This window comes from Peromyscus eremicus, chromosome 4 (assembly GCF_949786415.1).
Source record: "Peromyscus eremicus chromosome 4, PerEre_H2_v1, whole genome shotgun sequence".
Taxonomy (NCBI): domain Eukaryota; kingdom Metazoa; phylum Chordata; class Mammalia; order Rodentia; family Cricetidae; genus Peromyscus; species Peromyscus eremicus.
In genome coordinates, this window is record NC_081419.1 from 61,295,867 (window position 1) to 61,514,625 (window position 218,759).

A 218,759-nucleotide genomic window follows, 5' to 3' on the forward strand; every position below is an offset into this window, starting at 1 on the left:
CAAATGATGGCTTTAATTTTTCTAATCCCTGCCCTTAAGAGGCCTTTAAAGTTAGAAGACTTATGAATGTGGCGGCGCACACCTTTAATTCCATCCCGCGGGAGGCAGAGGCAGGCAGATCTCCGTGAGTTCGAGGTTTACCCAGTGTGTTCCAGGACAGGCATAGTGAGACCCTGTCTCAAAACACAAAAACAAACAAACAAAAGATCTTAACTTAATAATGAAATTGGCAATGATATAAAGATAAAACACTATCCAACTGTTCTAGAAAAGTCTAGTTAAACCGTCATCTGAGTAAGTGTAGAAGAGGTCATTATTGCCGACAGTTTAAGGGAAGAGGTGAGAAAAGACAAAAATCATGCAGCAGAGACGATATATTCAAGACACACTAAAATAGGCAAAGCATCATTTGTTTGATTTGTTAGAGGTGCACGTTTATGTGGCTAATATGTTACTTGTTTAATTTCTCCTAAAAAGTGCTATTCACAAGGTCAGAACTCCCCTTCTCTGGCAGCTCAGTTTTAAGGGTCTTTGCTTGGAAGCACCCGGAGACAGCATGACTGTATCAGTTTGAAAGTCTTTTAACTTTGAGTTTTACTTTTTTATTTTACTCTATGATTTTTCCAAATGAGGCTCTTTGTGGGGCACTTCCTGCTTTCATTCCATATCTTGAGAGAGATGGAAAAGACAGGTATTTGTTGCAGGAACAGGGAATTTGTTGAATGAGAAATAAGAAGAGTCCAGAAAATCCAGGCATCAAACCCTCGGGCCAGTCCGCGAGGTGTGCTAACTAAGATGGGGGCGAGTGTGGGTTTCGGGGAATTGTGCAGCTGTGGGGAGGGAAATTTAGGAAAATTGATTGAGTTTTAGTGTTGTAGAACAAACGCAGCATTTTAAAGTGCAGATGAAGAAACCAGGGCCACTGCTTCTTGTTAGGCATGACAGTGTGGACAGTTTCCCTTTATAACCTGGGTGAGCAGTTTCCTGATGGAGTCCTCAGCAGGCCTGTGGGGCTTCAACCCCCAGCACTGGGGTGGGGGTTGATAAAACAGAACCAGCAAACTTGGGTTCATTTTTCTTCTCACTAAGCATGCCTTCTGCCCTTCAGCAGAGCCAAGGGAGGTAGATGGGTATTCCTGGGAAACAACCGTGAGAGAGCCTAGATTTTGTGATTCTCACCAGCCCACTGATTTAAGACACATCTTCTATGATATGTTGATATCGTGATTATATCAGTGGCCTGCAATATACAACTAAAGACTCAATTCACAGAGAGTATTTTAGACAAAGGTTTTTTTTTTTAATGGTTTAGGGTTATTTTGGACTAATAATTAGAAATAGTGATGCCTAGTCAGGATTGATGGTGAACATTAATAAGCCCATCACTCAGAAGCTGGGACAAAAGAATTGAGAGTTCAAGGCCAACCTGGGCTATATAGTGGGACCCCCCCACCCCACAAACAACAAAATGAAACAAAGCACTAGAAGTAATAATGTCCCCCAGGACTTTTGTTCACACAAGTACCACCCATTGCTTGTACTCCGAAGTTCCCCTTAGAAATCTGTTTCACACATTCATGTCTGCCTCCCCCCAACAGGCCAGCTCATTTCAGATCAAGTGGCGGAAATCATATCTAAATATGACCCCAATGTCTACAGCATCAAATATAATAACCAATTAGCAACGCGGGCTGCACAAGCAATTTTTGATGACAGTTACTTGGGTAAGTAAATGCAAAAATGTAGACTCTTTGTATGGAGTTGTGATGTATTTGCCCTATTTTGCATATACTACTTTAAGTAAAAAAAAACAAAAACAACAAAACTGGAGTAATTTTTTAAAAAACACCTAAAGGGCATACAGCATCTAATGGGTGTTGAATGTTTAGGTTATGCTATAATTCAGTAATTAAAACTGAAGACAGTGCTTATTTATACACTGCTAATAATAATAGCTAACCTTGAAATGTGATTCCTGTGTTCTAGGCATTGTCTAAGTGTTTTCTTTGTATTGCTCGTGGAATCCCCACAAGTCTGTAGAGTGCACCATTCCCATTCTCGTTTTGTGCATAATGGCGCTGAGGCACTGAGGTGCTGAGGCACGGAGGCCCAGCTGCTGGTCGACTGTGCTGTGTCCCAGCCTAGGCGTTTTGGCTACCCAACTTTTAGACAAGGTTTTGGTTTCAGGATTTATTGGTGTTTGTTCTCGCCCTTTGAATTTCTTTGTTATTTATGGAAACAAGTCACACCACAGAAGTAGGACTTGATGACTGAGAGAATCTGTTATTCTTTGTTCCTTTTGGGCAAACTGCAGATTTACCCTGTTTTTTTTTTTTTACACTCCTTTGTCTTAGTTTTCTAATAGGGACGCCCCCATGTTGAGTATTTAACTGACTCACTGCCTTTAAAATTTGCCTGCCATATGCATATGAATCTTTATCCCAGAGGAGAGAGAAGCTTCAAATACTCTGTCTCACCTTTCATTCCTGTCTAGGTTACTCGGTGGCTGTGGGAGACTTTAATGGTGACGGCATTGAAGGTAAGAAGAGTTTGGGCTACCCTTAGTCCTGGTCAACTTAAGCATTTGAAACACAAGACACTGAACATTTCAGCAATTTGCATCCATTACTATGGTATATACAGAAGGAAGAAAGTGTTGGGGGTGGAAACCCCTGTTCTCGGCCAGAGTTCTTCCTGGCAGGGCGGCCATGGGACTGGAGCTCTTTCCCTGTTCCTTTCCAGGCCCTGACAAGTCCTGTCTGCATGGAGAGGCTTTTCCTCTTCTGGGCTGTGGGCAGAGCTTGGGAGTCGGCTGTTCCTCCTTCCTCCTTGCCTTGGTTCAGAAGTCAGTGTAGCAATCCTGGGCATCACAAAGGTCATGCTTCTGGCCCCAGGCACCAGTCTCATTTCAGTTGACTTTGTATTGTTTTTCATTACTGTAAATACAGCTTTCCTTAGTTTCTCAGTTGATCTTTCTATTCCTGATTAATAAAATGGCGAGTGATTTGAGGTCTTGCTTGCTTGTGTGAGGTCCTGGCTGTCCTTGAACTCACTCTGTAGACCAGGCTGGTCTCTGCTGGGATTAAAGGTGTGTGCCACCACACCCAGTGTATTTGAGTTCTTGATGTTTTTTTTGACTTACAGATTAAGTTTTTATAATTTAAAATGCAAGGGTCCCTTCATATGCAACATCAATTAAAAAACAACTCTAGTTTGCTTTCTGCTAGATTAACAAAACTTAAAGCTCTCTGGCAGAATACCTATGTTTGTAAATTCCAGTGTTTGCCTTAAAAGTGAGTAATTAAGTGTTTTGTTTTTTTTTCCCTAGATTTTGTTTCAGGAGTTCCGAGAGCAGCGAGGACTTTGGGAATGGTAGGAGTGATAAAGATGGTTTTAAACATCTGGGCAGGGGCTGGGGAGATGGTCCGAAGATGGGAGCGTTCTTGCCTCACAAGCCTGAGGACCTCTGTTAGGACCACCGGCACGAATGTAGAAGCAGGCCCATCACACTGTAACCCTAGTGCTGTGGGTTCAGGTGTAGAGTCCGGTGGATCCCTGGGGCTTACCAGTCAGTCGTCACACTAATGCACGAGCTCCAGGTTTAGAAGTAGAGACTGTCTCAAAAAAGGACGAAGACACTCAGCTTCCACCTCTGGCCTCCACACACATACACATGCATTCTGTCCTCTATGCACATATCTCCACAAACATGTTCATAACCCCCACCCCAATCCTTAGCTATCATCCATTTGACTGCATGTCGTTTACTTTTGTTTCCCTACACAGGTTTATATTTATGATGGGAAAAACATGTCCTCTTTACACAATTTTACCGGCGAACAGGTATGCTGTTAAAACGTCACCCTTCCATTATAAGAATTCGCTGAAGAAAACGTGGCAGTGAAAATTCAGATGTCATACACAGTGTATCGTGACACGGCTGTGGAAGGGTCCCCCTGCCGCTGCTTTCTCTCGCGTTCAAGTGTGTGTGAAAGCCACAGTTCGTGCCTTGTGTTTTCAGTTTGGCTCTCTAGTCAGTCAGCACTTTGTAGAAATGGCTTGATGAGTCTACACGTACAACGCTGTAAACAGAATTCTCAGGCTTCAGTTCTTTTTGTTGTTGGTATTTTGTTGTTGTTTTCCAAGACAGGGTTTCTCTGTGTAGCCCTGGCTGTCCTGGAACTCATTCTGTAGACCAGGCTGGCCTCCAACTCAGAGATCCACCAGCCTCTGCCTCACAAGTGCTGTGATTAAAGGTGTGTGCCACCACCGCCTGCCTGGCTTTAGGTATTTTACCTTTGTTTTTTTTTTTTTTTTTTTTTTTAAAGATTTATTTATTTATTATGTATACAGTGTTCTGTCTGCACATATCCCTGCTGGCCAGAAGAGGGTGCCAGATCTCATTACAGATGGTTGTGAGCCACCATGTGGTTGCTGGGAATTGAACTCAGGACCTTTGGAAGAACAAACAGTGCTCTTAACCTCTGAGCCATCTCTCCAGCCCCTTACCTTTGTTTTTAACCAAAATATTTTGGTTTAGCAGACCGTTTTGTCTTTGCATGTTATAGGTTTTTTTTTTTGTTTGTTTGCTATTTTTTAAAAAAATAAAATTGTACATACACAAAAGCATAAAACTTCCCTTTGATGTCACTAAAGTTTCCTTAAAGAATGACCTATGAGCTGAGTGTGATGGTGTAGCACGAATCTTAGAAGGTCTTTTTAATAAAAACAAACCTGGAGCCAGGTATGGGGTGAACGCTGAAAGAGCAGAGAAACAGAACAAGCCACAGCTTCCTCACCTCGCCAATTCCTCAGCTGATCCTGTTTCCTCAGACTGGAAGCCTCTGAGTCCTTATCCAAATGGATCTCAGCTGAACTGCTTCTTAAAAGCCTGAAGGTTAACCGACCAAAAGCTTCTAGTTCCTGGTCCTCACGCCTTATATACCTTTCTGCTTCCTGCCATCACTTCCTGGGATTAAAGGCGTGAGTCACCATGCCTGACTGTTTCCAGTGTGGCTTTGAACTCACAGAGATCCGGGTGAATCTCTGCCTCCCAAGTGATAGGATTAAAGGTGTGAGTGCCACCATTTTCTGGCCTCTATGTCTGTCTAGTGGCTGTTCTGTTCTCTGACCCCAGATAAGTTTATTAAAGTGCACAATATTTTGGGGAACACAATATCACCACATGATAGCACACACCTTTCCTACCTGCCCTAGGGAAGCAGAGGCAGGTGGACCTTTGAGTTTGAGGCCAGCCTGGTCTACAGAATGAGTTCCAGGACAGCCAGGGCTACATACACAGAGAAACTCTGCCTCAAAAACCCAAAAAGAAAAAGAAAAAGAAAAGAATAACCTGTGTGTTTTAGTTTTATTAGATGCCCAAAGAGGCACAGTACAGATGTGTGGGGTTTTGATGATATGTACATAGTTGCACTGCAAAATAAAAATTCTTCAGTTAAGCTTAGTACAAGCTGTTCTGAGTGAGTATCGATGTTTTATAATGTTCTTGTTTGTGTGTCTCAGAGAATTAAGTTACAAGTTGGTAACAATAAAGAAAAAGTTTCACAGTAAGCAGAGAGAAAAAAAGACCTCCTAGTTTTGGTATCCAGGGCTGGAGCCTTCTTATTTCCTGGAGTGTGTTGGGCTTTGGGAGAGAGAAACCTCATGGTGGACACCCTGGAATGATGAACATGAAATATGTTTCACCCATAAATCTAGAAAAATTAAAAAACCTTATTAAGTGATTGTCATCATGTTAGTAGAATAGACAAAGACTGAAGCCCTAAATGCACAGAAAGAGGAAGCATCTATCAAAGGGCTATAAATGTGAACCACATGATCTGGTAGGATGAAATGTAAATGTTTTGTTCCATCTTCTTCTGCAGATGGCTGCATATTTCGGATTTTCCGTAGCTGCCACTGACATTAATGGGGATGAGTAAGTTTTAAAAAAATGTTTCCAGAAACTGTTTTCCTCTGTGTTTATAAATGCTTGACTAAAACTAAACAGTGTTTCTTCTGTTTCTTTGTCTGCTCCCTGTTAATCCTCTGTCACTCTAAGAAAGGAATTTGACACTCCCTAATCATGACTGTGGGGAAGCCTCCTAGTTGGTCCTAAGCTTTAAAATGGCTTACAACAGTGGTTCTTCACCTTCCTAATACCGTGGTGACCCCCAACCATACAGTTATTTCATGGCTGCTTCATAACTGTAATTTTGCTACTGTTATGAATCGTAATGTAAATATGGGCAGGATATTTGATATCCTGCACCCACAGGTTGAGAACCGCTGTCTTAAAGCATGACACTCTGATTCTATGCGTGATCTGCAATGCTTCAATGTTGCCATAAGAGGCTTGTGGAGCACTGGGAAATGGAGTTTTAGTAAGAATGTGCTGATGGGGGGCTGGAAAGACTGCTCAGTGGGTAAGAACACTGGCTTGTCTTGCGGAGGGCTTGAGTTTGAGTCACAGCACTCACATGGTGGCTCATAACCATCTTAATTCCAGTTCTAGGGATCCAGTGCCCCTTTCTGGCATCTGAGGGCACCAGGCACACACAGACATACATGCAGGCACAACACCCATACACATAAAATAGAAAATTAAGAGAAATGCAGTTAGATGGAGTTTGATTCTGTGTGTGAGGACATTCTCTTTTTTCAGTTATGCAGATGTGTTTATTGGAGCACCTCTGTTCATGGACCGAGGCTCTGATGGGAAACTCCAAGAGGTGGGCCAGGTCTCAGTGTCTCTGCAGAGAGCATCGGGAGACTTCCAGACTACAAAGCTGAATGGATTTGAGGTTTTTGCCAGATTTGGAAGTGCCATAGCTCCTCTGGGAGACCTGGACCAGGATGGTTTCAATGGTAAGATCAAAGTGATTTTCTGTGTCACCTGAAGAAGTCCGAAAATTCCATCTACAGAAGCTCTTATGAGCAAACACCCCACCCCACCCCACCCCACCCCCGCCAAGGTGAGCACATCACTGACACCAAATTTAAAAACAGGTTTTGTTTTTTTTTTTTTTTTTCTGAAAAATGAACCAACATTTTCAAAACTTGACTTTCATGAGCTAGACCGTCAAATGGTTAAATTCTGAAGGGAACCTTCGTTCCCGGGGAGCCCTCTGCATCCCGCTGCATGGCAGCGCCCTCTGCTGTCCGTCCATTGGGCTCCAAGTGAAAAAATAGCTCCCAGGCTCCTTGTCAAAGCAATGCTGACCCAATGCCTGCCTCAGGTATGAGTTTCCACTGATATTTTTATAGCCGTAGCTTTATAGTGGCCGTGAAACCTCACAGAGAGGTTGTATGCTTTTTCATGGGCACCTGTAAAAGGCTTAAGCCCATTGTTTTATAGTAGTCCCATTTGAATAGTTACAGATCCCTTTAAAAACAAAAGCTGGCTTTTACTACACTGCTCTTTTCCAGAACCTGAACTACAGATTAAAAATTAGATATGTGAAATATAGATTACAAGTTTTTTTTTTGTAAAAGAGTAGTACAGAGAATTGTTGATTTGTTTGTTTTATCAGCTCTATATATGAATACGCTCCCCCAAATGTAAATAGAAAGTTATTAAGAAGGAAACTTGAGAAATTCGATAGTACAGATGTCACTGACCATCTAGTGGAAAGGAAACGCCTCTACTCCGGCCTTGAGGACAGTTGCCTGTCGTATACCAGCCTGAATAACCATAGAGGATTTCAGGGTTAGTAAACACCCAGCCCAAGTTATATTTCGCTTCCTAAAGTAGTCTTAGCTCTTTGTTTTTCAACAAAGAACATAGCAGCAAGTGTAGACGAAAGCTCATAACAGGATGTGGAAAGACGACAGTCAGGCCAAATCATTACTTGGTGATAACAAAGCCTTGAGATAGGAAGGAAAACCGTTCTGGTTTTCTACCTTGTGGGTCCCTTGCATTGTCACTGGGTCTGTGGAACAGCTAAGACACGTGTGTCGCTTTGTCCCAAAGGTATTCCAGTCACTTTAAAGACATTTCCTGTGTATTGCCATCTTACTTTTCATATTTTTATTATGTTATTTGGCAACAACATTTGTAAACAACAGCAAAAATCTGTGAATTTTATAAAGTTTATTTTGGTCTGTCCTGGAACTCACTCTGTAGACTAGGCTGGCCTCAAACTCAGAGACACCCACCTGCCTCTCCCTCCCGAGTGCTGGGATTAAAAGCGTGCACCACCACTGCTCCGTTTATAAAGATTTTTTTTTATAAAGAAGTTTTAGATAAGTTTGGAGATAAATACCTCAGAAGTGTTGAAGTTCTATAAGAAACTGTGAATGGTAACGTCTCTAGTGGAAGATTTGCTGAGGTATGTTTAGGTAAATATGCTCAGATGTGCTGCTAGCTAACTCCAATCTGATTTTGTTCAGATCTGAGTTCCGCTGTTTCAGTCTCCCAAGTCCTAGCAAAAAGAAAACTTAGATATCATCAGAAGGTGAATTAGTTACTTGCTGCTGTTACCTGATATGCAGCAGCGTAAGAGAGGAAGCATTTACTCTGGCTTCCAGTGTGAGGGGATGCAGTCCCTAATGACACGGAGAAGCATAAAGGGCCTGGTCTCGTTGTGCCTACAGGAAAAAGCAGAGAACAGACAGGAAGGGAGGCCAGATAACAAGACCCAAAGGCCTGCTCTCTCTCCCTGCAACAGTAATCCACTCCCTCCAGCAAGGGTCCACCTCTGTGGTGTTCCACAGCCTTCCAGAACAGCATCATTACCAGTGTTCAAACTCATGAGCCAGTGGGGGTGGGGGACAGGACACTTCACATTCAAATCACAACAAAATGATATGGAAAACAAAACAACTAACTAGTGAGGTTTCATATTTTTGTGTGGACAGGGTAATTTAGTCCAGTTTTTGTCATTATTGCCCAGCAAAATGAAGCGGAGCAGAGGGAATGAGGTGACACCTAGAAGGGACAGCCGAAGCAATCAGAGGAGGAAGTGACTTCATGACCATGCCAGCCGGTCCAGACAGGCAGCCTGGAGAGAAGACATACACAGAGTGCCGAAGGGTTTAGAAGAGAGTTTATATCAAACAGATTAGAGCCATCTTTTGCTGGGAAATTACTAATTAATATTTTATTATTATTATTAAGAGATTTTCTATTCATTTTACATACCAACCACAGATTCCCCTCACCTCCCTCCTCCCGCCCCCCCCCCCCCCCCCAGCCATCCTCCCCAACTCTGCCCTCCATTCCCGCCTTCTCCAAGGCAAGGTCTCCTCTGGGGAGTCAGCAGAACCAGGTACATTCAGTTGAGGCAGGTCCAAGCCCTTCCTCCCTGCACCAAGGCTGCACAAAGTGTCCCACCATAGGCACTGGGCTCCAAAAAGCTAGCTGATGCCCCAAGGGTGGGTCCCGATCCCACTGCCTGGGGTCCTCCAAAACAGTTCACGCTAAACGACTGTCTCACCTAGTCCAATCCCATGGGGGCTCTTCAGCTATTGGTCCACAGTTCATGCATTTCCACTAGTTTGGCTGGCCATAAAAGAAGACTGACTAATTAATATTTTTACTGCATATGTCAATTTGAAGTTATCCTTTAAAACTTGGAAAGGGTTAAAAGGACTATTTACACCATGTAAGTAATTATTTCTAAAGAATGACATATTCTTAGGGCTTATAGATACCACATAGTCTTTTAAGTGCTGAAAATCAGAGGTAAATCAAGACTGGCTGTGATAGGGCACACCTTTAATTCAAGTGCTATGGAGGCAGAGGCAGGCAGATCTCTATGAATTTGAAGCCAGCCTGGTCTAGGTAGCATGTTCCAAGTCAGCCAAAGCTGCATAGTGAGATCCTGTCCCAAGCAAAACAAAACACTAAGAAACAAAGAGGGTAGTCACCTATACACATTCTTAGCCGGGCAGTGGTGGCACACCTTTAATCCCAGCACTGGGGAGGCAGAAACAAGTGGATCTCTGAGTTTGAGGCCAGCCAGGTTTACAGAGTGGGTTCTACATAGAGAAACCCTGTCTTCAAGAAAAACAAACAAACAGAGAAGAGGGTAATCACGCACACACATTCTTAAGGAACCCAGCATGCAATAGAGTGTGTATATGTCAGAAATATTTTTTTAAAAGGCCACTAGAATATGATTCCCATGGTGTTTGAGATACTCCCAGGCATGGTGGTCTCACATAAAGAATGAGCAATCCAGACATGTTTGGTATCTCAGGAGATGTCACTGAGGAGGAATAAGGTGGTTTAGTACAGTAAGGATATCAAAGCAGTTTGGTGTGGCTGGTACAGGGTGTCCTTTAGAAGCCACAGAGACATCCATGTCTAGGCTGGTAGCATCAGAGAAAAAAGAAATTGGTGTATTACATTCATTTTCAAGCTAAGAGTGGCCACCGTGACCATTTAGTAACATTTAGGATTGTTTTAAAGAATTAAACATTTTACATGCTTATCTTGTTTCAGTATAAATTGAACAAAATCAAGAAGTCAGAACTTTGAAATTTATGAACCAGATTTTAATTTTGTAAAATAAAGCTCATGCATGAATTAGAAGGAGGAGCAGAGTGAATTTTAGATGAGGATTTTCATGTATCCTCATCCCATCTGTAATTTAAGATGAAACGTTTTAGGTCCAGAAAACTGAAGTCTCTTTCTTGTCCAAGGTCAGACCCAGAACATCTGCCTCCAAATTAATGTCATTTTCCACAGTTTTCCTTGGATCTCTTTGAACTAGAATGTCACTTTTTGTTTTGTTATCTGTTGTTTTGAGAGTCTCACTGTGTAGCCCAGGCTGACCTTGAACTCAGAATCTTCCTGTGTTAGTCCTTTGAGTGTTGGGATTATAAGCCTGTGACCCTATGACAGCCTAGACTGTTACTCTGCAGAACTTGAAATCATCAGTTATTGTAGCTGATGGGTTGTATGAATAGTATTAGCACTGAGAATCTCTTCTGGCCATCCTTGCCCACTCTCCTAATTCCCCATTCCTCCTCTTCTGCCATTCATCACCTCCACCCTGCTCCCTTTGTCCACAGATATTGCAATTGCTGCTCCCTATGGTGGTGAAGATAAAAAGGGACTTGTTTATATCTTCAATGGGAGATCAACAGGCCTGAATTCGGTGCCCTCTCAGGTCCTCGAGGGGCAGTGGGCTGCTCAGAGCATGCCCCCAAGCTTTGGCTATTCCATGAAAGGAGCTACAGATGTAGACAGAAATGGATATCCAGGTACTTTCCCACAAATACACGTGGCTCTTGGCTTTTTAAGTTCCCACAGTATTAGTTATTCTGCTCTTGATGTCATTCCATTTAATGTTTAAATGCTGATGAAGACTTTACTGTCATTGTCAACAGGGACAGGAAGAAAACACAGCCATATTTGATGGGAGTGTACAATATGAACATACACTTTTTATTTATTGTCCTAAAGCTTATAGTAAAGTATCAGAAAAAAAATTATAGAAGCGATAAACAAAAGCGAAATGCACATTCCAAGTTTTGAAAGTGGCATCCATTGATGTTTTTAATGAGCTAGTATTTTTATGGACTGGTGCAATGATTGGGGTGTGTGTGTGTGTGTGTGTGTGTGTGTGTGTGTGTGTGTACACCCACGTGTATGAGTGCACCTGCATGTGGAGGCCAGAGATTGTATCTAGTGTTTCCTTTGTCACCTTATGTCTTGAGACAGAGTTTATCACTGGAGCTCATAAATTTGGCTGAGCTGGTTGAGAAAGTCCTAGGGATCCTCCTGTCCCATCCCCCTCCCCTCCCCCATGCCAGGATTACAGATGCATATAGCACCATACCTGGGGGATACAAACTTACTTTACTCCTGGAGCCACCAGCCCAGCCTGGACCAATCACTCTGATTTAAAAACTAAACAAAACAAAAAACAAAAAAAAGTACCATTTCATTGAATTTTCTCAATTACAATTGTGTGAGATGTAAGTTAAATTAGGTCACAATAAGGCCATTTGGTGGATGTGAAAAGTAACTGAAAAAAGGTAACTCACCCAAGGTTTTCCACTGGGTTAATCTGCAGAGTAAGACCATCAGTTTAGGATTTTACACCCTTTGAGTATTATAATGGATCTAGAATCAAATGGATCCTTTTTTTTACATGATATAAAATTTAGAAAACCCAGATGACCTTGGTTGTTGAAATAGCTAATCCGGATTCTATGTATAAACTCAGTGACATGCTTATGAGTACAATATGTGCATTACAGAGCTTAGTATAGCAAAGTATATCTTTCCATTTTTTCTCTGATGCATCTCTACTTGGTGATTGTTTGAGGCAGGGTTTTGTTATGTACTCCAGGCTGTCCTGGAACCCACAATCCTCCTGCCTTTGTCCTTTGAGTGGCTAGGATTACAGGTATGCAGCACCATGCCCAGAGCATCCCTTCATTCACATGTGTATACACCCACACACATATATGCATACATATATATGAGTATATAATACATGGGTTTTTGTTATTTTATGTGCATGGGTGTTTGGTCTGCATATATGTTTGTGCATCATGTGTCTTCAGTGCCTGCAGAGGGCAGAATAAAGTGTCAGATCCCCTGGAACTGGAGTTACAAACAGTTGTGAGCCACCATGTGGGTGCTGTGAACTGAACCTGGATCTGCAGGAAGAGTAGCCAATGCTCTTTAGTGTATAAAACTAAACTTATGCATAAACATAAAACATATGCATAGTCTCATATGTTTTTGTTTTTTAATTAAAAAAACCCCCAGCATCATGCTTTATATGCTGTTCATTGTATATTCCTTTAAAATTTTAGGAACATTTATTCTAAAACATGTATTTCACATTTCCCATTCTAATAAATAATTGTGTAGTATCTTATTATTTTACCTTATATTTTGGAATTTATATCTGTATGTATAATTTTATTGTATGCCCCTAAATATTTCCTTAGGACCAAATTCTGTATTTGTTATTTCAGCAGCATGCTGTTTGTATGTGTGTGTGCACGTGCATGTGTGTGCACTGTGGTAGTGCTTCTTAGTATATCTGGCTGTGTGCACACACATACTTGTGCATGCACTGTGGTAGTGCTTGTTTGTATGTGTGGCTGAGGGCACATGAGGAGAGTAGAGATTGTCTGTGGAGGTCAGAGTATAACCTTCTGGTTGATTCTTGCCTTTCCACCTTATTTGAGACAGGGTCTGTATGCTGCAGGGTAGGTTGCCTGGGAGCTTCCGGTTCTCCCATCTCCTAGTAGGAACATGCTAGGATTATAGATTTGTACTATGTCCTGCTTTTCCCTGGGTTCTGACAATCTGAATTCAGGTCATCAGGTTTTCTTGGCAAACACTTTTTCCCAGTGAACTGTCTCCCCAGCCCCAAGAAGCATGCCTTTTTTGAAGCCATTAATATACATTGCCAATTTTCAGTTTTATTTCCTCCACAAAATGGCTTTTGCCAACTTTTTAAACACTCAATAACAATAAACAAGTGCTTAGTTTTCCACACTTATTATTTTATAATAGTTTTGTCTATATAATAGGTGAGTAATAATTTCAGTGGCTGATTTTTGGATATCAGTGAGGATAAGTATTTTTGTATATTGTATATTCACTTTTATAAATACTTAAAATATCTTTGTCTTCATTTGAAGTATTTTTTTCTTTTCATTCATTTTTTAAACCTGTCCAGTGCCTCAAATATTGAGATACTATCTTCTTAATTCTTGTACTTATTTCCTAGTTTCTCATATTTGCATCTCAGGTGTACAGAAATTTTAGATTTTCATGAAATCTAATCTCTCTATCTTTATATTTTCTTGTATTTTTCTGTGTTGAGAGAGCCTCCTCAAATTTAGCTTGGGTAGAATGTGGGATAGAGCTCTGATTTAATTATATCCAAATTGTGAGCCAGTTTTACATAAGAACAAGTGCATTTTGTCCTTGCTGCTTTGAATCTCATCGACTCTCATGTACAGAATATTTGTTTGTTTGTCTGGGGTTTGGTTTTGAAACAAGAGAGAAAGAAAAAAATAATTTCCTAATGAAGTTACAAACTGCACAGGCATCTATAAAGCTGTCTTTTGGGGGGTGTATTTGGGCACAGATGCTTCCTTACTGTTGTTCTTTTTACTAAATTTCTATTAAAAAGATTATTTTTTTAGCTATTTATTTTTTCTTATTATGTGTTTGGGTGTTTGCCTACTTGTATGCCCATGCACTGTGTGTATGCAGTGCCCACAGAGGCTGAAAAAGTACACAAGATGGAGTTCTAGTGCGCCTAGAACTGAAGTTACAGAGGTTGTGAGCCACTGTGTGGGTGCTGGGAATCGAACCTTTGTACTCTGGAATCAAACCCTGGGCCTCTGGAAGAGCAACCAGTGCTCTGAAGCACTGAGCCACCTCTCTAGCCCTTAGAAATACTCTTGTCTACCCGAATGAGAGTCTAGTTGATGGTGATAGTTTACTCACCATTTTGAAATAGTTTTGCCTTGTCCATTTCATCTTAAAATTTCCTGGCTTTGAGAATAAAACCCAGAAACATGATGCATGTCATAGAATAATGTATATTTTAAAAATCATTTTTATAATTAACATGTTTTTTATTCTCTCAAGACTTAGTTGTAGGAGCTTTTGGTGTGGATCGAGCTATCTTATACAGGTATGTATGGTATTCTTTAATACAGGAATATTCTGAATTATTTGAAAAAAATTAGTTAATTACTTGTTTTTGAATTTCAGTTTAATTTCTTAAAGTAATAACATTATTTGTTCTATTCAGGATTTGCTGCAAATAGTATGTATTCAAGGAAGTCTCAAAGAATGGAGATCTGTAGTTTTAAAAAATATTTTTAGAAAAATATTCAGAAGTTCCCTTCATTAGCTTTTAAATTTTGTTTGGAGACATTCTTCTGCATTTTCAGTCAGTCATCAAAAATGTGTGGGTAGTAGCTGGGAGTGACCTTGCCTGTGTGCTGGCCTCTATTCCTAGACTCCCACAAAAATGAATTTAAGATGATAGAGGTTTCCATTTTCCTAGAAGAGGTACTTGTGCCTCAGAGTTATGTGACCATAAAGGTGGTATGTCGTAAATATCAAACTCATTTATTTAAACTAGAGCCTAGTGTATAAGTTCTCATTCCTCAGCTGTACCCATGCTGTCAGCTCTGGATGTCATCACTTTCTCTGCCTCAGAACACCAGCTGGCCTCTTAAGTAGGTTGAGGTTCCTGCTCTGTTATGGGGTGAACTTGGCAAGAGCGTTGTTACCACGGGAGCTGTGTAAGGCCCTGCGATCTATCAGCTCCTTCATAGCCGTGGAGAACATAAACTTACAGATTTCTAGACTCTATCATTTGAAGCAGCTTCTTTGACCTGACCCCACTGGTTTTTAATACAATTCTTAGAGTTGTGCATCTGAATTTTGCAAAACCATGTTTACAGGTTGAATATCTTTTTATTTGAAATGCTTTGAGACCAGAAGTGTCTCAGATTTTGTAGCTGTATGGGTTTTCAAGTATTTGTAGAGACTTGCCAGTTAGGCATGTTTAATCTAAAAATCCAAAACTTGAAATAGTCCAAAACATTTTTGAGCATCTTGTTGGTACTCAAAATTTTGAAAGTCCATAGCATTCCAGTTAGGATATTTTAGGCTATAGGAATACTCACTGTATATTTTAGTTAAAAAATATTGTTAATAAAGAAACACCCCCATGAGGTAAATATTCAAATAATTGAGAAGGTGAACATGGGCAGGAGAGATGGCTTAGCAGTTAAGAGCACTGACTGCTCTTTCAGAGGACCCTGGTTTAATACCCAGCACCCACATAGCAGCTCACAACTGCCTGTAACTCCTGTTCCAGGGGATCTGACACTCTCACACAGACATACATGCAGGCAAAATACCAGTGTACATAAGATATAAATAAATAAATTATTTAAACATTGCAGTTAGGAGCATACACTGCTTTTGCAGAGGACCCAAGTTCAGTTCTTAGGACCCATGTCAGGCAGCTCACAGTGGCCTGTGACTCCATCTCCATGGGATCTGATGTCCTTTTGTGGCCCCTGCATGCACCTGCGCTCACCCCCACCCCATACACATGATTAAAATAATCAAAACAAGTATTTAAAACGAGCATACAGTAAACATGTGTATGCTATACCGTAAATACTCTCCTCATTAAGAAGTCACATGTTTTCCTTTGTGTGTGATCTGTGGGCATTCTGCCTGCATTTCAGGATCTTTTCTCCTTTCCTCTTCACATTCCTCATGTGTCCCCTCTGATTAGTCGGATGCCCTACAGCTAGTAACAGTTGTGCTTTATTGTGCTGAATTCAGATAGGCTGACCAGTTGTCTCACTTGCCTGGATTTGAGCAATTGCCAAGATGCAGGACTGAATCAGGTCCACTGTGGGTAAAATGAGACTGTCAGTCATCTTACATTTCCATCTAGGCTAGCGTGCAATTGTTGCTGTTACTACTTCCAACAGTAGTTAGTGGCCATTGAAATGCATCTGTGGTGAGTGAGAATTTAATCAATCGATTTTTAAATAACATTTTCTCTCTTTTTCCCCTTGCTCTTTAATTTAAAACCAGAGCCCGACCCGTTGTCACCGTAAATGCTGGCCTTGAAGTATACCCAAGCATTTTAAATCAAGACAATAAAATCTGCCCGTTGCCTGGGACAGCTCTCAAAGTTTCCTGGTAAGGATCTTTGGTTAGGACTAGTTGTGATTAAGATTAATAGCTGAGTCACTGTAGCAGCAACAGAGAGTTAGGTGGCGGGGCTGAAATATCATTGAGGCAGCTTCTGTGAATTGAGTCTGTGTCCATGCCAGATTAGATTAGAGAAAGTCAAGTTTCAGGAAAGCTATCTAAGAGGTCCCAGAAACTGTTTACAAGCTAATATGAAAGACCTCAAAACATTTTAAATTTAATTCTAAACAGACCCTTCTGAAAATTTAAGTTTATAAAAGGACATGTTTTTCTCAGACTACATACATGTGAATAATGTTACAAAAATTATTTTTCTCTAACAGTGTGCTGGTCTTTTGCTTGTTACACACACACACACACACACACACACACACACACACACACACACACACTGTATTTTCATAAATCCAGTGTCTGAGTTCTCTATATCATTATTTCTTTTTTGTCTTGCATATGAAATTTTCATGATTTCTGCTACATTTTCATTTAACTGTACTATAGTTATCTTTTACTTAAATCAAGTCGTGTTATTTTAAAAACTTAAAAATTTTCGTCTATGTCAAAGTAAATATAAAAGTTAACTAATGAAAAGTCTTGGCTCACATATAATGAGAGCCATGAAGTCCAGCCTGTCTCGAGGTGCATTTCCTGGTTCCTACACAGAGAAGCTAGCTAGAATCATGGGTGTAGTAGGACACGAGCAGATCAGAAAAATGTAGAGGAAAGAGTCTGAGGAGGGAGGGCTTTCTCCTGGCTTCCTGGAATTATTACTGTGAACAGTGGAAGTTTGCCGTTCTTACTTTCCGTTGAATTCGGTTAAACGATATGGAGCTCCAGCCCCTTGTTGTTCTGGTTGGCAGCCAAGCTGGCGAGGCTTTGGCTTCCAGTTTTACTGCCCTTCTCGGCACTCACCTTTTCTGGGGGTGTCGGGTAAGTGTTGCTAATTTAGTCAAAAGTAGAAGGTTTCAAACAGATACCTAGAGCACTATATGAGATACAACACCATTTTATAGAAGAGCCTGCAGGCTTTTACAGTCATGACCAGGATACAGAGTGGCAAATATATTTCACATCATATTTCAGTGAATAAGAGACCATGTCTCAAAAAATAAGACAGAGAACAATAGAGGAAGACACCCAAAGTGGACTTCTGACCTTCATATGTGTTCACCCAGGCAAGCTCCTCCCTGCATCTGTACGCACACGTGCATACAAACACAAACACACAGACACTTAATACATAAATAAATAAATAAATAAATAGAAGATACTAAGACGTGAAAGTTTTTTTGTGGCGCAGACTTTGTACCATCAGGTTTCTGCACCTGTATTTGTCAGTCGAACCAATTATGGATAGAAAAAGCCAATAAAAAACTGTCTGTTCTGGATATGCGCAGACGTTTTTCTTGTCATTCCTTAAAGATGCAATATGGCAGGTATTCACGTAGGATTTACATTGTATTAAGTATTAAAACTACTCTGGGGGTGAAGTCAGCTGTATGCAGACACAACACCGTTTTTTATCAGAGCCCTCAGTATCCACTGATCTTGGTCTCTGGGAGTGGACAGTTGGTTCCCAGAACTACCTTCCACCACCCCAGATACCAAGAGGTGGCTATATTAGAAAAGTGAATTTGGGTGGTATTCAATATTATACCTAAACTAGACTATAGAATTTATATTTGAAAACATTTTTTCTTGCAGTTTTAACGTCAGGTTCTGCTTAAAGGCGGATGGCAAAGGAACTCTTCCGAAGAGGCTGAGTGAGTATCTTGTGCAGAATCAATGTGCTTGGGGTTCTACAGGTACAGTGCTTACGTTACACACAATCAGGGCACACAACCAGTTATTCAAGCAGTTGTTGTTATCATTTTCATCTGCATTTTTATGCTGAAGACATTAGGATACATAATTATATATCATAATTATATATCATTAGGCAGCTCGTAGACCCATTCCTATGTAGTATATTTGTTGCTGGACATTATGAGCATGAGAATGGTAAATAGGCAGCATTTAGAATGTTGAGTGGTTAATGATGTGAGGTAAAGAGGTCTGGGGAGATGTCATTGTTCATGAGTCCATGCTGTGCTGAGAACTGGGGAAGGCTTAGCCTTCCTTAGAAAGGGTGAAAAGTTTGTGCGGCTACATTTAGTCTGTGGAGCTGACACCATTCCTTCTTTGCACAATGATTGATGGGGTCCTGAGAGCAAGCTTTGCCAGCTGAGTGCATAGTGACTTCTGCTAGTGAGTAGGGATAGGATGGGGAAGAGTGCCAAGAGAGCTGCTGCTCTCAGTGTGAATGTGCAGAGGATGCGAGCAGGGCCTCCCTGGAAGACCAGTCTTGTGTAGAGACCCCAAGGAAATGAGAGAGCAGGGGGATGCCCGGGACTATTTCACACCTGGAAATGGCCCTGAGAAGCCTGTGGTGGAGTGAACCCACCGTGTTTAAAAAGCCGCCAGGGTAGGGCAGAGCAGCTGTCAAGACCAGAAAAGGGACACACCTGCATTCGAAATTAACATTTAAAGAAATTTACCAAGAGACTAGAGGTTTTAAAAATTTGTGCTGTAGAGCCGGGTGGCGGTAGCACACGCCTTTAATCCCAGCACTCAGGAGGCAGAGGAAGACAGATCTCTGAGAATTTGAGGCCAGCCTGGTTTACACAGTGAGTTCCAGGACATCCAGAGCTTTTTCATAGAGAAACTTTGTCTTTAAAAAAAAAAAAAAAAAAAAAAAAAAAAAAAGGAGCCGGGCGGTGGTGGCGCATGCCTTTAATCCCAGCACTCGGGAGGCAGAGCCAGGCAAATCTCTGTGAGTTCGAGGCCAGCCTGGGCTACCAAGTGAGTTCCAGGAGAGGCGCAAAGCTACACAGAGAAACCCTGTCTCGAAAAACCAAAAAAAAAAGAAAAAAAAAAAAAAGAAAAAGAAAAAGAAACTGCTTAAAAAAATAAGTGTTAGAAGGCAGTAATTATAACAATTGCCCTTGTATTAATTTTAAATCATTCTTAACCTATTAGGCTTTCTTTAGTCACATGCTGCAGGAAGGACATACTCAGTTGTCACTTTAAGGGGCAGCTTCGTTGGAAACGCTGTTTCAAGTGCTATAAACTATTCATAGTACGCAGTATAATGATTGGATGCACACCAATCAATACTGCTTATCAAAATCAGCAAGACACTTGGATTAATAGTAGAAGTTGTGTGTGTGGTGTGTGTGTGCCCATGTGTATTGTGAGGGGGGTGGAACCCAGGGTCTCACACACTCTACTACCAATCTGCACCGCTCACCCAGTGGTAGAAGTCTCAATTTACTTCTATTTCATTCCGTGATGTCCTTCCCTTCGCTTAAATTAAAAGTCATTTTTTTTTTCCTTCTGATAACCTGGTTTCATTACCGTCACTGTAATTATGTATGGCACTTTTGGGACACGAGTGAATTAGTTAGCTATTATTTTCTGGAATTAATGTGTCGCTGTCTCACCACAATGCTTAGGCATTTGATGAATGTAGAAGTAAGTTACTTTTCAGAAATGAGTTTTCCAGGAGACCTCTAGATTGCTAGGACAGGGACTTGCCCCCGAGGAATGTGTTAGTTATAAATGCTTTGGTTTGTATAGACTTCCAGGTGGAGCTTCTTTTGGATAAACTCAAGCAAAAGGGAGCAATCCGACGAGCACTGTTTCTCCATAACAGGTCCCCAGGGCACTCCAAGAACATGACCATTTTCAAGGGGGGACAGATGCAGTGCGAGGAGCTGGTCGCCTACCTGCGGGTAAGAAGCACTGCGCACCGTTACCGTTTCCTGTTTGTTTTGCTTTCCCGTGGACGATTTTTCTCTTCTGTCAATCAGCTTTTCCACTGTCAGAGCTCAGTGGAGATAGTTCATCCCTGTCAGATGGGTGATTGAGGAGGCCTTCCACTACGGTATTGCTGAATGAGTCGTGAGAAAACTTATTTCTTAAATATTGCTGGACGCTCAGGTGTCCAAAGAGTAAGCAGTCCGCTCAAAGTCCCCAGTGGCTAAATTTGAAATCTGAGTTGTGAACCACTGTGTGAGTCTAGTGTGAGGCAAGAGATGGAGTCCGAGGCAGGGATGGTTTTGACTGTAGACATCAACCAGGGATTGAGATTTACCTGGGCCCTTCTGCAGTTTGAGACTTGATTGAGCCTTGCCTGACCCGGAAGGGTCCTGGCACAGAGGTACATCCTGACTCCAGCATGAGGAAGTCCAGTTTGGGAACCTGGTGACATGGAATCAAGCAGGAATCTGTTGACTTAGTCACTCATTTGCTTTTGTGTGTTTATTGATGGTGTGTGATGGTTTTACTTGCATGTATGTACGTGTGCCCTGTGTGTGCCTGGTGCCTGTGGAAGCACCAAATCCTCTGGAACTGTACTTACATACACCTGTGAGCTGTGAGCTGCCATGTGGGTACTGGGAACTGAACAGGTGGGTACTAGGGCTTCTTTAGGGGCAGCAAGTGCTCTTTCATGAGCCATTTCTCCAGCTTCATCAGATTCATTTTAGAAAAAGAAAAACAACAACCAAAACCTCCTCACATTTCATGGTCAGAAAGTAAAGAGAGAAGCAGCAGCCAGCTTCCTGCAATCCCTTCAAAGGCATATCCCAAATAGTAAGACCTTCTACTAGGCTTGCTTTTCAAAAATTTGATGTGTATGGGTGTTTTGCCTCCATGTGTGACCGTGTACCGTGTGCATGTCTGGTGCCCATGGTGGTCAGAGGGGGCATCAGATCCCTGGAACTGGAGTTACAGATGACTGTGGATTGCCATGTGGGTGCTGGGAATTGAACCGAGGTCCTCTGGAAGAGCAGCCAGTGATCTTAACCGCTGAGCCATCTCTCCAGCCCCTAGACTTACTCCTGAAAACTTCTGTGATCTCCCAATATCACCAAGCCATTACCACATAGACCTGTGGTGGATACTTAAAATCCAAACCACTTTAGAAATCGGTAATAGAAAAGTAAGTTGAAAAGTGATTTTCTGAAGAAAAAAAAAACAAAAAAAAACCAGAAATGTGATTTTAGGTGAAGGTGATGATAATGGAGAATTATTTATACCTAATTATCATGAAAATTCTATACATCACAGTGGACTATTATGGAAGTAGAATATAGGGAAAATGTATGTGTACTTTAAATGTTATTTAATTTACATGAAATGTTTGACAAATTTGAAAAAATTAACAAATACCTCATAAAATTTGAAATTGAAAGGGACATAATGATAGATAAAATTGAGACTTAAATTACAGAATTTCTTGAATAATTATGTACTAACATAAAGGAAAACTTGGATTAAAAAAAAGAAAAATTCTTAGACACATATAACATGCCTGCCATAAGAAGATATGAAAAACCAATAGCTGTAGGATCACTCATATCTTTATATGAAATATATTGATTATATATAATGTTAATATGTAATCATTATATGATTTATACTCATATCTTTATATGAGTGATCCTATTGCTATTTTAAAAATGGAACTTTCATTGTAAGTCATTTTGGGGTTTTGTTTGTTTTTGAGATAGTGTCCTCTGTCATCTAGGTTGGCCTTGAACTTAACTTTGTAGCTGAGGATGACCTTGAATTTATGATCCTCCTGTCTCCACATCACAAATGCCTATAAAAAAAAAATCTTTACACAAAGAAACGTAAGGCCTTGATGACTTTTTTATGCAACACTCCAAGAATGAGCCATTTCTGATAGTAAACACACTTCAAGAGAAAAGCTGGAAAATTTCTAATGTTCTCTGAAGCTTTACATATGTCAAGCTACCAAATCAATAAGTAGACCAAAATGAATTCATTCTAGGGTGAACTAACACTAAGAATTTAAAAGGAGAACTTTCTACATGAATAAAGAAAGAAAAAACCTGACCATCTTCCTTGGCTGCAGACTTAAGAGACAGGAGAGGCAAGCATCTAAGTCATGAATGTGAACAAATCCAAATTTAAATTAACTGAAGTCTGCCAATGTTTGTTACTAGTCAGGGTGTGATGGATGGAAATTCATTCATTGCTGGTGACCCTTTAGGTAGTTATGAAGTTTGGGGAAAATAACTAGTATAGTTGCCACTATTTATAAGAATCATCATTGCAACAATTTTTTGTAATAACAAAACCAAATCCAAATAACACAAGTAGTCTTAGACAGAAGAATGGATAAACTGTCATAAGATAACATATTAACTTGAAGTGAAGATTAATCTTGAATATATGGATGAAGCTCAAAGTGTTAAATAGAAAGAACACGATTATGTATGAGCTCATTTCCAGTTAGCCAAAAGAAAAACAAAAACAAAAATGAAGAATGCACTGCTCTGTGTTTATCAGTGTTTATGCAGTATTTATCAGGTCTATATAAAACATGGCACCAGCAAATCAGATATATAAATATCGGCCATTATGAAAGAAGTGACCATAAAAGATGTGAAGATGAGCTTGAAAACCGTGGTGTCAACAGAGCAAGCAGGGACAGCAAACTGAAATTTCAGCAGCTCTTACGCTGAGAAGGGAAGGTTGAGAGGGAAAGGCAGAAGTCGAACAACTTAAACTACTTTAGTGTTCTGTTTCTACGTTGGGTAGTTGCCTGGGTACTGATTTTACCATGTTGACATAAAGTAACAGCTCCATTTAAAAGAAGACAAGAAAATCACTTATTCTGGGAATGTGAGTGACCATGGCCTGGAAGCGCCTCCCCTGGAGCACAGAGTCTAGGCTGCGTTGTGTGTGTTCTTGCAGACACAGAACAAAGGAGGTTGGCGGGGTCATCAAGTAGGTGAGACTAAGAGGACAGTATAATATCTTCTGTAGAGTCCTGATGTCATATTTAACAAGGGAGGAAAATCTACAGGATTTAGATCTTTACCTCGTTCTTTGGTTGCTGGAGGTAAGAGATCCACCAGGCCCATGAATTTCAGTAGTTATATCTAGAAATCACAGAAGTAAGTCGGATGCTGAGACTTATAGCTAAGAGTTATTAAAAAGACAAATGATAGCCTCTTTATCTGCGGTATTACATCTCTCCATAATTGGCAGAGGCCAGCGGTTGGCAGGCTATTATATACGCATGTGGTTTCTCCAGAGAACTTTGGTTGACAATTAACTTGCTTCATAGGTATTTTTGTGAGTCAAATTTTACATTATGAAACAAAACTTGATGAATAGTTCTTACTGAACAACTGTGTGAGTTTCTCTTCATGCTTACTACAGTTACCACAGTGTTTTAGAGGTTGTTAGAATTGAAGGTTCGAAGGATGAATTCAGCTGGTTTTGTGGCTTCTCTGGTTGTGGATTCCTCCAAATAGTTTAGGTTGATGTCATCTTAACTTGAAGCTCTTTTGTTTCAGGATGAATCTGAATTTAGAGACAAACTCACTCCCATCACTATTTTTATGGAGTATCGGTTGGACCACAGAACGGCTGTTGACGATACAGGCTTGCAGCCCATTCTGAACCAGTTCACTCCCGCCAATGTCAGCAGGCAGGTAAAGCACTTCCCAGTTTATTTCTTATCTTGTCCTTTGATCTTTTGTCAAGGTTTTACAGTTTGTATTCTTAAATATCATAAGGGATTGTTTTTATAGTGTTGGTAGATGTTTAACTAAAGAAACCAGAGGAGAAATAATCCGAAGAGTTAGGTCTGAGATCTTTAGATCTTTTCAGAAGTCATAGGCACTGGAAGACAGGGTCACATTTCATATACATAGAAGAGCAAAGTGATCCAAGGAAAATAACAAAATACCAGTTTATTTGCATGTGGTTTTTAGTACTTACTGAACATCTACAATGCTTCTTTTATTTTGTATTGAAAAAGTATATGTGTGTGTGTGTGTGTGTGTGTGTGTGTGTACTTTTATGTATATATCATATATAAGTAGTGCTGAGTCCAGCACTGTTTAGTCCTGGAAACCTGACTGGGAGTGCTGAGGGACTGCAGGACAGACAAGCATCCATGTACAGAAAAGCTGGGGTCAGGTGTGGCGTGTGCACTCTTATAGAGTGGCGCCATCCATCACACAACAACTGAGAGCTGTAGTGTGATTGTTGTGTATAGCACAGGGGGAGGGGCTAGCTAATCTTGTAGGAGGTCTCTGGAGGTGAGCAATCTCAGGCCCTAAACATCTGGGAGGAGGAAGCTGCAGTTGCTAGTTCTTACACACACTGCCAATTTTTGCACTGCGACCAGAGGAAGGCTTTGCCAGTTCTGAACCTGACGTGTATGGGGAAGGCTCTGCCATTCCTACGGGTCTGAGGCATTGGTCCTCGACACAGCCATGCCCATGTCAAACAATACACATTTACTCAGGACTCCATCTGCTCTCTACACGTTCCATTGGGTCTTCCTCGGCTCCCCACAAGCAGTTCTTTTCATAAGACAACACAAAACTTCAGTTTGGTAATTTTGCAAAAACCGTTGCAAAACATCTCTCTTTAAATATTGTTATTTCCTGTCTCACCCCTGTGTTTTATTTCCTGTTCATAGGGCTAGGTTAACACTATTCTCTCAGAATTCATTAGTGAGTGTCTAGGTTGTCATATAGTCTTTGACCTCCTTTCTAAAATCTCATGAGCAGCTTTTATTCTGGGGGCATAACTGTAATACGACAACATAGAAAGCAAATTGAAATATTTTTAAAAGTTCATTATTTTATATATTTTAACAAACATTATGTCTTGTTTTGTACCTTGATAATTTATTGTATATGCCTTTTTTTTTTTTAACTATCCACTGGGACTTGTGAACAGTTCTGTGTTCACAGTTGATGTTTGGAGTGAGTGGATGTTGTACCGATGGTTCATTTAATATGTGAGCATCTCAGTAGGTGTGCTTTAATGTGGTACTTTATTCAGAAATAACTTTTTACTTGTGTATTATAGTATGCATTTTGATATATGGTCTATGATTTTTTTTATAATTTTGGAATTATTTTAGAAGTCTTTATCATTATTGTTACTATTTTTTTGAGACTAAGTCTGAAAATAAAATAAACTGAGAATGACTTTGCCTTTATTTTCCTTTTCTTTCCTCATGTTTTTGTTCCATATATCCTACCAAGATCTATCTGTGTCCTTGCATTCTGTCTTTTGAGGTTTTTTTTTTTTTTTTCTTCCCCCACACTCTTCTTTATGGTACATTCCCATGGCCAGATGCAGAAAAAACAAGTTTAGACTTTTTGCTGTTTTCTTCAGATTTATTATTTTACTGTTGTTGTTGTTTTTTTTTTTTTTTTTCATTTCTTTCCCAGTGGGTTGTACATGCTGGGCTTATTTTGACCATTTTCTCCTTACTTGATGTGTGCAGTCAGTTTCTGTGACAGCAGCAGAGGCCACTGTCTTAATGAGGAGTTCTTACAAGGACGTTTATTTTGTCCCAGTTCATACAGTTCAGACAGGAGCACAGTTAAAATGAACCCTCATTTCTTGTACTTGATTATATTCCAAAATGTTAACAGCTAATTTGAGATATACAAAATTCTAAGTACTTATATTCCATCATTTTTTTCCTTATTCTTGATTGCCTACACTGACACGTTTAAAGATGAGTGGCCAGAATCCATGTAGAAAATAATAAAATATTTTTCTTTTAGGCTCATATTCTACTTGACTGTGGGGAAGATAATGTCTGTAAACCTAAACTGGAAGTTTCTGTAGATAGGTAAGTTTTACTCCAAACAGTAAATATAAAACATAAGAAATTTAAATGGAAAAGCACACTTTTCTTTTCAAAATGCTAATTTTTTTAAGGAAAAATTCTTACAGTAAAGGATAATTTATGATTAGCATATGATAATTCATGATTAGCATTAGTATAAGGCAATTAATACCATAGTTAAAAAAATACCCACTGTGCTTTGACTAGGTGCCTGGCTTGGCCGACTTATGACCATTAGCTTTGATTGTACCATGAGTCCTAATTGTCTCGATATGATCATTGTGGACATGCTCTGAACTGAGGAATGTCCTTACCAATATGACACAGGGAAGACTGTCATGGAATTATGACCAAAGAGCAATTAGCAAGAAAAATCAAGGAATTAGAAGCACACACACAGATATAATGTGACTTTGGTAATATGTGTGGACAGCAGTGGTGTGTGACTGGCATCAGTGTTCTAGTCACAGAGAAGAGCACTGAATTTTCACCCAGTGTGCTATTTTCTGTGTTCTGTTGAGCTGTAGAGGAGCCTTGAACTCTCCTGAGACAGGGGAGGATGTCAGCCCGGTGACTTATCTCCTGTTTCTTTGAACAATCCCATGCTCCCCATGTAGTCTTTTTCTCACTGTTGGATTTAAATTAACTTCTAGTGATCAAAAGAAGATCTACATTGGGGATGACAACCCTCTGACCCTGACCGTGAAGGCGCAGAATCAAGGGGAAGGAGCCTACGAAGCGGAGCTCATCGTCTCCATCCCACCGCAGGCAGATTTCATCGGGGTTGTCCGAAACAATGAAGTAAGCAAGCTGCCCCTTTGAAAACCACAGCACACTCTCAGGTCTTATTAACATTAATGAGGTAGTCCCTATTTAGTGAAGCCCAAGCTTAGCCATTCTCTCTAGGACTAAATTGCTAGACAATAGAGTGCCCATCTTACATAATTCCTTTCAGGCCTAATACTTTGAATAATATATTGATGTGCAATCATTACGTTTGCCAGCCGAGCATGTGAAAAATGAGGTCAGCTGGATAAAGTCTCTAAGCCTGCCCATCACATTATTAGTCAGAGGCAGTAGGATCAGAATCTAAGTCCTGCAGGGAGCTTTCCAAGGCTTTCACATTTACATGCAGTGGTTGTCCACAGTGCTGGCTTCTTTTTCTAGTTGCTCAAATAGATTTATTTGCTTCATAGAGAAAGGAATTTAAGTATCTACTGGATATTGGATAGGGACTTTGTAGTTTCTGCTTTCTTGGCTCCTATTAATTTTCTTTCTACAGTCCCCCAACCCCACTCTTTATTTTCTTTTTTGTCCATCAAAGGCCTTAGCAAGACTTTCCTGTGCATTTAAGACAGAAAACCAAACCCGACAGGTGGTGTGTGACCTTGGAAACCCCATGAAGGCTGGAACTCAAGTAAGGTGTTTTAATTCAATTGATTTTTCTCCTTATAAATAGAACATAAATATTTCTCCCTATAAATATTTTTTCTCTAGGTTTCTTTATAGTAACTTCAAAATAAGTTGGGTTTTTCTTTGTTATTGTTGTTTGGTTTTGTGTACAGTGCTAAGGACTCAGCCCAGGACCTTGCACATGCTTGGAAAATGCCCTACTGCTGAGCTACATACTTAGCCATGTTTTCTTTGTTTGTGTTTTTAAGATAGGATCTTGCTATGTAAGGTCAACGTGCTCACAAACTCAACTTCTTCCTGGCTATGCCCCCTTAAGTGCTTGATGCCAAGGGTGGTGTGGACCACCAAGGCAGCTCTAGGCAGTGTCTTTATCTTTATTTATTTATTTACTTACTGTGTGTATGAGTGTTATGCCTTTGTATGCATGCATGTATGCTACTCACACTGTGTGGAAGTCAGAGGACAACTTTTGGGAGCTGATTCTCTTCTTCCGCCATGGTAGGACCTGGGAACTGAACACAGGTCATCAGGTTTGGTAGCAAATGCCTTTACTCACTGAGCCATTTCATTTGCCCTCAAAGTAGTATCTTTAAGTTAGTGTTGACTTAGAGTTTAGTTATTAGCAGAGTTCTATTCAGTTTAACTAGGACACTAAAATTATAGGTAAAGCTGTATACTCTTCCATAAACTTTTCTTCACACTGCCTTAAATCTGGTGAATAGACAAAAACATGATTTCAACTAAGGACTAAAACCATAAGTTTAGTATTTTGAGCTGCCAGGGTGTCTATGGAGCCTTGAAAGCCACCTTGGCATACTCTTGGGTGAGATGATGCCATCTTACTAAAGCCTTATATATCATCTAAGTAGGAGAGACTTAGTTGGGTGAGGCTCCCCTTCTGATGGTGAGCGGGGAGCTTTAGGGCAGGAAGCCAAGCACTCAGGGAGGCTCTTCCCAAGTCCTCTGGAAGGGAAACAGGCTGTGTGTGTTACTGGTACTGAGGAAAATATGGCTGTGCATGAGATGCTTTCCAAGCAGATTCACTGACTGGCACACTGATGGCAGTTATGTGCAGATCTGTTGCCATGATCTAAACATTGCATGCTTCTCTAAGTGTGTTTCCACAGGCTGTCATTATTCTGGATAGATGCTCCCTGGGGAAGAGCTTTTCATTTTCTCATTCTCTCTGGTTTTCTAGCTCATACCTCCTTTAGTTCCTAGTTTTTCTAAGTAGCCAACTCCAGTAATGTGAGTGCAGTCCCACAGAGGTGCCATTTTTACATACCATTTATGTGATCCCCAAGAAGTCTGCTATCTTTTTTTTTTTTAAACTTACTTATTTTTATTTTATGTGCATTGGTGTTTTGCCTACATGTGTGTCTGTGTGAGGGTGTCTGGTCTTTTGGAACTGGAGTTTCAGACAGTTGTGAGCTGCCGTCGGGTACTGGGAATTGAACCTGGGTCCTTTGAAAGAGCAGCTAGTGCTCATAACCACTGAGCCCCAAGCCTGTTATCTTGTACCTTCCGTTCAGCTGTTTTCTTTAAAATCAATCAGTATTCTGCCTCAGGGCTCAGGATGTCAGGTGCTGGGGAAGGGGACTGGGAGAGGTGTGAGGAGAGAGAGCATGCTCTTGGTCCAGCTCCTCTAACTGTGCTCTGATAAACCCTCCAATGTTTCCTGTTTGGCTTCTTAGCTCAGGTCAGTGGTCAGCTTCCTAGAGCGACTTTTATACTCAATTGCAATGTTTTCATTGCAACAACAAACATTGTAATCTTTTCAAAGACAATTAATATCATAGGGAAGTATGATTATAATTAATAATTGTTAAGGAGCCTCCATTATGACATCAGTGGAAAATCAGATGTCATTATTTTTGTTCACTTTTACCATAAACTCATAAAAAGCATATTTCAGAACACACCTTTTTATTTGGATGTCAAGTTTGAAGTTTCTGATTTAAATGAGGCACTGACCATCATTGTTACCTTTCCTCTCCCCAGCTGTCTGCTGGCCTTCGTTTTAGCGTGCACCAGCAGTCAGAAATGGATACTTCTGTGAAATTTGACTTGAAAATCCAAAGGTATGAAAACAATGTATTAGGCTAAAATAACCATTTTTCCTTATAAATATATTCTATACTGCTCCTTAAAGATGGAATAATGTAGATTAAAATTTCAGTACTTTATTATAGGGTTCTTTAATCAGTATTTAATTATACAAATGATTGTCTTGTTAATTTGAGTTTATAAAACAAAATTAAGCACTAATAAATAAAATTTATCTTCAGTTTTGAATTACACAGTAATTAAAATAATTGCTTGATTGGTAGGACTTTAGTTTCTGTACTGCTTTGAATTGTTTAGTTTTAGTTCATCTTTTTCCTTTTTAGAGCTTTGATGATAAATGTGCCCAATTCAATCCTGAGCATGTTTTTCCTTTTTCAGCTCTAATTCTTTTGACAATGTAAGCCCAGTTGTGTCTTACAAAGTTGACCTTGCTGTTTTGGCTGCTGTTGAGATAAGAGGGTAAGTGTGAGTCTCAAGTTGAATATCGAATTGTTGTGATTGCTTCTGAAATGTAGCTACTGGACCCTGGCTTCCCATGGTCAGCCACGCCGGCTTAGTGCTGGTTTCCCAAGGCAGTGGGCTCTGTAGAGATAAGACCCTGAAGGTGTTCCAAAAGGCACAGTAACAGCAATCTTAAAATACGTTGATTGAACTTTCATGGCACTTGCTTACCGATTAATCTGATGCATGCTGATTTAGCAACAGTCAATTTTATGCATAGAAAGCTTGTTCATTCACAAGCTTTTTTTTTGAGGCTTTTTAAAATTAGGTCTGATTTTATTCAACTGAATACAGAATACTTAGGAAAATGCACTATGTTGTTTGATATTCATGGTAGGTTTTCTTTGGTCATTGTTTAGGGTCTCAAGTCCTGATCATGTCTTTCTTCCAATTCCAAATTGGGAGTACAAGGAAAACCCTGAGACTGAAGAAGATGTTGGGCCTGTTGTTCAGCACATCTATGAGGTCTGCAGTTATTGGACCCAATAGAAGGCTGGAGAAGGGGGGATGGGGTGATGGAGAGAACAGCTAAACTTTTAAAACCCATCTTATACCATTTTGATGTGGTATTTGCATAGTTTGAACATAATATACTAGAAGTACTGTTTGTAAGTTCATTTTTATAGACAAATATCTTTGTTTAAAGAAAGCAAAAGCAACTCTATCTGAATTAAAAAAATTAATCCTGTGTATGCTCCACAGTATTTTGAAGTTCTGACTAAAAACTGGAAATGCATGTAATTAAGCAGTTTTATTGTATCTACAGAGGCTATATAGTCAGCATTCCATTTTCTTTACAATGTCATCCTGATAGATCTTTCTGTACTTGAGAGATAAACATTGCTTGACTTTTGTGCATAATGGTTATGATTACAGTCTAGCAGTAGAAACTGCTGATATTCAGATCCCATTGTTGATATGATTTCTAGTGATAACTTAATGGAAGGAAAGTGGAACTAATCTTTGTCCAAGGTGCTTACATTTTCTTTTTCTTATTAGCTGAGAAACAATGGTCCAAGTTCATTCAGCAAGGCAATCCTAAATCTCCAGTGGCCTTACAAATACAACAATAACACTTTGTTGTACATCCTTCATTACGACATTGATGGGCCAATGAACTGTACCGCAGATACAGAGATCAACCCTTTGAGAATTAAGGTAGTGTGTTTTAAGCAGCTCTTTATTACCATGGCTTTTTATTTTCTTTCTAAATGTATAAATGAAACACATGAAATAAAAACAACTATTACAATGTATGAACTCTGCAAAAAAGTATTTTAGTTCAGCCAGGCGGTAGTGATGCACGCCTTTTATATATTTTTTGGTGATAGTGATTCTTTGTTCTACAATATATATTCACATAAGAATATTACATCTTATATAGTCTAAGGAAAGTTCAGGAAACAAATAAAATAAGCCAGGCTCTATGGCTCATACCTGTAATCCCATAACAAGTTTGAGGCTATCTGGGATTATGTTTTGTGTTCAAGGCCAGTCTGCTCTATATAGTAATATTCTGCTTCCCAAACTTCAAACAAATTAGACTCAAAACTCCTATGATGATGCTCATCATAGACGTACTGTAGAATTTCAGGCTCTCTTAAGTGTTGGTATTGGTTTCCCTCTAGGGATGCATGGGAAAAAAGCAATGGTTAGGAAAAGGGTACATTAATGATAATTTGTAGGGTACATTAATGACTTTGATCTTTTATTTTCTGTCTTTTCTGTTCACTGACCATTAAGCAGTACATTTTCTGTCTTACCACATTTTCATGGACTGTGTGTTAATCCTATCTAAGTATCAATGCCCAGATGTCAATGTGAACTGTTTCCCATTATCATTTAACCCCTGTCTGACAACGCAATCCATGTCTAGTCTGTGCAGACACCGGAAAAGAATGACACAGCCCCTGGACAAGGAGAACGCAGTCATCTCATCACCAAGCGGGATCTCACCCATACTGAGGGAGATGTTCACACTTTGGTAAGTGCCATCCCACGGACGCACAGGGTAAAGATCTAAAAATATGCAATTGTAGGACAGACGACCAAGCAGCAGCAGCAGTGGGATCTGCGTCCTTCAGTCCTCTGCTCTTCTTGTTCTCAGATGATCGTTTAATAAAAGCGTTTTGTACCTGTCTTCCTTGACTGTGCTCCTCTAGCTGGACTTTTCTGATCTCATCTTCCTCTTTGATACTTCAGTGCCGCGGCAGGAGGAGCCAGGAGGCCCCCGTGATGAAAATGTATGAAAGAAATGTGTTGTTTAGCTTATGTTAGTTTATTATTTAAAATAAGTAGATCTGAAACCAACATATAGAAAAACTGGTAAAGCCCTTTCACAATCACTATTTATTATTATTATTATTATTTTTATTATTTTGGTTTTTCAAGACAGGGTTTCTCTGTGTAGTCCTGGCTGTCCTGGAACTCACTCTGTAGACCAAGCTGGTCTTGAACTCACAGAGAACTGCCTGCCGCTGCTTCCCGAGTGCTGGGATTAAAGGGGTGCACCACCACTGCCTCACAATAACATTTTATTTTATTTATTATTAATTAACCTATTTGAGACAGGCTCTTGATGTAGCCTGGTTTTTCTGAAATTTACTATGTAGACCAGGCTGGCATCAAACTCACAGAGATTCGCCTGCCTTTGCCTCCCAAGTGCTGGGATTAAAGGTGTGTCTCACTATTCCCTACAATCACTATTTTTTAAAAACCCTGTGTTTTTGTGTTACATTTGTGTGTGTTTGTGTATTTGTGGCACACACTGGCCATGGTATACCTGTGAAGGTCCGAAGACAGCTTGTGGGAGTGACTCCTTTGCTTCTAATATATGGGCCCCAGGGAATGAACTCAAGCCCTCAAGCTTGGTGATGAGAACCTTTACCTGCTAAGCCATCTTGCCAGCCCACAAACACTGTTTTTCTATGACCTAGTTCTAGGGTCCTTTACCAGGCTCATTGTTCAAATACTAACTTTCCCTCGCATCATCTTTTCAAGGGCATCATCGCTCCTGGTTCTCTATCTGACACTCCTCCTCCTCCTCCTCCTCAGTCTCCATTTTCAGATCCTACATTGAACTTCAGGGTCTGTTTATCTGCTGATTAGAATTCCTCTTACATGTCTATCAGAAAATAGCCAATATAAAAATACATCATGGAGTTTTCCCAATGCCTCCCTTTTTTCACGGTGACCCACATGTAGTGAATATAAACTCCGTTTTCTGTACAAATCCTTCTTTATCACTCAACACCGCCCTACATTTCATCAAATGTCATCGCTATCTACTTTGTAAAGCACTCGATTCTGACCCTCTTCACCAGCTCCACTCCTTCAGTGTGACTTAGACCTCCCTCTTTCTCTTGACTTTTACCTACCGTGGCCTCTGACTTTATGCCCTTATCTCCCCTTGAGTTTATTTGCCACAGAACCTGTTGGGGTTCTTTGGCTCCAGGACCTTCTCAGCCGACTCAGAAAATTACAGGTGGCTGGAGACAGAGCCCAGTGGTTTAGAGCATCAGCTGCTTCTCCAGGGGATCTGAATTTGCTTCCTAATACCCACAGCAGGCACCTCTCAGCTATAGCCACAGCTCCAGAGGGAGCCAGCATGTCTGGTTTCGAAGACTACCATGTTTGCAGTAGTGTTTGCTTATCCTCTTACAGTTACACATATTTAAAAATAAAATACTCATAAAAAAGAAAAAATAATTAGAGCTCCTAATGTAATCGGATTTATTATGTCATAGTCTGCAACCCACACACACACTCTGGGACTGGCTGTCTCGCAGTTTGTACCTTGTCTCCCACACTTTGTTTCTCTCTTCCCCACTTCGCTTTAAGAAAATTAGTATTTATTTATTTTTATATTGAAATGTTTTTCATACGATATATTTTGATGAGTTCCTCCCAAATACTCCTCCACATTCCTACTCACCTAATTTTATGTTCTTTTTCTTTTTCTCTTTGAAAGAAATAAGAAGAAAAAAAAATACAAAAAAGTCCCACAAAAACACAGAAAACAGAGGGGGGGAAAAAGCAAAAGACCAATAAGACAGAAAAATGCCAAAGCAAAGCAAAATGGAAAAAGTCCACAAAAATACTATTGAGTCCCTTTTGTGTTGGCCAACTATTGCCGAGGACGGAGCCTGCCCTGGAGTGTGGTTGATATAGCCAGAGAGACTCTATTGGAGAAAGCGATTTCTCCCTTTGCCAGTGGGTATCGGTTACAGCTAGGTTCTTAGTTAGGGGTCAACCCCATGTTCACTTCCCCTCAGTCCCCCCCCCCCCCCTTGGCTTAAATCTGTGCAGGGTTTGGACATGCTGTACGGTTTCTGTGAGTTCATATGTGTACCAGTCCTGTTGTCTCTAGAAGACCTTTCCTCAGTCATCCATTACCTCTGGCTCGTAGAATTTTTCTACCTTCTTTTCCACATAGACTTCACATTAAAGCCTTAGTGGGAGGGGCTTTGATAAAGACATCCCATTTAGCACTGAGTACTTCAAAGTCTTTCATTCTCTGCACATTGTCCAGTCTACTGCAAGAAGAAGCCTCTCTGATGTGGGTTGAATTAGACACTGACCTATGGGTATAACAGTATGTCATTAGGAGTCATTTTATTGGTATGTTTCTTAAGCAGAATAATAAATAGTATTAGGTTTTTCCCTTCTCCCATGACCTATCTAGTCTCAGGTTCTTGGCCACTTTTGTGTAAATGGACCACATTTTCATTATCCATTCATCAGTTGATGGACATCTAGGCTGTTTCCAATTTCTGGCTATACGAATAGGGCGGCAACAAACATGGATGAACAAGTATCATGTAGAGTCCTTTGGGTATATCCTCAAGGGTTGTATAGCTGCATCTTGAGGTAGACCAATTCCTAGCTTCCTGAGTAGCTGCCACATTGGTTTCCACAGTGGCTATACCAGTTTGCACTCCCACCAGCAATGAATAAGTGTTCCCCTTTCCCCACACCCCCACCAGCATGAGCTGTCATTTGTTTTATTGATCCTGATCATTCTGCCTTGGGTAAGATGGAATCTCAAAGTAGTTTTCATTTGCATCTCCCGACCAGGGATTCAGAGTGCTAAGGATATTGAACATTGCTTTGTTTCCCAGCCTTTTGTGTTTCATCCTTCAAGAACTCTTTGTTTAATTCTGTGCCTCATTTTTAATTGTGTTATTTGTTTCCTTGATGTTCAGGTAGTTTCTTTTCTTTTCCTTCCTTTTGTATTCTAGATACTAACCTTCTATCAGATGTATAATTGGTAAAGATCTTCTCCCTTTCCGTAGGCTGCTGCTTTGCCTGAATGGTGATGTCCTTTGCCATATAGAAGCTTTTCAGCTATGTGATGTCTCATCTACTAATTGTTGGTCTTAGTACCTGGGCTAACAATTTTCTGTTCAGAAAGTCTTTTCCTGTGCCAACGAGTTCAAGCCTGTTCTTCATTTTCTGTTCTACCACATTCAGGGTATCTGGTCTTATGTTGAGGTTCTTGATATATTTGGAATTGTCTTTTGTGTAGGGTAATAGATATAAATCTGTTTTCATTCTTCTACATGCAGCCATCTAGTTTGACCAGCACCATTTATTGAAGATGATGTCTTTTTTTCAGTGTGTATTTTTTTGCTTCCTTGCTAAAAATCAACTTTCTATAGATGTGTGGACTTATGTCTGGGTCTATGGTTAGAGCCATAGATCAACATGTCGGGTTTTACTTCAATACCATGCTGTTTTTACTAGAGCTCTGTAGTACAATTTGAAATCTGGAATGGTAATACCTCCAGCAATTCTTTTATTTTGCAGGATTGTTTTAGCTCTCTTGAGCTTTTGAGTTTCCATATGAAGTTAAAGATTGTTTTTTCAATTTTATTTATTTATTTATTTATTTATTTATTTATTTATTTATTTATTTATTTTTTCCGAGACAGAGTTTCTCTTGTGTAGCTTTGGAGGCTTTCCTGGAACTCACTCTGTAGACCAGGCTGGCCTCCAACTCACAGAGATCCGCCTGCCTCTGCCTCCCGAGTGCGGGGATCACAGGCGTGCCCCACCACCGCCTGGCTTTGTTTTTTCAAAAAGAAAAGAACTGTTGGGATTTTGTTGGGGCTTGCCTTTGGTAGGATGGCCATTTTCACAGTGATAATACTGCTGATCCATGAGCACATTCTGGTCTCTTCTACAGTTTCTATCTTCGCTGTCTTAAAGATTTAATACAAGTCTTTCACTTAGTTGGTTAGAATTATCCCAAGATTTTATTTATTTGTTTGTTTGGTTTTTGGCTGTTATGAAGGTGTTGTTTCCCTGATTTCTTCCTCAGTCTGTCATTTGCGTGGAGGAAGGCTACTGATCTTTATGTGTTAAATTTTGTGGAGGCTTTAGGGTTTTTTTTATATATAAGCAGATATCTGCAAATAAAGTTATTTTTATTTATTCCTTTCCTGTTTGTATCCCCTGAATCTCCTTCAGTTGCTCCAGCTAAGACTTCATATTGAGTAGGTATAGAGAGAATGGACATCCTTGTCTTGTTTCTGATTTTAGTGGAAATGCTTTGAGTTTCTCTACATGTAGGTTGATGTTGGTGATAGGCTTGGTGTAAATTGTCTTTATTATGTTGAGGAATGTCTCTTGTATCCCTATTTTTATCATGAAAGGATGTTTGATTTTGTCAAAGATCTCTTGTACATCTAATAAGATGATCATGTATTTTTTTGTGTTTGAGTTTGTACAGTGGATTACTGTTATTGATTTATATATGTTGAACCATCCCTGAATTTCTGGACTTAAACTAACTTGACCATAGTGGATAATTCTTTTGATGTGTATTTGCAAGGGTTTGTAAGTATTGTATTGAGAAACTTATGTTCATAAAGCATATTGGTCTATAATTTTCTTTTTTTGGTGGATCATTTTGTGTGGTTAGATATCAGGGTAATTGTGGCCTAGTAAAATAATCAGGCAGCATTCCTTTAGTTTCTATTTTGCAGAATAATTTGAGGAATATTGACATTCATTCTTCTTTAATGGTCTGGTAGAATGTTGCACTGAATTCATCTGGCCCTGGACTGTTTTTGGTTGAAAGAGTTTTAATTACTGCTTCTATCACTAGGGGCTGTGGGTTTGTTTAAATTGCTTATTTGATCTTGATTTAACTTTGGTAGATTATATATTTCATATATTTCTTTAAGGTTTACAGTTTGGTGAAATGCAGATTTTAAAGTATGTCTTTATGATTCTCTGAATTTCCTTGATGTCTGGTGTAATGTCTCCCATTTCATCTTTAATGGCACCAATTTGGATCTCTTCTGTCCATCTTTTAGTTAATTTGGCTAAGGATTTGTCTGTTTTGTTAATTTTCTTAAAAAACTAACTCTTCATTTTATTGGTTCTTTGTTGTTATTGTTCATATTCTACCGATTTCAGCCCTGAATTTGATTATTTATTGCCATCTGTTCTTGTTGTGTATTATTTCTTCTTGTTGTTCTATAACTTTTAGGTATGTTGCTAAGTTATTAATATAAGATTTCTCCAGTTTTTTTTTTTTTTATGTAGGCACTTAGAATTGCCTTCATTGTGTCCTATAGGATCAAGTATGTTGTATCTTCATTTTCATTCAATTCTAAATCGTTTTTAATTTCCATCTTAATTTTAGCCTTGACCCATTTTTCATTCAGTAGTAAGTTCAGTTTCCATGAGTTTGTAAACTTTCTGTTGTTAATATCTGGCTTTAATCTGTGGTGGTCAAATAGGATGCAGGGTGTTATTTCAATTTTCTTAAATCTATTGAGAGTTGCTTTGTGCCCTAGCATGTGGTCAACTTTGGAGAAAGTTCCATGAGTTACTGAGAAGAAGGTATATTCTGTAGTGTATGAGTGAGATGATCTGTACATGTCTGCTAGGTACATTTATGAAATTATTTAACTCCAGCAGTTCTCTGTTTAATTTGTGTCTGGATGATCTGTTTATTGGCAAGAGTGCGGTATTGAAGTTACTCATTATCACTGTGTAAGAGTCAGTATATGATTTTTGCTGTACAAGTGTTTCTTTTATGAACTTGGGTGCCCTTTTGTTTGGTGGATAAATGTTCAGAATTGCAATATCCTGCTCATGGATCTTTCCTTTAATTATGTTGTGTCCTTCCCCATCTCTTCAGATTAGTTTTGCTTTGATTTCTTATTTCTGAGCAATTAAAATATCTATATCTGCTTGCTTCTTGTGTACATTTGTTTGGAATACCTTTTTCCATCCTATTACACTTAGGTGATATCTTTTCTTGATATGAAGTGTGTTTCTTGGATGCAGCAAAAAGATGGATCCTGTTTTCTTTTTTTTTTTTTTTTTTTTTTTTTTTTTTTTTTTTTTTTTTTTTTTTTGGTTTTTCGAGACAGGGTTTCTCTGTGTAGCTTTGTGCCTTTCCTGGGACTCACTTGGTAGCCCAGGCTGGCCTCGAACTCACAGAGATCCGCCTGCCTCTGCCTCCCGAGTGCTGGGATTAAAGGCGTGCGCCACCACCGCCCGGCGGATCCTGTTTTCTAATCAAATATGTTAGTCTGGGTCTTCTTATTAGGGAATTGAGACCATTAATATCAGGAGTTATCAATGATTTCTGTTTATTTGTTCTTATGCTGTAGGTTTCTGTTCCCCTTCTTTTGATTTACTGTTCTGGATTATTTATTCCTTTGTGTCTATTTAACTTCTTCAGACTGAAGTTTTCCTTCTAGTACCTCCTGTAGAGACAGGGTCTCTCACTGAACCTGGACCTCTTTGATAGGCTAGACCAGCAGCTAGCGAGCCTCAGGGATTCTCCTGTTTCTTCCTTCCTAGCAGTAGGATTGCTGGCATGTGCTTCTGTGCCTTACTTTTATTCTGTGGGTGCTGGAGATCAGAACTCAGCTCTTTACACTTGCCAGCAGGCACTTTACTGACTCACATACCTCTACTTCTTGCTTAATTCTATTCTGTTGATTTCTATGTGTATTCTTAATGATGATAGCAAATTGTTTTTATTACTATAGCTCTATTTCCCTCTTCCTTTTTTCCTTCTTCTTGTCCTCCCTCCCTCTTCTCTCTCTCTCTCTCTCTCTCTCTCTCTCTCTCTCTCTCTCTCTCTTTCTTTCTTTCTTCCTTTCTTTCTTCTTTCTCTCTTTCTCTCTCTTCCTTTCTTGATCGCACTGTAGCTTATGTTGGTTGGAATTTGTACTGATCCTCCTGCCTCAGCATCCTGAGTGCTGGGAATACAAGCTTGAGCCAGCATGTTTGACTTATTTTCTTCTTTTCAAGGTGATTTTGGATGTATGGTATTTATAGCAACTCCTTGTGGACTTTCAGGTCAGCTTGGACATTTCTTCGGGCCATTTGTATCTTATTAGCAGTTTGTGATTCTGACCGTGAGTTTGAAAACTCCTGCCTCCTAGAACACAGGCTATCCGGTTTGGTCTTCTTTAATTCCTTCCAGCAGTATTTCTTAGTTGTTAGTGTCCTGGCTTTGCACTTGTAATTGTTGAGATGCTTAATGTCCTTTTGGATGCTGTTGCTAGTGTACAAACTTCAAGTCGTTTTTGTATGTTGAACTTGTACCCTGCAAGATCTGTGCAGTTTTTGTTTCTCATTAGCTCTTTATTAGTTTTAGTGTAGTTGGCTTTTTTTGTTGTTTGTTTCTGAATACCTATTTAACACGTAAGATCTTTTCATCTACTGAGAGACAGTTTTTCTTTACCTGTTCACCACGCTGCTGTTGAAGCACACCGACTACAACTGTGCAGTTGACCAGAAGCGGCATGTCCAGACCAGACCCCCTTGCCTCGTCTGTGGTCTTCTCTGAATGTAGGGTTAGTTGTGATTCTGTCAGATGCCCTTTATCGGGTAGAGGAAGCTCACTTCTCTTCCTGTTCCTCAGCTCCTGGTGCCTCTCACTGGACAGCACTGCTATGAGGTGCATGCATGTGACACAGTGCAATGTGACCAGCACCCGGAAGGTGGTGGATATTTGTTTCCCTTAGCCGCCAACCTTCAAGTTCTTGCTGAAAACACTAATTACGGCAGATGTCCTCAGCATGTGATTTTTCTCGCTGCAGGTCTCACACAGATGAACAATTAAAGATTCACTGCTTTCTTTGCTTTTCTACAGTGTTGCTGTGATCCGATGTTTATGTCTTAAAAGGACCACATTGAGGGGTTGCCTAAAGAATGTTGAGTTGTCATAAAAATGAACTTTTCGATATTATATATTTTATGTTTCTAGAATAATTTGTGTTTAAAAAAAAAAACCACACTGCTTTTGCTGGTTGTGATGGCCCATACCTTTAATCCCAGCACTAGGGAGGCAGGAGCAGGTAGATCTCTTTGAGTTCCAGGCCAGCTTAGTCTACATAATGAGTTCCAGGACAGCTAGGGCTATAAAACAGGACTCTGTTTCAAAACAAACAAAAGTTACAACAAAAACCAGTGTGACAAGAGCACAGAGTTAACTGTTGGCTTGTTTGTTAAGCATGTTTATCCCTAAAATACAGAGCGATCTATACAATTTCTCTTCCGCCTTCGTGTAAGACTGCTTAATGTTCAAATGTTAAATGTTAATGTTAAAAAAAAAGACAGTGTGATCTTATTTTGTAAGTAAAAATGATTCATTCTGGCAGGGTTGTGGAGTTGCTAAGTGCCTGCAGATCGTCTGCCAGGTTGGTCGACTGGATCGAGGGAAGAGTGCCATCCTGTACGTGAAATCCCTGTTGTGGACCGAGACATTTATGAATGTAAGCAGATAGATGTACCGGCAGATGTACACATTTTTCAAAGGAGTAATAAAGGGCTGCTGCCTAAGAAACCTTCCTGTTGTTGTTTCCATTCAGAAGGAGAACCAGAACCATTCTTACTCCCTGAAGTCGTCCGCTTCATTTAACATCATCGAGTTTCCTTACAAGAATCTGCCGATTGAGGATCTCTTCAACTCCACGCTGGTATGTGACTGGGTTCAGAAAGTGAACGAATGCATGCAGTGCAAACACTTTCGAGTTTTTTAATGGAAGTTTAACTACAATAATTGAAAGTAATGAAGCTATTTGAGAGGATTAACATTTTAGACTTGAAAGCCTTTCCTTCTTTTTATTTGTTAATTACATTTGTTGTGGTGGTGAAGGAGGGGCACGTGTCACAGTATTCATGTGGAATTCAGAGGACAATTTTCCAGAACGGATTTTTTTTTCCTTCCATCATTTGGGACCTGAGGATTGAACCTAGATTACCTGAGGATTGAATCTAGATAATCAGTTGTGGTGGCAAGTGTCTTTAGCTGCTGAATCATCTCACTGACCCAGGATTATACTCTTGTCCTATGGTATCCTTTATTCCCTTATCCTAGAGTTAGTAGAGCTGGGCCTTTGTCTTTAGTGCTTTGTTTCATGTAACAGGGTTTTTACTGTATACCAAATTTGTTGAGAGATATTTTGGTTACTTTCTCCTCACTAAGTTATAAGGTTGGTAACTAACTACAATAAATAAACAAATTTTGAAGATATTTAAATATTGAAAATGGGATCAGCTGTCATGATCTGTATTGGGTTATTTACCTGTCATTTCATATGAAATCTGATGGGAGCTTTATGTGCATGCTGTTGACACCTAACGTGCACTCACTGAATTATTGTATGAAAATAGAACATGATGTGAATACCACTAAAATAAAAATTAAAAGTAAGTCATGTACTGACGAAGTCAGAGAGCTGTCTAAAACTCAACGTGTTTTCCCCCACAGGTCACGACTAACATCACCTGGGGCATTCAGCCGGCGCCCATGCCTGTGCCCGTGTGGGTCATCATCTTGGCAGTTCTCGCTGGACTCTTGTTACTGGCTGTTCTGGTGTTTGTAATGTACAGGGTAAGTAATGGACTTTGGGAGGGAAGGGGAGAGACGAGGAGAAAAGGGGAAGGGATGAAAAGAGTAAAGAAAAGAAGAAACGGAGCCACAGTGACGTTGCTGGGTGAGCCGGGCTTATTTTAGGATGGGAAACTAAACAAAAATGCCGTTTGAACTTTCGAGCTGATGACAGAGTCACTCAGTCGTATTTTTCGCATTCTGTTGAGAGAGCTATGCTTTTTCTCTAACTGACAGATGGGCTTTTTTAAACGTGTCCGACCACCTCAAGAAGAGCAGGAACGAGAACAGCTCCAACCTCATGAGAACGGCGAAGGGAACTCTGAAACCTAACTGCGGTTCTGAAGCAGCGCCACGTCTGGATCCACTAGTTACCACTTTGGTGATAGATTTATATATCTTTCATGAAGAACAAAATCCCAAGATTGTATTGCTGAGGGTACCCAGTAGCCTCAGTTTACCCACAAAACTGAAATGAGTATTTGCCGACTTCTCTTTATAAATAGGTTCAGCTTAACATTTACTTCACATACACTGGCGAGTGTTTTTAGGCATTTAAGTGAGGAAATTTCAAGTGATAATCCTTGTTCAGTGTACATAAGGCACTTGAGTTACCACATTATATAACACGGTACCTCTTCAGTTACTGTTTCTAATTTACTATGTGAGGTTTCTCTCTTCTTCGATGTTATGTCAAAGCAATTAGGATTTTTAAAGCAATTCAAATTTAGACCTTAGCATCAATAATTTTGCACAGGTACTTAGAACATTAGTACACATTACACTACAGTTGATTTTGTAAGCTACTGAAGACTCTGCAATTGCATTGACTTAGATTTTAATATCATTTATGTAGTAGAACTTTAAAAAAAAATCTGATACCATCAAAATTCTTTCCTGGGGCTATAGCTCACTTCAAAGCATGTGCAAGTCCCTGAGTTAAATCCTCAACATTGGGGGAAAACAGTAGCTTCCTGTATTAATAACGGTACAGTATTTTTATATGAAAATTAGGTTTTTATTTATGTTTAGTCTGCAATGTATTTTATTGTATTTTAACTTTTGTAATTTAAATTCTATATCAAATCCTTTAAGCCATTTCATGCTGAAAATTCTATAATTGAAAACACTCATTAAGCAATAGTTTGATCTCAGCTGAATAATGATGATGATTAAAGCCATAGGAGTTGGAAGTTGTTTCTGAGGTACATCTATTTCCTTTGTCTGGCTGTTTACTACATATAAAAGATCGAAAGACCCTCTTCGTGGTTCTTTGCTGTAATTGCTCATCAAAATGACATTCTTTAGTTAGACTGGGGCTTCTAATTGGTGTTAATTTATTTTTCTCCTGTATTCATATTTTCCTTCTATTTCCAAAATGGAGAATGGGTCAAGACTGTCTTTATAACCTGTAGGAGCCTGGATCTCCCACCCTTACCCCACAAGAAATGCTTGGAATTAGCATTCCAAAGGTAGCTCATGGTTTGCTTCTATCATGGGTATTACCTCAGGTTAAGCAAGCAATGCATAAAACCTGCCTCAGCTGTCAGAATAAATGCTAAAAAAAATATTTTTATAAGCAGCTCAGGTTACTGAAAATCTTCTAAAGCTTTCTTACATTTGTTAACATAAATTTTCTGGGGCTTTAATAAAGGCAGCAGAGTTAGCAAGTTATGGTCTTAAATGGCTCTGATTTATTCACAGTTCCTCAAGGCCATGGGATGACTATCAATTATCGCTATTTTTGTGCAATTACATCATGTTATGCACTAGAAGTTGAGAATTTTAATAGCTTTTTAAACTGCTGTCCTCATTAAGGAATGAAAAATATTTCTCCTAAATAATTAAATATTTTTCTACATTTTAAAAATAATTAAAGTTTGTCTCACCATATCTTGTGTTAATTCCATGTGCATATGGCTGAGCTAATTTGGAGAATTTATTTTCATAACATAAAGCACATTTCGGTGAGTTGTACAAGTTAGAATATAGACAGGACCCTATATTTAGCTTTAATGAACTTTTAATAACTTTTGGGGTATAAAATTTTTTAATGGCTTGAAAGATCATAATTATATACATAAGTATATTTTTAACCAATAAATTTAAATTCTTTTAAGAAATATTTTTATCTTAGGGCCAAGTGTTGCCCGCCACCATGCAGTCACTCAGTTGGCCTATAAAAACTTTTACCTTTTCTGTCTTCCTACATAATAGCTGCTGTTCCTGAAAATCAATGAAATTCATTCTTTGGCAATAGAATCAATATTGATTTTTAAAGTTATTCCTTTATGGCTTCTTTGCCAAGGAGTAACTTTCTGTTAGAGATTGAAAGATGTTGCAACTGGAAATTAACATGAGGTGTGGTTTTCTACAGTAGTATGGATTTTCTTTGAAAAAGTGTAACTTTGTATCTCTGTAAAATTAGGAACTGTAATTTCAAAGTCAACTCTGAAAAGAATGTTGATTCTTTTTCTTCTATAGCAGCATATGAATATATTCGATAGAATATAAAAAGATCATTTTAGCTTCATATTTGTAATTTACTGAGAATTAAAATTCATTTGACACGTGTGAGAAATATTGACACCAATATTGATTTCTTACAGAGATATTTTTTAGAGTTGATACTTTAAAACATCTGTCAGGATTACTCCCTGCCACACACACACTTATGTTTAATTATCATCATAATTCTGAATAACTATAAAAGGTGAAGCAGTCAAAATGTTATTGTCTTAATTCTACCTGAATTATGAAATTACTTATTAGTTAATCCTCACGAATACAACATTATTTACGTAGTGAGGAAATTGACTAATAACAGACAAGTTTTGCTGTTGCTTTAAGACAGCCGTGGGGGCTTTGATAGTGAGCCTAACCCCAAGAGAGATTTCTGTGGCAAAGTATAGATAGAGCAGCTGGTTCTTGTAGGGCAATAGAGTGCTAAGGTGGCATCTGTTCCTGTGTGGCAGAATGTCATGAAGAGCTTCATGGAGAAGAAGAGTAAGTTGTTCTAGAATACCTGTGTGGCCATCACCTATCTGAATGTCACCTTGTTTTTATTCATGGGTGGCTTGTACATCTAATTTGATGAGTAAGGGGAAAAGACAAACAAAATTGTATTACGGGATCCAAAAAGGCAAATAAAATTGCTTAATGTCTAGTGATTTGTGAAAGGTCTCTTTGAACTATGAACCTGTGGATGTGCCGTCTGCAGTATACACTGGCATTCCTTGTGATTCCTGCTATGTCATGCTTTCTGTGAGGGGTACTGAATCTTCGGTGTTTGTTGTCATTGTTCTCAAGTGCAATATAACAATGTAACGAAACATATAAGTCATTATTAATTTAGTAAGCCTAATCTCAATAGAGACTTATTAGTATTTTGTTGTTGTTGTTGTTGTTGTTAGCAGAAAATTCTGCTGTAGTTGTAGATACACAGGTGAAGTTTTTTACTTCTAAACTATTCATTCTGCATTTTATTTTAGGTGGAAAATGAACTATCCATATTTGTTTTAAAACACTTTCAGCATCTTGGGGTAACTTGGAAGGTGTGTCTATCAAATTGCTTTGCTCTTTAAGTAACATGGAAGGTAATTTTCTTCGGCTTCTCTTGTGATCGCCCACATTGGGTGAGACATAAAATGAGTCTGTCCTGAAATCTGTCGTTTGCTAACTTGGGTTGAGTTAGTACAAGTAGGTACCACGTTCTGCTTTGTTTCCAATGTGTAACTTGGGACTGTACAATAAACTTGAACATATGGTGCCAGCTTATGTGTGGATTCTACCCTCTCCTACGGTCTCTTGTTTCTTGGTCTCACAAACCAGCAGTAACACATCAAAACAGTGACTTCAGCGTGGTGACACAGCTCTCTAAAAGTTCAAATTTTTAAGAGGGTTAGCTATCCAAACAAAAGAAACGCACAAACCAAGAGCAAAGAGATCCTAATGTTAAGCCACATTCTTAGAGAGGAAATACATTCTTAGCATTTCAATAGCTCTGGAAATAGTAGAATAGTGCAAGCGAGATCGCATGAAATTAAAAGGCTTCTAAGTGAGATTGCATGAAATTAAAAGGCTTCTGCACATCGAAGGACACAGCAGAGTGAAGAGGCTGCCTCCAGAACAGATGAAAATCTGCTTTACGGCCAGCAGAGGATTAATACCTAGAATATGTAAAGAACTCACAAAACTAAACTCCATAAAGCTAAACCATCCAGTCATTTAAATGAGCAAACAAAACACTCAGGCTTATTTCTGAAAAGATGAATGAAGTCTACGCAGCCAGTAAATACATGAAAAATGTTCAGTATCTTTAGCCATCAGGAAAATGTACATCAAAACTACAGTTAAATTCAATGCCAACTGAGTCAGAGTGGCTGTCATTTAAAAAGCAAGCAAACAAACAAGTACTAGAGAGCATGTGTCAAAAAGGAACTCCTCACCATACCTGGAGAGAATACAAGCCAGAGTAGCTACTATGGAAATCATATGGAAGTTCCACAATAAACTAAAAATAGAACTATCATCTGACCCAGCCATAGCAGTTCTGGACATCTAAGCACACAGGGTACACCTGATCACCCATGTTTATTGTGGCATTGTCCAGTCCTAGTCACAATAGCCAAGCTATGGAATCAGTGTAAGAGTCCATCAATGATGGATAAATGAAATATGTGTTTACAATAGAATTTTATTTTTGCAATTAATAATGCCATTAGTTGAAGGAAATAAATGGAACTGGAGTTCCTCAGATTAAGTAAAATAAGAATCAAGAAGACATGTTGTATGTTTTCTCTCGTTTGTTGATTGTGGCACACGTCTAAAATGAAGTGAAAGTTGAAGGGGAAGAGGAAGGCAAGTGGTGGGGAAGGGGAGGGTGAAGAGAGGCTAATACAGGGTGTGTTCATAGTATGTGATACACTCAAGAAAATGGCATTGGGCAACCCATTGCTTTGAAGACTAAAATACACTAAGAAAATACAAGTCTTTAGGGTAAATACAAATTTGCTGGAAATTTAAGAATATTTGTATTTCTAAACAAATGATCTCTAGCTTTCATTGCACAGAACTTTATTTTCACTCCCATCAGGTCGCTTTAAGTAATATACATTTACCTCTTCATTTCTTAAGTTTTTATGTCTGTACAATTCTAGTGGAATAAAACATTCCTAATACCCAAATCCAAACAGCTCCCATATTCCAAACTTACAGCTGTGAGGTTGGTGATCAATGTCAAGATGTGTAATTGGTAAAGACTGTGCATGCTACAAAATCTGAAACACTGCTGACCCCACGAATGTCAGATGAGAAAGCTCAATGGAAGAAGTGTTTTATACAAATTTTATGGAAGGTGCTTTCCAGAGTGGTGTTTGCAGTGTATCACTCTCATCATAAATGTTTGCCGTGGGAACAGTAAGCTGGATGCAGACATTGTACAATGTAACACTGAAACCACATTAATGTACAGTTTTAGATTTCCTGTCCCAATATTCACTGAACTAAAGTGGCTGGAAAGTAATACACACATGATTTTTAGAAATGATTGGATAGAAAACTATTTGTTAAAAACGAAGCATTTTTCCCTGCACATTGGTGAGTTTTAGTGTCATTTTAAACACCATGGTCCTAGATCGCCTTTCTCGCGCTCATTTTTTATCCAAGGAATGTTCTTGCAAATGAGGGGCCATTTGTTGCAAAGCACTCTTGCTTTAGTTTCAAACACAGCTTCAGTTAACACAGCAATACAGTTCTGAGCTCGAGAGACGGCTCAGCGGAGCTGTAGACCACAGTGATGCATGATAATTTGACTTTTGTCTTCAAGCCCCAGATTGTGGTTAGACACTAGAAGAAGTCTTGGCCCTGTGGGAAAAGTTTGGTAAAAGAATATGCATTTATTTACTTTAAGGTAAAATAACTACGTAAGTCATACTTCAGATACTGATTTTTAAATGTATCTCACCCAATGTTTTTTTGATTCATGAGTGCTTAGCCCTCATTGAATCAGATAATTCGGATTTTGTAAATTCCACAGACAGTGCCCATGTCAACTGTGTGAGAAATGGAACATATAAGAACCATCTGAACACTTAAACTTATCTCTAAGAACATGCCACGATACTGACCGACCCAGATCACTTGTAGTAAGGCTGTGTTTTAGCACTTTTGTTTACAGAAGGTTTGATTGTGGGAAAATAAAGGTGATTTATCAGCAGTCAGGTCTCTGGAGCTGTCTCTATTTCCTCCTTTCCTCTGCTCGGATGTTGAGGTAGCTTGGACTACAAAGCAGGAAGTCAGCTTGAGGAGGCTGAGGAAGGCTCCTCCCAGCCAGGAGCCCCTCTGTCAATACCACCTGCTCACACAGGCAAAGCCGACAGAACCAAAGTGCAACGTGAGGCATCTCCCTCTGGCATCTGTTTTCCAAGCAACATGTAGTCCATATATATTTTATAAAAGATTCACTTAAAAAATCAATACAAGTTGAGACTAGACATTTCAAACTGTAAATGGCAATGCCACATACTCCCGGTATAAGTGTGGGCAAAGCGCTGAGCCTCTCAGGTGTTTACTGCTTCCATCTGTTTAATAAGACAATGGGAGTTACTTTCTAGAGCTGCTCTGAAGACTATAAGGAGAGAATGTCTGTAAATGTCTCATTTTATTTTATATAGGCATTGTTTCTATATTCTTGACCACAGCGATTTCCCACCACTGTGTAGACTGTTGTCTCCACCAAGACGGAAACATTGAGAGGGATGATAACCTTAAGAACGGGGAGGTTGGGGAAAAAGCAGCTCCAGGGCTCTGCCAGCTAGGAGGTAAAGAGTGATGTCACAGCCAGATGAGACCGACAATATGTACTTCCTGCAGGCACTCCAAATACAAAGCATGCTCGTTTGTCAAGCTGGGTTCCTTCCCTGTAGATGTATGTGGTACTCGGTTCCACCAGCTCATCTCGATAACGTCATAAGCAGCCACCCAAGATCTCATTTTGACCGGTTAGACCTCAAATTCGACACACTCAACCCTGTCCCCATCAACTCCAATTAACCACCTCTGTTGATTCTAATCCCAAATACCGATTTCCCCTACCTTTCCTCTTGTTTTCAGGCTCATGCATCTTTGGCAGCTTCCCATTTTTTGTTGTTGTTGTTGTTATTTGTTTGATTTTGTTTTATAACAAATGCCTAAATGTGGCTGTGTCTTTTCCCTGTCTTTCCCCCTCTATCTTTCATGCTGATAGACAGTGATCCTGAAAACGCATGGCTGATCGGGTATCTCTTTCCTGTTTGGTTTCCTTCAAAATGGTCTTTAGTGTAGAACTCTGCTTGCTTATACAGCATCCAAGACTGTTGGAGTTGCCATCTGTGAAACGCCAGAACGGTGCCCTACACTCTAAGTACATACAAGTGTCTGCTAGTTATTTTTAAACAGCCTCGTATTCTCCACTCTCCTTTCACTGTAGAAAAGGGTCAGTCCTCTGGTATCTGCTCTCATACTTTCCCAAGCACATTGCGCTTTTATGCGTCACACACACACACACACACACACACACACACACACACACAGGCTTCCAGTTTTTAGATGACCTAGTTGCTCCCATTTCTGTGTGAGCTCCTATTTTGTACACTCTGCCTCCCCCAGTCCATTCCACAGACCATACTTAATTTCGTTCAACTCTGTGTGAGCTCTAAATGCTTGTACTGCTTCCTCAGTTGCAACCACCACAGTGGACTGTGCTTTGCTTATATATTACCTTGCTCTCACAGGTGGTAAGCTTGTCGAACGAAGGGATTCTATTTTATTTATTCCAAGCTCCTGACTAAATGTGCAGTGAGCACCTTGTTAAATATTTGTTAAGTAAGTAAGACTTTTGTTTGTTGTTTGTTTTTGTTTTAGTTTTAGACAGGGTCTTTCTATATATATAGCTCTGGATGTCCTGGTATTCACTATGTAGAACAGGCTAGCCTCAAACTCACAGTTATCTGCCTGCCTCTGCTGGGAGTGCTGAAATTAAAGTCTGGTAAGACTTTAAAAAAACGAACAAACGGGCCAGGCCACGGTGGCACACGCCTTTAATCCCAGCACTCAGGAGGCCGAGCCAGGAGGATCTCTGTATAGTTTTGGTGCCTGTCCTGGATCTTGCTCTGTAGACCAGGCTGGCCTGGAACTACACAGAGAAACCCTGTCTCAAAACAAACAAACGAAAAACCTCAAAACACACGAAAAGTGTAAGTTACAACAGGTAAAAGTATAATTAGGAATATTTTACGATGAAGAAAGAAATTCTCCTTTAAGTAGAAAAGGATAGTTTATTGAAAGTCTGCAGAGAATCAGTTGATTTTTTTTTTTTTTTTTGGTTTTTCGAGACAGGGTTTCTCTGTGTAGCTTTGCGCCTTTCCTGGGACTCACTTGGTAGTCCAGGCTGGCCTCGAACTCACAGAGATCCGCCTGGCTCTGCCTCCCGAGTGCTGGGATTAAAGGCGTGCGCCACCACCGCCCGGCCCAGTTGATCTTGTAAGCAGGCCACGGCACAGCAGAGAGTATTCAGTTAAAGGAGCCTGGCCTTTGAACCAATGATACCCCATGGTTTCTTGAGGGTAATCTTTGTCTACATCGGGGTCAAGTGGGAGGAATTTCATTCCACTTTGTACACATTTCCCTGCTGCCTCGGTAAAGACTGAGGATCCGAAGGTCCTTGAGCTCCGAGAAAGTCTCTCCTGTTAGTTAGTCTCTACCTAGCTAAGTGCCCAGGCACCAGCATCACCTTGCGGAGCACTTGCCCGGTGGCGGCGGCGGCGGCGGCGGCGGGGGCCCGGTCCCCGCTCGCCCCTCCCGGCGGTCACGTGCACGAGGATGCGAAGCCCGCTCGCCACCCTCCCGCCGACCCGCTCCTCCTCCTCCTCCTCCTCCTCCTCCTCCTCCCGCCGAAGCTGTGCACCACAGACAGCGCGAGGGGGAGCGAGCGAGCGGGCGCGGCCGGGTTCCGCAGCCCTGGCGCCCGCCGCCGCCCGCAGCCCCGCAATATGCCTCCGTGGCCCGCTGGCTCTCGGCCATGGCTAGGCTCTGCCGGCGCATCCCCTGCGCCCTGCTCCTCGGCCTGGCCGCGGTGCTGCTGAAGGCGCGGCTGGTCCCCGCGGCCGCCAGAGCCGAACTCAGCCGCTCCGACCTCAGCCTCATCCAGCAGCAACAGCAGCAGCAGCAACAGCAAAAGCAGCGGGAGGAGGCGGAGGAGGAGAGGCCAGAGGTGCCTGGGGCATCCTCTACTTTGCCGGTTCCAGGTAGGTCCCAGCAGCCGGGCCCTGCTTTGCATCTGTGCCAGCGATCTCGTCTGGCTTCGCGGGGTTTTTAGCTCCTTTCCCATCTCCCCTTTGCCTATCCTTGCCGGTCCCTATCCCTCCGCATCTTCCCAGGTTGCCGGTCCGGCCTTTGGTTCTTTGCTCCAGTGGGAAATCTTCCCCGCCTTGGAAGGGTCGGGGACTGTAAAAGGAGAGGGGCAGGGGGAGTCAAGGTGGGTGCCTGCTTCCACTGATCTTTTCATTTAAATTTTTTTTTTATTTTCCCTCCCTTCTTTCTGTATACACACACACACACACACACACACACACACACATACACACACACACGCTCTCAAATCCCTTTTGCATTCTGTTCTCTCTCCTCTCCTAGATACCGAGCAGTTTTGCCATATACACCCACACAGCTTTTGCACTGTTTCTCCCTGCCTGCTGTATTTAAATTTAGAACCGGAAAAAGTAATCTCGATTTATTTCATTCTATTTCTCTTCTTATCCCAGGAAAGGTTTAAAGCCGCTTGCAAAAAAAAAAGGGAGGAAAAAGCATTTGTTACAATAAGGTGAAAGAAAACAATGAAACAGGAGTTTGTAGTTGAAGGAAGGGACGAGGGAGGGAGACAGATAGGTAAGCATGGAGTGACGCTTTGCCCCTCCCCCTGAGGGGAATCTCCTTGTAGTGGAACTTAAATGAGCCCTCTCTTGACACATTCGGTAGGGGCGATGAAATACGGGTGTAGTATATATGACCATTTCAGTCCCCTATTTTCTGTCTTCCCCTCCCCCAGTTAAAGCTCCCGGGTAAGCAAAGAGCTCGGCTATCCATTTAAATAGCCTTTATCCAGCCCCCAACCCAGTTAGTTACCTTCTACACTGTAGATTCTGCCTGGGTTTGGAAAGCAATGGGGATTTTTATTTTTATTTTTTTTTAAGCCACCAATTTTCTGACTAGTGGGCTGAGGTTTCACAAACCGAAGATGAGTGCTATTCTAACACTGATTTTTGTTTTAAAATCTGCCTAGTAACATCAGAGAAGATGCTGAAAATGAAATTCTGTAGAATGGAATCAGCATCTTAGTTTATCTTGCTTGCTCATCATCAGAGAGCAGTTCGGAGGCATGCCAGCTGTGATTCATGACACAGCCCCGATGATTTAATTTCTTGGAGTGCTTTGAGTATAGGATGAAATCACCACAGCACGCAGGAGAAAGCTTGTGTTTCCGACACCCTCTTAAAACGATTAATAGCACTCAAAGGTGGCTAAAATGGGAAGACATGCAGTGTGTTTGGATCTTACTCAGTTTTTAGTACCTGAAAGTGTTGACACCATGGAGTGCACAAGGCTGGTGTTAGACATGGTGAATCTGGAGAAGTTGGAGATAGTGTTTTCATTACATCAGCAGTGCAGTAGAAGTCTGGGAGAGTATTGAGGAGTTTCACGGTTTCTGATGTTTGGGTCTTTTAGGAATATTAGTGAAATGGGTTTGATTACCATAACATAATGTGGTCTGATGAGGGTTATGAATAACTGCAATAATTTGAAAACTTTGTATTTAGAGTGAAAGTTAAACTCTTTGTTTTCTGATATTTATGAGAGATATTTGGAAAAGGATGCTTATTTGGAAAGCTAGCAATCCCTGTTTTATTTAGCTTTATTGAGATAAAGGATTTGCTGCCCAGCAGTTCACACTGAGGTCTGAAGAGTAGCATGGCTCTTCTGTCCTTCTCAAACACTCTAAACCCAGTCCAGCAGCAAACAAGTGCAGCCCAGTGGATTACAGTCAGTTAGCCCATATACAAATGAAGTTAACGTGTCCCCTGAGCTCACTGTGATCTCCACAGTGAATGGGTTCTATTTCAACTTTGTTCTTTACCCAGACAGACATTTCTATAAAACTATTAAGTGGGAGAATGGCCTCTGCTCAGCTCATACAGTTGTGTGGAGGGATCTGGCCCCTTTGGTTTCTACCTTCCTGCAGCGCTTGTCCTGGTTCTCCAGGATAGCCACACTGCCCAAATGTTTCTTTCATTTGTAGTGGGTTCGGGGGCCAGACTTCTGCACTTCCTGTTTTCTCTGCACGGAGTTCTGAAACTTAAGTGAGCACGCTAACTCCTAATCTGCAGCCTCTTCTGCCTTGGTTGATCCCCACCCCACACCTACCCTTCTTCTTCATTTTAAAAGTATTTATTTATTTATTATTTATTTATGTGTGTATGCGTGTATGTCTATGGGTGTGGAGGTGTAGGTGTCATATATGGGGAGTCCAGGGGACAACTTGCAAGAGCTGGTTATCCTTCCACCACATGGGCCCTGGGGCTTGAACTCAGGTCATCAGGCTTGGTGGCAATCCCTTGACCTGCCTAGCCATCTCACAGGCCATCCTCAGTAAGCCCATGAGGGCATAGACTTTGCTGTGGTCACTGATGTATTTCTGTCACCTAGAGAGCACTTGGTATGTCTAGACACTCATCTGTTTGTGGATGAGTGAGTGAAGAGGTGGATGAAGAGGCTGGCATTAGGGGACACTCATTTCCCAAGTGTTTGTTGAATATTTAACATCTTGTGAAATTCTTCATTAGAATTTGTATAAAAATAAATGTTCTATGAAAAGACTTGTAAGTATAGATGATAAAGGATATATCTTGGATCTTTAGCGTTCGCTAATTCCAATGTTTGTTTTAGTTTGTCTACCTGGAACTAATTGATACTGATACTCGAGGCAATTACTAGACTCTGTCAAGAAGATTCTGAACCTGAGTGCACTTATAATCCTCTTGTGACCTAGGTGGCATTAATGTATTACATCTTTAAATAGTTGTGGCTGAGCCTGATCTGTTCTCTGCCTCCGTGTGACACTTTTCTTTTTTTTTTTTTCTTTCTTTCTTTTTTTTTTGGTTTTTCAAGACAAGGTTTCTCTGTGTAGCTTTGCACCTTTCCTGGAACTCACTTGGTAGTCCAGGCTGGCCTCGAACTCACAGAGATCCGCCTGGCTCTGCCTCCCGAGTGCTGGGATTAAAGGCGTGCGCCACCACCGCCCGGCAGCCGTGTGACACTTTTCATGCCTTGGACATGGAATATGAAAACTACAGAATTTTCCTCAGGCAAAATTTAGAAAACTAAGACACATTGAATGATGTATGACTGAGCAGAGAAAGTGACCATCGGCCTTGGTAGTTATTCTCTACAGTTTACTCTTCTGAAAATTTCTCTGTGTTGTTGAGAAATAAGAAAGGTTAAAAAAAACATGAATATATTACTTTTAAAAATCAGGATTTAAAAAAGTATGGTTCTATTTTCTCATTAACTTATAGAATATTGTCTTTAGAGAGTGATAAGGAGAAAGGCCAAATTTGGGATCTGTCAGGTCCCTTTGTTTCTCTAGCATGTGCAGAAGTCCTGATCTCCCCATCTGTGCTAGTGTTTGCTAGAAATAGATATTTGAGGGGCTAGCAAAGAATTAATTTGGGAGCTGGTGGTAGTTGAATCAGCGATATCATATTCACTCTGATGGCCCATTAGGCAGGAGACATGTGGAGCTGGAGGCACAGGGAACTGAGAAAATAATGAGTGGCATTAAAATTCCCCAGGAGAATGTCTTTGGCACATAGAGTCATGAAAAGCTTAATTTTTATGGTCTGAAAAATTTTAATCATGTGTTTATATCTATGTAAATAATTTTGAAAAATGCTGAATATATATAAAATAAACAGATAGTATGATAGACTGTACCAGTCACTTGGTTTCACGATTCTGCCATTATTTTCACTCATACGTCTAACCATTTGCAATTCGTGGATTTCTTTTCTTTCTTCTTTTTTTTTTGGTATAGTTATTTTTTGTGGGGATACGTGCACATATGTAACTGTACATGTTACTGTGTTCTTTTGATAGACAGGTTTTTACATCTAACCATGCAATGTTTATATCATGGTGAGAAGTTCTCCTTCACCCCCTTCCCAGGTTATCCCTGCCCTTCACCCAGAGTTCAGTGCTGTTTTGATTGTTTTCATTGCAGTTTAGTTACGCATTTTCTGGAACTTCAAATGTGGGTTCCCATATCATGTGACCCTTTGTGTTCAGCGTCTCTAGCTTAGAATAATTTTTATTGACTTCATTAATTTTCTAGCACATTAGTAATTTACTTCTCTTTACTGATGAGTAGTGTTCCATATCGAGAATTGCACCAGTTCAGTTTAGTGCTTCTTTTGTTTTGATTGTTTAGATTGTTTCTGGTGACGGAGGCTACTACCATCCTTAAGTCTGTGTGAACATGCTTTTTATATATTGTGCATAAGTGCCTAGGAGTGGAATTGCTGGGTCAAATGGTGTACCTTAACATTTGAATATTACCCAATATTCTACGTAGCTGGGACCTATATCACTTAATCTAACGATTAAATTACAGAATTACTCACGCTTTCTCTTGACTTGAAATGATTTTTGTATGAAAAGTGTACAGGGCCTATCTACAGTACTCAGTATGATATTCTGACACACATAATGGAATAGTTATTATAGTAAAGCACTGTAAATGTCCGTCTTCACCTTGAAGTTACCAAAAATGTATTCTTAGCAAATTTCCACCATATAATACAGTGTGGTAACTCTCAACATTGTAACTCCTCATTACCTACATTTGATTGGCTTGCTCAGTCTATATATTTGCAACTTTGTACCCTTGTCCTGTGCCTTTCCTTTGTCTTGGTAGTCATTGTTTTTCTCCTCATTTTAATCTGCTGTCTGTGAAAACATGTTTATTTACTTTTTGTGATCAAGGGATTTGAAAAATCAGTAGGAAAAGTAAGATTAGAAATCGTTCCGTTTGGAAGTACTCATGCTTTAGAGGCCACATTCCCAGATGGGTGATTATGATTTCTTTCCAGGATTTTAACAACCAAAGGGAACGTTTAGTGGATGCTGATTACAGGTTGAAAAACACATGTCATTGTGTTGAATTTGAGTCCAGTTGGTTTTGTGTTTTTTTTACAGTGTTCTTAATGTGACTCAGTAGAAACTGTACCAAATATTTTTCTGAAACAAAACTCTTCCCTCAAGAATACAAATATTGAACTTGATTCTCTTTCAAAGTTTTGTCTGACTGGGTCAGCCACAGTATTATTGTCATTGTTTAATTTTCTTTTGTCCAAATTGCCTTAGCTAGAAAATGAGTGCCGTGTTTTCCATCTATAATCGATAGAATTTGTGTTTTGGAACACTTACTTACCTAGAAGATTCTAAAAACCATGAAAGCTCAGCATTTAAATGTTTAATTGATACATAAGCTAGGCTTCTGCTTGGGGCCAAATGGTTATGGTGCGCACCTTTAATCCCAGGACTCTGGAAGCAGAGGCAGGTGGCTCTCTGAGTTTGGCTAGCCTGGTCTATAGAGGAGTTCCAGAGATCCACAGAAAAAACCCTGCTTCAAAAACACAAAACCAAACAAAAGATTTCTGTTTGGTGATGCCTTTTGAATTGGCCCTTTGTGAAGACATAATCTGTATATCCAAGACATTAGATTTCTGTACATATTAAATGCTTTTCATGATTGTTCATATTGTTTTTAGGCTGTATTCTTAAATCCTGCTTGATGATGCCTGAGAAAATTAGCACATTCACTTGGGCGTAAAATGAGTGAAGGATTCCAAATGCTGCTTCATGGAGAGCAGTGGATGCTGAGGAAGTAGCAGTCACTCTCCATCATTTCCAACGTGTCAAACTCTCCTCAGTACCTAATGAACCAAAGCTAGCTAGCCCCAGTAATGCATAAGGCCTTTCAGAACCTCAAGTTTACAAAGCAAGGTCTCTGCGTTAAGGTTTTACATCTTACACAGATTTGGAATTAATTTCACTTATAAATGAGATTTCAGTTTCTTTTTAACATGTCCCCCAAGTAAATTTCTGTGTTTTATAGTCCTGGAGTGAATCACTTAAAATTTAGATAATTTTTTTTTTGTCAGTAGCAATGTCTATTCTTTAGTATAGACTTTTAGACTTCAGTAAAAAAATGCTGCTTATACATTTTATTATTTTTATTTAATTTCCCCTTCTTTAAAGATTGTATCTGTTTATGTACCTCAGGCTGGCTTTGGATTTATGATTTTCTTGCTTCAGCCTCTTTAGTGCTGGGATTATTAGTGCATGCACCACTACCCTTGACTTAATGGACATATTTTGAATTCATTTGTTCTGCTGAAATTTAGAGTACTTACTGGGCCAAGCCAATTATCCTTCCTTTGTATGGACCCCAAAGCTGGGTAATCACTTGGGTAGCTGGAAGCCTGTAGATGTGTCTAGCTTTAACTCAGGGCTCAGGGTGAGAAAGCCTGGCTTATAGCTGAGGTTCCTGCTCTAGGTGTATCGCAGACTTCCGTGCTTCAACCTTTCTATGTTGCTATTCCAAAGATCCGTTGCTGTGATTGTTTGTCTGTTTGTTTTGTAATAGGGATGTGACTAACAAATCAGAGGGCTAAACAGATGATTTATTCTCCTTACCTCATTGATTGTACTCAGAGGTTGGCTGGAGAATGCAGACACGCTGGATCTTGTGATGCATGCCACTTCAGCCTGCTCCCTTGTTTCTCGGGAAACAGTCCAAATTAAGTTATCCCAATGTGGCTCAGGATGGTTAAATGGGTTATGTTTCTTCCAAAACATAAGTACGTGCTCCATGTCTTCCACATTTGCACGAGTAGGATTGGTTTATAAATGTCTGGGTGACCAAGGCAGGGTGGGCAGGCTTACCAAAGGAGTGCCTACTTACTGTGAAAGTGAAATAGAGAGAGACCATGCAAGGGGAGGAAACATAGCCCACATGACAAGCACATTCAGCTAAAGCACAACAAACTATATATGGGTTTGGGTTAATAATAAAACGAGTGCTGTGAAATAAAAATTGTGAGTAATTAAATATGTGGGGTACTACTAAGTTGTGGTGGCTGGCCTTGAATTTGTAATCTTCCTACTTTAGCCTCCCGAGTAGCTGAGATTATAGGTACAGGCTTGTATGTCTGGCTCAGTGTTTCTTTGTGTTAATTAGAGTTCAACTTTTATTATAATTATATATGAGAAAACTATAGTAATGCATGAAATAACTAATCCTTTTAAAATTTCATTTACAGTGAAGCAGTGTCTAAATTTTAAAACACGTAATTAAAAAATCAGAAGTGTTGCCGTTGTAGGTGGTACCTGGGTCTGTGCTTTACAAGTGTTTTGGGAACCAGGGCCTCTCAGACTAGAATGAAAATGATCTTGTCTTAAGAGATATTTTCTGGAGATGTTTGAAAAGTGAATAATAGGAGCTAAAACAGGTGATTCAAAGAAATTGTATCCCCAGCTATTTACCAAATCCAACAAAGCTGTCAATTAATGATAATCTAATTTAATTCTTAGAAAATGTGAGAGAATGAGTTTTCATTGTAATTTAAACATTCGTTGCCACCTGGCTCAAATTTGTGAATCAGAAGAACATGAGTTTCAAAATTGTTTCTCTGCTATAGCACTTCCAATAGGGAGGAGGTCTCGAGACTCAAGAAACTTGTCAAATGTAGGAAGTAAGCTAAGTGTATATCTGAGAGGTCATGAAGAGGTCATACAATGCATTGTGACCTCCCCCCCGCCCCACACCAACAGAAAGCACTCTCCATCGTGAATCCTTGTATATGTGAAGGAGTTCTTGCCCCTCCTACCTCATCCTGCAGGAGTTCTAGGGAGCCAGTGGAAAGATATGGAGGGCTCCTGAGAACCCTAAGAGAGACACATCATCATCATCAGCTAGTGTTCAGTGTCTATGAGATTTTTAAGAAAGTCCCTAGTCCCTAAAGTTTAAGAAAACTTTCCCTGGTTAGTTAAACATTTCTAAATGGACTAATTGGGAAAAGAACAAAGGAATTATTCAGACTGAAATGATTTTTTTTGTGTTTTCTTAACATGTGATTTTTCTTTTAATTTTTGGGTAAATTATGGTAGGGAAAATTATGATGCTTGACAGAAATATAAGCAATTCTTCCAGAAAGCCTAAAAACAGCAATTTCTTGGAACATAGCCCTGTGGCCAGTTCTTTCAGGGTTGGCTTTTCAATTCTGTTTGCACAGTGACTACCAGTATGTAATACCCTTTTGATAAATCACAGGACTTTGAATTGTTTTACATATAGGTTCTGTTATGCAGTAAGCGGGCAGAGCCCCTTAGACCCCAAACCTGTCACTTTGGCAAACAGCTATAAACTCTATCACTGGGCTATTCCACAGGAGGACGGAGTCACTGAGATGGAGGGAACGACCTCCGTCCAAGCTGTGATGATGCTCTCATCTTTGGGTTCTGCCACACCTGAGTCTAAGCCTCAAGCTGTTCTAGCAAGTAAGGGCTGACCCTGGGAGTCAGAAGTTCCCAAAGAAGGCTTTTATGAAACTTGATGTATTAAACTTTGGTCTTTAATCAATTTACAGGTCAAAGTAGTAACTTCAGCCTGCAAAGATTTAAATCTTGTGATTTAACTAGCAGTTTTTATTGCCAACACCACATCAGGCTTTGGAACTAATACCATCTTTAAATTCAGAGGAACATATTTTTCTTACTTTTTCATTCACGCCTCTTCTGCCTTCAAGAATAACTAATGGATTTGGGATTTGGAAAAGCTAGTGCTGTGAAGAATGAAAGGACTCTGGCAGCTGCCTCTGTTTTTAGGACTTCATCTATCTTGTAGGAAATATTCCTACGTTTGAAAACCCAGACAGGGAAATGTGAAGATTCAACAAGTATATGTTGAGACCCCCTCAAACTGCAGCTACAGGGGAGAATGTGGAAGGACAGACATGAAGGTCGCAAGGATGGAGATATCTATCCCTGACAAACCTCGGGGCTTGTGGCCATTTCACTTCCTGTGATTCCTGTATGTAAGGACTCCTGCAGGGACCGCGTGGGCCCAGCATGCATGGGGTGGCTCAGGCGCAGGTTTGACAAAGGCAGAGGAAAATGTCTTGACTCAGTTTCTCCCCTTCTTCCCATATCAGCACTCCTTATCAGAAATGCAGTAGAAAATCTGTAATTCTTGAACAACTGTAGCTACAGTTTTCCTGCCTGGCCCACAGTCAGGACAAATCTCTCTCACCTGCCAGTCCCACAGCCTCTCAAACCCGATCAAGTAAACACAAAGACTTATATTGGTTACAAACTGTATGGCCGTGGCAGGCTTCTTGTTAACTGTTTTTACAGCTTAAATTAATCCATTTTCATTAATCTATACCTTGCCACGTGGCTCGTGGCTTACCGGCATCTTCACATGCTGTTTCTCATCATGGCGGCTGGCAGTGTCTCTATGACTCAGCCTTTTACTTTTTAGCTTTATTCTCCTCCTTGTCCCGCCTACACTTCCTGCCTAGCCAATGACCAATCAGTGTTTTATTTATTGACTAATTAGAAACACATTTGTCATACAGAACATCTCACAGCACTTTTCCCTTTTTTTTTTTTTTCAAAATGGAAGGTTTTAACCTTAACAAAGTAAAATTACATATAATTTGGGAATTTGGGCATAGCTTTTTCACTACTTCCTGCTGGAGGGGGGTGCTGGAGGCTGAGGGCAGGAGCCACCCAGGCCTTTGGAATTTGCCCCACGTTGGGCGCCAGATACTGGTGAAATTATTAAGGCCACTCCACGTAGTTAAAAGGAGATTTATTTAATGGCGTAACTTACAAATTAAGGGATAGGTAGGTCGCAGGGTCTGGGGAAGGTGTATCACAGTCCAGCAGTGTTCTCTGGAGCTCTGCTTGGTCTACCTCCACTATCCAGCGTCCCCAAACTGTGAGAGCGCCCCCCGATCCAGATCTCAGGTCCCCAGGCGCCTCCCTTGGTCCCGCCTTGTAGGCGTGACAGTTGCCGAAGTCTCAATGGGGGTTGGAACTTCCAGATCAAAGCTGGAATGGCTACCCACTACAAACAACAACCTAAAGATTACATTAAAAACTGCATTTACACATTAGTATTACCATAAAAAGTTGCTGAGTATTGTCATATATGTTCACTAAATAGATCTATATTTGACAACAAAAATCAGTGTTTTTTTCCATTTAATTACTATTTTTGGCTCTTAATTTTTCTGTCATGAGGTGACTTCATCTACTGCAGTGTCTTTAAATGCCCGCTAGATGCTAAGATTCCCCTGCGCTCTTCATGTGGAGATATAATGGGCATTTCTGCTTCATTATGTCTAAGACTGGAGTTTAAGTTCCCCACCACACCATGCAGAATCAACATCTGCCTCACATTTCTTACAACAAAACAAACCAAACAAACAACCAGTGCTGGAGCTGGCATGGAGGCGTATGTCTGTAATTACAGCGTTTGGGAGGCAGAGGCAGAAGAAAGAAGAGATTGAGAAGAGTTTTGGGCTACGTGAGATCTTGTCTCAAAACCAAACAGAAGTCCCAGCCAGCCAGCCAGCCAGCCAGCCATCCAACCAGCCAACCAACCAACCAACCAACCAATCCAACCTCCAAACCAAAGATCAAAACCAGTATTAGAGATCAAACCTAGAGCCTTCATGCACACTAGATATGTACTCTACACTGAGCTATATCCCCAGCCCTAAATATTTTTATTTTGAAACCAACTTCCCAAGTTGCTACTATTTGCCAGGTACCAGGTGAGCTACCTGTATTGCTTACTTGTCTCGTCATAACAGACACAGTATAAGGAGGGAAGGGCTTGCTCTGGTCCCCAGTTCACAGTCACAGGACCTTGCAGCACAGCCTGCTTATGTCCCTGTAGACCAGGGAGCAGAGAGGATGGACTAGAAGCAGGGTGAACCTCAAATGAGAAACTTGAGGGTCCCTTCTTCCAAAATGACTCCAGTTTGTGTCAAGTTGACATAAAACTAGCCAACACATTAACATACTGTAGAAAACTTCCCTTTGCTGTTAAAAGTGTGGGGGTGCCATGGCCTTGACCAAATGTTGTTCTATTCTTACTCAGCATGTCAGTTCTCTACATAACTTAACAGAGATGGGTTGTGTCTTGACGTCTGTTAAAGCCTTCCTCTCTTGTCCCTCTGTGCCATGTGCCAGCCTGCTGACCCTCATGAAAGCATGTAACGTGCCTCCTTTCCCAGTCAGCAGCTCCAGACTTCGTTACTTCTGTTGTTATGGTATCTGAATGGAGACTTCTACAAAATACAAGTTTCTGCATAGCGATCGCCTCTTTCTGCTGAATGAGGAAACTCTTGAGGCCTACAATGCATCAGGACTCTATTCATGAAGTCTGGTTTTAGGTGAGGCTAGAAGTGTGTTCACAGCCAGAGGCCACATAGCTGGAAATTCCCAATGCTGAAGAAAAGGTATCAAACTGATTGCAAGCTGTATACCTTGATATATTTTTTTCCTGTTTATAGCATGCATTTTATTCAGTTATCTGTTTAAGACTATCTGGGGTCTGGATAATAAAATATGGCAGATGAGCTTTGTTATTATGAGGTTCACAGTTTAGAAAGGAACAGAAAGGTTTTATAGTTTTTCTTTACCACTTCAGGCCCCTGGTAAAGCAGTTTCTACATTAAAAAAAAAAATCCATTAAATTCTGTAAATCTTCCAGACTGGGAGAGCTGAGACATGAAGCAGGTGGCTTCCCGGGGAAGCATATGGGCAGATTGTGGCTGTTCTCCCTCAGGCTGGGGCCCAGGATTCTCAGGGCACATGTATAGTATGTTGTCTTTTTGGGCTTTCAGAGACTGAGGGGAAGGTTATACCACATCACCCCAGTGACAGGGAGAACTATTATTTATAGCAGTGAATCAGTATAAATCTATGCAATGGAAAGACACCATCTTAACCCCCTTAGACCTCTATTTCTACTGTTTCTTTTATCACCCTCCCAGAGACTCAGAAATCATGAAGTCTGGGTTCTCCCCTGCAATTTAAATGTATGGTCACTGTGGTTTTTGTGTCTGTTCCTGCTATTTTATTTGCTCAGCCATTTCCCCTGGCCAAATCCTGTTCCATCTGTTTGGACTCTGGTAATAATATATTAGGTCTCCCTATGTCTCTTCCTTCTAATTCAAACAACCTGGTGCCATGCAACTTACTGGCTTTCTTTTCTTGAAGGATATAATTTCTAATATAAAAATGAAGTTTTACCATATTGATACTATGTTATGTTAGAGGTCCCCATCTACTCATGATTGTTTATAATGAATACTTGCAAATATGAGGGAAAATTGAGACAAAGTGATGGATATTCACATACACTATCAAGGTAGAGCACACATTAAAATGTCACCATATTTACTTATCTCTATTACCCCCTATTTTTACTTTCTCTGTCTCTGTCTCTGTCTCTCTGTCTCTCTGTCTCTGTCTCTGTCTCTCTCTCTGTCTCTCTCTCTCTCTCTGACTCATGCAGCTTTGCAGGGCCATCTGAACAACACATCTGAGTTTCATTCTGAAAATGTTTAGCTTGCTTTCTTAATATCTAGTTAACTTTCAGCAGATAAGTTTATAATTGAAACAATTTAAAAAACTTTGAAAAAAGAACTATGCAAAAACCAGTGAAGAATAAAATACAACAAATGAATAAGTGAGTCTTATAGACCATGGGTGTGGAGGATTTGTAAGATTCACTTAGATGTTTCGTTGGTCAAGATGTCATGTTTATATCTGCATGCCCACCCAGGACGGTAGGGCAGTGTTATTTAAGGTAGCATTCTGGCTGTATTACTCTCTGCCACGTTTCCTATTTGTTTTCTTCTTTGGTCACTGTCTCACCAGTCTCTGGCCATTGTCCCCTACCCTATGTATAACTCTCATGGTGGATGTATACACACTTATACAATTCTTTTCCTTCCCACCCTTCTGTCTATGCTGTCCCCATCGTTCCATGTTTGTGATGGAGATTGGCGAGCCCATCCTTGGTCTTTACCCTGAAAGAGTCAGGTATTCTGTGAGCAGAAAAGACGAAGGTCAGACACAGAAACGGACATCTCGTATGAGTTAATGTCTGGCTACATGACTTCTATCCTTGTGGTTTGTTTGTGTAAAACACCTTCTTGGGTTCAACACGAGGATGGATTCTCATGTTTGCACCAGCAAATCCTGATGGGATTTGTATAGCTGTTGGCCAAAAAGTCTTAACTAGCTCTGTGCTGTTTCCCACACTGTCTTCACGCCAGGCAGATTTGAGATCTGTTGACTGCCTCTTCCTTTCGGCACTGTCCTGCTTCTGTCTCATCTCTGACTCCAGCAGAGGTCCACCTAGCTCTGCCTTCGTCACATTTGCTGACTCGCGATTATCTCTCAACAAACCACTAAGACCCTTTATCGGACGAGTCCGTATCTGAAACGTGGTGTTTAAATGTCCCCATTCTCAGTGTCTCATTATTCTTCCTTTAGAGTTTGTGAATTCCTTTAGACCATCAATATAGTTATTCACCCATTTTGTATCCAGCAATGTCTAACATTAGGTGGCTGAGAAGCATGCTGAGTGGGATTTATTGGTAATTGTCTCCTTGTTAGTGTGAGGCTCTGAACTGTATTTCCATGGTCCTCTGCTACGTGAGAAGCACACCAATGTCTGCAAAATGCTTTTTAATTAACAGAGTTTATTTCAGATTTATGAGTTTAGGGCAAATGCTGATGGCATTATAATGAACTGAGAGATGACGAGTTCATTGATCCCATGAAACACTTTGAGATTGAGAATTGTCAGTCTCTTTGATATCAATATCTCAAAGTACCATTCTCAAGTCTAGAGCCCTTCTTGAGGAAGATTTTCCCCCCTCTGTTCTACATTCTTTTTGTTTCTTTTCACTTCTATTTTTTTTTTGTTCTTATTAGCACTTAGTTTTTCACCTTTTGGTCCAAGCTGTGACTTCATGCCTCCTCACTCCTGTTCCCTCCTTGTTCTCACTTTCAGCTTCTCCTCACTCTACAGGATTAATTTAGATGTCCTTAGGATTCTTCCTTTTAAACAGGAATCTTTGCATTTTTCTCCCTCCTCTCAAAATACTGCTCAAGGGCCTCTGACACATAAGTCACATTTCTAAATATACACTGCAAATTGGTGTACTAATTTGTCCTCAATCATCACCAAATGCAAGGTTGGTATTTGTGTGTATCACAAAAACATGACAAGGTTATGCTATTTTTTTGAGCACTTTATGAAACTAAGTAGCTAATTATGTAACACTTTAGGGCTGTAAGGCTGGAGAGGGATGAAATAGGTAGAGCTGAGCTTTTACGAAGTTTGAGGGTAGGAAGAGTGAGATGAGTTGAGGGTAGGAAGAGTCTCTGGGCTTGGGGTGTGAGGAGGCTGGGCTCTGCTAAGGTCAGAACCAACCTTGGGCTTTGCACACTCCTGAGAACGTCCATGTTTGATGGAGGTGACTGAGAAGTCATTCAGGGCTAAGCGATTTGGTGGTCAAACATGCATTTTGGTACTAAGACACAGGGAGTTCAAATTCTTATCTGTTCCCTTTTACAGGGTGTTTTTAGGTGAACTACAAATAAAGGTCTTTGAGTTGGAGATGTGGATGATGACAGTTTGTAGGCAGAATTGTGGTAGAGATGGCGTGTCTGACACCCAGCACTCAGTGGACACTCATCAAGTAGTTACTACTGCTGTTCTTTGTAAAGAGAGTTCATGCTGTAGCCCAGGCTGACCTTGAACTAGCCGCAGTACTCCCCCTCCTGGGCCTGTGGGAATGAGCCCTCACACTTGTCACTAGACATACTAAGAATGATTTTTAGGAAATTATATATCATAGAAATATGTCCATTTTATCTTACTGACTTTTATCCTATGATATTTTGTTAGAAAGGGTTGAATAAACTAAAGAGGAAATGTACCCATCTTATGTGATATTAGGGTTTTTTTTTTTGTGTGTGTGTGTGTGTATGTGGTTTTGTTTTTCTATTCTAAAAGTGAATCTATGATTCTGCTAAGAAGTGTTAAGGCATTTTTTGAGATAAAATTATTTCTGTTTTTCTTTTTAAAACAACCTAGAAACAGTATTGTCTTTGAAACATCGCCTAAAGCAAACAAGGGAAATATATTGAGCAGCAAAAAAATTAGTGAGGTGTTCGTCTGCGAGCTTCGGTTTTTCAGTATTCCATTGATCCCTTTTGTTTTGCTGAGAGAATGAACTGGCTCACAAGACAGGCTGAGTCAAACAATGGTAGCTTGTCTCTCTTGTTTTCACGTCCAGGAAATCTTAGTTGAGCTAACAGTATTTTCAGCATACAAATAAGCCAATTAAAGCTGCCCTGGGCCTTTGGAAAACTTACTGAAAAAGATGGCGTTTTAAATAAGAAAACCCCGGTGCTCAACAGCCGTCTTTTGTCTCTCTGGATTTGGCATTGTTGGGTAGTTTCACTTGTTCACTAAAATGTGAGTCTTGAAACCCTGTCTTTAGAAAGCAATTCTGCTGGAAAGCAGATGAAATCTCCCCCCCACCCCTCGAATACTTAACCTCAAAGGAGTAGTAAATTATGTTTCTCTCTAGTAATGTAGTCACTCTACAACAGAGAAGAGCATTAGCATCCTAATGGAGGCAGCCAATTGATTCCTATATTGATCAGATGGAGAAGACTGTGTTCTGTAAAATTTAAGGCTGATTGAATCCTAAAATTGTTATGGCAGGTGCATCTAAATAATTTAAAAATACCATTTTTTTTAAACAAAATTCACAAGCAAAGCAACATGCTAAGGCACTTTCCTTGAAATGAAAAACCACATGTTAAAAGTGTTCACAATTTATTTATCATTCATTCTATGTCTATAAGTAGAAAACAAAAGAAAGCCATGGGTTATTAAAGCCAAACAGGATTCCTCAGGAGTTTATTAAATGTTACTGTTTATGATATGGGTTTTCCAAATTAAAGGAATAAATCCAGTGTGAGCTTAGAAAGTTGGTAGGACAAAACCAAATAGGGGTGTCAGGATTTAGGAATCATTTTTAGTTCATTTTGGTTACGAGTGAAAACAAGTGACTCAGCCATGTTCTGTATTTTATGCGCACACTCACCATAGTGATGATTTCTACTACTTCTGCTTTCCTTTAAAGCTTACCTTAACTATGAAGGATTTCAGCCATGCAGTCTGTATGTAACGGGCACCCCTGTACTCATCCACCAAATCTTCGCTTTGTGCTGCAGCATTTGGGTTACATTCCTCTATTTCTTAAGAAATGAAATTTAAAGATGGAGTCAAGCTCCATTCTTATTTAATCTCCCCTCTTCCCCAGAATTAATCCCCATTATGAAACTGTATCAGTCTTTTTCTGTTTGAAAACTGAAATAGATGTACATGTTAGGCATATCCTTCTGAAGTTTGATTTTTTTTTTTAACTCAGCATCATATTTGGTGGGCTTCCCTTGTGGATATATTTATATCTCAGTAATTCATTTGAATAACTGTATGATATTCCTTTGTATAAATCAATCATTCTGATGGACAGTAAGGATTTTTTTCTGGCTTACTGTCATGCTGGGTGCCTTTTAGTTGTGAGCAAGACTATCTTAGTTCATAGAAAGAAATGGAATCACTGACTTATGTCGTCTGTATAATGTTTGTGTGTCTGAGGCTATTAATTCTCAAAAGAAGTTGTAGATCATGAAAATGGCCTTTGTCTACTAGTAATCAAAAAGTAGTCCCAAGTCCTGCATTTCCTGGTTGTCGTGACTGCAGGACTTGGGACTACTGTCGTTCTTTTCTTTCATTTTGTCCTTTTTAGTGAGTTGTCCTTCTGCATTCCTTGTTTGTTCCTTCTGGGATTTTCCCCTTTTATTCCTGACATTGTTGTTCTTCGCAACAGTAATCTTTTGGAGTGTCTGTGTTTTGCGTATTGGTTTTTCCAGTGTCTGATCAGGCTTTTAACACTGTTTTTTAGACTCTTTTGTGGCATTCTGTTGCATTTTACTTGAGTCACATTTATTAATCACTGCGTTCTTGCTTAGTAGTTCCTTAATAATGTCATAGAATAACATCCACCAAAACAACTCAACCCTGCATTTAATCTTACAAAATTTTCTGTTCATTTAAGTTCATAGTAAGTAAGTCTTAGCCAATCCAGAATTTACTTTGTCTAAGGCATGGGGTAGAAATAAAGTAAAATGATTTAAACTCTAAAGCATCTTTAAACCTTTATATGTTGTATTTCTGATTTTCAGTGAACCTCAAGAAACACTGGAAAGTTAAAAAGTATCCATCCCTTTTAATTCTTCAGAATTTAGTTATTTCTACCTTGTATGTCATCATTTTTATTTAAATATATATTCTAATCTCTTAAATTATTTATGGAGTAATTATTGCTTTAGAACAATTGCTTTTTCAACATGAGCATGATCTGTGAGGCAAACGATTTCATGCCATATATTACATTAGTGTGAGAGACTCAATACTCAGCTCAAGAGAAGGTTAGTAAACTCATCTATTAATGAAAGGATGCTGTGTGCAGTATCCACTAAGACCTGAAACAAGATGATGTCTGTTAAATGAAGAGATTACTATTTAATACCAGAAAAACAAGCAAGACTCCCAAATTTGCTTATTTACCGATGTGGAGTGCGATGCTGACCCACACAGTCTTTCTTGCCAGTTAAGAAACAGACTTTACAGTATTGTGTTAGGATTCTGGGACTGGATGCCTATTGGAGGGGTGGAAGTATGATGGGAACATCAGAATCCACTCTCTCAGTTTGGCTGGGTGGTCAGAGGCCTGTTGGCGGGGTGGGTCCAGTCCTGACTTACTGATGCTCAGGTCCCTTGGCAGGTTAACCAAGTTTCAGACCAGCGCTATAGTTCTAAACCCATAGAACTGGCATATTGATTAATGTTTCATGCTTCTTCTTGTGCCTACCTATTACCATGGTTACAGAACATTCTGTCTTAGTACTGTGAAGATTTCTTTTATGTAACATGATCTGTTTCCAGAATTGACTGATCCATAAATTTGACTATTTTATATTTTCTGCAGAGAAACTATTATTCAGATTTGGGGGTAGTAAAAGGCAGTATGTCTGGTTCTGGGTGGATTTGCCTCTATATAGCTTTTGGCATGGTTTGAGTTGGGGGAATTATGTTTACATTCATATAATATTCTATAATCTACTAGCTATTATCATATCATTTGATACTGCAATTGTTTATGTTTAAACAAAAATAAGATTTTATTTGTTTATTCACTTACTGGTTTTTCGAGACAGGGTCTCTTTATATAGCACTGGCTGTCCTGGAACTATCACTATGTAGACCAGGCTAGCCTCGAATTCACAGAGATCTGCCTGAGTCTGCCTCCCGAATGCTGGGATTAAAGGTGTGTGCCACCACCACACAGCTTAAAACAACATTTTCTGAAACTAGGGAATACTATATGCACTACCTCTGTAGCGATGAGCTACTGAACAACAATACCGACAATTTTTTGTCTTGTTAAAATTGGAAATAATACCTAAAATAACCTGATAATGTGAGTTGCCTAGAACACTTCCGGTATTGGTGCTTCTTGCTTAGTCAATGTGTACTGACTAAACAAATCTTCACTTTAAATTAGACTTTTTCTGTCCACTTCATCCTAGATCAATTCAAAGAATGTTAAACAAACAGCTCATTTTATTCTCTTAATAGAGGTAATGAAAGCAAACCAAGTGTTTCCATCACAAATGGGGATCATGGATCAGCATTTACCATAACATGTAGTAAGTATCACCATGGCTATTATGTGAATTGTCTTTATATCAAAGTTTTATTGGGGTTGTTTAGTTTCGTAGAAACAATGTATTCTGAGGCTCCCATAACAGGGGCCAGGTTCTCAGCCCCCTTTCCATTACCTGCTCAGTGCTCCTGGCTGAAGCCTGGCCCTCGGCTTCATTAGGACTGGTGTCTTTGCCCACCTGCCTAAAGTTTCCTCCCATGTGGATAGCCTCTGCTTGCTAAAGTGAAGAGGCTTCCTGACAACAGCTTTCCTTCTGTCAGGAATTGTTGTGGACCTTGATCTGGCTTTGTGTCCTGCCTAGGCATTTCCATAGGGTTCCCCTCACCCGAGCTCCCTGCACTCAGTTGAAATGGCCTATTGATCTGTCTGCAGCCTTGCCCAGACTTTCTGTTCGTAGAACGTGGATCAATGTTATTTTGTTCTGTTCGGCTGGTCATCAGTGACAGCCTATCACCCCAATGGACACTTACTGCTTAATAAATAATTGTTAAATAAATATTACCTTCAAAGCACAGAAATCTCAGCACATTAAAAAACCCAGCACGGCACTCATGACTTGCCAGCTTGCTTTTGCTTTGGATCCATGCTCCGACTTTTGCTCTGGTTCTGATTTTTCTTTCTTTGATCCTGGCGTTTCAGCAGCTGTCTTCAGTTTCTCACTATGCATGCAGCTTATTACAGATTGCTCCCAGAGAGGTCCTTTTAGTACTCAGAATGTCTTGCTGAGCGGCTGGACCTTCCTTCCACAGCAACATCCACTTGTCCCTCTGCTCTCTGCTGAGAGGCTGGACCTTCCTTCCATGGCAACATCCATTTGTCCTTCTGCTCCCTGCTGTCTTGGTTGCTGTGACTGTCATTCCGTCTTTCCCTTCAACACTGCGTTTCTTCCCTTTGAAAGAAAACCTTGGTTGCACCCCCCTCATGCTTCCCTTTCTTCCAGATATGTCTTCACCTCAAATTTAGACTTATGGACTCTTTTGGTTTTAGTCTTAACCAATTCATAAGTGAAAACATTCAATATCCTGGACTAGAACTCATATTCCCTCTTCTGTATACCAATACTTCATATATCCATACCATTTTTATATGATCCTCTCACTACACCTTGGACTGCCTTGAGTGTGAGGTTGAGGAACATCAGATACAGGGTCAGCATGCATAAAATGTAACATGGCTGCTGACATGTAGTGCATTGACTAGACAGAAACTGGTATGAGCGTTGCTCAGGCCTTCATACGCCGTTGACACCTTCGTCATGCCTGGTTAGCATCCGGTACGGTTTCCTGGGAGGAGTTTAACTGGCTTCCAACACTGAAGTGCTACATGTGGACTTCTCTTTCATGCCAAGTATGTATTGCGTTTGCATTGTGTCATGTCTGTTTCATCCTTTACAATCTTCTGATTTACTTTTCACTGAAAAGAATTAATTAATGAATGGTTATATTGCTTGCGATTTTCAGGACTGGCATTACCTATAAATTCCACACTCTGCCTCCCCCATTCATGCTTCGAGTTCATATTGGCTAAGGTTTTGGGCAGACCATGTTCTTCTGGTACTTGAATTTTTTTTTTTTTTTTTTTTTTTGGCTACCAAGTACTCCTTTCAAATGCCAAATCACAGGGAAATCCTGCATTTTCCTAAGGTATTCAGGGAGCCTTGGAGAAAAATGCTGGGACTCACTCCATTTAAATCTAACCACTCTTCCAGGTTGGTGGTCTCATCTGGTTAAATGGAGTGTTGACAGGCAGTTTCAAACCATTTCTAAAAGACACACTGAATGAAGTGCGCTCCTGGCGGTTTCTAAGTAAGCTCCATTTTCTCTTCTCCGATTGAAACGGACTTTGCACGGAGCACTCTTTAAGAGGGAAGTGGGTCTTATTAAGCCATTTCCACTTTATTTTACTGTGAGTAAAGGGTGTGAACCCATCAGGGCAACCGCAAAGCAACGAAAGGACACCAGCAAAGCTCTTGTTGTTCTCTGTCTGTAGTTTGTGTCTTCAATTTTCCTGCTAAGAATTCTCTCAACCCACAAAAGAGGTGTTGTGAAAAACAAAAGCAAATGACTATGTAGGGAGGGAAGGATAAGTTACGAGGAAACATACTGATTTTAAAGCTTTATAGAACATTCTCTCTTATGCTAGCTAGCTCCCTGGGGAGATATGGGCAATTACATTGATACATTGACTATAATGAAATAAAATAGGAACATTCTCCTGCTGAAAATATAAATTGGTTTCTCGTTCTGGAAAGCATATTAGCAATTCCCATCAAGCAGCTTTGAAGCATCCATACCTTTGACCTATTATTTCTCCTCCCCAGGAAGTAATCAAAGGCTCAGACAAGGTACTTAGATTTTAATTAAAGCATTGTTTGCAAATGTGAGAAATTGGACATGATTAACCACACTGTAATAGGGTATTTCAATAATCTGTGGGGTTTTCTTTAATAATATAATGCTGATTTTGAAGAATATTGAATGTCATTATTCATAATAGCATAAAGACTTAGGCTTATGATACGATCTTAGGAACAGCACATTGGTTATTAGTTGATTTTTTTTTTATTCCTCCTGCATTAAACACTTGCTATATATATTGAGTCAGATCCTGATCTCCTGAGGTTGTTGAGATGTTCAATGGGAACAGTTCAGTGGGTTTCTTTCCAATCTGTTCCATGCTTATTCAAACACACACACACACACACACACACACACACACACACACACACACACACTGCAGTGTCAGTTCTATAGATCTATATTACTCAGTATGTTTTTTTAAAGTATTGAATATTAACCAAGTAACTTCTGGGAAATAAAGCAAGAAAAATTTTATTTTCCTTAGATTTTTCTAAATTCCAAATTTTCTATATAGATTATATTTTTAAAAAGCAATTAAAGGAATTGAGTAAAAAGTGTAGACGATCAGGTATTTAATATGGGAAAGACACAGAAGCAAATGACCAGAAACTATTAGGAATCAGTGGGTAATTCTCCCCTGTCCCTAACAACAACCCAGCAATAGCTATCAGAAGGCTTAGCTGCTGCCAAGGTCAGCTTTGACTTTTCTCAGCATCCTGTATCTGTGGCTCGGGATGCTCACTCCTCCAAGAGAACACAGTAGAGGTACCATGAACAACTGATAGAACATTAAAAAAATCAAAGTTATATAATTTAATTTTTATTGATATATTAAAAGAACAATTAAATATAAGTTGTGAGAGGATAGTTTCAAGTCAGGTCTTACGCTCTCCATAAACCTGATTGTCATCCTGGCTCAGTGGTTCTCAGCCTTGCTTGCAGTTTAGAAACATCTCTGACCTTTTGAAAATATGACTCACTGGTCCCCATCTCAATGGTTCTGATAAATTTGGGCTGGAATAGAGCCAAGAATATAAGCAACATTTCTCCAGGGGAGTCTGCTTCTAACCAGAGTTGAGAACTGCTATCCTAGGTTAAAAGAGTTAAGTATTCTGGAAAAGGTAACAATGATAATGTGCTACACACATGTGTAATCCTTTCGTGTAGTATATGTTCATGTTCGCGTCTGTGTGTGCACACATGTGTTTGTGTGTGCGCACATGTGGAGTCCAGAGATCGACATCAGATGTCTTCTTCAATTGCTCTACACCTTATTTATTTATTTATTTATTTATTTATTTATTTATTTATTTATTTATTTATTTATTTATTTTGAGACAGGGTTTCTCTGGGTAGCTTTGTGCCTTTCCTGGAACTCACTCTAGTTTTTTGTAGTTTTTTTTTTTTTTTTTTTTTCCCCAAGACATGGTTTCTCTGTGTAGTTTTGGTGCCTGTCCTGGATCTCGCTCTGTAGACCAGGCTGGCCTCCAACTCACAGAGATCCGCCTGGCTCTGCCTCCTGAGTGCTGGGATTAAGGGTGTGCACCACCACCACCTGGCTGGCTCACTCTGTAGTTTGACACGGAGTCTCACACTGAACTTGGAGTTCACCAGTTAGGCTAGACTGCTCATCAGGCCCTAGGGGGGTCCTCCTGTCTGCTGTCTGCCCAGCGCTGGGATTACAGTCATTCCCCACTACACACAGCTCTTACACTGGTGCTGGGGTGTCAAACTGAGGTTCTCATGGTGCACAGCAAGTGCTTTACTGACTGAACCATTTCCCTGGCCTCATAAATTGATATGATCTTGCAGGATTCTCATTCAACATTTTGTATACTCAAGTAATCAATCGTGATGCAGAAGATAAGTAGACACATGCATTTGCAATACAGGGCCTTTTAAAAGTAAAAGGTGTGTTCCTCAAATGTTTTTAGTAAAGTGTGTGTTCAGAGTTTGTACATTGGGGCCGTGCCGACGGACAGCCAGAACCCTGGCCCACCACTGTGTGGCTGCCGGCCTGGCAGGGGCTATTATGATAAGCAAGTATGTGGTGGAAAGATGGAAAAATTTTGAGGGATTTTGAGGGGGACATTTTCAGTATTAGATGTGGTCCTTCTCAGAATATCAACTATATGTGTATCAGTGGACAGTTCACCCACTGGTCTGGGAAATACATCATCTCATCTGGTCTCTGTCCATCAGTTATATCAAACTGGGACTACTTAAGAACATCACATCATTAAATTTCAAGGAAAGCTAGAGCACTCTGTATCTAACTCAAATAATTCACACCTAATCAGTCTCCAAGGCGACATTGTGCCCTAGCTAATGAATCTAACCTGATTTCCACTGTTCGTTCATGAGAGAGAACACTGAGGAATTGTGGTTTCCTGGAAGGCATTTTTGTCCTTCCCATATCTATTCCCACCAACATATTTGAAAGACCTAGAGGACAAGTCAGTGCTATTCAAAGGTCGCTGGTAGATGTCTCTCTCTCTCTCTCTCTCTCTCTCTCTCTCTCTCTCTCTCTCTCTCTCTATATATATATATATATATATATATATATATATATATAATTAGAAATGTTCACAACTGGTTTATTTATATTGAAAACTTATCAACTAGACATAAACACATCTTACAATTAGTAAATGATTAAACCTGGCTCTGGTACATCACTACCATGAACTGTTGATACATACCACTTGGATCTCAAGGGCTCATGTTAAATAAAAAAGACAAGCTCATTTAAAAAATGGTTGTATTAGGGACCTTTCTCATCGCTGTGACAAAATACTCAATAGAAGAAACGTAAGGGAGGAAGGCTTTCTTTGGGCTCACACTTGGAGGATAGAATCCATCACGGGAGCAAAGGTGTGGTAGCAGGGACAGCTGTGTGGGCAGGAGTGCATGGCAACAGTCTTTTGAAACTTAGTGGGAAGGTTCCAGAGAACCAGACTGAAGCTAGTCCGGGCTATAATCTTCAAAGGTTATACACAGACTGACTCAACTTCATCGAGCAGACCCCAATCCAAGAGGTTTCTATAAGCTTCTCAAACAGCACCCTAAGCTGGAGACCAAATATTCAAACACATGAGCTTGTGGGAGACAGTTCACATTCATACAGCAGTACAACAGCCATGTCCCAAATGAGTCCATTGGCATAACATTTTTGTCCCCGGTACTGGAGATTGAACCTCAAGCCTGGTGTATGATAGATGCTCTACCACTCGGCTGTATCTGTAGCTCTTTTTTAGATTAACATTATTTTTATGTACTCTTTGAAATTTTCATGCATATATACAATGTATCTTGGTCACATCTATCCATCACTGCCCACCTTCAGTTCCTTCCCCTCAGGATCCCATCTCATTTCCCTCCTAACTTCATGTGGATTATTCTATTTTAAGTAGTAGTTTATTAAGAAGCTCATTTTTTTGTTGTTGTTGTAAAATAGATTTTGGAGCAACAGCATTCAAAAAGTTTTTAAATCATTTTCATGAATTTGTCTTTTTTCCTAACAGTCCCCTACCTATATTCTCATTTTTATCACTAGCTTCCGTTTTTGTTCCAGTATTTATTTATTTGTTTGTTTTTTTCAAGACAGGGTTTCTCTGTGTAGCTTTGGAGCCTGTCCTGGAACTCTGTAGACCAGGCTGGCCTCGAACTCATAGAGATCTGCCTGCCTCTGCCTCCTGAGTGCTGGGATTAAAGGCATGCACCACCACTGCTCAGATACAGTATTTTTTTAAAAGATTTATTTATTTATATATTTTAAGTATACGGGTACTTTGTCTGCTTGTACATCTGTACACCAGAAGAGGGTATATGACAGTTGTGAGCTGCCATGTGGGTTCTGGGAATTGACCTCAGGACCTTTGGAAGAGCCGAGAGTGCTCTTAACCACTGAGCCATCTCTCCAGCCTTGTTCCAGTATTTTTTTTTTAAGCTGTATAAGAAACAATGGGTGATTCATGTTTGCTTTCTTTCTTTTCTTTTTAAAAAATTTATTTATTTATTTGTGGATTGTAGTTTACCCAACACAGACCAATCTTCTTCAACTTCACTGAGGTGGTTGACCACATCCTTCACCAAAGAGGCCTCTGAACTGGAATTCTGTTGCTCCGCCAGTCCTCAGCCTCAGCTTTCTTGTCAGTACTAGGGCGCACAATCTTCTGTAGGTGTCTCTGTAGGTGTCCTTGTAGGTGTCTCTGTCGGCTTCTCCTCTTGTAGATCTTGAGGTTGCTCACTCTGGAGACCTTAGGGCTGAAGTCAGTCTCAGGACAGGTCTGGCGCAGGGTAGCAGAGTCTGTCTCTAGAAGCTGGTGGAGATAATTGTGGGAATACCAGAGACCCTCACTGGTAAAACACCCACAGAAACATCTCCATGCTCACTGCTTCTTCACATAGCCTTAGGACATGAGAGGCTGCATGGCCTTCAGGTCATGACGACTGGACACATGCTTGTGTGCCAGTTCTGAGTGTGTGGGCATGTGGACATGTTTCTTGACAATCATTATCCCCTCCTTAACAACTTCATAAACAGCAATTGATTCTTTGTAGACATCTATATCGGCACTGCAAGGTTGGAGGCTGAAGCTAGAAAGGAAGCCATGTTTGTTTCTAAGGAGAAGCATCATTGGCTGCTCTTTTTTTGTGATTTGAAGTCCTTTTGACAGTGTAAAAAGCAGTGTCTGTGTGGAAGAGGTTGCTGATGGAAGCTGTAAAGAGTCAGAAAATTGCTGGGTAGTGGTGGTGCACACCTTTGATCCTAGCACTCAGGAGGCAGAGGTAGGCGAATCTTTGTGAGTTCAAGGCCAGCCTGGTCTACAGAGCAAGTTCCAGGACAGCTCTGTCTCAAAAAAACAAAACAAACAAACAAACAAACAAAATCAGAAAATATGTACTTTGTCTAAAGTACAAAACTTAACAAATGCATTCTCTCCTTGTGTCATTTTCTGCTTGAGTCTTAGCTATCTCCTTTGTATCGTTCTTTGAGGTTACTAGCTGGTTCTGAGTGCTCCTACCTGTGGTACCATAAAAAGAAGTCCATTCATTAATTCAGCCCTTCCTTCCAAAGCAAGTATTTAGTATTTGAGGATATTGCAATAAATAAAATGAAAAAGTCCAAAATTTCCAAAAGCTGGAATTCTGGTTAGGGAGACAAAAATGGACACAATGAGGAAATGACATGCATCTTAAGAAGGTAGGGTAGGAAGGACTAGAGGCTGGGGACTTGGCTCAGTTGATGCGGTGTTTGCTGCAGAAGCGTGAGAATTTGAGTGTGGCTCTCTAACACCTGTGTACAAAGTTGGCCATGGTGGTATGTGCCTGTAATCGCCATGCTGGGGAGGCTGAGACAGGACGTTCCCTGGAGCTTGGTGGTCAGTTGGTCTAGCTGAATTGGGAAGCTCCAGGTTCCATGAGACACTGTGTCTTAAAAAGGATAATGACAGAGGAAGATGAAGAATAAGCCTCTCTTCACATGGGTGCACACATAAACATGCGCATGTGCATATGCCACTGCTAGCACACACACACACATGTGTACTCGAAAGAAAGAAAATGTTATGGTAAGAAAAAAAAAAACAGAGTTTGAAAAGATTGTTAAGCAGCAAGCCTGATTGCTTAATGTTTGTGTGTTATGTGTCTTGGAATCTTAATTGCTCTTGGTCAGCTTCTGGAGTGTGACCCTCGAAATATTCCTTCGTAACTGATTGGTGATGATGTCTTATGTATCAGAAGCTATAGTTCCAGCTCATCAAGACTTTCCAGGAGTGTTCAGTAAGTTCCTGATGTGTAGCTAGTATTTATGCTGGAGTACTGTGGTTTGCTACCCTGACTTGTCATGTAACAGGAGTGGTTCATGTAACCAGTGTCTCTATGATAGCCTTGGGTCCTAAGGCTTGATGAGCCTTTCCTACACAGAGACACCTCACATTTTTCTCTGTAGCACACCACTAGAGTTAGCCCCAGAAAGCATAGGCCTGAGAACTATGCTTTGCACAGGTATGGATTGTACCATAGGTATATTTTCTTTTGTTTTTTAATATCCTCTTCTGTAAATAATCTTCACAATGGGTATAACCTGTCAGTTAGCCCTGAGAGTCATTCTGGTGAGTCACGAAACTTGAAGGTGGTTTTAGGAACCCCTGAGGGGGATTGGGTCATGAATGAAAACTATCAATTGATGAAGCTTTTAATGAGTTTATGTCACATGTCATTTGGATATCTGGGAGGTGTGAACATGTATGGTGTGTTCAAGAAGTGTAAGGAAGCTTCAGGGAACTAGGAATTAGTAAGGATTAAGAAGGGAGATTGTGCCCAGAAAAGAGAAACAGCAGGATGTGCCATCAGACAGAGACATTCTTGATGACATCAGCATGTGCTTGTTGGGTGAAGCACTGTGTTCCCATCTTTTCTCTACTGAAGAATATCTGCACTTTTTTCTATTTTTGTTTGTTTAGTGCACTTTCTATTTTTTTTTTTTGTAGATTCTTCATATCTTCTTTATTGTTTTCTTTTTCTCAGTCTTTTCTGAAGTTAACAAAAAATTTTAACAGTTTCACATTCTTTCTTGGTCTCTAATGACAGATTTGACCCAGGTCTTGGGTGGTCTCTCAGCTTCAGTATAACTCTATCCTTGCCAATGAGGAGAAAAATAACCCCTCCCAGCATCCCCACATACCCTGGAGAATGTCTCAGTTCACAGCTTTCTGGGGATAAACTACTTCTCCTAATACATCTTTAACACTCGCTTCTGAGTTGACCTCTACACAAGAGACTTCTTCTAACCTTACTCTGAGCTGGACGCCCAGTCCTTCCAAGACAACCTCAACCGATGGTTTTTAAGCCCTTAAATTAGTAATGTGCGCTTTAACTTTCTCCCAGTGGGCTATAGATTCTTTATACTTCACGTCTTCTCAGATATCCTACATAATAAGCCTGTATTACATGTATGGAGTGATTTTTGTGAGTTACTCTAAGGTGGTGTGTAGTTTGAATGTTATTGTCCCCCATAATCCCATAGTCTCATAGGGAGTGGCATTATTAGAAGGTGTGGCTTTGTTGGAGTAGGTATGGCCTTGTTGGAGGAAGCGTGTCACTGTGGGGCTTGGCTTGGAGGTTTCCTATGCTCAGGATACAGCCCAGTGTCTCATTCCACTTCCTGTTGCCTGGAAGATGTAGGACTCTCATGCTGCCATGTTTTCCGCCATGATGATAATGGATTGAACTTCTAAAATTGTAAGTGAGCCCCCCCCCCATTAAATGCTTTTATTTGTAAGAGTTGCCATGGCCATGTGTCTCTTCACAGCAATAGAAACCTTTACTAATACAGGCAGTATAAAAAAATTGAGACAAAAAAAAAAAAAGCCAGGATGACTTTTGGACAGTGTGTTTAGGAGCTCGGGTAAAGCTAATTCATTTCCACGGAGGAAAAGGGCTGTGTGGGCAGGAGCTAAGTCAAATCCTGACAGCTCAGGGCTCTCATGTCCTCCCCAGCTGAGTTCCTTGTTCTTCAATTGTAAAGACTCTTTGTGTGATCTATTTTGTTAGCTTTGGCGAACCACACTTCAAGTTTTCAGTCCTACTGGGAACAGCCAGGATTTTATTTGTTCTGTAACATTGTTTTTTTTTTTTTTCATCTTTGAAGACCATGTCCTTGTGGTAGCTCTTTAATTTCTTAGATTTGACATTTTCTCTGTAATAAACACTGGTTTATAGTTTATTGCAAATGAGTTTGTTTCCAAGATAAACAGCATTTTCTTTCTCTCTTCCTTTTTTTTCTTTCCTCCCTTCCCTCCTGTCTTCTCCCCCTTCCTTCCCTTGCCTTCCCTCTCCACAGCCCATAATATTTATGCATCCAATTCTGGGAATTAAGCAATGAAAAGGTGGCTTTTCTATTTTACCGAGTTTTTTTTTTTTTAATTCCATGCCATTTTGTGCCTTTTAAGAAGGTGGTTAGTGTGTCCGTTTGAAATGCTGTAAAGATTAAGCTGTGTAAGCCCTCTCCACTCTGCCTTACAGAATGCATAATTACATGTCCTTTCTCTTTCTAAGCTCCTTGGCTGGCCCTTGGCTCCTTTCTAAGCTTTCAACTCCTGTTTCAGTTAAATAGGGAAACTGAACTCACATCCTGGAAGAAAGGCTTGCAAAACCACCCTCTTGGTGCTTGTTTGTAACTGTGATAATAAAAGGTTTAATCTCTTCTGTGACCCGTTGTCTTAACATTTAGGAAGCGCTGCCCTTGCCTTCTGTAGTGAACTTTTCAGGTTAAATGTTTTCATGCAATGTCGCTTTAGCTTCCAAAACAAAAGGAACCTTAATATTTGTTGTTGTTGTTTTAGCAATGTATTCTTCCCTGGCAACTGTGGGATTAAAATTTTGTACTTAGTTCTGAAGTTTGCATCAGGCAATGGTTTCAGAAGAGCTACCTGCTTCTCCCAGGAGCTTGGCCACTTCGGTCTTCTCCATTCTCCTCCTTGCTCTGTAACTCTCCTTTCCTCATCTTCTCCTCTGCCCTTTCCTTGCTCCATCCTTTTTCCAACCAGTGTATGCCCAGATGGCAACCCTTATCAAGCCCCATAACAGCACGAGGCTGTGTGGGGAACTGTTGGTTATTGAGACGTCTAGCCTTGTAGAACGAGAAGACAGATCTGTAGAAAAGGCAAGCAAACACCACCAGATACCACGTGCTCTGGGACCTGTCAGAATATAATCTAGATGTCATGCAGAAAAGATGTATATTTGAAAGGGGGTGTTTGACTTAAACCAGAGTAAATTGAGATTTGCATAGCAGAGGTTTTTCTTATCAAAGTTGTTTGTCTTAGTTAGGGATACTATCGCTGTGATAAAATACCATGACCAGAGCAACTTGAAGAGGAAAATGTTTATTTGGCTTATGCTTCCACATCACTGTTTATCATTGAAAGAAGGCAAGATAGGAACTCAAACTCAAGATAGGAGCCTGGAGGCAGAAGCTGATGCAGAGGCCATGAAGGATGCTGCTTACTAGCTTGCTCTGTATGACTTGCTCAGACTGCTTTCTTATAGAACCCAGGACTATCACTTTAGGGTAGCCCCATCCACAATGGACTGGGCCCTCTCCCGTCAATCACTAATTAAGAAAACATCCTACAGCCTTGTCTGCAGCCCTATATTTTGGAGGCGTTTTCTTAGTCAAGGCTTCTTCCTCTCCAATGACTCAGATTGTATGGAACTGACATAAAACCAGCCAGGATGGTGTGTATTTGAGATGGAAGTAAGAAATGGATAATTATATCATAGCGAACAAGTGGGTTGGTCTTGGATAGTGACTAGTGATCCATTTAAGTATCAACACAGAGGAGGATTCTGCAGCCTTTTTCTGTAACATAGTAGATATGTTACTAACTAAGTAGTTAGTCCTTGCAGGCCATATGGTGGCTGAGACAACCGTCAACTTTGTCAGTGTAGGAAAAGTAGCCATAGATTCATAGATGAATGAACTTGACTGTGTTACCAGAAAACATTTTTATAAAATCAAGTGGTGGGTCAGAGTTGGTGTGCAGGCTGTGGTTTGACAGACCATGATGGAAGAGCAGGATTAGAGAGAAGTAGGTTGCATAATGGTGGCAGATGCCAGAGGATTTTGGATGCTAGCCTTGAGCTGGGAATCGATATTCTCTTTAATGAAAACCAAGCCTGGTCTATCTCTCCTTAAAGTTATAAATACACAGACGTTTAAATTAGAACCAGATGTTTTCTATTTATAGCTTAAGATAGCTACATGCCCAGCTATTAATTAAGACATATCTGCGACTGAATATTAAACGTATTAAAGTGGTACATGGAGAGCAAACGTGGCCTCTGAATGCCCCCACTAAAATCTGAGTTGGGTCAGAGGCAGAAGTGTGGAGTCTTTAGACTTCTTACTATGACTGCTCCTTAGGAAGGGACCAAAAAGTCAGCTGGTAGAGAAAACCAGAGATTGCTTGACCAGGCCCTCTAGAGTCTCTAAACTCAAAATGTCAAAATGCCCCTTGTTTAAAATACCAGTGTGAACTGATCCCAAAGTAGATATTGACTCCGCATCTTGGCTGTTTATAGGAATTGTTAGCATATCAGCTCTGAAGCAGCCTCTGCCTCATTTCACTGAACACCGCGTTAGGTGCTACAGAAGGTGCTTTGTCCGTTTCAGTATTGCTGTCCCTTCCACCATCATCGGAAATTCTGCAGTCCTCTCCTCCCCACGTGGTGTGTCCCCTCTAGCCAACCTTCCCCAAGGCTCTATTAATGTTTGCATGCCCAACACTACCCCAGTGCTGATGCCACCTGAAATCGGCAGTTAGTGAGCACTCACTGAATGAATTGGTAGTGGTAAACATTCGTCCTTATTCATAACAAACGTTTTAAAAACTATATTGCTGTGTTCTCCATTGCTGCCTATTTTTCATTGAGGATTACATCTTCTCCTGAAGTCTTTTGGATTTATTTCCTTAAAGTATGTACTGCTCAGTTTATGAAGGCTTCTATTTTGGCATTATAGTTCTAGGAAGATGTTGCAGTGTATTAAATGAAATTATTGTGGTTGCTCCAGCGTTCTGGGGAGAATTTAGGCTGGTTTTTACACCAAGAAATCTGGACCTTTGGTGGTGCCAACTTTGTGCAGTTGTAACCTACATGTTGGATACAACACCATGAGATGTTGCCAGATTCTCTCAGAAAGAAGTAGGCTTGTAATTTTTTCACCTATCCCACATGAAGATGTTGTCACCCAAATATGTGCCTGTAAGTATTTTTAGAAATTCTTTCCAAAATTTGACTTACCCACTGTATAGCATAGGAAATTGTTCTTTTAAAAGGATGTTTCTTTATACTAATTTAATATTCATTGAATTTTGGTGATTCACACCAATTAATACACATGATAAGTGATAATCAGTAATCCCAGGACCTAGCTCATCAATATGTGCTTTATTTTATTTTAGTTTTTTTTTTCAGCTTTTAAATTATATGTTTCCTAGTGCGGTTGAAATCATTTGTTATTGGACCATTTTTAAACCAATGGTGACATATTGAAAAGAAGATTATATGGGCATGAAATAATGATTATAATTAAGTGACAGAGAAAATAATATGTTCACAAAAAGCTGAATAAACAATTGAGAAAAGTAGGTAGATCATGGAGACAATTGCATTGCTGGTTGAAATTATGTATGTTTAATCATGGGATCTGCTTCATGTAGTGGCAAAGTGTTTTTGATGGTAGAGGGAGTGGGGAAGCAGGGGTGGGGGTGGGTGGGTGATGTGGTATGTAGTGCCTCTGGCTACCAGCACTGCCTGCTTCATCCGCTGCTGCCCCGTAGAAGTCGGAGCATTCTGTTTAAGTGATGAGCAGGTCATTCTTTATAGCTTGTGTCTTTTAAATTGTTTTGACCAGACTTTCAAGCTTTCAGCCTTTTTTTTTTTTTTTTCTCCAAAATGCTTTTGCTGTAGCTTATACTGGGATGAGAGACAAATCATGCTCAAGGACTGGGGAAAGAAGCCAGAGATAACAATTGAGTGTTTGCTTTTAAGGATTGGTGAGGAGGAAACAGATCAGTAAATGTGATGAGGGTCAGAACTAAGGGATAATGGGGCACAAAGAACCTGGGAGGTGGTATCAGAGGGACTTACTGGCTTCATTTCTCCTTACCTTAACATTAGCAGATACCTTTTAGGTTTGATGAATAGGATGACATGTAGTTCCAGCCATGAACCCAGTGTGTGTGTGTGTGTGTGTGTGTGTGTGTGTGTGTGTGTGTGTGTGTGTATGTATCAGATAATGCCCATGTTTTAGGATGCCAGCTTCATTAGGTGGAGGTGGGGAGGTAACAACTACAAGAGCAAAGACAGTTAGTCTTTTTCCAAGTTGGACTAGAGAAGAATTTGCTAGCAAGGCCTCCTTGTACCGTAAGCTTATTAGGTGATTGAAAGTGTAGCTACAGGGATGTCATCGGGGTGACACTGTAGTGTTGGTAATCTTTTTTCCCCCTAAGTACGTCTTCTGATCAAATTTGTAGCACATTCTGGGGGAGGGATTGTTTTAAATCATTTTATTAATCAAGCCCAGCTTTGGGTCATCTGGAGCCAGTGTTCTTTATTTTGATTTCTGTTCTTTCCTAAGCTTAGAGCAAATGGAATTTTCAATTATTTTGTGAATTTCCTTTAGGATCTTATCCACCCATTAGGACTTTTTCTTTTTTTATAGAAAGGCTCTGAGAATTGTTTAAACTGATGTTTGAAGCACATGAATTAATAAAACCCTCTTTAGGTTTTCTTTCTTTCTTTTTTTCTTTTTGGTTTTTTGAGACAGGGTTTCTCTGTGTAGTTTTGGTTCCTGTCCTGGATCTCACTCTATAGACCAGGCTGGCCTCGAACTCACAGAGATCCGCCTGCTTCTACCTCCCGAGAACTGGGATTAAAGGCATGCACCACAACCACCCAGCCTTAGGTTTTATTTCTTAGTGTAGTCTGGAAGGAACTATTTTAAGTACATTTTGTTGCTACAAGTACTTTACAAAATTTTAATAGGAAATTCATTTAACTTTTGGTTTTACCCAGGTTTTGGTTTATTTTTTTTCCCCTTTTTTCTTCTTTTTTTTTGGTATTTACAATATTTTTTCTTCCTTTACTTTCTCTTATACAATAGAGTGGCCTATCAATTAAGCTCATGTATTTGTAGTTGTACCCTGTAGCATTTAAGGTTTGTGTTTGTGAAGCAAACAACACCACCTCTGGCTGTAATAAATGCAGGGAGCTCATAGGAGGGATTATGAATATGCTCGTAGTCTGAAAGGAAACTTGGGGACAGTGCTGAAACAATACGGATTAGAGCTCATAGGTTTTCTAGACAGTTCAGTTCTAGAGCTGTTAAGCCTCTGTGCCTTTATTTCCTTTCAGGGTACTGAAGTTTGACCCCAGTGGGTGTGGTGGCTGATGGAGTAGCAGCTGCTGGTCCCCTCCACCTCCCCACTTAGATTTTTTTTTTTTTAAGTACTAGCTGTAGCTGGAGTTTTCTCCAGTCCTGCCTGGCCCACGGTCAGGACAAATCTCTCTCACCCACCAGTCCTGCAGCTGCTCAGACCCAACCAAGTAAACACACAGAGACATATATTGCTTACAAACTGTATGGCCACAGCAGGCTTCTTGTTATCTAGTTCTTGTATCTTAAATTAACCCATATCTATTAGTATATAAGTTGCCATGTGGTTCGTGGCTCATGGCTTACTGGTACCTTCCATCTCAATTCTTACAGCAGCGTCTGGCAGTGTCTCTCTGCCTCAGCCTTCTCTACCTCCCAGAATTATTCTCCTCCTTGTACTGCCTACCCTATCCTTCCTGCCTGGCTACTGGCCAATCCGAGTTTTATTTATTAACCAATCAGAGCAACACATTTAACATACAGAACATCCCACAGCAACTAGCTGGACCCATTCAACTACATTTTGTATAGAAATCCATTGTGCCATTTACATGACAATATTTTGTTTATGCAAGAGTTATAGTTCCCATTTAAGCTGGAAGGCATCAGCCCAGAAGGCATCAAACCTATACAAAGAACTACAGGCAAGTAAAGAATGCTGCAAGTGGGAGGGATTAGTCTTCCCAGGAAAACGCACACTGATTGGTTATTTAATACCAATTGGTCATCCCTGAAACATATACAAATAACATTATGCAGACAGAGTGGGTTGTATTTAGGTGTGCACATGTGTGTGTGTGTGTGTGTGTGTGTGTGTGTGTGTGTGTATGTGTGTGTGTGTGATTAAAAAAAGGGTCATGAAGTTGAAAGAGAGGAGGGGTATATCTGAAGGTTTGGAGGTAGGAAAGGGAAAGGAGAAATGATGTATTCATATTATAATATCAAAAAATAAAAAAATATTTTTTTAAAAGTTGGGAGCCATGATTTAGGGTGTGTGTATGTGTATGCATGCACACGCGTGGTCGGGGGGACTTTTTTTTTTTCCTTTTAGTTGGTATTAAGAATTAAAGGTCTCAATAATGATTGCAATGATGTGTTCTTTGAGGTATAGTCATGTGACATGTAAGCTCATCTTTAGGCTCTGGAGAGGATCAGAACTTTTTTGTTTTTCAGTCTGCTGAAATGCACCTTCTCAAGGATGGAGTGATTGTTAATTAGTTCTATTTATATTTAAAACAATCCAAGAACAATTCGGGTGTGGTTAACAAAGTTGGAATAAACAGGCCTGATAGTGATTTGTTAACAGTAGTGTGGCTTAGTCAACATTAAGTAGGATTTCTCTTTTTACCGCACATGCTTTTCCTGATAAAATGATGCTAAGTAAGAATGGATTTGTTTTTGCAAGTACAGAGCATCATCATTAGTCCTTAATGAAGTGTTTACAAAAGTGCTGGAATGGCTGTGATGTGGTTTTCCAACTGTAGAAAAAAATTATTACTAATAATCATGCTAATAACCAAACATATTTGCATTAACTTCATTTTGTTTCCTTAAGTAATTACCATTCTCCCAGCGTTCCAGAGGAGCATTTGGACTTCAGGGTGACAGCTAAGGAATAGCACGGTGGGTCTCTACTCACTCCAGAGCCCACATACAGGATGCTGTGGTACTTCCTTCCAAAGGCATCTCTATGTTGCACATTCTTTATTTTTGCCAGAAATCATGGGAGGTAAACCCCAGTCAAGATCTACACTTGAGAAATAAGACCAGAGGGTTCAGCAATGCTGGCTTTAATTCTCATTGTCTTCACTTTAGATTAGTATAACATCTTATGTGGGTAAGGAAGAATTTTTTTTTTTTAGATTTTGGAGAAAGGTTTCTGTGTGATATTTCATATAGTTGAAACAGAAACTCATTTCCTGCCTTCTAGCCAACAGAAAATGAAGTGTATTCAATTAGAGTTAAAATTCTATAAGTTGAAAATAGACAAAGTAAAAAATGTGTTTTCCTCAAGAGCAGTTCCTGCTCTCCTTTTAAATGACAAAAATTACAATAATAATACTGTGCCTTATTAATAATAAGTATTCTAATTTACTTTGTTTTACAAAGAATAATGAATTGGATGGAATGTTTTTACCTTTTTGTACAACTGTTAATATATACCTCTTAAAATAAAAAAAAAAAGTTTTGTCTTGTTGTTCAGAAGTATTGAATGACATTTTAATGTGCAATGCCATACATTCTAGGGTTCGGCCTGATTCAGTTTCTGACTTTTTTTTCTTCCAGTGTCTGTATTTATGCTAAAAGTCCAGGTGAATGACATCATCAGTCGCCAGTACTTGAGTCAAGCAGTTGTGGAGGTATTTGTTAACTACACAAAGACAAATTCTACGGTAACTAGAAACAATGGAGCAGTATTGATAAAGGTGCCCTACCAATTAGGACTCAGCTTAACCATCCTTGCTTACAAAGATGGCTACGTCTTGACACCTCTGCCTTGGAAAACTGGAAGGATGCCAAGTAAGTACTTCAGTGATATTTTGCATTCACCAATGTAAATGATTTCTCTCTCTGTTGAAGGAAAATCTGTTGAGCTGAAATTGAGAATACCTACAAGAATCCCATATGGTATGTTTAGAAGGCAAGGAAAATTTGCAGAAAACACTCTTTGCCTATTTGGGATGGTAAAACAAAACACCGCAAACTAGGTAGCTTGTAAACAACAGGGATATTTAACACAGTTCTGGAGGTGAGGAAGACCAAGGTTGAAATGGCACTGGGTTTTCTACTGTCTGGTGAAGGCCTGCTTTCTGATTTAGACAGCTGCTTTCCGTTTTATAGATGTTCTCTTCTCACTTTGTCCTGACATAGAAGAAAGAGTCTTTAATGCTCTTTTTTAAGGCAATCTAATTCCACTGATGAAGCTTCTGCTCTCTTAACTTAATTACTCTGGAAGCCCCATTTTTTAAACACCAACAGCTTTCTTTGGTGGTGAAATTTAGGTTGACAAAAATACTGGCATCATAGCAAATCGTGAAGGCACTTTATCTTCCACAGAGACTTGTACATTACCCGGTTGTGGATGCCTTTGGTAATTACTCTTTCCTGCTAAGTAACTTCTCTGATGAAGGTTGAGTGAGGCACTGATCTATGGGTGTAGCAATAAATCATTGGCAGTCATTTTATTGCTATGTTCCATTATCAGAATGGATAGTAGGTTTCCCCATGACCTATTTAGTATCAGGTTCTTGGTCACTTTAGCAATGTCAGGTATGGGTTCCATCACATGAAATGAGTCTTAAGTTCAATGAAGTGGTTGGTTAGTCCCATAATATTTGTGCCACTATTACACCTGCCTATCTTCCAGACAAGTCACTGTTGTAGGTCTCAGGGTTTGTAGCTGAGTGATAGTGATGATTACCCCTCTCCTCTGGTAGTGTGTAGAGTACTTTTCAGCACCACGCATGATAGTCAGTAGGGATAAAGCTTCCAGTTAGTCCTCACTCAGTTCCTACATGTTCGATGATATAAGTGTGTGATATCTTCAGCAATAGGGCCTTTATCATCAGGATATGAGAGTAATCAGTAGCCTTGGCAATTGTCTGTGATGTTTGGGGTTAGGTACCTATGGGACCTCTCTGTCCAATGATTCAACAAGATGTAGCCCATTCCCAGCACTGAGGGATTTATTTAGAGGCATAAGAATGTCTAGGTGGGGCGTCCTTTCCCATTATATGATGATTCAGTTTAAATTTCTCTCAAATCTGTATATATTTTAGGAAACTTCTACAGTAGTAGGTTTCGATGTGACTTAGAAAAGGCCTTTAGTGTGAATGTCCCTCCCCATATTCCCTCCTCTCCTCTGCTCTTCCACTCCTCCCCATTTATTCTTCCTATTCTAATCCCTCTTTATTTCTTTATGACTACATTATGTTTCCCTTTCCTTGGAAGGTCCCCTCCCCTGCCTTGGACCCTTACTAGGTACCTATCCTCAGTGATTATTTTAATCGAAACACACACATATCTAAAGTTTAAAGTTAACATCAAGAGAAAACATACAATATTTGTCTTTTGGCTCTGGGTTACCTCACTTGGGATAATTGTTTCTAGCTCCCTCTATCAGTTTACCTGCAAATTTCATTTTCCTTAACAGCTGAATAATATTTCATTGTATCAATGTATCACTTTTTCATTATCCATTCATCAATTGATGAATCTAAGCTATTTCCATTTTCTGGCTATTATGAATGGAGCTGCAATGAACATGGATGAGCAAGTATCTCTGTAGTAGAATGTAGAGTCCTTTGGGTATATCAAGAATCTTTTAAGGCACACTATGACAGAACTATGTGTGCCTCAGTTTCCCCTACATTAAATATTTTGATTGTATTGTCCTATTTCACAGTATATTCTTCAGTTACACTTTCACTGTTCCCTCAAAGCCAAGCAAATATATGGCTCTTTGAAGACACTGTTTTGATTACTGGAAAATTAGCTGGTAAGTACACTACTTTCTTACTAACGAAGTTCTTAGAATGATTATTTTATAAGAGAATCAGGGTTGATTATAACTTGACAAAAGTTCAAGTTGGGTATTGATGATAAGTTGATCTGAACAAGTTCTTATCTTATCATAAAATTGTATTTTTTTGCCAGGCGGTGGTGGCGCACGCCTTTAATCCCAGCACTTGGGAAGCAGAGCCAGGCGGATCAGTATCCACTGCACATGGGAATATATGATATGAGGAAATAGAAATTGCTGTCTGTCTGTCCTCTCTGTCTCATCTCTTAGTGGGCTTTTATAGCTGGTGAAACAGTGACAAGGACAGACATGTTTCCCAGATCTCTGGGCTCCCTAACTGTTTCTGTTTCCTTCTGTGCCTCCAGTGTGAATCTGGATGCTAATGTGGGAGAGGCCTGTCACTGGGAAGTTCCGATCGTCTAGGCAGCCTTCACTAGTGGTATTTGTTACTTGCAAGTCCACAAGAAAGAGTGCAAAAAGCCTCATTTGGGGGTATTGGTTCAGGCAGTTGTCCTCCCTGATTTACCAACTATGAAGATGACAGTTTGACCCTTTCTTTACCTCCATGTGTCCCTTAATTGATTCTTAAGAGAAAGATAGACATTTTGCTTCTCTTTTGATACACAATGCATAATGCCTTTATAAATTACAACTATTTGTTTGATTTGTATTGGTCTATTAATGTTCAGTGCTAACATAATGGAAATGACTAAAAGGCAGAAAATCCTCACGAATGAGTCAGTCAAGAGAGGCATGACCTAACGAATTGCTTGCGAAAACTCACATTTAGAAGCTAACCTATGCATTTCTGAAGTATTAAATAAGAACACTTAATAGTACTCAAGTTAAAACTTGAGCTTGGGCTTGATTAATCTTGGAGTGACTTACTAAGTAAGGCTGTAGACCCTCTTTCCCTAGATGTTAGAGCATTTGGTACTCATTTTGCTAGCATTTAGCAGAATATAATGTGGAGTTTTGTGTGGAGATTAGAAAGTGAAAAGGAGCCACATAGCTACAGAGAGTCCTGGGTTCATGCTGCTGGGTCTTTAATGAAATCAGATACAGATGTTTCTAACATTGTTACATCGCTCCATAAAGTACCTACTTCTTTTTTTAATGCTCATAAAATATTTTGTCAAGAAGGGATTTTGTGGGGGCGGGGCTGGAGAGATGGCTTAGAGGTTAAGAGCACTGACTGCTCTTCCAGAGGTCCTGAGTTCAATTCCCAGCAACCACATGGTGGCTCACAAGCATCGGTAATGAGATCTGGTGCCCTTTTCTGTCATGCAGGTATACATGCAGGCAGAACAATGTATACATAATAAATAAATCCTTTTTTTTTTTTTAAAGAAGACATTTGGTTTATAAAATAGAAGTACGCTCAGTAAATATATTTGTAGACAGGGGAATAGAAAAAAACGAAAACTTTTCTTAGGAAATGCAGGTAATTTACATAGGATGCGTATTTTTTACTTATAAGAAATTTGTATATTCAGCATTATTAAGCCACATCTTTTTAAAATTTTATTATTTAGATTAGCATACGAAAATGTGTATTTCATCATGATATCTCTATATATAAAGGTCACATATTTTAAAGTAAAATGCATTAGATAATATTTTGAGTGATCCGAAAATACCAGATTGTTTCCTCAAATAGCTAAATAATAATGAAGATATAATTATGCTATTTTACTCCAGTGTTTTGCAGGTGTTATTTTTTTCCCTTTATGAAAAAATCCTAGAAACTGATTTTAAGAATTATCTGACACTATCTTTTAATATCACACACATCTTTAAAATTTGATACATTTTTTCATCCTAATAACTTAAATGATTTCTTCTGCATTTATCTGTTATCTTATTTAAGTCCAAGGCCAAAGGTAATGTATCTGATAACTTACAAAATTTTGGAATTGATCCTTGGCTTGTTAAATTGTGTTGGTTATAGAAATATCAATATGTCCCTCAGTTCTCAATTGATAAACATCAGAAGAGAGTCCATTCAACACCATTGAAATGAAGTAATACACACATGCATCTGAAATCTGGCATTTGGAAGACTTTAAAAATACTGTGTACCTATCTAATGGAGAAACCTACCCACTTCAGTATGTGGCTGGATGTCCCGAAGGGTGGTTATTATTGAACGTTGCTGGAAACCTATCCTAAACTAGCATAACCCCAAAGGAACCATTTATCTTTTACAAAGCAGGGTCTACTTTAGGCAAGGTTTAATCTGAAGGACTCAAGTTGGAATAATTGAAAAATAGTTTTTCCTCTCTCCATTTCTCAATTCCACCCTGTAAACACTGCCTCCATTTTCAAACAAGCTCTCATTTTGGGTTACAAAAAGGGACCCTGTGGGAAACAAAACAAGCCTTCCATTCTGTATCCAGGCAAGCACACACCTTGGTAGTTGTGCTTGGGACTAGACCTATTGTTCAGCATGAACAAGATGCTTGATTGGTCTTGGCCCATTCTGACACACACCATCAACCTCACTCCTGTTACAGAACCACGCAAGCTGAGGATGGTCAGTATATGGTTCCCTAAAGTGAGATCTGAAAGAGCCATGAAGAAATTCTGGGCAGAATCAAACAGTTCTGGTCTGGAGGTGCTTTATGAGCTAAAAGAACCACATGTAATGTGAATGCTGAATGCTATCTTTTCTATTCCAGAACTTTACATTATTATTCTTATTACTGACATCTTTCCCCACAACTTCTGCTTTGTACTCAAGTTTCTTACGTGTATCCATGTAAGCATCAGCGGCTCATTTGCGGTTCACAGATTGATACTATTGTGGAATGAAAGTACTCTTTATATAAATAGATAAAGAAGGAAGCTTCTTGGTTCTGAATTTAAAGTAATTATGTGAGATGTTGATGACACTCAGAAATCATTATAACCACATCCTGTAGAAGAAAACGTCCTGACCAGTGATGCTGTTTTCAATATGTGTATGTTTTTGTCCATTTGTTAATGGGATTTCCTTTGTCCAGATGCCAAATCTCAACCAAGTGTTCAGTTTTCAAAAGCCTTCATTAAACTTCCTGACAACCATCATATTAGCAACGTGACTGGCTATCTAACAGTTCTACAGCAGTTTTTAAAGGTGGACAATTTTCTGTATACGACCGGAATCACTCTTAACAAACCAGGTATTTTCTAGTTTTTAAATATATAATCATATTTCTAAAAAACATTAGCACATAAATTTTTCATCAAATACCATTTATTTATGTGCATAGTATTACATATTTGATTTTCACTAAAGCTTTGCAAAATACATGTTGCTTTTGAAATATCTAAGTATTAATTGTTTATAAGCAATTTCTTTTTATCCAAAAAAGAATAGTTAAGCCAGGTGTGGTGGCCCAGCCCCTGAGAGGCAAAGAGGCAGGCAGATATCTGTGAGTTTGAGGCCAGCCTGGGTACAAAGACGGTTCTAGGGCAGCCAGGGCTGTTACACAGAGAAACCTTGTCTCCCACAACAAACAAAGAAACAAATAAACAAAACAAAACAAAAAAAGAATAATTATACCAAAGTCTTTGGCATCTATTATGTCAAACTAATCAAAATGTCCTTTCATTTTAATTCATTAAATTTCATTTGAACCAAAGTAAGTAGGCAAAATACAGAAAAAGCTGTGATTATTGTAAAATTTACAATATGATACATTTAGCAACTTTGACTTAAATACATATCCCAGTTTGACTTCCTATGCAGTTAGTCTTTAGCAAACTGATGAGAAGTGTCAGTTAAATAGCCAGAGAAAGTATGCTATCAGCTGGTCTCTGAGTTATGTTTACCACGGTGACAGAGCTGAGTCAGTGATCGTAATTTCTACTTGATCTGTCTTAGCTAGGAAAGAAACTAGTCCACAGTCCACAGCTTTGTTGTTAGGATTGTGTGATTTAAAAGTTAAGGGATGAATGGAATTTCACTTTTACAACAAAATTTAAAACACAACCGCATTTGTCACACCATTTCTCCTATTTGTGAATTTAATTGAAATGCCACTGTTTAAAATTACCTTGGGGAGGGGAGGGGGAGAGGGAGGAGGAAGGACAGGGGAATCCGTGGCTGATATGTAAAATTAAATTAAATTATATAAAAAAATTACCTCAGACAATTTATAATTTTGAGTATTTTGGTTGTGTCAAATTTTGGTTCATTTGGGTACATCTAGAATGAGAGTAAAAAGAGTATATTATATAAACAATGTATACTATAAATTATAAATAAAACTGATATTTCCAGTGTTGCAGCCAGACAAAGCCCAGTCTTCTGTCAAGCCTGTACATCAGTCACTGCTGAGGGTACTGCCTGGTCCATGAAGCAGGCTTTGTCCTTACATGGAGCATACTGGAGTTGACACATTAATACTCCTATTTCCTTGCTTTGGCTAGTGGGCTTGTTCTGGAGTTATCTCCCTGATTCTCCTTCTTTACCATGTCCTGTGTTGGCTTCTTTCCTTGTGTATTAACCTTCCACTTCATGAGTGGTTGTTTCCGGCAATTGCTTCCCTGGTCAGTTCCTGCTCAATCCCAAAGCCTGCTTCTTGAGGAAGTTGGTCTAAGACATCTGACGAAGTTTTTCTGGATGTAAGTTAGAGGATGCACAAAGTAAAGACACTTAATGAATGCTACACCACTGTCTGTCGTAGGTGAGCTCCCGCTGTGCTGGAGGGTGTTCAAGACAAAGCTCATGAGACTTGGGCAGGGTCACAAGGAGTTTTCCTCTCAAAATCCTGCTTTAAACATGCCGAGTCTTATAAGGGGACATCTCTGCTTTGTCTAGCCTGGTGCCACTGGTCACACGTGCTTACTGAGTTTGAGATGTCGTCAGAACACCGAAGGTCCAGGTTTTGTATAAAAGCCACGTGCAGCTGGCAGCCCATCTATTGGATTACACAGTTCTAGAGTCCTGTGAATCTACAGGTGTTTTTTGTTTTTTTAAATTGAAAGTTAGGATTAGCGCTTAGGGCACAGAGTGTGTGCACTCGATGCAGCATGCCTGTGGAGGCCAGAAGACCTCTTCTAGGAGCCAGTGCTCTCCTTCCAAGCAGGAATCAAACTCAGGTTGTCAGGCTTATACAGCAAGTACCTTTACCCACTGAGCCATCTCACTGGCCTGGGATTACATCTTCAAAAACCTTTGGTTGGATTCCAGTGTCCTTAAATCAGATGACTCTGAATTAGACTAACCGAAGCTTACACCTATTGGCCAATGTTACATTCCTAGCCAGTAGCTATTTATGAAATATATTGAAATTATATTTAAAAAAATATTTAATGTACAGCCAATAGAGTATGCATTAGAATGGGTAACAATGATGAAATAATAGAGTAAAATGAGTTTTAGAGTCATGACAATTTATTATGTATATGCAACCTCTGGATATAATCTTAATAAATTATACTCTCTTTTAGGTTTGGAAAACATTGAGTTGACTCCTCTTGCTGCAATATGTGTGAAAATATATTCTGGAGGAAAAGAACTAAAGGTGGATGGCTCTATTCATATATCTCTTCCTCTTCTACATACAAATCATGTAAACATGGGAGATCGCATACCTGCTTGGACATTTGATATGAACACAGGTATGGTAGCTAAAATAGAATGTTTTTCTTTTGGATATTTGGATATTTAATCTTAGAGCTTTATACACATCTAGGCTTTCACTAACATTACCACTTTGTACACTTTGTTAAGGACCATAATTGGCCTCACTGGTGCATATGTTTGTGAGGGGAAATGATGCTGATTCATTGTCTTGATCGCTTTTCCAATTGCTGTAATAAAATGCCCTGACAAAGGCAACTTAAGAGAGAGAGAGATGATTTATTTTGACTTATAACCGTGATGGCTGGAGTCCATCGTGGTGGGGAAGCTACAGTAGAGGAGGCGTGGAGGTAGCTGCTCGTGCTGCATCCATGTCAAGAAGCAGAGAGCGATAAAGGCTGGTGCTCTGCTGCCTTTCTCCTTTCGCACTGTTCCGGATCATGGCCCAGTGGCTGGTGCCACTCACAGTGCGAGTGTCTTCCTACTTCCGTTGACCTTCTCAAGATAATTCTCCACAGGCGTGCCAGAGGAGGCCCATTTCTCAAGGTGATTGTAGCTCTCATCAAGCTGACAATTGAGGTTAACCATTGTACACATTATGTAAAAACAAGCAAACAAAAATTTGAACATTATTCACCTACGTTGTCTTGTGTTCCTCTAACATTTTGAGGAAGAAATAATTTAAGATTAAAAAATATTCCCTCAGGAAATTTTAAGTAGGCAGTATGAGAGTATCTAAAATCTTAGTTAAGACCATCAAAAATATGTGTGAGTATCTTGACAATAAATTCCACAAGAGATGGAAGGAGTGATGGTCCCCCTTTAGGGATTCACCTAGTTACAGATGCTGCAGTGATCTGGGTTCTACTTTGGTCATTTAATCATTTCCTCCTGGATCTTCTGACTTCATTCTCCATTGCAAAGAAGACCAGATCTGGGCTTGCTTCCCAGCTACAGCAGCATGCCTGCAGTGAACTGCTTTAATTTCTGACACCTCAGATGAAAACTGCATGTGAAGTCTGACTCATTCATAGGTGCAGCTCTGGATGGAAAAGAAATTGTTCTGGAAAAACAATCAGTAGCATTAGAACAACGGTTCTTAAAGTGATAAGGTCACAAAACATATGTTGTACATGTGTTTAATCACAATCTCAGGACAAGTGACAAATAACTACCTGTTGATGAATTGGGATTTATTCCTCTCTTGTTAAGTGTCTGGTGCTGGAGACTGAACTCTGGGATTCAAGCACTTTACATCTTAGCTAGCCTTTAAATTAGAATTTTATTCTTCACATTCTCAGGGTACATAAGTTGAGTTTTGTTACAATGAATTTGTCTCCTTTAGTCATGACAAATCATTCACATTATGTCATCATGTATACATTCTAATGAGTATGGTGTGATATTTAAGATTTATCATCCTAGATATTTAATATCATGGTATTTATAATTTCTGAAATGTTCTGAATTCTTTACATGACTACCAGCAAACTGTTTTTATACCTTCAGTTTAAGGCTTAGAACTATACCTAATTGTTATTTTTCACTTACCATATGTTTTAGGTGCTTGGGTGCATCATGGCTGGGGAACAGTCAAGGAGCACAACAGTCATTTGATTTGGACCTACGATGCACCACACTTGGGCTACTGGATAGCAGCTCCATTCCCAGGAGCTAGAGGTAGTGTAAAAACGAAACAAAATAATTTTAAAGAATAATGCACATAGCATGCTGGAGTTGATATCAGCTGGCCTCCAGCTTAGCCTAAGCATTGCCATGTAGCAGGTGAATGAAACTAGACAACTCCTCCCCCCTCCCCTTTTCTTGTATACAGGACCAAAGGATTAAGCTCCATGAACTCTAAGTGCCTTCCTGTCACGTCTAATGAATCTATGAAGACTAAAGTTGCTTCTAGTATTTTCTAAGTTTATGTTTTCATGAATAAATTCTGCCCAGCACAGTTAGATCCTCTGGCTTTAAAAAACAGGGACATTTTGAGTAATTTTTTAAAAGGTGAAGAATGTGTGTAGTTTACAGGTTCCTGGGGAAGGCAGACATCTCTGCAGCTCCAGAAAGCAGACCAGAGCTTGCTCAACTCCTCACCAGGTGGCTGCCACTGACTCCAGTCCTTTCCAGTCTTTCCGAAAACAGTGCCTGATCTTTCTGAGGAGGAAGACTCTGGGGGACATGAGGGGAAAGGATGTTGGATAGTGTCTCCAGATTGTTTTGAAAGATCAGATAGATGATATAAAACATGATCATTGACCTGGCAGTTTGAACAGAAGGTGGCTGGAAGCTGGTGGCCACACATCAAGAATTCTTCACTAGGGATAATCCATGCTGATTTAACACAAAGTATTTAACACAGTACCAAATTATGCAGGGAATCTGAACCTAAGGAAAACCCACATTTATCACATCCAGTAAATTTATCAAAAATTTAAAAAAATCATTATGTATTCAATCTATTAAATCTTCCTGAATAGAACTGGGCATAGTGATGCACACCTTTAATCCCAGCACTTGGGAGGTAGAGGTAGGCAGATCTCTGTGAGTCTGAGGCCAGCCTCGTCTACATAGAGAGTTCCAGGACAGCCTGAGCTACATAGTGAGGTCCTGTCTGGATAAAGCTGTAACAAAATAAAACAAAACAAAAAACAAAGCAAAACAAAAACAACACATCCCCACAAAACAAGCAACAAAACAACAATAAAACAAAAAAACAAAACCCCCCCAAAACCTTCCTGAATACAGAAACATCCTTTCACATGCTGGAGGCTGGATGGGTTCTGTTACCCATCATTCTAACTCAAATTAAATAAGAACCCCATAGTTCTATATTTTGCTACTGCATAATTTAAGTTTCCATTTTTACAACTTCCTTAAACAATATCCTTCAAAGTTCTCTTTAGGGCTCGGAAGCCAGGGCCACATATTTTAGAGTTTTGCTTTCTCAGCATCTCAGCAGCAGGATACCGGTTCTGTAAGAGCAAGCTGTTGTGCAGCAGCCAGCCATTTTAGCTAATATATTATTTATTACCTTTGAAGCATGTGAGTGTTTGGGGTTGGCTGCTCTGCTCTTGGGCTTGGCATGGTTCAACTCAACATGTTTTCTCATTTCAGAACTCAGGTTGAAGGCATAGTGACTTTCTGGGACATACTCTTCCCATGTCAAAGTGCCTTAGCAAGATGGCCGAGCCACATCACATGCTTTGGTGCCACATTAAAGAAAAAGGCTCTTCTTCTTGGAGCAGTTTAAACCAAGAGTGATCCCAAATGTGGATTCTGCACTTCTCTCCTTGTATCTTTCTGTCTGCTTCTAACAAAGGACTTTGTTCCATATTTATCAAATAGCACAAAAAATACGGTATAGGAAGGAAATGAGGAATCTCTTAATTTTTTTTTTTTTTACCAGCATTTACAAAGGAAGAATTTACTGACCCCCAAGCAGCACTCAAAACTGCAAACAGATGCTATCAACCTGTATCCACCTGTCGCTTCCAACATTTATGGCAAATGTTTGTTTTCTTTAACTTACTTTCAACATACTGACTACTTTCTGAAAAAGAATACCACAATGCTTATCCATTATTCTGGGTCGGGGGCATGGAAGAGTCCCAAAGGAGAGACGGGGGAAATGGTTTTAGATTAAAGCTATGCATTCAGTGTATTTTGTAAAAGTGAATTACATGGGAATTCCAAGGTATAGTGAGGTTGGTTACATTGTTTCCTTAAAGGTAAGTTAAACTGAATAGGCTGAATACACAGTAGGGAAACAGATTGAATACAAAAATTTAGATGATCTGGATGCATGTTATTAACTAGGGTTGCAATATTAAGCAAGAAGTTCAGTTTCTGAAGGCAAGTGGTATTTTGGAAAAAGCTATTCCCATAGTCACGCAACCTCATTCCAAGAGTTCAAAGTTCATTGGTCAAAGCAAGTCAGTTGACTAATCCCACAGGGCACGAAAGATGTACTTCACCCACAGCAGTCTACCACTGCTTTGAAGGAAGCAAACCAATAGAATTGAACACATATATTCAGTCTGCCTTATCCAGGATAGAACAAAACTAAAAGTCTAACCCCAAATAATACGTTTTTCTGTGTTTATGTTGAATCATACAGGTTCCGGTATAAATGAAGATTCTAAAGACATAACTGCGTACCACACGGTGTTCCTTACAGCCATATTAGGGGGAACAATAGTTATCATCATTGGATTTTTTGCTGTACTACTTTGTTATTGCAGGTGAGAACAGCACTAATCTATGTGTATAGACAGAGTTTTCATATTATAGTATAATTTCAGTATGTTGTGTGCATTATAGAGTTCATTTATAGAAATAATTATTAGGGGCTGGAGAGATGACTTAGTAGTTAAAAACACTTTTTCCTACTGAGGCAGCAAATACGAGGCTGGCAAGGGTATGTACCAGGTCCTCTGCATGTATGTTGTAGCTGTTAGATTGGCATTTTTGTGGAACTCCTAACAGTGAGAGCGGGTGTGTCTCTGTTTCTTTTGCCCGCTCTTGAGACTCTTTTCCTCCCATTGTGTTGCCTTGTCCAGCCTCCATATCAGGGCTTTTCCCTTGTCTTATTGTATTTTTTTTTGCTGTGTTTGGTTGTTGTCTCTTGGAGGCTTGCTCTTTTATGAAGGGAAACAGAGAGGAAGTAGATCTGGAGGAGAGAAGAGGTGACAAGGAGCTGGGAGAAGTGGAAGGAGGGGAAACTGTGGTCCAGGTGTACTGTATGCAAGAAGAATCTATTTAAAAACAAAACAAATAACCAAAAACAAGCAAACAAAACAAAACAAAACAAAACAAAACACTTGCTCTTCCAAAGGACCTGAGTTCTGTGCCCAGCACTCATATCTGCCTGTAACTCCAGTTCTAGGGGCTCTCACATGCACATACATACACATAAATAAAAATTAAAAAATTACAAAGAAATCACTTAGCCTTTAATATATTTAGATTGGAAACCAAAACAAATGTATTCTAATAATCATTAGATATATATTTGTATGTTTTGGTATATTTTTCTTTGGTGAATCTTATAGATTGTAACTTTTAAGTATCCTTTACTTTTTGCTTTTTCTCCTCTAGGGGTAAATGTGGAACACCACAGAAAAGAGAAAGAAATATCACTAAACTTGAGATCCTCAAGAGAGACCAGACAACATCAACAACACACATAAATCATATCAGTTCAGTCAAAGTTGCATTAAAAGCTGAGGACAAGGCACAGTTATTTAATGCCCAAACCTCATCCTACAGCCCCCAGAAAAAGGAAACCACCAAGAAGGAAGCAGAAGAAAGAATTTCCATGGTGAAAACTCGGGACAATTTTAAAATCTACAATGAAGATGTTTCCTTTCTGTCAGGCAATCACAATAACTACTCAAGAAATCCAACACAGTCTTTGGAGCCAAGTATAGGAAGCAAACAACTTAAGCATATTAATAACAATCTCTCTCCATCACTAGGTGACGCTCAAGAGGACAAGAGGTATCTCACAGGAAGTGAGGAGGTATACGGGCGTTCCCACATTCCCGAGCAGCTTATGCATATCTACAGCCAGCCCATTGCCATCCTTCAGACATCAGACCTTTTTTCCACACCAGAGCAGTTACATGCTGCTAAGTCTGCCACTTTGCCACGAAAGGGACAGTTAGTCTATGGCCAACTGATGGAACCAGTGAACAGAGAAAACTTTACACAAACATTGCCCAAAATGCCAATGCATTCTCACATCCAGGCCCCAGATGCCAGAGAAGAAGACATTGTACTCGAAGGTCAGCAGAGCTTGCCATCCCAGACTTCCGATTGGAGCCGATATTCCAATAGCTTGTTGGAGTCTGTGTCTGTTCCCGGAACTCTAAATGAAGCTGTTGTGATGACTCCTTTTTCATCAGAACTCCAAGGAATTTCAGAGCAGACCCTCCTTGAGCTGTCCAAAGGCAAGCCCTCTCCCCATCCCAGGGCATGGTTTGTGTCTCTTGATGGAAAGCCTGTGGCACAAGTGAGACACTCCTTTATAGACCTGAAAAAAGGCAAGAGAACCCAGAGCAATGATACAAGTCTAGACTCTGGGGTGGATATGAATGAGCATCATTCAAGCAGAAAGCTGGAGAGGGAGAAAACATTCATCAAAAGCATGCATCAGCCCAAGATCCTTTACCTGGAAGATTTAGACCTGAGCAGCAGTGAGAGTGGAACCACAGTCTGCTCCCCTGAGGACCCTGCATTGAGGCACATCTTAGATGGGGGTAGCGGAGTTATTATAGAGCATCCTGGGGAAGAGTCTCCGGGAAGGAAAAGCACCATGGAAGATTTTGAAGCCAACACATCTCCCACTAAAAAAAGAGGCCGACCACCACCACTAGCCAAAAGAGATAGCAAGACTAACATCTGGAAGAAACGAGAGGAGCGTCCACTGATTCCCATAAACTAATTGTGAGAGCCATGTATCTCTGTCATTTCATGGTGTGTATTCTTGCTTCTTGTAAATTGCAGTATGAATTTAGGAAGCTGAGACTGAGCAATCTCATGGGCCTTAGACACATCTCAAGCAAAGTAGATGGTAAAATAATAATTCAAAAATCAGAAATGCTTTCTCTGGCCTGTTCTTTTCTTTTGCTTTTGAGTGATGAAGATATCCAAGTTTTCAAAATGTAAAATATGTTATCTGAAATCGTTGCTCAGTTTGCCAATTGGTACTGACTCTTAAGACTACAGTAGTGAAAAGTGTGCTAAAGCTGCTTTTTAAAATCTTACCTCTGCCTTGGTCTCGTGGGACATGAAGGCAGGTGTCTTCTTCGGGCCTCATCCTCCTGCAGTGTGACTATGATGTCTCTTCCTGCCTATGCTTAAAAACAACTTGATAAATGTTTGGACGGATGTTAAAGACCAAACGACACTTTCCTTCTTAAGATTCATGGTTTGTGGATTGTCAGCACCAAAGTAAATCCTGTGCTCCTATAACACAGGCAGGAAGTCCCCAGTTCATCAGAGGAGACCCAACTCTGGTTATTTGGGGATGTAGGTTTACGGAGAAAATAAGGCATTGACTTAGGTAGAAATTTGAGAAGTGAAAACTCTGCTGTTGTCTTTTTATTTCCAAATGAAGTGACCTTAGTTGCCAGGTGAGAGGAGGCTATGGTTTGCTTTGAGGTTCACTTATCCGCATAGGCTAAAATCTGTTTTTAATACTCTTGTCAGAACCCCAATTCAAATTCAGTCATTTAGTGACTATTACACTTGATTAAAGCATAAAAAAAATTTCTTGTGAATGCCAAAAAATGAAGACTGTGGAGATAAAGGAAGTGAATATTCCATGTAATTGGGCAGGAAAGGAAAGGCCATTTTCCTGATATTCGAACAATCGCCAGGGTATGAGTTAGGTTTCTTCATGTTGACACTGTTAGGAGATGTTTGAGGAAAACATTCTGGGTTTCAAGGGGGAGCTTGCCTTGTCGCTTGTATCCATGCAGCCTCACTGGTCAGTTCCAGGCATTTATCAGTGTCCTTTCCTCAGCGTGAACTCACGAGCTGCTTTCAGTTATGTGTCCTCAACTCTTCTACAAATAAAAGCTCTTTGATCCAATCAACCCATCCTGTTCTACCTAAAAATTCTTTCGAGGACACATTTGTCCAGCAGCTCTCCCTTTCCTTTTGGTGTGAAGAAATGGTTCTTCTTACCCCCTACCATTCAATGTATGACAGCAGAGGAGATTCAAGCCACCTGAACAATTTAAGGAAACTAAAATAGACACCCCAACTTTGTAAAATTGTAGTTATTCAATGGAAGTCAGCAGTCCCCCCTCCATCAAGACAATAGACTTCAGCCAGTTTTTCCTGCAATCCCTTCTGAAATATCTTACCTGTTGGAACTCTCCCGGCTTTATGAATTTAACCCAAAGAATGCAAAGACCTTTGCCTATGTTTCTTGTATATTACTACTCTCCATATGTGTTTGGGTGACACATAGGCTTGCTTTTGGGGGTAGAGTAACAAGGCTCACATTTAGACAAGGGGGCTTTTATTGGTCTCACACAGAAATAGATCATAAACAGCATGGAATGACTTGGAGAAATTTAAGGAGTTAGTGCTCTGTGGAAGTGCCTTTGACTCGGACTTGTGTTAGGAGGATTGATAACATCTTTCTTCTGTGTACATCTTGTTAGCCAAATTAAACAGATGTGCAGGTATTAAAAACTATAGAGCCCTAGTGTTTCACGTTGGAACAGTGAATTTTGCATGTAACATTTTCTTTTGCGTGCTGTTTCTTGAATTCACAACATATTGATAAATTGTTTATATTGGAATGAGGTTAGGAACTACATAGTAAAGTGCTGCATCTCCTTAACACTGTAAGTGTATAGCCTCACCTTTAAAAAGGTTTTGTGTCTCAACTGGGCAATGAAATACACATATAAACATATGAGTATATCGCCCAAGTACGCCAGTGACTTCACTCATTCTTGTCTAAGGGAAATGAGATGATGCATCCTAAGGGCTTTTGTAGAACTTTAATTTCACAAAATCACTTCAAAAAATACTGCATGTGCTGTTTTTGATTGGGAATTTTAGGCAGCTTATCTTTTCTAATCAGAAGATTGTGACTTCTCATTTGTGAGCAGTTCACAATTCCCTGTTAAAAAGCTGAAGCCATCTACTTTTTCTTAACCCACATGACAAACCAACACTATTCACTACTTTCTTAAATTTTTAAATTGAAAGCCAATGCAGACTTTTGCATATGTAAACTAGCAAATTTTGGTTACAAATTGCTGACATTTGTGGATCCTTTGTACATAGTTTGGATATATCTTGAAGGCAAAGCTATCAATTAACCAATAGATTAGTTTACTAAAGCACAGCTGTATGCAGTTTTGAATACAGATGACCTTGAAACTTTATAAAATCCATTTTTATGACTTTCTGCAGTTGAAGAGGGATCATGCCCTTTTATAGTTCACAGTATGCCACGAAGATCACAAATGCTGAAGAATAAGAGCTCTGCTTTGCTTTGGCAGTTACTGTCAGGCCAGTTTCTATGTATTTGGATCCTCTGCTATCGATATATACATATACTATAGGGTTTTAGAGGTTTTGGATTCAAATATTGTCCTTCCAAACTTCTCAGAAAGGTGAAGCTCAAAACTACACATTAATTTCTACTTGAGTTACTTATTGTCATGTGCTGACATCATAGAGAGACCTGACTTGGTTTCCACTTCAGATCTAGAGTTGACGTCTTGCCCTCTTGTTCTCAGGTGTTTCTAATTTTTTTCTTCTTCTTTGTATTCTTTCATTAGAGAAATCTCATGTTTTGGTGTATTTATTGACGTTGCTGTATTTCTTGAACAGTCTGAAGATTTGTAAAATGTTACAAACAGTTCTTTAAGGATAATAAAAACAATCTAAATATATACTTGTTGCAGTGTTTAATTTCAAGTAACAAGCAAAAGCTTCCTCCCTATATTATTATTTAATCTAGTAAATAATGAATACTTTTTGTTCATTATGTCTCATGGTAAAATGAACCCCCTGTATATAATGAACTCGATAACTATTTTTATGTCTCCGGAGTTCCCAGTTTTACTATTGAAGCTGAGTATAGACAACTAGTTTTCCATTGAATGGGATTCATTAATCTCATAGACATTTTTAAGATTATAATTTATTTTAAATTCTAAGTGAAAAAAATGATATAAAGCCCCCATACCTCTTTTCAAAATACTCTTTGGGCTTTTGACCTCAGACTAAGTGATGACTCAAAGGCCCTTCACACTCAGATATCCAAAGTCGTCTCTTAGCTAGTTGAACATTTGGGTTCAGGCAGGTGGTAGTTGGGGGGTTTTAGAATACTTTTGAGAATTATTCTAGCTGCCGTGTTTTTAGACCTCCCAAATACCTTTTATTCATTATGTGACCAGATATACTTTTCAATAGATCTACTGGGGGTTGGACTCTGAAGTCACTTGGCATGCAGTACTGCAGACACACTGACTCCACTAGCACTATGCTAGAACCTTCCACCTGGAGCTCTGCAAGCTCCAGCATGGTTGAGGCTGCCTGTGTGTCAGAGCCTGGGTGCCTGAAGGCTATCGGATTCTAAGAAATGATGTGGCTAAGTCATGACCAGAAGTATAGCTGCCAGAGCAATGAGATTCATGAGCTGATCATGACACTCTGATCTCAGAAAGAAAAACAGTATGGGAAGAATGATGGGAAATGTAAAGAGCTGCAGAAAAAGAAGCTGGGTAGAGACAGGGATATTTTAATGTTATGGAAAGTGATTCTTCTCATATACTTAATGGTTAGAACAGATAACTAGGGCCCTGCCCCTTCGACTACATATTGGAAAATATGAAACTAGGCCTCAGTGTTGTTTTATCTTAGCTCCATAATTAGCACCTTTCCTCTGCATCTTTAATAAGAGATTCCTTTGTCAGGATACACGACAAGATAGCTTCCTTCCAGGAGTATGCTCTCACACCAAGGGAAGGGTAGAGAAAAGTGCTTTACTGTATGAGATTTGGATTTGCCTCTCCACCAAAATGAAGATTCTTTCTTTCCTTGGTATTTTTATCTTTATTGAACTCAGATTCTTAATAGTTTAATGCCAGAAAAGTAGTCAAGAACTCGGTAACAGTTTATAATGCTAAATGTAAAATATATTGGTAAAATCACATACCATTATTATAAACTCATTACTATACATGCACAGGAAATTTCTGGGAGGGGAAGTAACTTTTCTTCCTGAAATAGCTCTGCTTAAAGATCACATTTTTTACTACCTGTGACACTTGTCAAAATATTGCAATGACACATCTCTCCACTTTGATAGCTATAACAAGTAAACTCCTCAGCATTTCTGGTCACATGATGAAATACATGCTGATGGAACATTTCTTAGTTGAAACCTGCATTTCCTGGTCTTTATAGCTAAACTAGGTGTATTGCTAAATAGTATTCCATAATTTTATAGGGATAGCCTGATTTTTTCATGAGTTGGCTCTTTTCCTTCTTTTGTTCAGGTTAACAGTGGGTTTCATAATTCATGTGTTCACTGTTTCTAATCCCTGTAGACCTTATTAAAATACTAGACTAACTCCAGACAGTGATTCAAAACAAACTAGATAATTACAGCCCCAGGAGTCTCTCAGCTTGTTATACTTCGATTACTTCATTAAAAAATCTTTCAAAAATACAGCACCGAAGAGGACAATTGTGGCTACTAGGAAAGGTGAAACACTGTCTCAGACTACTTTTTATTTTGTATTTCCATCTTTTAGCTCAGAAAATATATCTTTGTCATATGCAAAAAGTGCTTGTTAAAAAGTTATACACAAGTTTATCTCTACTAATTAGCACTTTATATTAAATGTATTTTGAAACCTTAATTTCTGACTTAGATAATCTCTGAAATATTTGTATCCATTAAATAGAAAAAAATTTAATTGTTAACATGGACTTTTATAATTTTTCCTGTTGCTCATTTTTTCATTTAGTGTTTATTTCTAATTTTTAAATGTTTTTATTCCATGTATGATTTATTAACTATTTTATTCATTCTTTAAAGATTTTATATATTTATACAATATGTTTTGAACTATTTAATAAATATTATTTATTTGGATACTGACTGTTAAGGTAGATGCCAGTGGTGAGAAGATGAGGTTTGTAACTCAAGACTTTCTTTTTTCTAGGGAGCACACTTACAGTTATAATAACAAAGGAAGAGTAGGAAAAACAATTACTGGCCTAGGCAGATATTTTGCTTTCTTTCTGTGTTGATAAAAATGACAAATTATTTCTTAGTAGGATTCTAAAAATCAATTTATTTTTATTTCTATTTGTTTGTTTGTTTGTTTTTTGGTGTTTTGAGACAGGGTTTCTCTGTGTAGCTTTGGAGCCTTTCCTGGAATTCATTCTGTAGCCCAGGCTGGCCTTGAACTCACAGAGATCTGCTTGCTTCTACCTGTTCCTCCTGAGTGCTGGGATTAAAGGTGTGTACCACCACCACCCGACTCTAAAAGTCAATTTTATACTGATGATTACTAATACACATACTCATTTTCTAAACTCTTGTTTCTCAAAAAGTATTCCTGCCTGTGGTCTGTTATTTTCCTTACAATCAAGGAACAAGTTCTAAATTATTTACAACAGAACTGTACTTGTCTCTCTTCTTATGGAGACGTACCTATCTCATCCTGCTTTCTTTCAGGAGTCAAGGTGAAATTTAATACTATTAAAATTAATTTTAGTAAAACAATTTCAGTGTAAGTCAGATAATTTCTAAAAACTCATCTGTCCAAGACATACTCCTCAATTCACTTCTAAAGAAAAGAAAGCTGGCATGTTAATTATATATGTCCCACTATATGAGATGTTCTAGGTTCTTAGACAGTACTGATAACTTATATTTTGTTTGCTAAGACCACAGGATCCCTATGGATGCGAACTGTGCTTTAATACCCTTCATTTCCAATAATACCTTTGTGATATACTAATAAATTGATGAATGAGTACATGGGAATGGATTTTGTTCAATGGAAACATCTGAAGTGTTCTGGGACGTAGGGGGAGTGGTGTTAGCAAGATGGTAGAGCTCCTGTGGTCTGGAGAGATGGTCTAGGGGACAATAGTGCTTGCTGCACAGCATGACGATCTGAGTTTGAATCTCAGCACTAATGTAAAAAGCTGGGGGCATGTTCCTGTGACCCCTGTGCTGTAGTAGGGGACAGAAATAGGAGGTCCTCACTGGCTGCCAGCCTAGGCCCAGGTTTAGTAAAAGATTCAGTCTCAAAGGAATAAGACAGAAAATCATAAAACAGGATATCCACTGTACTCTTCTGACCTCTGTGTGTGTACCCAGAGACAGGTACATGCGTATGCCAGACACATATTTATGCTATCACACACACACACACACACACACACACACACACACACACACACACACACACACCTCCTTGCTTGCATCTACAATAGCAATAATTTAATACCTCTCCACAAACCAGAGTCTTTATAGCAACATTGGGATATAGGTAGGAGGCTATAAAACACTGCTAAGGGTCCAAACTGTAAAAGTCTATTTATATTGTTAGTATTTAAAAATCGAATTGTTTTAAGACAGTTTCATACATGTATGCAATACATACTGTCCACTCTAACCCCACACCATCCTCTCCACAAATCTCTCTCATGTTTGTATCTATTTTATTTGTTTTGTGATCCCCTGGAGCTATCCATTGGGGCCTGATGGGCTTAGCAGGAGGTATAATACTAAAGACAGTGGTGTTCCTGCTAGAATCTACCAATATTCCATACCTAAGAGATAAATAATAGGATCCCCTGAGCACTGCCCTTCCTTGTATTAATACTGGGTCTTGTGTGGAGCCAGAACAGTTACAGTTATGAGTTAATGGCTATAATGTGTAGCATGAATCTTAGAGGGTCTTATTAATAAAAACAAACCTGAAGCCAGGTATTGGGGTAAATGTTGGAAGATCAGAGAAGCAGAACAAGCCACAGCTACCTTACCTGGCCAATTCCTCAGCGGATCCTGTTTCCTGAGACTGGAAGCTTCTGAGTCCTCATCCAAATGGATCTCAGCTGAACTGCTGCTAGAAGCCTAAAAGCTTAACCAGCCAAATGCTTCTAGTTTCTGGTCTTCATGCCTTATATATCTTTCTGTTTTTGCCATCACTCCCTGGGATTAAAGGCTCACTTCTTGGGATTAAAGGCATGAGTCACCATACCTGGCTGTTTCCAATGTGGCCTTGAACTCACAGAGATCCAGAGGGATTGCTACCTCTGGAGTGCTAGGAATAAAGGTGTGAGTGCCACCATTTTCTAGCCTTTGTATCTAGTGGCTGTTCTGTCTCTGACCCCAGATAAGTTTATTAGGGTGCACAATATTTTGGGGAACACAATACCAAGAGAACGGCACTTTGTAGCCCTTTACCCTGTCTTCCACTCTTATATACTTCCTGTTCTGTCTTCCACAATGTTCCCCAAGCTTTAAAGGCTGTGGTATGAATGTCTTGTTTGGGCCTGGTCCACGTGGTCGGTCAGAAGAGATCATCAGGGGCATGACTCATACCTGGTACTGTAAATCCAGCTAACAACCCAGGGGGCTGGTGAGGTCACAGACTCAGGAAAGCCATTTACTACTGATATTTAACTAAAATAACAGTGCAGCAAACTTTCTTCTAAATATCTGTGCATACACTGTGTCTTAGAGTTTCTATTGTGATGAGACACCATGACCACGGCAAACTCTTATAAAGGAAAACTAATTGGGGCTGGCTTACAGTGTCAGAGATTTAATCCATTATCATTATGACGGGAAGCATAATGGCATATAGGCAGACATGGTGCTGGAGAAGAGCTCAGAGTTCTACATCTGAATCTAAAGGCAGCAGCAAGAGGCTGTGACACATTAGGCCTGGTTTGAGCTTCTGAGACCTCAAAGCCCACCCCTAGTGACACACTTTCTCTAACAATGCAACACCTACTCCAAAAGGTCACACTTCCCAATAATGCCAGTCCCTATAAGTGTATGGGGCCATTTTCATTCAAATTACCACATGCTGATAAGCAAAAGATGCTTTCAACCTTAATCAGAGAAGTTTCTCTCTATGATAAACAGTGGTGAATGCAGAGTAATGGCTTCCCAAGATGGCAAGGAAAAGGGATGCTTTGAGAGGAAGGGATTGGTTTCGGATGTTAGGCTGGAAGTCTACTTCAGCCTGACTCTAGGTTCAGAAATGGCTCTGCCCACTTGTAAATGCTACTGACATGTTTGATTTTAATCTCATCTTTAAAAACATCAAACAAGGGAGCCAGAAAGAGTCATGGCCACCAAGTCTCAGATAACAGGCCTACCATACTTGGTCTTAGTTGTGGACCCTGGAATGGTCCTGATATGTGACTGCAGCCTATCTTAGCTATCAGTGGAAAGCAGTGTTGTCCTCTTTTAGAAACCCAGAGGGTAGAAACACACTTGTCTAATGGCAGGGCTGCAGACCATGGTCTCCGCTGTGGAGCTGACTTTGGTTAATGATTTGATTCCAGTACGTCTTATCTATGGACAAGGGCTAATACTCCTGGCCCAGAGACTTACCCAGGAGCCTAGTGGGAGCTGTCCTAGGGACCCATAGGAAGCCACACCAGTTAGCATAGGTAGTGATTTGCCTGTCATCTGAGGACCTTAATGCAAGCCCTCATCCCAATAGGGCTCCACTTCTAGGAATGTATCCCCTGGTAATAACATTCAGACCAAATATGGATATGGTAGCAGCTGCATGACCTGGTTTCAGCCCTACTTGACTGTAATCCTGGAAGCATTTGTATAAACCCAGAGACCAAAAAGGACAAGGACTTATCTTGACAAAACCAGTTAGTAATTACAGGAAGAAGTGTTTTCGCTTTCAGATGCTAGCATTCAAGGCTTTGCAGGTAATGGACGATTTAGCAAACATGAAACACCAGAGGAAATTAAAGATCCAGGAACCAATCCTGAAAAAAAGGAGGCCCACAAAGTTCTTGAAAAGTCATTCACAGTGATTCCCTCAAGGCTCAGTTAACAGCAAGAAAACACCAACAGAAAACTACACAAGATCAGGGTAACAATGAATGATGAACCTGGAGATTTAGTAAAGAAATAGAAAGAGGACAACAGAACCGAGCTGAAATCCCAGAGCTGAAGAAGGAAACAGGAGAACTGAAAAATCCAGTTAGGACCTTCAGCAATGGAGTCCATCCTGTAGAAGAAGTAATTAGATCGAATACAGTGTGCTTAAGGTTAGTGTATTAATAATAAGAAATATAAAAGAATGAAGAAGCAAAGGACTGATGTGATACCATCAGATATCATAGTAATAATAAATATGATATTTTAGAAATAAAAATAAATTATGATATTTTAGAAGGAAGAAGAGTAAGATAGAGGAAGAGAGGGAAATGAAAGGAGAGGGAAGAAGGGGAAGAAGGAAGAGAGAGGGGAAGAGGGAGGGAGAGGAGAGAGAGGGGAAGTCTATTCAAAGAAATACTATGTGAGAAATCCACAAATATTGGGAGATACATGGACACCTAGATTAATAGAAGGATTTTAAGCAACAATGAAACAAAATATTATAATTAATGATAAATAAATGATCAAAAGAAGATAAAGACTTTTTCTAGCAATAAGAGAAAAGTGACAACTTCTACCAAGGAGCATCTAGGGTGCCATCAGTGGGCTTCATAACAGATCCTTGTGAGTTTAAAGGGGGAGGTGAGACGATATACTCAAAATGCTTAAAGTTCCCACAACTATAAGGACTGTTCTATCCAGAAAAACTGCTCCCCTAAGATGAGAGAAACATTCCCAGATGAACTAATGCTGATGGAATCCATTGTTATTAGATCTTCCTCAAGAGGAGGGATCAAGGGATTCTCTGTATGAAACAACATAAGATGTGAAAATATAAAGCTCACTGGTTAAAGTAAATAAACAGTCTGACTAATACAGAAATAGTATAGAAATTACCTGCCTCTTTCATACAAAAGCTGAAAGCAAATATATAAAAAAATGTAGTTCCAATAATGTTAATTTATTATTAAATTATTAAAAGGCTATAATGTATAACACCAAGAGCATAAAAGATGTTGGAGGAGGGGAGTAAAGTGTAGAGTTTTGCATGTGGCTAAATTTAAATTATTATTTACTTAAAACAGAATATTATAATTGTGTTTTATGTAAAGTCTTAAGATTAATTAAAGGGAAAATTTTCTCTAGTATGCACACAAAAGATCAGACCAAAGGAATTAAAATCTGCTACTATAAATTTTAGAAAATCATAAAGGAAGACGGAAATATTGAAAAAAACAAAGGAATTACAAAATAATCAGTAAACAAGTTAAAACATCAACAAGAAGTCCTTATAAATCAATCATTACTTTAAATGAAAAATAATAAATTCTCTAACCAAATGATGCACAGTGCCTGCAATTAAAAATGATCAATCAAGCCGGGCGGTGGTGGTGCACGCCTTTAATCCCAGCACTCGGGAGGCAGAGCCAGGTGGATCTCTGTGAGTTCCAGGCCAGCCTGGACTACCAAGTGAGTTCCAGGAAAGGCGCAAAGCTACACAGAGAAACCCTGTCTCAAAAAAACCAAAAAAAAAAAAAAAAAAAAAAAGATCAATCAAATATTCTTTACTATTTCTTCAAGATCAAAAAATATGTTGCATACAAGAGACTATTGTAGCAGGGCTGCCTAAGAGTGTATCAGGCAAGATAGCCTTCAAGTCCATAACTATGTAATAACATCAATGTCTTTGACAATGAGTCAATCAAGAGAATTCAATATATATAAATAAGTGTGTCCTGAACATTGGAGTATTTACTATACCACAAATATTGACAGATCTTCATGGAAAATTTTACAGAATACAAAAATATTTGAAGTCTCCAATAACTCACTTTCAATAATGGATAGATAATACAGACCAATATCTCTAAAAACAATTAGATCAGGGCTGGAGCAATGGCTCAGTGGTTAAGAGCACTGGTTGCTCTTCCAAAGGACCCGGATTCAATTCCCAGCACCCACATGGCAGCTCACAACTGTCTGTAACTCCAGTTCCAGGGGATCTGACACCCTCACACTAATGTACACAAAATAAAAATTAAATAAATTAAAAACAGTTAGATCAACATGGAAACAGTAGACTTAAAGACATTCTAGACCAGATGGTTATAAACATTCACAAATAGATCATCGCTTCCAACAGCAGCAGATTACACAATCTTCTATAGCATATGTAGAACATTATTCAGGAATACTGAAAAATTGTGTGGATACTAGAATGATCTCAAATGCAGATCATGATGGTAATTCAGTAAGATTCTTGACTGCCGCCCCACCAACACATCAAGATGAACTGCTATTCATGTACCGAACTATCTTTACAAGAGCTAAGGAAACTCTTTTGAGAAACCACAATGTCTGTCATTAGCACAAAAACTTAAAGAGGTGATGCTGATGACAGAGGCAGATGCTTGGTCACCCACTCAGGTTAGAAATGTGCCAAGCCTTCATTCAGTTTTAAAGCAGTCCAAGATGGAAGCAGATGTACCCCTTTAGGGAGTAAGAAGAGAGTCAATCTTGACTTTGGATTTGAAATCCACTACCAGGACTGCTACAACGAAATCCTATTTTGGGAAAAATCACATAAACACTACTCTCCCAGCCAACACTGAAGGATGAAGCTACTGAAACTGTTAAGCCAAGTGGTTCCTGGTTACCTTACCTCACAACCATGGGCAGCAGAGCAGGGAGCAAGTCTCTGAGAACAGTGCCAGGCTTATTGCCATGAGACACAGCGCATAGTAGACACCGAAGGCCACATATACAAGCCAGAATTTACACTTGGAACCTAACAGGTCCTGCCATCAGGCTGAGCCCTTTGTTGTGGTATAACAGACTCAAGCTTTGGCCTGTGTAATTTCCAGCCTTGGAGTAGGTAGGAGGCATCTGCCATATTCCTGAGACTGCAAGCCTCTGGCTGTGACATTCTGTCACGATGCAACTTAATAATAGCCTTTGCGTCCAAGGGATTGTCTCCTTCACTTGTTCCTCCAACTCTGGGTGGTAAAAATATCACCATGCCAGTACTTGTAGATAGGATTCCACAGCTGCCTTGGCACCAAGCCTGGATACCAATGGGATGGAGTCCTCTATGGGTCTACATCACTGCCAGCTATGGCCTGGCTCCCAGTGTACCTCAACACTCAACAGAACTCAGGTTCTGTTCTTGTGAAACTCAGACATATCCTTTAGAGCCAGTGTAGGTGGCCGAAGGACTGCCTTTTCAAACACCACCCAGCCCCAAGCAGCACAGCAAAACAAGACCCGGTTAACAGAAGTAGGGCAGTACACTATGTGCAAGACTTTGTACTGGATCTTAGCGCTGGACTGGTGAAACCTAATGCCACACAGACCCTTTATAGTCTCATTCCTAGCCCTGCCTGTGGATGAGATGAGACCACTAGGCCCTCTTCGTTCCCTAGGCCTGTGCTGGCCATGGAGGGCTACAAGCTCAAGGTGGGACAAAGTTTGGTGGCGCTTGTAGCCACAGATGTGATACCGGAGCTGAGATTGGCCTTTCCCAGAGCCAGGCTACATCCTGCAGTGACTTACTAAGCCTGTGCCCCAGGGAGTCTTTTGGAGCCAGTACTTCTAGATCTGTAATTCCCAACTCAGCTCTACCTCTTGGGTGAAAAGAAGTTTTACTATGATATCCTGAGTTTTTTTGTTTGGATGGTTAAAATACCAGTAGTCTATGATTTGATTTTCAAATAAAATCAACTTAAATTATCTTTGATCCATATTAAAAAAAAACCACATTGGCCTAGAACTGTTATACAGACTGCTCTGAGGATCAGTTTCCCTTTCAGAGTTCTCTCTTCTACTCTTTACTCCCAGGGTTTCAAAACGTTGAGCAAGTAAACATCTCAGAAACGCCTTTCAGTTCTAAAGTCAGCTGGGAGGTGGTGGTGCCTGTTTTTAACCCTAGCACTCAGGAGGCAGAGGCAGGTTGATCTTAAGTTCGAGGCCAGCCTAGTCTACAGAGTGAGTTCCAGGACAGCCAAGACGACACAGAGAAACCCTGTCTCAGGGGGGAAAAAGTTCCTAAAGTCTATGGCTGCGAAAGTGTTTATTTACAAACTGAAATAGACTTTCAAGCACTGAGACTCTCAGTGGCCTAAACCCGTGATCTACCACATTCTCTTCTATATGAGTCAATGTTTTTCATGTGTAGCCTGAAAAACCTCATCTCCAGGAAATCATTCACACACACAAATTATAATATTAACCACGTATTTTTTGTCTTATTGATCCTTGCCCTTTGGCAATTTAATTATAGGATCAAAATGATTAAGGATCAAAAATGGCTCCATGTTTATCACTCATTATTGTGGTAGAACTCCCCCTTCTCTGTATTCTTGGGTTTCATCTTTGAATTAAATTTTAAGCCCCAATGTATCATTGGTAGTCGCCTTGTAGATGCACACCCACCTACAGTTCATGTAGGTATCTTGTAGATGTCTACTGTCTTAGTTAGGGTTTCTATTGCTATGAAGAGACACCATGACCATGGCAATTCTTATAAAGGAAAAACATTTAATTAAGGTGGCTTACATTTTCACAGGTTTAGTCCATTGTAATCATGGTGTAACATGGTGGCATGCAGGTAACATGGTGCTGGAGAAGTAGCTGAGAGTCCTACATCTTGACTTGAAGGCAACAGGAAGTGATGTGAGTGTCACACTGAGGGAAACTTGAGCAAAAGAGACCTCAAAGGCCAACCCATCATGGCATACTTCCTCCAGCAAAGTCACACCTACTCCAAAAGTCGCACCTCCTAATAGTGCCATTCCCTTTGAGGGTCATTTTCTTTCAAACTACCACACACACCAACCTACATTTGTGGCTCAAGGATTTCAGATAGACACTCCTGCAGTCTGAGTTTGTCCCTCTGTGATTAAATTTTGACTGCTTAGGAGTAATGCTAGGTTTGAGAAGGTATTTCCTATTAGGGATGCAGCCATCAGGCTTTAGGTGGCCTACTCTATATGGGTATTTCAGCTGTAAACTGACTTTAGAGCTTTCTCAAAGAGGGCTGGTCCTGGCAGTAGAGACTCTTGTTTGTGCTCGTAGGCAGTTGCTGCAGACTCAGCCTACCCATCGGAAATCACTGAATGGATGTAACTTACCAGCAACTTTGAACCGCTGTGTTGAATGGATTCCAGACTACTAGAAATCCTGGTTGCTAACTGGATGACTTAGTCATGCTGTAAGAATAGAGAGGGTATGTCTTCCTGTTGCTCCGTGCTTTTCTCATTACCCTCCAAATTTAATTGCATCTTTCCCAGATTGTCCATTTGAAATGCAATCATCTTTGGAATGGAGGCTGCTGAGACAACTGAGCTGGGTTTGAGCTCCAGCAGGGGAAGGTAGTAACCCTGGATTCTGAATAAGAGCCTACCAGTAGTGGCTCTGAATCAGTTTTCACAGAAGAGTTTATATATCTGTTTTTTCAACTCACAAGAATGACCAGGAGCTGGAGGCATTGCTCAGCAGTTAAGAACACTTGTTGTTCTTGTAGAGGACCTGAGTTCAGTTCTAGTTCTAAGGAATCTGATGCCTTCTTCTGACCTCCACCAGCACCAGGTATGCTCATGATTTCATACATACAGGCAATACACTTATACACATAACATAAAAATAAATTAATCTAAAAAGTGGACAGGGGTTAAATAATCCATGACAACAGCAGACTTACTATTTATCAGTCAATGACATTTTAACCATGAAAGAAAAGGTCATCTTGGGAAAAGACAGTAGAGGTAGAACTTGTTTCACAGTAGAAAAAAGTGGTGCCTTTAGTATTTAATGCTCTAATTGGCCCCTTCGATTCTGCAAGTATATAACTCTGCAAGCATATACCTCTTAGTATTTCATTATAATGGTTACTTTGAACCAGACTTTTTTTTGCCATGTATACACTACTGATTATAATAATAGTCCTGAAAATACTTACTTGGTGTATCACAGATAAGAAGAAGCTAATGTACTCCCACTAGAGTGATTTGCTCATATGAGCCCCAGAAAGCAATGCGGCAAAACTCTCGACAAAAGCCTTAAGTGGGATAATATTCTGTCAATGAAAAAGTTAGGAATACTCAGCACGTCCTACCACAGGGAAGGGAATAAAACTAGCTTTCTGTCATTTTTCTCAACTTACTACAACCTCAAGTGATACTTTCAAATACTTATTTCCCTCATAAAGTTGAAAGAATCTCTGTTTTCCTAAGTATTAAGCTTTATGAACAGGATGGGAGAAGGCAGGGCTATATAAAATTAAAAGGACAACAGGAAAGAACCCCACACCCTCTGTATTTCTCCCTCAGGAATGTCAGAACATCACTTATACCTGCTAGCTGTGACATCATAAACTTGTAAACATTGTCAGGTCTCAGCTTGAAGACATCAGACACCCCCTTCCAGGTGGACTATTTTTCTCATCCAAGCCATGAACATTCTTGAGTTATGCATACACCCTGTTTCCAAGTCCTCACCAGCCATTCTTTCTTCAGACCCACACAGTTTGGCCTTTGCTCACATCAGTCCACTTAAACTGTCCTCACTAAAATCATCAATATTTCCTACCACACAATTAAACCTGCGTTCTTCAATCTCAGGTTAGAACATTCCTGTCTCTCAGCCCCTTTAGTAAGCATCTATTACTGATTTGTAAATGTCACCGTCCTCGAGGGCTCTATCAAAAGCTTGTTTACTCAGTACCCACCCTTAGTTGATATTACCCATTTATGTAATTTTATACTGCATCCCCATGACCCATAACTTTAAATTCACAAAACATCCATTTTGAGTTGTACACTTGCTTACTTAAAGGATGAGGCTGACAGAGGCTGTTTGCTCCAGCACTGTCTCGAAACATGGCTTCCTAGCTACTCTGGCTGTGGAGGAGAGACTGGAACATACAGGAGCTTTGTGTCATCTATGGCAGGAAGAAACTAATTTTACCTTCTCTCTATAGCATCAATCAGAGCTAGTTACATGAATTTGTAACTGCAGTGGAGTCAGGAAGGGAAGAAGCTAGTGAGCCAGGTATTGGTGAGCACAAATTGTATACATCAGAAAAGAACTACCATGGACTTTTCTTCTTCCCAAACTTATCAATAATATTCTAAAGGGCATTTTGGTCTAATTTTCTCCATCACTGCTTATGGGAGAGCATTTTTTAAAAATCAAATTAATGGAAAGGTTTTGCTTCTTCAGGCTCTATCTCAGTGAGACTCTTTTCTCAGGTGAGTCTGGGTTGTTTTCAAGTTGACAAATTAAAATTAACCCTCAGGTAGAATCAGACACTTTCTTTTGTTGGTGTTACTGCTGAGTGCAGAGCCTGCCCACCAAAATTCTATTTAAAGAATTGTTTTTGGAAACAGATAATGGGAGTGATTCAAGAAAGCAGTTGAGACTTCAGGGTTTGTGAGCTGGATCACTTTCAGCGTGTTGGCAATGAGGTCCTTGTCACTAGTAAATGGAACACGGGCATCTTTTGACATTAGGTAGATGACTAGGTATTGAAATTCTTCACTGGTGAGTCATTGAAAGTAAGCTGCTGGAATGGCTAAGATCAAAAACACTGAGGACAGCTTATGTTGGAGAGGATGTGGAGTAAGGGGAACACTCCTCCACTGCTGATGGGAGTACAAACTTGTACAGTCACTTTGAAAATCAGTATGGTGGTTTATCAGAAAATTGGAAATCAACCTACCTCAAGACCCAGCAATACCACTTTTAGGCATATATTCAAAGGATGTTTGTTCAACCATACCATAAGGACATTTGCTCAACTATGTTCATAGCAACATTATTCGTAATAGCCAGAACCTGGAAACAACCTAGATGCCCCTCAACTGAAGAATGGATGAATAAAATATGGTACATTTATATAATGGAGTATTACTCAGCGGTAAAAAAACAATGGCAACATGAAATTTGTAGGCAAATGGATGGAACTAGAAAAAATCATTCTGAGTGAGGTAATCCAGACCCAGAAAGACAAACATGGTATGTACTCACTCATATGTGGATAGTAGATACAAAGCAAAGGATAACCAGGATGCAGTCCACAGGTCCAGAGAAGCTAGGTAAAAAGGACCTTAAGAGGGATAGGAATGGAAAGCCCCAGGAAGGTGAAATAGTCAAGATCTCCTGAGTAAACAGAGAGGGGGTAAAAAGGAGGGGATGGGAGTGGGGAGCATGAGGGATCAAGATGGCTGAGTTGGGGGAAGGATGGAGTGGGAGAGCAATGAAAGAGATACCTTGATAGAGGGAGCCATTATGGGCAAGGGAGAAACCTGGTGCTAGGGAAATTCACAGGATTCCACAAGGATGACCCCAGCTAAGACTCCTAGCAACAGTGGAGAGAGTGCCTGAATTGGCTTTCCTCTGTAATCAGATTAGTGGCTACCCTAATTATCATCATTGAACCCACATCCAGTAATACCTACATCCGGTAACTGATGGAAGTAGATGCAGTGATCCAAAGCCAAGCACTGGGTTGAGCTCTTGGAGAGAAGTTGAAGAGAGAGAGGAGGAATCATATGAGCAAGGGAGGGTCAAGATGATGATGGGGAAACCTACAGAGACAGCTGACCCAAGCTAGTGGGAGCACACAGACTCTGAAATGACAGCTGGGGAACCTGCATAGGACCGAACTAGGCCCTCTGAATGTGGGGAACAGTTGGGAGGCTTGATCTGCTTGTGGGGCCCCTGGCAGTGGGACCAGGACTTGTACCAGGTGTATGAACTGGCTTTTTGGAGCCCATCCCCTATGGTAGGATACCTTGCTCAGCCTTGATGTAGAGGGGAGGGGCTAGGCCCTGACTCAACTTGGTATGCCAGACTTTGTTGACTACTCAAGAGAGGCCTTACTCTCTCTGAGGAGTGGATGAAGGGTGGGATACACGGGGAGGTGAGGGTAGGTAGGAGAAGGTGAGGAACTGGGGATGGTATGTAAAATTAAAAAAAAATTTAAATACAAACATTTTTAAAAAGTAAATTGCTGAATGAGACTGGTATTTACTCCTTGGTAGGAGTTATGAGTCCTTTGAAAAAACAGGAACTCTAATGGCATTGAGAATGGATGGGCACTGTTAGGCTCACAGTTACCTTGGAAAGCAATAAATGAAACACTGTGGGTGATTAAACACCAAATGTGAAAGCCAGAGGACTTTCCTGATGACTAATAAACACTCCTGTGTGTCAGAAAGGCAGAAAGAGCAGAGGGCCCAGCTCTTAGTGGTGTAGCCGAGTCCAGGAAAGGTTATATGTTCAACCAGTGCAGGCAGGTTATGCCAGGATCACAGCATGGTTAGGAAAAATGTAGGACCCAGGCACATGGCCATAGATTATCTTAATGATCTCCTCCTTTAAGTTTTGCAGCCCTGACCCTCTCTGAAAATGCAGAAGCAGACACTCTCCTTGTTCGAATGCAAAGTATTTCTCCATACGGCTTCATGTGCTCCTTCAGGACTTGTCTTTATCTTTTATTATGGCCAATAGGTGTATAATTAGAGCTAACTCTTAATCAGGCCAGCCAGGATGTGCTGGTCCTCATAAGGTCTAATATCTTCAAGAAGAGATAATCCTACTATTGTGTGTTGTTAGGTGTTGGAAGAGAATATGTAGGTCTGAACTAAGATTATTTACCCCAGGATGCTTTCTGTTGCTGTAATAAACATCATTGCCAAAAGCAACTTTGGGAGGAAAAGATTTGGCTTACACTTCCCTGTTACAGAGTTGTAAAGTGGGCTGGTTTCATTTGCAATCCATCACAACATGGACTCAACACATCCAGTGTTGGCCATTAGCAATGTCAAAAGATAATTGCTTGAGCAAAGAGCTCAGAGTCGCATGTTATCCTCCAGTTTTGGACCACTGACCTCCCTTTAGCTTACAACTATGAGTTGACTGTGAGAAGCAAAAACTCTGCGCTTGGTTTCTGAATGGGTCAGCTGAGTAGGAAGGTTAAAATGAAAGTGCATGGCAGCTAGTCACTAGGTATGCCTTAGCAGTGGTATCGAAAAAGGTTTTTTTTTTTTTCTCCCAGTGGGTGGAGTTACGGCAGTACCTTCACCAATGTGTCGTTCCCATCCCTTCATTACACACTACGTTATCTATTCTTCCGGGGTCTGGACAGCCTGGTAGGATAGTCACTGCCTATGAGACTGTACTACGTTAATGGGGGGCATTTCTCCTTATGTCATAAGCAAGAAGATAACTCTGCCTGAACTGTGTCTAACAAAGTAACAACAAAATTAGCTAGCATCTCTTTGAGTCACCGAAATTCATATCCTAAACTGTGATTAGTGTTTGCACTTGGTATGGAATTAGGTCAGGTGTATTTTGTATGTAGCATACATAAATAATATAAATAAAGTAATGAAACCCAAAGTCATTCTAAAACCTTCACAAACAAGTCTGAGTGGTGTAAGACTAGTACCACTTAATCTTCCGTACAAAACTGTTTTACAGCATCATTTCTCCAGGCTGGCATCTGGATGTCATTCTGTTCTTTTGTAACTCTTACACGGTTTTGCTTTCTAAAACATTTTATCCTTAGGGATGATTTTGAGAAGACTGAAATATTTGTTAGAAAATAAATAGTATTTGGCTAACTGAAAAATTACTTTGGCATTTCCTTAACTTATGTTTCAAACAATTAGATAAATTCTGGGTTTGCTGACAAATATATTTGACCATCTATTTGAATACCAGAACAAGCCAAACTTTCATTCAGCTTTAAAATGCAGCTCACGTTCAAATTCATTGTTGCTACATATTTGTAATTACTTCTTCTTTTTAATTAGTCTCAAGTTAATTAATATGTTTTAAAAATTCAAATGCCTCCTACATTCTTTCCTTTCCCTCTCCAGTAGTGTTCTTTGATCTCTGAGGGAGGGACCTAATGGAGACTTTCAGTTTAGACTCTTTCTCTGCATAGTGTCTGGCTGTGGGTCTGCACCTGCTCCCACCTGCTGCTGGAGGAAGCCTCTTTTATGACTGGACAAGGCACTGATCTATGAATACAGCAGAATATCATTAGCAATCATTTCACTGATTTTTTTTCCGGTTGTGTTTGGTTCTACCCTAGGTCTCTGGGCTATCCAGCCTTTGTCTAGTTCCTGACCATCCCAGCGGTGTAGGGCATGGCCTCCCTCTCTTGCCATGGAGCTCAAGTTAAACCAACTATTATTTGGCCACTCCCACATGTTCTTCATCACCTTTGCCCCAACACATCTTGCAGGCAGGTGTGTCTCTGACTCGTTTGCCTGCTCTTGGAACTCTTCTCTTACTGGGTTGCCTTGTCCAGCCTCGATGTGAGGGCCTTTGCCTTGTCTTATTTTGTCATGGTTTGTTGTCTTCTCTTGGAGGCCTGCTTTTTTTCTGAAGAGGAAACGAAGGGGGAGTGGGTCTGGGGGAGAGGGGAGCTGTGGGTGGGGAGCTGGAAGGAGTGGAGGGAGGGGAAACTATGGTCAGGAGGAACTGTATGAGAGAAGAATCTATCTTCAATTAAAAAAAAAAACAACAACAACCAAATGCCATTTTCTTTTTTTTTAGTGCAAAATAAATGATTTTAATTCTTAGCTTTTTAATGGAAGCACAGTTGTTCATTTAAAATATTAAATATTAGTCTTCAAATGCCATTTTCAAAGAACATCCATACTTTTAGAACTGTTTGACAAAGCTATATGTTCCATTATCGTCACGACAAAAATATGGGAGGTTTCCTTCCATGGTACAGGTAATAAAAATCAACAATATCATGATGTTTAAAAAGTACTATTTGAGGGCTTTCAAGATTGATTAGTGGGTTAAAGCACTTGCTGACAAGTTTGATGACTTAAGCTAGATCCCTGGAACCCACATGCTGGAAAGAAAGAGGTAATTAGCATCCACAAGTTCTCCTTTGATTCCATACACATGGCATTGCGTGTGTGCATTCATACACATATACACATAAAATGAAGAGTATTATTTGAGAGGCTCGGGAGATGACTCAGTTAACAAAGAGCTTGCCACACAAGCATGAGAACCCAAGCCCGAGCCTCAGCACCTATGTTAAAAAAAAAGCTGCCTGTAGTGTTTGTAATCCCAGCACCACAAAGGCAGAATAGGGGCTCGGTGGACAGCCAAGTGCAGCTGAATCCATGAGCCCTAGTGTTAGTGAGAGAGACCTGACTAAAAATATAAAGTCGATGTCTACTGCGTTGGCTCCTGCTGTCCACATGTGAACCCTCCCTCTCAATTCTAAAGTTTCTATCAAGTATTTCAAAAACCACCAAGTCATGAAATATAAAAATAAAATAAGCATCTAAAAGTTATATTTTTTCAGAAGCAAGGATTACTTTAAAATAGCTCAGGTTTAGAAAAGAAATCATAAAATACATATTTCTTAAAAGTAAAATGGCAAAACCACCATAAATGTGTCATTGTTTATTGCATTATGTTTCATTTCATGTGTAATAAAACTCCTTTAAGGAAACCTAATTTAAAAAAAATCACAACTACTATCTTTGTATAGATTTGTAGTGATTGTTTGTGTAAGAAAAATGAGAAATCTATGTAGTTTCCCCAAATAATCCTGCATGCAGTGTTAGCCTCTGGCCTTTTTAGAGCAGTGACTCAAGGCAGAGAGAATCTATTTCTTTCGTGAAAAGAATTAATCAGCATAAAATAAGATATGAATGCTCTATGACTTATTCACAATTTGTAACATCTTGAGTATTCTCATTAAAACATATGTCATGCAGCCTCCCATGTAACAGGGTGACCTCTATAAGCTCAGTAAGGTACTCAGAGACAGGTAGGCAAAAATGGCAATAGAATTTTTTATATATATCTGTCAAGAGTGTAAATGACTTCTTATGTTCTATAAGTAAAATATTTTGCACATTAAATATTTAAAATTTTATGATGTAATAAAAATACTTTTTTCATAATTGAATTCCTTTCATTATTAAAGACAGAGCAGCACTTTGTGTTTGTAAAGGGGGGTGTGCAGGTCGTCTGGGTGGACGGCTATATTTTTGTCTAACTTTCCCTGTGGGATTGTTATGTCTTTTAGACAGACTAAGTTTTGCTGTACCCCAGTTGATAGGAAGATTTAAATCTTCTGTAGGTAAGGTACTTGATCTTTTGTCTTGTCTCATGTTAGTATCAAAAGATTTCTTTGCATTATAGTTCACATGTTCACAACCTCTGGTTGTTTTTTGACTCTGACCAGTGCAGTAGTTTTCATAGACTTGTGGGCTTCTCCTTCCAGTAAGACAGATACTATTCTTATGAGCAAGGGAGGGAAGAAATGTTTGAGATGATATTTGTCCCAATGACCCAGTGGCTGGATCTTGCAGATGTGTGGAGAAATGTTGACCAACTTTATATCCATAGACTAATTTTCTTGAATCTGAATTATCTAATTTGACTGAGCATAGGTCATCTATTGTTAAATTCTGATAGTTGTCTGATGGACTTTGAAATGTAGCCAATGTTTGAGAATTACACTGAGGAATGCTAGGTAAAATTCTAGTTCTATTTCGTTGTAAAACTAACCCAGTACCAGGAATAAAAAGATTTGGCTCTTGCTGCTTTGACAAACAGGTGATGTCTTTGTTTGAAGCCGACTGATGTGTTTGTCCATCCAAGGTGGCGCCTTTCCAGATCAGAGGGTTGTATATGACTTGTCTGTCTATAGGGCACGCATTGCACTTGTAGAATAGCCAATTGTCAATACATTTCCTGTGAAACTTGAAACAAAATGTTGCAAGTTAATCAGATCTACAGTAACACAACTTACATAAAAATTTCCAGCCTAGTTGTATATTGAAACTATTGAGCAAAGAGGAAGATATTTCTAACTTATCAAGTTTAATGAAAATATTTTTGAACAAGTTCATTAGTAAATATAATGCCTGTACTGACTGATTTCCATTTCCACAGCAAAATGCTAAGCCCTTTATATATATTATCTTCATAAGTTGGTTAGAAACTCACCATTTAAGGTATTTTTCATGCTAATTATTTCTAATGAAAGAAAACCCTTAAAAATTAAAAAGTTATAACCAACTAGAATTGAAAAAATGAGTCTAACAGTTATGAATGCAAAATAACACATAGTTTTGGTTACAAAAAACACTATCAGAAAGTTGAAGTGTGACTTTAAAGCTCTACATGTTTATTTAAGTGATGTTATTTTAGGAAAAATATGATTATTAACTATGGCTGACAAGTGACATTGGACTTCAATTCTAGTGAGTCCATATGAATAATTTTCAATAGTACAATAGAATCCAAGGTTTTCTTGAGTCAGAGATAATAAGTCTAGTGAGTCCTTGTGAATAATTTTCAATTAAGGCACTTTGATTTCATCTAGAGAACTGTAAAACCACATGGTGCAATTCTAAGATTCTATAGACATTTTTCGTGTCACATGTAATGAAAGTACATAAAAGAATGCAGCTAAAATGCCATTTATCCTAAGTAGATGGCATATAAAGAAGCAAGGTTTCCTCGGTGCAAATTTGTCATGAGGGACAAGCTACATCCTCTGCAACATCTTGTCCATATGTGCTGTGGCAGTGAGAAAGCATCTCGGCACAGAGCACAAGCGAAAATTGGAAAGGGAAACCTCAATGGCCACTTCACTCACGAGAAATGGCCCTTTAGCAAAAGTAAAACGAGAAGGACACAGCTTTTACCTTGTGAGTACATGGTAGCAGTCTTGTATATTGACCAAGACAAAATGACTTCAAACAAAGTCGACACTGGTACCCTGGAGCAAGCAGCTTGCTGTTCTTTGTAATCAGCAGGAGAGGCAGTGCCTTTACAACGTGTTTTGGTGTGCAAAACTGACTGAATGAAGACAGATAGAGACACCTGAGTGCCCACGTGTGATAACAGATGAGGACGCAATTCAGAGCACAAATTTTCTACATGCATAATACAATGGAACCCAAGGTTTTCTTGAGTCAGAGATAAGAAGTCTGTTGTACAGATCTTGAATCTGGTAGAGCCGACTTCATGAGGGACACATTGTAATTTAGCCACATCGAGTAGAAATATTAATGAGATTTTTGTTTATACTTTAAATTCAATAAAAGGACAAAAATCTGAGGGTCAAAAGCTGAAATGATTTCACTTCTTAGTATATAGTTAGACATAGGTTTAGAAAATACAACCTAATTTACTTGTCAACTGGTGAAGTGGACAAGAGTAAGCTCAAATATTCAAGGGTACGGATGTCAATTGGTAGATGACAATTGGTGAGAAAATTCATTGGGGGGGGGTACATGCTTACTCCAATATTCTCAGAATAACAGTGCAACTTAAAAAGTACTGGCTAACATCAAGGTATTCAGTGCCGTTAGCAAGCGGTAAAACAGACAAAATGGTGTTTACAAACAATAGCACATTTAAAGGAGATATTTTGGATCATATTCACATAGTCTACAGAAAAGTTAACATTTTGTGTTATCTACAGATAAATGCCCACAACGATATAAAATTATTCCTGTTCAAAAATGAGAGAACATGCAGAGAGAAGTAAAGTTTGTATTCCCAAAGCCATCTGACAGCCTGTACTTGACCAGGACTGGATTCGAGCAGGCTGACTCAAGTCTCTTGCTCTTCCGTGGGGTGTGAAATGTTACTTGGGATACATATGCAATTGTTCAACAAATATGAAACCAAGGAACACATATAATCCATTCAAATAAAAAACTGCCAGGCGGTGGTGGCACACACCTTTAATCCCAGCACTCGGGAGGCAGAGCCAGGTGGATCTCTGTGAGTTCGAGGCCAGCCTGGGCTACAGAGTGAGTTCCAGGAAAGGCGCAAAGCTACACAGAGAAACCCTGTCTCGAAAAAACCAAAAAAAAAAAAAAAAAAAAAAATTATTCAGAGACCCTGTGACATAAGAAGTGTAAAGCTGAGACTCTCACCCTTGCTTTTCCTGAAGAGGTGTATTTTCTTCTCCCTCATTTTTAATATCTAAATATTTTACAACATCTGATTTTTTTTCAACTAATCTCCATCTTTGGTTTCTCTTCTGAAATAGGTGGAAAATGAGTAGATGTTATTTTGTAAGCCATAAAAAAAATTGTTTTCTGATTAAATTATCAAGGTTGCATATTGATAATATAATATTGTAAAACGCTCATTATAAGAATATCTACTTTATCACATCAAAATTGTAAATTACTAGTCTATCTCCTGTCCTACTGTGAGGCTACTAGAATGACTTTTATGTGTATGAATGCTTTGCCTCACCTATTTCTGTGTACCACATACATGCCTGGTATCTATGGAGGACAGAGCAGGACACTGGATCCCTTGGAACTGGAGTTACAGGAGTGTTCTGAGTCACTGTATGGATCCTCCAGAAGAGCAGCAAGTATTCAGACCTTAATCACTAAAAAATCTCTCTCCTTTTATTTTATAAGTTCTGAGGCAGGATTTCCTAAGTTGTGCAGGTTGGCTTCAAATTTGTAATACTCAGCCTTCTGAGTAGCTAGGATTATAAGCATGTACTCCCATGCCCAACATTACTACTGCTCCTCTTCCTATTTTCCTTATTTAATCTAGTATTCTCTCTATCTCTGTCTCCCCATCTCTCTCCCTCTCTCCTTCTCCTTTTCTCTCCCCCCGCTTCCCCCACCCTGCCCCCTGCCATGCATGTAAATGCGATGGCACTTGCATTGAAGACCGACATTAAATTACAGGAAGAGATCCTCTCTGTCTACCATGTAGGTCCCAGGGATTAAACTTGAATCACTAGGCTTGACAGCAAACACCTTTACCCACTGAGATACTTTGCAGGCTTGCCCAGTTCTTCTTAATATAAAAATATCAATTATAATCACAGGTGTTTTATTTTATGGTAAGAAAAAGGTAGCATTATTCAGCATCAGGATATATATATCATGCTAGGTTTCACTAAGTAGTTCAGACTAGCCTCAAACATATGACTGTCCTGCCTTAGCCTCCTGAATGCTGAGATGAAGGTCTGTGCAACCACACCTGACTTCCGGAGATGCTTTTAAAATGTATAGTTCAAAGGATGCCTGGAAGTTCTATGTATTATGATTGTGGGCATGAGAAATTTTAATTGAAAATCATAATGATTATCAGAAATGTTATGATAAGCCTGCCCACAGACTGGGGGCTCTATAATTCATTTTCAGGCTGAGGGCTACAGTGCCTGTTCTTAAGGTTTCTTCGTGATACAGTGCTTGTTATTTTATAAAGTATCAGTACAAAAATTGGTTGCTTTGTGCACACAAGAGAATTCTAAAAAGTAATTTTTAAATTAAAAGTCTATTAGTTCATTCCAGAGTGTCATGCACTTTTTGTGCTCCTAGATTTACTGATCTTTACAACATGACAAATGCCACATTCAGTTTAAGTGCGCACCTTACCTCACGGAATGCGAAAGCGTGGGCAAGATGGCAGCAGCTGTCGAAGCATTCTTGGCATAAGTGATACTCCACACACTCAGTGCACCTGAAATACAGCACATCAGAACATGAGAGAGAAAAACCCAGTCATTGCCATGGTGTTGACTCATCTTCCTGCGAATGATCCACACATGGCAAAATCCACTGTGGTTACACTGTAAGTTCATTTCCTATTGCTTCTGTAAGATTGTCTATAAGTTTGTTAGCTTAAATAACACTCATTTGTTATCAGACAGTTCTGTAGAATGGAAGCTTGCTGAGTCTCAAAAGAATAAAAATAAGGTGCTGGGCTGGCTGTGTCACTTTCTGAGGCTTCGGAGGAGCATTGTTTCCTTGGCTGTACCACATTCTAAAGGCGGCTTACACTTCCTAGCTGTGGTCCTGACTCCATTTTTTTATGTAATTAACGGCACTATCTGCCATTCTTCCATAGCCATATTTCCTTGTCACTTTCCATGCTCTCTTCAACTTTCAAGAGCCCTTGTGATTATATTGGGCTTATCCAGGTTGGAGTCATCTTATTTAAAGGTTAATTAATAAGAAACCTTAACTCTGTTGCAACTTTAATTCCCCCTGACATGTAGCCAGACATTCAAATTCTGTGATAAGCCTGTGGATATGCTTGGAGACTTACTATTTTGCCTCCTCCAAGTCCTTTCTATGATACTTTTCCAGACCAATTTAGGCCCCATTGATTTCTTTCTCTAGCGTCCCGTGGGACCTAAGCTCATCAACGTATGATTTGTCATATGTCAACGCAGCACTGACTTCCAGTTGTTTCATGAAGGATAGGGTTACATTTAGCAGGAATCTTTGACCACAGAATCATATTCTTTTTTCCTCCCCACAAAAAGATAAATGTATGAAGTCTCAACAAAAGCTATTAACATAATTTTAAAATGTAGCTTTTCACAGAAGCCCATTTTCAAGCTTATACTATTAGCAAAAAATTTTACCACATAGGATTTCAGTTTACTTGCTACAAAATTCACCAAATAAATATTGTGAGCATTAGACAAACAGGTTTATTTATAAATTCAATTTTTCTAATGTTTAGAAAGCTGTTTCCCTGAGAAATAAGAAAAATATGTCCTCAGATGTTTCGGAAGACCTGAGTATTAATTTATTTATTGTTACTACTCATATGTATAGTTCCTTAGTAATTAATATCACAACCCAGCAATGCTGCAGTTCTCTTGATACATCAGAGTAGGCTGGGATAAAAACAATAACTCTGCACTTTAACATACTTCCAATGTTTTACGAACTAGCCTAAAGGATGAGTCAGCTGCGTCATGACACACTGATGGAGAGGAGACTATTGCTTATATTTCACAGAATTAGATTTTTGGATTGTCTGAAACGTTTGATTACTTGAACAAAGAGTGGAAGATGGAGTCACACATGTCACACATGCAGCTTTTATTTGTAATCGAAGAATAAGTTGTTACTAGTAGTTAGCCAAATCCACAGACAAGTCATGAGAAGCCATCCTCAGATGAGACTGAGCGTGGAGCAGGGAAGCATGATACAGAGTTACCTTAGCCATTTCTGAAAGGACAGTCCACCAGGGCAGAAAACAGACAACACCCTGCAGAGGAGTTGACCATCCTCCACAAATCCACGACAGCAGTGTTTGACCGTCTCTTATAGAATCAGCTGAGCCACACATTAACCCTTTGAGGGACACCTGAGTACACGGGCCAGGAATTTCCTGCTTTGTCCCATGGCTGCTCTTCACAGCCTTCTCTCTCACATTCGGTATTTGGTCCCTAACTGTTCCAGTCCACTTTTCATGAAAATGATGGAACTGTCCACACAACAGCTGCCAAAGACCGACATTCCGGAGCTAGCCCACCTCATGCTAAATGTCTGTACAAGTTCTGTCCTCCTCTTGCTCAAGCTAGATGGCTCTCAGGGGCCCTGTCAGGACAGCCATTTTCCCATACTGATGTCCATGAAAATGATTAATTTCCTTCTGTGTTGCATAGAAAACAGGATTAAAATTGAAGAAAAAAAAGGTATAAAGTACGACTGGGATGAAAAAAAAACCATTCTGGTTTTATCGGAAAGTTAAAAAAAATATTTAATTTGGCTCATCATAGTAAGTACATTGATATATTTCAGAAAAATTGTAATGAAGATTGAAACAAAACATTTTTTTAAAAAAATATATAACTTAAAATGTTGTTCAAGAAAACATAGTTACCAAGGCATAGCAGTTGTGTAGTAGTGGCAATTATAGGAAGGTTTGGGGGTTGTACATAAAAGAGTCAAACTTTTTTCTCTACTAATAGCATTGCTTTTGTTATCACTGAGGTGAATATGAATGGAAACAAAGCCAATACTCAAAGTAGATGGTATACAGTCTGTAATTTGCGGCAGGTGGAAATGGGTGGAAAATTCAGGCAATCTAATCAATTACTATTCTATTACTATTAGGAGACTTTGGCAATGACCCCCTCTCATCCACAGTCCATAGTGTTATAGGACGTGAGATATCTAGCAGGACCCTGAACATAGAAACTCAGCTGGGCCAAAGACATGAGAATAATGTCGGAGCTTCCAGATGCTGCTTCACCGTCAACCCATAGGAGAATGCAAAGCCAATGCTTCTGCGAAAGTGAGGGAAGAAAAACGAAGTCCCAAACCAGCTGTCATCGCACTAGGCAGATATGGAGGAGAGAAAGGGGGGCAGCTTAAAGATGCTCTAATGCTGATTATGACTCCGCTGGGGACTTACCTGTAGCACTTCCCCTCGATGGGTAGCTGTCTGCAGTTATTACAGGGAATTCCCAGGTGTCTGTCTGGTCGTTCTTTCTCAGACATAGTCATCAGTTTGTTAGAGTTTTTGAATTCCTCCAAGATAACTTTTAGCGGTGCAAACTCTTCCCTGCACAGCGGGCATTTTAACATGGAGCTGTTCAACACCATGTCTTGATAACTAGCTAAGATCTTCATGCATTTTATATGAACGTTATTGCCGCAGCCAAATCTATCAAAAATAAAAATTCAAGTTTATCACTCATTGTATGTATTTGTTAGAAACACTCATTTAAATTAAAAGTCTCTCTGGGACCATCTTTATTCCTTATAAAAATGCACTTTGGACAGATTTATAGATACAGCTGGATTACAAAGAGACAAAAATATAATTTGTCATCTTTATCAGAATTCCAAATACAAGATTTTCCCCATTTAAAGGGAATGGTAAAAAGTTTTACATCATAAAATGACGTTTCATTCATGAGGCTAGAATGAGAGCAGCTTCCACAGAAAGGAAAATTAAAGCTGCATTTTTAAATAGAGGGTGGCGTCCTACTCTCCTCTCTCTCTCTTGTTTTTTTTTTTTTTGAGAAATCATGTAGCACTTTCAACACTTGAGCAACCTCAGCTGGGAGAAATTATGTTGGGGAAGTAGTGAGTAGTTTTTCAGTATTCGATGGAAGCAACCACGTGGAAACGTGCAAAATAGGTGTAAACTATTTGGCAAGCATGCAAGAGAAAAAAATGAAAAGCTTTCCAGTAGCCAATGGCTGCTTCAGTTTTCGGAGTGTCATGGAAAATAGCATGAGTGACATTCTCTCAGTGAGGACTTTACTAAGTAAAAATTTGAACAATTTAAGTTAGAAGACAGAATTTCTTAAAATTTGAAAAGAACATTTACAACTTCAACGTAAAATAATATTTACATTTGGAAAATATTGTTGCAGTCATATATCATTCCCCTCCCCTCTATAAAGAAAAAAACAGGGGCTGGTGAGAAGGCCATGTGAGTAAAGGTACTTGGCGCCCAGTGACCTGAGTTCACACTGATCCCTGGAACACACAAGGTGGAAGGAGAAAAGAAATGTTTGCAAGTTGTCCTCTGACCTACAAACATGCCAAGGCATGTATGTGTTCCTACCTCCCCCAATCAATCAATCAATCAGTCAATCAATTAATCAATCAATGTAAAATAAACCTTTAAGGGCTTTTTAAAAAACCAGAAAAGTCTTCCTATTCTTCATTACTTAGAGCAAAGGGATGCATAACTGTGGAGTGATACTTTTAATTTTCACCCTTAAGACACAGCCTAGAAATATTTAGAGCAGTACGTCTCATGAGACACATATTAGGAAACAAAAGAACACAAAGGAAATAGGAATTAGGCACAGAGGAAGCTTTATTTTGTCTCTCAAGGAAACTCATAATGTAACTTCCTATGAATATTAGACTAGAATTTCCCTAAGACTTTAGAATCCAAAGATCAATCCATCACCTGCAGAAGGTGACGGGGAGTTTTTTCTCCAACAGCACCTCTTGACAAATGGGGCAGATGTCCTCTGCACTGATGTCCTTCTGTTTAAGGCAGCCATCTTCTTCCACACGTGCGTTCTTACCACTTGCTCCAAGCTGGGGAGTTTGAACCTGATGTATCCCCCGTAGCAAGTTATTTATTTCTCCTTCCACAAGACCCAACTGGAAAGCAGCTAGTGAAAAATATCAAAGCCTTAGAATTTGGTGGCAAGAAAGGAAACACAAAGATGTAATAGCAGAGTGAGTTATAATTATTTTTTTCAAATGCTGGAAAGATATTACTAGTTGGATTATCAGGGTCACACTGACCACTTCTTTGTGCTCTGTTTGGAAGAAAAATGGTTAGAAAAGAGTAATTTATTGCCTCCCCCACTTATTTCTCAAAATAGTCCAGGATGTATCACAGGCTTGAGATGTGACAATGGTAACCCTGGTTTTGACATCATAGTGACATTTTGGTCTTTTCATGTACCTGTAAACAAATACCTCATCAATATACAAGAGTATTAAAATAAGGGCTGGGGAAATGACTCATTAGTTAAGAGCACATATTATATTTGCAGAGGACAGAGGTTCGGTTCCCAGACCCTTGCGATTACAGCTCCAGGGATTCCAATACTCTCTTTTGGCCTCAGTGAACACTCCCCACCCCCCACCCCCATAGGGTATACACACAGAGACACAAACACATGCACATTTAAATGCGTTAAAATGAACAGTAGTAAGAATACAGAAAAGGAAAACAGGGGCATGTGAGTAGGTATGTTTGGCTGTTAGTTAAATGAGCGGATAATAGAGAGGTAGATTAGTTGTGCCTGTTTTCCTGTTTTAGTTTTGTATCCATAGAAAAGAGTGCTTTGGTTATCAAGCTCATGTCAGACGTGGGCAGTGTTCTGCAGGACAGCCCATTAGGCTCTGCTCTGCCTGTACCCTATGGGTGTACATTCTTGAGTTAGGAATTTTCTCCACCCCGCTGTTCTTACAACCCACTGTGTTGCTGATTGTATATAGTTTTAATCTTGGAACCCGAGATTCCTTCTCCCCGTCTGTGGGTCCTTCCCCTGCCTGCCCCCTCTCCCTAACAAAGCACAATTTAAACTCCAGTTGTTAGTCCCCCCGAGTTCTGTTTATTTTGTATACTTTGAATACACGTAAGTTAAATATTCTGTGCAGGAACGTGAAAGCTCTGTTTTCCTGGAAAGATTCCTCTCCAATTAAACACCAAAAAAGGAACAGAAAAAAAATATGGTATTTTTGTTTCAATAAAGAAACCTCGTTTCTTATCTGAGGTGACGTGGCAGGTGCAGGTGGTCTGTGGGAGGAAATCAACTTTAATTACCCAGGACTTGGAGGAGGGTTGTTTGTCATAGAGAAACAACAACATCTGCTTTCCTTAAAAAAAAAAAAAAAAAAAGAGTTTCACAGAAGCAGCTGCCCAGGAATTGTTCTGTGTGGTATAACACATATTAGAAAATAACAGAAACACTTACGATCATATGGAAAAGGTAATGTGGGAGACCAACAAGAATATTCTGCAAGGTAAGAACAGGCGGCCAGCCTTGTCAACCAACCTCAATTTACTACACAAATAAAATATCACTTATTTAATGTTCCTGTGGTCTTGTGATCATGAGGCAAATAGAGCCTTTGCATATTTATTAAGTTTTATTTAGTGTGTGCTCCTCCCTTATTTTTAACTCACTTCTTTTCCGACTCTAATGAAATTTTCGAGGCTATCACCCATCTCCATTTGCTATTTGGACTTCTCTATGTATAAATTATCCTTTGACTGATTATTGGAATGAAACTGAAAATTCTTTCAAAACATTTCAGAGATTACACTTCTTTGCAAATGTGCTCCTTATGTTTTCTCCGTGGCTTTATTAATTTTTTTAAACATATGGTTTCTTTGTGCTGTTAAACCTATTTCTTTTTTCTTTTCATGTGTGTGCATTGTTTCAATCCTTTCAAAGCTATCTTTTTTTTTTAATAATGGCAACAGTCTTTCAAATTTCTTTTGCTGGCTCTTCTATTGTTTTTGTTATTATGGAATCCACGTGTGGTTGTGTTGGTGCGGGTTGGAGGACACTGTTTGGCTTGAATTAAGCATCTCTGTATCACCACACAGTTGCCTCAGTAAATTATTGAGAGAAAACTCTTTCATCCTTCTTTCAAGTGAATTAAACCAAGAATAAGGCAGAGACATTAAATAAAATCTATTAAATAAATAATAATAAATGGAAGTGTAAATTTTCTATATTTAAAAAGCTATTTGGAGGCATTTTTGGATTTTCTGTATAGGATTGTTTGACGTGTGGTTGAGTGGAAACAATTCTCCTGCGTAATTTAGTAGTCGTGAATAATTGGCTAGGAATTTGCATCTGCTGTTCTTTTCATTTTGCATGACTTAGCCTGTTTGTCTAAAATTACAGTAATATTAACATGTCAAAATGTTTCTATATATCTTTATTTTTATTAGAGACTTAAATATGTAGTTAGTATCTTTAAGTTCTATTAAACATGAACCTAAAAACACAGAAAAATATTGATACACTTCTGAAATCAATGTAAATCAGTAAAAAGTACTTAAAAGAGCAATTTGCACGAGAAGCAAACAAAAGTTTTTAACATGCTATTAAAAATAATGATCTGTTAGGTTAGAAAGATCAAAACAAGAAAGCTTCATCTAAAAGAATATAAAAAGTAAAAATGAAATAAATTTTGAATAATAGGAGGTTCATTTTGATATACCATATTCAGTGGAACATTAGTCATTTGGTGAATTTATGACAAATACATAGACTTGAAGATAGGAAGTGAGAGAAATTGTGTGGGAAAAGCAGAATACAGAATTCCAACAAAACAGGTTTCTGTATATATACATGTTTATGTTTATATGCACATATATAAAATCATAAAAGCAACGTAGAAAATAAAGTTCCATATATTCTATGGTGGTAATTTGAAAGTTTTAATGTGTTTTTTATTTATCTATAGACAATTTAATAGAATGACAGATGATTTTGTATATCATTGCATTAAAAAAAAACCACTAGATGATTAAGTTTGATTAGGAATATACTTTTGGGAGAAACAGGTTCAATGTTCAAAATATTTCTTTCATTAGGAAGAATAAAATTTCAATATTAATATATAGTCAATCTAAATAATTTTATACTTCCTGAATTGATAGTTAGAAAAACAATGGCTTCTGCCTTTAAGAAATGAAAAAAAAAACTACATGAACTATTAGAATGATCCATATATAAATGCTGTTTATTTCTGTTCTTCAACTGGAATATAGAAGCTTGTGAAATGACATGGAAAAACTGTATGAAGAATTGCAAGAATGAGACTTTTGGAGGAAGTCAAACATTTAATGCGGAAATAGAAAAGAAAATTTGTATGAGATCATGCAAGAAAGGATTTGAAGAGATGACCAAGGAGGCGCAAAGGGCACGCTGTGAAAACAGAGAAGCTGTAGAGATGAGGAATAAGGGCTTACGGTGGTTGAACTATGGTACAAATTCCACAGATAGAAACACTTAGAAATAGGTAGGGTGTAGAATAAACAGGATCTGCAGAATGACTAGACATGGAAGAGTAAAGACTTGCGTGATTTCTAGGTTTAGAGAGGAAATAGAAGGGGATCTCAGTATGTGTGGTTGTCTGAAGAAGAATATATTTGAATATATTTGAATGCTTAATCACTAGATAGTCCTCCTGAGTGTTGGGATTAAAGGAGGGCACCATCATGCCTGGTTTAGCCAAAGTAGTTTTAAATGCAATTATGTGTCATGGTAATACTGGTACCTGAAAATTTTTATTTGTTCTATACAAAATCTGTATATAAAACCACTATGAATCTTTGCTTAGGACAAAGTAAATTATTTTCTTCCAAATAATGCCATTGTTTCATCTCTGCTTTTCTAATTTAAATTTTGAGCAAACTTTCAAGGGAGCATTTGTTATTCCATGTCAGTTTTTATGTACTTTCATTATTAATATATGCATGCACCTTCAGTTGAGCAAGCACCACATTGTACGTGTGACATTCAGAGGACATTTCAGGAGTCCTGTCTTTCCTTCCAACATGTGGGTTCAGGGACTCCATTCAGGTTCTTGGGCTTGTGCTGCAAGTAATTCCACCTACTGAGCCATCTCCACGGTCCTCATCCCTGTTTTTATTAAGGATTTGAGTTTGAATGTAATATGTAAAATTTGCATTTTTATTTAAGAAGAACCTGTTTGGGGAGAGATTGTTTCCAGGTTCTTTAGGAAAATAGGCATTTGAGTTTAGAATATGTTTAAATAAAAAGTTCTTATTTTTTGTTAATTTCAAATTAGTACAAGATTAGAAAATAAAAAATCGGAAACTTACATTCATGGTCCCTGGGAAGCTTGAATTTTTTCAACAACACCCTAATATTCACAAGTAGAAAAAAATTAAAACATTAATTTTGATACAATCTCAAGACACTTTGTTTAAACATGTAGACTATAAAGAGAATTATATATATATATTTTATATATATTTATATATATATATAATTTGACTTGTAATGCAAAAAATGTTATGAATAAACTTCAACTTAATTTTATGTTAATCATAGTTGTGTTTTAAAATAAGTTGATATTGAAATTGACAAGCAAATTATGTTTGTGCTAACGAGTTTGATCAGAGAGAGTGCATTGATTTCTTAAGACACAGTCCTTCCAAGGATAGTGAAGAAATCCAGGTATTCACAATACTTTCTTTAATTTTCTTGCAAGTGAGTGACAATTAATTGTTTTTCTATGTCTACCATTTTCGTGTACAATAGAAAACTTTCAATTCTCACTAAAATTGTGACTTTTAAAGAGGGAGGAAATATATACTTTAATTAATGCATCAGCATTAATTACATTAACATTAATATACACTATATACTTGGATAATATTTGCATTTAGTTTATGGTTAAAATAAAACAATGACCATACCGTGCCTTGTCATAAAATAATATTGGAGACACCTATCGTAAGTGTTATAGTGATACACTGTACATTTGAAGGGACAATATCTTTATCTTTCTTTCAGATACAGCCAATATAACCTATATTAGCAGAGATTTAATAAAAGTGACCAAAATGGAACAGTCTCAAACCTGGTAAGTCAAGGCCTTAGAAAGCAAGACACACAGGTATGTGCTATCATGACTGGTTATAAATTATAAGAATGTATCTACTGGGGCTGCAAAGAATACAAGGGCTCAGTGGTTAAGAGCCTTTGTTCTTTCAGAAGACCTGGGTTCAATTCTCCACACCCACATGAAAGTTCACAACCATCTGTAACTTCAGTTCCAGGCGATCCAACATCCTCTTTTTGACCTCTGTCGGCACCAGGCACTCACATGGTGCATACACATACAAACAGGCAGGCAAACACACACACACACACACACACACACACACACACACACGATAAAATACATCTAAAATTTTGAAAATAATTTTAAAGGGGTATATTTACTGATTTGTTGGTGTGAGTATAGGAAGGCGAAGCAAGCTTAAGTTGGGCCTACTAAATGCTGAGATTGTCTTCCATGTGTGGAAGATAATTACCCAATACATAGGTTTCCCTAACACTGTAGAAGTTTCAGATTTGAGAAGCGACCTTCAGTTAAGAGTCCTCATTTTTGTCTCAAAATATTTATATTGAAAGTGAAAAATGTCTCAAACTGGAAATATAGAAAGCAACATGATTTTCATGATAGTGTATTTCAGGAGACAGGAAGTTGTTGAAGAAAGTAATGTCTCAAGAGTAACCATAGATTTGATCATTAGATTTTACATTTGTGCACATGCTATGTATCAATATTTTTCTGCTTTATGTTATTAAACTTTTTCTATTGATTTACTCACTTTTCAGACTGAATTGGAATACTTGGAATATAAAGAAATACATTGGTAATGTGTGGCTGTTTTAACTTTTAATCCCCCAATACCAAACTTCTTTATTCTTGCTATACTCAAACCATGAAAAATGGTAAGATGTGTTTCTTTGTGGAAGATCATTGCTAAGTCTCACTCACCAGCATATATGCTTACACAGTTCCCCACTCTTCAGAAATGTAGGGCAGTTGCATTCATGAGGGTTTCCTAGCAAAACCTTTAAAAGAAAAGTAAGACAGAAAAAAATCCCATTTAATTTTTAGAGTTAGGATAAAACTAAGTTGATAAAATAACTTTATTAAAAGAGATCTAAAGCATTAATTTAGTGACTCTGAACTGGATCTGTGATTGACTGGGACTTTCTGAGGAACATCCTTTCTAGACTTTTTAGGCTGAGTTTCCACTTCTGTATTCTTTGCCTTGGTCAACAACTAGCACTATGAATCAACACATTTTTTTAAAGGTCATCTGTACTCAGATGGAATTAAATCTAAAATTAAAAGCTTTCACCCCAAACCATTACATTTTTAAGGTATAGAGTTAAAGGTATTTGTCTTTTGTAAGACGGTTTGCTCACTCTGAATTTGGGGGTGGGCATCTGAACTACTTTCATTAGAGAGGATTCGACTTATTCAAGACTATATAATCTGAAGTTGTTCCTTAAACTCAATAAATTGTGTGATCAGCAAAGTAAGAAAGCATGCTTTGGACAAAGTACAGAGTGATAAACTGTATCCAGTACTCAACTACGAGGCAATAAGTTTCAATTTCTAAAGCAACTGAAAAGGGTTCAGTAGCTCATCTTTGACAGACAAGAGGACATGTAAATATGAAACATCTGTTCTCTTTCAGCAAAATGAAATGGAACTCTTATTCACTCACAAATTTTCAAAGTATCAACATTCAAACTACCCTTTAGTGAGCTGTTATAGTTTTAAAAGCCAGTAAAAAGAAAATGAGCATAGTTAGAAAGCATTATAGAGAACCTGATTTTAAGGAGCAAACTTTTAGAAGATAGTAGGATTTTCATTTGATTTACAGGGCTGGTGACCACTAACAAGGCGTCCAGAAATACACGTACCGCAAGCCAAATACTCCTATAACCCTCTCTTAGATTTGTTTTTAATACTAAATTCAAGGTCCATCGTCTTACAGGAGTTGGACGCAGTTCGAGTTCCTAGCTATCAAGGAAGAACCTTTTCTGGTAAACACCCTCTCCTTTTATAACTTGCATATTTTTAAACTCTAGGGAGCATTTGTGGGGATGCGTCCTTGGGTGAGGCCCCTGTGTGTGCAGGGTTGCGGAAGTTGGCTTAGGTCACCTCTCCTATGCCCCTCCCCTCCTTCCTGTCCCCAGATTCCCAAGGAAGATTGGTAGTGCCATCCTTACTCGGAAATTCCCCTTTTCTGGCTCCTCCTCTCTCAGAAGAAAGCCGGTAGGACCGATCTGTCGCAGGAGATAGATGCTGCTACTCAGCGCCTGGTCTTGCTGCCAGCTAAGGCTATCATTCAAGTGTCTTCGCCTTTCTGAGGCTTTGTTGCCTCCCCGAAGCATCCCCAGCGGCCGAGGCGCCACTGAGCTAGGCTTTCTGAAGCGCCTTGGGTCTCTATGGCAACAGCGTGCAGCGCGGTTGCCTTGGCGACGGTAGCTCTGTCCTAGGCGCTCCAGTGTGCCTTGCTATAGTTGGGGCAGGAGAGATTTCCGAAATCTACCTGCAGACTTTCAAAACCCGGGGCCACAGGCACAGGAGCAAACTCCTTACTCTTGTTGCTGATTTGCTCACAGGCAGAACTGGTGAGATCAGTACGTTGGGGGCAGTCGCAGACCCAGTTACAGTGTGGCTCCGGAGGCTAAAGTTACTCTCTGCGTATTTCTCATCCATTATCAAAAAACTCAGCATGATGGTTGATGTTCAGAATTCCACAAACGTTTTCCAGTGGCTCACAACAGCATACAATGAGTAAGTCGCTGAGGGAAGACGGAGAAAATAGGGCTAGCTTTAAGCAGCTCAGCGCTCCATGTTGCTGAATGTGTGTGTATGCATACAGTTATTTAAGAATTTAAAAATCAAACATCAATAAATATTTAAGCTATTGCATTTTATTTAGAATGACATTTGCTTTATATGTAATAAATACTTTTTCCAAAAAGGTCTCATACTTAAATTATAAATTGTATAAATTGACTATAGTTCATTAATTCCATTTTGAGGAATAGTAAAAGTAACAGTATCCATGTTCTCATGGGAGTTGAAAGGAGGAAGTGCAGATTGCTAAACAGAACTCTAGTCTATCTGGATGACATTTGTCTTTATAACTGACAGTTAAAACTTTAGAAACAGCTTCAGAGTCAGGTGACTGTCCCATATGCTTTCTTCATCTTTTGAAATTTTGATGACAAGAGTAATAATACGTTTGCAAATGTTTTAACTTGGAGAATTAAAATTTCTCCTTGAATTTACACTATTATCCTTCATGTTATATGTCAAGGCATATTTTCCCCAGGAAAACTGATTGAGCTTAATGAATTGATAAGTTTGTTTAATGAATGAATTATTAATGCTATTGACCGTAGAAGAAAGGTGTCAGTAAATTACTGTATCCCCAACTCGAGATGTAAAAAGGCTAGACTTGCAGTGTTAGCTTACACAGAAGAAGACTAATTAAAGTCAGAAGGAAAAGTCAGTTGCTAATCTCAACATGGATGTGTGTAATTAGTCTAGGAGTGATGAACACTGAGATAGGTTGGTGATGACTGAGCGTAACTGGGTGTGTGTGTGAAAATACTTCAGGAACAGAGCTAGGGAGGCCTAATCTACCAGAAATCTTCAGTTATTTTGCTTTATCTAACACATAAGAATATGTTGAGATATTGAAGGAAAAAAGATAAATGAACTGGATGTAATGTTTGTCTTCTGTCCTGGCTTGTTTTATGTCAACTTGACACAAGCTAAAGTCTTCTTAAAGGAGGGAACATCAATCATGGAAAAGATGCCTCCATAAGATTCAGTTGTAAAGCATTTTCTTAATTAGTGATTGATGGAGGAGGGCCTAGTTCATTGTGGGTGGTGCCATACATGGGCAGATGGTCCTGTGTTCTAGAACAAAGCAAGCTGAGTTAACTGTAGGGAGTAAGCCAGTAAGCAGCACCCCTCCATGGACTCTGCATCAGCTCCTGCCTCCAGGTTCCTACCCTGTTTGAGTTACTGTCCTGATGTTACTTCCACATTACTGGTGAACAGTGATGTGGAAGTGTAAGGAAAAGAAATCCTTTCCTCCCCAAGTTGCTTTGGTCATGGTGTTTCATTACAGTAGTGGTAATCCTGACTAGGCCAGCTTAGAATGAGTAAAGGTGTACAGAGAATATTAGAGTTGATGTTTTCCTTTAGTAAATGTGCACAAAAGAAAAGAGAAGATACAGAATTCATTAAGCTCAAGACTGAGAAGAAGCAGAACCAAGGACTCTAGTAGAAGGTGCCAACGTGGTATCTTAAACTTAAGAAAAGTAAAATAGTTTCAGTTACTGTGTAACTGTGTAAGTTACACTGTGTAACTGTGTAAATGTAGTGGACACCAACAGGAAACCCACTGCCGAAGTGACTAGTAAGAATCTAGAAGACATTTATGAGTTCAATACCCTCACCTTTGTTACTAGACTCAAATTTACACACACTTTAGCTTCCTCCTGCCCTTTATACCTTCTTGGGGAAAACAGAGAGTGGCGTGTTCGATAGTTTTGACTGTCAACTTGACACAATCTAGAATCACCCAGAGTGAGAGCATCCATAAGGGATTTTCTGGATGAAGCTGGCCTGTGGATATGCCAATGAGGGTTTTTTTCTTCATTGTATTAATTGATGTGGGAAGATCCATTCTCAATATTGGCAGCAATGTTTCATGGGCCAGGCCCTGAATCGTATAAGAGTGAAAGGGTCAAGCTGAGTGAGTAGGCATGCAATTATTTCCCTTTCTTGATTGTAGATGTGGTGTGACTAACAGCTTGAAGTCCCTACTATGATGGACTTCTGAAGTAAAATAAGCTTTCTCTTTAGTTGCTGTTTGTCTGGGTATTTTCATCACAGCAACAGAAACTAGAATAGAGTAAAATAAATACATTCTAAACTTTTTTGCCCTATTGACTAAGATGGCCTTAGCAGCCATTTAACTCAACTAAACCTTAGACTATTTTTACTGCTGGTTTCAGATGCCTAACTTGCCTTGCCTTAGAACAATACTTCAGAAAATTTCCAGTGGAAAATTCTCACTTTTCTGAGATGCAAGTATTCTTCCAGCCTTTTGATGGTATCAAAAGCCAGTAAAATTCTCCTGAAGAATATGGGCACCACCCCTTTGATAAAAAATTACCAAGAAAGAGAAGACTCCTAAACCCCACCCTCTGCGGCAAAACAATCCCGATTTAGTAAAATGTCAAGTAATAAATACAATGGCTGAGTCACAGTCGCTAACGTCCCTATTCCCACATAGTGATGCTTTTCCACTAGCTCTTCCAAATGCTCACAAATTCCTGTTCTTATCTCACTGTAATTGAGTTTGATCTCTCTGCTTATTGCAATGGCATTTCATGAAGTCTATATGCCTGTTTAACTCTACCCAGCACATTTTTCCTTGACAATAGATACTATTTAGCTAAGATTGTTTAATTGTTAACTCACACCAAATTACATTTAGCAAGAGTTTTCTTCTTCTTCTTGAATGAAGGAAAATGAAGGCTAGCAAAGGTCATTGAGTCATTTATGGAGAAACTCTAGTTCCATGCTTCACAATCAAGATATAACAGAAATAAATTTGAAACTCACTGTAAATATTATTAGGACTTTTAATTCAAGATGCCAGACTGGGGGACTGGAGTGATGGTTCAGCAGTTAAGAGCACTGGCTTTTCTAAGGGACCGGGTCCCATTCCCAGTGCCCATGGGGATGGAACCTGGGTCCTGCTATCCATATGGCAGCTCACAACTGTTTATCACTCCAGTTACAGGGGATAGAGCATCCTCTTCCGGTCTCCAGGAACACCAGGCATGCATGTGGTGTACAAATATACATGTAAGCAAAACACCCATACACATTAAATAATAAGTAAATATATAAATTATTATAAAATTATAAAAATTATAAAAAGATGTCAGAATAAGTAATACCAGTTTCTTTCCAGTTGAAGACATTAGATAATAAAAAATAGATTTTGACATTAAATTATGAGTACAGCAAGAGATGGCTGAAATATACAGAAATCTAAGAGTAACCCTAATGACTGTTGCCCTTATATACTTTTCTTTCTCTTGTGATAATGTGCTGCCACACAGCAAAGAAGATACTGCAGTTGAGGTTAGTTACTAATCAAGTGACTGGGCTATTTGAAAGGGAGATGATGTGTGGTGGACTATTAGAGTGTTCTAAACACTGTAAAGTCAGAATCGTCTCTGACTTGTAACAGAAGGACAAATCAGAGTGGAAGCATGGTTCTCTGGCTATCTTGAAGATGGAAAGGAACACGTGAGAAGGGCCCCTGGGGCCTCTGGAAGATTAGCTTTTGACTGACAGTGGTCAAGGAAGTAAGAGCCCTTAAACCTACAACATCAAGAAAACTGGATTTTCCCCGTCAAACTAAATGGGGTTGAAGGCAGGTTCTAACTCAGAACTTCCAGATGAAAGCATAGCATGGTTGGCAAATGGAATTCAGTTTTGTGAGACACAAGCAGAGGACCTAGCTGAGTCTGCCTGGACTTCTGACCTAGAGACCTGTGAGCCAGTGAATATTGTTTTAAATCACTAGGTTTCTCATAATTTATTTCACAGCAGTAGAAAATACTGGTAATGAAAAAAATAAAAAAAAACAGCAACAACAAAACAGTGGGGGCCATGCCAACCTGAATGGCCTACGCTGCTATCCCGGGGCCAGTGAGGAACAGGGCTTACATGTCTGGGTGCATGGCCTAACATGGCAGCCAGGGGCTGGGGTGATGTCCATGGCTTGTGCCCTCTACCACAGGGGTTCATAGGAACCATGCGTGTTGAAATCTGAGGGTCGTGCTGAGCCAGCCCTGTCCTTCACTGGCCCAGGGATAGCTGACCCCACCCCTGGCTGGACAAGGCAGCAGGAGAGCTGCCACTGCACCCCCATGAGAGAGCAGATCCCAGCACTCAGGAAAGATGATCCCACCCCCCACCACAGGCATGGGAGAGCCGCCCCAATGGCATGGGACTAGGAGAACTGGCTCTGCCGTCACCTGAAAGGGTGGTCCCAACGGCCTGGACTGGCCAGCTCAGCAACCGCCCAGACCTGGGCCTTGGGTTGGCTCACCCTAACAGCTGCTGCATCTGTGACCTGCTGGAATCTGTGAAGGGACTGGTCCTGCAGAACGATGACCTCAGGATCTCCATGACTCAGGGCAAAACCAGGATATCTGAGAGGAGTTTCCATGAAGGCCCAGTGATGATCGTGTATCAGAAATGAGAGAGGCCCTAAAGCAGACCAATGCCTCACTGCAGTGGACATTTTACGGGTGGGGCTGATTGGACAAAAGAGGTATACTGCGTGACACACCACAGCTCCCAATGCCACTAGGACATAAGAAGAGGTGTTAAAAGATGGATGAGCGAGGTGGGTTTTTTGTTTGTTTTATTTTTAATTAATTTTAGGGTGCATACATTGAGGGATTGGGAGGTAGGTAGGCTTGTGGTACATGATGTGAAATTTCCAAAGAATCAATAAGGAATTATGATTTAAAGAAAAGGAAATACTGGCAAATGGATAGTTTCAAAAAACTGTTAGAAGAACAGATAGGCTGAAAAGAGCCGATAGATGAAGGGGAACAACACTTACATAAGCAGGGAACAGTGCTCTCGATTATTTGCCAGCATTGGATTGGGCAGCAGAGTCACTTCCATTAGTTTTAGGTATAAAGGAATTTATTATAATTTATAAGTTAATTTTCAAGTTGTCTAGGAGAACCACAGGATCAACCTTTGATCTAAGAGGTACTCAGGGAAATTGTTTCCCTGCATCACGAGGTTCACCTGCATCATGGAAAAAATCTCCAACACATTCACAAAAATCTGAGGACTAGACATCACACCCTCGTTGTGCGTGTTGCTGAAGCAGCAACTAGGGACTTTATATTATCACTGTCATTAGACTACAGCCCAGAGCTTCAGGTCTGCCTTTGGAGAGTCATCAGGACTAAGCTGTGTACTTCAATACTGATGACAACAGCAATCTAGGAGAGCTTGTACTATCAAATTAGAGAGAGCAGAGAGGGTAAGGAGATTGAGAAGCTCAAAGAACTTGGCCAGCCACAAATCCAAGCCATTAAAAGAAAAGCCTAATCAGAAGGAGAGCCTTTGGTTGAGACACATGTTTTTTCCTGGTTGTCTTTTAGAAAAATTGGTCACCCATTTTGGTGATCCCTTCTATATTTGGTGTTTATTCTCAAAGTGGGAGAAGTTGCTTTGTTGCTTTGTCTCCATTTCTGCCTGTAACTGTTATAATTCTGTAGTCTTTCATGCAGGCAGAATGGATTCCAGTTCACTAGGAAGAGGAAGACATGAACTCCATGGGAACTTGTTTCTGTGAAGCATTTTTAAAGACACTCTACCCAGCACTTAGTTCTAACTCACAAACAAAAACTTACTGTTTTGGAGATGTAAATTTGAATTTTTGATGTTTGCAAGATTAGCTGAAAAGATGTGTAGCTAAACTCCCTACATACTATCTTTGAGTGTGCTGCTTTGAGATATGCATATGCCGGTATCTTTACTGTGTTTTGGCTTTCCTGGTAAGTGACTCAGATGACAAAATGTATTTATTGGCTGGACAGAGATACAAAGTTGTTTTTTTTTATAATTAAAAATAGGAATTGAATTAAGCAGTCTTCCCAAACATTGTTGGGTTACAGTGAAGGAATGTTTTGAATGGCACATGCCTACAAGTACAAGGGGAATTAGAATGGAGACAAAAGCAACATCATTTTGAAAAAAAATGTAATGATTGGTGAGTAGTGGGAACCATGGCAGACTGATAGAAGGCCTAAGTTGTGCTGAAAAAGTAAGGACCAATCCCATTTAATTTAAAGAATTCCAAAAGAGCCAGTGGATTTATGGGGTCAGCCATCTCTGTCAATGCTACAGAGGGTGCTACAAGATAATATTCCAAAAAAGGAAAGTTGATTGAAAGCTGCCCCTTCCTTACTTTGACAACTAGGCAACTGTGTGAGCCCAGGAACATTATCAGAGGTTTATTTTACCAGAGAAGTAAAATAGAAGGACTTTCCATAACAGGGTCCCATGCACAAAAGCACATGGTAGTGCTGTAATTAAACAGAGATGCTAAGCTGTCTGCGTGCACAGAGCCTAGATTTCTGCCCCTTAATCTACACCACAACTAAATCAAATATAAGCTAGAAACCAAGAAACTGCACATAGAAGAGATCAAGTAGCTGAAAGCCAAAACCTTGGAAGAACCTTCCTGCCGAGATGAAAGCATGAAAGGTGTGACGTCTTTCAGAAAGACGTCAATTAAACCTATAAAATCAGAAGGCTGCAAGAAAGAAATGTGAGGATGTCAAAGAACTTCGGGCATTTAAATCATAGCAGAAGATGACTCAAGAAGATTGTGAGAGCTCAGGAAATCTCCCCCAAAATAAAGCAGGAGAAACAAAACCCAACCGTAACCACCCAACACAATGAGAAACTGAGAGAATTCAAATAAAAACATTGTGAAGATGTATATGAGATTTTATATCTAATTAATAGAAAGTTGAAAAGAGAGAAGAGAAAGGAGGATGAAAACAGTTAAGAAATATTTTTAAAAACCTGTTAGAGGGCTGGAGAGATGGCTTACTGATTAGGAACACTGGCTGCTCTCCCGGAGGTCCTAAGTTCAATTCTCAGCAACCACATGGTGGCTTACCACCATCTATACCAAGATGTGATGCCCTGATAGAGCACATTAAATAAATCTAAAACAAAACAAAATAATACTTGTTAAAATGGCCAGGCACTAGTGGCATATACGTTTAATCCCAGCGAGTGTTTCTTTGGGAGTTTTAGGCCAGCCTGGTCTACAGACTGAGTTCCAGGACAGCTGGATCTACACAGAGATACCCTGTTTAAAAAACAAACAAAGAAAACAATCCCCCCAAAAAGCCCAAAACCAAAATCAAAAACCTTGTTAGAATAGAAAAGGGATGAATTAAGCAATCAAAATTATTGCCAAATATAAGTGAAAAGATGTGCAACCACACTGTTGAGTGTGTTTAGGCTGGGTATCAAACAAACCCAGAGAGAGGATACATTCTTGGATACAGTACTAGAAATAAACAGGAACTCTGTGTACTTGACAGGTGGGTCCTGAGTGGTCAGTATCAAGACTGAATGAGAAAATTCATAATTCTAGGGATGGACAGATGGACAGAAGAGCCTACTCTCTCTCTCTCTCTCTCTCTCTCTCTCTCTCTCTCTCTCTCTCTCTCTCTCTCTCTCTCTCTCTCTCTCTCTGGTGGTGGCACATGTCTATAATCCCAGCACTCGGGAGGCAGAGGCAGGTGGATCTCTGTGAGTTCAAGGCCAGTCTGGTCTACAGTGATTTCCAGGACAGCCAGGGCTACACAGAGAAACCCTGTCTCAAAAAAATTCTCTCTCTCTCTCTCTCTCTCTCTCTCTCTCTCTCTCTCTCTCTCTCTCTCTCTCTCTCTCTGAGTGTGTGTGTGTGTGTGTGTGTGTGTGTGTGTGTGTGTATGTATGTGTATGAAAGAGGAAGAGGAGAAAAGAAGGAAGAAATTGAGAGATACAGTTGCAGAAATAGAGAAAGGATAAAAGAGATTAATTACATGGTCTGGAGTAAAAAATGTGTTTGGGTTTTTTATTTGTGATAAACACCTATAAAACTATAAGACAAAGGATAATCCACTTTGGTTTAGATCTAAAACAACCTATCTCTCACAGGTCATAATTAAAAGCTTAGTTGCTAGTGGAAGAGCTTTGGGGAAGTGATAAAAACGTAGGAGTGGGGCTCAGTGAAAGAAGCAGGCCCTTAGGGCCATAGTGCTAGGGATATCTTGATACCATGTTCTCTTCTCTCTTTATTTCCTAGCCCAGGTCATAGAAACAGCTTTTCTCCACCACACACACCACACAGCATCGTCCAAACACAGTCCAAGAATGTAGTCGTATGAGAAGATTTCTGAGTGCTTGTGAGAAAACTCCAAGAAACCAAGAGTCATGTGACTTCCGTTTCCTCAAAACACAGAAGTGCTCTTGGAACGTATTTTCTTGCTCCTCTCAGGGGTAGCAGATAGGAGTGAGTTTACTTCAGATCATTCATTATATGCCTCTGTAGAAAAAACATGTTTTAGCCACACGCAGCTTGTCCACCATACACAGCTTGCCCACCACACGCAGCTTGTCCACCATGTATAGTTTGCCTTATGTTAAGCTTGTACATCATTTTTTAATGAAAGGAGGAACACAAGCATTAAAATCACAACTATTAGATTGCTTGCAAGTTGTTTCCAGAAGAAGAAACTTTAGGTGAAGAACTGTGGGATAGAGTCCAAAAGAATATCGAAAAGACACATAAACAAAAGGAAAAGATCCCTGGTCAATTTTGTGCATTGATTTGGATTGTTATCAAAATGCTTAAGGAAGATAAGGAGGATATTAATCATGAGGAAGAGATGGATAATTTATTTTCTTTTTTTTTACTTACAATTTCAAAGGTCCAGTCCATTATCATCAGGATGGGGAGCATGGCGGTGTGCAGGTAGGTGTGCTGGAGCTGAGAGTCTTACATCTCAGAGACAACAAGAAGTCAATTGGCAGTCACACTGAGGGAAGCTTGAGCAAAAGACCTCAAAACCTGCCCCCACAGTGACACACTTCCTCCAACAAGGCCACACCTCCTAATAGTGCCACTCCTTTGGGGGGCCATTTTCTTTCAAACTACCATACTCATCATGTGCCCCAATTGTGCCTCACCTCCCAGTCTTCCCATGTCTGCTCCCCTTCTCCCTTTCCCCAGTCTCCTTCCCCCCAAAGCAAGCAAGCAAGCAAGCAAGCAAACAAACAAACAAAAAAGTTCATTTTGTGTGATCCATATATTCACTGGAGCAAGGTTGAGTTCCTAGTGTCCAGGCCCCCAGGGGAGGATGAGTCTTTCTCTGCCTTTATCCACACCAGAAGCCATCAGCTGAGAGAGCCTCGTGGTGGCCGGAACAGTCGTTGTTGTGGTGTCCCTCCTATCACCCCCCTACCCCCCACCCCTTGGCTGGTGGTGAGGACCAGCTCTCCACAGTTTGGCTGCCAAGGATCCAGGCCAACTCTCCTGCACCAACTGACTTAACATGACTTCAGGCGGCAGCCATGACCACGGTCATCTGCATGGGCTTTGTTGGTAACATGGGCTGCAGACTTCAACTGGGCCCTTGCCCTTATCAGGACCACAGACTCACTCATGGCCCTCAGCGGCTACAGGGACCACAGGCCTCAACACTGTCTCTGATGGTAACACAATCCACTCATGTCAGTGTGGCTTGCCTGGGTAGTTTCTTGAAGGAATATTAACTGCATAATCAAAGCTTAAAATTGGTGAAAGAGGCAAAAAGGGAGATTTTTCCCTGTTCAGGCAAAACCGGAAGTAAAAGCAGTGCCACAGATAACTAACTCTGCTGGTGACCCTTCCCTCAGCTCCTTCACTGGAGCCTCCTTTACCTGAACTTGACCCTGAAGCATGGAGTGAGGAATTAGATAATCCCTCTAAACATGATTTCTCCCCACTTCTTGATAAAGATGTAGGAGAGCCTATAAAAAGCTGTTTACAACCTAAGCAGCTAGGGCCCAGCAGGGCAAAGGAATTCATTTCCCAATTCCTTCCCAGCCTCATGAGGTATGCTTGGTATTTCTAGTGCAATTTCAGCAAAATCAACATGTTTGCCTATGACCAATCTATTTCAAACTCTAGGAGCAAAGACAGCTTGGAGAGTCCTCAAATATTGTCTCCAGAGGCAAAAAGAACTACAGCTCTCAGGATTCAGACTAAAAGAGACATTTGTGTATTGTGTAGATCCTTCACCCCCTTTCAGCTTGTTTTCCCCACTAAACTGTCTCCTGCAGGTATTATAGCACAAGGGGACAAATCTTTGGAATGGATTTATTCACAACACAAGAATCATAAAATAGTAACTGCTTACCTTACTCTTCTTGCTCAATTAGTAAATCAGAGAGGACCTGATGTCAACAATTGTATATGTGGTAATATCTTATTTGTGCACCCCAATAAAGCTTATCTTAAGATCAGAGGAGAAAGCCAGCCACTATATTAAACATAGAAGTCAGGCAATGGTAGCACACACCTTTAATCCTAGCATTCAGGAGGTAGAGATTCATCTGGATCTCTGTGAGTTCAAGGCCACACTGGGAACAGAGCCAGGTGTGGTGGTACACACCTTTATTCCAACACTAGTTAACCATAGAGGTCTGGAGGTCTGTACAGACAGACAGGAAATGACAGAGCTGAATGGAAAGAGAAAAGTGATGCAGCTGGGCAGAAAGAGGACATGAGTGGCAGGCACAGAAAAGATATAGGCATGAGTATACAGGAAGTGACTCTCTTGGGCTGAGGATTTTCTAGTGGTAAGAACGTGGCTGGCTTCTTTCTGCTTCTCTGATCTCTCAGTTTCAACCCCAATATCTGGCTTCAGGTTTTTATTAATGAGACCATTTAGCAATTCATCTTACATATATGGACTTGCTCATTGATGCATTATATTACCCCTAACTAACAATTTTTAAGAGAGTTAGAGAACTCTATGATTTGATTTGCAGATTACTGTGGAAGGATAAGAAATCATTTTCCAGCTGGGGATTTCCTCATACGAACTGAATTTGTGGTTACATTGTCCAACCTTCTCCCATTCCAGAGATACATATTTATTTTGTTGATGGTTCATCTAAACCCTTAGGAGGGATTCATGGTCCAGATAGTCATTAGTCTATTAAAACTTCTTTTTCTTCAGATCAACAGGTAGAACTGGCTATTTTAATTAATCTATTATGGTTAATTCATAAACCCTTATATATAGTTTCAGATTCGGCTTATGTTGTAGGATTATTTCCAGTAGATTCATACTTGTGCACACTCCGGCCTCCTTGGTTTTATTACAGAAAGAAATAAGCAAGCTGATGCATTAATCTGCCCTGTTTTTACATCTCCAGAAGAAAACTGGGAAGGGGTATGTATCTGTCTTTGTAGATGGATCCACTGAAACGTTATAGATTCCTCTTCAGTTCCCCTGACTCCAAGCCATCAAGAACAGCTGCAGAGGATGAGGAGACAGTCTCCAGAAATAGCAAACCTCCAGCTAAAGAGCAAAAGGAGTTATCAACCATATTTTCAGAAGTCAAGTTTGTCCACTTGGGCCAAGTCAAGGCTCTATGTACCAAGGGAGAAGTTATTCTATGAAACACAGAGCCCTATGTCACCTGAGAGTCTTTTTCTGGTGATGCTATTCTGCTTTGACCTGTGCATCTGCAGTGAGTGCCTCTGAGCATGTATGTGTATTGGCCTTATGTACCTCATCTTCCTTTGCTTCAGCTTGTAGATCGTATGGATTCAGCTCCTGTTATCTTTACTAATGACTTCATGTTTATGCCTAGACCTTGAGATCGTAACAGACTCATCCGTCTGAAGAAGGGACTGTGTTTAATTTTTCCTTGGGATTTAAATCACTTCCAATTTACATAGAACATCATAACATTTGTGTTCCTATTAAAGGACAAATATGGGCTTATATATTCTACAAGAGACCAGAATTACTAATCATACAGGTCTCTTTTCAAGCTAGTCTCTAGACCAGCAGTTCTCAGCCTGTGGGTTTCGACCTCTTTTGGGGGGGATGTCTAATGACCCTTTCACAGGGGTCGCCTAAGACCATTGGAAAACACAGAAATTTACATTACGATTCATAACAGTAGCAAAATTACAGTTATTAAATAGCAATGAAAATAATTTTATGGTCAGAGGTCACCACAACATAAGGAACTGTATTAAAGGGTCGCAGCATTAGGAATGTTGAGAATCACTGCTATAGATTTTTCTGATGAATATAATAATGTAACCAGTAGTACTGGACATAGTTTGAGTCTTGTTCTTGGTAGCAGAGAATCCTGCTACCAAGATGCTTTCACTGTTCTACTATTATTCATTATGTTTATAATTTGCTTATAGGATATTGGTGTATAACAATTGGAACAGGGGCTGTCCCTAATGCTTTGGATGGCTCTTGGGAACCTACTCCTCATACTGAATTACCTTGCCCAGCCTTAATACAAGGGGAGGTGCTTACTCTTACTGAAACTTGATGTGCCATGATTTGTTGATACCCATGGGAGGCTTGCCCCTTTCTGAACAGAAGCAGAGGAGGAATGGATGGAGGTGGAGTGGAGTGGAGGTGGGGAGAGAGAATGGGAAGAGAAGAGGGAGGGGAAACTGGTCGGGATGTAAAAATAAATAAATTTTCAAAATTACAATCAGATTGACATACAGCGTCTCACAAACAAAAACCACTTTGGATATCCTGCTTTTAAAAAATAAAAAAGGTGGAGGTGTTGGACAGGGTCCAGGAATGGAGTAGCATGAAAAGATTTCTGAGCACTTGTGAGAAAACTCCAAGAAACTAAGCCAAGAAAGAGCCTTGTGACCTCAGTTTCTCCAAAACACAGAGTCGTTTTTGGAATGTGTCTTTGTGTTCCTCCCAGGTGCAGAGGATAGGAGTGGGTGTACTTCAGAGTATTCATTGTATGCCTCCGTGGAAAAACATGTTTTTGCCAGTGTGGCTTGCCTATGATGTGTGACCTGTCCTTGTGATTATATACTTTATGCATGTGACTCTACTTAACCCTCTGATGCTCTCAAGAAAGTTGGCTATTGCATGAGACTTTAGTCTGCCTCATTTATCAGCTCCATTCTCCCAGGTCCTACCACCTCTAGAGCAGTAAATACCATGATTTATTCCTCGTTATGGGACCAGAAACAATGAAGCCAAGAGGTCACAGACAGAAACCTCTGAAGCTGTTTAAGTTTTTCAGATATTTAGTCACAGAGATAGAAAGTTAACTGGCATAGTATTATGCAGGTAAGAAAACAAACACTTTGTAGACAGGCACAAATTTTGAATATTTACCTCCTACCTTTATTTTTTGCCTGCACTCTGGAAGCTACTAGAGTATGTGCTCTCTGCAATCATAGAATTAAATGAAGAGAACGTCACAGCCACAGGGAATCCTGTAAGAGATAGGGATGTCCAGGGTATATCTCGTACACAAGTGTCTAAGCAGTTCAGAAATCCTCAGATTTGTTATTTTCAAGAAGAACATATTGGTAGAAAAGAGGATGTGTCAAATGTATTGAGCAGATTTCCTTTTAAGACAGTTTCAGAGCTTCCTGTTAAATTAGTAATAGAGACAGAAAGGTAAGAAACAAACTGAGAAGGTCTTAGACGCAACTCTATTTTTTTTTTTGGTCAGGTGCTCATTTTTTAACATAATATTTTATTGATTCTTTGTGAATTTCACATCATGCACCCCAATTACACTCATTTCCCAGTCCTTCCATAGCCACCCTCCACCCTGATAGCCCCCCCAAAAGAAAACAGCAACAAAACAAATATAGTACAAAACAAAAACAACAATCACAATGAGAAATTTTGCTCCTCAGTCTTTCCCACCTCTCCATCATACATTTATTTGTCATAGTGGCCTTGGAAACTGCAGTGTGTCACCCAGTAGACCCTTTTGCCCAAACAGCTTTACTTGTAAATATTCATTACAATGAGTTGGTTGGTCAGGTTCAAGGCCTCTTGCTTCCGGTACACCATCAATGCTGGATCCTCACTGAAATTCCTCTAAGGTATCCTGATGTTGCCCTGAGTCATGGAGATCCTGCAGCTCTGGTCCCACAGGATCAATCTCTTCACCACCAGCAGATCACAGATGGGGTAGATGTTGGGGTGGGCCAACTCAAAGCCCTGGACATGGGACTGGGTGGTAACTGAGCTGATCAGTCTGGGTTCCACTGGGACTGCCCCCACTCAGGTGAGGCTCAGGGCCATCTCTCTTGCACCCACACCATCTGGCCAGTTCTACCACATGCGTGGTAAGGGGTGGGGCCAGCTCGCCCTTTGCAGTGGCCAGTAATGGAGGTGGGGGAGCACAGTTCTCGCAGGGCCGGGGCCAGCTCTCCTATGCCCACGCTACTGGGTCCAATGTGTGTGTTGGAGGGACAGTAGCTCTCCTGTTGAGGCAGCTGGCAAGTGGCAGGACCAGTTCTCTGGTGCCCAGGCCACCAGGGCCAGCTATCCTATGGCCCCCAGTGGTAATGTGAGCCACAGACATCAACACAGATCCCAGCTTGGGTAGGGCCACAGACCCAGACATGGCCCTCAGTGGCAACACAGGCCCAGACATCACATGGCCCCAGGTTGGGGCAGCATAGGCCACCCGTGTAAGCTGGTTCCTCACCGCCGTCTCGTCTTCAGTTCCACTTTTCTCCACACTGCATGAACCACTCTGCTTCTTCTTTTCTCCCATGTCTCCACCACACAGAGGCTCCCTCCTGTCCAGGCCTGGAGCGCCGAGTGGGCCTGTGTTGGATGCAACTCTTTTGGTGATCTTTGGGTCATGGTTTCAACCCAGTAGCAATATGATTGTCAGACTTCACATGAGCCCAACCTGAAAGGGCCTTATTTTACATCTGGCCATATGTCACTGGGCTCTTGTTTTCCACGCTGACTTGTTACTGTAAGGCTGAGATGTTGCTCAGAGGACCAATCATAACTTCTCTAGCATGGAATTAGTAATCAGGAAGTAGGACTTTCAGTACTAATTTGGGACGTAGTTGAAAAGGTTGTGGGCTTTAATACCCTACTCCCGACTGTCCCCAAATACAATTCTGAATACGGTCCTGCTGCATGGAGCACCAGCTCTGATTGATGCCAAAAGATCAGTTCATTAATGCACGTTCTCATGTTTTCTTGCGTTCTCTGCCTTCCCTTCCTCCCCTCCTCCCACTTCTTCACTTCTCTTCTCCTGGGATTCCACACACATATATCTTCCCCTGAAATACTGCCATTGAAGTTTTACTCTAGGCTCTTATCCAGAGAACTGGGCTCAGAGGGAAACAGACTGTGTCTTCAATAAAATAGATTCATAAGAGAGAACGTTGTTGGGAGATGCAAAATGGAATTGTAGTTTACCATATAGCATTCTCTGAATATGATTGACATGTTCAGGACATGTTCATCTGTGACAACACACCAAAAGTATGATGCAGTTCTTTCATGGGAATGACAGGGCTGAAAGGAAAAAGTTAAATCCTCAGCTTACTTGTGAGCAGCAAATAAAACAATTTAAGGAGTTATTATAGGGAACAGACATGAAAATAAAACCCAATTGGCATGTGTCTTCAGAGGATGGGTGACAGTATATGGTAAAAGAGGGGCCATTTCATCTTAGCAAATGAATTTTTAATTTAGAACTTTAGTGAAAAATAAAATCTACTGATTGTTAAGTAGGCTAATTTTAATTTTCATTTGCATGGAATTTGGTGAAGTGTGGTTTGAAATCCAGTGGTGTTGTGTGATATTTTGTTTGTGTTCTGACAAATAAAGCTTGCCTGGAGATCAGAGGGCAGAGCTAGCCCCTCGTTAACCACGGAGGCCAGGAGGTGGCTCACGCCTTCAATCCCAGCACTCAGAGGTAGAGAGAGAAAGTGATAAGGCAGGGTAGAGACAGGATCTCCGCCCTTTTGGTGGGAGGATCCAGAGAGGTAAGAAGTCACTGGTGGCTGCTCCTCCGCTTCTCTGATCTTTCGGGTTATTATCCCGATATCTGACTCCTGGTTTTTATTGATAAGGCTAATCAGGTTCACACTTCACAATGGGCTCTGATTTCAATTTTTTTCAAGTAATTTAAATTAAATCGTTGCAGATATTTATGTGAGTGTGGTTTTGTGATTCTATAGGGTGAAGGGTGGAAACAGATTTCTTGGCAGCACTGGGAGCCTATGGTTCTTCCACTAGGTGTCAGCAGAGCACTGCCCTGATGTTATCTTGGCAAACATTCGACAGTCATTGCTTGTCTGTAAATAGCTTTGACTTATCTCCTGAATGATGAGGTATCAAACGGAAACTGGACAATTTAATTATCTGGTGCAGTGCGGCATCCTTCTTTGCCTCATTTTTAAAGCCATTCCTGTTAGAGTCAGCCATTTAAATGAGTTAAAGTTTGGCGCTGATTCCCAACGAGGGGACTGGAAAAGAAACCGACTTCACACAGCACAGGAAGGACAGTCATACGTGCACTTCCTGTCTCTGCACTCAGGGTTTTCAGTCGGTGGCTTTTCTCTTCAGGAGGTTATAAAAGACATTTGAACTATGGGAAGATCAAACGGATAACGTTTCCCCTTTCTGTTGTCTCCTTTATAAATATGCTTTAAAGGACATGGGCCATCCTGGAGTAGCTGAATGCCATGGGGACTGATGTGCTTACTCCTTAAAAGACACACGTGTAAGCTAGATATTGTTTAACTTTTTCCCCCACCGGCTACTAAAGCAGCATCATTTGTGTTAGCTGTGTGTTGGCTTGACCCTGACTCATCTGAATGCGAGCTTCATCTTATATTAAGCACAGAAAACATGTCTAAAGTCAATGTCTGGATATCTGTGAAAACCTTTATTGTACACTTTCATCTTCTTCATGGGTATAAGAGCTTTGTTGTTTTGCTTAGTATAACCCTTACCACAATATTTTATTTATTTTTTTTTTTTTACGATAGGGTCTCACTATGTAGCTCTGGTTGGCTTTGATCTCACTCTGTAGACCAGACTGGACATAAACTCAGAGATCCACTTGTCTCTGCCTCCCAAGTGCTGGAATTAAAGGTATGCATCAGCATGATTAGCTCTCACTATATTTTAAATAGAAAAAAATGCATGCCTATTTTTCAAAATAATAGGAAATAAAAATACATTAAAATGCAAACTTCAGGACATTTGCTTTCAATGTAGTTAATATTTTATTGAGTTTGAGGTATAAGTGTCAGGACAAGATATTCTTATTTTCATTAGGTATTTTACACTTATTAATCAATGATTGTTAGGTGTGTGTTTGCAGTTTTCCTTTTAAATTTTCTTAAAATTGTGGGAAAAATGTATTCGACTATGCTATATTTTTATAATAAAAGAATTTTTATTCAATGTTAATATACCCACAATAATAATTGCATAATAAAAGTCAATATTTAATTCAAAGCAACCAACACAAATTATAACAAATTGGGGATATTAGATTATTTCATAGATTAGAGAGGACAGAGAAATGTTGAACAAACTAGTATGTCTACATGCCCTTCCTTTCTTTTCATAACAATCTTAACAAATTTATACTGACTATATTTTATAAGAGAATTGTAAGCTGGAGAATATATATGTACATAGATATGTAAAAATATCTAAAATAGGAGTAGGTTTATGTTTGTCTCTGTTAATTATGATTAAAACAGTGTAAGGAACATAATACATGTATAATAAATATTTGCTAAAAGGATGAATCAAAGAAAAAAGAAAAGTTTTATTCAAATACCAGTAAGTCTTGATTACTTATGGAAGCAGAAATTTGAGGAATTGAGAAGAAATTTTGGTGCTTTCTAACTTAGAAGCCATGGTGGTAACATTCATAATCAATTGGGACGTCAAGAAGAGATATAAATTTGGCAGGAAAGACAGTAAATTCAGATTTGGAGATTTTGAGGTGACATAGAGACTGACATGCCATACTTTCTGACAGAAGCTGACTGTCAACACGTGCATTTAGTGGGAACATTTGAAGTGGAAATGGTGATTGTGGTGGTTTGAATGAAACTAGCTCATAGGAAGTGCCATTATTTGAAAGGATTAGGACATGTGGCTTTGTTGAAGGAAGTGTGTCACTGGGGGCAGGCTTTTAGGTTCCAAAAGCTCAAGCAAGGCCCAGTGGCTCACTCTCTTACAGATGTAGACATAGAACTCTCAGCTCCTTCTCCAGCTCCATATCTGCCAGCATGCTTCCTGCCATGATGACAATGGACTGAACCTTTGAACTATAAGCCATGCATGAGCAGGTTCTGCAAAATCAAGGAAATAATGAAGAACAAAGTGGAGCTGAGAAACAATGACAGTGAATATTAATTGTGCATTACGGCATGTTGGATTCTGGGTAGTGAAAGAAAGGGAGAAGAGAAACAAGTTGGTTCAAACTGGGATTTAGTGGGATAATGGATCAGCAATCTTTGTACATACATATGTGCGTTGCTGAGGTCCAGCAAGATTTTACCAAATGCATGGGCTTTGATAATATAAAAAGGCTAAGGGTCTAGCTCCTCAACTTCCATACACACTCTTTCCTAAAACAAATCAGCCTGAGAACTCAAGTTAAAAACTTTTTATTTTTTCCCACACTTTGACTTGCAATCACAGTTTTATCATTTCATGAAGCAAAGTTAGATTTCATATTTCTTACACTTTGTATCTTCAGTTCTTGAAGACACGGGAGCTAAAAGCTTGGGTCCCAGATTGTGGGTGACACTATTTATAGCAGGTGGAATCTTTGAAGGTGGGGCCTAGTGGAGGGAAGTGGAGCCCCTCTGGGGAAATCGGAACTTCAGTATCTCTTACATCTTTTGATGCTTTACAAGCATCATGAGGTAAGGAGCTTTGTTCTATCACGTGCAATCCATAGGACCAAACGCAATAGAGCCAGGCAACCCAAGCCCCTGACACTGTGAACAAAATAAACTTTTCCTCGGATTATGCAAATTCTGGTATTTTTGTCATAATGATTCAAAACTGGCTGACACAATGTACTCTGGGGACATTGATCAAAAGAAAAATTTGTAATGATTATAATAAAGTGAATGCCTCCAAGTTTCCAGAAAGAAGTCTTTCTGAAACTGAAATTAGGTGTTGTGACGGTTAATCTACATTGTCAACCTGATGGATTTAGAAACATGCAGGGGACAACCCTGAGTTTGTCTGTGTGGCTCTCTCTAGAGAACTTTAACTGAACAGGGAAGACTTAGGCTGAATATAGGCAGCACCCTCCTATAGGCTGCAATTGCAGACTAACTATGAAAGACACAGCTAGTTGAAGAGGGGCATTTATCCCTCTCTGTTTCCCAACGACAGCTGTAATGTGACCGCCACTTCAGGCTCTGGCTGCAACTGTCACAGAAACAAATAAAAAAAGCAACTGAAAAAGGGGTTTTCTAATTCTTTGTTTTCAAAACAGTTGAAGGAACTGATAGGTCATTATGATTCACTTTTTCCATAATATGACTGTGATTTTTGGCTTATAACCTGAGCTGAGGTCAATAGTTGAATTATATTGGTGGAACCCAAACTTTGATTCCCATCTGTCCCGTCCTACACTGTTACACTTTTCTCAGTTGCATAAAAACAGGGAAATAATAATTAGTTCACCTGTTTTGTTTTGAAAAAAGGTCTCATTATGTAGACCTGGCTGGCTTGGAGCTCTCAATTTAGACTAGGCCAGATTTAACTCACAGAGCAAGGATTGCTATGTCCAGCCTAGTCATTAAATTCAGGCTGAACACTGCCATCCACTATAAGGCTTATTAATTGTTACATAAAATAAATTATAGAGGAAAAGAACCCCACAGAGTACAAGGGGGAAATGCTAAGAAGGAGCTAAGCAGCTGGATGGGTTGGGAGGTATGAGAACGAGAACACAGAAGAAGTGAGACCACTGGGGGACCTGCATTTTTGTACTGAAATGGCCAAATCATGAGAATGGCATTAATGTCTTCAGGAACTGAGGATTCTTAGGATGTAGATAGAATAGGAGTCCTCAAGTGATGTCAACTGTCCAGAGAAACCAAATATCCCGTGACGAGTTTTTCTGCGAGAATGAAGACTTGCAGGGATTCACCACAAGATTTGTGATGGATGGATCCTGCTGAACCCTGCTACTGTATAGTTGCAGTGTTAACAGGTCTCAGTACATGTCTCTCATGAGGGATAGCAGTTTGTTTGATGTCCTCAGTGTATCATTATCTTTGTTGAGAACTTTGAATGGCTTAGGGTACTCAATGTTTTTTGTTGAATGAATCGGCAGTGGAATGGAAGTAGGTAGAGGGGAGACAAGATTTCCAAGTCTTCACTTAGTAGAACTAGTTTGGCTAACTATTGTTGTTGTTATTTTTGAAACAGGGTATTGGTGAAATTATTAAGGCCACTCCATGTAGTTAAAAGGGAGGTTTATTTTGTGGGGTAACTTACAAGTGAAGGGATAGGTTGCGGGGTCTGGGAAAGGTGTAGCGCAGTCCGGTGTTGTTCTCTGGAGAACTGTGCTCAGTCTACCTTCAGCGTCCAGGGTCCAGAAACCAAGCGAGCCTGCGCATCCAGATCTGGGTCTTCAGCATCCTCTCTCAGCCCCGCCTTGTAGGCGTGACCATTACCGAACTCTCAGTGGGGGTTGGAACTTCCAGGTCAAAGCTGAAATGGCTACCCACTACAACAGGGTCTTATGTAACTTAGGCTGGCTTAGAACTTGTCATATAGCTGGGAATTACCTTGAACTTTTTATTTTTATTTATTTATTTTTTCCTCGAGGCAGGGTTTCTTTGTGTAACTTTGGTGCCTGTCCTGGATCTTGCTCTGTAGACCAGGCTGGCCTTGAACTCACAGAGATCTGCCTGGCTCTGTTTCCCCCCCCCCCCCCCACCCAGTGCTGGGATTAAAGGCATGTGCCACCACAGCCCGGCCAACCTTGAACTTCTGATCCTCCTGCTTTCGTGTCCACAGCTTTTTTGGATTACAGGTGTGTACCACCATGCCTGTTTATATAGTGCTGGGAATCAAATCTGGGGTTAGGGCAGTAGGCAAACACTTCACCAACCTGAAACATATCCTCAGCTCAGCTGACTAACTTTTGGTGAGGATTATTTCATTTGAAAGTTTCCATATACTATCAAAAAACAAAAATTATAATTTCAAATTAATATCATTAATTACATTTCTATACACTGGAATTAAACCATGTATAAAAGGAAAGACTGTTTCTTTGAATAACAACATAGATGTTAACAAACAAAAAGAGTTAATGTGACTTGGTATGACAGAGATAAAATTGTCAGGGATTGAGCCTCTGGAGTAAGACTGAAAGATCCTGCAACATAAGATTAACAGTAGTCTTCAGCTGCTGTCCTTGGAAACATGGGGATGATGCTGAAGTTAAGAACTATTTTTAGTTTAATGTTTTTTCATTAAGTGATTATAATTCACAGTTATTTTAGTCGAGTTACTTAGAGGCTGAGATGTAGCTTAGAGGTAGAATCTTCTACATGAAATATGTAGGGCATTGGATGTGACGCCAAGTAAAACACACACACACACACACACACACACACACACACACACACACACAGAGTTGCTAAGTTGACATAGTGGGGATCTCTTTATTTTCATGGAATAGTGTGTTAGTTCATTGGTACTGCCATAACAATGACTACAGAAGGATAACTTACAAATGATAGAAACACATCTCACCTTCTGGAGACTGGGAAGTCCGAGATCAAGTGTTAGCAGTGTGGTATCTGGTAAGGACTGCTTTTTATCTATGCTTCCTAAATAGTTCTTATTTTCTATTTCGTCCGGAAGGGAGGAATGTGTGTGTTCATTTCTCAGAAGGGAGAAAACTGCAAGTGCTTGATTCCTTCTACCTTGAATCTCTTTACACAATGCTAATCCTACTCACAAAAGTAGACTTCATGACCTAGTAATCTCCCAAGGCCTGTGCCTTTACTACCATGGTTTGGAGAATTGAGTTTCAACATGAATTATGGAGTGCACCCTTCCAAACCATAGCTATTAGTGATAGAGGTATTTGTAGTTGAACTACGAATTAAAGATCTTTCCTAGACAGGGACTGTCTCCGACTTGACTCTTTTACAGTCTTTTATGGCCCTACTCCTTATACTGGGTCTCCTTGCTCAGCCTTAATACATGGGGAGGTGCTTAGTCTCACTGAAACTTGATATGCCATGTTTTGTTGATACTTATGGGAGACCTGCCCTTTCTTAAACAGAAACAGAGGAGGAGTGGTTTGGGGAGTGGGAATAGAGGGGGAAGGTGGGAGAGGCTGGAGAAGAGGCAAGGGAAACTGAAGCCAGGATGTAAAATAAATAAATAAATAATAAATAAATAAATAAATAAATAAATAAATCAACAAATAAATTTACTATTTATTTTAAAAAATCCTCCCCAGTTGATTAATAAACAAAGTAATGTAACCCCCCAAACATTTCACATACTCTATACATAAGTTAACCACACTGTCAGATCTGTTGCATCAAATAGGTGAAGCAGACATTAAAAAACACAACAAAATGCACAGTGACTGGGATTATCCTGTCTCCCTAGGAACTCTCTAAATGTAGGCAAACAATTTAGGGGATTTAAGTGGATCTTCTCTTTAAGGTCAACCAGGATTTCAAGTCCCTTTCACTTTGTCTTGCCTGTCTGCCAAGGGTGAACTGGCTCATTGGCAGGAGCCCTGGGGAAGGAAAGAAGAGAAATAGAGGATCTTTTTTTTTTTTTTTTTTTTTTTATAAGAAATTTAAAGAAATGATCTGGAATGTGCCCCCATCCTTCCTTTTGTATTCCATAGGCTGGAATGTGGCTGTTGGTGATGGGACAGTGACATTTATTTGGGTAATTATGTACTGATGCAAATTTAGGAGCACTCTTATCAAAAGGAAGGAGGAGCTTATAGCAGTCTGGATACTTCGTCCCTACACTTCTTTTAGTTTCACAAACATTTATTGAGTAAATGTTAAAAATTACTTTTACTCTGGAAAACATGTTAAATTGTGTTTTTGTGTGGAAAAATGGAAAAGGAAATTTGTTTGTATTGGGACATTTCAGCATGTCTCATGTCTAATACACTTTAGAAGCCTTTGTACATGGTGATTCTCTTGGGAGTTGCTTTAATTTTTTGATATTAGTATGCACGTTTTAGGAATAATGTTAACACACATTTGTCAGTTTTCTGTTTGTTTGTTTGTTTGTTTGTTTGTTTATGAGACAGGATTTCTTTGTGTTAACAGTCATGGATGTTCTGGAGCTTGATTTGTAGACCAGGCTGGTCTCAAACTCATAGAGATCCTCCTGTGCCTCTGCCTCCCGCGTGCTGGGATTAAAGGCGTGCACCACTACCACCCAGCTTGTTTGTCAGGTTTTAAGGAATGAAAATCATGCTATTAAGTGATTATAGTTTGTCTAACTTTTAAGAAAAGTTACTATTCACTATATTGCTTTTATAAAGAATTAAATTATATTATTTTAATTAAATTATTGACATCTGTTACAAAGGGGTGTATGAAAATTTGATTCCAATGGAATTGCACGGTTGCATCTCTTTTTTGAATTAAAATTACTTTTATTTTCTAAATCAAAAACATGAGCATAAATATTAACAGCTTTTGTAACATTAGTAAGCTAAATACTTTTCTGAAATTGTTTTGTCTGCAAAAGTGTCTCTTTAACCTCCTTGTAACTTTTTTTTTTTTTTTTTTTTTTGCTAAAAAGTAAGTTCTGGAAAAAAAGTATAATTTAACATGTTATACTCTTGCCAAAAAAAAAAAAAAAGTCCTGGCTTGGATTTTATCCAGGAAGACATCTGTTTGCTAAAACTAATAATAGCACAACCCTAATGATGTGCCAAACAAGTTATTTTAATAGAAATGCTTGGTTTTGAGAGTTTAAGTTGGGTTACTCAGCAGAACCACTGTGTTTCTCAGGGTTTCGTGGGTAATCTTCACAAGGGAAGCTGGTGGGACACAGGAGCTGCTGCACATTTTGAAAGTCAAAGCACCCATTGGGTGCTCTCTATATGATCTTCCAAAAAAGCACTCACTGAGTGCTCCCTCTCTGACCTCCCAAGATTAATTACATTTAAAGAACGGGTGGACGCCCGTAGCAAGTCACTACTTAAATTGTGGAAGTAGACACAGAGATTGTCCATTGTTTCAATAAGGACAAATGCTCATTCAAATGTCTAACAACTGTCTCAAAATTGCCTTAAAATAAAAATTCCACTCAGATTATTTTGGTCTCATTATTTCTCATCCCTAATTTTTCTCTAACATTTCAAACTATCTGTATAAAGTAACAAAGAAAAAAAAATTCTACAAATCGAATATTTAAGAGTTTTGAGATTGAAAAGGGGATAAAAGTTGTGATTGTGTTCACATTTACTGTTGTGGTCACCTAGCATGTTATTGGCTTTTAAAAACAAAAAAGGAAAACAAACCAAACAGGGAAACAAATACTTCCATGTTACAGAGACAGTCACTCATCAGCCCTAGGACTGTGGTCTGATTTCTGTGGTTACTTTGTACATTTCTCATCCAGCCAACACAGCTTTCACTTAAACACTAAATCCTGTGTCCCACCTGGCCCATGGTCAGGACAAATCTCTCTCACCCGCCAGTCCTGCCACTGACTAGCTCTTACATTTAAACTCAGCCCATTTCTGTTAATCTATATGTTGCCACGTGTTCCGTGGCTTTACCTTGTGCCACTACATGCTGCTTCCTGGATGGCAGGCTGGCATCTCCTGACTCAGCCTTCCTGTTCCCCACTTCTCCTTTCTGCTTATCCCACTTATACTATACTTCCTGCCTGGCTGCTGGCCAATCAGCATTTTATTTATCAACCTTGTGCCATTACGTCAGTGGCTATGCTCATTCAGAAATACACATAGAATTTATCCAGTAGTGTGTCTTAGGTGTCAATGAGGAAGTATTCTTTACACCAAACACAAGATATCCTTGTCAATGAGAGGAAGTAGTGGGATGTCTTCATTACAAGAAAACACTTAGTATCTCACTTTCTTGATCTAGAACATTAATATAATTTAAGCAGCATAAAAAGTCTCAGAACTTAGAAATAAAATACAGTGTTTTATGCAAGAAATTTTCATGCAATAAAATTATGTAAGGCTAACATTTTTGAAGGGTTTCTTACTGAAATACCACTGCTATTATGTGCATTAGATCACCATTTTGTATTAATTAGCCATCCTCCACAGGCACACAAGATTCTGGATGCTCTGTACAGAGAGCACAGCCAGGGGACCATTTTTCTGGCCAACTCTGGCTCTGCACTTCGCTGCTGGCCATGGGAAACAGATTTTGGATGACACAAATGCTAAGATTATTCCAGGAGCTGTCTGGAGCACCTGGATGTCTTCTAAACTAATTGGTCTCTGTTGACATGATTTTCCAGAATGAGGCTACTTTTCTGGGAGTATCTTTAAGCAAAAGACTTCATTCTAGATCCCAAGACAGTTTCAAAATAAATACAGTGAGGATACCAGGGAGAAAGAGGGAGCTGTAACGTGCTGCTGCTTAACTTAACAAGAGAAAGCTCAGTTGTTGTTTTAGTCTATTTTAGTGTGACATAACATAGGGTAAAGTTTTTAGGGGTGCAATTTTATGACTATTGTGATGTTTATAGTGGGTAAGTGTGATTGATCTAGATGGAAAGCACTTATAGTATCAGAAATATTCTCCTCCACGTTGCTTTGAGGCCAGCCTCCTTCCCCAAACCCGATGTGATGTCAGATAACAAGACCTCCAGATTTGCCTTTCTCTGAATATCCTAACTTAGATTATATAGCCAGTGGTTTTTATATCTAGTTTCTTTCATGTAGCATGGTGCTTTTGAATATTATGTATGTTATTGCCTGTACTAATATTTATTTTTTTCCCTTTTGCAGAGACTTACCCCTTTTAATGCTTATGGGATCCAAGACTTAAAAGTGTTCTGAGACAATTCAGGGCAATTACTTTCCTTAGGCAAGTAGTCTATTTCCTTTATTCCTGTACAACCAGAAACAGCCACGTGACTGTTTAAGCAAGTATGAAGTAAGGGTGACTTTGCTGGAGAATATTTAGCATAGAGGTTTCATCTGTTGTAGAGAGGCTGCAGGGGGACACAAATTATGCTCCCATTAATTGCTCACTTCCAGATTCCTAACTTTAGATCAGGGGCATCTGGAGATAAAGATGTCCTACTGCCACTATGGAGGAAGTGTCTAGAGAGCTATGGAGGTCCAGCTGGATGGCTCAGCATACACCCAAGGGAAAACCTGTACTCAAAGCTTTGTTCTCTTTGCCATCAACGTTGGGATACATCCACTAGAAATAGCCCGAGAGGGTAACTAGTCATACACAAACAGTGGAATAAGATAAGACATGAAATATTTTGTTAATAGAACAGTTTAGTCTAGTAACTTAGATTAAAAATTATTTTAGAGTTACGTTTGTTTTATGTCAAACACACACTTTGTTTGCTCAGAGGATAGTTTCTTTGGCTGTGCAGAAGCTTTTAAATTCCACGTATTCACTTCTGTTGGTCCTCATGGCCTGCTCTTGTGCTGCAGGGGTTCTGTTTAGAAAGTTCTTGTCTAAACCTACAGTTTTAAGTGCATTCCATATATGTTCCCCTAGAAGCTCCAGAGTCTCTGATTTTAAATTAAAAATTTTAATCTATTCAACTTGACTTTCTACAGTGTGAAAGACATGGATCTAATTTTACTCTTCTGTAGGTGGATGTCCAGTTTGGCCAGCACTCTTTGTTTAGTAGGCTGTCTTTTTGTCCACCATGTGTTTTTGTTTTTAATGTACGAGTGCTCTGTCTGCGTGTACATCTGCACACCAGAAGGGAGCATTGGATCCCGCTGTAGATGACTATAAACCACCATGTGGTTACTGGGAACTGAACTCAAGACCTCTGGGAGAGCAGCGAGTGCTCTTAACCGCTGAGCCATCTCTCCAGCTCCACCGTAAGTTTTTGGTACCTTAAAACAGTTAGATGGCCGTAGCTTTGTTTATTTATCACTGGACCTTGTACTCTGTTTCAGTGACTTTTTTCTGTCTGTTTTTAGGCCAACACCAGGCTGTCTTTGTCACAATAGCTCTGTAGTGTATTTTGTGTTTAGGTATTGTGATACCTATGCTGTGTTCTCTATCCTTAGTATTTCTTTTCCACAGAATGGGGAAGAATCTTTACCAACTGTATTTCACACAGAGGTGCTAATATCAGAATTTACCAAGATTTGTTAAAATTTAACACCAAAATCCTTGAAACTGCTAATTAACAAATGGGCTAATGAACTGAATTCAAAAGAATAAACACAATGGTCAATGAATATTTACAGAAGTGTTTAACATTCCTAGCCACTAGGGAAGTGCAAATTAAAGCTAGTTGGTGATACTACCTCACCCTGTCAGAATGGCAGTCATCAAGAACTTGATCACAAATGCTTGTATGGGTGTGGGGAAAGAAGAACACTTATTGACTGATGATTGTATTGTACATTAGTACAGCTTTTATGAAAATCCATATATAAGTTCCTCAAAATTAAAAATACTGTATGACCCAGATATAGCACTCCTAAGCATAAACCCCAAAGATTCCAGATTCTACCACAGAAACACTTGCATGTCTATGTTCATGACTTCCCCATTCACAACAGTAAGGAAATGGAATCAACAGAGCTGTCCATCAACAGATAAATGGACAGTGAAAATGTGGTGCATATACACAATGGGGCTTTTTTCAATTATAAAGAATAAATGGAACTATGCAATTTGCAAGAAAGTTATTGGAAGTGCAGAGCACAAGTAAGGTGATCAAAGCTCATGAAGACAAAAGCTGTACATCCTTTCTTACGTGTTGATTCTACCCGGCAATGCATATATGTATGTGTATGGCTGGATGTAAATGTGGGCCGAGCCTTAAAAGCTAGAAAGGTGGCCAAGAAAGGGCAAAACTAGATGAGAAATGATAGGAGATAGGCCAAAGACATACAGAATATAAAAGACTAAAAATAACGCATCAGGGGTGGCAGAAAGTGGAGGGAATGAGGGCCAGAGATCTAGAAAAACCACTTTCCTAAAAACTGTCCTAACGATACTTAGAACCTTGGATGGTATTTTGAAAAAGAAAAGGATGCAAGGGAAAAAAAAAGAGCTGTAGAAAGTCCTGGGAGCTTGTCATTATTAACTAACAAACCTTAGAACAGCTTGTTTTACGATGGCTTCCTAGGTAATAGTTAGAAGTAGCTTTCGTTTGAGTTGCTTTATGGGTTCCCTTGCCATTGGTAGGATTCCCTGCTGAGAACAGTGCCATCTTCTCTGAAAGTGCAGATTGGAATTTGGGGCTCATAGTTTTAACCTTCTGTGTGCCTTAGTTAGACAGTCCGCCACCTGTACTTTCTATAGTAGCTTCATGTTGTACTTGGCATGAGTTGGTCCCTAGCACTTTCCTGGGAGAATCCTAATCCATCAGCTTACGTAAGTGACTGCAGTTCTTCAGTTTTAAAGATTTCCCCCACCCCTGGACCCTCTTAGTGGTTCTAGACTGGTTTCAAATCTATGAAAATCATAATGTTCACTGGTCAAGGTATGACATCATTCTTTTAGAATTAAATTTAAGCATGATTTTCATATCATTTTGTAAAAAAGAAGCGTTAACTAGAAAATTCAATGAATAAGAGCACACTAGCCATGCTATCTTTATAGTCTAACAATTGACTTAGTCAATGGTTATACTTTTTATCTTATGTTAAGAATATCTACTCTTTGGCTCGAGATGTAACCCATTTAATAGAGTACTTGCCTAGCACGCAAGGGGTTTTGGTTTGATCTCTAGCACCATATAAAACAAGTGTAGGGCAGAATCAACTAACATGGGCTCCTAAGGGCCCACAGAGACTGAACCAATAACTAGGGAGCCTGAATGGGATTGACCTAGGCTCTCTGAATATATGTTATGGTTGTGTAGCATGGTATTGTGGGACTCCTAACAGTGGGAGCCAGGGCTGCCTCTGACTCTCTGCCTGCTTTAGGGACCGTTTTCCTCATACTGGGTTGCCTTGTCCAGCCTTAATACGATGGGAGGTGCCTAGTCTTACTGCAACTTGATATGGCATGTTCAGTTGATATCCATGGGAGGCCTACCCTTTTCTGGAGAGAAATGGAGGAGGAGTGGATGTGGGGGGCAGAGGGAAGGAAGGGATAGAGGGAGGAGAGGAGGGAGGAGAAACTGTGGTTGGGATGTAAATAATAATAATAATAATAATAATAATAATAATAATAAAAATAAATAAAGGAAAATGAACAAACAAAAAACAAGTGTGGTGATATATGCCTGCAATCTCAGCATGTAACTGGCAAGAAGATCGGTAGCTCAAGGTCATTCTTGGATACATATGATCTTTGAGACCAGCCTGAGGTCTAGCCTATCATAAAAAAGGATATATGAATATATACCATTAAGGGGTTGTGAAGTTATCTCAATCTGTGGTACAGTACTTGTCTAGCAGGAAAACAGCCCCAGATTTGGTTCCTGATACTTGAAGGAAAGAAAGAACGAGAGAGAGAGAGAGAGAGAGAGAGAGAGAGAGAGAGAGAGAGAGAGAAGAAAGAAGGAATATGCATTTAAAAGAGAATATGACGTATCATTTACTCTGTGGAACTGAGGAAATATCAGTGAATGCGTTTAAAACAAATTGAAATGAATGGAAACTATTTTTGTACGTAGGCCTGCATATTTATTTGGAGTCTGTCAAATATATGCTATTATTACTTGTTATTTGGTACTTGGCTCAAAGTTATTCCAAATCAAGGTCCTTGTGATTTTGCAGCCACTCAAGAGGAAATCCTGCGCTTAAAGAATTGTTCTCTTTGCCATTAATGTAGGCATGTTTCCCCTGGGAATAGCCCAGGAGGGTAACTGGCCCCCGCACACATAGTGGAATAAGATAAGACATGAAATGTTTTTGTTAATAAAACATTTTTATCCTAGTGATTTAGATTGAAAATAGCTTTAGAGTTAAGTCTGTTTTATGCCAAAATCACTGTAAAGAGATTGAAAGTTGTTGTTGTTTTTTTTTTTTTTTTAAACTCAGGAAGGGTCCATATTCAGTTATTACCCCAAAGTGAACTTTAATGCTGTCAGAAATGAATAATTGTTATATAATTGAGATATACATGATATTTTAAAGGTTACTGTTAACAGTGCAAATGTAGCCTGGGTTTGAAATTGAGTAATTACCTCCACATATCTTTGTCCATGTATTCAGCAACTATAAATAACTAAGGAATAGTTTTGTGTTATTAGTCCTTCAGATAGCCCACAGAACAGTCATCATGGTTTTTTTCTAGTGCATATGAAAGGCTCATTCTCGACAGTCCTTATTCCAAATCTTTGCTTCCTCCATGTGAATGAGTGTTATAACAATGGAGAATCTCAGTTGATATCTGTGATTAGATTATCTAACAGGAGTGTTCAACCTGCAGCCAGATGACAGATGATACCTCATGGGGCTGAAGAGAGCTAGCATTCAACCCAACACCAAATCACAAACTTATTTAAAACATGAAAATTTTGCCTTTTTTGGTAACACAATTGCAGGTTCTTGAGAGTGCACTGTTTAGATAGCAAAGTGTTGTAATGTCAAAGGTTTTGAGCATGCCTGAAGGGGTCTCCCAGAACTTGAGTTCTGTCTGAATGAAAGAGGCCTTCCACATCATATCAATCAGAAACAAAGAGGCTGATTCACCCACTAATGTGTATACTCTTTTCTGAAGTTGAAAAAAAAAAGAATTTGTAGATATTCTTTTGTCTTTATTGTTTTCTACAGTTCATGAGAGAATGTCTGCTATATCTCTGCTGTTTATGTCTGACATATGAAGAAATGGTTTGATAAACACTGATTTATATTAAATCACATTACACATTAGAGAAACCAATGACTAGAGAGGAGAAACAACTTGCCTGATGTAGAATAGCTAGCTGCATTGATGCATAAGCAAAATGGGCTATCAAACAGAAGTGAGTCATTCTGTATCTAGCCCTTTCTGTGCCACCAAATTGTTGGAAACATCAGCAGAAAAATGACAGTAACTACATCCAGTAACTGATCACAAACACGTAGTGTGTAGATTCAGAACTTCGTGTTTGTAAGGTCCAGTGTATGGAAGTGGCTCATACTCTGTACCTCACAAGCCTTGCTTTAGCCATTGATCATTTCAGCCACTAAGGAGAGCTAATCCAATGGCAGCTGTATTAATGTTTTTTTCATGGTGCAAATAGAAGGAGCCACTCAAGGAGGAGGGCTGAGTATTGTGATGGCAAACTATGGAATGGAAGCCATGGTCAGCTGGAGTGACTGGAAACACACACAGGAAGAAGCAGGGCCATTCCAATAGCTGATATCTTCGAACACCTACTTCCCACAGGCTCCATTCTAAGCACTTTGCATTCCCGATATCCTAACAGCATTATTTGGAGGTAAAATTTTGACATTTTTTTCATTTCATTTCACCCAAAATAAAGCCTAGCTAAAATAAATAGTTTATTTAAAGTCATATAGCTCATAAGGGGTGGAATAATAATTTATTTGGACTTTGATAGTGATAGCTGTACTCATATCTCCTGGAAGAAAGAGAAATAGCTAATATCGACAGCTGCCAGTGTCTAGGTTTGGTTTTCTATAAGAACACAATTTTTGTACTTGTAGTTTCTATGCAATTTACCATAGAATCTCTGAACTTTTTGCATAAATTGAGTTTGTTCCTTAAACAAAAGAGCTTTTTATTAAATGTCGGGATATTGGTATCAAGAGTAGAGATTGCAGGAAGGTGTTTATAACAGGTTATTGAAGCTATGTCCACAAGATGCATATGGAGTAGCTGACATGGTAGCACTGTGTTAGAGATTTAAAAGATGGTTTATGGGGAAAAGAAAAAAATGAAGAGAATGGAGATCTAATAGTACAAGCATGTGTAAATCCAGAAATTTGGAGTATAGTGCTAGATTTATGCTCAGAATTTTAAAGCTATTCTAGAACCCAAGAGTTGGGAGTGGGTTGTCAATTGTTGGTTGCTTGTAAGATGTCAAAATACATCAAGTCCTGCAGGATACACGTCATAGGAAGAACTGTATTTCATCTGACTCTAAGAAAACTAGACAGTTCACACAAATGTTCCAAAGATTAGTTTTTTAATTAGTTGGCTTGTGACTAAATCATCCAAGTGACACACGTGCTATGTAACCACTGTGGCTTGTTTTCACCTTCTCAAGCACACATTCAACTCTTGTTGGGAACTGACTTCTAGAGTGTTTCCATATTGCATGACCAAAAATTTGCATCCATTGAGTAGCAACTCTGCATTTATCTCTACTCTCCTATTCTTAACAAAAATCAGTGTGCTTTTCACATTGATGGATTTCACTATTTTGAGAACCTCATATAAATGGAATCACTCAATATTTGTTCTGAGATCAGTGTGCTTTATTTGGCATACTCTCCTTAAGATTCATCTCTGTGGTTGCATATAGCAGATTTCCCTTCTCTGTAGAAATGAATGTACTATTCTTTTATGCTGGCCCCACAGTGTGAGTTAGAGAGACTTCCTTCTTTTCAGAACCCCTTAGAAGGGTGTGCATTCAGTATTTTACAGGCTTGCATAAGGTCAGCTGTGAAATCATCAGGTCCTGACTTTTCTTTCACAGATTATTTTTCAAATTTCTCTAGAGATGTTGTGAAGAAAATCCTAAATGGACAATTAGAGATTTTTCTAGTACTGTTCTTTCTTTCGCCCTTTTATTAAACACAGATTATTTCTCATACAATATAACCTGCATACAGCCCTCCCTTTATTTTTCCCAGTTCTTCCTCATCTCTTCTTTCATCTGGAACCACTTCCTTTCTCTCTCTCATTAGAAGAGAACAGGCTTCTAAGAGATAACAAAATAAAATGTAAGATAAAATAAAAACCATCATATCGAAGTTGGACAAGTCCAAGCCAACAGAAAAACAAAAGAGCCCCAAGAGAAGGCACAAGAATCAGAGACCCACTCGTTTACACATTTAGGAGTCTCATAAAAGCACTAAACTGAAAGCTATAGTACATATGCAGAGGACCTGCAACAGACCAATGTAGGCCCTGTGATTGCTGCTTTGGTCTCTGGGAGTTTATATGTGCCAAATGCTCAGTTGATTTAGACTGCCTTTTTCTATTGGTGTCCGCCATCCTTTCTGTCTCCCCACTCCTTCTGCCTCCTCTTCTGTAGGGTTCCCTGATCTCTGAGGGAAGGGACTTGATAAAGACATCTCATTTAGAGCTGTGTGTTCCCAGGTCTTCTCTGTAATGTCTGGCTGTGGATCTCTGTATTTGTTCCCATTTGCTGCAGGAGGAAGCTTCTCTGATGATGGCAAAATAGGTACTCATAATCTATGAGTACAGCAGAATATTATTAGAAGTCTTTTTATTGTTACTGTTTTTTTTAGACCAGTAGTATTTGGCTTTACCCTATGTCTCTGGGCTATCTAGTTCTTGGTCACCCAAGCAAGCAGTGTCAGATATGGGTTCAATCTCATAGAGTAGGCCTTAAGTCAAATCAGACATTGGCTGGTTATTCGTACAAAATTTATGCCACCATAGTCCTAGCATATTTTGCAGGAAGGACAGATTGTAGATAAAAGGTTTTGTGTTTGGGTTGGTATTTACCTTTATCTTTTGATATCCTGCAGAGTTTGTTTCCATGTCATAGACACTACAACATGGGGGTGAAGGGTCTATGTGGGCACCAGCTCAAACTCTCCATGTTCAATGAATTGTGCTCATGTTGTCTTCAGCAATGGGGCTTTGTTATCAGTTTGTGGAGAGCAACCTATTTTCTTGGCAACAGCCTGGGTTGTTTGTGGATTTTCATGGGACCCTTTTTTGGCCAACAACTCAACTGGATGAAACTCAGTCCTGGTACTGGAAGCTTCCTTTGATGACAAGAGATAGCCAGTTGGGGTTCAATCTCCCTCCTTGTTTAAAGACTTCACTAGGATTGCCGTCATGTATTATAGGAGGACAGATGTTTTTTAACAGATTCAATCTCTTTGTTAGTGATCTGTCTTTTTTAGGATGCTGTGTCTAGAATGAAATCATTTCTACCAAGTTATTCAAAGCTTTAACACATTGTTCTTCATAGTAGTTCATTATGCCCTAGAAATTTTGGTGGTACCAGTTGTCTGCTTTTCACATGTCTGATTTTATTATTTGACACTTTTATCTTTTTTTTCTAGTTGATCTAAAGGTTTGATGTTTTTTCCAAAATGTCAATTTTTATTATTGTCTTTTTCTATTCTATTAGTTCTGCATCTGATCTTATTATCTATCTATCTATCTATCTATCTATCTATCTATCTATCTATCTATCTATCTATGTCACTCTTTCCTAATTTAGGACCTAATTTGTTCATTTTACAGTCCTATCATTGAATGGAATTGCACTGATATACTTCATCTTTTTTTTTTTTTTTTCCGCGAAGCTGAGGACCGAACCCAGGGCCTTGCGCTTGCTAGGCAAGAGCTCTGCCACTGAGCTAAATCCCCAACCCCCATCTTTTTGATGTAGGCATTTATTGCTGTAAACTTCCACTTTAGTATTGTTTCATTGTGTGTGTATTGTAAATTTTCCTATTCTCTACTTTTATTTTCAACCATTGTGAATTTTTTTAACTTCACTTTTGATTTCTTGTTTGAAGCACTCATTCTGTAGTATGTGTAATCCCATATATCTGCGAATTTTCTATTTTCCTTCTGCAATTGATATCTGATTTCACTCCATTATAACTGGAAATGATTTTGGAATAATTTCAATCTTTTTTTACTTTGTTTAGAAATTGTTTCGGGTCCTCATGTGTGTCCTATCTTGGAGAATGGTTTAAGTTGCAAAGATTGTATGTTCTGGTAGAATTGTGTGACGTATTCATATGTTTGTTACACACACACACACACACACACACACACACACACACACACACACAGATTGGCAGCATTTGGTTTGCACTGGTTTTCAGGACTTCTCTTTATCTTCTTCTGCCAGTTTTGAAGGCGAGGCATCAAAGTCCTGCACGTCTGTGCTGTTGTTTGTCTTTCCCTAGGGTCCCAGTGGTGTGGTTCATAAGCTCAGGTATTCTGATGCTGCTACACATGTTGCCCCCACTGCCTCTTCCTCGTGGGTTGACCCTGCTGTCATTACAACTGCTCTTCTTTGTCTCTTGTGATAGTTTTTGACTTGTCTATTTTGTCTGCTGTAAGTTTGACCGTTTTTAGTCTCGTTCGTTTCTGTATGCTAGAATTATTTTCTTCTATTTTCAGTGTATGTCTTTAACTCTAAAGCGACTCTTTTGTAGACAGCTTCTAGTTGAATTTGTTTCAGTTTTAAAACAGTAAGATTACTCTCTAGTGAGTTTAGTTAATATACATTTAAATATTTAAAACAGTTATATTTATATTTTAGAGATTTATTTTAATTTTTCCCTTTATTTTTATTTTTCCATTTTTCTCTTATATAAGTACAATTGTATTAACAACTTCTTTTTTTAATTAAAATTATTACTTCAGAAAATATATTCTGATCACCCTTTCCCCTACCCCAACTCCTCCCAAATCCTCCCTACCTTCCTATCCATCTGATTCCATGCCCTTTCTTTCTCTTTAGCAAATAAGCTGGTAAACAAACAAACTGAATTAAAGAAAAATAAAAGAAAAAATGCTAGAAACACACACACACACACACACACACACACACACACACACACACACCATAAAAACATGAAAGCAGAAACCACACACAAAAAAATGAAAGCAATATGAGACAAAAATTCCCCAAATACCACTGAATTCCTTTTTTTGTTGGCCATCTATTGCTGAGCATGGGGCCTACTCTTAAATGTTGGTAATATACCAAGTGAGACTCCATTGGAGAAAACTATTTCCTTTACAAGTGAATATCAATTGAAAATTGTGTCTTGGTTAGTGGTGGAAGCTTGTGTCTGCTTCCTCCTCTGAGAGCTGGGACCTCATCTATCTTGAACCTGTACAGGTCCTGTGTATACTGCTATTGTCTCTGTGAACTCATACGTGCATCACTCCTGTTGTGCCTGGAAGATACTATTTCCTTAGGAGCATCCAGCTGCTCTGGATCTTATTCCAGTTCTGTGTATGTGTGTGTCTACGTTGGTGTATGTGCAGGTACAGGGGCCAGAGCTTCTGATCCCCTGGAGCTGGAGTTATAGGAGGTTGTGAGCTATCCCACCTGGGTATAGGAACCAACTCAGTTCCCCTGTAAGAGCAATACTGCTGAGCTACCTCTTTAGTCCCCCTGCTGTAGAATAATCCTCTTGTATTCTGTAAGGATTTGTCACTTGAATTGGCTTAATAAAATGCTGGTTGGCCAGTAGCCAGGCAGGAAGTATAGGTGGATGACCAAACTAAAAAGGATGAGGAGAAGGGCAGAGTCAGGAATCACCAGCCAGACACAGAGGAAGCAAGATGAGAATGTCATACTGAGAAAAGGTACCAAGCCACATGGCTAAACATAGGTAAGAGTTATGGGTTAATTTCAGTGTAAGAGCTGGCTAGTAATAAGCCTTAGCTACCAGCTGAGCATTTATAATTAATATAAGCCTCCCTATGGTAATTTGGGAAGCCTCTGCTGGTTATTTGGGAGTTGCTGATGGACAGAAACTTCTACTTATGTCTCCCAACCTAATTATTGACAGAGAATGACTTACTATTTCTATTTCTTAAATGTAACACAAATTGCTAAATGATCTTTTAATAAAAAACCTGGAACCAGATATTGGGGTAAATGATGAAAGATCAGAGAGACAAAGGAACAAGTCACCTCTTACCTCTAGAACTCCTCAGTCTGAAAAGCTTCCCTCAGCTAAAAGACTTTAGTTCCTGTCTCCTCACGCCTTATATACCTTTCTCTGCCCAGCCATGTCATTTCCTGTCTCAAGCTTCCTAGTGCTGGGATTAAAGGCATGTGACTCTCAAGTACTGGGATTAAAGGTGTTTGCTACCACTGTCTGGCTCTATTTCTCCCCTAGACTGAGTCAATCTCATATAGTCCAAGGTGGCTTTGAACTCACAGAGGTCCAGATGGATCTCTGCTCCCGAAAGCCAGCATTAAAGGTGTGTGCCACCACTGCCTGGCCTCTATGTTTAATCTAGTGGCTTGTTCTGTTCTCTGATCTTCAGGTAAATTTTATTAGGGTACACAATATATCACCACAGTTAAATTGTTTCTGTTGTATAAGGTTCTTTTGTTTTTCTTTTGCTTTTCCCACTGATATTATTTTTTTGGTAGGGTCATGATTTAATACCTTTATAAGTCTTTTGTTTTTCATATTTTCTTTTTGGTTACCATGAAACTACCCTAAAATTTCTTATATTTATAACAATTGAGGTTAAGTTGATAACAACTTGAGTTCAACTATATAGAAACCATACTTCTGCTCTTCTCTACTTTATATTACTGTCTTTGATGATGATGATGATGATGATGATGATGATGATGATGATGTCAGCTGTTTAAAGAGGCAGGAAGAGGTTGTTGGATCCCTGGGGATGGTCTTACAGGTAGTTGTGAGCAACCATGTGGGTTATGAGAGCCAAATTGAGTCCTTTGCAAGAACAATAAGAGCTCTTAGCACTGAGCCATTTCTCCAGTCCCCACTTTATGTTTTTTGAGGTTCCAAATTACATCTTGTTTTGCTGCGTATTTTTTAAACATTTTAATACTTATGTCTTTTAGCTCTATCCCAGAGTTTAAAAATCCTCCATGTACCCTTGTAAGCACATTATGGTATCCCATATTTGTGTAAGTAGTTAACCTTTTTACCATTTATATGGTCACATGCTTTCTTATTATTCTTCATCTTTCTATCTCCACCTGAAGGACTTTTTTTAATCACATCTGACAAAGCAGATCTGATGCAAGTGGATATACTCAGCTTTTATTTTTCTGAGAAAGTCTTATGTCTCCTTTACTTCTGAAAGATCATTCTGTAGATTCAGTATTGGCCTTTGGTCCCCCACTCCCATTGTATATATCTTCACACTCCCTGTTGCTCTGCAAGGGTTTTATAGAGAGCTCCCCTGACAGTCTGAGTTCTCACTTCATGTGATAAATCTCTTTTCCCTTTATCTTCGGATTTTCACTTAGGGTATTGTGTGGTTTGTTGTGCACCTGTTTGCATCATCCTAATGTGGATGCACAAGAATTATTGAACTTGAATATTCATCCCTTCCCCTAGATTTGGAAAGTTTTCAGCCATTAAAAATAAACAAACAGAGCTTCATGCTCATTGTTTTCTCTTTCTTCCTCTGCAACCTCTATGGTGCGTGTATTGTCCACATGATGGACTTTTATGACCCACTTACGTCTCCTTTACTGTTTTGTTTTTTCTTTGTTCCATTGACTGGGTAATTTAAAATGGCTCATCCTGAATTTTTTTTTGTTTGTTTTTTAAAAAGTGCTTTACTAGGTTTGCTGCTGGGATTCTTTAGAGAAATTTCTATTCACTTACTACATTCTGGAGCTCCAATTAAAAAAATAAAACATTCTTTCTCTTAAAATTCTCATTTGTCAATGCGTAATTTTTCTTCATCTCATTAAGAATTTTTATTTTATTTTATTTTATTTTATTTTATGTGTGTGTGTGTGTGTGTGTGTGTGTGTGTGTGTGTGTGTGTTACTCAAGTGCCACAGTACATGTGTTAAGCTTAGAGAACCATTTTCAGGAATAGGTTCTCTTCTTATACCATAGATTCTGGCCAGCAAGCTCGGATAGTCAAGCTTGTGTGACCTGGCAAGTACTATTACCTGCTGAGCCATGTCATCGGCCTTTATAAAGCTTATTTAGAATTGTTTGCTGGTGATTGAAATTCTTAAATTCTTTTATATTGAGTTTCTGAATAATTACAATAGTCTATATTTTTGATCAGTCATTTACTGTTTTTATTCACTTTCCTTGTAATTTTCTGTTGATTTGAAAATACAATATATTTTACTAGTTTTTATAGATTTTTAGATTGGCTAGTCTTTGGATTTTATAGCCTTTAGGTTGGCTAGAGATGTTGCAGATTTCTGTGCCCTGCTCAGAATTTGTTCATGTATATTTCTCACTAGAGTTAGCTGCCTGTTTTTCTTAGATGTTCTCAATGACTTCCTCTCTTGTACTGGTTTGCTTTACCACAAGTCCCCTCAGGAAGTGGCATGCTACCCAACTCTGTTGTTCTCTGTGGCTTTTAGGCCTCCAGAACATGCAGGGTCTTACTAGCATTGTGAATCAGGCTTGATAGAAACACATCTTTCATGGATCTTTCCATGAAAGCTAGAACATCTTTTTCCCTCCTCAAAGGCCTGTAGGCCTCTGTCTGGATCCTTGAGAACAGTAGCATATCAGCTCTTGTCCTTTGCTTTCAGTGGGCTCTAAGTATCCAGGTTATGACAGGACCTCCTTTGTATTTGCCCAGATGGAGAACCACATCAGCTCTTCAGAAAGTCTACCAACCATCAAGTCGGAACAAATTCCCTGCTCTTTTCTTCCTCTCATGTGGAAAAGGTTTTGAGTTCACTTGGCCTCTGTTTGCTACATTAGGGATCTTCTGAAGTAACCAGCATGACTCCCCAGAGTTTCTAATTCTCTAAACTTTAAGGTTTTAATAGAGAATCTTTAAAAAATTCTGTCCAAGTTTAAACTTGAAACACAAATCCCGATTCAGTTACCAGACTTGGGAATAGAAAGGCTCATGCTTGTGTGTACATTTAACAAATACAAATCCCTTCTATGGTCATGTTTTTCTGCCCAAATCCTTATAAATTTGACTCATTTCATGAGAGTAAAACTAGAACTTAGTGCACTCTCAGGAGCACTTAGTGATCACTGTAGTGGGTAGCCATTCCAGCTTTGGTCTGGAAGTTCCAACCCCCATTGAGGCTTCGGTAATCACCAATAGATCACCCTGAGGTGCAGAACTGAGTCTAGAGATCTGCTCTTGCTTGGTTTCAGCGCAGGTACAAGGAAGCTCTGCAACTATTGATCCAGTTTTTCTCACAGTATTTTAAAAAACTTCTTAAAAAGGGAGACACAGTTTACACCCCCAAATGAACTACATGTGATGCTGGAAGGTTGTGTGTTGTTGTTTGGGGTTGTCCTAGACTAGATGGTACACAATAGTGCCCTGGGAACAAAATCAGCTGTCTGTTTCATTTGTTTAGTTCAATGTCTGTAAAAGAAAAATTAATTTATTGTTAATATTTCAAAAATTGTGTTGTTTTGTACAGAAACCTGGATTCTGGAATTGTCCTAATAAGCTGAAAATCTGTAGGAGTGGATTGAACCAGTCTAAGGCAACAACAGTTTGAAATTAAGTAGATGCCTGGAGAGATGGTTCAGCAGTTAGGGGAGCTTGTTGCTCTTCCAGAGAAATTCCCAGTGCCAGTACGGCTGCTCACAATTGTCTGCAGCTCCACGGGATCCAACGCCCTCTTCTGGCCTCCACAGCACCAGGCACACATGTGGCACACAGACATACATACAGGCAAAACATCCTTACACACACACACACACACACACACACACACACACACACACACACACACTGAACCCTTCTTTTTAAAGTTTATAAACTTTACATTAGGCATTGACCTTTTTACTTAATGGACTTCAGACTTAATTTCCAATAATGAGGAGAATATTGTTTTGGCGAGAGTAATTTACGGCCTGCTAGGCTTTCCTTGCTGCTTTCTGTAGCTTACCTTAGGAGGGTTTCATTGTCTGCAAAGACTGATATTTGCAGAGACAATTGTCTAGTGCCACAACACGGAAGATCAGCAGTGACAGCTTTCTGAAATATATGCTTCCCACTGAGGGGGCCTCCTCCACTCACTTCCTTTAATGATATCTGGTGAGGATCTGATAAGCCGTATTGTACTTCTCTCAGGTCAAAGGGCACTGCCTTCCCCTTCACCCCAGCAGCCAACAACAAAGCCTGGCATGCATTATCACCATCGCACAGGAAGCTGCAGCTGGCTGTGTGAAGCTAAGCACAAATACAGGAAAAGTGTCCACAGGTTCAGAGTTGGCGGAGCTGTGCTCGGAGAATATTCTGCTAATAATATTGCACACAGAATGGAAATAGGCAATCAGAGTTCAGCATCGAGTACCTAGAAATCTGCAGACACCGAGGAAATGCAAGTGCCCCATCCTTCTCTCTCTAGAACAATGATCGCAGACATTAAAATATGAAAATAACAGCAAGATTAAAAACATTAGGACGTGCTAAGATTCCTCCAAAAATACAATTACAATGTTCTTAATAACTGAAATTGTCCCCTTTTGTTTTGTATGATAAAAACCACTTCTTTCAAAAATAATGAGGGGATTTCCGCAGTGCGGTTTTGCTTTTGCTGTTGAATAAAAAAGTGTGCCTTTGAAAACTGAAGAGCTTGCTTTCCTCGGGGGTGCATATGTTTGCTTAAGGACAGTTTGAAACTGTTATTTGGACTGTAGTGGGTATAGGTAGAGGGAGCTATCAATATAGTTTTACAACTTGTTGAAGTGTGAAGGATCCTTTTCAAATCTTTTTCATTGAAAAGATTAAAAATGACTTGGTTGTCATTTTTTTTTTTTAAAAAAAATACCACCTAACCTCCTTTATTTCTAATTGGAGTTTCTAGTTGGAGCTCACCAATTAGGCTAGACTGGTTGAGAAGGAAGTCCCAGGGATCTTCCAGTTGCTGAGTCCTTATAGTCGAGCTTATAAATAAATACCACCATAGCCTGCGTTTTTATGTGAGTCCTGGGACTTGAACTCAGGCTCTTGTGTTTGCAAGTCTAGCACTTTACCAAAGGTGCTAATATTACTCCCAAGTCCTTGAAGAGTATCTTCCTGTTTGGTCATGTTACATCCTTACCTGGGCTAAATATAATCTCCGCGTGTCTGATTGTATGGGAAGAATGCCATTTGTGTAGTGTGCTGGTTAGGTTTTTTTTTTTTTTTTCCCCCTCAACCTGACATAAGCCAAGGACATATGGGAAGAGAGAACTTCAATTAAGAAAATAACCTCCATCTGATTGGCCTGTAGGAAAGTCTGTGGGGCATTTTCTTGATTAATGGTTGATACGGAAGACCAGCCCACTGTGGGTGGAGCCACCCTAAGGATGTGGTCCTTGATTGTGTTGAAAAGGTAGCTGAGCCAGCCTTGGAAGTAAGCCAGTAAGCAGCATTTCTCCACGGCTGCTTCTTCAGTTCCTGCCTCCAGGTTCCTGCCTTGAGTTCTCGCCCTGACTTCCTTTGATATCTGACTATAATCTTCGAGAGGAAAGAAACCTTTCCTTCCCAAGTTGGTTTTGGTCCATGTTTTATCAAGGCAATAGAAACCTAAGACATCCTGTTCTGTTAGGGCCCAAATAGAATTGTCATAGTCTCACATCGATCACCATAATCTGACATGATGCACTGAATATCTTATGCCCACTTTATCTTCATCGGTGAGTGGTTGCTCTCATCTCAGGAGCATTATTATGTACCCTCTGATACCTAGAAAGTAAATGTGATCTTTATTTTATTCTTCCTCTTTTCTCTATTTCACCCCCCATTCCCCTTTGCGGTCTTGTGCTCAGGGTCTTGTGCACGCTAATCAAGTGCTCTGTCTCTGGGCTCCACTCCTAGCCCCCTGTCTTCTCTACCTCTTGTTTGTTTCTTCCATCTCTTTCCATATCTTTATTTGTTTAAGGGTGAGAACTTCAAAACCAGCTTTAAAAAAGGATTTGAAGCTATTCATACACACACACACACACACACACACACACACACACACACACACACGTATACAATGTCACAGGGAAAATATGAAACAAAGAAGTATTTTTTTTATCCCCATAGATATGATGACATCCTCATTAATTTTATTATGACTAAATTTATGCTGACCTCAGGGTTTTATCATTCCCCAGTGCAGGTAAAATCAATGTTTTTGCACTTAAGGCCATATTTACAAGAGTTTTCCATTGACTACATATAGTTTAATGCTTTTTCCCAGCTAATTATTTTTTGAAGAGACACAATTATAGGAGAGAAGCCTGTTGTTCCAGTTTGATTGAAAATAAGCCATTTTTTACGCAGGAAGAGTACACGTGGAACAATCAAAAGGCCGACTGTTACTTAGTTCATTTAGTTTTGTGTTGGGCTGATACCGCACAAGCAACAAAGAGTCTTTGCTGCATCCAGATGTTACAAAGCTGCTGAACTTGAGTCTGACTGACCCAGGAGAGTCATTTGGCTTCCAGCACTGCCCTCCTTCTGGCCTTGTGGAGATCAAGGGAAGCCCTCTGGCCTGTCTAGAGCCAGATTGACGGTGTCTAGGGTTAGCCGTAGAGCACTTTGGCAACGATTTGGGGAATTGTGCAACCACTCTGTTTCTTCTCCCCAGCTTTTTCCTCTCAAGATCACATGCTTAAAATTGGGCCATGCAGCTGTGTGTGGGTGGAGTGCTTATACTGGAGCTCTCGGTTTGTGGGTGCAGGTCAAGGGTACATTATTTCTGCTTCCCGCCCCAACCCTGAGAAGCTTGAGGAGCAATCTCTTGAGATCTGCTGGTAACCTGCTGTGTTTACCCTGATGTCAAAAGAGGCTTTGCTTTTTGCTGGGATCCTGTATATGCAGCTAGAAGCTGTCAGATAGTGTGAAAAAAACCTTCCAGGAACTTGCAGGATCCTCACAACCAACAAAAACTGAAACACTTACCTTTTGTTTCTGAAAAGGATCCCAAACTTAGCTGTCAGTTTAAAGTTCCACAGATGTTTTATTAATCCAAGTGTTGAGTTTCATGAATACACGGTAGTCCTCCTATATAATTCCTTAGGAACACCTTTGAAGCCCTCACTGAACTTAGCCTAGTTTTCTGTGAACTGTAGAGCAGATATTTCAGCATCCTAAGGACTTGGTCCTTGTGCAAGCTCAGAGAGCAGTTTGTTAGACAGTATTTGTTACGCTCTGCAGAAACATTATTAGTCCATGTTCTTGTGGATCCAAAGACATTAATTACATTTTATTATTGCTCAGTCTACTTTGGGTCACCTCCCCATCCTCCTCTTCCTCTCTTTCTCCTCCCTCAGTCTCCCCTGGGGAAGAGCTTGCACATGACATCAGAAGTTTCGCACACAGTGATGATGGACTGCATTTCTAAAGCCTTTCACCAGAAGGAATGGAACAATGGCAACAGAATACTAAAAGAACAGAAACTCTGAGGCCATTTATGAGGTTTCTACAAATATAGATTTTCATAGAAAACTTTAAGCAAATGTTAAGATAGCTTAGCAATTATTCCATTAGCGTATTCTTCTATTGATAAGTAGAAAAATTAATAGCCACTATTGTGTTTTCATACTGGTGCATAAAATTTTATTCCATTAATGAGGCTTCAGTTTTGATAAATCTGTTCAAATCAAACCAAAGGATAAAAATATGATGTGAGAGATTCAACCAAAAAGATTTACTTAGATTTTAAGAATATCTGTGGGGTGTGTGTGTAATTCAATTTACTAAGCACATGCGTTTTTCACATACTAATTAAATCTTTAGGGAGCAATATTTACATGAAAACTCATTTCTCTGTTTAAATTCCAGCCATAGGAATGCTTGAAAAAAAAAAACAATCTTGGAAGTGGGGGCTAGGGAAATTGCTCAGTTGGTAAATGCCTGCTGCATGAGGCATTTATCCTAAATTTGGATTTGTAGCACCCACATAAAATCAGACATGATGGGATGTGTCTACAACCTTGGTGCTATGGTGTGGGGTAGAGGGAGGTGGTAGGGTCTCTGTAGCTCATTAGTTAGCCAGCTTAGCTATCTCCATGAACTACAGGTTCAATGAGAGATCTCAAAAAATAAGGTGGAGAACAATCAAGGAATACACTTGATATTGTCTTCTGGTCACTATATGCACATGCACACACATGCATATACATCCACACATAGTCATGGACATACCTACATAGGCACCTATGTATTGTGCACACACACACACACACACACACACACACGCACGCACGCACGCACGCACGCACAAATAACGTTTTTTGGAAAATCACTCTGTTCTCCTCACAGCTCTTTGAGATGTATAAATATTCTCTATGAGTAAGACTAATATCAGATAGCCAAATGAATGTAATCAATGGCATATGAACAACACTGAGCTTTTCATGTAGGGTTTCCTTTGGTCAGATTCTTCCTGGTCTCACAGCATCTATCAAGCAGGTTAGTTAGGCAGTCATTAGTATTAAAAAGAAAGAGAAGTCAAAAGTGCTGTAGCATTTGTTGAGTAGTTATGAGAGACCAGGCTCCTCTAGACACTGTACCCTGTTTTCTCCACCACACTAGAATGTAGGTATAATCCACAGAGAAGAAATTGTTTGAGTAACTTACAAGCCACAATTTAGAATTTATTAAATCAGAATGAACCTCACATTTTCTAATAATTCTTGTGAATTTTTTCTTATCATAGTGATTTTTCTTCCACGAACTGTCTGTATGTTCATGTGAATGTGAGAAAATAGTAATCATACGGAATGACGGCTAGCTAAAATGTCATGTGAGTCAAGTTTTGCTGAGTGGCTTTCTCTACTAGTGTCTTAAAAGAAAGCTGCTGAGGACATGACGTCACTAGCCAAGTGTTGGACTTGCTGCCTACAAGGAACTGCTGGCAGGACAATTCCTCGTTTCACAATTCTCCGATGAGATAATCCAATGCTGTGTAACCTTTGGCACGAGCTTAGTTGTAAAGGGATGGTGATGTTGAATAAAATTAATATTTAGACAACAAGAGAATCTTGTGTATATTTCATGACAAAGAAATAACTGATCTAGTGACCAGGAGCAAGAATATTTACCTCAGGACAGATGGTTTAGTACACATTGGTGTCTAGATTGATCCCAAATGAATGTTCTTAGGAACTCATAAGTTTTGATAGTAAGGGGTAAATGTGAAAGTTACCCAGTTTTAGGTTGCTATGGAGAAATTAAGTTCTCAGCAGGGTGACCTTTTAGTAAGTAACTAATAAAGAATGAAATTATTCTTACATAAAATAGTACAGATTAAAATGCAAAGTAAACCATTACCAAGCATGAAGAGATCTGGGTTACTTTTAGATAAACTCTTCTTTTTTCTTTATTGAAATTAATTGTACAAATTAATGGATTTCATTGTGACTTTCAGTGTGTGTGTGGTGTGTATCTTGAGCATTTTAGTAGCATTCATCTGTTCTCCTTACTGTGTCCTCATTCTCTCTCCTCCTATGAGTTCCTTTCCATTTCCTTAGACTTTTGTCCTCTGTTTTTAGGTGTGTTTCTCCTCTTTCTTTCTGCCCTTCCCCGTCCCTCTTTTTACTCTTTCTATTCTACACATATGAGAGAAACATGAATTAGTTCTTTACTGGCTAATGCTGTTTATCACGACAGGCTCCATTTGCACCCACTTTTTCTGTAGGTGACATAATTTTGTTTTTACAGCCAATAAATATCCCAATGCACAACATACATCTATTTTAGACCATTCATCTCTTGATGTGCACCTAGAATGATTATACAACATGATTATTGTGAATAGTGCAGGTTGGATAAATTCTCCTTTCAACAAAGAGTGTATGGTTTAAAAGCAAATTTACAGAGGACCTACTTTATGCCAGCTAATGTGAAGTTTGGGATACTTATTTACTTATAACATTTTTCATAGACATATCTGCATACGTTTCATAAATTAGAAAATTAAAAACCAATTAGAGGCCGTAGAGCTAATTGTAGATGAGATCAGGTCTACTTGGGTCTGAGTTGTGAGAGTTTGACTTTACATTATACATTAGGGAGATCTTCAGCTCACCAACCCTGTGCCAATTCTGCTTCTGCAAGCTCCCCCTTGACCACTCATCACTTGTGCACCTTGTTTGGACACAGTGAAATGAACAGGTCTTCTAATCCTTGAAAGGCATGTATTTAAGCTCTGCTCCCTCTCTACTTTCACTTTAAAAACTTGCCTGGTAATTTTGTCTGGGACAATTGTTTTTTCTAACTTTGAAAAATTTGTATACATGCTGTAACTCAGAAAGTCCTGAGATTTCGATTTTTATACTCAGGCCTGTTTGTGTGAGTAGACAGTGAAGCTGAAGGTAGGAGGAAATATTAGGGACTGCCATGGGTCTGCTAGTCACACTCCTGATAATCTAAGCAAAGATCCACCCTGGTTGACCTGGGCCTTCTCTAACAAAGTCATCCTTCCAGTCTCACTCTGCCCGTGGCCCTGGTGTCTGTTTCCATGTCTCCATCCTGCCACCCAAACAAGGGAGGAAGGAGGTTGGGCTGCAAGTTTTACCCATTTCTGGTTGTGTACCATAGCAGTAAACTATCTCAAAATGTTTTGCTTCGGACATACCACATGTCTCTACTTTTCTCCATCATGCCCAAGAAAGTTTGACTTGTAGAAAACACAAGGATTTAGGTTTCATAAAGGCATTGCTATAATAAAAAGAATTTCATAGTGATGATGTAAAGTCTTGAAGCAAAGATTCAAATTATAATGTTCTGTTGGCCACACTAAAGCATCTTCACTGGCCAAGAAGAACATATTGACTGTTAATGTTGTATCTAATCTTTTCTTATAAACACAATTTTTGTTATAGAAGTTAAAATTGTTTCAGCTAGGAAGGCTACCCAGTCAAATTCCAAAAAGTCAAAAAGCAGCAGGGGTATAAGTAGAATGTTCACGCCTTTTCTCCAGCCTAGCTTAATAGAACCAAAGATTTAATCATGTCAATAACTTACAATTAGTCAAATGTGTTAGACCACTTACATTGATTGAATTCATACAAGACTGAAATACATAAACAAGAACGGCTTTGTATCATTTGACATGAAGAACGCAACAGCCAATACAAAGCCACACAATGTAAGCCAACACTCTTTTCCTCTCACCAGAGCGTTCTTCATCTAAACAATCAGGAACAGACTTGGGGCACTTGATATCAGAATAGGTTACATATTTGACTTGAGGGTTTAACAGCCTCTATACAATAGGATTGTCTTGGCTAGTAAACCTATCTATTCGACATTGCTTGGATGGGTCAAAAATTGCCTTTTTGGTTTATCATACTCACACCATGATTAATCCATCCTCCCCTTGCACTTATAAATGTACCCATTGTAGTCACAATCTAATTTTTAACCCACTTTAAATTGAATTTAAATTATTGTGATTATAAGTATAAAGTTTTATTGGTTACTTTGGTTTAGGTTGTTAGCTAAACATACTTTGGAAATTGAATTCTGCAGTTTTTCTCAGCCAATCATGTTTACAGGGTATGTGGGAATTTGTAAGTATATCACATTTGAGAAAACTACCAAAAACATCTGGAGAGAGGTCGTAAAAGCAAAACAAACAGAACCGAAGAGCAAGAATGCCCTGAAGGCCCTAAAACCATGCATAACATACAATTTCCAAGTATAGCCCATGTTAAAAGTAAAGATAAAAATTCCTTAGTTATGTCAACTACTTAAAAGCTTTTATGTAAGATGAGTCCCAGACACAGGATTCATCTGTTCATCTACTGAAAACCCGGGGACCTCATTCTGCCCATCTTGCTCAATGCAAGGAAGGGTCCTTCGGATCCACACACCAGCATTTTCATGTAATCATAAGCGGTTTCTCTTTAGCGCTGTCCGGTAATATTATGTTAGATTTTGTTTTTCTCTTGTGGACCGACTAGTGGGAACCAGCAGTGGGTATTTGGAACCAGGTACAAACTTCTAGATATTTGCTACTTCCCGTTGTAAATCTTGATAATCTGGCTTCAGGTAAGTAAATGCAGGGGAAGATGAAGTGGGAAAGAGGAATGGTAGCTTCCTGGACGGTGTCTACAAAGTGTATATAGAGCCTGAAAAGAAAGCTATGTGTCAATCATGTCAAAGTTCACACATGATTCTTTATTTAGTCTGAAGACTGCTTTTTATATATAATGTATTTTATAGGTTACTGATTTGATACTCTCTTCCCCAAGGAATTATAAGAAGTCACCAATTCTTTTAATTTTATAAATACTATAGGTTTGCCACTGTAAATGATCTTATTTTTATAATGTATGGATAAAAATCTGAAATGTATAATTATATATTATATTTTTTATTATTTAAAACAATTTCAAATTCGAATACATTTTTATTATATTCTTGCCCTCCCCCAAGTCCCTCCAGATCCTCTCCTTGTCTCTGCCCACTTAACTTTAAGTCCTTGTTCAAAAAACAACAACAACAACAAAAAAAACCCAATACAACAACAAAACCTCCAAAAAACCAAGATAACAAAATAAAACCACATCCAAAAAGGAAAAAGAAAAAAAAAAAAAACCTACTCCCACTAAGATCCTAAACTGTAACTAAACAAAAGTGTAAAAAACCCCATGTGGAGTCCGTTATGTATTGGTCAACTACTCCTGAACATGAAGCCCATCCTGGAGTGGTTGATATGCCTACTCAGTATCACTGTATGGGAGAAAACTATTTTTCTCTCTCTCAGCACGTATAAGTGACAGTTAAGTTGTTAACCTTTACCCTAGTGGCTAGGTTTTAATTATTAGTTAATTTAAAACATATAATAAGATAAAATACAATAAGGTAAAACAAAAACGATCACATCCAAGTTGTGCAAGACAAACCAGCAGAAGGAAATGAGCCCAAGAGAAGGCACGATCAGGGACTGACTCATTTGCACACTCAGGAATCCCATAGAAACACTAAGCTGGAAGCCATCATATATGCACAGAGAACCCAGTGCAGATGTAGGCAGGCCCTGTGCATGCTGCTTCAGTCTCTGCGAGTTCATATGGGCTTTGCTCATGTTGATTTAGAGGGCCTTGTTCTCCTGGTGTCCTCCACCCCCTCTGGCTCTAATACTCATTCTGTCTTCTCTTCTGTGGGGTTCCCTAAGCTCTGAGGGGAGGGATTTCATGGAGACATACTTTTTAGGGCTGAGTATTCTAAGATTGCTCACCCTCTGCATAATTTTTAATTTTAAGAATATTTATTCATGTGTATGTGTTTGTATGCACATGCATTATGATATGTGTGTGGAGATCAGGACAACTTGCTGGAGTCAGATTTCTCATTCCACAGTGTGGGACCTGGGGACAGAACTAGGTTGTTAGTGGGTAAGCACCGTTATCCACTGAGCCATCTCACTGGTTCTGAAGTACAGATTTAAAAAAAAATACATATAGAATAACACCCTCAGGTTTGCTTCAGGAGCTTTGTTATGCAATGTTTAAAGTGAGTCCCCAGCACTTGGTTTATACTTTTAAGAAGACTTTCAGTTAGGGAACTGACTCACACTGCTCTACCTTTCTGCCCTTACTTTTGGTAACTTTCATTTCCCTGTGCATAAACTGTCTTGTTTTGTCCTTCAGCCCTTGGAGTTCTACGTCTTTAGTGACTTGTTCCTGTTATAACATGCCAGCTCACCATTCCTTCAGCTTTGATCATTCACCACTTCTCCTTTGAAGTGTTAAAGTCAAATGAAGAAAAAATTACCTTTATGTGTATTTGTGTGTGTGTGCGTGCGTGCGCGCGCATCTTTGCTCCACTGGATTTTTCTTTTATTCACCAACACAGCTGTGCTGGCTAGTTTTAAGTCAACTTGACACAAGTTAAAGTAATTTGGAAGAGGAAGCCTCAATTGAAAAAATGCACCCACCAGGTGCCATTAGTGATTGATGTGGGTCGGCCAAGCTCACTATGGATGATGCTACCCTTGGTATTCAGTCTTCAGTGTATAGCAAAGCAGGCTGACAGGGTTCATAACGGCTCACAGAGACTGAAGTGACAATCAAGGAGCCTGTATGGGTCTGAGCTAGGTCCTCTGCATCTATGTTATGGTAATGGAGCTTGGTGTTCTTATGGGACTCCTAACAGTGAGAGTGGGGGCTGTCTCTAATTCTTTTGCCAGTGCTTGGGACCCTTTTCCTCCTACTGAGTTGCTTCAGCTAGCTTGATATGAGGGTATGCACCTAGTCTTATTGTAACTCGTTATGTCATGTTTGGTTGATATCCCTAGGAGGCCTGCCCTTTTCTGAAGGGCAGTGGAAAAGAAGTGGATCTGGAAGGAGGTGAAGAGGGGGAGCAATTGAGAGGAGAGGAGGGAGGGGTGTAATATATGAGAGAGGAGGAGAGGGGGAGGAGGAAGAGGAGGAGGAGGAGGAGGAGGAGGAGGAGGAGGAGGAGGAGGAGGAGGAGGAAGAAGAAGAAGAAGAAGAAGAAGAAGAAGAAGAAGAAGAAGAAGAAGAAGAAGAAGAAGAAAGCAGTTTGAGCAAGGCTTGACTAGCAAGACAATAACCAACAGTCCTTCAGGGCTTTTGTATCAGTTCCTGCCTCCAGGTTGCTGCCCATTTTGATTTCTTGCCCTGACTTCCCTCAGCAATGGACTTTGATGTGGAACTATAAACTGAAATAAACCCTTTCCTTACTAAGTTGCTTTTGGTTATGGTGTTTCATCACAGCAATAGAAACCCTAACTAAGACAACAGCATTAATTCTAGGTCAAGTTATTGTTCATCTCTGTGCCTCAGAAAGTAGACAGCTGAGCAATGACAGAAATTACACAAAAGGTCAGGGTTGTATCTTCATTCTTTTATTTTAAAAATAAATTTTTATCAAATTCGGTCCTTTGACAGTTTCATAAATGCATTCTGATTTTTTTTCTCCATCTTCTTATTCCCCCCTCCACCACCACTGTCAACCTTCTCTCCTCTCTACAAGTCCCTTTCCACATTTGTGTCTTTTGTGACCAACTGACTTTAGCCAGGGACATTTGTGACAACAGGTTTGGAGCTATCCATTTGGGCCTGGCGGGCTCATCAGTGAGTACACAACTGAAGATGATGGCTGCCTCCTACCCCGGCCCCAGATCCATTATAACCAATAATTCAGTAGGACGGGGTCAGGCCCTGTGAACACCTCCTTGATCCATGAACCATGATTCATTGTTGACAGGCCCAGTGCAGACCACTGTGGCTGCTATGTATTCATATTGCATTCCCAGAAGAGAGCATTTTACAGTTTTTCCCTGTCCACCACATTCCTTTTCCCCCTTCTTCCAGAATGTTCACTGAGCACTCATCCATTATTTATCATTTTTTTTGTTGCTTTTTTTTTTAATATGGTGACAGGGACACAGGTTTAGCCAAGTGTGGAGCTTGTTTGGTGAATCCTCATCCTCATTATGTTTTCTGGACAAACATGCATGGATACTAAATGGAACATTCCTTATTCCTTTGGCCCAGATGGCTTTATTGAACCTGGTATCAATGTGCATCTCTGGAGTCCACATCTCTTTCATGGCAAATTTCCGGATTCCTTTGAGTGCCCAAGGGCACACTTCTTGAAGCCCACTCCATAAATGCACTTGTGAATGGTGATGGTATATTCTCAGGTTACCGCCTCCATGATGGCAGAAAGGTCCTTCTAATTCTCCCTACCTTTATTTGAGCGAGCCCTTCTGCCAGGCCCAAGTTTGAAAGGCCGTTTCTTCATTCTTACTTACACTCCAGTCCTTGGGAATGCCACACTGTCTTTACAATAGTCATTCCATTCACTCATTCTCCACAATGCTGTTGAAAACAGCCTTATCTTTATTCAAACTACAAAATATCTGGATTTAAGATTAGGACTAACACCGTTTCTCCTGAAATATCAAATGTACTTATGTTTCATTCATTTACTTAGACCCTCTTCTTTATTATTTTGTATCTTATAGATGATATTTTATCTAGCTGGGTTTTGACTCACCATTTTATCATATATGTTATACATATATATGACATATACAATCCTATCACTTATCCATTTTAACAGTTCTATTTTTCAAGTACCACTACACCTGTGTCCTTTAACCAGCTAACTGCTTCTACACTAGGTACTGAAGCAGTCATTGTAAGTATCTTACCTACATCGTGGCCTTTTTCCATGCAGTTCTATGGAGCTACTGGTAAAATTCACAAGATATTTCATTTTCCTGTAATCACTGTATCAGATTTACTCATAACAAAGCTTCAGTTCCTCAACTTAACTTAAGGTCTTGTCCAACCTGTCCACCTTCCTCCTGTTTCTCATGTCAAATATCTTACAGAGTCTTGTGGCTAACTTATTTTGAATTTGTCCAATTCCCTGTACTGTTTTCTTTGCATGGAACTTCTTTCATTGGGATCACATTTCCTGGGACAAGTCTCCATTCTGCCTGCTCTGCTTCCCTCTTCCTTGTTTTATACCATGATGCTTAGCCCATTACATCTCCACTCTGCTGTTAGGAATCCACAGTGAGAAACTCTAAGGACTGGTTCATGATATCTCTAATGTTTAACACAAAATTGGCTCATAGGTTTCAATAAATACTTGGAGGATAATTTAAGTGAGTGTTCAAATGCTTCTAATGATATATGATATGGTTTACTTAGAACTCTACGGATTTCATCATGCAATAAAACACCCAATAAAGGGCTATAAATAATAATAATGATAATTCTGGGACTGAAGTGAAAATTGGTCCAGTGACTTCATATTTGTATGTTTACTCTAAGACTGTTTCCATATTTGAGGACTGAGAATAATTCAGAACTCATGAGGAAGGTTGTCAGGCACAGACAGAGAGGACAGCTATCTTTATCTGAGATCCAAAGGTCATCCAAGAAACATGGGCCAGAATCATGGCCTTATTTGGTAAATGTAAGCAGCATTGGTTTTGAATGCAAACAAACCTATTTGTAAAAACTGGAGCCACTGAGAGAGACACGTTACACAGGCTGAGTCACTTATCAGGCTTTCAAGTTCTCATCTATAAACCACAGGTAATTTCAATTTATATCAGGGGTATCCTGAAGGTCAAGTGAGGCAGTGTAGGGAATGTTCCTAACACATCACATGCTGAAGCTGCTGCTCAGTACGTTAACTTCTTTTACTGTGTGATGTGATTACTATTGCAGGTTAAAGACTCTTATCTCTAGAAATGTCCCTATGAAAGCAACTACGAGATGTGAGAAGCAGATGTTTGTACTGTGGCTCTCTTTGCTGTTTGTCTGCATGCATGGGTGTGTGGGTGTATGTATGTATGCATGCATGTATGTATGTTTATCTTCTCAATGGTTATATACTGGAAACTGCCATAAAAATGAATAGGACACATTATAGAATTGTGTGATGTGATGGACATGGAATATAAGACATTGAATAGGCGGAGGTTTAAGTATATGTTGGTCCTGGGCTTCTACAGAGAACAGAGAAATTCTTGGGAAGGCAGATCAAGGCTCTGTGAAATGATTGGGAGTAGAGAACAGTACATCTAAGTTAAATTTTAATCTAAAATTTAAAATAAGGTGGTTTCAACTAGATTGTCTTTGAGAACCCAAAAGGGAACACTCATGTTGAGACTCTTGACTTTTCACTTATGGACCAATTTTGTAAATTACCAGTCAGGCCTAGAGCTCATTGGTAGCCAGGTTGGCCTAGAACTTGGGATCTTCCTGCTTCTGTCTTCCAACAGCTGGAATTATAGATGAGTACCATCACACCTCACTATGTTCCACTTTTCAGTTATAAAAAAGTACAAATGTCTGTGGGAGCAACAACTGTTCCTCTATTTCTATAAGGGTTATATTTTAATATATCTCATTGGCTGTCTGGAATCACAGATAGTACCAAATCCTATACATACAAAATAATTTTCTTATGCTTATATACCTACAATAACTTTTAATTTATTAAGGCATTGTAAGAGATTGACAATAATAACCAACAAGAAAACAGTTATAATAATGTATCGTAATAAAGTCTCTGAGAATATGAACTTCTTCAATATCATCTGATACATCTTATTGTACTTACACCTTTTCACTTAAATGAAATGCTTGATGGCTTTTCTTGGTATATTTGAATTGCCATCATCTAGGTTTAGGGTTACTATGTTAAATGAGATATTTGAACACAAGCTCCGGGACACACGGAAGCTGATCTGATAAAAGAGTCAGTTACTAAATGACTAGCAGGGACCACTGTACTCAATAGAAGTGTGAGTTATGAGTCAATGAGTCTAGTTATATCCATGTGAAGACTTTTAACGCTTTTTGTTGGGTAATTTAGTCCTATGTATGAAGAAATGTAGATATTTAAAGATATACATATTGAACAAAAAAATTAAAATTAATGTAGCACCAAATCCTAGTGAATTTCTCTTTCAGTGAATTCGTTGAAAAGTAGAACTTATTTTTGTATCTGGACATTCTCTCTAGGGTTGGTAGTCCAGGGGTGGGCACTCAGAAGCTCTGCAGAACCTGGTAGGCAGAATTTACGTTTCATTTAGCGATCACCAGAGGGAGTAAGAGCTCCGCTAAAGATTCCACTTTCCAACTTTTCCCAAGTTGTGCAACAAGAGCCCTGTGAGTTCCAAGGGTCAGCTGGTGTCTCTTTCCCATCCTTGAAGAAGCCCTTCTATCTGCCACCGGTTTTGAACCAACACTACCACATACTTTCATAATAAAAGCCAAGTGCGTGAAAATATTAGACTCTTTACATTTTGTGCCATTCTGCAAAATGCCTGAGGAGTTCCGTTCTGTTTTGTTTTTTCTTTTTTAAACACTGCTGGACTGATCTGCCTGGGTTAGTGATCCTACTCTCAGCAGCTCAGCTGTTGCAAGAAAGCTGGGTGTGGCAGAGTCACACACAGAATGCTGAGATACACTGCAGAAACAGAGCATAAGATATAAAGAGGAAAAATCGGCAATTCCTCTTCTAAGGTGTCTGTAGTCTGGGAGAACTCACTGTTTCTCCTCCCAATATCTTGTTTCCTTTAAGGAGCAGATACTGGAGGGGAGTCAATAATGCTGTGTTCTGTGATGCTCCATAGGCCGCTAGGTAGTTTGGGAACAACAGCTTAAAATAGGCCCTACGCCAAGTGCAGCACTGCTGACTCTTGGGGAGTTTCCCATGAGAGGAACATATATACCCTCTGCCGAGGGCAGGCCTTCCTGAGACAGCATCTGAGTGTTTGTTGTATATTCTTTGATAAGATTGAGTGTAATTTTCCCCAAGATCATTTCTTTCAGCTTAAAGAGTCAATGATGGGCTAACCTTCAAGAATTCTGTAGCTACTTGATGAAAGAAGGCCCCAAATTTAGCATCAACTGAGTCCTGTGTCTATTTTGCTTTATGCATGAAGACAGACATGATGAGAATGTGACAATGCATGTAATGCATTAAAAAATTCTTTAAAATTTTAATAACAATTTTAATTTTTTAAATTATAATCATGTCATTTATCTCTTCTTTTTCCTCTCTTCCATCCTTCCACATACTCCCTTGATCTCTCTAATACAACACAGTTTTAAAAATATAAAGGTGTGTCTGTGTGCACTTGCATGTGAGTGTGTGCATGTACACGTGTGCTTGCACTGCGTGCATGTGTGTATGTGTGTGTGTGTGTGTGTGTGTGTGTGTGTGTGTGTGTATGTGTGTAGGTCAGAGGCCAACTTTTTGGAGTTAGCACTCTCCTTACCTAAAAGTGGGTTCTGGGAAATGGATGCAGTTTGTCCAGCTTTAGCTGAGCCATCTTGCCATTTCACACAATATATTTTTCTAAGGCTTAACATAAACTATGATTTTTTTCTTGGTCAGAAATTCTCACAAGAATGAAGTATGCAAAACAAGTTAGTTACCAACATAATGTAGCTTCATGTATAAATTCTCTCTAACTATGGGCTAAGTATGCAGATACTAAATGGCATTCAAACTCTTCTCTTTGGAATATCTACAGAAGTATTCAGCCATGATGTAGACCCCGCTACAAGTCATTTGCAGTTGAATTCATCTGAAGATTTTGCTGCCTGTGTTTTCTTTTTCAGATTTAATTCTGTAGTAGCCACTCTGGGCTGTAAAAGAAGCACTTGTTATTGTTTGTAATGCCTCAGCTATGATACACGTCAGCTTACTCCATGCAAACTTCTGGGAATCCCAAATACCAGTACTTCCCCACCCCACCCACACTCCTACAGTTTCCCACAGTTTTTTTTTTTCCTTTCATGCTGTTTACATTTATTAGACTTTGAATACTTTGGGTTGTCAAAAGCACTCAAAAGAATTTTCTTTGCATTGTCTCAGAGTCATTAATGCAGAGTTGTTTTAGACAACACAACATACGTGCTTTCAGACAGCACAATTGTAAAATCTCATATTGTTTAGTGAACTGGAGAGATGGTAGAATTGCCCTTCGTAAAATGTTTCTTTACATGTACCCTGGCACAAACATGAAGCAAAGTACCCATAAAGAGCAGGGGTCAAACCTGCTTTTTGAATTGTAACTTCTGCTGTAGAACTTGTGTGGTACTGGAAAATTAAATAAATCTATGTCATGTAAGACAAAAAAGTTTTACAGAGAAAAGTAAATGTGTAAGTTCATTTTAACGAGTTCAAATTCTTGGAATTCAAAGATGGTGTCAACCAAGTACGGGCCTTCAAAGATTCTAGGAAATAGATACACAAATACTTATTAAAATAGAATGTAGTAAGTTACATGACACAGAAAAAAATAAAAATATGGGTTTAAGAATCCTATGAGAGAAAAAGTCTCTAATGAAAATTAAGATTTTTCTTATTCAACAATATATAACAACAAAAAGTTCCTGTAGGAGATAATCCTACCATCTTTTTTTTTTTTTTTTTTAAAGATTTATTTATTTATTATGTATACAACATTCTGCCTCCATGTATGGCTGCACACCAGGAGAGGGCACCAGATTTCATTATAGATGGTTGTGAGCCATCATGTGGTTGCTGGGAATTGAACTCAGGACCTCCTGAAGAACAGCCAGTGTTCTTAACCTCTGAGCCATCTCTCCAGCCCAATCCTACCATCTTTAATGCTTACCCCACAGCCACAAGCTCATTTTGCTTTGTTCTCAGACCACTGTATCGTGTCCTAGCTGGAAACTATTGTCTATATTCTTTCTAATGGCCACTGGATGTCAGCTCATAAACAACCCATCAGTCAAGCTGTTGTTTTTAAAATTATTTTCAATCTTCTTCTCCTCTATTACATTTTGTGTTGTTCAAACCATAAACAATACCCTTACAAATTGTCACATTTCTGAGAACACAGTCTTTGCATTCCTTCTATTTCTTGTGCTTTGAGTAGAGGATAAGCTCAGTGACACTTCAAAATGACATTGGACCAAGAAATTCAGCTGGTTAAATAGAGCAACATTCCTTTAGCCTTCCTGTCCATATGTATTAAGAGAAAATTTCAAGTGCATTTATGACTTTCAATATAGTCATTAAGCACATGGTCAAATTCTCTTACTAATAGTGTCTTTATATATTTGGTGATTACTAATAAAAGAAATTTATATTTGGATTTACTAGAAAGATCATGTTTTCTCTTATATACATATGAAAGCACTTTATGGGGTCTCACCTCTACCAATATAGTGTTTATATGCATATATACTAATATATATTTATGTACACATTGTGTATATGTACACACACACACACTGTGTGTGTGTATAGAAACTTCAAACATTTTAATCCTGTTCTAAAAATAAGAGAATTTATCATGATTCCAAGATCCAATCACTGTGGAAGTCTTCTGTGTATATTTCAGCTTGTGTCTAGGTAAATTGATGGTAAGCAATTGAATAATCTTAGCAGAACACTCAAATTAAGATGATATCCACATATATGGCCCACGAAAGGTATGCTAGTTATCGAATAACCATAATAATGCAGTATATTGTTATTTCATTGTTGAGGGATATCTGTTTGTGTTGATTGCTCCATAGAGTCCGACCTCAGTTCAGAGAGGGGAGTACATATTCAGCTGGCTGGGATGGACGAAAGAGTGTCCTGGCTGACTCAGAGAGATACTGAAAGACACATGGGGGAGGAAGAGGAGAAGTGGAGGAGTTGCTAGGGCCTTTCAGTTCAGGAAGGGGAGAAGGGCAGGATCACGTTTCAGTCATTCTGTGGCTCTCTCAAGTTTATTTCTTAATATTTATCCCCAAGTTTTATTTTTTAATAAATGATAAAATGAATTGCAATATTTCATGACACTATAAAAATACTAAAATTATATGATTAACTATGTGTTTAGAAAATATTGACTAAAACAGAAATGATAAACCTTTAACTATATTTTGAATATGGAAAAACAAAGATTGCTTTATACTTTTGATGATGTTGAGTAAAAATTTATGTAACTGATTATGTTCTGTATAAGAAACAGCTTTTGTAAATTTTATCTACTATCTAATATTGCAGAATATTGGAAAGATTAGACTTCATCTTTTATTGGTAACAGTTGTTATCATTGATTGCCTTTTGTATTTTAGGCATGAGAGTCAATGAGAATAGGATTGGAATATCTACATTGAATGGGATTCCATTCATATGTAAAGCTTTTATGATTTTATGTATATATCATGTATTTGCATTTATGTGTAATTTAAAAATAAAGGATGAAATAACTTCCTGTTTCCTTCAGTTCAGGTCTAAAGATTTTTAACAGGATATTTTGGGAGCCCAGAGCAATGAGGAAGACTGGGAGGAGGCTTCCAGCCTGTGTACCAAGTGCATATGAAAAGGAGTGTAGCCTGTCATCACCCAGAGAAGCCGAGGAAGGAACTGCAGGGTTGTGCGGCAAGTTGAAGTCTTTTGCTGTTAGGTGAGAACAAATTACCAAATAGAGAGCGGCAGAAATGAGACAGGCCTTTTCATCTGTGTGTGTACTGAGTCAGCAATGTGAAAACTGTTATTTGATTTGTTTAATACTAAGTGATACTCGTTAATTTTGGAGACTTTGCTGGGCCCTGTGAATACAGCAAGGAATGTGACAAAAACACTATTGTCATGGAGAGTCAGTCTGGGATTAGCTCATGTAAGCCTGTGATGATAACATACTAAAGAGGCTGTAATTTAACCTGTCATCAAGGGTAAGGTCATTCACTTTAGTTTAATCAGAGAATCTGTGGGTCAGATTTATGTGGTAGATGAACTGCTGTGGCAGCTGTTTAAGGTGGAGTGGGCAGAGCAGGAGAGTGGGTGGGTCCACTCGTGTTGACATCCAGCTGGGGTACGGTCAAGACACCGGCAAGAAGAGTGGAACATAACCTCTCGGAGAATTAGGATCCAGTTACTCACTGAGGACTGCTCAGGTGTGAGCTATGATGGAGAGGAAAAACTCCTTTGGGCGGGCATCTTTGTGTTTCTCGATTATTTGGCTAAGTAGATTGATGACAATATCCCAGGAAAGACAGGATAAATACAAGAGAAGAGCTGAGTGAATAAGCTTTCCCCGCTAAAGCTAAGCCTGTGAAAACTAAAAGGTTGTTCTGAATCTGTGTGATTTTATGACCTTTCGGTACACTGAGTGTCTTTGAGGCTTTTGCTTTTCTTCTCCACCTTCAGAAATGTGGGGTAGAATTGAGAAAATGATATAGAAACCAGAGGAAGCGATGTACTGAAATCGTCAATACTCAATTTTTACTGCTCACAAAATGCATTGACTTCAAAGTTATTTAACCAGGGCTTCAAAAGAAGCGTGTTTTTTTTTTTTTTTATAGCAGTATAATTTTGTTTCTTGAATATGGATTTTGATTTAAAATTTTAGTACAATATATAGTACATTTTAAGTAGCAAAAAGAAGAGAGAGAGGAAAAATACGTTTTCAGTGTGGGAACAGACTTTTAAGTGACAGCTGAGATCAAAATCCAAGCGGCTGGACTCCCCTTCCTTCCCCAGTCGTCTATGTCTCTAACATCTTCTCTCTGCTGCTCTTTGAATTGTAATTTTGACTTAAACAATATTACCAACCCAACATTGCAGTCCTTATGTTTTGATCAATATCACGAACTGTTTTGAAGTTCGGTTTTATTTTTAATGACTTTCATCCAAAACAACGGAAAGCCTTCACATAGCTTTCCTAGCAGTATTCTATTTTTATTTTATTTTTTAAAGGTTAAAAAATAGGGTTAACTTGTCCTCATGTAAAGATTTATATGGTTCACACAAGAAATGACTGCTCTGTGTAACATCCACTACAAATAATGCTTTGAGATGTTTGACTGTTAATGTCTGAAACAGTACTGACAGTCTGGTTGTAGCTACTTTATGTGTTTGTAATCTTAAAGTTGAGATATGGAGAAACACTTCCATCTTTTCTCGTCTTCCTTCCTACCATAGAAAGTTTTGTGAAAGGGATTCCTGATGCTATTTCTGCCACTTGCTTACATTACATGTATTTGTTCCAAGAGGGCACACCCTTTGAGTGTGGGAATCGACTCTTTTGGGCAGAGCATTCAGTGCTGCAATTATCCTAGATGAGGCTATGGGGTTGCTTGATTTCTCCAGGGAGTTTTGGTCATAGAGTTCACCAGCTTTCCCTCCTGCTGCCCTTCCAGCCACACTTATTTTCCAGCATGCCAATCTATTGTAATTATCTCACCTTTAACCCCACATCACATGAACCTTCTAATTCTGACCCATTGCTGAAATGAACTTGGGAAACACTTTATAATAATAATTCAGAGAGGAAGTTAGGCTTTCAATGCTGCCAGCTTCAACACTTGAAGAGCTCCAAACTCAATAGCTTGTTACATTACAGAAAAGGAAGATCCTTTGTGAAGCTTAAGAGTTAATCCGTGAGTTGGATGTAATTCTAATGTTGTGAATGCATCCTTTAGGGCCAAGTTATTACAAGCAATTCCAAATTAATCAGTTTTAGCATTGTTAACAGGTATTGGAGCTAAGAAGCAAAGCAGAATTTGTAACATGTCAATAAGCATAACATCCATTTGCAGAAAGTTCCCTGTCTACTGTCTAGGCAGCTGAGGTATGTACTGGCACCATCTCCTTTTATGGCAGAGGATACAACCATATTTAAGTGATGGGCATTTATTATAGTCTTTAATTAATTAACACTTCATAGTGAAGATTAATGTGTGTTTTCAGGATGCCAACTATTTTTAATTTGAACCTATAAGTGTTCTGGCTGAGTAATTTACTTTTGTCCATAAAAGCTTCCACAATTGATGTATCTTAGGTATAAGTCAAGGGTAGTTAAAGCTGCTCTTTAAATTCAACATCTGAGAAGCATGTTTATAAAAATTATTTTGTTGCTTTATAACCTTTGAAGGCTTACTCCTTTCTGAAGACCTTTTTATCTGAGAGAGTGTTTTTGTCTTGGCAGGACTTAAGTAAACTGAATCATCTGAGATTAGATTCTACTGAAAAGGTCAAGATGATTTTAGATGTTGAAAGTTATGAAGTTCGAGTTATAATTCCATTAAGAATGTACTAAAATTCTTTTAGAAATCTGTTACACTAACTCTTGTGTCTATCGTGTACATGGTGGAAAAGTTCACTTTTATGGTGCTCCTAAGTATCATTTAAGTCCAATGAAGACACGGTGTTCACACACACACACATACACACACACACACACACACACACATACACACACACCAGTTCAAACATCCCAATTTGTGATTTGCGGGACTTTTTGTTTGAGATTGCTACAATTTGATTCAGAAATTTCTCCTCCATTAAGTAATCTTATTTTGTGACTACTTCATAGAGTCATTTAAAAAGCAAAATTGAAGTAGACTTCATGCTCCATGTTTATGTTCTTATCAGATTTGGTTTTAATAATGAAAGTCTGAAAGAAGAGATTGATTACTAATGTTACCAATTGCTTAGGAATGGGGAAATAATAAAAGTGAATGACAACAGTTCACATTTAATTTATAAAGCATAAACGTGCTTCAGCCTTAAGTTTAAGTTTTAGTAGACTTATTTTCACTCTGTCTTTGTGAAATAGACAAGAGAGTTTTCAAGGGGTATATTAAGCTTGAGAACAAGGCAGGATCACACTTGAGTAGAATTGAACTGAGCTGCAGTGTTCAGTGTTGAATCCCTCATCAAACACCATGATCAACACCACCACGACTCACACAGTGCCCTTTCACTGTCTTGGCTCTCCCAGGTCTCCATCCAAAATCAGAATCTGGAATATCATTATTTTTGACACCGAATAAGACTCTAGGTACTGATTAAATAAAATCCAACACATTGAAGAATACTGAGAATTGAATACATTTTTTTGTCTAATCCTCAACAGTCATTAGGCAACAGCTTATCAATGATTAGAACAAACATTTTATGGGATCCTAGGAAACGTGACTAAAGACAGGAGGAAAAGCTACTTTGGATAGGGCTACTATTTCTCAGATCTAAAATGAAGATAGGTATGAAGTAAAACAATATTTCTTCTCTGGCTTGGTTTGTGAAGCCTACTTTACTTGATCTTTCACAAGAGATTTTTGTGGTCATCAAGAAATTTTCTGCCAGGTGGTGGTGGTACATGCCTTTAATCCCAGCACTCAGGAGGCAGAAGCAGGTGGATCTCTGTGAGTTCGAGACCAGCCTAGTTTACAGCGTGAGTTCCAAGACAGCCAGGGCTACACAGAGAAACCTGTCTCAGAAGAAAAAAAATCTGTGTAGTTTAAAGATCAGAGATATTATTACAATGGATTAGCAGAGTGGTAAACTCTTAAAATCTTCTTGTATTTTCCCTTCGATGTCTAGTTGATAGGCATCAAATTTAATCAAATAAAACTGTATGTCCTAGTTGGGGTTAGTATTGCTGTGTTTAAAAACCACATCCAGAAGGAAAGGATTTATTTGCCTTATGCTTCCCTATCACAGTTCATCATCAAAAGAAGTCAGGACAGGAACTCAGGACAGGAAACTGCAGGCAGGAGCTGATGTAAGGGACATGGAGGAGTGCTGCTTATTGGCTTGCTTCCCCCTGGCTTGCTCAGCCTGCTTTTTTAAAAAATCTAGGATCATCAGTCCAGGGTGGCCCCATCCAGGATAGGCTGGGCCCTCCCTCACCAATCACTAATTAAGAAAATGCCCTACATGCTTGACTACAGCCTGATCCTATGGAGGCATTTTCTCGATTGAGTCCCCCTCCTCTCTGATGACTCTAGCTTGTGTCAAGTTAACACAAAACTAGCCAGCACATGGTGTTTATCTGACTGATAGCTTAAGTTCAATGTATTCTTCAAGATATTCAATCAGATGTGCCATCACTTTAATATTAGTATCATCATATTCAAAATGGTTGATGGAACTGAAATTTTTAGAGTAACAAATTTAGATGGAAGTTCAATAAAGAACTGAATGTATGAGTGGGAAATACAGATTGCCTCCTTGAATATGAGTAACTCTTCTTGGGCACTCTGCGTTTGAACAGCAAATGTTTGGCGGCTGATTCAGATGTAACATGTCATCTATTTTTTGTATTGTTTTGCCATGTGACCCAGAGTTATTGGGTCATGTTGTTGGTGCCATCCTTGATATAATCAGTTGTTCAATCATTATTTTGGGTCCAACAATATGTGTAGTATGCACTCATTAATCTGCACTGTAAACATCCCCCCTGTAGAGGAAATACCAATCCTGTGTTTGAAGAGCACAGAGGAGTTTGTGTTGTACACAGAGTTCTGGATCACATCCTCATCTCAGATGTTCTTTATACTACTATAAGACCACAGGGTGCATTTTGTCTGTGCCAGGAGATGGAACTAACAAATTGAGCTCTTGCTTCGGCTTAACATATTTATCTGGAGAATTTTTTCCCAATTATATTTGAACACAAATGTGATTAAGTGTCTTCTTACATATTATGAGCATGTGAATTTACATTTCTGAGAAACATCTGTCCATAACACCTGTATTTTTCTATTGAGTCCTTTCTTTTTGTATCGATATCATCATATTCATTCATTTAATCTGGAAAATATTGAAGTACTTGATTTTATTTATTATTATTATTATTATTATTATTATTATTATTATTATTATTATTTTGGTTTTTTTGAGACAGGGTTTCTCTGTGTAGTTTTGGTGGCTGTCCTGGATCTCACTCTATAGACCAGGCTGGCCTGGAACTCACAGAGATCTGCCTGGCTCTGCCTCCCGAGTGTTGGGATTAAAGGCATATGCCACCACTGCCCCGCCAAGTACTCAAATTTAAAATGCTTTCTCCCAGTTAGAACTTCTCATCTATCTTTTTAGTAGGAGTCAAAGAGGTGTTACCAATTGGTGATGAGGTTTGACCACTGAGTATTTCCTTGGCTTAGGGATTCGGTCATTGCACTGGTAGTGTAAGTTTTGATGACAAATTAAAGTGAAATCAAGCCCATGGTTAAATAATTTCCATAGAGAAATTTTTCATGAGCAGTCAAGGTGTTATTAACATTTAAAAATTATCTCTTTTAGTGTAATCATCAAGGACTTCAAATATTTGCTTTTGTTTTAGATCTCATACAAATCTTAACTTTCATAAATTCAAGTTAGCCAGACATAGCAAGATGAGGTAAAAGATGGTTTACTTAAAGCTGTCTATAGTAATTTATCCAGAATCCAGACGTTTATACTGGAAGCTTTCAAAATAAAAGGTCATGTTGGCAGACCTGGGCTGCTGCCGAGGACCATTTTTGGGTCTGTGGTCCTACCGCAGCCAGGGTCTGTGTTGAAGTCCGTGGCCCATGTTGCCACCAGGGGCCACACAGAGACTTGGGGTCTAGGCCACAACCTGCAGTCTTGTTGGAGTCTGAGGGTCATAATGCAGCCAGGGACATACAGATCCGAGTGGCCTGTGCTCCACCTGGGGCCATAGTGTCCTTTCGGCCTGGCCTGCTGCTGAGGGCCATGACTGGGTGTGTGGCTCTATGGCACCCAGGGTCTGTGTTAATGTCCGTAGCTCCTGTTGCCACGAGGGCCAGGTACATTCTCAGGGTCTGGGCTGCCACCTGGGGCCATGTTTGTGTCTGGAGGCTCTGCTGCCACCAGGGTCATGCCAGTCTGGGTGGCCTGCACCATGGTGATGTCTGGGTCCATGGTCCTACCTCAGCCGGGGTCTGTGCTGAAGTCCGAGGCCATCAAAGGTTACGCGGAAGCCCAGGGTTGGGCTGCAACCTGTGTTTTTGCTGGTGTCAGGGGCCATGCTGCCACCAGAGCCATCCTGATCTGAGTGTCCTGTGCTTCCACTCAGAACCAGGATGTCACCCGGGGCCCAAGCTACTGCCAAGTGCCGTGTCTGGGATTGTGGTCCTGCTCCACCTGGGGTCTGTGTTGATGTCTGTGTCACCCCAGGGGCCCATAGGAGCCATGTGTGATGAAATCAGAGGGCCATGCTGAGCCAGCCCTGCCCATAGTTGGCCCTGGGATAGCTTGCCCTGCCCCTCGCTGGATACTGCAGCAAGAGAGCTGGCCCCTCACACTCAGGAAAGATGACCCCACCCTCACCACAGACAAGGGAGAACTGACCCTGATGATACGGACTTAGGGGAGCTAGCTCTACCCCTTGCCTGAGGGGGACAGTCCCAGTGGCCTGAACTGACCAGCTCAAGTACCACTCAGGCCCACAGCTGGCCTGGGGTTGGCCCACCCTAACATCTACCCCATGTAGGACCTGCTGGAGGGTCCCACTCTTGGTGAAGGGACTGGTCCTGTGGAATGATGTTTGAATCTTAGATGGTCTTTTAATAGAAAACCCGGAGCCAGATATCAGGGTGAAAGCTGAAAGATCAGAGAAGCAGAACAGCCAGTCCTAGTTCTTACTTCTACGAAATCCTCAGCCTACAGAGAGTGAGTTCCTGTTTCCTCATGCCTTATATACCTTTCTCTGCCCTGCCATATTACTTCCTGGAATTAAAGGTGTGTGTGCTTCCCAAGCAAAGGCATGAGATCTCAAGTGCTGGGATTAAATGTGTGTGCCACCACTGCCTGGGTCTGTTCCTCTCCTATACTGGATCCATCTCATGTAGCCCAGTGTGGCCTTGAACTCACAGAGATCCAGATGGACCTTTGCCTCCCAAGCGATAGGATTAAAGGTATGTGCCACCACTGCCTGACCTCTATGTCTAATCTAGTAGCTGGCTCTGTCCTCCGATCCTCAAGCAAGTTTATTAGGATATAAAATATATCATCACAGAATGATACCCAAAGGATCTCCAGGACTCTGGGAAGCCACAGGATATCTGAGAGGAGTTTCATTGAGGATCCAGTGATGATCATGTACCAGAAACCAGAGGCCTTGAACTCAACCAGTGACTCATTGCAATGAACATTTGCAAGTAAAGCTGACTGGACAAAAGGGTACACTGTGTGGCACACTGAGGCTCCCAATGCCACCAGGAGGAATGAAGAGTTGTTGGAGAGGCAGGAAAGATGGATGAGGGAAGAGATTTTTGATTTCTTTTTTCTTTTTTGTTTTTTTCTTTTCTTTTTGTTTTTGTTTTCCTGTTTTGTTTTGTTTTGATTTTTTTTTTAAATTTTCTTTTGCGGGGCCTTGTAGGGGTGAGGGAATATGGAAGGATTAGGATGTGAGTAGAATTAGAGTGTGTGATATGAAATTCCCAAAGATTCAATAAAGAAATTATGTTTTAAAAAAAAGGTCATGTTGGAATCTTAACCCCTATTTCCCATGGAGTTTCTGCTTGATGGTCCCTGTAGTCAGTTTTACAGCCAAATAAAATACTTTAAAAATTAGCTTTTCATTTGGGGCTACTTTCAGGATTATAGAAAAGTTGCAATAGCAGCAGAAGTTTCTTGTCTACCTTTCAGCCAGTTCCCTCTCTTGTTGGTACCTTATACAACTCCAATGCATTCGCAGGGCAAGAACCTGCAAAGAAGCATCTTGTCTGTTTGAATTTCACAACCCTCTGTTTTCTACAGTCAGACTCCACCCAGGTGACCACACCGGTTTTCGGCTGTGAACTCTGCTCTGCAGCTCACTCAGTCTATAATAGTTTCCTAGACTTGTTTTTCTTGATGTTGACAGTTTTGAGGTGTGTTGGCTGAAGGTTTTGACAAAAAGTTTCTCAAGTTTTTATGATGCTTTGGTCATTATTGGTTTGGAGTCATTAGTTTTTGTAAAGGATTTCAGAGAAGTGAAGTGCCCTTTTCCATCACATCTGATGGGGTGGCTGCCATTGGTGGGACTTACTTATCTCTGGTAACTTAAAGTCCTATCACCAGGTCACAGTGGTGCTTGCCAGATTTTCCATGGCAAAGTGGATATGCTGAGTTAGCATGAATAACCTAGTTCTGTGGATGATGTTTTAAAACAGAAATAATATCATTTCCCATCTTTCTGAGGATGTGAATCACACATCTTCACAATGCTGTTTGGCATGTTTAGTACTTTTCTTTGCTGCAGTCATCTCCTGTGTGTGGGCAGGGCGATACATCTCCCTCAGGTTTGATTTTCCTCAGCCCTTTGTTGACCCTTACCAGAGGATAATCCATGTAATTAAAGTAATTTAATTTGTGGTCTTTTGTGATTAGCTTCTTTTGTGTGCCTCTGTGTTTGTGTGTGTGCATGTGTGTGTGTGTGTGTGTGCGCGCGCGTGTGTGTATGTGTTCATGTGCTCACATACATGTGTGTTTATGTATACGTAGAGGTTAGAGGATAATTTGGGTGTCATTCCTCGGGCACTTTCTACTATCTGTTTGTGATAGCGTTTTTCATTGGGCTAGAACTTCACCACCTAGGCTAGACTGCCTGGTGAGCAAGCCTCAGGAATTTGCCCATCTCAGTTTCCCGTCCTGCAACAGCTGGAATTATAAGCATGTACCAATATGTCCGGCCTTTTACATGGCCTCTAAGGCTCAAACTCAAGTTCTTCTACTTATGAGCCAAGCACTCTACTGACGGAGCCATCATCCATTTCTTCCTCTCCTGTGACTGGCTTTTTAGTGGACAGTTTTCAGTAGCCTGCAAAGGACCACATCAATGCAGCCATTTAAAAAGTGTTGACTCAGCACGCTGTGTGCACAGATTGGCGGCTATTACAGGCTTGGCGCCTCTAGATGACCAGTTCTATTTCCATCTCATTAATATTGACCAATAGTTGACACATTATGTACTAGGAAATGCGCCAAGTACTTAACATATTATTTTATTAAGTTCATCACATGAAGTAGGTATTACTATTTCTATTTACTAGTGGAAGAAACATTTTTTTTTAAATCCAAGTTGTTTTCCTAAGATTTTATATAAATCCTGGAGAAAATTTAAAGCTAGATTATAAAGTTTTAACCAGTGGATTCCAAGTTGAATTTTATATTAAAATCGTCTGAGAGTCCTGTTAAAAACACACAGATTTAATGAGACCTGCTACCTAAGAGATCTTGTTGGAGTCTCAGAGTCTCCATGTTAATAACCACATCAAATATCTCGACTATTGATGACCTACTTAGCATGCCTTGAAAATCGTTGGCTCTCATTTCTGTCACACTACTGCTTTGTATACTACACAACTTTTTAGATTTGAGTTGTACTGCTGTGACACTTTTCATCTCATCCTGGTTTTGCAACTTCTCTCTTCCCTTCCCCTCAATAAACCTTCTACATGGGCCCTGTTGTATGGTGTGACTCCTTCCCTTCATTGTTAAAATACAACAAATGGAGTACTTTTCATTATGCATAGAGAGAATTCCCAATGTATCTGCACACTTCATGTAGAATCTAGACAGCTATCTGAGCTAATATGAAGTCCTTACTAAGATAAGCTATTTAAATACCTGTCCAGTGTTCCATTGACCACCGATTTTAATAATATTTATATTAGGTACTTTTAAAATGAAATTGAGTTAGAGTTTATGAGAAAGATATTTAAGTATAAATTCAATTACCATTGGTGTGCACTTCTCAAGAGAGAGTTGGGCTTAAACATAATTTTGGTGGCCTCTGAGGTAACAGCTCTGAGGGTTGTTAAGGAACCTTCCCTCCCTCTTTTTCAGTAAATAAGGGAATAGGGTGGTTCCTGAGGTGCATTGGATAGGATTACAACTGATAAGGTAAAGCTGTAATTCACCAGGGTTGCTCAAGAAAGCTAAGACAGATTTTTACCATGAATAAAGTTTAGAGTCTTGTTAGTGAGATTCCAGGTTTGCATCTGGAGAAGCAGTAAGAAAGGTGACCCCAAAGGTCATGTGTTCTTAGCCTTGATAGTTTAATGTTGTTATTTGAAGTTGCTTTATGCAAGACATATTATCTCTCTGTAGGAAACCTTCACAGCCAATGTTAACTATGCTGGAATTCTTTTTTCTCAGCTAGCAAGAGACTTCAACCAGAGTCTTCAGTGAGGTGACTCCAATCCCTTCTTACATCCCAACAACTTCCCCTGGTTTTCAATCCTCTCTCACTACCTCTGAGACTTTGATCTCTTACTCATATGGGTTGATGAAGACTGAAGATTCATTGTCTGAAACTTTTCACTGCTGAGATGGGATGTAGACTCTGCCTATCTAGGGATCAAAGTCTAGACCTGTCTGATCTAACAGCTTTTGAGAAGGTCTGAGCTTTCATATCACAAGATCTTCGTTATATAGAAATCTAGAAGAGGGTGTTATAACTTGTAACATCAAACCAGAGACAAATAAACATACAGTGGATTGTTACATTTGAGCTTACCATCAAAAATAGTAGACTTTTTCATGAAATTATGATACTAATAAAATTTAAAGGCAATATATATAGATTTAAGATTTAAGATTTAAGGCAATATACAGAGATTTACTTTTGGTATGTAAATCTCAAGGATACACTCTCCCAGATTTCATACATATATAGGTATACGGATGTATGTACATACAATTTATAAATGGGACTTATCTTTGTATTTAAGAAGTTAGGATAACTTCTTTTCAAGACCAGGCTAAACTCAAACTCACAGAGATCCTCCTGCCTTTGCCTCCTCAGTGCTGGGATTAAAGGTGTGTGCCACTACCACCCACCATCTATCTGTTATCAGTGAGAGCCATAATTCTGTTAAGGTAATGAAAGTTGGGATATGATCTATTTCTTCTAAAACATTCACTACTTAGTGTGGAATATTCTTTTACATTGTTTGAATATATGTCACTGTGATTGGTTTAATAAAGAAGCTGACTGGCCAATAGCTGAACAGGATAAGGTTAGGTGGGAGATCAAACTAAGAATTCTGGAAGAAAGAAGGGCAGAACTGAGGAGTCACCAGCAGAGATAGAGAGAAGCAAGATGGATATCCTGTACTGAGAAAAGGTATCAAGCCATGTGGCGAAACATAGATAAGAAATATGTATTAATTTAAATATAAGAGTTAGCTAATAACAAGCCTGAGTTATTGGCCAAGCATTTAATTAATATTATGTTTCTGGGTGGTTGCTTGTGGGACAGAAACATCTGCCTATAATTTAGCATGATTCGCACGCATTATTTCATCCTTAGTTTTCTAATTGTCTTCATTGTAACAGTCAAGTACACTTCTAAAAATTTATGTTGAGACTAACAGATACTTCAAAAAGTAACCTCAACAAAAAAATTTACGTTAGCCAACTGTTTGCACAAAATTTTTATTTATTGACATTTTGCCTTCTTGATATAGTTCAGCTTCAAAGGGATGATGGTATTAGAAATTAGACTTTTTGACACAAAACAGACAAAACGTTACCTTTCTTCCCTATTCCCTCATTCTGTCTTAACTTCTCTTTGATGGTGCAGATAGGAAACAGAAGCATAGCTTGCATTTCAGAAATGTTTTCTATTCAAATGACATAATATTGGGAAAGTTGAAGTTCATGGCAATGACATACATACCTGACTGTCACTCAGAATTTTATGCTGTCTGTCTTTGGCTCCAGGTGTCTCTGCTCATCCTTAGAAGGAATACCTAGATGCTTGGAAAGATTACGCTCATATAAAAGATGTTATATAAGCTCTTTGGGAATTTTTTTGTTTTCCATTTCTTAAGTAATGGAAATGCGTGATCATAGATGCACCCCAAATATAGACACCATTAGTAATGCACCCTACCACCAAGAGTGAAGAGACGTGTTCATTGCAATGATCACGGGAGTTCAGAAACTAGGAGGTCCTGTTTTGTCCCAAGCATAGGTGACTAGATTTTGGTTTCATAGGGAAAAATGGGCATAAAATATGGAGTTTTTCTTCTATGAAATAGATTTTAAAGAATTCTTCCTTGAACACAGGCCTGAACATGAAAATCTCTTCTGTCATCCGAACACCTCACATTTACGGCCATGGTGCAGGCTCCCCTCTCCAGTGCCATATGCTGGTGATGTTGGGACTTTTGCTCAAGTCAATTGAACAGACTTCTCTTCTGACAGAAAATTTTAAGTACAAATGGCAAAATGATCATTTCAATGGTCTCACTAGTACAAAGCTTCTTTCTATTCAAAAGTCTATTATTTTGACATATCAATTATGTACTAATTTAAAATAAATTATAACCTATAATTTTAAAATAATTCTGCTATCTTTAAACTTTTACATTAAATACATGTGATTAAAAAAACTTAATCTTTAAATGTATATTCATATTCATAATCTGATAAGTTAATGTTTTGAAACTTCTAAGTTGGAATGTAATCTTATACCATGTTTTGTAGAACCAATAAATTACTTCTTAACTGATTTAAAATTTAATTTTCAAGTTAAATGGAAAAAATTAGTTATATCTTTGAAGATTAAGATTAACCTATGTAGATAATTTGCTCCTAATAGATTAGCATGGCTATAATTATATTTAAACTTAGAATTAAAAGTTAAAAATTATAACTTCAGATTAGAACTTTAGTTATGTTATAATGTTTGGTAATATTTTGATGTTTAAGGAATAATGTAATATAAATCTCATAAAAAATTGAAGTGTACAAAGTTCGAAGAAGTTATCAAAGTATGAGATATCTTATTGATTAAAAATACAGTGCAGTACGCCAGGCGGTGGTGGCGCACGCCTTTAATCCCAGCACTCGGGAGGCAGAGCCAGGCGGATCTCTGTGAGTTCGAGGCCAGCCTGGGCTACCAAGTGAGTTCCAGGAAAGGCACAAAGCTACACAGAGAAACCCTGTCTCGAAAAACAAAAAACAAAAAACAAAAACAAAAACAAAAATACAGTGCAGTAATTCCTAACTTCATTCTAAGTATTTGTTCCTATATCCACAGATAAGTGTAGTACTCATCACTCATCAAGGAAACTTCTCTTTGTAACAGATGGAGACCATTTATGATGGCTATTCTTGGTTGTCAACTTGAAATTAACTAAAACCCAAATGGCTTGGTATACCTGCAATTGATTTTTTTCTTAATTAATTCATTTGAAGTGGGAAGGCACACTTATAATCTGGATATCTGAGGTGAGAAGATACACCTTGAATCTGTGCCACACCTTCTGCCAGCTGCCTATATGAAGTACATGGAAGAAGGAAGCTTTCTCTCTTTGCCTGCTTCTCTCATTTTTGCTAGCAAATCCATTCCTTCACTGGCATTGGAGCCTACTTCTTCGGGATTCTGGCATTTACTGACGACCAGCTGAGACATCCAGCTTCGAGACTGAACAACTACTGGGTTCTTGGACCTTTATATATAATGTGTGTGTGTGTGTGTGTGTGTGTGTGTGTGTGTGTGTGTGTGTGTGTGTATATATATATATATATATATATATATATATATATATATATATATATTCATTTTATAAGTTCTGTTCCTCTAGAGAACCCTGATTAATATACCATTAGAGAAAAATACAACCAATCAAAATGCAGAGTTCTAGAGCCCAGTCCCAATGGATACATTTTATAAAACATTCCTGTATCTGAGGCTCAGAGATCATTGAAGAAGAGGAAGTGGAAGGTTGTAAGAGCCAGAAGAACAGGAAGTTTGCTGTGAGATTGTGTCTCCTAGAAATTTTAGAAGTCACAGCCGTAAACTCTCACCAACTTGGCTGCCTAAACATGAGATGAACAAGGACAGTAACAACAGACAGGCTAAAGTAGACAGGGAAGCCCACAGGCCTCAACTCTATACAAAGAACTACAGGCTACTAAGGAATGCTGAGAGTGGGAGAAATAGTCTTCCCCAAGGAAGAGCCCAGGAACTGGTGATCAAATACCAAATAGTCAACCCTGAAAACACACATACAAGTAATATTATACAGAGTGAGCAGGTTGTATTTATATATTTAGGAGTAAATATGAATATGCATATATGTATGTAACAATTAATGGGCAAAGAAGAGGCTATGTATTTGAAAGAGATAAATGATGGGGTTTGGAGGGAGGAAAGGGAAGGAGGAATAATGAAATTATGGTCCTCAAAATGGAAGAAATAACAGTAAATGTGATTGAGTGCTGGAGAGATGGCATAGCAGTGAAAAGTACTTGCTGCTCTTACAGAGGGTCTAGGTTCAGCTCCAGCACCCATATGGTGGTCCACAACCATCAATAACTCCAGTTCCAGGGGATCTGACTCCCTCTTTTGATCTCTCCTGGCATCAGACATGCATGTGGTACACACACATACATGCAGTCAAGACACTCATACACCTACAATAATAAACAAAAACAAACAAATAAATAAACCAAAGGAAATCAATAAAAACAAATAAATTGTTCTCTAAGGAAAAAAAACAAGCAAGATTCTTTCAGTATAATGAAAGTAGAAAATTCTTAAGGTTATATAAAGTGATATAAAAAGTGTGACTTATTGTCCATTTGAATTAAAGTATAGAAAATAACCATTTTTAATTTAGGCTCTTATCCAGGTTGCAGAGATGCACAGAAGAAAGCTACTGTGGCTTTCAGGAGGCTCCCTGGATCAGAGTATCCTGATGTGTTACTTCATCTCTGCTTCCCGTCCATAAAGAGTGAAGGGTGGCAGGCACTTCCAGAGCTACAGCCAGTGCTTAAAGAGGATGCCTCAAAGACAAAGACCAGGAGAGGGCTACAAGTTTTCATCCGTCCAACACAACCACCATGCCTGGGTTAAAAGGGTCATTTAGTATTTTTAGTGGGTTGTTAATACATTTGGGAATGGAGTCCAGGACCATGACGACTGGATCTTGACTTGCCTTCTGTTCCCATCAAGGAGAAGCATGCTTTGAAGCAGGCTCTGGCACCATCCCTAGAGTAATAGAATTTTAAAAGTATTTTTAAATACTTTCTTTTAATTAAAGAAAGCCTCTAATAAATTTTTAAATAATTTTTATCACGTATTATTGCAGAGATAGGTAGTAAATTTAATGAAACACATAACCTCAAATTTAATAAAAATTGTAAAAACAGGCATATTTATTTGTTTTATTACTAAAATCTAGATTGCTGCTATGGCCAGCACATATATTCCATAATTAAGAGTTTTAGCTTTATCCTCACACAAATAAGTCAACTGTTCCTTATCATAAATTTATGAGGTTGAATAATGAACACACTTTTGTGTATCTTTCCATTTCCTAAGGCTCTGTCCTGTCTTTTACGCTTTCTTATCGAAGCCAGCAGACATCCTCCATCTTTCTTCAAACCCTTGACTGGGTTTTGAAGTTTAGGCGGAGCTGTGTGTGGGGTTATCTCTCTCTGCTTCTTGCAGCCTGAGTCAAATAACTTAAGTGTAAGAAACACTAAAAGCAAATAGCATATTGTCTCATGCCTTCGGTTTGCCTTCCTTTTCTAAATAAGAGCTGCATTGTGCAGTGTGTCTGTGGAATTTTGTAGCTTCCTACTGTGAGAGAAATGCTGAATAGACCTTTGCTGCTACTCACGTGTCCTGGACCTTTAAGATAAAGGTGGCGCTTGTGTTTGGAGGCAGCTTCGGTGTGAACCTGGTGGGGGTGGGGTTGTGAAAACACTTTGTGAATTCAAAAAGTGCTTTTGTTGTTTGACTTACTTCCTTTTGTCTGTTACTGAATTAAGGGTAAGAAACAGCTTGTTTGAAACAAAGTACTCTATGCTCCATAAAAAATAAAACAACGACAAAAAAAAAAAGAAAAAAAAGAAAAAACCCAAGCAAACAAAAACCCAGGATTGCTCAGCTTTGAGCAATACCTTGCAAGTTTTAAACCAGTTTAGCTACTTGCGTAATTTCATCTTAGAAGCTGATTAAAAAACAAAACAAAAAAAACCATAGTTGATTTTCCTTACAGTTCCCTTTAGAATTTCCTTTACAGTTCCATAGTTGGTGCTCTTTACAATTTCCTTTCTTTTTGTTTTCTGTGCTGTTGTACTATTATAAATAGTGTCAAATTTTAAAGTTTGAATTAATACAAGCATGTGTGCAGGGTCTAAGAAGTGGCAAAGCACTGTATTGGGATGTGCCCATGTTCATCTCATCCTGCACAGCCTGGGTGTGCTAGAGTTCTTCCAACCTATCTGTCAGCCAGAAGGGTATAAAAATCCTTCCCTCCTTCTACCACACAGTGGTTAGAATGATTCTGTGAACATTTTGAAATGTAAACTTCTTTACGATATAAGTCATAGTACCTATGACATACATGGGCATTGTGCTAAGCACAAACACAAATACTTGACAGGCTTCCTGGAAATACCCATGAGAAATTCAGATTAAAAAAAAAAAAGTGACATCCCATTCAGCCTTGGAGGTGAGCACCTGTAAACTCAGTTACTTCAGAAGCTGTGCTGGAGTTTTCAGGCAATCCTGGGAAATGCAGAGAAATCTGCCTCAACAGAAAAAGGGAAGTCACATACCATCCTGCCAACAAGGAATGAAACATGTCCTCCAGCTACAGCTATTTCAGAAGAAAATCATGCAAAGATAGTAAACTGATTGGCAATGGAGAAACAATAACAAAGGCCACTTGTCACCTGAGGTGTGAAATGGGATGATCTAGACTTTTTTTTCATTCTTTTCTTCTCCCTTTCACCCCACTGTAGGCTGGATGTCAACTGAAGCCTTTACACCTTATTCAAACAAGAAAAAAAATCCTAGTTACTTGCTTTTATTTGCAGCAAACTTTAATCCTAGATCTCCATGGTATCTAAATGGAGCAAATTACTTCATATTAGGTAATTGGTATGATTAACTCATTTTATGCAGGAGTTGGATTCAAAGGAGCCAAATAAATGGTGCATGTTTGATTTTCTTTTGTAGCATAATGAGCAACGGGCGATTCTTATTGCTCAACAACCTTTATGCATTTACATCACATTCTTTCAAATGGAAATTCTTTTTGATAACTAAGATCTCAAAGCGACTTCAGAATATCAATTTCTATGCATAATACAAAATATTTAATCATGTCACCTTAATTTCCCTTAAATTCTTCATTTCTGAAATAAGAGCATAGCAATAGTTGACTACCTCTCTAGTCTATTTGTTGGACCCTGAATTTTTAAATGAGTTTCATGTACCATTCTTTCAAACCTTTGTACTTTAACTGGACATGTTTATTCAGCTGGATAGCAGGAATTGTTGCTAGAAAAAGGAGTGGGTGAGATGAAAGACTTTGGATCTGTTGGACAAGTACTTAAGATTGGTAACCCTTTAAATCTTTCTTTAAACTTAAGTTTAATCTTAGTGGATACTTATGAATATTAATATTATTATTTTAACTGAAAGATTAATTGGATAATTATTACATTCAAGGCACTCCTGCACATAGTATAGGCCCTAACAGAAATAACACATGCTTCATTCTCTAGCAGGTATCCGTGGGAGAAACAAAGCAATAATGCACCATTTTTTTTTCTTCTTTTATCCTTTGGCCTCTGCTAAGATGATCAGTCCCTCCTAGGAAGCGAAAGAAGGCTGTCCCTTCATCTGGTGACTATCATCATACTCCGTGTTCTAGTTAGGGTTACTGTTGCTGTGATAAAAGACCATGGCCAATTACATATCCCAATTATAGTCCATCATTGAGGGAAGCCAAG

The 218,759-nt window shown here is 39.4% G+C and overlaps 3 protein-coding genes, 1 long non-coding RNA gene and 1 other non-coding gene across 5 annotated transcripts in view; 4 read left to right on the forward strand and 1 right to left on the reverse strand.

Annotated features, from left to right (window-relative positions):
• Positions 1 to 45,990, forward strand: part of Itgav (integrin subunit alpha V) — a 65,234-nt gene extending 19,244 nt beyond the window's left edge. The window contains exons 3-26 of the mRNA XM_059258848.1: positions 1,599 to 1,724; positions 2,495 to 2,539; positions 3,329 to 3,372; positions 3,787 to 3,843; positions 5,886 to 5,938; positions 6,665 to 6,867; positions 11,020 to 11,211; positions 14,579 to 14,624; positions 16,562 to 16,669; positions 18,386 to 18,444; positions 20,300 to 20,454; positions 24,058 to 24,195; positions 26,299 to 26,366; positions 27,017 to 27,164; positions 27,688 to 27,780; positions 29,778 to 29,857; positions 30,222 to 30,302; positions 30,704 to 30,809; positions 31,344 to 31,502; positions 32,221 to 32,328; positions 40,982 to 41,095; positions 41,192 to 41,299; positions 42,094 to 42,216; positions 42,451 to 45,990. Coding sequence (XP_059114831.1) covers positions 1,599 to 1,724; positions 2,495 to 2,539; positions 3,329 to 3,372; positions 3,787 to 3,843; positions 5,886 to 5,938; positions 6,665 to 6,867; positions 11,020 to 11,211; positions 14,579 to 14,624; positions 16,562 to 16,669; positions 18,386 to 18,444; positions 20,300 to 20,454; positions 24,058 to 24,195; positions 26,299 to 26,366; positions 27,017 to 27,164; positions 27,688 to 27,780; positions 29,778 to 29,857; positions 30,222 to 30,302; positions 30,704 to 30,809; positions 31,344 to 31,502; positions 32,221 to 32,328; positions 40,982 to 41,095; positions 41,192 to 41,299; positions 42,094 to 42,216; positions 42,451 to 42,546 — 2,510 coding nt within the window. The 3' untranslated portion in view covers positions 42,547 to 45,990. The remainder of the gene's footprint in view (positions 1 to 1,598; positions 1,725 to 2,494; positions 2,540 to 3,328; positions 3,373 to 3,786; positions 3,844 to 5,885; positions 5,939 to 6,664; positions 6,868 to 11,019; positions 11,212 to 14,578; positions 14,625 to 16,561; positions 16,670 to 18,385; positions 18,445 to 20,299; positions 20,455 to 24,057; positions 24,196 to 26,298; positions 26,367 to 27,016; positions 27,165 to 27,687; positions 27,781 to 29,777; positions 29,858 to 30,221; positions 30,303 to 30,703; positions 30,810 to 31,343; positions 31,503 to 32,220; positions 32,329 to 40,981; positions 41,096 to 41,191; positions 41,300 to 42,093; positions 42,217 to 42,450) is intronic.
• Positions 45,991 to 51,262: 5,272 nt separating this feature from the next.
• Fam171b (family with sequence similarity 171 member B) lies at positions 51,263 to 105,042 on the forward strand. Its single transcript, XM_059260800.1, has 8 exons — positions 51,263 to 51,497; positions 87,801 to 88,034; positions 89,920 to 90,012; positions 93,042 to 93,200; positions 95,476 to 95,646; positions 97,172 to 97,288; positions 99,735 to 99,858; positions 100,715 to 105,042. The coding sequence occupies exons 1-8, from the start codon at positions 51,272 to 51,274 to the stop codon at positions 102,060 to 102,062; spliced, it is 2,472 nt and encodes an 823-aa protein (XP_059116783.1). The 5' UTR covers positions 51,263 to 51,271; the 3' UTR covers positions 102,063 to 105,042.
• LOC131910151 (small nucleolar RNA SNORD60) lies at positions 96,571 to 96,651 on the forward strand. The gene has a single exon (XR_009379012.1). It is a non-coding gene; the product is annotated as a small nucleolar RNA SNORD60 (small nucleolar RNA).
• An 18,345-nt stretch (positions 105,043 to 123,387) lies between the features above and the next one.
• On the reverse strand, positions 123,388 to 140,553 carry Zswim2 (zinc finger SWIM-type containing 2). The gene is made up of 9 exons (XM_059260801.1): positions 140,341 to 140,553; positions 139,091 to 139,167; positions 137,400 to 137,440; positions 132,981 to 133,191; positions 131,463 to 131,714; positions 128,681 to 128,765; positions 127,205 to 127,311; positions 125,963 to 126,116; positions 123,388 to 125,011 (listed from the first exon to the last, which is right to left on the reverse strand). Exons 1-9 carry the CDS (start codon positions 140,503 to 140,505, stop codon positions 124,202 to 124,204), a joined length of 1,902 nt encoding a protein of 633 aa, XP_059116784.1. The 5' UTR covers positions 140,506 to 140,553; the 3' UTR covers positions 123,388 to 124,201.
• A 50-nt stretch (positions 140,554 to 140,603) lies between these two features.
• On the forward strand, positions 140,604 to 166,877 carry LOC131909298 (uncharacterized). Its single transcript, XR_009378820.1, has 3 exons — positions 140,604 to 140,754; positions 149,686 to 149,729; positions 166,799 to 166,877. It is a non-coding gene; the product is annotated as an uncharacterized LOC131909298 (long non-coding RNA).
• Positions 166,878 to 218,759: the final 51,882 nt, after the last annotated feature.

Coding starts and splice junctions, on each gene's coding strand:
- Zswim2 (XM_059260801.1), bottom strand. CDS start 140,505: ATGCTTCGGGGAGGCAACAAAGCCTCAGAAAGGCGAAGACACTTGAAT. Junction 133,192..137,399: donor GCTTCCCAGGGACCATGAAT/GTAAGTTTCCGA, acceptor ATTTTTCACTAG/CTGCTTTCCAGTTGGGTCTT. Junction 127,312..128,680: donor ACGCTTTCGCATTCCGTGAG/GTAAGGTGCGCA, acceptor CACCTATTTCAG/AAGAGAAACCAAAGATGGAG.
- Fam171b (XM_059260800.1), top strand. CDS start 51,272: ATGGCTAGGCTCTGCCGGCGCATCCCCTGCGCCCTGCTCCTCGGCCTG. Junction 90,013..93,041: donor GATTACTGGAAAATTAGCTG/GTAAGTACACTA, acceptor TCCTTTGTCCAG/ATGCCAAATCTCAACCAAGT. Junction 99,859..100,714: donor GTACTACTTTGTTATTGCAG/GTGAGAACAGCA, acceptor TTTCTCCTCTAG/GGGTAAATGTGGAACACCAC.